The 288,358-nt window shown below is 39.1% G+C and overlaps 1 protein-coding gene across 2 annotated transcripts; it reads left to right on the top strand.

The window, feature by feature from the left end:
- The first annotated feature begins 67,883 nt into the window (after positions 1-67,883).
- Positions 67,884-226,177, top strand: LRFN2 (leucine rich repeat and fibronectin type III domain containing 2). 2 transcript variants are annotated; one of them, XM_018085041.2, is made up of 4 exons: positions 67,884-67,990; positions 68,517-68,724; positions 185,482-186,874; positions 223,514-226,177. In XM_018085041.2, the coding sequence occupies exons 3-4, from the start codon at positions 185,502-185,504 to the stop codon at positions 224,430-224,432; spliced, it is 2,292 nt and encodes a 763-aa protein (XP_017940530.1). In that variant the 5' UTR covers positions 67,884-67,990; positions 68,517-68,724; positions 185,482-185,501; the 3' UTR covers positions 224,433-226,177. The 2 variants fall into 2 exon arrangements, with proteins under 2 accessions (XP_017940530.1, XP_008931047.1); XM_008932799.3 differs by lacking the exon at positions 67,884-67,990 and having other exon boundaries at positions 68,392-68,724.
- Positions 226,178-288,358: the final 62,181 nt, after the last annotated feature.

A 288,358-nucleotide genomic window follows, 5' to 3' on the forward strand; every position in this document is an offset into this window, starting at 1 on the left:
AGAGAAGCTATAAAACAACACAATGCACTTGCAGTCTGCCTTATTATAGTGCACAGTGGGTCAACCAGGTAATAAACAAGGAAAGATCAATGTTAAGAGTACTGGATAAGAGTTATGTTCAGACTTGGATAAAGTTCTGGGGCATTGACATTTTTGCAGGAATTCATTAGGCTGACTTCCATGTAGGAGTCAGTTGAGCGTCTTTATTGAAATCAGCTGTGTTGTATCAGCAGCAGCCAATGGAGCCAGGGAATATAATGAACCTTTAGCTCACCCGTGCCTATAACTGCTGGGTCTGGGCGGGAAGAAGTTAAACAGTGCAGGAAAGCAGGCTGTCAGTAAGTAGTGCTTTTAGTAACAAATTTTTTTTGGGCAGTAAGCTGGTCACAAGGAACGCAGTGATGTTCCTGTTTTTGTCTTCTGTTATAGGTATGGCTGAAGATACATGCCAGGGAGTCACGAAGTATTTGGTATTGTATGCCTATGCCTAGGCATAGTGTTGAGCTGAAGAAGTGCTACAGGCTCTTAGCAACAGGTAAACATTATTACATTCTCTAAGAATTTGTAGAATAATTAGGTGGATTAATTAGCTTACTAACAGGAGGTTAAGAGCATTATCCTTTACAGTTGAATGTGTGACGCTGACTTGTAAATTGCAAGTTTTGCTATTTTAAGTAAACAAAACTCAATGTACTAAATGTGAGCTCAGTTCCCTTATATGACTTAAACTCACTGGGGAACAGTGAGTAAGTGTGGTGAGGAGTAGGCTAAAGGCACTGAAGTGATAGCTCAAAAAATATTTTATTTTATTTTTCTCAGCCACAAAATCCAGGTGGAAGAGACATCACTTACACTGGTGACTCCCATTGTGTGTCGCACAGAAACACATATGTAGAGCGTGGGCAAAGTTCCTAACAGAGCTCACACCAGACAGACCAGAATCCCATGAAGTGCAGCAGTCTGAACAAAGCACAGCCTTTGTTTGCCCCTGGGCTCCTGGGATAACTTATGTGTCTGTTCAGTGAATAACAGTTGGAAAATGAACTGGAATAATTTTGGGTTTCCTGATGGAGGCAGGGTAGGGAGGAATTTTTTCAGGTCAGCTTATACTGAAACTTTCTATTTTGGCATTTTCTTAGAGTTTTAGGTTTGCCTAAAAAATATAAATGCAGGGAGGAGGATAGTCATTAGCTCACTTGCCTTTCATTTACTAGACAAACAAGAAATTTTCCCTAGTCCTCTTTCCAAAGTAGCCTAGCCAGAATCTAAATTATTCTTAAAATATCTACACTTTAGGGGATTGACCTTACTTATAAGAGGAGGTGAGAGAGTTAACGCCTTTGAGGAAGAAGTAGAGGAGTAGAAAAATATGCTTTCATCTAGAAGGTGATTTGAGTAATCAGTTATTTAATCACTGTCCCTTACTTTCCTACATCCAAGTGCAGCTTCTTTATGCCTTCCCCATCAGGCTGCTGAAGGTTTGCAGTAAATCTTTGATGGACAGCTTGTTGTTTTGACCACTTCCTATATTATTTTAAAATGAAATGTATTTCAAAGTGTTGGCTTAAAACATTAGAGTTTTTCAGTCTTTTCCCTCTTCTCTGTTCAAACGCCTTGCAGAATATAATTGTAAGCAATTTCACCTACATGTTATTGGAGCTACCTAGCTATCTGTTCACTTTCTCCATTTGCCCAGTGGAATATTGCTAGTATTTTTGATCACCAGTTTTTCTCCCTATTATACTGAATCGGAGAAGAAAGAGTAAAGGAAGAAGAAAGTAAAGGTGGAAGAAGTATTCTGTATACTTGAAATGAGGTGACTTCTGGTTCCAGTCAAGAGGAGACAAAATGTTCTGTAAATGTTTAAAGACAAATATTTTAGGAGCAATTTTGAACTGGGTTTTGTTCTTGAAGTCAGCAAGAGTAATGGATGAGAATGCAATCTCTGGGCTGATACTAAACAGAAGGAATGCAGTACCTAGCATTGTAGACAAGTGTAACTTGTAGGATCAAAGAATTGTGTCTAGAGCTATGCACTCTGAGTGCACCAGCACCTGTGTGCAATGTTACAGGTAGGAGCCAATACTGAGGCCAATAGACAAAGGCAAAGAAAGGATTGAAAGCTAGAGGAGTTAAAATATGACTCTACATTGAAATATGGTTGTGAAAATAACATTTTCTCACTTAACAGTTTGTCACTTGTTGGCATTTCACAGAGTCCTTTAGGTTTGTCCTGGAGGTCATCTGTAGTAGCCCTGCCCTGCTCAAATAGGGCCACCTACAGTGTGCTGCCCAGAACAGCATGCTTTAGAACATCTTCAGAATGGAGATTCCATGACCTTTCTGGGCAACCTCTACAAGTACTTGGTCACCCTCACAAAGAAAGTGTTTCCCAATGTTCAGATGGAGCCTCCTATGTTTCAGTTTGTGCCAACTTCTTTTTGTCCTGTCTTTGGGCAACACTGAAAAAAGTCAAGTTCTTTTATTTAGGCTGCTCTGACCTCACTAGTAAAATTTGAGAAAGATGTCCAGAAAGTAAATCATCTGAGATATCAAGGAACTCGTGTGACTTATCTTGAAAGCCCTTGTCCAAGACAAGACACTTCCTCCACAAGCAGTCCTGTTGGAAGGCTCCTCCATTGTAACGCGGTACCATTCTCTGAACTAGTATTAAGTGATAAGGGTTATAATCTCTTAAAAATATCACTATTAATAAATACACTGTTAGTATCTGGGTTATTGGAGGCATGTCATCTCTTAATGAGATTCTAATTCTCTCTCATACTAAGTGAAAAGCTCAGTAAACAGTCTAAACTTACCAATGCTGGTTGTCCACAGCAACCACTGCATGTCAAAGCTTTTTTTGAAAAGGATTTTGTGTGCTCTCATAGTAAGCTTATGACCTTGCTTTGCATTTGAAATATACAGTTTGAGGTTTGATACACTCATTGCTTTGCAAGAACTGGCCAGGGAATGGGTCCTGTTTGGCTTTTGCTTCTGCTGTGATATCCAGCCTTATTTCTGCCTGCTCCTTATTCAGAGTGACTGGGACCTGGCATCTCTCATCAGTGGCTTACATTTAGTGTTTGTTTCGGGCAAGATCTGTTTTCTGTCAAAATTCCATGTGTGCCATTAGCCATCGTGAAATGCCAAGGTCAAACCTCTCCTCTTCCCACATATTTTATGTCATATAATCCTCTTTTGAGAAAGCACTATTGCACTGATTAAGGGCTTATACAATACTCATAAATCTTCCACTTCTCAGTTTGCACTTGATAAATTGGGCTTGGCCATTTTTGGAGGGGCAGATGGACTGCCAAGTGCAAAACACCCATCCTGAAGGCAGCATATGTGTCATGGAGTTGAAGATGGCCACAATCATAATTCATGCAAAATAACCTTCTTGGATGCTTCAGCTCTTGTAGCTCCTTCAACAATATTGCCAATTTGTTTAACTGTAACTAGCAGTGTACATCTCTCTAGATCAAGCTCCACACAAAGCAGCCTACTGGGGACTGGAGGGAACCTCTAATGTATCTTTCTCTGGCAGCTCTGCGAGAATCACAGCCAAGCTGATAATAGACCAACAGACTTGCTTAATGTTGTATGCATGCCCACACAACAAATAAAATGTGCTCTGGTAGTCCTGCAAGAGGACAATTCAGTCTGTGTACCCTTTTCGTTTTTGACCCTAGTGAGCATGACCCCAGGCATAGCAAATGACTTCATTATTGTTCTCAAAGGCAGCAAATTGAAGATCATAGAATACTAGTGTGATATAAAAAGGTTTTTCTATGACCCTTTCTTGTGAATTACAAGGTTCTTGATTATTTAGGAGGTAAAAGAAATGTAACTATATTCCTAACCTCTTTCTGGAAATCTTTTTTTTTTTTTTTTTTTTTTTAAATGAAAGTGACATTTATTTTTTTTTTTTAGTAAACAGAATAAGATCCTTCCTCTTTCACTCCTTTTGCAATAGTGTAGGTTGGAGGTCAGACCCTCAAAAAAATATCTCAGGCCAATGAAACAATTCTCTTATATTTAGCGACTCACTTTCTCCAAGTCTTTTTATGCTCTCTAACTCCAGGATTTGTGCATGGTGAAAGCTTTTAATAAGGAAATCCTCAGTTTCTTTCCTTTGTGTCTTCTGCTAAGCCTCGGTATTGTCCCTTTCTTTACTTTCTGGACTACAAAGTTAACAGCATCCCATGTTCCCTTCATCACTGATACAAATATTCTGGGTTTTCTGTCAGTTGTGTGTGGTCTGAGTGGTATTGATGAATATTGCAACAGATTATTTTCCAGCTTTTCTTTGCTGTGTGAGGCACCTCTACTGTCTCTTGCGAGGACTCAAATTCTCACTGTAATATAAAAAGCATAGCAATAGAACAAGAAAAAGCAACTTTCTGGCCAGTTTCAATATCTGATCTAGGTTCCAGTAGCTGGGCTGTTTGGTCTTGTGCATATCCATTGGGGAAAAAAAAAAACAAACACCAAAATATATGACTCATAGCAGGACAAAGGCAGTGATATGAAGAATTCTTTTCTGGGATGCTTAGTATAGTTGCAGCAAGAATTCTCTCCTCAGTAATGTACTTTGGAGAATATTTTTGATTTCACATTTCAAACATGAGACTATGGTTTTCTTAAACAGAATTTCAAACTTCGATGAACAGCAGTTTCATGCAGCTCTGCAGTAAGTCCCAATTTCACCCAAAACAACAGTATGTCAAATGTGTTATTTAGTTTCTTGCTAAACTCTGCTTGTTTTTCACATGAAGGTGCTTTGAAGCAAATCTCATGTCTTAGTATGATGTCTATTAAGAACTGTACTTGTGTAGAATCTCCTTGGAATCTAGGTGAAATCTGGTTTATGAGAACAGCTTTTAACTGAAGTTGAGATTTCACTGGATCGAGTTTGTGTGCATATTTTTGGATCAAAAGAAGGACTAAATAGATGTTATGGTTTAATACACCAGGATATTTATTAGCAGCTTGCTAAATTATACTACTATATACAAAGACCCAAGACAAACCTCTATCTGGTCTTGTATGGAGATACTATGTATATTCAAGATGTGCATATAAACAGGTAATGCCATAATAGTTCTGTATTCCAGTCTATGCTAGATCACTTTGTCTTGCTGTATAAGTAAATCTACTGCTCCTCCTACCAGATTGCTTCAATATTTCAACTACAAGCATATACTTCTGTCACAATCTTTCCTCATTTTGTCCAGTAGTCTAACAGTGAATAGAAATAATCCAAACTTTGCAGATGTCCTTTAATTTTTATTAGTTTAAGTGAAGAAAATGAGGCTGACCTGAGTGATGATACACAGTGTTCCCTCTGGTGATTCACTTCTCTTTCTCTAACCCTATAAGACCCCTGATGTGTCTGTCATTCCTAAAGGGATAATTTCTAAGAGACTTGCAGAATTTCTGGACTTGCTTGTCCAAATTCTTCCCTTGTACAGCCATCTGACCATTTAAGATTTATACCTCAAGAGAGTTCCTTCTGTTTAATGGAGCTCTACAGCCCTGTATTCTCACTTCTAGTCATGCTGAATCCTGCAGGCTGCCATTAACAAACTCAGAAATGGAAGTCTTATAATAGCTAAGAGCTGGTCAATGTCTTTAAGAGGTGAAAGGATCGTGCACATTTACGTTCTGCTAAACCCCTTCAATAAACTAAACTGTACTCTGCAAAACTGTACTTTGAGCATGATTCTTCCAAAAGAGAACCTGAGAACAAAACGTAACCCTATCCCAAAGGATATGCTCTGCTTCTGGTCTTTTTTTAGGTTTGCTTTGTGTTTGCACTGAACAGGAAAGGAAGAATCAGTGCATGCAATTCTGTGTTGGCTTGCTGTGTTAGTATCTGCAGCAGTGACTAATGTCTGTTGTCACATATTCCCATAAGGAATAACATCCCAGACAGTGAACTCTGAGAAAGCGCCAGGAAGCCTTTGGTTTTCCTGTTCAAACCCTTCGGCATTTGCTGTACTAGCAGCGAATGCAACATCTCTAAACTTCAATTTTCTCCAGTTTGGAAAAAAAATTAAATGAGCCCACAATAGTTGACTGTTTCCAGACTTGTACTTTGTCCCCAAGTACTATCAGTCCACTGAGATTTGAGATTGTTTTTAGCATATCTGTCAGCATATTCAGCTGAGAGGCATGTTAACTGGATATATACAAGGGATTATTACTGATCCATTTCATGACAATTGATCCAAGCTCCAAAGGTGATAGAGAATAACCAGTGTTTTCCCCTCAGATCACATAGACTACTGTGTAAATTGTCAGGTAGAAAATTTCTGCACTTTTCTCCCCAGAAATTTACACCCCATTTTTTCCATAAAATTTTCAAATTTTTCTCATATTAGCATTAATTATTTGTGTGATGGTGTTGTCTAATTCAAGCATGTGGCCTGCCTCTGTCCCATGCTTCACTTCTGAAAACTATCTGGGAACCCTAGATTCTTCCTAGGTCTTCACTGTATCAAATGCTGTTGCCTCAGGCTCGAGAAACTAGTCAGGTACAGGGGATGCTGAACAGGTGATTGGACTTGTTCTCCCTCATTTAGTTCTGTGGTTCCTAACAAAGTTAACTGATCCACAGGACAGCATGTATGCAGGAGGGTATGCAAAGTATATTAAATCATAAGGAAGAATGTAGGGGCTGTAGTGCAAGACTTTCTCTTTCATTAGTGACCCTTCAAGAGACTTCTTATACCTTTGAAGCATACTTACAATATTAAATTTGACTTTTTATTATTTTATATGATTATTATGCGAGATTATTGAAATACTTTGTTATATTTCAAAGTTCTACACGTGGATCAGGGCAATCTCGAGCATGAATATAGGCTGTGTGTGGAATATTTTAAGAGCAACCCTGAAGATAAGTGCTTGGAAATGTTGGTTGATGAGAAACTCATCATGACCTGTCAGTGTGTGCTTGCAACATAGAAAACCAGCCGTATCTTGGGCTGCATCAAATGCAGTGTGACAGCATTGGGGAGGTGATTTCACTCCTCTTCTCTGCTCCTGTGAGACCCCACATAAAGTATTGCATCCAACATAAGAAGGATGTAGGCCTGTTTTAGTGGGTATGGAGAAGGGCCACAAAGATGATCAGAGGGTTGGAGCACCTCTGCTATGAAGACAGGCTGAGGGAGCTGGGGCTCTTCTGTCTGGAGAAGACAAGGCTCCAGGGACATCTTAAAGCACCTTCCAGTACCTAAACAGGGCTAGGTGAGAGCTGGAGAGGGACTTTTAACAAGAGCATATAGTGTTAGGATAAGGGGTAATGGTTTTAAACTAAAAGAGCGTAGGTTTGCATTACATATTATTGGAACAGTTTTCTCAGAGGAATTCTGGACACACCATCTCTGGCATGTTCAAGGTTGGGTTGGATGCGACTCTGGTCTAGCAACCTGGTCTAACAAAAGGTGTACCTTCCTGTGGCAAGGGCGTTGGAACCAGATGATCTTTAAGGTCTCTTCCAACCCAAAAATATTCTAGGATATTTTTCTTAATTCAAGAAGGCTCATTTGTAAGCTCTGCTTGAGGGTAGGACAGTGCCTCATCTTTGTTTTTGAAACAAAATTACCTTGCAGCACAGCTTTCTGATGCTCTCCTCTTACTGTGTCAAAGCTTAAGTGAGCCTAAGATTCTGCTCAGATTTGCTGGGATGGACAGAGAAGAGAGATGGATGACTATTCTGTTAAAAAGTAGGTGAAATCATGCTGATCCACTGTTATTGTACTCCTCCAAAGATAGTGGTGGGAATAAATTTAAAATATAATATTAGGATATAAATTCAAGCAAATTTATCTCATCTGTTTTGCAAGATCATGTTATTAAATTCAGCTGGAGGAAAATTTTCATCTTCCCCCCCAAAGGACTTATTTCAAAACATTTATATAGCCCTGTAACATTTACACAGTGCTCTACACTGGTGACATTGTTCTTACCTGGGTGAGCAGAGACAAGAGAAATACATGGATGATGATATTACTGATGAAAAGTGAAGAGAGAAATGAAGCAGAAGGATTAAGGAGGAGCAGAGGAGCACTGGGCTATGAGGAAACCAGGACTGAACCTGGAGGGAAGTTATTGCAGAATACAGGAGAGGAAAGATAAATTATTTGCGTGTGCCAATATTTTGGGAAAGAATGAGAAAGCAGAACAACAAAGCAGCATAAACAGGATGGAAAGCAGATGTCTAATTAACCTAACTTTTTTTAGAGCAAAATAATTCCTAAATGTTCCTGTTGAAGTGTGAGTCATTTGTCAGGAAGTAATGTTGATTAAATTAATGTAGCAGTGATACTGTGTTTAGAGGCAATAGAGGCCCAGTTATTGTTTCAAATGCATCCACCATAAATCAGCCGAAATCAGAATTACATGCTGTGGTAAAAACCGCCCAAGGAAGGGTAGCAAGCCCCAGGCCTGTGCTGCACAGAAAATATTTCCACCCTGCAAGGATCAAGTGTGTGGCCTCTGCTGTATACAGACTCAGAGTGCAGGAGGAAGATCTCCCCAATCTTGTAACCTATTTGCGGCTCCACCTGAAACTACAAAAGTATTTTAAACCTAGACTTGATCAGAAGCCCTGCTTTATTACAAGTGAGGTTATGGCTCGGTGTAAGGAGTTCCTAGAGATTCCTTATATATGTAGACTTCACATATTTACAATATATAGTGTAATTTGGAAATGATAATGGAGATTCTCTGGCCATTTTCATATGGAAAATTCGACCTAAATTCTGAATTCTCACCTTCATTTAAGGCTGCCTAAGTATCATAAAACTGCCAACTTACTCAGACCGAGGATATAGTCAAAATTTTTCTGTTAAAGGCGGATTGCAAAAGATGTATTTGTACCACAGGTCCATGCAAACAGCCTTTAAAAATATGATTGCGTTCATGCAGCTGGCTTCCTGTTATTTGTGACTTGGATTTTGTTGTACTGAAATTCCTTGCATCAAAACTCTTCTGCTCTATGGACTTCTTTACATCTGAAGTCTGTGAGGTTAGTAAAACCCAGGGCATTAGAATTCCTGAAGTTTTCATGGTACTCCGGATGGAGATTTATCTTCCCTGTTTCACAGAGCAAGGCAATTTGTACATGTTGTTACATCTGGATCTGTGGAAAGTTAGACAAAGCTTTCAATTTTTCTCCCTTTAAGGTTATTGTCTCCAAGGGCTACTTTCTCATATTTTGAGAGCTTTCAAAAATATTAGGAGTCTCTTCTGCATTTTGTTACTTTGGCTCAGAGAGGCTACTTAAAAGAAAGTGGAAAAAACATTACTCAATTATTGAAGTGGATGTCTCTATTGGTTTGAGACTTGGAGAAAATAATTTCTATACATAACTTCAGCTCCCCCTTCCCTCCTTCTGTCCCCCAAGAAAAGCTATAATATAAAACCAGAAAGCTATTTTCTGAAGACCTAGGACAGATTTACTATTGAAACCAGAGGGGTTGTCCCCATGTGGGTCTAAGATTCATTATCTTAGTGTAGAAAAGGCTTGTATTGCACAGCTTGTCTTTAATAAAGCTAGAGTTACCCAAACCCCTACAGAACCAGACTTGGGAGTTTCAAAGCAGCACATTATCTATATGAAGTGGTGATCTTTAATAACATGAAGATAGGACTAAATAAACTGCCCAGTGGAAAAGGACCTGGCTGTGCTGGTTGACAATTAGGTGAACATGAGCCAGCAGTGAACCCAGGTGGCCCAGAAGACCAATGGCATCCTGACCTGTATCAGAAATAGTGTGGCCAGCAGGACTAGGGCAGTGATCATCTCCCTGTACCTGGCACTGGTGAGGCCATTCCTGGAGTACCGTGTCCAGTTCTGGGCCTCTCACTTCAAGAAGGATATTGAAGTGCTGGAGTAGGTCCAGAGAAGGGCAATGGAGCTGATGAAAAGTTTGGAACACAAGTATTATGAGGAGTGGTTGAGGGAGCTGTGATTGTTTAGCCTGGAGAAGAGGAGGCTCCAGGGAGACCTTTACGCTCTCTACAACTTCCTGAAAGGGGACTGTGGCAAGTTGGCAGTTGGCAAATAGCAAAGGGACAAAAAGAAGTGTCTTCCAGTTCAGATTGGATATTAGGAAAGAATTCTTCATTGAAAGAGTGGTTAAGCAGTGGAACAGGCTCCCATACAAGTGGAGGACTAGCAATCCCTGGAGGTGTTAAAAAAAAAAAGGGTAGATGTGGCATTTTTTGATATGGTTGAGTGGGTATGGTGATACTTGGTCAAAGGTTGGATTTGATGAACTTGAAGGTCTTTTCCACCCTTAAGATTTCTATGAATGTTATTGTCTTAAAAACACTCAAAATTTCAAATGAATGATGGATTTTTTTAATGGTTTATTCTTTCCTATAAAGGACATTGAAAAATCCAACATTATTTGAGATTGTGGACAGTTGGAGGTACAGGATGGGCAAAGACAAAACTCTCCTCACACACATGGTGTGTGACCATTCACAGGACTTGTGTACAGGACGTGCATTCCCTGATTCCCTCCTGCCCTGTCTAAACAGTTGCAAATTTGTGGGAGTTGTTATGCAGAGTACCTGCTTGAGAGAGCTGCCATCCTTCTCCACTTAATGATCATGAGGTTATGTACAGGGTAGCAAAAAATAAATGAAAAAGGTAGATGCCTACATTTGTCAAAGGTAAACTTTGTGTGAAAGGTGTGGCTCTTTACAACTACGAATAGTGAAGGGATGGGAAGAAACCTTTTTTTCCATCTAAAGGAAGATGTGAGACAACACTACAGCTCAGTTCATTGCACCTATCATAAAGAAAGAATAGATGTGATTTGGTGTTGTAATTCCTGAAAGCATAAAGTAATCTTTTATTCCCCCTGGGCACTACCACATCTTTCTAGTCCTCTTGCTGTCTGAGTCACATTAAGCAAAGTATCGAATAAAATTCATGATCTAACCTAACTGCCTCCATCTAAGGGGTTGCAGTGAACAGCCTCGATATTTGCACCCAAAAAGCTCTAAGAAGGGAGTGAATTTATGGAAAGAATATCTGCCTCATTAGGGATGATACATGTGAAAGAAGATCTCATTTATCTGAAAGGCATGGTGTTGAAGCAGACACTGTGGGCAGGATGTGAAAATGTTTGGCTGGAGCAAAAGCTGTTGTTGCAGAAGGAAAAGGAGAGAGAAACAATCTTTCACATTCAGCAAAAATGCAGGAAGACCAGGTGCTTTTATGCCTTCTGCAGAAGAATTGTCTTTAAAAAAAATGATAGAGAACATTTCTTCGTTAAAGACCTTGGAGCCTTGTGGTGCTTTTGGCCTTCATCTCTAGCTGAATAAATACAAAGTACCTCTGCTCTCTGCCACAGATGTTAGGTGAAAGAGATATTTCGAACACACTGCTTCCTTGTGTTACCTTGCCCTCGCTTACACCTGTCCAATTTTCCAGTGAGCCTGCAATATGTACTCCTAGTTGACAGGATTTGTCAGTCCCCTTGCTACTGGAAATAAAATCTGGAAGAGGAAATGATAGTTTACTCAGTATGTCTGGGCTCATCTGATGTCACTGATGTTCTGGAACAAATTCATTGGCAGATGTGGTTGAAAAAATTCTATATCCTTGTAATTCCTTGATTGTTACTTGTAACAAGTATTCTTGGGGCTGTCTGGGCTAATGCTCTCCAGGTGTCCTGCAGTAGAGCATCACAGTGGTTATTCTATCTTTTATTTTCAGGAAATCTCATAAATATGATCTCTGAATGCTCAGCAGCACATGATGAAGAATCCAAGAGCTATCTACTGGACACTTTGTCTCTGCTATCGCTCTTTACTGCTGAGCTGATGGTGGATCTTTTTAAATGAGTGCTGTTCATGAAAGTTATATAAAGCCACTGGCTTCTGGACCAAATGCAGGATAATATCTTTTCTCCAGGGTGACTCATGATTGAATGAAGGTGCTTAATTGAAATTGAAGATTGAGTGGTTTAGGCTAAGGAATTTAAATAATCGAGAGAACTTTCAAAAGAACTAAAACTAAACTGTATTAGTGTCACCAAAAAGGTCCTATGATGAGGGGGTATATAGCTGAAGTGAGTCAAATGTCAGTGTTGTTTTGGGCATCTGTAAACTTCATTTACATCTGTTCCTTGGCAAGTTTTTGCACATGCACAGTTTTGATGAAATGCCCAGAGTTTAAGCATCCAGAGGCAATTCAGTTAGATTCAGCATAAGGACCACAGTGAGTCTGGTGAGGTCGTTTCAGAAATGAATCTGATTTCATTTGTTCAAGTTATTTTTAGGAAAAAAAAATCAGGAGTCATCATGTGGGAGAAATTTGTGGTGTTGCTGTTATGCAAAACTTTTGCTAGTGTCTGCCATTGTTACCATCTCTTATCTGGAAGAGCTCAAAATCAGTAACTTGGAAAAAAAAACAGAAGCATTTTACAATAAGAAAAGCATGGTTAGTAAGGAGTTTTTTTTAGAATTAGATAATTTTTCATACCAGTATTTTGAAATGAAAAATGACAAAAATAGCTATTTTTTTATAAAAGCGGTAATGCAAATGCATAAAAGCACCATTCAAAACACCTAAAACATAAAATCTTTTAGTGGGAAAAGATATTATAAAGTAGTTTTGACCTGCTAACTTTAGTCTTGAATGCTTGTCTTGTTCAGTTTGGTATCTCACTAACACTGAAGTAAAAGTAGAGCAATCATATAGGTGACAGAAGACTTGTTGAACGGAGAGGTGAATTGAAGAGACTTGAGGTCAGCAGGGTAGATGCAAATTTGCCTGAGCAGCTCAGAGATAGCTGTCTGGGGCCAAAGTCTTCCAAGTGGTTGGAAATTTGTGTCTGAATATGTCAAGTAAAGACTAAGATGCAGAGAATGCTTCTAAAGTGTCTCAAGGAGCCGTTCATAAGAGGTTGTAGCAGTTTGCTGGGGTCTGGCCCTATGTACTCCTCTGGCAATGTCTCCAGGGGTGAAGGGCTTCCCTTTTCAGGGAGATTTGACAAGTGTCTGTGCCTTTGGCTGGGGAGTGCTGTTGGTAAAGGCTCTGCTTCTATTTCCTTCAGTTTCTAATTACTACCTGTGATATAACTGTTAGTCATGGGCAGCTGTGTGCAAGGCTTTCTGGGCATGTTAAGATGGCAAACATTTTCTGTGACTGTGTAAATTGTTCCATGCAGGCAAAAGAAAATAACATTGAGGTGCAAGCAAGTGAGGACAAAGCCTGTAAGTTTAATGAAATATTGCTTATAAAGCAACACTGTGTGAGCTTCCAAACTCATTTTGGAAGATATTTGTTATTTTCCCTGGTCTCTCTGATCAGTTGCAGATTTTCAGTAAGTGGAGTATGGCATTCACATGTTCCAGCATGATGCCAGGCAGCACTGAGAATTTTTGGAGAAACTGTGGATATGTGATATAATCTTTCTGTAGTCTTCTGAATGTTTAGAAACCAACTTAAGCCTGAAAGCAACAAATTTCATCCTTTGCAATTGTCTTTCCCTTCATCCTTCCACGTTTCCTTTAAAAATCAGCTGTTATATTTCTGGGTATTTTTTTTTCTATTCGTAATTTCCCCTTTGAATCCAATGTGAATCTTGGTGTGGTGGCAGTGAGCTCCCCAGCCTGATGTCACATTGTATGAGTGATACTCCTTTCTCTTTTTCCACCTTTCAGCTTCCTTTGTTCTTACCCTGTGAGACAGGGCGACTGGATACACCCAGGCCTTTTTCTTCAGGGAGTGCCCTGTTCTATAAATTCTTTGCTTTTTTCACTAGCTTCCCAGTCCAAGTATTTTCTATTTTTACTGGATGATAACTTTTTTCCTAAGCAGTTGCTCATTTTGACCACCATTCTGAGTTTCTTCTAATTAAGAATTGTCTTACATAGATGACATGGCCATTACACACAGTACTCCAGGGAAGGCTGTGTTGTTACTTGATGTTCTAAATTCCTTATATAACAGATACTTAGCAGCCTATAGAAGGTAAACAAAGGAGTTGAACATTGGAAGTGACCCAGAAAGCTGGATCTAAGCACCTTTAAGTTTCAGGGAAACTTGGATCCAGATGAGAGGGTTTTTGGCTTGTACTTGAAGTGGAGTCAGCAATTACTTCCATGATTGCTGAACCCAAGATAAAATTTAGCAGAGTTTTATGTATAGCCCCTTTAATCTGATTTGGAAAACTGCCCATTCCTGTGCTAGTCAAAGAAGAATTGAAAAAGTGACCTAAAGCCACCTCTGTCTCCTTAGTTCTCTTCACTGCTCATGAAGAGAAGACAATTTGCTGCACTAAAAGAACAATCCATTTGATTTTCTTGCACTTGCTTAGTGCTTGCACTGCCTACAACTCCTGTGTTGTGCCAGTCCCTTGGATTGTCAGTGGTGATGGAGGGTTAGAGACCTCCTGAGTACCTGTGCCCAGCCTCCTGTGAAGAAATATCCTCCTTCTGAACCTTTGTCACCATGCATACATAAGTGAAATGGTCAAGAGAAGCCAACATTTGTATCTGGAGATGCTTTGTTCTCTTTAATGAATAAAATAATCTACAAGGAGCATGAAGAAGCTCTCAACTGGTACTGTTAAACCTGTAGGAATATGATATTGTAAATAAAATTATAAGGTTGGACTGGTATGAAATGCAAGATGTCAGAGATGTAGGCTCAAACAACACTGAAAAGTATTTTCATTCCTTGCTAACTTTTTCAATTAAAGCCCTATAACTCAGGAATGAGGGGAGATGGTGAACTAATTGCTGGGATCTAGCAATAAGAGAGCACCTGCTTTACAGCTCTGACTGAAGAATTGACAAGAATTTGCTGTTGCATTCCCTCTTGTCTTCTGTGAAACACATGTCCCCTGCTGAGGAGCTGTGATTACTTGCAAGATGTCCATATTCTAATTACTGTCACTTTTTATACAAGTATCATTCCTAAGGACTAAAAGCTTGGATATCAGAATAATTTCAGGAAGACATAAGAGGACAGTAGAAAGCAAAATGTAGTAAAGGCAATACAAATAGAGTGCTTGTACACAGGCTTCATACTGTAACACTGCTCCACTGGCTAAAGGGGAGTTGCATTTTTGTCAACTGGTTTAGTAGAACAGTTTTGGGGTTTCTTCCCTTTTTAGATTACACAAGACTTGGAGAGGAAAAGTAGTCTCATGCCACATTTTTTACCACAGTCTTAATGACTACTATTACCAAAAGAGCTTACTAGGCTTCTGATGGTAATATTGTTCCTTAATCTCTCTGAAAACTAAAATAATTTCTTTAGGTGAAGCTAGTATATTAATTAATTCTTCATAGAGTATTTAGGCAGATGGAACATGGATGGATCGAGGAGTAAAAGAGGTTAAAGGGAAAGAAATTGTTGCTTCCTTTTTTTATGCACTAAAACTCAGACTTAATCAAGGACAAAATAAAAAGAAAGTAAAAGTAAAAAGAATTTATCACCCTCCTTAACATTTCCTATTCTTTGTGCCAAACTCTCCTGTCCTGTCTTTGGCTTGGTACAGATCCGCTTTTCATTGTACAGAAACACTGTCTCTAGCCAGTCTTTTGCATCAGGATGTCCCCTAGATTCCTGTCTTTCACCTCAATCTTCCAGACGCTTTCTACAAGTTTACATAATCAAAGTGTTTGGGGCTCAGAAGATGGAATCCCCTCCCAGCCACCCCTTCCAAGTAAAGAGCTCGACTGGGTTCACTTTTTTTTCTTGTTCTTGCTTCCAAGAGTTTGAGGACCCAATCTCTTTGTTGCAAGGGAAATACTTCTTCCATGGTTTTATTCTCAGTGTAAGCTGAGGTTGCCTGTGTAATTACAAAAGTTGCGATGTTTATTCAGCTGAAGAGACCTTTGGAGTTAACTTGGTAGCACCTGACAAGTCTGTGTCCTTGTTAATAAGCTGTGAGCTGGCTCTGGTACCTCTGGGGCTGGACTACAGAACAGGAAGCTGTGGTGAAGCTTCTGTTGTCACCCCACCCCCTGCTCCATACCTAACAATATCTTAGGTCTTCTGGCTAAGACATTTTTCTCTTCCTTTCTAGTGAATAACTATGTGACTTGGAATGTTTTGGGCTAGTTGCACTGTATTTTTTTATTGTAGAAATTTGCATTAGAACCTTTTCCAGTGGAAAATTTCAAAGCAGCTTCCAAGTACCATTAAATTTATCTTCTCTTCTTTTTTCTTCTTTGTTTCCCCTCTTATTATGCTCATTTCAGGAGGATATGTAAGGTTTGCAAAGGTTAGGAAAAATGCAAAAGTCTATGCAGTAAAATGCCAGTATTCTGGGACAGAACTGGTAAATCCTCCTTCCTAGTCCCTCACAGCCTTCACAGTAAGACCCTGAAATGTAATACTGAGGGCAACTAGCAGTCAGGAGAAGTTTTGTGTGATTTCCATTTATATAACTAGACACATAACTAAAATTTAATCCTTAAAGAATAGCATTTGATACATGTAAAATATAAACTTTTTCATGTAGGCCACAGATGTATATAAACTGCTCCAGGTGCAGTATGGGGAAGCATGTTGATGGTCATCTTTAGAGTGGATGACCATCAGAAATTGAGGAAGTTGGCTTAGGAGAATTAAAGAAAGATACAGAATTAGTCATTTAGTATGTCTACCACTGTCCTATGGAGCACAGTTCACTGAACTGTTAATTTTAGATCATATTTGCTGCAGGTGAATTCCTGTTTTTACTTAGTCAAAATTCCAAATCTGCCATTGGTTCTATGTCAGTATGTTGACAGAAAACCTGCATGTAGTTTATCCAAAGAAGTCTTTAGATGAATATTTTAGATGAATATTTAGATGAATATTTTTGGATTCTTTTTACCTGTTACTTTTTTTCACTTGCTAGATGCCTGTTGCCTGAGTGATTAACAAGAGATTGAAGTGAAAAGTAAACTGTCAATTGCAGGTAGGATTTTGCAGATGAACCAAGAGATGAGTTGAGAATTCATGAGGCAGGGGAACAAACTTTTTCATAGGTATTGGAATACTTATAAATTGGTACCTTATTTATAAGATCTCATGCAATACAACATTGTGTATTCACTGTATCCTCAACTTTATTGTGCCTAGCATTAACTGTCAGCTATTTATTTTTTAAAAATCAGCTGTCATGTTTGAAGCCTTGTATTGCTTACTGTTTAAACGGAAGACAGTTTCCCATCTTTTCCTTTCTGCTCTTTACTGGTGCTTCTTGAAGCAGCATTACACCAGTGGGTTACTTCTGAATGAATTTAACACTGCTTTCCAGATTTGGGGATCCATGTGGCCAACATATGCACCTGCTAGCCATGGAACTGTAATTAAGTTTGTCTTAATCACACTTGGCGTCAGCCTACAACTATGTAACTTAGTAATTAGGAACTACTATTTGTAGATGAGCTATTGTCACTTTACTGCCTTACACCTTTGACCTAAAGCAGACTGGCAACTGGTGCCTCCAGAATAGGTGCATGATTTTTGACAGTAATTCAGATGTGGGGGTATTTATTCACCTTTGGACATAAGCCCTGAGCCCTATTAAACTTCTTTTTTGTCATTCCCTGTGTAAAATGTGAAAGGCTGAACACATTGGGGACTCTGCAAATGTGTTTGTATTTTCAATATTACCAGTGTCTCTTACACACAACCGATAAGATATGGTTTGCTGCCCGGAAGAAGGCATGGGAACGGGATGTATATGTAACTTGGTGACTCTCTTCACTGATCAGAGACAACCCTGTTGTATTTAATGATATGTCAAAGTGACAAAATATATTAGAAATAAATTAGCTCTCAAGCTCTAAATCATCAAAAAAAATAAGTAGCAGTGTTCAGAGAGAAATATATGTATATCAGAAAACACTTATCTATACTTTTAAAGGAAGGAATTTAGCAGTGTTGGGTGGCTTGCTGGTACCAGATGGTCTTAATCTGAAATATATCTTGGAAAAATACTGTCTTTCTCTGTAGGAACAGGTCCAGCAGCAGTGATGATCTACTGTTTTTTCAGGGTCATGAATGTGTTCCAAAGTGTGAAATCCAGAAATGAGTGTTTCTGTTTCAGGTACTTCATTGTGGCAATAACTGAACAGATCTCAGACTTGAGATATTTTGATCTGTAATCCTCTGTAGTATGTATTATTATCCTATTTTTATTCAGGATAAGGACCTAAGATACCAACTATCATGACAAGAGTAGGTAACTGAAATATTTTAAACAGCATTCTCAGGGTAAAAGCAAAGAGCTTCTCTCCATTCTGAAAATATTTTCTCCAGTTCATTGTATGGGCATGTCAAATAACTGCCATTTTGGAGAAACTACCTCTCCTGGTGTGATACTTTTCACTGGATAAACAGGGTTTTTACTCTGCAGAGTCAAGCAATCTATGCCAAACTCGTATTCATTTATAGGAATTAATATTTAAATAATCTTTATATTCATCACTTGGTGCAGGAGAGACTGACTTCCTTGATAGTCACACTTGTGTGAATGAATTTGTTCTGAGTTAAGTTCCTTAACCTGGCCATGAATGTTATCAGGCTGTGTCTGTTAATGACAAATTACACATTGTTGGTGTCTCATGCATTTTTTCAGTCGCCACTGACACGTCAGTCTCTATCAAGTATTATGAATATTATGTAATTTACCAGGTTAGAGTTTGACAAACTGTATTGGCATAAGGGCTGTGTTGGCAGCTGTAGGGCAAAAGTAGTTGTGTGCATGCAGCAGTACAGCAGGTACTGGTGTTTCCAGCAAGTAATCTTTTGTGCATGTTTTGCACATTGAGAGAGACCATTGTTATGCAGAACACAGCCCCTAATTATTCCATTACAAGATTGTTACTTTTCAAATAAGGAAGTAACTCATTTAAAAACAGATTTGAAAGGATTCTACTTATCTTGGGGGGAAAGAAGTGAGAAGAAACTTGAAACTTTGACTATGGACAAACATTGGAGTGTGGTTTTGGTGGTAAGGGAAGCTGATGATGTGAAAGGACAAAAGAAGTCCATAATTTTTTGTACAGAACTGGTTGGGTACAGGCAAAACCAGACAACATCACTTTAGGGAGACCTTGTAGGAGATGGTGTGCCAAACAAATGCAATTCTTTCTCTCATGCAATATCCAACAGTGCGTTTTTTTCTGTGGATGCATACCAGTTACTCACAGGTGGACTACTCAATGTTTGGCATTTGGTTCTGAGTAAGTAGCCCCGCTTATCTAAATATTTGTTCCTAGGATTTGGAAATCCCTCTGTGTACATTTTTACTACCTACACAATGTGGTTCTATTAGTTAAGTAGGACCAAAGGTAGTTGAAATGAACTCAGTTAAAAATATCTCTGGCTAGTTGCAATATCTCCTATCTCACTTAGAAAACTTATGAGTATCTGCCACTCTATACTCTCTATATCGATTTTTCTTCCTCTGTCTAATGGAAGTCTACAACAAAAACTTGTTTCTACTAAGTATTATAAAATGGATCAGTATCGTGGTTTACGAATGGTATTCCCTGATTCAGTGCTCCCACCGAGACTCTCCAAAACCATATGTGCCTCTCTGTCTCACTCCCCCAATTTTCCCCTCCCCCTTCCCGCTTCAGCAAGAACAACTTACTGGAAATGGCAGTGAGATAAGAAAAAGAACAGTAACAGCAACAATAATAACAGAAGGTATAAGATAAAGATAAAGAAACAATTTACATGGAAAGCGACGATAAACAGATACCCATCCCTCTGCTCTCCGCTGCCAGTTTTCTCCAACAGAAGGAACCCCTTCTCTTCCAAAGAGAGAAATAGTCCATTTCAGCTACCCCTGACAATGATGGGAGGTGTTATCAAATAACATTGGGGACTTGGCCACGCCTCCTCCTGGCTATTGCAAAAAAATTAATCCTGTCCTGGCCAAAACCAGGACAAGCAGAATTATTATAAAAACTTTTTTTTTTAGTTATTATTCTATAGGAGCTTTACATGGGACTTGTTCAGAACTGATTCTTATTTATTTGGAATAGCCTCCCTTAATTGGATTCCTGGGTCTTTTGTATCTTCACTGTCCATGCATCTTTGCCTTTCCAATACAATAATAAATGGGGGAAGTTAAGTAAAGATGCAGGTTGTTCTTCACTTTTGCAGTTGACTTGGTTTATAATGTTCTTTTTAAAAAATGTTAAGTTTTTATTCTTCTAAGATAACAGTGTAATTTCACATTCCTGTATCAGGAAGTTTAGATCTTGAGGAGTTTGTATAGCTCTTATCAAAAACATCTTTTCACAAAATGGGGAGCAGCTTTATACCTAAGGGAAGAACTTGTGTAGAACCTATTTAAAAGAGAGTTTCAGATTTTTCCACTCCCCTACCCTCACATACCTAGATAATTTTTAGTTTCTTAGTCTCTTCAGTCATTGGGTGAAAACTCAACAAACATATTAAAAACACTCCTTAAAGCATTTTACCGTGAAAAAATAGAAAAAAAAATAACTGAGGCAGTTAGAAAATATCCTTTCTACTAAGTGAATGTTTAGCTGATTTCCTGAGGGATAAAGCCTTATATCCTTCCAAAATCCACGTTAACAAATATATATGAAAGCAGGATATATGGATGTTAAGGGTCCCAGTATCAAAACTCTATATAGATATGTGGAATACTATACCTGAATGAAACTGTGGGCGTTCCTCGTACATGGGACTCTACTCCTTCCCAGAAACTTACCAAGTGCAAGGTCTTCATTATATCTTGTGGTAGAGAATTTCGCCTTTCAAATATATAGTGTGGTAAAAAGTATTGCTTATGTTCTGGTATGATTCACTGTCCTTTTCCTTCTGTGCTCTAACTGGATGACATCCAGTGTTCCTGATATATTAACTTTACACAAATTATCCCACTATTTTATATTTCTCTTAAGATTAGTATAGACTTTTTCATTCTGATTTTGAACTTCAGATTCCCTGCTTCTGCACTCCTCTTCCCCCAAACACCCTCCTGTGGAGAAAAGAAAAAGCTGTTCAAGTCTATTTTGTTTCCCAGTGATCTAGATAAAGCCTTACTGCAACCTTTCTGTTTTCACCTCCCCTGTAGCCGCTTACCCAAGTCTCATTTTCTCAGCCAGAACAAAAATCCACCTTGCTGGATTTTCTTCCACCTACTCCTATGCCTCACCAACTGATATCCCATTGACTTTAATGCATGTTGTCATGGGTCAAGTGCATCAGCCTATTTGGTCCTAGGGGCACAATAACACCCTTGTCTCTAGATAACAGAATTATCTGTCTGCTAGGAACAATGAAAGACCACAGCACATGTTTTCATCTCCTCCAGCCTGGCCTTCCAGATTTAATCATTGAGCATCTTTACTCCACACAGCAGATATCCATCAGACCATTCACAAAGTAGTTCCCGTCAGTGGTGTGGGACTTCACCAAAGAGGAGCTGTGCCATGGAATAGAGTTTGGAACCACATCTATTTCATGTAGGAAAAAAAGCTATTTAGGTTATGCTGGCCAATACATGCCTTGTCAAGGTTATCTTTTCTGCAGGCTTAGGTGCTAAATTAGGAACCAGTGAGAGAGGAAAACACTATGAGTTTATTGGATGAAGGCATGTAGTCCTTTTCAGTGTAAACAATGAATTTTGTCTGAGAAGAGCTCCAAATCTCTCCCAGGATGTTCACTTTCATAAATAATGGCTTGTGTTAAGATTACTCTTACAGAACATAGTATGTGTTCACTAAAAAATAAGCGTGACTGTATTAAGCGCTAAGCGGAGTTTAAATAGCTTTCCTGCAGAGCAGTCAAAGATAGCAAGATGAAGCTGAGCAACAGGACAGGGCTTATCCTTTTCAAGCCAATAGCTTTTTATTTGGTGACTCCTAAAAAATACTTCTACTCTCAGCTTCCAAAAGCCCTTTGCAGACAATGTTTGGTAAGCAGATTAAGTGAAGCTATTGGAAACTCTGTAAGGAGCAGCAAGGTCTGGGAGCCTTGAGGGGTTTCACATTACTAAAGATGGTGCCTGGCGTCTGAGTACCTCCCAGCCAGCACTAAACCCTGTGCAGACAGGGAGACAGTGAAACTATCAGGCATTTTATGCCACTTTGTCAGTGGATCAGGCATTGTGTGAGAAGAGATGTGACAGCACACTCTCACAGGTAGGAGGGCAAGGAGGAATGTGTGCAGCTGGCTGCAATTAGCAAGCACTCTGAGAGTCATCAGCATCCAGAGAGAGGTGGCACAGTGTGAACCATCTTCCTTCCATCATCCTTATGGGAGTGTCATTATGTTTAGGAAAGCTGGGTGGCAGGGGAAGCTAAAAGGTTTGATGTTACTGGCAAATGCACACAACAAGTATATCTTTAAGAGAGAGAAAAGGAGGCTGAGGAACACTGGAGGCAGACTGAGACCTATGATCTCCTGTCAAGACAGCTAGAATTAGAAAACTTTAGTTCTGCTGAGAAAGAATTATTTAAAAAATGGGGTTAAAGTCCTTGAGAAAGCTGATCTTACAGTACAAGTAATGGGGTTGTGTGGGTGGATGAATAGACTTTGGGGAAAAAAAGGGAAAACTGAACCATAAAACTTCAAAGAAACTTTTTTGTTAAACCAGCAAGAAGGGGAAACCAGCCAGTAAGCAGCCCAGTAGAAAGGAGAGATCTAGGGTCTGCTGTTGATCAGGAGCCAAACACAACTGGACTTTGCTATGCTGTTGTGGTAAAGCAAGTACAAGGGATAAAGAGTGTGTTGCCTGGAAGACATGAGGCATACAGTGATCACTGCTAGTAGTGTTTCACCAGGAAGTATGGTATGTTTTACAGAGACGTAAGCAAGGAATATAATGTGTGATAAATATCCATGTCAGAATTTAGAAGTTCATGACTCCATCTTTGTTTCTTATGCAGTTTCTTCCAGTTGGGCTGGAGGAAACCCCAATTTTTATTTTCAGTATCTTCTTGGAATACATGTATATATACTGATATTTTGCATTTTTTTGCACGAGCTATAGGGAGATCAAGCTTACATACACAGTAAGAAAAGACAATGGTCTGAAAAAGATGACGGCAGTAGAATAGGGTGGCCTTGTTATAGATTAGGAAGTAATTTACTTAAGTTATCTTTCAAGACTGCTTTGACACTGGGAAAAACAAAAATGACAAATATTTTTAATGGCTATGAAAGTAATCCTTTTTATTTTCCTCATGAATATTTGGGGCTTTCTGGTAGAAACATTCAGAATAAGAATTAGTGCACAGAAATTTTTTTAGAAAATTTCCAATAATATTTCCTATCAAATTCTTAATTATTCAGTAATTTTATGCTAAGTTGTTCTTTCAGAAAAGTTTCATAGAAAAAGTTATTGCTTGCCAAAATTAACAATTAAAAATACAGATAAATGATTTAAGACGAGGAGTCATTTTACTAGAAAGAAATCTAAGTCTTAAAGGGGTAGAAACACAGGGGAATTTTGACTGTCTTCATTAGCCAAATGATACTTGCTTCTGTGCATTGCTGCTGGGTAGTGGAGCATGGAAAATTGCTGACAGCTGGAGATGAGTGATCTTCTCTTTGAATGATGGAACTTACCACAATTGATCCAGGACTTCTAATGGCCTTGTACTGACAAGTTCTGGAGGGAAGCAAGGCCTGAACGAGCCATGCATGAGCTCAGCATGACTGTAGGCAAGTCACATCTGCCATGAGGGACTGTGGCACTCTGACACTGCCACAGATGGACAGCACTTGTCAGACATGGCTTTGGTCTCCAGCAGTTTATATCACTTGCTCCTTGGCTGTATTCAGTTAAAATTAACAAAAAAACCCTAAACTGTGAGATTATGGGGAAGTTGGAGCATCTGGAAGGACCAGAACAAGTAGAGTTTGGCCAGGACACACTCAAGTCAACAGATAATTTTCCTAGAAAGATTGTGTAGCAGTGGAGGAAGTAATGTGTTGTAGTCTGGCAAATAAATCAGTATCTGTCTCAAGAGGAAAACAATAACAAGGTAAGAAATGGAGCACAGAGACAGGGGTAACAACTGAAGTGTGATGATGAGTATCTTACCCACTCTGAAAAGTCTGGGTGCGAATGGGCATTAGTTGGATGGGCTAGCTAAAAGGTGCTTCACCTAAAGAAAGGCTTTTGTCTCTGAAAGGTTGTTTGCTTTTATTAAACCAAAAGCTATAGCTAGAAAAAAAAATTGAAACAAACAAAAAAAGCCCAAAACAACTGACTATAAACCTTGCCTTTTATGCCATGGAAATACAAAAATAGTACTGTTAAGTGCCCATTTCTTTCTGTCAGCAGAAAAACCCTGGAAAACACTGCTACATAAGCAGTAAGGTGACGATTAGTGGGTGCATCTGTCGTATATTTACATTTCCTTCAGCAATAACTGCTTGAATGGTCCTAGTTTATGCTGTCAGGCAAAGGCCACAGTATCTTCAGAAACTGTCTCTTCGACAGGAAATAATTGTACATTCCAGTAGCTCCAAAACCAATTTTATTCTAGCTACATTTTCATTAATAATCTGAATTTTTTCAGTCAAGGGGATTTAGGATATGTGAGCTCAGTCTAATATCAATGGGCATGGTCTGTTCCCCCACTCATAGGTGTAGTAAATACCTAAAAGCAAGTTCTGTTTCTGCTGTGATGGTGCAGTGGCTAGCTCAGTATGCTTTTGGTCAGTAGGTAAGCTGCTAGGCACTGTATTGGTAGTAAACAGCTACCCCAGGGAGCCACATAATACCCTGCTGGACCCTGAGTACAGTCTTGGACCCTGAGTATGAGCAAACAAGTTCTCAGATTTTAGAGATAAGAAGTGGTTGTGATTTTCAATTAAAGGTTTTGCTGATTTACTTTAGTGCCAATTGAGGAAAGTACTTGTCATGGATATAATTATAGACATGAGAAGTTTAAAAGAGTAACATCTATGTTTTCAAGAATATCTGTTTAGAGAGGTACTTTCCATACAAGAGGGAAGTTCCTACACAGAATGTTCCAGATAGGTTCTTACCTAGCACCCAAGAGGGACATTTGGCTCTCACTGATCACTTATTAAAGTATTTGTCCAAATTGCTTTATATCAAGCTCTGCCATCAGACTAATCTGATGGTTTATCCAACAATTTATTTCCTGCTCAAGTATGACTCAAGGTGCATCAGTAGGTGTATTATCTGATTTTTAAGATTATCAGACCAGGTTTCCAGCGGTTTTACATTAAAATCCTTCACTTGTTTTAGGTCCTAAAGCAGAAAATTGACAGGTCCTTTTGCACTACAACGTGGCCAATTTTTTTAATTCAGAAGTTCTAAGTGTTGGATTGAATGACCCTTCTGGAAACTCTTGTGCTGATCAGAGCTACTAGGTATCCTCACTGCCAATGAATCATGAGCCCACGGGCAAAAATAGTACCTTCTCAATAATGTTTTCTGAAAAGCTATTGCAGTTTTAGTTCCTTAGGGACTGGATACCCAGAGTGGAACATACTCGACTGACAACTCAGTATTAGACAAACAGCAACATCTCAAAGAGCTGCGCTTTATTAAGTTACTGTTATCTCCCTTAGCTTTCAGGAACATTGCAGGAAGCCTTTTTGTGCTGAGTTAGGTGCTGCATAATGAGTCTTGACAGTTGGCATTCTGTAACCCTTCATGTAGTGCCATGATAATAAATGGTACAGGGTGCTCGTAGATCAGCTCAACAGTTGACAGATTATGGTCTTTCCAAGCTGAAAGTAATAGTCAAATTGCTTTTTCTTGTGGTCATCTGATAATTCCCATTCTGGTAAAGACTAGAGCATACAAAGGAACAAAGTGAAACAGAAAAACATTAAAAAGAAAACCTGTTCTTCAGCTCCTGCATTTGAGAATATGATTATGTCTGCACATGGTAATCCTCTCGAGATGCTCACTGGGAGCCTATGTAGCAACTGGGAAAACATGAACCTGGATATTTACTCTTGCTTCTCCAGTGTTAATAACTTGCCTTCCTAAAAATGTTTGAGACTAGCTTAGTAGGTACTTTCAACACAGAAAAAACCTAATATTAAGACTTGTGGACCATTTGGTTTGTCCACCCACCAAAAGACAACTCCTTGCCCATACCATCCAAGGAGTCTTTCTGCTGTGTCTTTTGCAACCGGACTTGTCTATTTTGCATTGGCCTCTATAGCCATCAGCGTGCTTGCAGCAAATGTGGGTAGAGCCCTTCCCAAATCTTCGTTCGCAAAGCCCGGCCATGATGACACGCTATTCCATTGCTTTTTCTGGCCAAGGTAACTTGGACTCAGACACCACAAGATAAACTGCTTGTGAAATCTAGAGGCTGCATTGGTTAGGGGCCTTGGATTTGAACCTAGTCAAGAGATTTTGTATTCTAGGTCCAGATGTTCAAGCAAATTTCTTTCCTGTTTTCTGGCTTCTGCACTTCCAAGTCATGTTTAAAATTAAGTAATGCCCATGTTGGAGATAATTTAAAGTATCATTATATTTTAAGTTGCATTTTGGCTACATGTACCTCATTAACTTCTCATATTTTTTGTGCTTTGCCTTAGAACATGTTTCAGCATTTACAAATTACGTCTTATTGATGGAATTACAAATGATAGGGATTGAGCCAATCAGTTGCAGTTATAAGATGCTCATTCCTAGTTTGATTCTTATTCCCCTCTCTCCTATCTGTACTATTTTAGCATGATCCTATGAATGATATACAATTAGTCCCTCAATTGTACCACTCTAACTTCTGTATTGTATCTTAAGAGCAAAAGCTGTATTTTCTTTCAGATGACTAAGTAAAAATAACTTCTCTAGATGAAACTACAGGGGGAACTTGAGATGGTGAACATAAAACTAAGGTGACTTTCAGTATGCCGTGTCAGTACAAAGCATCATTGTGCTTATTGATAATCACCAGCAGTGTAGGCTTGAAGTGTCTCTTCTAAGATGTCACAGAGATGCATATGCATCATTTTGAATACTTCTCATTTTCAACACACTATTTTTTCTTTCATTTTTTATCTTTATCCTCTAGTATACCCTTTGCTACAGAAAATATCTTGCCACTTACATTTGCTTGAGTGCCACAGAGCTTTGGGATTGAACTGACAGGGACTCTTGCATCGAGGCCAGAGAAAGTTGCTTCTACTGCAGTGATGTTTCTCCCAAAATGGAAAGTCTTTGCTTGAAAACAGCTGCAACCTCATAGCTATTACTAAAAGCAGAAGCCAGCATCTCATAATGTCTCTTCTGTTCAGGAAATGTATCACTTCTGCCTCTGAGTAGTTAATAGCAGCTTTAAAGCCAGGTATCGTGTGGACAGGTGTCATGGAAGTTTTGTTAAGTAGCCTTAGTCCTAAAATGTATATAACAGTAGCCCATCAGTATCTGCTGCTTTGACACATCTCCTGAGATCTGAGAAGCAGCCTCCTTTAGATCTGCTTGAATTGTCCGCACAGAGCTGTGAGCTCACAGGAACCTTTGTAATGGTAGTCCTTGGTTTCCAACTGGTCTGCTGATCCAACCTACAGAGTCCACTTAGCCTCTGCTGTCTCACACAACTGTAGCAGATCAGTCCTGACTTGACAGCTTTCCTGTGATCATAAAGTTATAACAGACATATATCTCAAGCTGCTTTAAAAAAAATTAAAATACTACTCATTTCATTACCACCAGTGAGCTGCTCAGTTGGGTCTCATAATTAATCCCTTTTGGATTTGTGACCTTAGCTGCTGAAATCACAACTCCTAATGTATCTCTGCAATAACTAATTGTTTTTACCATATGTAGAATTTGCTTTCTTAAAACATCCCATGTTTAAATCCTGGGGCTTGCAGCTTTTGTGTCCACTGTAGGTTGCAAATCTGAGTGTTACAATGGAGAAGATGCTGCTCAAACAAATTTTCACAAGCCAACATAGAGCTCACAAAGGAAAATAGATTTGTCTGCCCTGTCACCAACAGCTCATTATTCTGTTTCCACGGGGACAAATTCACACTTAAGCTGTTTACTTATAGATAGATTTCAAAAGGGAAAGTCAGCTTTTGGTTCTGAATGTTACAAAAAAACAAACAAAACCCCCACCCCAAACAAACAAAAAAACCCACCCACACAAACAGATCAGCCAAGTTTGAATTTCAGAAATGAGGAGTACCCCAGCTGTTCTTGAAAAAAAAAATTAATCTTGTAGATCACATATGCATTTGGAAATTGCCTGCCCTTCTCAGGAGTATTATGTCCATCTTTAAAAATAAAATCCTGACTTAATTCCACAGGATTTATGCCATACCAAACGCTGAAATTAATATGTCTGAGAGTGCAATCAAGATACTGGATTTAAAGTTCTGTACTCAAGAAATTAGAGGTCAGACAAAAATTAATTATTTTGTTATGGGAGCATACATATTTCTATTCAAAATATTAATGTTGTCTGCAGCAAAAAGAAATTCAAGATGTTCAGAAGGTGGTTCTGAAAAGAAAGACTTTGATTACACATCAATTTCTACTGATAACGTAAACTGCAGCTTTTACTGGCAGGAGTTGCATGCCAGAAAATTGAAACATAAAAGAATATGAGATAAATACAGATATTCTCATTTCAGCAAACTAATTTCCTGGTAGATTTTAGTCAAATGTAGCTTCATGGAGGTACCTCTCCATTTCTGTTGTGCAAAATGGGATTGAGTATATTGTAAAATTACTTTATCACATGGTCAATGGTGGGCAGCTAAAGGCATATCTGTACTAGAGAGTTTCTATGCTTTTTGCATCCACAGTGTCAGAGTGGGCAAATGACTATCAAGGCGGACAGTAGAACTGCATCAATATTGGGGTGATAGCTATTAATTACTTTCACTGGTTTCTCATATTTTATTGTTGTCTATTCTTCACTCTGTAGATGACTCTACCCCTCTCTTGTACTTAACATGATTCATAAGTTGCAGCTAAACGCACACAAACACAGAACTTGACAAACAGATCAGCAGGACAGGAACAACAGCAGCTAAACAGCAATGCTTGATGCAGAAGGAGAAAGATAGTTTAAGAAGTGACTGATATCCAAGCCATTTTCCTCCTTGGGCAAACCTCCTCTACACTAAGTGAATTGCTAGATTACAATGCATGGGAATTTTGATCAGTTCTGATGGGATAACGTATCACTCCAGTGAAGAAAGAAATGGTTCAATTCCTCCACCATTGGAGGAATTCTAAATGCCCTTTAAAACCCCAGAAGAGTAAGAAAATGAGACATTAACAGAACTGGAGGAACAGAGTCACAACAATCTTAAGCAGATACTGCCCAGTGGGTGTCCCTGCTCATCCAGGGGACATCCTTCCTTGGGGTGCCACACCTGCATGCCAACAGTCAGGACAAGGGAGCACAGTTCAATCAGTTGCAGGAGGTTGTCTTTCTTTCCAGAACTCACCTGGTGAGTAACAAAGTAAGTCCCCCTCCATTGCCAGGTGAAGCTGTCAGAGGCCCCTGCTTGGGATCAGACTGCATTTAGGGAGCGGTGCTGCAGCAGAGGGTCACTGGTGAGCTGCCACCCAGCACTAGGAGCCTGAGCACAGCAGAGTTGGTATCCTCTACTCTCTGCCCCATGCAACAGGTTTCCTCCCAGTGTCATCAAGTTATTACACCAAGGAATCTCTCAGTGACTTATATCATATGGCCTGCACTTGTATTGATGGTAGACTATTGACTGATATAGTTCATTTCACCTATAATATGTAATTAAAAGTTTAATTATTCACCTCATAAACCATGAAAGAAAATGTGCTTGTCAAACAGGTAGTTAAAACCTCCTAATTCTAAATATCTTAAAGATATTGAAGTGTTCAGCATCTAGTTTCCTACTGGCTAAAATAATTTTTGAGATGGTAAATTGTGAACTTTTCTGTTAGTGTTGCTGTGTAGTTTCTGATATAAATGTCTTTACTCTGGAAAGGCAAGTTTATCGGTGGTAGGAAAAATATAACAGCAAAATGGGTGATGGACAGAGAATGGCAATAAAAAAGGAGATATCGCTTGGTATGTAAAGATGATAGTGATTATTAAGGTGTGCTAGTGAAGTCATAAAACTAATTTTTGTCATACAAGAGATCACAAAATAGCACAGCTTTTCTTGTCAGTGTTGGGTCTGGGTGTGGTTTTTTCCTACATGATCCATTGTTACTTAGAAGCTATAAGGAAGAACAGTATAGTTTATTTTTTAAAGGACAAGTTTCTATATCAGCTAATGCTACTGTAAAAAAACTAATTATCAAACCAGCCTCTGTTACCTACTTTACAAAACAGAACTAGGAAGTGGTGCCTGCCTTTTTTTTCTGCAGGCTGTTTGTGGTTCAGTATAAAATGGCAAATATGCCCTGTGTCAAATAGCATTTTATGGCTTCTAAGAAGTCAGCTCTGTCAAAGCAATGCTTGGGAATCTAGTGTTGGATTCCAAAATTTGGATACCAGGAAAAGAAATTGCTGGGCGTCAGCAGAAAGCCTTAACTGGGAAAACCCCTCTGCATTGACCTCATCCCTGTGGATTCTTGTGAAGAGACTCTTTGCATGATATTATCACATTCCCTTCTCAAACCAGAGAGTCTGCACCCTGATCTCATCAAACCTGTGCAGAAGACCTATTGTGCCTTATCTCTCCCTGGATCCTTGCATTCTGTAAATCCGAATACCTTTTTTCCTTATAATTCCCTCAAGATAAAATGGGTTTTTCCCTATGATGTAGTTGTTAAGACCCCAAATTTGTTAACCTGGGTTTTTCCCTTATGTCATCCCCTGAAACCCCCTGTTTGTAATAAATTGTAATAGTTACAACCCCCTGTTGAATATATAGACCCTAAACCCTTTAAATATGATCTTGTAAGTCCAATAAAGCATTCCAGCTTCTTGCCTCCCTGGGATCGTCTTAGCATTATTGACCTCTGCAACCTAGTGCTTGTCATTTCAGAACATGATGATTAGATCACTAACACAACTAAAATGGTCGATGAACACAGAGGCATAGAGATGAGGAAGCTGGTCAGCACATGGAAGAAATATCGAGGACAAATCTTATGAGCACTTTTTGACAGTGTCTAGAGAACTCCTATTTCCTGACTCCAATGCAATAAAAATAGCTTTCCTCCTGAATTGATGACACAGACAATTCATGGAAAGGTAGTTCCTTATTGTTATTTATGAATCTGGAAAGAAATGTAGCTGAATCATAAAATACAAGCATGTATACAATGCAATAAATAGAATATATAAGGGTAAAGCACTGATTTTCACAAAACTGAAAGGATTTCTGAGTTTTGATGTGTCTTTTGCACAGAGATATATTCTTCCATTGAATCTCAGCCCTAGGAAAGGGGTAAATCAAGGTCTTAGGTGATGTATCTCTTTTAATGGGCAAAAATTCAATGTGAAGTTTTAAAAGTGTACAGGGAATCAGAGTACCACATCTCATTCACTTTCTATGGGAAACAGTTGTCTAATCATTATTTATACCGTTAAAGTATATCTGTGAGTGTACTTAGGGTCTATGATGTGACTTCTCGGAAGCAGAGCAAGTGCTGTGAGAAATTGTGAAGGAAGGAATAATAGATCTTCATAAGCTCTTCTCTTAATTGTTGGGTACCATAAATTTGCCTCTGGTACTGCTCTATATTGTTATTGTTATATTGGTATTGTTCAGATTTACAGCGACAAGCAGTACAATCAAATTTTTTTCTTTGCATATGTAAATGCACTGGACCCCACATGTGCTTCAGTGAAAGATACTTCTTTGAATCACTATTCTTGCCTGTATGAGCAAGTACTCTTGACTTTGAGTATCGGAGAGAAACCTCCAGTTTTTTACCATTTTCTGAAATCAAAGTCCAGGTAATAAATTGGGTCAAAGACAAAGCTTGGAAAATCACAAGGAAGTGCTTAGAGTTTCTGCTATTAAAAAACCAAGAGCACAAATATGCCTGGTATTAAATCCAAGGCTGGGATTCTCTTATTCAGAATCATCGTCATGGCTGGGCTTCACGAATGAAGACTGGGAAGGGCATTACCCATGTTTGTTACAAGCACGTTGGTGGCTAAAAAAGCCAATACGAGATAGACACGTCCGGTTGCAAAAGGCACAGCAGAAGGACTCCTTAGGAGATATATTCTGCAAGGCACGATTCTTTCTGCGTTGTCTTTTCTCCTCAAGGGTGATCCTTTCTCAAAAGCATCAGCAGCGTTAAAGACAGTGTGTCTCCAGACCTCCCGATTGGAGGCCAGAGTAGACCAGTGATGTTGATCAATATGGCCAAGGCTGAGATGTTGTTTCAGTCTGTCCTTGTATCTTCTCTTCGGGGCTCCTCTCTTGCGGCAGCCGGTGGCAAGTTCACCATAAAGCAAGATCTTAGGGAGGCAGTGGTCCTTCATCCTGGAGACGTGCCCTACCCATCGCAGCTGTGTTCTCAGCAACATGGCCTCAATACTTGTGACTGCTGCTTGTTCTAGAACAGATGTATTGGTCACATAACCTGACCAGTGGATGTTTAGGATTGTACGGAGACAGCGCTGATGGAAGTGTTCTAGGAGATGCAGGTGGTGGCGGTAGATGACCCATGATTCAGATCCATATAAGAGAATAGACAGCACTATGGCTCTGTAAACACTGATCTTTGTACTTTTCTTCAAGTGTTTATTTCGCCAAACTCGTTTATGAAGCTTTCCAAAGGCACTATATGCCTTTGCTAACCTGTTGTCTATCTCTCTGTCAATCTTACCATCTGAGGAGATGAGGCTACCTAGGTAATTAAATTGCTGGACTGATTTGAGCTCTAATATGCCAATGGTGATATGGGGATGAAGGGCTTTGGACTTGATATGTAGGCCTGTATGCTGTTTTCAGGGCCTCATAGAATCTTTTGTGATCAGAATTTATTCAGAATAAAGTGTGCTTTATTCCACAAGTAATTTTATGGAAGTATATAGCAGGTATGGTCATTGTAAGACTGTCAAAAAAATAAGAAAAAAATTGTGCTATAGATAAATCTGTGTAAGATGCTTTTTTTTTCTGGACTTGCTTTTTAGTAATGCTCTGTTTGAGAATGTAAACTATCAGTGGCCTTACAGAGTTTATAATTTGAATTTGTTTTGTAATCTAAGAACTGGACATGTAGCAAATAGAATAGTATTTTTAAAAGTGCTGTGGGTCTGAACTTAATTGGTGGGTTTTTACCTTATGTACAGGTCATAACTGCTAATCTAGCAGCACATATATGAATGAACACGATACATTGGGAAAGAATTGTCATATATTGTATGGCCATGTCTTACAGTCATATGTTTTAGTTCTCAGAGGAAGTCAAAGATGTGAGTGATCTGGTCAGCCATGACTTATGTGGGCTGAAAACTGGTCAGGTTTTACAGCTGAGAGAAGTTTTCAAAGTCTTCCACTAAGATCTGTAGGATTGCTGGGACCAGCACTACTAAACAAATTCAGAGGCTGTTTCCACAAAGAAGTGAACAGTGATACGATAATATTTGCTAATAATACTGAGTTTTTCGTTGTTTTTTTAATAAAAAAAATTAAATATTTATTAGAAGTAAATGTGAGTGACGAGACTGAGGATGGAGGTAACTCCATCTATACAGTTATGCAAAATTAGGAAGCAAATATAGGACTTATGCAAAAGTTTGATACAAAATGTCTCAATATTCAACACGAGTTGAAAAGGGAATTAGAAAGACAGGAATGACCGGGAAGAGAAGAGGGAACAAAACAGAACACAACATTATTCTATTCCATTCTATTCTATTCTATTATTCCATTGTGCTGTAGCTCTCTTCCAATATTTCGAATACTGCGTAGCATAAATTAAATTGGAAAAGAAGTAACTGGGATATAAGCCTACATAAGCAGGGAAAATATGAGAAATAATGAGTAAAAGTTCCATACTCACAGTTGAAGAAGCAGGGGAAACCTGACAAAATTATCAGGTAGAAGATTTAAAACAGAAGTTTGTCATGTCCTTCCATGAGCACTGACCTGGACGGTCATTAAATTTTAAGAAATAGAAACATATATCTCTCAACACAGCAGTTGTACTTAAGACTGTTTGGTATGTCTTTTGTACAGAATTTGGGCACTAAATAGGGCAGACTCTTCCTTTGAACTAGACACTCTATAATAAGCATGGATTTTCAATTGAGCCTTTTGGAGGGTACCACAGGACAAAGAAATAGTGGCAAATTACTGCACAAGTGATGGTGATGTGCACAGGGAACTAATCTACAGATGCTGGCCATGTCCCAGAACTATGTCTCATGGCATTTATTTCACTGTCCACCTTTTTTTTTTTTCTTTCTTTTCCTTCTAGTTATAACATGCTCACAGAACAATTCCCCTAGGAAGGTATGCCATTGCAATGCTCTGTGTGTTCTTCTTTGTCTCTTCTGTTATTTTTCTCTCTGGTGTAAGTACTTCTACTTTGTCAGGGAGCTTACCTCATCTGGTGATTCTTCAGGTTTTAGATAAAGAGACCAGACTCCTTATCTGAGGTGCAAGTCGTATATTCCCTATCAGACTGAATTCATCCAAACCTTGTGCCTAATAGAGAAAAGCTGCAGCTCATTTCCTTATTTATGTTCTTTCCTGTTTCAACACCTCTTTAGGAGCTGTTAGATGGAAAAGCAATTTGTTGTCTTCCTTGTTTCTGAGTCCGAGGCCAAAGGGAAAATCTATTCAAACAGAACAGCCATCAACAGAACAATGACTGAATTTTTGAGAGCACATTCCAAAGCTTAATATGTTCAATGTAATTTTCTAATTTCATTAGTACTTTTCATCAAAATGAGCTTAATGCTTTCTTCAGTTCAGATTTACACCTACTGAAATTCTGCTCATGTTTGTCTCATTTCTCCCCAAGTATTTCCCACCTTATATGCTTAACTTGTCTGCAAGTAAGAATAGGCAGCATGAAAGAGGTGCACGTTACAGCTATTTGTATGGTAGTTTCTACAGATAATTAGAAGTTTCTACTTTAATTTGGCACCTTTCAGCTACACTGGATCTACTTGAAGAAAGGTTTCAATCAACAGGCCAAACTGATCACTGTGCTCACATACAGTCTTGTTTGGCACCTGTGTCATAAGTACATTTATGGACCCTATAACTGTGAAAATCTATGTTCTGGTTTTTTTTCTTTATTTCCTGTCCCATTTCTTGCTTCTTTTCTGCAAGTACACAGAAGACCCAAAGCAAAAAACCACCCTGGCCAATCTGAGCATGAAATACACTGCAAGGCCACAGTATAAAATTGTATAAATAAATAAAAAAATCTTTTGGATTATAAAGCATTACTAGAATATCACAGGTCAAAAGATGATTCAGCTCAATGATTTTACCATGCCAACTGTAATGATAATAAACACTTTCAAAATTTATGTGTTTATTACTGTACTTCTCTAAGATCCAGTCTGCACCCATGCTGGAGTGATTAGTGTCCATACTTTCCCAGGTGAGCGTGAACAGGTTTTCTTTGAGGGTCCTTGTACCATGAAGGCAATCGAATTCTCACTGTCAATGAAGACCTGCAGCTGAGAGGTGGGTTTTGTCAGGGACCTTTAGGAAGTGGAAACAGTGACAGACTTAATGCCTAAAAGCTGAACTCTGCAATGAGTGATGATATGTGTCCTGTAGGAGACCCAGTTGCTGTAGGAGGAAAGGGATTGAGTGAGATCTGGAAAGGCCATTGCATGGAAGAAGGTCCTGGTTGGTGCTTACTCAGCTCTTACTTTCTTTTGCTGCTCTGGAGGTAAGCCACTACTGTACATTTGAATGTCACCAAATTGAAAAACCTGAAAAAGTTATTTCAGAGAATTAATTTTTCCCTATCCTCATCTAAAACACAAACACTGGACAAGGACCCAGTGTCCACCTTATGTATTATCACTCACTGGTGAGGCTTTTTTCCAAGGAAGCAGGAGAGTCTGCTCAAATTTTTGTTTGACTTGAGATAGCTCTAACAGGAGTTTCCTACCTCCCCTGTTCTTCTAATGGCTGCCTTTATTTCCACTCCTTGTTGCTCGTTGAGCTTCATTGGCTATGACAGTGCATGAAGACTAGTAACTGTAGACAAGTGGGCAGTAGGGGAAGTTTGAGTTCTGGTCCAGTCCCTGCCTCCAGAATTGCTTAGCTACTTTATGCTGACTTTTTGTGAAATAAAATCTAAAAACTATTCTGCAGAGAGAGCACGGAAGAGAGAGAGTAATTGCAGCTGAATCATTTCCACAGATAGTACTTTAAGAAAAGGAAAATGATCATCTACCAAAGTTGCCATCATTAACCTTTTCTGCTTTTGGGGATCTAAAGGGGAAGAAAGAACAGATGAATCACAGTGAAGAACAGATTCTGAAGTGGTACTTCCACAGTCAAGTAAAATTACTTTCAGATATTGCTACAAGTTGGATTAAACCCCTCTGAAACTTGGTATATATTCCAGTAAATCAGTAGCCCCCTTCATAAAACTGAAAATCAGAAGCAGTAGTGTTGCACATAGCAAACAAAAGAAGGTTTAGTTTGTGATAACTAGTCTTGGGCAGCTATACTCGAAAGACTGAACAACCACATTACTGTCAGATTTGCAAGTGGTGACATGTTGGAAATAAGCAACCAATTACTATTTATCACCTACTGTGTGCTATTTGTCTGGAAAATGCATGTTCCTGTCCTGTGGTAAATGTTTTGTTTAGAGATGTTCATTGGCCCCTTGGAAGCATGCTAGTGGTCACAGCAAGGGATTATTCAGCATTCAAAGCAGGAAGAGTGCTAATCATTGAGATGAGGGGGATCTCTGCTCAAAGGTTGCTAAATGATGTTGATCTTTCCAGAACCTGATTTCATCTCCACAAGCAAATTTCTTCAGAAGTCTTATCCAAAATCTGAGCAGAAAGAGGGATTTTGTGTTACATATCATAAATTATAAGTATCCAAAAATAGACACATCAGTATGAAAATTATTTCACTCTTAGCAGGAAAAAAAAGGGGAAAAAAGGTATAGCATCCAACCTGCATTTCTTGTGATTGCTAATTAAAATCTGTTGCATGATGATGGGATTACATGGCTCTATCACTATATGCCTATATGATCTTTTTCTGTGCTTCTATCTGGTAGACTGACTACAATTTTATTCCTGTCAACCCTTGAGGATTAGAGTTCAAAGAAATGGTTTTGCTTCTGCTATGTGTTGCAGGCCTTGGTTATTACTGAAATCTCTCTCTACCTTCATTCTTAATCCTGTGTTTGTGTGAACTAGTATTTCTTCTTGATGTAGCTTTTTAGACTGTACCCTTTTGAAACAGCAATGCTGTCATACGATAGTCCTTGCCTTGGAATAATGTGGTCAGAATAACTAGATTCTTAAACTATTCATAGAATGAGATATGGTTGTAGATGATTATATATATTAAAAAAATAAACTATTGCTATATGTTTTGTTACATAGGAATTAAAAGATGCATAGGACAGGAGCCATATTTTGCAAGTTCTACTTCCAACTAAAATACAGCTAATGGCTTAGGGTTGGATTTTCCTTCTAAATACATTATCCTCAGAAATCAGGTAGCATGAGTTAAGCTGCACATGCATTTGACCTTAATTGTACGAAGTAAGCCTTCTCCATGTTGACACACATAAGAACCTGAAATTGTTATTACTTTGAAATGAATTTTTTTTATTCTTTGAACTGTTCTTTTAAGAAAAGGTCTAGCCTATTGTTCCTCATTAATATTGACATGAAAAAGTCAAATCATAGCACTCAGGACAGTATTTACTTTCTAAGTCATCTGGTGTGCTTTGCCAAATGTTATATTTTGGTAGAACCTTTTAACTACTTTCCTATCAATGGTCTGAATTAGACATGTGCTCATCCATTCTGTACATTGCTCTGCTTAATGTGTCATTACATAAAAAGCAATTAACAAATCACTTGGGTTTTACATTAAATAGAGAAATATCTCAGCTCTTTAATTTTGTTTAGCTTGGTATTGACCTGTATAGCAATTTGCTACCTTAGGGAAGTACTTTTATTGTTCTTTAAATGCAGTGCTGTCAGCTGGGAACTAAATGCAAGAAGAGCTCTTATCTCATTGTTTTTGCTGTGCATACCCTCCAGGGCCAGTACCTGGCAATTTAGGGGATCAAAACGAGCAGAGCCGCAGTGCTTGGGTGGGAGCCACTCTGGGAGACATCAGGTTTTGCTCTGAGCTCTGTCCTTGAGACCATCCTCTGGGGAGGAAACAAGTCCTGCTCTTCACATCTTCTCTTGACAAAGGACTTGAAGAAGCTTTCTAAAGGACAGAGAAACCCTTATGGCAACCTCTATATCTGATTCACTTACTGCAGTCCCTGTTTTCCACATCTCATTGCATTTTAATTTTGTGTCTTTAATTTGTTGACAATCTTTTTATGGCAGACTACAGTTTTTGTGGGTTACTAGTTTTACAGAGGAGATTTTTGTACACATGATCATTACAAAAATGAGTTCAGTACTCTAAATCCTAGGTTTGTTTTGATATAAGATTTAAATAGTCCCTACAGTTTCCATATTCACTCTAAATAGCCATTATACGGTATACACTGTAGTTGTGTGAAGTAGACACAGATTTCTGATATCTAGGGTTGAATGCAGAGGACTAGGATGTGCCCTGGGGTAGAGCTTGGCATTTTGAGATTATAGGGTACTGTTATCTCTTGCTGCTTAAGTGTTTCTTCCGACTGGGACCAGTGGAGACAGTTAAATGTTTTCCATATGTTTCACTGTCAGAAGCTCAGTGTAAAAAATAGTGCTTAAAGGACTGAGCTATTCTGTTATTCTCAGTCACATGTTTGATCAGGTTGATGGTACCAGATTAATTACAGTTATTTTATAGTTTTATGCTTCTTTTCTTTAAACAAAGAAAGAAACAAATGCTAATTGACTGGTAAATACTTTTTAATAAAACCTTAAATTATCAAGGCCTAATAAAGAGGGGAAGGATTCCTCAGTTAATACAGTTCTTCTTGGATGCATGCTCACACTTCTAAGTCTGTACCTTTTTTCCCACCTAAATCCAGGATAGCCACTACTGCACAATCATTGGGTATTATTATTTCAACTTACGGAGGAGATTTTAAATAAGAGGTTTAATTATTTAAGACACACAAGTCAGCTTATCTTTTCAGAATGTCCATGAACTGCAGGTATACTGGTGAAACACAAAGAAAGCTTTCAAATAAAGAATTTACTATGTATATATAAGCATGCAATTCATAAAGGAAATTGTGCTTATCCTACAGCTAAACATTACACATCATAGTGATGTGAGTAGTGTGAGATTTGTAGTTATAGGAAAAGTTGTTGCTAGAGAGACAGAGAAGGTAATAAGCATAGTAATATAACATTATTGCAGAGATAGTTGTCTTGTTTTCTTAAATTAAACATTTTGGAGCGCAAGGTCCTAAATGTTTGTGGTTCCTTCATTTCCTGCAATAACATTGACATTTTAATTTCTGTTTTTAATTGATGAATGCTCTGAACAGCAGGGTGTTTCTGCATCTTTTGTAGAGCCATAATGGACATACCCAAGGTTCTACTGCAGAGGAGATTTCCAGTGGCAAGGAAGTGGTGCATTTTGGTTTGATTAGCATTTGTTAGTGGTCCATAATGTACTATGTAAACACATAATAAAATGTTAGTTGAAGACTGTATTTGAAATAAGGACCTCAATCCAGTGATTTCTGGCTGTGCTGGAGTACTTCAGTGAACCAGGGAAGTAGCACTGCAGAAAGTCTTGCTATGTCTTAGGAAAGCCTGTTTCTCAGGAAATATTAAATCAATCTCTGCAACACCGATTGATGTGGACAATCAGTGAAGCATTCTGTAAATAAATATTCACATCTGAGCATTTGCAGAGGGAAGATCTTTTTGAAGGTCTTGACCTGGTTTCAGTTCCCTCCCATTGGTATCAGTTACACAATCACACTTTGTCAACGAAAGCAAGCTCAAACCATTACTAAGTATTTTTGAAAATTTTACCTCACATTTCCTCCATAATTTCCATGCACCTTATTGTCTGTTGTCTGTCTCAGAAGGTAAAATCATGCAACTGAGGTCTCTTCCAAAGGAGCAAATGAGCTGATCCTCGTGTGTGCATGCTGGACGAACCACAGCTCCCTCCTCAGGCAAAGCTGACACCGTGGTTGTAGGAAGGATTTTGGCCTGAGGCCTACGGATTTGTCCCTTTGATAGGGTTGTAAGCTTTGTTTCCTCTTTTTTTTTGCCCAGCTTTCAATAGAAATTATCTCAGTTTTAAAAACAAGATGAGGAAATTAAAGCTGTCTCTTGGGGTTTTAGGAAAATAAGCTATTAAGCTGGCTAATGTAAGTTTCTAAAATGACATGTCATGGAACTGTAGAATCTTGTAGGTTGGAAAAGAATTCTAAGATCATCTAGTCCAACCAGGTTCTAAGGACAGGCTCTACTTTGAATTCAATCTTCTAATCTGAGAACAGAAAAGTAGATGAAAGCATTACAGGGTGATGGAAGTTTACTTCAGTTGTTAATCCCCTTCTCCATGCTGAGTGTCACTACCGTCGTTTCACTGACTTCAGGAAGTTTTCCAAGCTTATATCAATGCTATGATATGAGGGGAGGGAGATTCCTGTCATATTGTATCCTAACCATGAACAATTTACTTGGCTCAAGTTTATCTGATCCAATCTTTGATACTTGGACTGTAGAGTCTGGCAGATGGGTTAAGGCCACAGATCTGCAGCAGATGCTGAAATAGAAGGACCACTGTGCAGGCCAGATGTCCTGGCAAACAGATATGTGGGAAATGTGGAATTGATATGGGAGACGTGAAACGTCTTTCTTTACATCTGGAGCAAAAATGAAAAGAAGGAAATAATGTAAGAGCCATCATGAGGGGCAACATGTTTGATCCTGACCCCATAGGTACCAAGGGGAGTGCTGCTGCCATCTTTCTTTTTGAAGAAGCAAGTGTGTACTGGGGATTGTAACCTTGCTAATTGAGGATGTCTGTCCTCCACTGGGACCTTGTGGTACATTGTTATTCACCACCAAATCATGCAGTAACAGACCCTAGGAAAGCCTTGCTTAAACTCAGCTTTTTTTTTTTTTTTTTTTTAATACAAACATTGCCGTGGATTCCAATTTTGTTCTTGCAATCTCTGTGTCACATTAATATTAGATTACTGTAGCATACGTGAAAAGAGGAGATGTCCTACAGGTGCATTGCAAAGACTGTATATTTGCCTGAGTATTCGAAAGGCTGAGGAATGGGAAAGAGAATGAGAGGTCACAATAATAGTTGTAGTACATTTTTCAAAATAAAATTTTTTCAAAGCAAATTTCATTATTTCAGAACACCCATTCTCATGTGCTGCACAATGTAAGTGCCTAAATACCTCTGAAAATAACACTGAATCAAATTAAGAAAAAGACTTGGACATGTAAAATCAGTAGCGTGACCCAGAAAGCTCCTTTTTAGTGTCTAGCTGTCTGTAGGACTAAGGTTGCTAAGATCCAAAGCTCACTGTTCTTTCACACATTCAGATCTGCATCCATTTGCCAGAGCTGAATCTTTCAGCATGTGCCTCCCACTGAAGCCATTCTAGATCTTGAAATTTCAGGGACTGTGTCCCTGAAGGGCCTGGTCTGCCATATCTAAAGCACCTTCCTCACAGTGAACACTGCACAAATCACAGAAGTTTTTCACTTGTTAAGCAAGGATCTTAAAGCCTGAGCTGATGAAGATCTAGGATTTATAACAAAAATGGTAATGTGGATGGGTACTGTGGAGATTAAAGATTTCCTGAGGGAGGATAGTCCTGACTTGTGGTCTGTATCCCCCTGTTTTACTGAAAAATAGTTAAAAATGCAAAAATATTTCAGGGAACAGGGCTGTTACCCAGACAACTGTCTCCCAAATGCATGCTGGCCTCAGAAAGCACAGCACTTACGCTCTCTGTTTTTTTCTTCTAATCACACAGCTGTGACAGGAGGGATGGAGAAAGTGCTGTCACAGGATTCATTAGCAAGCAATGCATTTAATGAACAGATTCTGACTCAAACTGCTTGATCAATACTAGGCCATGTGTTTACCATTTTCTGCCTCTTTTAGCTCAGAAACCTCTGTGCTGCTCTCTGGCTGCTGCCCCGCCACAGAGGTTTATTAATGTTCAGACAGAAAAGAATTTACTTTGTCTCCAACATGAACACAGTTTAGATCTCTGCCCAACAGGCACCCTCACAAAGTTATCACTATGAATTCATGGCTGGAAGACCTATTTTCTGCTACTTGATCTCCTCTATGTATGAACATGGCATCTTAGGAAGATGGGTAGATCCCTGCCCTGACAGGTCCCAGTTTGCAGAACAAGGGGCTGAATATGCAATATGTAAGAGATGGAAAGACTGAAAGAACAGGAAAGGTGGACTGTCAGACACAGGGCAATGGAAATGTGAAACTCTGGTAGGTACATATTTGTGTTAAACTTATCTGGATGCTTCATTGTTTCTGGAAGGCATTAGAGATTTTGGGGAGAGGATGATGAGCTGACAAGAGCTTTGATAGCTAAATAATTAATGAAAATATGTAAAAATAAAGACTAAGTAAAGGTTTGACAGAGAGCAAAGAAATGGAGTTTACCTCATATTGAATTCATCAGTTCTGTTTCATGTCAGATAATGATGGCTTTGTATTCACTTTTGTAAATGAAATGAGCAGGTATTTCTCACAGCTGGTTCCTAACTCTTTCTTCTCCCCAAGAACATTGGCATCTCTGTCCTCCTTCACTGTGCAATCTGCTGAATCCTAATTTTCTGGTTAAAACAAGTGTTTAAGGAGTTCTGAGACCTTGCCTTTCCACAAACAGTGCTGTCAATCAGACATCTTTCACAGTCAATTGAATCAAAAAACTTCAAGAAAACACACATGAGCTAAAAGTTAAATGAAATTTTACTTTAGGCCCTAGGGACCAAGTTTGAAAGGATTTTGAATGTATCTCCTTGTCTACCTTGGGACAAGGTTAATTCCCTGAAGAGAAAGTCAAACCCTATGTACTCACTCTTCAGACAGAGACAGTAAAAAGTTCACTGTCACTTTAGAAGGGGTTGAATCCATCCTCCCCTTTGACAGCAGAGGTAATGCAGTGGACTCATTTTCATATCTCATTGAGAAAGCAGATGAGATGGGAATCAACTTCTTTGACAGATGAACACCCTAGAGATAATTTCAGTTTGTCCCAGTATGTGTGATTTCTTTACAATTACTAGCGAGCTACAAGAGTGCAGAAGACTGGCCCAGAAATGCCGCCCATTCTGCTTTAATCTAAGAATAAAAACCATTTTTCTAATTTTAAATACAAAATAAATAATTAGAAAGTAAATCCTTTACTGGGAAAACAGACCCTTTTTCTGATGTTGCTTTACAGTCAGATAGGAAAAGCAGGAGAAAGGAAAAGAAACTACAAAATTGAAGGGAGATGGGAACTGTGAGGTTTGTTTCTTTGTTGTTTTTTTAATCCTTCCTCAAATTCTGAATGAGATGACTTTGAAAGAGAGATGCCACGTTCCTGCTCCCTCCTTGCTTCAAAAAGGGATGGTTCAGTGCACTGAGAAACTCTGTACAAATGCTCTTCTAGACAACAGGTAGGTGGGTCACTTAGAAGGTCAGTGGCACCAGAAGTATGAAATACTGAAATGCAAGAGAGATGTGGCTCCTTTTGTGGCATGTGTATCCTCCTGCAGCAGCTCTTGGAGAGCCTGACACCTCTCTTAGTTTAACACTGGCTGCCAGTTTGGCAGTAAAAATGTTGGAGGGGAAATCACCTTATTTACTGAGCAAAAAAACCAATTTTATTGCAGCCATCACAACATTTCAACTCTTTCAGAAACCTGCTAGGTTCCATCTGTAAGTGGGATAGATTCTCTCCCTTATTATTTTTACTGGAAGACTGTCCCAGATCATCACATCTCCATTGGTTATAAAACTTCTAAATTTCTTTTTAAATAAGCCTATGCTGGCTAATATTCATTTGTTCTTGAACTAGAATAATATTTTGACTTTTAGTGTCCTTCTCTGTGTTTTCCATCAGCTTTTTTGTTTTCCATTATCTTTATTTTTTCTTCACAGAGCTATAACAGGCTTACAAATCTAAACTGTTTGTATTGTCCTGGTTAGCCCTTACAACTGCTGATTTTCCACTTTCATTGTAAAACAGATAAAGCAAAATAAGTACTGGGAATTTTTTATGCCGAAATCGAGATATGGAAAACGATGGGTCATATCTTTAACCATCTACATCGTGAACAGTTTATCATCCCCTTTTTTCTTTCCGTACAACTAAGGATTCTTCCCTCACATTCAGTAATTTTCATGCCTGACATAACCCTTCAAAAAAATAGAGCTAGATCAAATTTCTTTCGCCTTCAATTTCTTCTTTTCCTCTTGTCACTGAGAGATCTCACAGGTTTGAACTAGAAATCGGGCTTTATCCGAACTTTGAGTCCCTCCCAGTGTGATTTTCATTTCCTGCTGTCTTTCCACCACAGACCTGGCACTGATTGCTTCAGTGCTGTTCTGCATACCACCTGTTGAAACTGCTGTGGTTGCTTTAAAAAAGCATTGCCCTTAATTTTTTCGTTTTTGAATGTGTCCCCACTGATCACTTTCCAAGCTGTAACTGCTCATTCTGGAGATGCACACATGTGGGATCTGTTGGTTGGTACTAAGGTCTGTGTAGAAAACAGTTCAGTTTCTTTGTCCTACACCTGTAGGACACCAGTTTTTTCCTGATGGCATAGTTCTGGTCGCAGCAAAGCTGGGGAGAGAGCAGAGGGCCAATAGGGAGGAAACCACGGCCTCAACTCTTGATGTGTTTTAGTCCTGACATATTTGAAGGAACTATTAGATTACTCCAAACAGTGCCTTTGAGATAGTCTTCGGTGAGCTGCCCACTAGTGAAGTACTGGGATCTGTCCCGACCCTTTCAAACATCTCTTGGACTCTCTATACTGGAAGATAAAGCACTGGTGGTTCATAGAAACAACAGCACAGTTCCTCCTTAACATATAGTACTCCTGAGAATTCAAACTTTAAATGTCAATGATTTTAAATTGGATGTTTGCCTAAATATAATTTCACATGCATCTAGTATTTGTAAAAAAATGCATCTTTTCCATATTCCCACTATACTCTTGTGTCAGTTTAGGTCTTTTTATTCTCACCTGCCCTGAATAACTTGATAGATAGATGTTACACAGAACAAAACCTACTGTGGCTTTTCTTCTCCAGCTGAACCTGTATATGTTCTGTAGAACCAGACCTTATGCAAAGGTGAGATGTCCTTCACTCTGTATGCAATGGTGAGTTAAGAAAGATGATTTCAATACTGCCTCCAATTCTGAGGTCTTCTTTTATGATTTTTTTTTCCAAGACATTTATTAGATAACATACCTGTACAGTCTCTACAACACAGACAGGTTCCCAGGACTCCCCTGGTAACTGGGTTAACCGGTAGTTCCATTCTGCCACTCTTTATGTCAGTGCACACAATTTTCTGATGCAAAGTAGAATGATTTAGTAGGAAGTGCTAAATGTCCCAATGAGACTAGCCCATAGTTGGGTGTTTAGGACGTTGTCATCTCCCTGTTGCTCTGGAGAAATTTCTAATACATGCAACACAGTTTAACAAGGGTATTCAATAAAGTGGACTACTGTTTCCTTTTCTTGAGAAGATGCTTTAAAATAACATAGTGTTTTAAAAAAGTCTTGAGACCCATGCCCTGTTTCTGAAAGAGGTGACTTGAGAAAGTAAGGCTTAGTTGAAAGTTCACATACAATGGTCACAGGGTTATAGCTGTATTAGCCAGTTCTAGTGTTAGAGGCTTAATAGGGATAGAGAAGTAGATTTTTTTCTCATATGGATAATTTTTCCTGGTTTATCATCCCTTTTGCAATATGTGCAGTACATTTGGACTGTTACTTTTGATGCTGGTTGAAACCCAAAACAGTAGCAGGACCAAGGTAACAGAGGGATGAGAAGAGAGAAAGTAAAACCAAGAAATATTTATACTTCCTCCTGCTAATTATTGTGCACATGAAGTCTCATCAGCTGAGCTTGTGAATTCTCTAAAATTGCATTGCTAATTAAATTCCTTACCTTTCATCCTTTGTGAATCTTTCATTGTCATTTACCAGCCTTCTGATCACCTGCTTTGTGCTGCTCAATCCATCATGAAAGCGGTGAGTGCCATGCTAGAGAGAAACTCTTTCCCTGTGTGCTCTGTCTAGTGACTCTACCAATTGTTCTTCTTGCTTTCCTCAGTGTCACTTACAAGCAGTCCTGCGCTGTTCAGCCAGGGATCACTTCTGTTGCAGAAGGTATTACCATGGCCATATTTGGTGGGAACAAATAGCACGTAGAGAGGTTTTTGATCAAGAACTGTTGAGAAGACTGCATTTCTCATCCCTGCAGAAATTCTAGCATGAGCAGTTATTTCACCCCAATTAGAGGCAAGAAATAAAAATTTCAAGTAATTTTTTTTTTTAATTCTGTGAAGAACAATATGAAAAACTGTAAATAGCCTTACTGAGTTTGTCTATAAACATAATCAAGATAGTCAGTGATCATTGTGTACCTACATGATGCACGTAAGCTAATGGCCAAGAGCAGATCTTGTGTGTAAGCTGCCAAATGACTTATGATTTGAGGCAAAGCTATTTGTATTTTCCTCCACCCAGTCTGAAGGATCAGATTCTTTGTAGTGGTTTGACCCTACCTGGATGACAGGTGCCCACCAAAGCTGCTCTACACTCCCCTCCTCAGCTGGACAGGGGAGAGAAAATATAGTAAAACTCCTGTAAGTTAAAGTAAGGACAGGGAGTGATCACTTACCAATTACCATCAAAGGCAAAACAGACTCAACTTAGAGAAATTAGTCAATTTTGTTACCAATCAAAATCAGAGCAGGATAATGAGAAGTAAAACAAATCCTAACAAATCTTAAAAACACCTGCCCTCTGTCCCCTCATTCCTTCCAGGGCTTAACTTTATTCCCACTTCTCTACCTCCTCCCTCAAGCTGTGAAGAAAGACAGAGAATGAGTTACAATCAGCTCATCACACATTGTTTCTGCTGCTTTTCTCCTTAGAGATAGGAGTCCTTCCCCTGCTACAGCATGGGGTCCCTCCCACAAGAGACAGTCCTCCACAAACTTCTCCAACTTGAGTTGTTCTCGTGGACTACAGTTCACAAACTGCTCCAGCATGGGTCCCCCACAAGGTCAAAAGTCCTACTAGGAAGGATGCTCTAGTGTGGGCTCCTCTCTCCACAGGTCTGCAGGTCCACCAATGAGCCTGCTCCAGCACAGATTTCCCATGTGGTCACAATCTTCTTTTGGGCATCCATCTGTTCCATGGCTGCAGGTGGCTCCCTCCTCCCTTTTGGTCTTCCATGGGTTGCAGGGAAAGAACCTGTTTCAGCATGGTCTGCATCAGGGACCGCAGGAGAATCTCTGCTCCAGTACTTGGAGCACCTCTCTCTCCCTCCTTCTTCACTGGCCTTGGTGTCTTAAAACCAGCACTGATGTAAAGATGTAATTTCTGTCTTTTTAGTGCTCATTTTTTGGCATAGTCTGGCACAGATCAGAGAAAAACACATTTTATTGTTCCTCCAGATATTATTTTAGAAAGCTTCTTTATATAGAAAGGCAGTTTAAGTAGAATAATACAGGTATAGCAAAGAACCAGAAGGAGTACACATTATTTTTTCAGAACTTGAGCTTATTGAAGATACCTTGTGCTTTCTCAACTAAGTCCATGTGTGTCCCTGTACATTTTGCTTATTGAAGCAAACCTGTGCAACGTTGAACACTTTTTTTCCTCAGTGCAGTGATGTCTGTCTGATGGTGGTGGTGAAATGTAAAAACTATTCTAGTGAAAGAGGAGAAACTTTATAAAGATCATTCTGGATGAAAGTACCAGTTTTTATTATTTCATTTAGGCCTCTAAGTAATTCCGTTGTGAAATACGTTCTAGAAAGAACTTCCATAGAAATGAAATTCTCCAGTATTAAAGGAACTGAAAACAATTATTCATTTTGCTTTTACTTAGAAATGTTTTGCCTGGAGACAAAAAAAAAAAAAATATTTAGGGAACTTTATAGCTATTCTCTGTTCAATGAATGTTTAAAAGCTGTTGTCAAATGTGCTTGTTAGAAGTGAGAATGCAGACAATGCTAGCCTATTACTTGTGACAATTCCGTATTTATTTAATGGGTGCCTTAGCCAAGCAATGAGTTATGTCACAGAATGTAAGTCAAGGCTGTGCAGTTTTGTTACAAAGATTAATATGCAAAAGTTGCAGACAAAGCGTTTGAGATTTGAACAGTAACTGCATATTCAATGGTATGTCCTGAATGCAAAAACCTTTTTTTCCTTTATAAATCCGACAATAGTCAGTTCATTTGAAATCCAAAGTGTTCTGCCAGTGGATTGATTTTCTTTCCAGTTTCATTCCTTGACACATTGTTTTCCTTCTTAGTGGACTTCCAAGGATCTTGAGTCCCTTTTCATATACTTCTCAGGTGCTGAAGTTTTTTGCCACCTCATATTATTTTCAGCATTCAGTTTTCTCTGGGTTCACATTACCTTCATCTGAGCTTCTCCCAAAACAGCCTTGTAGTACTTATCTCACACACTGCTTAATTATCTCAAACCTTTTCCTTGCCCAGCACCATTTACATAGCGAGGAAGATTATTTCAAAACTTAATAAAAGTTTACCTTTCTCACTACATGCCATCTGAAAGGTTTTGAATGTCCATTAGGGGATTTTGTGTTTGGAGAAGTTACTTAAAATGGCTGGAACTGAATGACAACAGATTTTTTGTTTTTAAATCAAATTCCATATTAATTATCTTGACAATTCTCTGTAAGCAAATCCTTTAAAAGATTTCTCACTCTTTAGTGAACCTACTGGGCTAAACATTGATCTGAAGAATGGGGAAAAAAACACTTTCTTCCAGTGCTTTGTGGTTTCTGCATCATCACTGTGAGAAAAACACTTACCCTGCTCCTAAATGAATGGCTCAGAAAAACTGAGACAGCTAAACATTTCCTTGAACGAATAACTCGCCCACATGAAGATTCACAATAGAATGGACCTGACCTTCTACCTGCCAGCTGGGCAGGTGCAAGACTGCAAAGCCTCGAGCTCGCTCAATGAGTTTCTTAAAGGGGGTTTAGGTACTTTGATTCCCTGAGGCAGGCACAAGGGATAATGTGACAATATTCTCAGGCTTTTACTGGTAAACTTTAAAAATAAGAGTACTTGGCAAATTTTAAAGCAACATTCAGTCAAAATAAAGCATTTCACAAGGCATCGACTTAGTAAACTCTAACCCATCCAACCTTAAGTTACCCAGATTTTGACAGAGGAAATTAGGAGAAGAGAGAATGAGAGAGTGAGAGAGAGAAAGAAAGGGGACAGAGAAAGATTAGTAATCACCACTTGAATTTCAGGTTGATCTCATCTACTATAAAATCCAAATGGTGGGCCACGACTACGTGTATTCCTGTGCAATTGCTTCTATCTGCTCTGGTCTCTTGGGGTCCTGTCCCCAGGTGGGGCTTTCAGCATGCCAATGGCTAATAGACATTCTAAGGCTGGACTAGAGGCTTCAGGGATGGGGCGTGTGGAGCAGTGCGACATCCCACTTTGGCAGAACTTGCCCTGCCTCTGTCTCTGGTTGTTTTGAAACAGTAATAATTTTCTTCACTCTCTCACAAACACCCTTGAAGAGACCTTGTTTTCAGGAACCTGTTCATTTTTTCTCTTCTATGTTGTTTATGAAAGAATTCTGTCTCAATTTTATTTTCATGGTTATGTTTTAGAATTCTTGTTATTTTATGTTTTAATATTTTGCTTGATTTAGTGTTCCTCTAAATTGCTGAAGAAGGCAGTGTAAAAGCCAACTGTGTTATGAATGGAATAAAAGAAGGTCTGACAAAAACAGGAGAAGAATGACATCAGATATTGACTGTAACTGCAAGAAATTAATGACTGTTTGTTGACAGAAAGACATAAATTGTGACTAAAGCCACTATGTAAAAGCTAAAGAGAAAAAAGTTTTTACACAGAAATCTTTTCAGTTGTAGGCTAAACCATCAAATTGGTTTAACATAGTGCAGGTTACTTGCCAAAAATATGAATGAGATTTATGTATCCAGCATTGCAGCACAAAGTGTACACAAAAAGATTCTTTCTCCCATGGCATCAAAAAAGGGCTGGAAACTGGGCCCTCACCAGCCTCTGTAAATATCTCACCTACCCACAGATAGATCCTCTGATACACATATTATAAAACAGTTTGGGTTGGAAGGGACCCTTAAAGGCCATATGGTCCAACCCTGCTGCAATGAGCAGGGACACCTTCTAAGAGATAAGGTATGTGTAAAGACAAGTAATCAAAATAAGGTCTTGATTACAGATCCAACCTTCATCAATAATTTTTCTTAATTATCTTGTTGTTCAAGACTCATGATTTGAGTAATTTACTGCTTATGACAGTTTGCTGCTGAACCGAGTAACACTGTGCTGCTGAAGTGCCCCGTGGACATGATTGTACCAGACACTCCATGGTCTCAGTCTGTGTCTGTGGGACCTATTTCCCTGTTATACCTTGATTCCATGAAGTGTCATCAGATCTTTTGGCTTAATAAATCCTGGGCTTGTTGAGAGAAGAGCAAAGGCACATCCAAGAACAGCAAAGAGCTGACAATATTGTCCCAATCTACAAAGAAGATTTATGTCAACATATAATAATTCATTTCTTGGGCCATAGTTATCACTTTCTTTGATGAGGAAATGACTTTATTTATTTTTTACCCTTGTCAGCCTTTGAAGTGTAGGGCCCATTGCTGACGGGTCAGCGTCTTCTGTAGGCTACAGACTGCTTTAAGGGGCAATCACTCATCTAAGTGTCCTGTGGAAGAAAGGAGTGAGGGATGGCAGACCTCAACTTCTATTATGACCTTTTGAATTCTAAAGCCATCTAACAGCTTCTGAGGCTATGATTCTTCTCAAAGACCTGCACGTGAAGTCTATTCTTGATGCTGAAATCTCAATAGGCCAACAGTTCTCATGTATGCTTCATAAATAACAGGAAACCAAGAAGAGGGACACAGTGATTCGGTATCACATTGGTATCTGTAGTGACTTCTGAGAAGTGCTACCTGCTCTGCTCCTGCAAGGAAAAACCTACTGCTCCTGTAGGTGGGGCAGACACCTTGCTTCATCTGTTTCTCTGAATACTGAAATGCTTTAGAGATGAGAGTTGCTGCTCAGATGACAGAAACAAAGGACAATATTTAGGCAAATGTCATGACTTTTGAGAAGAAACAGAAATACCTATTTTCAGAATATCAGTCTTCATGGTGTATGCTGTTTTCCTCAGTTTTTACCTTGCACTTGTTCAAGTAAAATGTTTAAAGAAAACACCTAACTATTGATTAAAAATGTGTTATAAATTCATGACTTTGATTTCTGCAGAAGTTCCTTACTAGGGTTAGTAAATCATATTTTTCACTTTAATTTCTGAGCAGATCCAACTCATGCACACCTGATTTGCCGTCACACAAACTGGAGCAGAGTTTGGGTAATTCAGGTCAAATATCTAATTCTGACTAGGGTCCTGCATCTTGAACAGATGGTTTTTGTCTGCTTATCCATTCATCTTTGTAATGCATAGATTTATCTTTCCTCCTGAGAAGTTTTTCATAATACGCAGGCATACTCTAGAAAGCAGAAAAAAATAGCTTGCTAGTGTGCACGAAAGATCCTTGTATATGGCAGTGCTATGTGTGGGGATTGCTTGACTGGAACGCCTGGAGAGGAGCAACTTCCAGTTAACGTCTTTCCTGTGATGGTGCATTTAAAAGTTTACACTTAACAGGGTAGAACTTCCCATCTAACTAACTCTTATATAAAGACAAAAATAAGTGGTTTGTTCTCCCAGTTGCTAGTTTTTGCAGTATTAGTAGTTCCTTTGTACTTCTAAGGCCTCCATCTGCCTGTTGGATTTAACTGACCAATTGGCTAAGTTATCTGGGAGAGAATAGGAAGAGGGAAAAAGTAGGATGGAAAGATGAAAGAGTATTATGGTAAAGCTCCCTTTCCTAAGACGTTTATTTCCCCTTATTCTTAAGATTTTTTTTTCTTATCCTTAAGGTTTTTTTCTTTTTGTAATTCAGATTGCATGTTTCTTTCCTCTTTTAATTTTCTGCTCTACCAATACATGGCTTCTAAACTTTGAGGAAATATCAACAGAGACTCATGAGGTCACCATGTTGTATCACTGAGTTTTTTGTAAGGGATCGGTTTGCTGGTTTTTTATTTTCCTTTTTTTTTTTGGAAGGTGCATACTGCAAACCCCAGCCTTTTCAAACTAGAGAGAATATAACACAGGGCAGAGCACCTCTGGCCCTGCTTGTCACTTTATAGTGGAAAGTCAATTTCTGGGGGCAGGAGTTTGGCTGCTCTTGGAAGACAACTTGAACGTGATTTTAATTTTTTCAGTGGTGGTCACAGTCCTAAACAGCTATTTAAAGTTACCCAGTTGCCTTGAGCCAAACACTCACACAACCTAATTTTACAAAGCTTTTGATCTCTCATTCTCGGCAGCCTTCTCACTGTTAAAATGAATTAAAACTGAAATGGTCAGGCAGTTGGCCTGATACTTTAAAGGGACTATCGTGCTCACCAGCACATTTCAGAGAAGGAAGATGATCTCTTCTTCCCCTCCCATGGAAAGTTAAGTCCTGAATTGTCTCTCTCACACATCTTCCGAGGCTGGTTCTGTGAGCTCCTGTGTTCCTATTGCCAGCACACATGGTGCGATAAGGGTCACTGAGCACCACCTGCACCTCTCCCTTTGGGAACTCTGGAGAAAGGTTTGAGTATATACTTTCCAATTAAATTTTCAGTTGTAGAACAAAGGGTTAATTAATGACTTTTCCATGTGGAGTGGGCAGTCCTGATCCTTCTGCAGCCCAGCCTGGGCTTTGTGCCCCAGTAGCATGTCTGGGAGAGTGGCACTGCGCAGCGTGGCACTGCCCATCAGAGGGAACCTACTTTTCCATTCATGAAGGCAAAGCAAACAAGGAGAGAGAAGCTGCCACCAACACCCCAGAACACACTGTGGTGTGAGTTACAAAGCATGTCTGTGCTCTTTATGTGGGAGGTAGGCAACATGCAGTTAATTAAGGCTTAAGATGTGGTTTATTACACTACATATGTTCTTCAAGGGAGAAAAAAAGGGGACTGAAGACTTGCTGTGAATACTTTTCTTTGCTCTGACCTGAAGTTAGGCTGACTGTAACAGCAACCATTCTTTTTAGTACTCTAAGTTTCCTCTACATATAGAACAGGCACTTCATCTACTGCATAGCACATGGCAATAGAGAGAGAACATATTTTTCTATCAATGTAATAGAGGTATATCGGGAATGACAACAAAACTTTAATATAAGGTCTAACAAAATATATTCCCTAGATCCTACTAAACTCTACAGTCTCAGAAAATGTCATGAGAACAGGCTTTAACTATGACATTCTTTGCTTCTTAAACAATGAAGAATGGAAACATTTTTTTTTCCTGAGGGAAAATACTTTTCAAATAAATTCTAGATCCTCCATATACAGAATTTGTAAAAATAATTGCAATTCTCATTATAAAATTGACCAGAACTGTTCAAGAAACAATTGCACATTGGCAAATTCCCTCTGAGCTGTACATTTCAAGAGTGAAGTGCATTCCTTTGCAAACAGCTAGCATGGGGTAACTAATTTGCTAAGACATCAGGAATAAGTAAGATAGTCAGTATGCTGACTCTCTGCACAGGAGTGAATTGAATCTTTAGGAAATGGATGGCTATTCTTTTCATAAGCCTGACCGAAGTTACAGCTGCAGCTCTCTATAGATACAGGTTGGCAGACCTGGGAACAGAATCCAAATTTATTACATTTATTAGATTTATTAGTCTCCTTACAATCATCTCCATGGGCAGAAGACGTTCACTTGGTCTGGACTCCTCTATCCTTCCCCACCCAAGTAAGTATGCAGTTTATTTCACAAAATGAAATAGACTACTACAAAATGACAGCCACTAATAAGGTGGCTTTACTGGGGTCTGTAACTCACTTCTTGATAAAGGCAAATAATCATATGGTGGAGACCATGAAACCTTTGCTACCACTTTTTGCATTATTTTTAGAGCTGATTCAGACATTTATGTAGGTTTTTTTCAGATTGGTTTGTGCTGTCTAGATTAGTGTCTGCATGGGGCTTGAATAGTAGATTTGTATCAATTCTGCTGTGTCCAGTATTTTACCACAGTTTAAGTGCTTAAACTTAAGTAATTTTGATCCAGCTCTTTCTTATTTGACTGTACCTAGAAGCTGGAGGTGGAGAAAGCCTGCCCACTCATCATATTCAATGCAGGGTTTTTCTATGGGGCATTTATTAAGGTATCATCCAGGGGAGCTCCAAATGAGTGCACTGATAGAACTGAAAATGTTTCCTTTCAGGAGACTGCATAGAGGGCACAGTACACAGGCCACATGCACATCCTGCTCACAACTACTCTGTCAGGTTTTATACATCTGTTGCATCAAAGAGCAGCCGCTACACAGCTGAAGTGATGAGCAACAGCAGTTACCAAAGGGGGATTGTGAGCTTAACAATGTCACCTTTTCTGCCTTTGATAAAGACCTTGTGTCAGATTCTTGAGGAAATTTTGACTTGCAGCAGCCTCCTGAATCTGACAACTGGACTCTGCAACCTGGACATCCAACCTTCAGCTGAACGTATCTTCCTTTTGGGACCGTCCTCTCTAATATAAACAGTAAATTCAGACTCAGTCTTATATGCCTCCAAATTACCTGCTCTTCTGGAAGATACCTTTAACAACAGTTTTATGAAATAATGCCATTACTGCAGAAGTTGCATGATGTGCATAGAGCTGGTGCAGAGTAACATGGGGGAGGACTAGGTAAAGTTTTTAAAGGTTGCATATGTATTGTACATTTTTTTCTATAAAAATCAAGCCTTCTCAAATCCACTCCTGTCACAGATCTCTGAAACCTCAGTCATACTCTAGAGAGCACAAAAAAGTGGCCAGATCTACATGCATTCATAGCCTTGCATTAGTGATGTTTCTCCTGATCAGGAACTCAGGCTGTAGCTGAAATTAATAGCAGAAGGGATAAGCTTGAATCTTAATCATTATATGTTTATTGGTCTTTTTGAAGTATTTTCACCCCACTTACTTGACAATGCCTAACAAATGCTGTTTCTACAGATTGTCTTTGACCTCAATTTCAGTTTAATTACTTCCCGCCAAAGGAACTTCCCTCATTCACACTCTGAACCTAGTTAATAAACACTTGAACTTCCAGGTTTCTTAAATATTTTTCACAATTAGGTGTCTTTTCTGCCATCAAGGATAGCAGTTTGTGGGTACAAGTACTTGACTGGAAATATGGCACAGATGCCATGTATTTCAGGTGGACTTCAGTACACTTGGGATCTTGACATTGTTTTCAGTACTACTATGAGGTTTTATTTAGCCTTTTAGATATAACACTGAACTAGATTGGCAATTGAACATTTAAATGAAATTTAATGTAGTCAATTTAATTTTCACAGTTTTACTTTTAGACACCTTGTGACTTAATACATCTTTAGAAAACAGTATACCAAACTGATAGCTTTCATATGAAAATCAGTAGATATAATATTTTAGAAGAGGTCTGTTTGCAATATGAAACTCTCTTTTGGACAAAAATAAGACTATTTTGAATTTTCAGTGAAACTTTGGGTTCCGACAGCTTAAGTACGTTTGAGAGGAGCCTAAACCTCTATAGCATTCAGAAGGAAAAAGATACAAACTCATTTTAAATGAATAAATTGATAAGAGGTGGAGAGTGCAGCTGTTTCTTTTTTTTGAAAGCACCTTGTGTCTCTGCTTGGCTTAACTCTGTACTTAACTGTCTCAGCCCTTTTACTGCACCTAAGGAAAGCTATACTGTGAGCGAGAGCAGATGAGGTTCACAGCAAATGGGTTGGTTCCCAGCACTAGGAGTGATTTCCTGCTACATAAAAAGAGCATACTCGGCAGCACATGAGCTTATTTGGTTAAATTATTAAAATACACACCTCAAAGACAAGGAAACTTTATGTGTTCAGTAAGGTCTGATCCAAAATCCACCAAGGAAGACGAAGTACATATCTGTGTGATTTGAAGGACTTTGGTCCACGAAATGTCAATGGTTTGACAACTCAGATCAAAGTTCCATGCACATTAGCATTCCTGACTGTGCAGATAAGTGGTTAGTGAGCTCTTTTGCCTGGCTGGAGCAGGTTTGGTGTCTGGCTGTTACTGGTAGCCATGACAGATCCCTAACTCATAATCTTTGCATGTGTCCCCTTTATCCAGGCATAAGGGTGCTTTTTATCACATAATTTCACTCTTGGCCTGTCTCAGCAAAACTCCAGATGTTATGTGGGTGTATAAAGGTAAACACTGGCACCAGTTGCATTTCCAATCATAAGTAACTGGGCAGTCCAAGAATTGAGAGGAAGTCTTAGTTAATTATTTAAAGTGAGAGTGAGTTTCATGTTCTGTGACCGGGTTTTGTGCCAAGTCATGGTGTAGGTCTCACTGTTTTTTCCCTGGCTGATATCTTTTTGGATGCTGTCTGTGGCTGAGCCATATTCCTTGTTTAAATGAACAGACCTTGTTCCCAGACAGAAAAATTAATTGAGAGTGACACAGCTGCTTTTTGGTGTCTTCTTGTGCATCATACTGTTGTGCAGCCAGTGACAGGAGCTGGACCTGAAGCCACCACTGAGCTCCCACACAAACACTGGAACAGGGAGGGGAGGGCTGTGCCCTGGATCCCAGCATTGAATGCTGCCTTACTGCTCTTTCACATCTGCCTCTGTTTTTGCTCCTCTGTCCTCTCTCTAAGCAATGCTGTGTTTGATCAAAAGAAATGCTTTACCAAAATTGGAACATATATATATATACTTATATAAATGCCCCTTCTGCCTGCATACATTAGAGAAAAGCACTTACACATATCATGTGAGAACAGAAATAATTAGGTGTTAGATTGCACATCAGGCTTCCCCAAATGCATTCTCATCATACATTCAGTAAACATTACAGTTTATTACCAAGGGAAGATTTTGCTTTTATTATTTTTGTAGGAGAAATTGTTCTGGTTTCTATACAATACAACCTTCTAACTAAAGAGTCTGTTTGTTTTGAAACCTTTGGCATGAAATAAATTAACATTTCAGTTTCACAGCTTTTATAGCTGTAGCGAGTATCTCTAGTTAGCTGGTGTGAATAAGGGAGTTTTTGTTATGTTTGTTTAGTAGCATCCACCTCAGGTTCACAGCACTCAGGGTTAATACACTAGTACAAGATGCTGTGAAAGCATTAAAAAAAAATTTGCACAGTTGACTGATGTCCCACAAAATTGTTTGTCTTGGCTGGTGATGACAAATTCGTCAGCCCATATTTTAGTTGCTGCCTAGAACAGTAAGGGAGAAGAAGGCCATAAATGTCTTCTGCCCCCCATGGCTCCCTCATCAATTCCTTTTTTGAGTTCCCACATCTTTTTTTCTTACCTTTATTTTCTCCTCTGCTCTACACTCCCTTGTTTTCACTCAAATTCTCTGTTCTTATACACATGTAAGTCTCAAACCCCTTTGTGATGTTCCCTTTTATGCTCCACCTTTCTGTTTCATGAGTGTACTTTTGGTGCCTCTTCTCTCTCCACATTTGACTAGTTTGGCTCTATCACTTCATCTTTTTTTCCCCCTAATATTCATTCATGACCAACAAGTTCCCTGTCTTTTCCCAGAAACCCTGCTGGGAGAATAGTACTTCTATTTCCCTCTTTTCCTCTACTGCAAACCAGAAATTAAAGCCTTAGGATGGGTTGCAAAGCGATTGGGCATCATGGAAGGAGTAAACACACAGGAGCATTTGTACCCTTGCCTTCCTGCAACAACATCTTCTCCTACACTGCTGTAGCATGGGAACATATGCGAGAAATAGAGACAGGGATGCTTTGGAATGCGTTCAACCCTTGTCTTTGTTTATAAAGCAGGACAGTGTCAGCTTTGCAGTAGGTGTGTTTCTGTAGCTAGGTCTAGGCAGGAAAAGCAACTTCCAATTAAGTTACAGCAGTACAAAGTGTGAAGACAGAGATATCTGTTAACTTAATGGACACTCCAGGGCTGACCAGAGAAGGCCCTTTGTGGGATGTTAGGTCATCAGACATCCACAATTCTGAAGGCTCTGCTGCTGGGTAAGCTGTTCAGACCTAAATTATGATCAAAGGGCCCAATTCTGTACATCAGCACACATTAATTCATCTCTCTGACATCTTATCTGGTTTAAAAGCTCTGTAGACAAGTAAGATTCCACTTTTAATGTAGCTGGTCATGTGTAGTGTACCATAGCCTTTGAAGGACCCCAAAATCTCTGAGGCAGCTATCCAGCTGTCACAGAACTTGTATGCATTCCTGTGTATGTATGTACATGTCTATTAATATAATTTCACCTTTTCTTACACTTATCAAGGCTTTTATACTTGACTAAATTACATCCTATAGTGCTCAGCTGTACCTTTTCTACCAGTATCCTCTACCTTTAATATTTTCAGCTACCTAATTATTGTGAAAAAAATCATTCTCTCCACAGTTTTTCATCTAGCTATACAGTAATTGTCAATGTGTTCTAAATATTCCATTTTATGCCCAATTACAGAGACAGTGATTTCCAGGTACAACATGGAAATATTTCAGGCTTCTGCTCTGGTGGCCTCACATTCAATCTTATGTACAGAAGAAGGGGCAGCTGTCAAAAAGAAAGCAAGAATTGCTCATTCTAGTTTGTACGTTTATGTGCCTGATTTCTTAGAGATTTCTGTAGCTTTTAAAATAATTTCCTTTTAACTTCTATGCAGTATTTATTCCCTCTGTTGTGCACCAACTTCCAAGCCTTATTGTATGTCTTTGTTATGCCTGTAACCACAAAGGCATTTTCTGTCTCTCCTATAACACAGCTGTGATAAAGACACAGCAGTTGATCAGTATCCAAGTCCTCCTGAAAATTGTGGTTTTCCTTTATTCTGATCTGAAACTGAGCTTGCATTGAACACTGTTAGATAAAGGTGAGGTCTCTTGAGGTAGATCACATAATGACAAGACAGGTAACATCTGAAGAGGACCCAAAGAGGTGAAAAGAATAGCAGCAGAAGAAACTCTCTTCATTTGACATAGCTATGAATATTTAACATTTTATAAGGAAATACAGAAATGCAGTCCATCTTGCTATGATGCTCTAGGATGTACAGATTCTCTTCCATGTGTTATTTCTATGAATATGAGAGATTGAGGAGGCTGGGGAAGAGAAGTGGCAGCTCATGCAAAGATTGTCCAACCTCTATGGAGCAAACCTATTGTAAAAATTGAATTCCCAAAGTTTTTACATTGGGTGTTAAAATATTGAGCTGGAATACACATACCTTGCAATAGATGATTAAGTTTTTAATAAATGAGAAAAGATTTCCTCCACATATGCTTATTGCTTACATACTCTGTCTGCTGCAGTGTCTCTGAGCAGAATAGCAGCGGAGTGAAGACACTCTGAGATGCCTTAGATATGCAAGGTCTGACTGAAGAACCACAGATCCCACTTCCCTTTGGAAGCTGAGAGCACAGAGAACAGTGAAAACCATGTCAAAATACTCTGTATTGAGGTTTTTCTTAAAATGCAAACTTATCTTCACTCCATGCTTGAGAAAACCCAAAATATCAGAAATTACTCTATGTTCCCTGTTGTCCTCACAGCCAAGTAGTTCTTGTTGTGCCTCTCTCTGATCGCAGCTTAAATTTATGTACTTTGATTTAGATCTTGCATTTGCTGATGTTTTTTAAGATAACTACCATTCTCTCTTTGATTTCTCATAACATTAAGAAGTAAATAAGGAAGAAGATGTGGATCAAGTATTAAGAAGATATGAGTTAATTTTCTCCTCTCTTCTTTTCCTGTGATGGAATCAAATAGGAACACTCATGCACATCCTACACAGGCTTCCTAGGTCTCAGACAAGTGCCAGGAAGGAGCTGTCAGTCCTGCCTTTCTACAAGCACCCACTTTTATCAGTATGAGGCTCAGGGAGAGGGAGCAGTAAGGAGCCCATCTTTACCCCAAGCTGACCCCAGTATAGCAGACAGAGATCATACACTGCCTTCTAAGGGGTGGCATTGCCTCTGAGGTTTTCACACCTCTTTCCTGTTCCTTTTTGCATTAAACTTTCCCATAATACTCAGGTTCCAAGTCAGATCCCAAGTTCATGCTGCCTTGTTTGTGGGTTTTCTACATGCATTATTGCTACTTTTTTCTTTTCCACCAAAAATATTTTGTTGAAGTAATGTAAAATTTGTTTTAGGAAGACAAAACCCACTTTTTGCATCATTCTTATGCTTCACTAATAAAAATATCACCTTGCATTATTTTTTTTTTTTTTCTCTGTGTACTGCGATGCCTGTGATACAAACTTAACTCCTTTCAGAGATCTAGGGTTGTTCCTTTTAAGTACCTGTTCCCATACTTGTTGTGGTGGGGAAAAAAAGGTGTTTTTTCCCCCTGGAAAAAATGGTAACCCCCAAGGGGGTGGTGTCCCTTGGGGTTGATCCAATCAGCACTGATGCAAAATTTAAACATACCACAACCAGACAGGAAAAGAAGGATGATGTTGTAGGTGGAGGAGAGAGTGGCCATGTTCTGAAGCCACGAGGAGAAGGGGCAGAAACCCCGTTGGGGACTAGGCCCCCCACCAGCCCCAGGCTGGGGGGCTGCAGGAACTTGGAACAGTGTTAAACTGGGCCAGGTACTGTAGTTAAGAGCAGGAGGAAGTTTCTCCACTGTGAGCAGCGGCAGGAACGGTGGCAGAGACAGCAGTGAGCAGAGGCTATGGCTGAAAGCCAAGAGATAAGGAGAAGCAGCAGAGATGGCATGCAGCAACACAGAGAGAACTCCTGCAAGGAGAGAGAGCAACAGAGCAGAACTAAGCTGTACAGAGACAGAGTTTTGGGGCAAGAACTGAGCCAAACCCCCCAAAACCCTTTTGAGATCCCTCCTAAGTGGAGGGGGTGGACTCCTACTGGATGGAAGTCCTAAAATGCAACATGCAGCAGAGAGAGAGAGGAGCTAAGAAGCTCAGATGTCCTGGAAGCTGGACCAGGACGTCCAGACGGAATGCAGAGGGGGTGACCTTACCCCCCCTGCTGCTGCTACCAGGCTGGTAGTTTGAGACAGAGCACAGGAGCTCTGATAGAACTCTTGAGGCAAAGACTTTCAACTGAAAGCTACCTGAGACGTTCTGACTCAGAGGTAAATCCCCTGAGGAAGGGACTTTCACAAAGACCCCCTGCGCTTCATGATATGACGTGGTGAGGCGAGCTTGTCCCTGCTATTGAAGTCCATGAGAGAGAGGGGTGAGAGGAGACCCCCTTGTGTGTATTGGAAAGAGATCCAGCTACAACAATCCAGCTACAGCTGCTGCATGGAAGAAGAGAGACACTGCTGCCCTGAGAGTGGAAAGGATCTTTCCTTTTCCCTTCCAGACTTTTATTGGAGGGAGAAGAGATCTGATCCATTGTAAATACTGCTTTATCATAGGAGAGATAGTTAAGATTGTATATATAATGTATTATAATATTTATTTGTGTAGTGATTGTAATGTAATTCCCTTCCCCCCATATTGAGCCTTGTATTGTGTCTGGAAAACCCATCTCACATTGAGGTGAGATGTGGGAGGGGGGCTTGGACTCGGGAATTGGATTTTAGAGATCTCAAACCATGACACTTGGCAAGCCTAATAGCTTGCAGATAATTGTGACCACAGAAACTAAGTGCTTTCTCAGTGGGAAGAATGGTCCTCTCTTCCCACAGTTTACAATGTAGATTACTGAGGTTATTGATGAATGCATTCCTTTCACACCTCCATGCTATAACTGTTAGCAAATACTAACCTTCTGATGATGGCTGTAGTTTTGATACAAAACAAGAGTTTGGCCAAAAGATTCTCACCTCTGCCATGTACTTCTATTAATTTAGATACAAAATTGTAACCACTCCGTTCCGTGGTTGAGACATGGAATTTTGAAAGGACCAGAATGATTCCTAAACAGTTTAAGCAGCTGACCTTGTCCTAGATATAACTCTTGTTCATTATATGCTAGACTACCTGTCTTCTCTCATGATTAGCATAAGACTGGTTTCACAACATTATCCCTGGCTGACAAACCATGTATGAGGGTTACCTGTCCCCAGTCTCTCATGATTCCTCCCTCCTTAGAGGTTGGAAAATGACAAACAACCGTCTCTTCCTCCAAACAATTTTTTAAGTGACAATTAGAAAACAAACCAAGATCTGTAGCATGTAACAGGGCATGCAGACAAATGACTCAGCTGGTGCAAATGTGGGATTGGCAGGGGAGTCACTGCAGCAAACCCCAGCCAGGGCAGTGGACAGCCTGACCTCCTTTACATTGCTTCTATTGCCTGTGGAATTGCAACAGAGGACCACAGCCTAACGGCATCCTCTTCAACCAGGGACCTCCTGCTGCATGACAAAAGCACATATCCTCTTTCAATAGTGAAAAACATTTACAACCCTTATTCTGTGTGGCAAGGGTCAAAATACAGAATGAAGACTCTTATTCACATTTCTGTTGTGCCATGCCTTCATTGTACTGAGCATCTGCTGTCCCTCTGGATTTCGCTGGTGGCTGGGAACGTTCTGTGGGCAGAGTGAATCAATGCCAGAGGTTGCAAAACCACAGGATGAGGTCCTGCTAACTGATGGGCAGGTGACAGAGTACTGCTGCCTCCAGGTGTACTGTGAAAGCTAGTGCTGTACTCTTCATCAAATTAAGAGAATTGGGAAAGCATTCCTAAGGCAGTCTCTTTATTCTGATGAATGCCATGCTGAAACAGATGGCCATTAAACAAGAAGTTTGCTTGTTTGTTTGTTTGCTTGTTTGCTGAGTAAATAGATTGCACTGGGCTCAAATAGAAGTCATTGTCCCCCAGTGGAATCAATCCACTTAGCTGGGAGAAGCGTCTGCTATTCCTCATTCTAAGTTTTCTGATCAGGAGATACCCAGATATAGCTAATAATTATCACTTTAGGGTTTTGATAACATACCCTGAGTATATTCTGAGTAACAAAATGAGGTGTGGACATTTTTGGACAATGGCAGCAATTAAATATTGGATAGATTTATAAAGAGAGTGAGGAATGAATGCTCCATCACTTCAAATTTTTAAATCAATCATTTTAAAATAATCTTATAAAAGATACTTTTTGTATCACCCAATACTATGATGATAGATGCAGAAGCCACAGACAGGATTTCTATAACTGAGGTTATGTGGAAGGTCAAATGAGATGGCCATGGTTATCCCTTCTGGTCTTAACCTATCAATCAAAGGGCATTAAATTTCATCCACTGAGCTGGACATGTGATTATGCAAAACAGAAGTACAAGGATCTTTCTGCTTGTAAAGTGAGCACCTGGAAAGTATAATATCTCTGGGATAAAAATATTATGATGACCTTCTTTCAGAGCATCTACAAACTTAGAGTGGATCCTCTTAAGGTTACTTAAGTATCCTGGTTATCCCAGATGAGATGAATGCTTAGAATGGAGTAGATCATGAATGCATAATTTATTCTATGACCCAAAAAAACTTTTTCCTGATATTTGGAAACCCTTCTGCATTCATCTGCAAAACAGACAAGGGAGCTGATGAAGCATTTTAATGAAGTTCATCTTTGTATTTCCTATGGGATATTGGTCTATGCTTTTTATAACAGTGTATTGCAAAAGGGACCTTCTGTGATGCCTTTGTCTCCTGAATAGCCTCAAGAACCCTTATTCTTCCACTGCACTGTGAAACAACACCTGGTCTGGAAATTTGGGATTAAGTTTTCCCCATGCTAAGATGCAAGAAACTGAAAGAAAGTACATTCAGTTTATCTATTGGCTGGAGCTGCTTTTAAAAGCAGAGGGATGTGTGGGTGGAGGATGTGAGAAGGAGATTTCATACCAGTGTATACATGTATAAACAGACATTCAATGATTTGTAAAGAGCTGAGCTGTACAGCACCCAAGACATATACAGTCTTTCCTCAAATCTCCAATGTTTCAAAACTGGTGGGTTCAGCTCCTGGTAACTGTTTTCATCAGTAGGGCCACAGGCCAAAGTTTTTTTAATTGTCTTTCAATCAGTGTAATTGATTGGCAGCCATTGATTAAACAGTCATGTGGACCAGTGCTGACTGCTTCAGTTTGTAAGGGAATGGACAGGAAATGGGAATTACCAATGTCTACGTGTACATGCTAAATTGTATTGTCAGTCAGATGGCCAAAGACTTCAATATGTTGTCTGCTAGGCTTAAGAAAGGAGAATTATGTTTGTGGTAGGTAAAGTTGTCCTAGAAGTCACAAAAACATCTCAATTTTATTTTTGTCTTGCTCTGCTATCCTAGTTCAAACTTTTCTTAGCTTTGGTGTTGTACCTGGCACTGTATGTCAAAGGAGAACATCCTCATTATGTAGTTTCTGTGTCAAACTAGGTCTTTTGGGTGGTTTCCACTGTACAAGGGAACTTGCGTGAATGTGGTTTTAAGTTCTTTATGAGTTGTCTTCGTATAGAAATTATGCATTCTGTTGGGGAATGGGAATAGCTGCATCCCTTGAAAGCTTCAGCTGCTCAGCAAGGTTCACAGAGCATAGATTTAGTCATCTGTATTCCTGGTCTCTCATGAAATTTCTAGGTCTAAGTCAGGAATGGGAAATTGAACCTTGACAGTCCTTTCAAGGGGTGAGTGTTGTGGGCCTGAGAGATGATCACTACTAAGCAGAATGAGAGTTCTTCTGTGGCTCTTTGGGTGGTGATGGGAATTCTGTGGAGGTGGAAATAAGAGCAGATTTAGCTCAAGCAACCTTGTTGGCTGACTGTGAACTAAAGCAGGATTAGAGAGAAGGGACACCTGAGTAAAAGAGATGAGTGGATGTGGTAGCCTACTAGGAGGTCCAAGTAAGAAAGAGGTTGATTCACTGAGAAGCTCTTTACTTTGGAGCAAAGGAATATATATGTCAGGGGTGGTTGGTGAAGAGGAGAAGCTAAGAGGCAAATGCCAGAGACCTCTCATTAAATTCCAAAGGGCATCACAAAGCTAGAAAGCACACTGGCCTCGCACAGTGGGGAGCCACCACACCATAGCATCATGTAAACCTTTCTTTGGGTGATTTTTTTCCCCAGGATTGTATCATCTTTTACTATTCACTGGTAATTTTCACTGTAAAAACTGTAGCTGGTGAAAGATTTTTGGAAGATTTTTGGAGTGCACTGGTGGAGTACATTGATTTCTATCATTGCAAGCAATATTTTCCTTTCAAATCAAACTCTGAAACACTAGTCTCAGAGTCTACTATTAATTCCTGATGTCATTAAGAGAAGTCTTCTCTGTCTGCAATGCACTGACATTTATTTTGTAAGGCACTGACAAGATTAGAGCTTTGATTTGGTTTTCTTACCAACATGCTTGGCCCAGGGTTCCTAGGAGTTATGTTTAAAGTTAGCTTCCTAAATTCACATTTCAGTCATCTAAAATAAAGTAAGTTTTAAAAATTTAATACCTAGTTTGTTAGCTTTCAGGTTCTCAAATCTACCTTTGTTCAGGCCATTTATTTCAGTGCCTAGTGAGATTACTGACTGTGGTAACTCTTAGCCTTCCTTCCAAGAAGAACCCTTCAGCACTGTTCCATATAAAGCCAAGGCTGCAAAATGGGCAACTGCTCTCTCTGCAATACTTCCTCCTCTGTTTAACCACAGTCTATCTCCCATATGTGCGACATCTGCAGTCTTCAACCTCAGGGATATATAGATAGAGCCACCGGGAATGCAGCAGGCGTAGGTCAAAGCAGTGAGACAGGTTACAGTAAGGGATCTGAAGTTTGCAGCAGAATCTACCCCTCAAAAAGAAAAGTATTTCTTGCTCTATGCAGTCATTCTCAAAAGTATCTTCAAAGTTTTCAATTAAGTCTTATTTTACTTTCTAGGAGCCAAATTTGTTATCTGCATAATATTTGGGTGACCTGGTTCTTCTGCCTTCACTGGATGGCCTCTCAAAACATATTTAATATTTCCACCAAGAGTAAGGAGTAAACGAGGAGAGTAATTAGCCTAGATGAGGCTGTAAAAATATACTTCTCACCCTTCAGACTGAAATACTATAGCTCTTTCTGAACTCTTGCCCTTTTTTTCACACTGGGATGTTTACAAAGCATCAGAAGATTTTAGTCTTTAACTCTAGGATGCCTAAAAAGAGCTGTACTTTATGCTAACTACAAAGAACCTCAGAATCAGACCTTACATGTTAAATCTGGATGTGCAGAAGTAGACTGTTCCACTGCTCATGCTTCAGTGCATTAACTAATCTTTAAAGAGCAGGGATTAAGGAGAAGCTTTGCCCACAAACAGGTTAGCCCTCTCTGTCTGGCCCTGGCAGCACAAATTCATTCAAATTCCTCAGAGGTGTGTAGTGCTCATCTCTGTCTATAGGCAGCATACTGGATTAGATGGACCACAGGTATGACTCAGGGCCACAGTTTCCAGGTAAATTTCCACTGAAAAATTGTACTACTGTCTTGGGTTTTGTTGGATTTTTTTATTCTTTCCATGTGCATTATTAAATATTTTGTCTGTTGTTGAGTTGATACTGGTGAGTGGCAATTTTGGTGAGCTGGGTTTTTATCTCCTGTTGTTTAGTCAGCACTCGTCTTTTTTCTGGCTCTGTCTAGAAGCCTCTTCAACCAGAAGAGGTAGAAGAAAATGTATGTCTCTATGTTTGGAGGACTGGAGAGTGGAACCTGCTGGTAAATGGGAAAAGCTGATCAATCCTCCTGAGTTCCTTTATCTCAATTCAAGTTTTTTTTAGACATTCCAGTGCTGTTCAGTACAAAGGAAGAACTACTCCTCACCACCAGCACTACAAATAATATTTTGCACGGACAACCTGTTCCTCTTTTTGTCATTCAAGTTGCTAAAATATAGCAAGGGAAAATTGTTTCTAGTATTGAATAGCACAAATGGAGCTGACAGTGTTATTAGAATTAGAGAATCGTTTAGGTCAGAAAAGACCTTTAAGATCATCAAGTCCAACTGTTAACTTAGCGCTGCCAAATCCACCACTAAAACACGTTCCTGAGCACCACATATTGTATTTGTCTATCTCTCCCTACATAGATACAGATAATATATGACTTCCACTATAACATTTCAGGCATCGGCACACCTGAGAGCTCTTTGCAGCTGCAGCTCTTGCACTTTGCATAGAATTTCTCTCCCCTTCCCTTTTCCCTCAGCTTCCTCCGCCCCCAGAGAACTGACACGCTTTCTACTGACAAATGTTGAGTGTAGCTCCTGCGGATTTAGCATGTCAGGCTGTGTCTACACAGCTTAGGTTTCTATTATTACGCAATGGCTTAGAGGGCAGTGCTTTGTCACATAATTACAGAGCCAATCTGTATTAGGACCAGGAGTTTGGATGCCTCTTTCTGTACCAACTATTCACCTCCCACCCATTCAAGCCTCCTCTCTGACAACCTTACTCTGAGCTTCTTTTTGTATCCTTGTGCCTCTGGTTTCTGGTTTTCTCCCCTTTCCTATGCTACATATTTGTTTATTTCAGAAGTAAGGGGTCTGACTGAGTCGTGCCTGCACGGATTCCTATGCAGCACAAAGCACTTGCTGTATGTTGCATCGTCAGAAGAGGTAAGAAGAAATTCCTGAAGCTGCCTGCTAGTTCTCTCGGGTTTTTCACTCTCTCTCTTTTTTTTTCCTCCTTTTTTTTTTTTTTTTTTTGGTGTGTGCACATTGCTTGTCTTACAAGCCGTGCAGGCTCTGCCATCTAGAGCACTTTGTGAGATCACTCCACTTTGCTGTTTTTCCTTTTTCCATCTCTGCGTGACTGTGTGTGTGTGTGTGTCTCCCAGTCTCTCTTCCCCCCACGGTACAACTCGGCCCCCCACCTCAACACACACACACATACACAGAAGCTGGGCTTGCTAGTATGAAATTGAAGACTTGCAATACCAAAATGCATGTGTTACCTTGGGATGCACTAGGATCAGAATGCTCGAAAAGCCTGCAGGCTGCTTAGTCCTCCAAGACTGGGTTTTTTAAACCAGACAGGAAAAGAACAAGTTATTCACTTTTTTGTTCTTTCTTTTTCTTCTTCTTTTTCTTTTTTTTTTTTTCTTTCTTTCTCTTTTTTGTGCTTTGGATACTACTGAACAAGGAGTCTCAGGGATTCGCACGATCGGACTTCATTGAATCAGGCTGCATCTGACAAACAATCTCGTCTGCATTTTGGTTTGCTAGAGATCAACCGGGATTTTTTCTGATTCTATCTTCTTTTGAAAAAAGGATGCATGGCATAGAAAGAAGGTCTAAGTGCCTGTCTGAGACTATTTTACTGAACCTAGGATAAATGTTACTTCTCAAAGGTAAGTACAAGGGTTTTTTATATATATATATATATATAAACTGTATAGTTATAGTATAAACCATATATAGATATGTACCCAAAACATTTTATAGTCAGTTACCTCTGATGGTAAAAAACCCCTCAGTCATGCATCTTAAAGCATCGGAGAAAGGTATAACTTTATCTCCCTTTTCATGTTAGCTTAGATAAGATTGTTCATGTGGAGAAATGGATCTCATTTTGGTTTCTGCTTCTCTTCATATGAAAAGGCACATCAAAAAGAATATTTATTCTTTAAGTGTCTACAGGATTTTTTTCCTGGTAGTTTTAAAACAGTGATGGAAAGATGTTTAAAATAAAGGGTAGTAATTTGGTTTCTAATACAGGAAGAACTGAGGAATAAAGCTGTGAAAGTGATTTCAGCTTTCTGGAGGAATTTGTAAATCCTGCGAAGCTAAGGAAGAACTTTTCTAAACAGATCAACTCTGCTCCCTATGAAACCACACGATAATGAGTAGGGACCTTGGAAAAAATATCATATAAAGAAACAGAAGGTGTAGGAACAGCTAGAGATGGGAAGGGAGTGAGAGAATTCAAGGGGCAGTAGGCACCCACTTCAGTGTCTGCTATCACAGAGGCTGGTGTTCTTGGTAAAGTGATGCCTCTGGTGATGGACATCCAGAATTGGCAAAGTGGGCATGTGGGGGTTGGGGTACACAAACAGGTATATGCTATGTCATGACTGTCTGACGTCAGGCATGTATGCTTTCTGCAAGATTAAGTATAATGAGAATTGAGGTGGGGGAAGCATCTAAGTGGCAGCACAGGACAAGAAACAGCAAAATGGAAACTGAGTCTCTTCCTGATTTGCATGGACATATGCATACTTTTGGGACACAAAGCAAGTGCATGACTGAATAAAACAATAAAGAAACTAATGCAGTAAAAGAAATTGTCAGTGCAGTCAACAAGTCCCTGTATGATAGATTAGTAACTGGAAATGTAAAATGATCAGTTGTGGTAATGTATGTAAGGAAGGCTTCTTAAACTGGGTAACTCCTGCCTATCTAAAAGAGACAAAGAGCATTGATTTAAAGCAAGAATATTTTTAATTTTTTTTAGACTAGCTTTTTTTAGACTAGTCTTTTTGGGGCAATGTCGTGGAGATACTTAGATGAGTAAGTTTTATTTATCTGCTCCATCCTTGGGATTAATATGACAGAAAAACTCTTTTGATGAGAAGAGGCAGCCAAACAGTAAACATCACTTCAGTCTCTAAAGTCACAGTTAAATAAATTGACACCTCTTAACTTTATTGTACAATGTTCACCATAAATAAATCCAGCAGATGCCACACAATAGTTACAGGGATTTTCTGTTCCTACAGAAAGAGGAAACATTATCATGCAGGGGACCAATTTCCTATTGGACCTTGATGTGTACAGAGGTTGTACTAAGGCAAATTTGGGCTTGTGGTGAGAAGGAAGGGAAATAGATAGTTTCTTTTACTCTTGCCATGTTTCAGGCTGATTACAGTTTTCTTGTTTACAGCTTGCCCTGTGTCCATAGTGAGTTTGCATTGCCCACAGATCACCACTGGAGCACAACAGAGTGCTTCTTGTGTGTGCTCTATTAGGAGCTGCTGCATCGCCGCAGCACAAAGAAGAGCTTCAGACCTTCTCTGAAACTGCTTCTAATTCTCAGTGAGAGAGTGGATGCAATAAAAACCAAACTACTAGGAGACAGGAAGCAAAATTATCATGAACCAAGTAATTTTAACCCATGAAACCCAGCAAAGATCTGTATCACCTCTTGGATCAGAGGCAGTATATGTCCTGTTCTCTCTAGAAATGTGACTCAGCCTCAGAGTCCCTATTTGCTGCTGTCCTCTCTGCCCCATGTTGGTCTTCACAGAATTAGTGCTTCTTATTTAAATCTACAGTTGGGCCACAACTGATCATTTTTGCCAATGGGAGGTGCAAATGGCACATATAGATTTGCCCTGTAGCCTCTGTTCTGCCTGCTGCTCAGGTGGACCTGAGCTGACAGCTCCCTGGTAAACCTAGTCAGGGTGCTCCCCCTCTTTGTGGGCTACCCTGGCCACTGACTCAATTTGCAATGTAATGACTATAGATCCATTTGATCTGTCTCCCCCTCCCCCCCACTCTGCCTTTTTTTTTGTTGCCATTGTGGGAAAAAAAATGAACAAAACTGGAGGCTGAATCAAAATTATCAAGGTTTAACCAGTAATAGGCGGGAATATTCTTCAAGTGGCTTAACTCCCTGCTGAGGGGTTGTGGACTGATAACCCTTGATACTGTGTTTGCTATACACCCTAACAGAGGGGAGGGAGGGGATAATGACAGCACCTGTTCACCTCCAAATCCCTTTTTGCATTGCTAATGCATTTCAGCCTTGACCTACAAAGATCACCTTTGGGAAAGAAAGGGTAATTTGTTCCAAGTGTGTACTCAGTCACTCAGCCTTACTTTTTTTGTGTTTGTTATAGTGTGCTGTCATAGATTTGTTTCTGTGGAGAGATTACCTGTCCTCTAGGTGCTGGGCTGAAAAGCATAAACACTCTTTTTGAAAGGCAGAAGGAAGACTTCTATGTCTCCTTCAAGTCAGTCCAGACGACTCCGTAATTCATTGTCCAACAGCAAATATGCCATTGCTGTATTCCTTGTCTCCTCTTTGCTTTAACCATGTAGAATCTGATTGTAGTAACTAAGGATCTCACCAAGGGGCCGAGATTTACTCTGTCAGCGTCCAGAGGCCGCGTGTGCTTGCAAGGGCTGAACAGCTTCCAGTTATCAACTGAAACTTGTGACAAAAGACAAGGTTTCATCTGAGTGCACCGGAATAATAACAAAACTGACAAATCACAAATCACAAATCAGTGTGATGCAGCACTGCAGTGAAGGGCCAGCTGTTACTCTCTGCCCAGCCCTACTCCACCCAGGATGCACAGAGGGAAGAAAGCCTGTAAGAGATACTTTTGCTTCTAGGAGCTCAAACCTTGGCATGAAATTAACAGGTCATTAGAAGGCCTACAGTGATGTGCCATGGAAAACTGGGAAAAGGGCACATAATTTAGAAGTATTTTTGCTTCCCTTGCAGTAGCAATTATCACCTTACTTCAGAATATTTACATGACAGTGTTTCTGACTTTTCTTGCTTCCTGTCATTTGTTTTGTCCTACCTGTGATACAGGTCTCTGATGACATCAGAGACATCCCTCATCTTCATGGGAAAACATTTGTGACAAATCCAGGATGCCAACTTCAGCATATGAAATGAGCAGTCGCAGGAAAAGTTGGAAAACATATCTTCAGTTAAAAAAAAATGCTGATTTCAAAACATGGGAGAAAGGGAAAAGATGTGTTGGCAGGGTCTGGTCCTATGCAGAATCACTATTGACCTACATAGAAGGCAGAGCTGAGTGGGAGTTTTTCAGTATAAATGTTTTTGTTTTCCTCGGGAAAAACAATTTTTTATCAGAAAGAAACACAGTCAGAAAATTGTCAGTTTTATGAATTTCCTGACTGAAAAAACTATAGGGACAAAATTTCCAGAACATCCCATCTTACTTTGTTTTCTGGAAGATAAATTTTATTATTTCTTTCCAGTTCATGCATTTTATATGAAAACTGAAAATAATTCATATGAAACTTGATCATAAAATCCCATTTTGTTAAATGACAAGCAAATCTTTGAGTTGAACTGGAATTAAACATTTCTAGATCATTAGAAGGCTGGCATACTTTCAGTTTGGGACAAGGAAACTGTAGAGACTTTCATTTCAACTCCTGGGACCAGAAAACTTTTGTCTGCCAAGCCTTACCTGGAAGTGAATTTATTTGGCTAAATGGGATTATTCTAGGAGCATCTTGATAACAAGTGCTGTGAAATATCAAGGCCTCTGACAGTCTGCTCTTGAAATCTTTCTTCCAGCTATGGAAAACTTATGTGCTGAGAGAATATGGCAGCTAAATTACAGTAGTTAGGAGAGGATGGCTGCAGCAATAGTATCAGCAGTGCAATGGAGCATTTAGGAGGCTTCTGCTAATCACACCTCAAGAAGGAACTGGTCTCTAATCCTCCAGCAGATCTGCTATCAGTATGGTCTTATGGAAAGAGGTGAGATAAGGAGAGAGCCCTGGAATAGCAGTAAATCCTGGGTCCTGGACAATGGTTGGTCAGAGGGATAGGGTAGGGCTGGTGCACAGCAAGGTAGAGTCTGAGCAGAATAGAAGCTGGATTAAGGATAAAATCAACAGAAAGTACATGATGGCTGAAAGCACCTTGGCTATTTTAATAGAGGTGATGTTGCACTGAAAATCCCTAGAAAACATGTGTGTGGCATTGGTGCAGAAAATTATTAGTGTTACTCTTTTCCTGAAGCCAGAAGAGGTAGGTCAGGACTGTGCATACGCCTTTATGTGAAGGACTCAGACAAATTGCTGCAGTTGTCCAGTTAGGACTGTAGAGTTTGAGTTGACTTAGTTGAGAGACTTAGTTGGAAAGACTATGGAAAACCTAAATACGATCAAGTCACATGAATTGTGGTAATCAGACACACCTTTGATATTGGAGGACATAGACGCATTGGTGAAGAAGTAAGGAATTTTTCTTTTTCTGCCTTTAGAGTTGCAATTTGCTTTAGCAGACTGAGGAGCGAGGGTGCTCAAAATGGGAACAGTTACCAAGGGTCTTTAGCCATTCTCTTGTCACGTCTAAGCTCCTCAGAAAAGCTTCAGTATACATGTCAGTCAGAATGAGTAATCCTTCTTTTGTTACAGCCTAAAGATAAAAATTAAGAATGGGAAAGGAAAAGAGGATATCTTAAACATACCACATCCTCTGTTGCAGTGGCAGGATGGATGGGCTCTGATATCGGTGAAAGGGCAGCACCTGTATGGCTGCTAGAAAGAAAAAAACTGAATGTACCAGGATTTATATTAGATCCCTCTAACAACCTTTAAAAAACGTATCTATCCTTTCAGTACAGAATGAAAACAATGAGCAGTCAAATGGCAAAAGGAAAAGTCGAGGAAAAAAATGTCTGTCATGGCTCGTTCAGTATTCCCTGTCTGGTTTGAAAGTAGCCAACAACAAATGTCTGTCTCCTTAGAGATAAAAATCAAAACCTTCCCAATCATTTAAGTGGTCATTTGATCTCCATCCATTTGTGAATATTCCTTTGACTAGGTAAATACTTGTGATACTCAGAAAGCTCTGCATGGTTTGGATGTGAAATAAGTATACTAAACTAAGAAAGAAAAAAGCCAAACTGTATTGATAGAATATAAATTGTCTGGACTGAGACCATTTTGTTGGTTTCCTAAACTGAGAGCTAGTTGGCATTTTGTATGAGTTATCTTCAGTGCAAGTGAATGTTATCACTGCTGCTGGTAGATATTTACTGTATATTGGTTTTTAAATAAGGGTACAACATTGATTACTTGCTCTCCAAATTATTGACTACACTTTCTCCCTGTTGTCAGGTCAGATAACTTATCTCCTTTGGAAATGTTCAGTAGAAAAATGTGTTTGCTCCTAGAAACTCTCATGGAGAAGAGGATCAAGGGGTTTTGGGGTTTTGTTTTTTTCTTTTTTTTTTTTTAAGGTTACCTGTAATCAAAATATCTTGTAGTTGTCCCTGAAAAATCTCAATTTGTTTTTCAAGTATCACAGTGAGGTATGTGAATATTTTCTAATCCTGTTTCACATGACCAAGTAGCACACTGAGCCATGAATGCTTCAGCTGACAGTGCTTTGGAAGGACAGTGTGACCTTTCTTTATCAGCACATCTACATCTTCTGTTCACAGCTCCCCAGATGCATTTTGACAGTGATAACTTCTTGAGGTGAAGGGAAGGTTGTTGATAGGCTTCAAAATTATATTATGTCGTTAGAAGTCTCACAGAGAATGAGTTTTCCCCTGTCCACGATCTCTCAGCACCCTATCCTGACTGAACCTGATGGTCCTCTGGCTGGTGTGAGATGAAGTTTCAGGGACACCAGTTAATGACATTTCCTTTAAGATTCAGGGCTGGGTGACAGCAATTTCATGTGAGAAAGACTGGAAAAATTTTGGCAAGATGTGAGGGAAGAGAGAAAGAAAAATCAGCTGTGGTACAACTAAGAGCTGTCTCTGTCTCTTTAGTTATTTCTATGACCCTTCTTACTACTGAGCCAGAGTGTCAGGCTAGGCTAAGGACAGACTTATGATGTCTGTCTTTGGTCACATTATATATAGCTGATACTGCCCTCGGCCACTGTAGGTTGTTTTGTTTGTCACATCTAACCTGTTTTAGCCTTTTAGTGAGCATGGGAAAATGTATTTAAGTCCTCTGTGCATTTGTTTCTGTTGTCTCAATTTTTTTTGATTCACCTCCCTGGATCAGTGAATTGAATGAGAATACTGTATTGTTTTTATTTTTCCTGAACCGAAAGAGTTTTTGTTATCATCTAATACTTATAACCACTCCATTCTTAGTAGAACCTATCAACAAGCTTTCAAGTTAATGTAAGAGACCTCTAAAACTTGCCTGGTCCATCTTCGTGTGGTCTCTTTTCCAGAGTGAGTGCTGAGATCTGTCTCTTCAGTGTGGGGTGTCTAATACTGTGACAGCAAAACAAATGTCTGTGATAATCTTGTGGGTCTATGGCTCAGGAAACTTCACTACATTTGAGACTGTGCCAAGAAAAGGAAGCAGTCCATCCTCCTGCAAGAAGGTTGATGTAGGACATGGTGAATTTCTGTGCACCAGTGACTTCTATCCTACATCAATGTCCTACCACAGAATGGAAAAATCAAAGTTATGCCGCATTCTATCTCAACTATATGATTTAAATTTAAAAATAAATAATGCCCTCAGGCCAAGTAACAGCTGCTGCAGTTCTTTCCAGCACAGCTCATTGATCTCGTCCTCTCATTTGGCACATCCTTCTGCTCCCATGGCACTATAGTTAGCATTAAATCACAGACAGATCACGTGGTGACCTAACTGAAACTGAGACCCAGTTGGGGTACACTTTGTACACACAGATATACGGGCCCTTACACCACCACTTCACCACACACTGGATAAAGACCTCAGAATAAGGTCTTTGTTAGGCTATACTCTCTCTTTCTATTACTTACAGAGGTTATTACTTATTTCACGTTAGTCTAATCATGCTCATTTTAAGGAATTGCTTTCAATTTTTTTTTTTATAGCATCTGTTGTTTTATCATGAAACTGTGATGAGCTTAATGCATATGTTGAAAGCGCAGTTTTTCACAAAAGTCTTTCTATTATGGAAATCAAGTATCTTTTAGGAAATCCTAAATAAAATGCCTTCCAAGTTTAGTGTGTGATGTAGTTACACTCATATGTTCACATAATAATTCCTCCCTTTTCTTTATATTGACTAGTACGTGAAGGGCAAAAATGAACTCTTCAGCCAGATGTTCTTCCTAAATATGTCTTGTCTTGATGGCTTAGGTAAAAAGAAAATTGCGGTTTGAACTTCATTTGTGCAGCAAATCAGGTCTGTTTTCAGAAGCCTGTTTCTTCAGTCACAGTATTTCAAGATAGGAAGCCAGGATGTGTTCATGCCCCAGTCTGATTATACCATATTTGCAGAGACTTTAGTCACAGGTGGCAAAAACATTTAAGAACAAAAGAATATAGTTTTGGACCTTTGTTTCCATCCCTTCCACTCCTGATTAAATTTTCAAAGCCTTTCTGACATTTAAACAAAACATTATCTGAGAGTTGTTAGGAAAGAATATGGGATCTTATATCATCATTCTCAGAATAATTTCCACTTTGTTTCAAAAAAATCTCTCCTATAGCTACAAACTTGCTTTAAAACATATTTTGGGGCCCTTTTATTGTTGTTGGTTTGTTTTTCATTTTGTTTGGCTTTTTTGTTTATTTATTTCTGTAGTCTTACCAGGAACAAGAAAAAAAATATTTGCCTTGCCAACACACAGTTCTTTTTGTTTAATCATATTGTAATAGAGTATCATATATTGCTGAATGCTTATAGGGCATCAAGCAGTAAAATCATATTGACTTCAGTTAAGAAAAGGACAATTGAGCTTACTGGTAGGCATTTATAAATTGAGGAAGTTGGTTCCCTATAATTCTGTTGATAGATGCTAAGGTCTGGGTGACATTAAGTGATATTGGTCACTGGGATTCCTGCTAATTTGCCTGAGATTTGTTTGACAAATATGATATTCAAATGTCCATGCTTTCAGGTGTTTTAATCATTCAGAGAAGCAGCAATACCCTGGGGCAAAATAAAAAATAAAATAAGAATTAAATCTTAATAAAAATTTTTTTAATTGATACTTCTAACCATCATTAAAAATTAATAAAAATAAAATATAGACTGGATCACAGTAAGTGCATGTTAATATTGTTATGCAGTAAATCCTGGCATCGCACAAAGGAAAAGAATGGCAGTACCAGCCCCTGTGACATACATGTGTATTGGAATATATTCATTTATTGTTGAACACAACCAGAAAAAAAGGTTTGAGGGAGAAAGCATAACCTTGCAACTAAGACTTTGGTCTTAAAGTCAAAGTAGGCCTGCAAGAAACAGTCTATGCAGGACTTAATAAGGTTTGCAAAAGCCCACATTTGAATACAAAGGAAAAGGGAGGACAACTGTCATGATTACAATTTGCTTAATTTTGGAAAGGTATTCTCCTGTCGTGTATTATACATTAAGTCACTTCTGAAATGGAAATGGTAATTTGAAATTAAATGCTCTGATAATTAAATTTCCACTGCAGAATCAATAAATGTTTTTGGAAAGGTGAAATGAGTCCAACTTAAACAAAATATTCTCCTTCTGTTTAAATAAAACATCACAAGTCAGCTCAAAAGAATATATATATTTAATTATTTTCTATCCCTTTTAATTTCTTTTTCCAAATCATTAGACATATAGGTTCAATACATGTGTGTGTACATATGGTTAGATGCATTCTCAGCCGTAGGCATAACTTTGCTTTCCATTTCTGCCTTTGCAGTCAGAGCTAATAGTAACATATGTTAGAGACCTGTCTTAAGCCTAAGAGTACTGATGTTTATGAAGGGTTTATAAGACTTGTGAACATGAAAGATACACTCAGGGAAGTAACAGTGTTGGCAAAAGGAGAGAGACAACTTAATGAGAGCTGGTAAAGAACTTCCAGTCAGCCTGGGACCTGGAGGAGCTTGAGAAGTAGGCCCGTGGCAACCTCACGAGCACAAGACTAAGCACAAGTTGTGGATGCCCTATCCTTGGAAGTGCTCAAGATCAGGTTGGATGGGGCTTTGATCAACGTGGTCTAGTGAAATCTGACCCTGTCCATGGCAGGGGTGTTAGAACTAGGTGATCTTTAAGATCCCTTCCAACTCAAACCATTCTATGATTCAATTAACGTTTTTCATTAGAGTGTAGGTTTTGTTTAAATTAGTTTACTGAGTATGTTGTGGGGGTGAGAGTGGAGGTGTGTCTGTGTGGGGGTGTTGTCAGTCAACAATATCTTCATTTGTTTTAGTTTTAAATACTTTTGGCTAAAATGTTTCTGGATTTTGTTTTAAAATGAAATCAGACTTTATACCATGTGAAAAGCTTTAATGCGGCATTTTGTCCTATTTTTAAAGAAAATAAGTTTTTGTATTTTCTGGAAAACTGATACTCTCCAAATTATAATTAGTTATTCTAATATAAATATGTCAAAAAATTCTCTCAATTTCTCATAAAATTATGCTTTCTTAACATTTTTAGGATTGCTGATAGCCATACAGAGATAGTTCCACTTCTCATTGTAGAATTTTTTCTTTCCTGTTTTTTCATTTTTTTGTTTTCTTGCCTTAGTAGATCTGTTCTTTGTGGATGGTTATGCAGAAAGGGAACAGATAGTTTATGGCTTCTCTAAACAAAACAGGCTGCAAAAATGCTGAATTTGTTTTAAGGTTCATGGGATGGGTAATATGAAGATAAAATGGCAATGAACACATGCGTAAGCTGTCACAATTCCTTATCTCTAGAGAGAGTTAACCTCTGAAATGTATCTGTACGGAAGCAACGGAGGGTGAGGGGACACACAAATGAGTGATCATCAAAGAATTAAAAAGGACTTCATCACCTCAGACATGAAAAGTAAAAGAAGCAGCTGAAAAAAGTAAGAAAGTTTTCTGTGCTAGAGGAGCTACCTGTTCAATGCTCTTAGTACTGACAATGTTGTTGGCTGGTCCATGATTCATATTCTCTTATGCATAAAAATGAAGCTTGCAGCTACTCCACTTTTAAATATGTTAGGGACTATCCTTAACAGGTGATAGCTCACAGCCATGGGAAAGGGGAATGAGGAGTTCCTGATAGCTTAAATCAAAATCTTCCTAGAGTGCAGAGCCTTTGGAGACTCAGTACTGGCATGCTGACACTGTAGTAACAACTCAATCTACTTTTAGCACATCTTCCACAAATATTAATGAATTGATCCTTGATGCTTTCCATATAAATTTGGATAGTGTTACTACTCCAAAAGCAAGATAATTGGCACATGGATTTTGGCTTAAAGTAGTCTGAACACAGGCAGTGTCTTACAGCGGAGCTGTTGATCGGATCAACCATTAAACTGTATGTCCCCGTGCTGATGCTTAGACAGTGGTGAGGTGGTGCTAAACTGGTGGAAGGGAAACTAGACCAAATCCCACAGCTGTGCAGCAACAGCAACAAAGTGAGCTATGCCTACATGAGTAAGCCCACTAGAAATCTTCATTTAGGCTTTTTATTTCAGCAAGACTATTATGAAAACAGTACTCAGATAGCAAGCATTAGCTAAAGTAGGAGCCACTGAACCCTTTTGTACAATTTTTTGCATGCTTTAATTGAGTAGAAAAAACCAGTCATGACATGCATAATGTTTATTTTTGATAGGTTTATTTAATAGTCATTTGGGAGGGATCTGGATATACCAGCATCTGGAATTATCAAAACATACAAACAAACAAACAAAAAAAAAAAACCAAAAATAGCTACACTTAGTTTTCTATCTTGCTTGGAATGCTATAAATCTTCCAAGCATATGTCCAGGAAAACCCCCTGTTCGTCATGTATATTTTATTTAATATTGTGAACGGTCATACTGACTGATGAAATTCACACTAGGAGAAATTCTACTGATACAGTTATTTTACTCCAGTGATGGATTGAAACCTTTTATTTATATAAAATACACAGCATTTGTGCTTTTATTATGCTACACCTAAGATTTATTTGGCCTCTTAATTTTTAGGGCTCCTTATTTCAGCTGAAGTTCTGGAAGATGTAATTTGTGTCGGCTCATGGCTGACTTATTCCCTAAATTTTCAGATGAAGAGCTCAAGGAATTCTCATCTCCCTGTCCTCATTCTGCAGACAAACATAACATCAGCCTCTGACAGTGAAAATGGTCAATCTAGCAAAATCAGAAAGCTCACGTAACCTAATATTATTGTCGTAGTTATTCATTGAGAAAAACGCAAACTGCTCATAAATGGTTCATATGGGAAAAAATGTAGAAGTCACCTTTTACAAGATTTATAATTACTTTTGTGAACTCATAAAAAAAAAATCATAAGTCTCTTGATCAAATTTTATCTTTATTGCTTTTACAGGAATGCCTTTAAGTCTGCACTGGCAAACAAAAAAATGCCATCAAACCCAATTAGGTTCTGCACTGCAGATGCCCATCACCCATTTCACATTTGGTGTGATTTGTTTGAGTTGCAACTAGTCCCTCATTCTATTAACTAAAGTCCAGTCTCAGCTGTCCAAACTTCTGTTACTCAAAACAAGGTGATGGTCCTCTGTGTCTGTCAGCTGCAATAACTCCCATAATTACTTGGACACGCTTTATCTGTCATGACATTCAGTTGAATGAAGATGCACTGCCTGGGAAAAGCTTTTTTTAATGTCCCACTCTAACTTCCCTCTTTGTGCAGTCAGCAGCAGCATTTTAACTTGTTCTTCTTGATGTGAAAGCTAGTATGTGACTACAGTGGAGAGAAAAACAAAATAAATATTCAAAAACAATCAGTGTGATTAGCACACATAATCCATAAGAGAAGTAAGAACACAGTAATTATTAACTATAGATGATTAACTCCCCGTGTCATCAATAAATGTGATTTTCTGATTTCCTGAGATTTTTCAGGCAGTGAATCATTAGAATGGCAGAAGGAAGAAATTTTGGCTGACGCTAATTCTTATTTGCTGAGATGCCTTCCCATACTTTCTAGCTTAGGAAATTTTAAAGTTTAGGGGTCTAGTCCCTGTAGAGTATTGGACATCCCTGGAAAGTACTGTGTGAGCTTTTCTGTTTGGTACAAAGTGGTACTGATCTGTAGGTACAGCAGTTGATTATGCAGTTACAGTAAATTGGTCATTGTCTTTAGTGGTAACCATGCACTAACAGGGATTAACCAGTACAATTCACTGTCTACAACAGTTCCTTTGGGTGCAGCTTGAGCCGTTAAGAGACTTCAGTGTTCTTATCAGTGATGTTACATGGTTCTGGTCTTGGAAGAAGAACTGGAAAAAATGCAGAGAGGGGCAGCCTGGATGTATTTATGAAGCATTTCTTGAACAGATAGTGATTCAATTGCCTCTTTACAGCTTGGAAGGAATTTACTCTGGCTTGACATCATAAAGATATCTAAGACCATGAAAAATATTTTTGTTCCTTGTCTCTTCCAATACAAGTCTTAGAGGACAACAGATTAAACTGGCAAGTGACAGGTCCAGAGCAAAGAAAATTAAGCATTTCTTCACTTGGAGCTGGGAAAAGCTCTGAAATCCTTTTCTGCAGGATTCAGGGATTGCTAATTGTTTGCTTTAATTTATAGACCAATTGGAGAAGTAAACAAAAGAAAGACACAGGGGTTTTTTATGTGCAAAGACATTATCTTCAGCTAACAACATTAGCTGGACCACAAGTAGCTAAGAAGCTGAGAGTATTCTGGAAAATTATCACCACAGACTTGCATTGCTTTCAAGTTTTTTGATTGGCTTCCCTTATTGAACTAGTAGCAGAGACAAGATACTGGGCTAGATATACCATAGGTCAGATTTGTTCAGACTGATTTGATTCAGGATACTCTGATTCCTACAGTCCTCATGGCACAGCCTGATGCCTTGTTTGTCTGAGTCCACAGCTGTATTTCAGCAGGGTGCAAGAAGGTGCAAATTACTCAGTGCTTACACATGTGGGCAGAAACAGTGATCTTCTACCAGGTTATTGAGATAAAGCTTCACTGCTGAATTTACTAAGTTATTAGCACCCTGGATTCAGAAATGGTGCTGATATAATCATGGTCTCTGAATCAAATTCTTCAGATAGCTTTTATAGTATTTCACTCCTTGTCAGGTGAAAATTGTTCTCTCTGCACCTGCTCTATAGCTTCTCTACAGTTGCAGTGGCTGGCTCTGTTGGTGGGAGCACAAGCAAATTGCTGCTGAGAGCTGGTAGCTGGAACTGGTAGGCACTCGTACTTATTGGGAAGAAAAAGTCAAATTGTATTATGGGTCTCTTCAAGCTGGAAAGAGGAGAAAGAGTATTCTGCTTTCTCTCTTGAGAAAACTGTTCTAAAAGTCTAATAATGATAAATTCTGGGTGTACAGACAAGAGGTCTCTTGGAAGGCTGTATTTCCTTACTGTGCAGGAATCTGAGCTCTTGGATATAGTGCTTAATCCCTGTAACGAGTTAGAAGGTATGGTAAATAAGGGAAACACTTTCAATAATTTACTGGCACCTGCCTTGCATCACCGAGGAAGTTTTTGCTTGGGCTGGTGGAGGATCCTTCAGAGGAGACTTTTCAGACAGGCAAGAAGAGAGGAAAGGCTGTGAACCAAGAGAAAAAAGATAGAGGAGACTAAAGAAATAACAAACAGGTAACCATTGTCAGAACAGTTCACTTCTGTCTAGGCTGTTTTGTTACAGTTCTTTAGTTATGAACCATTATGGTTCATAGTTATGGTTTTAGTTATGAAAATTATGGTTCAAATAACTAAGTTATGAGACTTCTCAAGACTCATCACATAAGAACATCAGAAAGCAGGTATGAGTATATAAAGGAAATATAGTAAATGTCGTAAACATTATATAATAAAATATGTCTTTATTTCCAGTAATTTTTCTTAGGCTAAATTTTTAAAACCTTTAATCAGGTGCTGTTGAGGTACTCTGAAAACCTAAGGAAATCCTGAACTATTTTATGAAATAGCCAGGTCCCAGGAGGGGATTCTTTAGCCAAAACTCTCAGTAATTATTGTTTTCAATAATAAATAATGAGTTTAAGTCGTGCGACTGCCTGCTCGTCTAGACGCATAGATAATGACCATTGTGGTTTTGACCTGCAATATAAGAAAGGCTGACTGCATTGCCTACCCTATTTTTCTCCCTCTCTCTCTCTTTTTTTTTTTTAATGACCAGAATCTCTAGATTTTTCTAATGTGGTAGGATAAAAAGAAGCCTGCTTCCAAGAGAAAGCTGCACTGATTCTTTTTCTAATACAACCATTTACAGAAGTGCTAATGTGTCCTAGGAAACATGAAGGCACAGTTTTGTTTTTAGAAATTGTTCTACAGAGTTATCAGATATATTTTTTTTTCCCTGCTCAATTTTTCAAGGATTATTTTTAGGCTGAACAGAAAGAAAAGATTTATTGACCTCAAGATTCATTAGACTCAAGATTATTCCACTAATCTCCCAAGGAAGTTTATAGAAACTTTGTGACTTGAGATTTTAAGTAGAGCTTACTGGGGGCAGGGGAACCCAAACCTTTAAAATGTGACACATGAGGAAAAAAATGTGTTAGAAGAGAGAGAATGGACTAACTGGCTTGATAAGGGTATTTTTTTATACGTAGCTTCTATAGATATTTGCACAGAAACAAGAACATTGCTAATTAACTGCTCATCTACTTCATGTGCTTATGGCTTACCAGCTATAGTCAAATCCCATCTGTCACTTGAGGACAATTAAGTGGGCTGAGAAGTATCCTTTTATGAGTGCACCTGGCCAGGAGGAGGTATTCCAGATGGACAGCGGGAGACACCTAGAAGAGGGAGGGAGGGAGGCTATGTCTTCACTAGGTAGTTGCAAGTTGTTTAACCTGTTCATATTAAACAAAAAAAAATTGTTCTGGAGTGGTACTGATAGGAGCATAACTCATACGTGTGCTTCCGGTATCAATGCAAGAGCTGTGCAGTTTTCTTCAGACTGCTAAGGTTCTTGTCTCCAATTTTGTATGAGTTTTGACACTGCAGAAATTCAAAGATCTTTGGAAATTGCAAAAGCAAATAAATGGCATGAAGAATATTGGAGTTGAGGAAGAGATAATATGCACCCATGTTATCAAGTGAGACCCAAAGCCTGGAACTGGGCAGTGGCCCTGCAGCATATGTATATGATACTGAGTCTTGGTTCTGCTTGGGATGCGGTCCTGGAGGCTGCCCAACTGTGTTATAAAATAATCAGACCTGACTTTTCATGGTGTTGTCATGGTTTTCATTTTGTGCATATTCATTCAGGTTGCTCTTGATGTCTGTTGCCTGTGACTTACAATACAAAGATCCTTTCATTCGAGTAAGAAAATATGTGATGCATAATTGTATTTGTCCCTAAATACAATGTTTTCTCAAAACTCTGAGCAGTTGCAGTGGCTCTTTAGAGGCCATTTTCAAAGTTTACAGCAGTATACTCGACTAATGAGGTAATGATAAGGCCTCAATTATGTGCTGCAAGTTAAGAGGAATCCTTAAACTGCCATTCAGCTTCAGTTTTACTGCTATAATTTTAAAAGTGTCTGCCCTCCCTTTCTCCTTAAGCAAAATCATCCCACCCCATTTGTCAAGATAATGACATCCATGGCCAAGCAGGGCCTCTCCTTCCAGTGATAACTTTCTTCAGAGGAATACCATTAACAGCCTCATTTTGTAACACCTGAATACAGATAGTTTAATTTATCTCAATTCTATTTTTTTTCAGCTGTTACTTGCCATATCTGTCCATTATGCATGATCAGGAGACTGAAAGAAGGGTCATCAGCCTTTGTGCTGATACTTCCTAGTAAAGATTTTACATATGCACACGTACACATATATAAATAATATATATAGTTTTTGTCTGTAAGTAGATGTACATGGAAGAGAGATTTGCTTCTTGGTAGACAAGAAAGAAGGACTGCAACTTTTCTGGAAGTAGATTTTGCGAATCCCCGAGTGGTGATAAATTGCAGTGAGTTCTGTGGTGCCTCCTGGCAGGGCTGCGCTGTCTGCAGCCCCTGGCTGGTGCTCAGGCCAGAGGGAAACATCAGTAAATTTCTGTGGGAAATGTACCTTCCTTCCCTCTGTGGGAGGACAGACAAATGTCTGATTTCTCTGCTCCCCCTTGCACAGTCTTACACTGGGAAAGGTTTCAAATAAAAACACTTTTCTTTTTTAGAGCTGATGGGTCTCTAAGTTGGCTGTGAAGAAACAGTAGGTAATACTGTCTTGTTAACCATAACTATTCAGAAATCATCACTCTAAACATCAGATGAGATAGACTATGCCACATAAGCTATCTTTCGTAGCACTACCTATTTTTAAGCTCCCTTCTTCAATTTCTGAACTATTGTGGACCATCTTTAAAAAAAAAATAAAAATCTTTCCTAACCACATGACTCCAGTATCCAGTAAAGTAAAACTAAAAACCTCTCTTTTGAACCTCACAGCAAATGCAGAAGTTAGTGGCCCTTAGTCCTCACAGTCTATGGTCCTTGTGCAGCTGGATAAAGGGCCATTTGATATTATTCACTCTTTGAGCATTTTAAATGGAAACAAGACAGTTTCTCAAAACAAGCTATGCAGGATTTTGTGGGGCTTGTTTGTTTTTTTAACCTCTTGTTAAAAGCAGATTACATAATAGCAGCAGAGATTGGGTTTTGTTGGGTTTTTTCCCCCTTTTTTTCCTCTATAGTATTTAAAATATACTTTTTAAAGTTATTACTTAAGTATTCTGAGAGCCAGAGACTTGAACATCAGTGTATCTGCTTGTTCAGGAAAACAATGAAATGAAATGGATTCTTGCAGAGAGGGAAAATCATTTGTCTAACCCTGCTGATCAAGTCAAGAAAGATGAAACGAAAGCCACCAATATAACAGGTAGAAAAACAAATTAAGATACTTTCATTCTACCTTAGCAAAAGGATTAGTGTAAGGAATGTAGGAGAAAATTTTGAAAAGAATTTGTTTAATTTGGGCTCTTCTCAATTTAAAAGGCCTACCTGAACAAATTTTTCTCAATCACAAACAAACAACAACAAAAATGAGAAACAGACATAAAACCTAAAAATGTAGGCATATTCTTTCTCACCGATACATCACTTTCCAAATTAAAAATGCATTTTTTTTCTTTTTTTTTTTCTTCTTCTGTCCTCCCTTCCTAATTTGAATCAAGCTCTAAGGTCTTTCATAACCCTCCATGAGGGATATGTCATATGTATTTTAACAATTTTTTTTTTAATTCAGTCTTCTCTATTAGAGAAACTCTCTCAAGGCAAAAATCACACTTTGATGCCTGTGTCTGGCACAAGCACACGTAGTAAATAATATAGAAGAATAATCAGGCATATCTTGACAAACTAGATACCCAGTTCAAATGATTGTGATTACACTTTTTTCCCCCCTTACTTTTCTCACTAACATGACAGCAAGCACGTTTCCTTCAAAGAACAGATTTTGAGCCTGTCAGAGAGAAAAATTTAACGTGAGATTTTTCAAATGTGCTCAGCATACTGGATGCAGATGGGGTATTAAGGGCTCCAGTGTTCTATGGGTTGGTTTTTGTTTGCTTTTTTTTTTTTTTTTTTAATGATCCTACAATAGTACTTTTGGTTACAAAATAATTTCGAAAATTCAGCTTCTATGTAAATGCCTCAGGTCTGCGATAGACGGTTCTTAATAATCTCTTCTCGTTTTAGAGAAAGCACTTTGGCTGTGGGATTTTCAGGTGTTCTCCCAGTTGGTCAAATTCTGCTGTTATTGAGATTGCTGAAAATAATTTAACTTAAATTGGTGTTAACTGCTGTGGGTGTTTGGTCCTGCTTGTCATCTTTACCCTTTGTCCATAGGTATATGTTTAGGAATAAACATCTGAGCTCACAGAGACTAAACTTGTGCCTCAGCAGAGGTCCAAGCTGTTTGCTCCTGTATCGTAGGTGGAACAGGCATATGTGATACCACGTGACTTATGTCTGTCAACAGGTGTACTAATTGTAGCTTTTCCTTAAACCTACAACAAACATCTGGGCTTTAGATGCCTGTATAGAGGTGTTCTGTATGCAATCCTTTAGGATTAGTGAGGAGAAGTACACTCTCATGGTGCAGCTCTGCTCAGCTATAGTAGATGAAACACTTAGTAAGGTAGATATCTATAGCAGGCATAATAACGAATCGTTGCAGAACTGCTTAAGTCTTTTGATTTACCCACAATGGTCATCAGACAACAAATGTGAATGTCTATATAACAGGCCTCAAAGCTGAGATCAAAGCCACTGCTGGATGTGGTTATCATTGTGGATGGAAAACAGTGATCATTCAGTGTGCAGAAGCTCTTCATGTCTATCTTCATTTTACATCCTTATGTTATTTTTGCCCTCCGGTTTCACTTGGGAAAAGTTCAATATCAATTGCTTCTACAACCTTTACCTACAGCTCAGATGCTCTGTAGCTGTACACTCCACTATGCTTTTTTCATTGTGAAACAATTTGTCCCTGGGACTGTTTTAGTACCACAGACACAGAAATGTAGCAGTGACTAACTGATTCACTCTTTAAGACATCGTTTATTTCATATTGTATCCATCTGTACTATGATGATACCCTTCCTTTTTTGATTATGTTCCTTGAACTCTCTAGATGCTAATTTAGGAAATTCTTTGCTTAGCTTTTTTTTGTAAGCTTTTGTGTTGGTGGTATCACTATTATTTCTAGAGACAACATGCAGGAGATTTTTGGTATCTTTGCTTGGCTGGTGGTTTTTTTTCTCAATTTATGAAAATATTTTTTATTTTAACAGATGAACCTAGGATAAAAGAGACCAGATCCTAGCACATCAGTGCTTTCTGGTACTGCCATGGTAAAATAAATACATAATTCCTTGACTTATCACAAGCTAATACATATCTGTGTGATTTTTTTTTTCTCCACCTCTTATACCTCCTATTTTCGAAAGAGCATATGCTCAGGATGCCACCCACAGCAAAAGATCAGTGTAAAGGATCTGTTGCAAATTACCCAACTGAGATTGATTGATTTTTCAATTTACGCATTTAACTCTCTTGGTTAAATTTCAACTTAGACCTCAAATGAATTTCAATAATGATACATACCAAGACCTACATGCTATAGAGCTCCTGAAATTGGATAAATCCAACATAACTAATTAATGGATATTTAGTCACTGGTTGACCTTACACCTTTCTAATAAACCTCTAGGAAAATAACAGGTTAACATATAAAGACCCCTTCTGAAATGTCCCTGGCACTGAAGCTTGCAACCTTCCCGTGTTTGAAGCCGGCTTGTTCTGGAACTCCTTGTGCTTCTGAGGTTTGCAGAAATCCTTCTAGGATTTCTTAAACGGGATTTATAGCCAAGCAGTAAACCAAATGGCAGTAGAAATTCCTAAATTATTGTGCTAGGAGGTCTTCTAAGCTGTACTGAAAATGTAATTGCTTTCACTTATGACTCTTGATTTATTGTTTCTGAAAGAAGCCCTGTATTCTGGTAGCATTTTAGTTAACTTGTTTTGTTGTGGCAATAACTGCATTTTACCTACTTTTCTTCCTCTATATCTCTCAGTATTTGCTGCTGTTAGAAGTGAATCTCATTCAGTTCAAAAAAGTTAGCAAGATAAAGGAAAAGAAGGAAATCCACCTGTGACCATAGCATTTAGAGGAAAGGATAAACCAACCAAGTGAATTGGATAGTGTTTCCCAGATCAATTGGAATACTGAATAGTTGACCAGCAAGATAATTTTAGAGTTCAAAATCTGCTTCTGTTTCTATTGGAAATGTGAAAAAGTAATTTCTCACGACTTCCATGAAATGTTTGTAGATGCGGGTGGCAAGATATCTAGCCATACAAGACAATCATAGAACTCTTGGGGTTTTTTGCTTTTTTGTTTGTTTTGTTTCTCTGTGCAGTGAAAAATTAGGAATGTGGAACTCTCACAGCCTTTAGACTCTCTGTTTTTCCTCTCTCCAAAAGAGACAAGGTGACCTGAATGTAGTGTTTTCAGTGCTGTGTTATGAAACTGCAAAGCCTGATGAATAGGTAACTGCAGTTTGTTTACAGAATCTTGGCACAGAAGGTCACTAGGACTTTGAAACTCAGCCGAGATCCATACATTGAATAGCAGATCTGTGTAAGCACCTGCACCCTTGTTGCAAACTCTGGCATAAGGAATCAAGAGTCACATTTTCCCTGAGATTATAGGCAATATTTTTGTTTCCAGCTTTCTGTTAAACAACAAATCTGCAGTTACAAGTTAGTTCACAGTAAGAAAAAAAGCTTATTACTTGTGGGATCATTGAATCTGGGGAAAGTACACGGATTCAAGCCATACTGCCAGTGAATACACATTCTCAGTTACCAGCTGCAGAGCCTGGGAAGCGGGGCTTTCCCAAAGCACAAAGTCAGGAAAATAAGAGTTCTCAGCACTGCAGGAGGTCTTTGTCTCCACCACCACAGGAGAAAAGTGAAGTGAGGTAAGCACACAGCCAGGCTTTTCCCTTTACTCTGCCCTTCATCAGGAACATGAACACAGACAGCCATCATAACCACTGATTCACAGGGAAGGAAAGGCCTGGTGAGATGCAGTCACCAATGCAATATGCTGCTGCCTTCTGCTTCCAACCTGCCTTGCAAAGGTTGCCTTTTTCTCTTTGTTGTCAGTTTGTTAGTAGCTGAGTCTTCCGTGTTGCATTGCATTTCAGTGGGAGCTTTTGTTTCCTGTAACACGTGTTTCTTTTATGTTGTCTTATGCTGCCCCACCTATACTGTGGTAAGGGAAGAGTAAATCCTTTATAAGTGACTACATGACAAGCACAAGAGAGACACAAGAGACATGGTCTGTTCTATTCTTGTGGCTGAGAAGAGATTTGAGTTCTGTACAATGTGCCACAAAAGATTTCATACAGTGTTTGGAGTTTCATTATTTGCATCCAGAGATAACTGAGACAAAGACAGTTAGATGCATCTGCTTTTGTCACCTGGATTCATGTTTTGTTACAAAGACCCGGGGAAAGAAAAGTCAGTCTTACTACAGTAATGCTATGTGTCATCCTTTTATAATACTTTATAATACTATAAACAGAGTCCTTCATTTGAACTGGGGAATTGTAGTGAAAGAACAGAGATTTGCACTGAAATGTCTTTATGGTTTTAGGGGGTTTTTTTTGAGAAATGAAGGAGACAGTTTAGGTTTAGAATTATGTCTATATAAAAAAATCTTTAGTCAGTAATATTTTTTGCAAAAACTACTTACTGTGAAGACACAGACATACTTCCCAGCCATGACCATTTAAAATAATAAACACTCTCTAGGACAAAACCATCCTCTGTGCATTGCACTCTCCCATTAACAACAGTATTGAAAAGGTGCTACTAGAAGTACTCAAACCTTTGCTTAACATGCACATAGCACTGTTTGGGGAAGTTTAACACTGGAGATCTAGAATGTAAATCGTTCCACCAGTTTCTGCTTTGAGGAAGGTAATTAATTTTCTTCTAATATGATAATGATGCATTGTTTTTTTAGCTTGGTAAATCATGCAACAGACTGGTTTTGTTTCACAAAGGAACAAGGAAAGGAGTACAGGCTTAGAGGACAGATAAAATGTTCTAACTCTCCTGTTAAACCTGATTCAAGTAAACCTAAACTTTCAATTATGGTTCAATGATAGTTGAATAAGTCCTTCCTTTCCCCAAGTCCCAGAAGGTATCCTACTTACTGACAGCAATTCTTGAATCTCACTAGAGCAGATAATTTGAGCTAAATCATACATTGTCCCCTCATCTCTTGTTCAGAAGGAGAGGAGGTGATAAGTGTTTTCTGAGGTGTTTGATATTTGTATTTCCCTGAGGTTGTGAACATTGATTACAGAAGCAAGTCAGAATCCATGTAAAAGGAGTTTTCTGCTAGGTAAGCCTCTACAGTGTGATTTGACTGCAGGTCAAAGAATTACTTCTTTCAGAAAGGAGAAACCATATTAAATTCCAAGGAGGCCCTCAGAGTTAAAGGCCAGGGCAAAAGGCAGCAGTAATATTAGTGGACTAGATACCATTTTACCCTGCAGAGCAATTTTGTGGTTTCAGACATTTTCCTCTTGCTTCCACAAGGAAAGGTGGAATAACCAGACTTGGGTGTTAGTTAGAATATTACAGCCTAGCTTCAAAGCCTTGTTCCTCTTGATGTAGACTAGGAACAGGGACTCCTGTTTCCCATCCTCAGGCAGATCTCTGTAGTCTCCCAGCTGCTCTGAAGTTTGCTTATGGTGGCTTCTGCTGCACACGCACCATTAAAAATGGGCACGTGTCCAGGTTAGAGAGAGCAAGTGGGTGAGCATGACCAGCAGTGTGGGCATCTGAGATGCAAGAGGTGCTTTTCTTGTAATACGTCTGAGTCAGGAAGAACAGAGATCATGTCTCCTGCCTTGGGTAAATGACACTCTGAACTAGCAGGTAACTAAAGGGCTCTGGTTTTCTTCCCCCTCTGTGGGTTTCAACAGACTAAGTGTAGAGATTTGCTGCCCTCTTTTATGACTAACCTCTCCTAAAAGAAACATACATCCTGTCCAGCTATTGAGGGGAAATTTAACTTATCTGGATGGCATGAAACTGGCTGAAAACTGTCACATGTGAAAAGTTAGAGTAAGTCTCGGTACCTTCTATTTGAAGTGACACTCACCCCTTTAAAAACTGGCATGTTTCCAAAGAGATGTAAAAACCCTTATAAATTATGAAGAAAAAAATTTGTATTGTATTTAATAACATATTCAAGGCTATCTTCTTTTGTATTTCTTTTTATTGAAATCCCTTCCCCCCAAAAAACCATTTAAGCTTGAAAAATCTCATTCCAAATCAGAAATACTTTGGAGGAACAAAATTAACAAGCGAGAACCTATTATCTCCACATCTGTAGCTGTGTAATCACAGTGCAGATGATTGATTGCCACTTCCATGTGTCTATAGGAAGACTCAATCTTTTCTTTCTATAACTAAAACTGAAACTGATGCTATCAGAAGTTCTGTATTTGACAAATCTAGAGTCTAATGATCTCTTGCAGAAGAGCACTGTAGACAAGATCTGAAATGGTTTCTTGTTGTGCAGGAGAAATGTTTATCTGGGAGTCATCACCATATCAATGTGGCTTTGTGTTGCATTGCAGTACTACGTCGAAGAAACAAATATTTTTGTGGTATAATATTTTGTTTGCCATGAATAGCAAGAATTCATTTTGAAACCTTGTTCTTAGGTTCTGTTTCTTTAATATTAAAAACTTTTTCCAGTCTTTGGGTTTGTTTAGTCAACTAGTAAGACACTATGAAATTTCTTTGCTCACATCTCCTGTCTGATGAGCAGAAGAAGATGGATGAGGAAAAGTGTTAGAATGTATTTTTTCCCAAGTCCTGTAAAACACACAACTTAGCCTAATTAGCCAGAAGATGTACCTTTTTTTGTGGAAATAAAGGTGTCAATTGGGGTTAATCAATATTTACTACCTATACCATCTCTAGATGGAGAAGGGGGAAAGAAGAAGAAAAAATTTCCTTGTTCTGCTCCTATCTTGGAAAACCATTTTGCTACTAAGTAAAGCAGATGCTGCACAAACTTCTAGAAATTAGGGAGTTTATTGTTATTTGGCAGACGGATGTGCTTGCTTCTAATGGCCTGTTTTACCTTGATTACATGCATCATGTCACTTCTAGCTGAGCACAAGGAATATGTTGGCACATTTCAATGCGGACTACCTGTCGGTAGGAATATGCTTACAAACAGTACAGTTACAGCTGGAACTAACATATTTTTTATTGCTTGACCGAAGCATAGCATTGCTTTTTGGGCCCTGTGAACTAACTAGTTTCTACAGTAAGTATCTTAGCAAGACATGAGCTCCTTGCTCCCAGCATCCTCCTAGGGACATGCAGTGTGAGGCCGTATGATGGTTGAGTGCCAGCCTCACATCATTAATGGGTCCCTCCTACCTGTCACTGCCACCTGCTCAGCCAGAAGGTAGTTTGTTTGGTTTTTTTGAAAGGAACAGAGACCAACCCCAGGTTTCTGAACATTGTTCCTGTGCTTAGTAACATGGCACCTGTTCATACCCTTATGGTATTATTTTGTACTCCAAGTTTTACAGTGTCAGCCAGCAAAATTCTCAAGGATCACTTTAGGCTCAGGCAAAGTGGGTGCTTGCCAGTAAAGCAGACAACTGCGGGGGAGGGCAGGAAACAGAGCACCTTGTGGTTCTCTGTACTGTTTTGAATGTGTTTAGGAGCCTGGAAAGCTGAGCCTGAGAGAGGGCTTATGGAAAAGAAGCAGTAGTCGCTGCCGCAGAATCACAGCCACCATCCTTCTCCCTGGCAAACAGCAAATTCAGCTCTGTTGGTGTCTCATCTGTTTCTGTCCGTTATCTTGATCTTGTTTCTTTCCATAGCTGGAGTTATATATCCCTGTTAGAGGCTTAACTTTTCATCCTTGGGGATGTGAAATTCTCACCGTGTTCCTCAAAAGCTTTGAGGTGGCCTCATCTGTCACTGTATATCTGGTTCCTCTACCCCACTTACATAGCTATGGAGTTTCTGGGAGTTATGGGTGCAGTGTAGCAAATTATTTGCTTTCCCACATCCTTTCACAGAAGACTGAGTGGGATTTTTTCTCAGGCAGGACTGGTACCTTTGAAGGCATGCACATTTCTGTGTTCCTCTAACATCCAAGGACTGATGGTGCTTTTAGCTTGCTCCACCTCACGTTTATGCTCTCTGTGCCCTCTCTGAATGGGCATCACAGAGAAAGATCTACAGCATACGGAGAAGATATGGGTTTTGAATGTACTTCATGAACACTGCAACTGCACACACAGTGGAGCTTTTTCATCCAATGAGAATGAGGAAGGACCTAACATTGTGTTAAATGTGAGGGCAGAAATAGACACAAGTGACTGCATAGTCCAACCCCCCTACTGCTGAAGCGCAGCATGCCTGAGCAGCACGAAGGGAGCGATAACAGCAGACAAGTCCCTGCACAGATGGATTTTGGAGTGGTGTGGGAGCACCTCCATTCTGGAGCAGAGCAGCTGGCTCACAGTGTCCAAGCAACACTAGACCAATCAGCGGAAGTGCCAGTCTCATGGAAAACCTGGGAAAACTTTGGCCAGCGTTCAGCATTTAATGCTGTGACGCTCAGCAGAGGGCTGTAACTGACACACGTGATTGTGTTGTCAGTTCTCTGACAGTTGCCAAAGGAAGGGGTGTGGATCCCGTGGGTGACGTGCAGCTACAGCTGCTGAGCCAGCCAGCTCTCAGGCCAGCCTGGCTGCCTGCCACCCACGTGCCAGCTGAGCCCTGGCTGCTGGGTATGGATTTCAGTGGGTGTTTTTCCTTCTCGTTGTGGGGTATGTTAATTTTGCATCCTGCCACACCTCTGACTGGCATTCCTTCTGTAATTTTTTTGTGGGGGAATCTCTTCAAAATAGCTCCATGTGAATGTCTCTGGGCAAATAGTCTTTTGCTTTCAAATGCCGATAATGTACTTGAAAAGAGCTGTACAGTGCATGACCATTAGCATTTATTAAATGGATGGGCTGTGCTAAGTCCCAAACAATCAGATGTTTACATTAAGCAGCCTTTCCCCACACCTGCTACACTGGCATCTCTCCAGACAGCTCACCATGAGGGCACAGATCACATGGCTCTCCTTAGGTACTCTCTGAAGCTAACCCCTTGGTACCCTGTTACCTCTTTGGGTATTCCTTTCATAGCAATTCCAATGCCCCACTTTCATTTATCATCATCTTTTTTTTAAAGCTCCTGAGATCAGTGTTGGTGGAATATTATTTCTTTTTTCATTACTGGCAAGAAATTACAGAAAATCAAGTTCCAAGAGCATGATAGTATGCTTCACTCTCATAGTGACTGTTGTGTGCACATACACAGATGTATGTACAGCTGCTTTATCCAATGTAGCAGTGATCACAAAGAGTACTGAAGTTAGTTTTCCTAGATGTTTAAGTGGATTGAAACAATAAATTTGCCAGCTCAGATTTCTTTCCTGGGTTCAAGTTGGTACCCCACAAACAATACCATAGCTTTAGTTACAAGGGTTCTATTTAAAACCGAACAGTTTTTCTTTGCATTAAACATCAAAGCTCATGAATACTCCCACCTTGCTACGACTGTACCATGCAATAGAACCCTCCTGAATTTAAAAAACAAACAAAATAAGAAAAGGGCAGAGAACACGACATGATACTGCTGTTTAGTATGATCTCAACTTCATTCATGCTTCTAAGTGTTTATCAATTAAACAGCAAGAAAATGATAGCCAGTTCTGGCTTCCTCTACAAGCAATGCCAGGCTCTTTTCAGTGGTGCCAAGGACAGGACAAGAGGTAACAGACACAAGTGGAAACAAAAGAGGCTCCATCTGAACATCTGAAAACACTTTTTCACTGTGAGGTTAACCAAGCATACGAACAGGCTATCCAGAGAGGCTGTGGTGTTTCCATCCTTGGAGATATTCAAAAGCCATCTGGACTTGATCTGGGCAGCTGGCTATGGGTAGCCCTTCCTGAGCAGCAGGATTGGACAAGATGACCTGCAGAGCTCCCTTCCAACCTTAACTGTTCTGTGACTCTATCATTTCAACTTTTGTCCCTCTTCACCCTTATTTTTTGAGTATTTTCTTCCAGGACAGAGGAAATGATGGGAGGAGAAGAGAAGAATGACACAGAGTGATAAGGGAAACCTTTAGGAATGTTGGCGCAGGATAAGGAGATGTGATGGAGCCCCTGAAATGTTAGGGAACAAGAGGTTGTCAGAGATGCAGTAAGTTTAGCCCAAAAAAGTCAATAAACCTATACTCAATAAGTCAATAAGCTCTGTGTGTGAACACTATTGACTTACACGTGGACATAGGCCCGTAAGGAACTTCTTGGATGTTGAGTCCTGTTCCTTTTTATGAGACACAGCTGTTGTATGGAGCAATGCTGTAGCCCTTAACATAAAGAGCCTAGACTCCCTGGCAGTTCTTACCATTGGAATGAGTTTTGTTCCAGGTCCAGGAATGGATCATTTGTTAATATGGTTCCTTGCTACTCCAGGGAGCCTGTACTGTCATGATCCTGGACTGCACAGATAGTGTCAGTCCAGACACGTAATGAACATGAACTAAAAAAAGGGTTTCTCTTTCTTTATAACCTGAAGAATATCAAAAGAAGCTGTAAGAAAACAGGAAGCATTGTGCCTTCATCACTTTGACATAACCAGGAATGCTGCCTTTTTGTGTGTGTGTGTGCTTGTTTATTTGTTTGATTGTTTTCTTATTTCCCCCCTTCTCTTCCCCCCCACTCTTCCCCATGCTGATGTCATTGTCTTTTCTTTATGTGACTTGAGGGGAGTCACTGATGACCTCATTATGGGAAAGATCCCTCCACACCACAGAACAGATTTGAGACTCTGCCCTTTCAATAATTTTTTTTAATTGAGTTTTGTTTGTTCAGTCATCCTGCTCAGCGGTAAACGACAGGTGCCACTCCCCCGAAGAGAGATTACATTGAAGTTTGAGCACAAGAGTCCTTCTAGGAGGGTTTTATGATAGCTAGCTGTGTTAGTGCTTAATTCTCTGGTTCTTTTAATCTTCATTGAATAAAAATATGAAACATTGATATTGCTATGTCCACTCAGAGTTTATTCACAACACTTACCGTATTATTTAGCTGTCCTTACTAGCAGTGACTTTCTTCATTTCCAGAGTATTGTTCCTGAAATTACTTTCTTTCAAAGAGGCGAGACCATCTGTTCGTAGTGAAGAGAAAGAGTTTTCTGTTTAGTGTAGGGGGTTTTGTTGCTTCTTTTGTTTGGTGATGGTTTAGGGGTGGGTTTTGCTTTTTTATTTGGTTGGTTGGTTGGTTGGTTGTTGGGTTTTGGTTTGTTGTGTGTGTGTGCTCTGTTTTTTTTTTAATCTGTTCTTAATTAAAAGATTTTTGGTGCAAATTACCCCTCAAGGCAAGAGAATTTCCTGGAGAGTCTGCTGACGTGTGTGTGTATGGGGCAGCTGATATTAGGGACTGGTGTATCTTGGCTATAGGGAGGAAGTGTTTTAGAGGTGTCCACACCAAAAACTATCACTGCTGTCAGCAGGAGATGTTAGTGGGTTCAGTGCATAGATTGAAAAGGGTCCTCTTTGATACGGTTTCTCCTGTTGAGGGCCTTTTCTGGCGGAAAAAAGTATTAAGATGCCCAACATGAATGGGTGAGTGGACTGGGTATGCAAAGAGGTCTGGCAATAACACCTGTCCACTTTTGCTGTCATCAACCTCTGTCTTCTCTCCTAGTGTTTGTACTGCACATTCTGCTGACACTGCTGTAACACTTTAGACTCCCCTGTTTTGTTGGCCACCTCTTGTGCTTTCCATCAGGTCAAAAAGTCTTGAAACTAAACATTCTTTTTTAATGCTGAGATTAGCTCGGTTGGTTAGAGCAAGGTTATGGGCTATGGGTTTCATCCCTGTGTGGGCCATTCATTTTAGAGTGGGAGTCACTGATCATTGTGGGTCCCTTCTAACTCACAATATTCTGTGAAACTCTGTGAAACTAATTCTCCACGTTTCCTCTTCACAGTGTTTCTAATTTTTAACTTTATCAGTACATCTTAGTGTAAACCTGAAGTATCCCATGAGATCTGCCTTCTGTTTCCTGAAAAAGTGTCCTCTGAAGTGGCATCAGAATATTCACTGAAATTTCTAAGGTAAAAGGCTTTTTTTTTTCAGGGCTCTGCAATATCCAGACAAACTTGATGTGTTTTCCAGAGATGCTCAAATGTTCTACACGGTGTTTCATAAATGTTGTATTGTCTTTTCCCTTTGGCATTCACATAATCTTGTTTCAGTAATTAAAAGTTATAGAAATTGGAACTTTATCATTTAATAACCTTCTTACTTGTTGTTTCAACAGATGACTATGTTCTAGTTAAAAACATGTAGATATCTTTATAAACAAAAAGTAACCAGTTTGTAAAGGAAGGAAGGCCAGAGCAGGAATATGCGAAGAGACAAAAATAATATACCTGAGACATGAATTCAGAAAATACCAATCAGGCCCAATTTTACGTGGAAACAGTGGATGTGCTGAATCTTTAAAGACCATAAAATTCTTGCTTTCTTTTAAAGTGCTAACTTAAGCTGTTTTGATTGACATAAATTGAGAGATGCCTTAATATCTGACCAATCTCTTATTAGGGCACTTTATTCACACTCGTCGAAAAGATGGTCTCTTCTGCCTTTTATGTCTGTGATCTAAGATCCAGCCCTCCACTATAGATTGTAGTTGGTTTTTTGAAGTGATGAAATATAAGTCAACAGCAGAAATGGAATAAAAGTAAATCTCTGGCTACTTCAATAAGGGGGAGGGTAAGGGCACCTGTTTGATTCTGTCTGAGCATTCAGCTCTGAACCACTGCATATTTCATGTGGTTATGAAGCTGTACATTACTAGCAGAAGTCTCTTAGCATGAATATATGAGTACTTGATAAAGACCTGGTGGTTTCATCAGTCTGTAAGAAAGATCAACTTTTTTTTTGTTGTTGCTGTTGTTAATTTTATTTTAAGGAAGAGGAAACATAAGGCATAATTTCATCTGTTTTGGGGTAATTGGCACTGTTGTCAGTGGAAATTGGTGGTGTTGGTGGCTGGGGGTATTCAGTACCTGGAAAGAAAGTACTGAAGATTTCAGTCTGGCATACCCTCCAGATTGTTTTGATAGAGGAATGTGAAGTAGACCAACTGCCCCTACATAAAGAAATATATTCTCATGCCCTCTGTTGACAGTGAAGGACAAAGTTTTTCTAGAATAGATGCCAAATACACTGTGCTAACTATGCAATGCACAAACATCCTAATAAAATAGTTAGGGATGATTGTATTTCTCTCCACTCCTCGGGTGATTAATTGAATGTTGGTCAGTGAGCAACAAAGTCCATATTTTCATGGGACTGTTCTCTTGTGGCTGTTTTTCGAAAGATCCATAAATCCATGGACTTTTCTATCCAACATTAAGATCTAGCTAACTGTCCTACCTCTATACATCGGACCAGCTTTACCCAGTTTCTGCTCAGAGGAGTCTCTAAATCAACATGTAAGGCAGATGCAGAGACGACATGATTTCTGTCCCCAGCCATCTCCTTCCCAGGGCATGTGGTATATATTTTATTGGAAATTGCTCCTGGCAGTATGTGCCACTTATTTTCCTTTAATCCTGTTTTCATCTCACCTCATAATGATTTCAGGAATGTTTTTAGTTTCCAAAGCCAAGGAAGCAGTTTCTTCTAGGCAGCAATTGCATTTGCTGTTAAATAAAAAGAAATGCGCTTTTCTGGCTAAGCTCTCTAAAGAAGATTGTACAATCTGTACTGTATGCTTGGAAACTGCTGCAACAAGAAGCGTACCATATGGTGTATGTGGCATCCCCTTACCTCAAATGTTTCCTTAGTCAGGCTGGAATGGTTGGTAATGAGCTAATTTTTGAACAAGGAGAAATATGGGTGATTTTTGTCTTCTTTTTTTTTTTTTTTTTTTTTTTTTTTTTTTTTTTTTTTTTTTTTTTTTTTTTGGGGGAGGTGGGGGAAGGGTATTGGAGTGAGAAGAGAGAAATCTGTACATACCAGAACCAGGAGAAGAAATGTTGTTATTCCTCACCTCTGCTGGTTACCTCATCAGCTTGAAGTATATAGAAATCAGGAACCTCTGTTGAACAGAGGTTAACATGATGACATCATAGGAAAATAGAATTTAAGTAAGAATGGCTTTAGCTCCTCCTTCCCACTGGTAAAGGTATAGCCCATAAACATGTGGGAAATGGGTACAACAAGAAGGTGAAATGCAATGAACAGTTGTCTTTTACTATGTGAGAAAAGAATGGGAGACATAGTATCCTTGGGAAACACTTCTGTGGGTTGTATTCTTCTTGGAAGTTGCCTTAGAGTAAAACCCTAGGAGTGTGATACAGTTAAAATTGAAATTTTCTGTACCTGTGGGCTCCTGAAAATAACAGACAGGGAGGGAAATCCATTTAGACCATCACTGCTCTCCGGCAAAGCAGTTTTAGTGTGTGACCATATTTGCCTGATCTACCCGAAATAGAAATAGCCAGTTCAGGGAAATTGCTGACCTGAACATGCTGACCTGAACATGCTGACATGAAAACTCTTTTATACTCCCTACTACCAGATGTACTGGTCTTGGTGTGTATCCTAGTAAAGGATATTCTCTTTGAAATAAGCAAGAAGTAGACGACCTGACCCTACAAAAGCTTGAGATGGCTTTTTTCTCTCCTACTGAAATGTTGTATTCTACATTTATTAAAGATGAAGTCCATCTAAAGTGACATGCTGCTGCCACTTAACAGTGTGGAAAAAAACAGTATGAATCTAACGCACTGCATTCAGAGAAATGAATTGTGCCAGCTACCCCTATAAACTAAAAGGTAAATCGACCTAATGCCTTGCAAACAGCTAGATTTGATCTAAATTTGCTTCTCATAGTGAAAATAACATGTTCTGTACCTGCAACGATGTAGTAGCTCCATAAGCAGCTGTGAGTCCCTTTAGGCTATAACTATCCTTTCCCATTTTCCTGATGGGCAAGTGTTTATTCCAGTTTTTTTGTAATCAGATTTCTGAAGACAAGCAAAAAGAAAACAAGGAACAAACAAAGTCTTAAGCCCAAACCTTTAATACCCTCTTCCCCTTGTTTATCATAGTAGTCATCAGGTATGTAGTCATAGCCACATGCCAGCCAAGAATACTGTTCTACTGCTTATTCCTCTTTAAATGACATTTGTTTGCTATTGCCAACTCCATTGTAAAAGTTAATCTAAGAAGTCTGAAGCTCTTTGAAATGTCTGTTTTGGTCTCAGTGCTGAGAAGATGGGATTTATGTGCTGATAGTTAGTTTGCGAAGATACGTTGTTGGTGGAGACTCAGTTTGGAGAATTTCCAAAAACTGGTAGATTTAATTTGGAGAAGCATCTGTTGACTGGAGTTTGCAAGGCCTGTGGTCAATAGCAACCTCAGTAGAGTGGAGTCAGGCACATTAAGGATAAATGTCTGTGATTCATTGTCTTGCGCAGAAGTCTAGAACCTGGATAGAAGGTTCTTGAGCTTTCATATTCTTATCAGTCTATTCTGATGTCCTAACACAGGATAAATCATAAGACCAAAAGCAATACATTGATCCCAAATAAAGGGAACATTCTTTACCAGGAGCCAAAATATGATCTTTTCCTACAGGCTATAAAGTGTTACAAATCCTGTGTAGAATTTTCTGTTAAGAACCTTGAAACTAACCTGAGAAGAAGATGGGTGGATTGTGGAAAACAGGGGCATTCTGGGGGTTGAAACTGCAATTGGGTATAGGGCAGGCTGCATGAAAAGTAGGGTGAAACAGCAGCATATACTTATTCATATAGTGATCAAAACTAGTGTGCAGTTCCAGTGTAGTTACACCATGAATATTGTTAGTGCAGCCAAAAGCCAGTAAGTGAGGGGACTCCTAAAGAACTGCTTTTGCCATGAGAGTTGTGATGAGTTGCCTTGGAAAACAAATTGAGCAAGGGACTTCCCTGCTGATGGCTCTTGTGCAATGATTCAAAGCCCCAGGATCCTTCCTTGAATGCAGATGGTCTCATTACTCCCTGAACTTTAGGGTTATCCTTTATTTTGAATTTTGGGTTCTCACTTGCATTACTTGGGGATAAAGTATGAACAGAAAATGGAAAAAAAGGCTGAATCCCTTTTGTGTTCCTCTCTTATCATTTTAGCTGAAGACACTACAATGGGGATTCATTACAAAATAAATATGTATAGCATTAAAGGGCAAAGAACAAAATGCTAATTTCATGAGTTTGAAGAAAGGCATCAAGAGCAGAACATTTAATTATTAGACAAACAAAAGCTGAGTTTTCTAAGCTTATACAGACATTTTTAACTGAAAAATAGATTTATATTGTAATGGGTGTTAAGAAACAGACAATTATCTGTGAGTTATCACTAATTTATTGAAATGAAGACAAACATGTATTATTTAATTTGTCATTATCTGAAGTCTCCAGGAGTTCATGAGGGTTTCTCACTCTGTGTTTTTTATGTGTGTTAGAGAAAGGAAAACATGCCTGAGCCAATTAAATATATTTTCATAGAAAAAAAAAAGTAATTGCATATATGTATATATCTATATGCTCAGGTTAGAAGTCAGTAAACACTTGCCCATTTCTCTGTATGGAATCAGGTTTTAATTCTCCACTATTATACTTCTCATCATTTATAAACCTGCAAATCAGAACTTAAAATGCCAGCATGTTGATTTGCAGTAATTTGCACTGGTGGTGTTAAGAAAAGGAGAATCAGAACATGAAACTTCAGTGTCAGTTCAGAAAACTGTCAGACAGGAATATGTGTCCTTCTGCTGCCACGTGGGAGTGGAGTTGAATTACAAATGCGAAGCTGTATTTACACTGTGGCTCACTATCTCACTTCCTGGAATGCATGAACCCATTCAAGGACAAGGATCATTTCATGCTCTGAGGTGTAAATGGAAGCAATTTCACCAATAGTGAAATGTCTAGTCAGGGGCCACCAGAGATAGAAATGATTCAAATTCCTGTTTCCTCATGAATACTCAATCATGCTTTGCAGGACAGACTAAGACAATAATAAACCTTTGGGGGTTGTACTGTGGCCTCCTTGTCCAAGAGCTTGAGAATATATTATTTTATACATTTATTATCTATAGAACATGTGTTGTAACTCTTGGGGGAAACAGCTTTCAAACAGAATATCAAACATTGGAACAATGAGATAAGTTCTTAAGACTTTTAACAATATACTGGCTTCCAGTGGAAGCCTCAATGTAAATAAGATGTTGATCTAATTTGAAAACCAAATACGCCATGAAATTAGATTGGTAAAATTCAAGATACGGAATATATTCAGTTTCTACAAAAATTTTCCTTTTGGGTTTCAAATAACTGTAGTTTCAAGGGGGTTTTGTTATGGAAAAACTCAGCTCTGAGGATGGATTCATTTCCATCTTGGGATAAAGAAAAGTGTTTGCTTTTGTATCATTTTCAAAAATCAATTTGACCACAAGGCTTACCATGGTAGATGCTTACCTGCAGTTCCATGTCAAAAGCATTAAAGACACTGTGCTACATTCTAATTGGTCTAACACATGTGAGCCTAAATCTTCCTTATGGTTCTGAGCTGCAGTGAGTGAAAATCTTCCCTATTACGCAGACATGGGTTTAGCTGAAAAATCACTGGATTTACTAGGGAATCTGTTTAAGATGCTGTGTGTCTCTGGACAACCTCTTGACCTGAACATACCCACTACTTCTCACGTTGTGTTACATCAGAAAAGGATGAACTTAAGAACAGTGTCTTAGTTGTACTTCCAAAACTGTGATTATCAGCTTAGTATTGTCACCTTCCTGCTGTTTCATTTTAACATACACTGCTTTGCACACATGTACTGTAGTTCTTATAAATACTTGCTCCAGCTGAAAGCCAGATCTGAAAGCAGGTGTGCTGAACCAGATCACAATCTGCATCTTTTAATTTTTACTGTTATCTGAACAATCTGTTTGTTGACATGCTTCTATCTAAAACCTGAACTCTTTATGGACTGTATTCCACTCTTACAAATATCAAACTACTTACTCTTCTCCCAGCTCCAGGAGATAATAAACAATGCTACAATCTCATTTGCCACTAAAAAAAAAATTTACATTTTAGCCATTATTAGTTGTGAGTGGAAGCTTAGGGGTATGTTCCCTTTCTCCACAACTCAAAAAACCAGAAGCAAATCACAAAACATCTTGGCATGATAACAGTATTGAATTTTCTATTTTTTCTGTTGGCTCAATTTATTATTGTGTGTGTGTGCTTTTGATATTTAAGCCCCTGAATGACAAAAATCTTATTTTAGACTTCCTGAAATAAAATTCTATAATAACTTGCAGAGGTTTTTGGTTGAGTGAAAATTCAGTGAAAATTAAAATTGTAGTCCCAACATTGTGCCACCACTTTGAGCAGAGATTAACTTAATTTCTCTGAAACAAAGTGTGATGCCAGTTCTGTGTCTGAGTGAGGACATCAAGATCTGAGTGGAGCAGGAAATATGGACCCATAGTGTAATTATCTTCTGACCTCTAAAGATCAGTGTTACTTTATCCTGCAACCACTCAAATATTCTTTGAAGCTAGAAAATACTGATATATTGATGATGATCAAGAGTATAACAAGCATAAGAATCCAAGCTGTGATAACCTAAAATCAGGTGAACACTATTTTTGGTTTCTTCAGCATTCCCAGGAACTCCTAATTCTTGTTTTTTTCTGATTCATTTTTGACCAAAAACCTTCACCATGGGTGGCTTACCTCACATCTGGAGGAGTCACATCATCGACCAGGCCATTGTCCCACATGCCACCTTCATACAAGTAATAACAACATCCACAAAACACATGTTTCTTGGGCATGGTGAAGTTTTAACACCATATGGTTGTTAGTGTTTACAAATGAGGTGTGATTAAGTTGTCAGTCACTTACAGAATTGAAGTGGAATGGACCGGATGAAGAGGGAGGAGTGACCTTGAGTTAATGGAGACTATTGTGGCATCTCCTATGCAATGAATAATCCCACAGTTAATAGCTAGCTTGTTCTCATCCATATCCCTTTTCATGTGCACCTTCTTTTATTACATCGATGATCAAGTAGTCGGTACATATGGCTGGAGGCAAGGAATTAAAAGGTATAAATAACACACACTTTAATTGAAATCCAACTGTGAATGCCTGGCCTCTGTGATTAAACCTTTTATTGCACGGATTGTCCCACCACAGGTACATTCATACTACTGAGAGAACTACTTATCTTAACAAAAAAAAAAAAAAGGCATTTCGTTTTTTCAGATGTCCAAATTGAATCGTTTGAGAATTTCTTTCACAGTAACAGGGCAAGTACTATAGATACAACAAATGTGCTCTTGCATGGATGCAAAATATTTCTCTAGACTCTCCTGCTCAGATGCTCATGGTAAGCACTTTGAATACACCAACACTGCACAGAGAGAGTGAACATGAGATCCAGCATTAAGTATATTGAGGGTTTTCCACCCCTATTACTGCTCGTTAATGGGGTCCCTAGGATTTCTTAAAAATAAATTAAAAAAAATCTATTGGCTTGGGCTGGTCGCCTAGAGTTGCCTTAGTACAAAAGCTTGATGCTGGATTTCTCCAGGCTCTCTGCCTTTATCAAACTTCAGTGAACAGGCTTGATGAGCAGGCTGCTGGGTTAGCAGTGTGACTCCTAGGGGGATTTAGCTGTGAGAGTAGATCAACATTTGCCTGAAAATAGGGGCACTGCTGGTGTCATCCTTCACACAGTGTATAGCAGAATGGGACCTTGATTACTGTCATAGAAACAGGAATGGATGATATTTATTATAGATCACTTGATGGGTAGACTCTCTGCAGTGATGATGAATTAATGTTTTCCAGGGGAGAGGGATGACTGGTTGTTGCTAAGCCTCAAATTTAGGAGGTTGGTTTGTTTATAACTGTCTGGAAAGAGTTCTCCAAGCATTGTCCAAGATTTACACCTGTGTGATATGATAACCAGACTGAAAAAACCACTGTTCTTGACAGCAGTATCCAATTCATGTGTGTCACATCTGCAATGTGATAGACTTCTTTTAACAAGTCAGTGCTGATATGAACTTGATGCTTGGTATTCCCCAAAGAAAGTTATGTGGAGGAAAACCTCTGTGTCCAAGCTGCACAAAAAGCTGATTGCTGCAGAGAATGAAGAAAAATAACCCTAAACTAAGCTCACTGTCTTGCATTAGCAGTGAATTACCTTGATAATATATTTTAAATTACTCAGTTAAAGATATTTGGCTTCTCTCAAGGAGATTTATCAGCTAAGACAAGCTTTTGTGGAACGTTTTTGAACCTAAACTACATAACAGAGGCCAGTAAATACAGCCCACCAAAAGGAGAGAAGGGCCCTGGGAACCGTTAGAAATATAAATTATTTGGTTTTACTGCAGTATTCAGCTGGAAGGTTCTCCCTTGATTTAAACAGATGCTTTGTTTTCCCCCTTGTTATCTACTGCATTTGCACTTGTCCTGCCAGATATCCAAAAGCAGTTAAGCCAGGTAAATCAAATAATTGGTTTGTGTTGCTCTTAACAAATCTGATCGTATTTCTAGCACTGCAGTAAATTTGCCAATAGAATATGGCACTGTGTAGAATTCTGAATTGAAAATCAGGTGAGAAGTCTTACTTGAGGACAACAAAAGCTGCTAAAAGGAGAAGAATGAAGCTGGAAGCACTAGTTCTTCATCTACAACAAGCACCACAAAAGCTGTTTTATCCTTCATGCAGCACGAAAGGTTTTGAACCTAAGCTGTTTGAGCCTAAATTGTTAGGGCTTTCTTAAGTCTTATAATTTTTTACCTTATTTAGGTTGCTGGAGCATGTGTTTCAAGAAGAATGCCCTTGGCATTTGAAAGTAGAGAATTTAGTAATCTAAATTATAGAAAGAAATAGATTAATTTTTTACCCCACAATCTTCTTGCAGAAAGGGTTCCCCAAACCCTTTTCAAATCAGCAGGTTCCGTTCCAGGGAAGGACAGGATGAAGGCTCACCTCGCTGCAGCTTACGCTGGGATTTCTCTAATGTATCTCTGTCAGCTTCTCTGAGACTGCTTTTGCTTTGAAGCAAGGTAGGAGAAAGCAGAATCCTGCAGGGACTGTGTAGGCAAAAGCAACTGCTCTGATGTACTCTACAGTGGTTCATACACGGCTGGGGATGTATAAAAGCTGTTTTATTGGCAAGGGGACTGTTGGCCAAGGCACTATGGTTATACAGTAGTACCATGGGACCAGTAGGTTCCACAAGAGCAGACACTGTGAATTTTGAATTACTGTCACCTCTAAAGCATTATACTGCCAATAGTGCTGTACCTCCACACAGTAATTTTCATTCAGCACTCAGATTTTGCCAGCTATTTTGAAGTTCCACTTCAAATTAATGTGTCCTCTGTTTCATAACACCACATCTTAGTGGTTCAATGTCATCCTAAAACAAATGAGAGAAAGACTTTATCATATAAAAAGCTTGGTAAACATGAGAACATATATACTAGGGGGAATGACTCTGTCTCCTGACTGCTCAGGAGACTACATATGCTTGTTCTATTTCGGGCCTCTTAAAATAATGCTGAAATATTTCAGCTTGCCTTGAACATTCTTCCCATCAGTACATACTGTGTTAAAGATAAAGCAAGGAAAAGGTATGAAAAACTCAAACCAAACAATCTTCACAAGCTCAACCCTGAGTTGTTTTATTAAGCATGCCATTCTACAGGGCAGAGGCTGTAGAAAGTCTTCAGTCTAAGGCAGAGTGAAGATTTACTAGAAGGTTTGTGATCTGTTTACAGTGGGGTAAGAATAAATCAGGACAATGTACAAAGATGGATTATGACCCCAAGGAGTCCTTGTACTCTGCAGTCCTTTTGAGTCTTGTTAACCTACAGGATTTGAATCTATTCAAACCCATCAGTCCAATTACAAACTACTTTGCTTTTTCACCAAAAAGAATTACCTTTTATTCTTTTGGTTTTTCTCTCTCCCATTTTCCGTTGAAAAAATGGTTACCTTACATACATGCATTAGGTCTGGTCAACATGAGGAAGATTTGATTTTTAACCGTGCTGATATAATTGAACTGGCAAAAAACTTGTAGTGTGAATACAGTTATTGACAATATAAAAGTGTTTATCTTCAGTATATCTTACTCCATTTCAGCAGGAAAAATAATTACACACCCATAAATCACCTTACGTTGTTCAGACTATATCTGCACTAGGGCTTTTATTGTAGCACTTCCCTGGCAGTCAGACTCACCAACTTCCTTTCTATCCTGGCAGTGAATCAGGATGATTTGGCAGTAGGCACAGTACCATACTTTCCTGTGTTTCAGTTTTCCCAGAGCAAGTAAAAGGTAATTGTTAGATGTCAGGAAAAAAAAGAGTTTTCACTTCTTGAAAAGTATAAAATCCTTTTGATCTCAAAAAGTACACAAGTTTTAGCTAGAAAGCCTCATCTGAAACCCAGACATTTAATTTCTGAATTCTTCCTCTGAGTTTCTTCAGAGATACTCAGATTGTTCATTTTGCCAATCTGCTGTGCCAAGCTGCTCTAAAACCTTCTGTGACACTCACCTTCCAGCTACAAGTCCTTCCTCTTTCAGACATGTTATAGGTCATCATCAATGCCCCTATTAAAGGGTAAAGTAGCCAGGTGGTAAATGCAGCTCATAACAGAGGACCTCTACTACCTGAAAAGTCGTGGAAGTACTTGTACATGAAAAATGGGAGAGGAAAGCTATTTGCTATTCATAACTTCTTTTAAAAAACATTGTGTTCTTGTTCTCAATAAAAAAATTTCACAAGGAAAGGACACTGGGGAAAGAAAAAAAAATCCTCCATCTATCTATACCCCTTCTTTGCAGTGTTTTTCACCATGTTATCTAAGGTGAACGTGTAAAGAGTGAACTTCATGAAGCCATTACAAGAGGTTTCTGAAGCATTTGGTTTAAAAGCAAAGCATATTAACACACTGCTTGCAAAGGATAAGTTCACATGACTGTCTGACCCATCAGACTTCCACTTCCCTCGATTCTGAGGTTTTACGTGGTTCAATGACAAAAACAACTGTGCTGCAAGGTGCTGACAGAAGAGGTAGCAGAGAGAAGGCTGTATTTCTCAGGCCACGAGTACAAATTGAGACTTCATGCCACACCAGAGTGCTTTTAGACTCTTTCACAATATTGTTGTTAGTGTTTGAGAATCAGTGTACAGAGCGTCCTCTCTTCTGCCTTAATACAAGTTTACAGTAGTATTATAAATATAAAAGATAATGTTCAAAACATCCAAAGGTTGTTGTGCACCTGATTAATTTCAATTAGAGTTCCTTGAGTCAGATCACTACCAAACAATTCCTCTGAAATACAGAGGGTTGTATAAGCCAGGGACCCAGACTGAAGCACTCATGGACTTCTAGGTAACTTAAATCTGGACTCAAGCATTTTATTGACATGTTTATTTGATGTGATTTTTTTTTTTTTTTTTTTTTTTTTTTTAAGTCTCTGTCCCTTTATTCGTGTGATTGGATTCTGATGCCATATTAAGAGAAAACAAAGCATTTGCAACTTTCACAGCCTAGGTAGAAGCAGGAAAGGTTAAAAAACATTAAGAAGCCTTTTCTGGGTTTGTCAGATTCTAATTTTCACTTTGTATTCCCAGGATTTTGGTACAAAAATCTGTAGTTTGTGTCCTTGCACAAACAGAGCACCCATGCCTTTTGAAGCGGATACATTCCTACTCACAATCTCATCAAATTACAGATGGGCTGAACACTGATCATCCAAACTTTTGGGTTTTATTTGCATGACGGAGTGTCATCACTATATTACCAAGCTCAATAGTTTGGAAAGTCACGATTTGATTGCCTTCATTTTAATACAGCTCTATCTTGGCAATCAAGTGTTCATGAATGCTTTGACTGCAGTCAGTCTCCTGGGAGGTTGTGCCTCCAGCTAGTCCAGTAGCAGAGCTGGCCTCTGAGTCTGAGCAGCAGCAAGAGGAATCTCACACAACATCTTTAGCTGTACAGCCTCTGGCATGGATCTTATGCTACTTTCTAGCCCTGATACCCTCTCCTGAGTGCTTTACCATTGCACAACTTTCATAGCACAGCCATATTTATGCCTACCCTGTGCCAGTTCATATTGTCTCCCTGTCCTACTCAACTTTACTCCTGGTCCTTATCTGCTTAGCTCTGTGCTTCTGAAATCATGCAGTGGCCTTGCTCCAGGTCGTCAAATTTTTTTCACTTACTTTTACAGGGATTCCCATTGTTCTTGAGTTTTGACCCTCTTTCCATCTTAACCCTCAAACTGGAATTTCCACCCCCGATTCCAGACTCTGGCTGCTCACCATGCTTTATGCCATATTGTAGTGGTTTGCTATGGATTTTTGCCTTCTCTGTGTTCCTAGTTTGTACTTGGTTCAAAATTAATATGTGGATCTGTCCTGTTTTTACCCTTACTGGTCCAAACTGAAGTCCACAATTTTCCACATCCTTGTGAAGAAAAAGTCTACTGTTCTAAAGTAAAAGCATTCACTTCCATTACCCTTGATCGGAAGAGCATTTGGGCTACAAGGGTCTAGCCTGCCATTTTCTCCCACTGCTCCCCATGGTCAGACTAAAGGAATTGATGTCCCCTCTGGTTCAGCTACTGGTCATTCTCTTGTCCATCCCTGTACTTCACTTTTATGCCCTTCTATGACATATGGAATGATTCTGCAGGCAGGCAATTTATGATAAAGGATCTCACAGTGCATTTCAAATTGTTACTGCCCCCAAGATGCATTTTCCAGACAGCTGGTTCAGCACGCAAGGGCTCATAACTCAGTATTTTCCATCAATGTCTTATGCACATTAGGATTGTCAAGGGAATTTCATCAGGACCATTTGCAGAAGGAGTGAGCTAATAGAGAAATGTTTGACTCAGTTTGCAAAGAATTTGTCTGGCGATGCCTATTAATAATAATGGCGATGATGATTGTTATTGTTTATTTCACTGGGATGTATGTCATTCAGATGTAGATTTTGGTCTGTTGTGACAGTTTTATTTGTGATCCGATTTTCCCAGGGGTGTGAATGGATTGCTGTTTATACAATGCAGCTGTGTTTTGGGTAGACTAGTACATAAGCTCTGGACATGATTCTTCTCTGAGAAGCTCTGGTTTTATTTTCCTGTGACAACACTAATATGCAGCTTTTACAATTGGTATGAATGGTGGATTTTCTGCAAATACATCAGAAAATTTAGGAACACAGAATTTTTAAGCAATTACAATTAGTACCAATCATGAAGCTACTATAATTATAAAGTGAAACAAAAAGAAAATAAAACTCAATGAAAACTCAGGCACAAATAAAGATTTGTATCCAGAAGAGTAATTTTGAATTGGGCCCTGTCATTCAAAACAGATATTTAAGTCAAATAGTACAGAACAAGTGGCTGCATATATGGCAGAAAATTATTAATTTATTAATATATTAAATGCTAATATAATTTATATAATAATTTACAAACAATACAATAATGTATTATATTTAATTATACCTAGCTATATGCCATTATTTTGTAATATTATTATATATGTCATTTTATATAGCCAACATAAATTATACATTAGTTTTATTAATATATATATTTATGTGCATAAATTTAATAAGAGTCATAGAATCATCGAATCAACCAGGTTGGAAAAGACCTTCAAGATCATCAAGTCCAATCCTTGATCCAACACTGCCTTGGTTACTAGACCATGGCACCAAGTGCCACATCCAGTCTCATCTTAAAAACCTCCCTGCCCAGCCCAGTCTGATTACTCTCTCCGTAAAGAAATTTTTCCTAATATCCAACCTAAACTTCCCCTGACAGAGTTTAAGATCATGCCCTCTTGTCCTAATGCTGGTTGCCTGGGAGAAGAGACCGATGCCCATCTGACCACAACCTCATTTCAAGGGAGTTGTAGAGAGTGATGAGGTCTCCCCTGAGCCTCCTCTTCTCCAGGCTAAACAACCCCAGCTCCCTCAGCTGAAGATGAAGATATATTTTTAAACTGTATAATAGATTAGATCAAGTCAATCCCCCATTAAAGCTAGTATCATGACTCTAGCAGCACCTAAGTTCTTCAACTGGAAAGAAGAATAAAATCCACCTTGAATGTGTTTAGGTAGTGGTGGTTTTCTGCTATCAGGGAACAGGAGTTATCAGGGAAAAGGCGGCATTCCTCACTGTGTTCACTGGATTGATGGGACTGGACATAAGAATTGATACTATTCCAAAAACTAAAGCTCTCTGCAATGACAGAAGGATCCACCTAGGGAATGCTGGTACTTAAGTTAGTTCCTCAAAGGGGATATAGTTTAAAATCATTACCTGACATTAATATATCCCTTAATGGAGAGTGAGACATAAATATATCGATGTTCAAGAAGGTAAACCAGTCAAGGAGGTTTTCAGAGACACCCTTGGAAAAAGTAAACACCAGTTCTTCCTGCTCTTTGGTTTAGGAAGGTCTAGGAATGAGAGACCACTGTGTACAGAACCAGCCTCACAGTGCTTGTAAGATGTATCTCATTGGGGTTTTTTGTGGGGGAAAAAAAACAAACACACACAAACAAACCTAACGAAAACAGCCCCCAAATCAACAAAAAGCAAACAAAACAAAAAATACATAAAAATTATCCCAAATAAACCACTTGACCCCCCCAAACCTCCCCCATACTATATGCCAATTCCTGGGGCATGCCAAGTGTTGAACAAATTTAGCTTGGCTTATGGACCAAGAATCTTGGACCTTATCAGAAATCTGGATATCTTTGTTGTGGGAGTTCTCATCTTTTTCTGAGAGACCAGGTTTTAATTTCTCATTGTGTATGCTTAGATACTAGTCACGAATATGCCCTAGGAAGCTACTAGCTGCTATTAAAATCCCCTGGACATCTGTTATGATGTTCACTCCAACCTCTGCATATGATGGGATGCATGCAGCAGTTTTCCACACACTTCTGAGCAAATACAGCAACTACTTTTGTTTTAGCTGTGCATGTCAGATTAGAGCCAAAAATGAAAATATTAATACAATGCCCTTGGATAGTTTTTTATTTTCTTTGTTTCTTTGTATCTCTGAAGGTGTATTGGAGGAGCTGACTAAAAAGAGGAGAGTCAAAGACTTGAAACAGTTCAAAGAAACAGGAAAGAAAACATGGGAAATGTTTTCTGATTGAAACCCTGATGTTAAAGCACTGAGGGAAGGGGAAAATGATCAGGAGGAAGAATGCTGCATGGTTGAAGAGCCCTACCTCTTAGAATAACAGGGTCTCATCTTAAGGTAGTAATTAACATGCCATGTAAACACTGATGTGTTGCCTTTTCATTTCCATTTCATTTTCTCTCTGGTTTCATTCTTTTTTCAAGGATACTTCACATCCCAGCACTATACGGCATTAGAGCAGGTAATTATAGGTATGTGCTTTCACATGCTTGTGTCTTCACACACATGCATAAACACAGCGTGATACATGAAGGATCCCCGAGCTGAAATTGGTAAATTCAGACCTACAGAGTCAATTTATAAAGCAGATCAGACTAGACTGCCATAATCCTATAAATCTATGCATCGACCTTGTGAATCAGAGCCTCCTGTAAGCTACAGATAGGATAGTGGGGATTTGCCAGTGTGGGCTTGGAATGATTGCATTACTCACAGGTAAATAAACCTGGTCTCTATGAACAAAAGAAATGGCAAAAGGGACTCAGTAACAGATGTCATTCAGTCTCGAAGCAGCCATTCAGCCTATAAGTGTATCTGTGTTCACGAGTGGGGAAAGGGTTCTGTCGGGCCAGCAAATGTAGCAGTGGCACCTTTACATATGTACCACACATAAAGTTACACCACTGAAAAAGGTTGGATAGGACACTAGATGTGGGTTTTTTCTCGGTTATAGGTTGTGATTTTTGAAAATGCCTTGTTGTTTGTAGTTTTACTGCTGTATCTACATGCAAAACAAACTTTCATCCATCCAGTTCCCTCAGGCAGCATCTGCAGTGTTACCTGCACTGGCATTTGGCTGCGGGAGAGGCAGAGGGTTCTGCACAAGGCATGGAGCTTTAGGCTCACCTTTTCTTTTGCACGTCCCTTTCCTTTCCCTGATTTGCACTATCCTACAAGACCTAATCCACAGTCACAGACATAAGAGCTTTATCCTCTGCTGTGTTGTCCTCAGTGGATCATCTCAGACTAATCCAGTGTCAGTATAAAAACAGCTTTCTCACTTTGTGGAGAGGCTTTCAGTAGCTTCTTACTGGATCCAGACAGCAAGAGGTGTTGGTGTCAGAAGAAAGAGGGCTGTGATGGACCCTTGGCTCTTAGAAAAGCAAGAAAACCAATGATGAAGTCTTGCATGTCCTCTAGTGCCTTCCATCTGTGCACCAATTCTGGCATATGAATCAGCTCAGCCACAGCACACTGTGAGCAGAGAAAGGAGAATTGACTGATTTTTGCTCATGAGGCAAATGAGGTGTAATCCCATAAATGCATAAGTATATAAATTTTAAAAATTTAAGGAATTTCAGTAACTTTATTTTTTGGAAGTACAGGTGAGTTAGAAAGGATCTGTAGTTTTGAGTTACAAATATCAGGATACTGTCACCGATTTCAGTGAGAGTTGAAAAACCTTGGCATCTTTGACAACTTAAACATCCAGTATAGGTCAAGGTCAGCATTTAAACTCAGCCAAAAATCTTGGGGAAAAGTGATGCCTGTGATTTGTTGTAAGGTCGTGTGACCCTCAGTCCAGGGAATGAAACCAGGAATCCTGACTCCAGCTCCTAAAAAAGCTATTTCAGCCAGTTTTCACTCCTATACATAGCAATGGAAAAAGCATCTCTGTGGCCAAACCACAGAAGAGAGTTTGTTCAAGTCGAAGGAGCATTGTGGTGTGTCTGTGGGCTCTCTTCTCGTGTCTCATGGACTGTTTCATGCGGTTAATGGTTTGGCAGAGGAATAATTGATTAGGACGAGCAACTCGAGAATCTCGGAGCATTTTGATTTTCAATTTAGATAACTATCAGAAAGGTCAGATGCTTCTAAGGATTTCCTCCCATTCCTTAACTGGAGAAATCAAACTGACAGGTGTGTCACCTAAAGAACTCTAGTGCAAACTGTATCAGAAATGCCAGGAGGTGCCAACTTTTTGAATAAATAAGGAATCTACTCTGATTATTTGAATCTGTGAGATATTTTCTTGATTTGTTACGAGAACTGACAAAGCTTTGGGGGGGGGAATAGAATCCTAGCCCTTACATCTTAGTTTATTTGATGTCCAGGTTTTGGCTGGGGTAGAGGTTTGTTGTGTTTTTTTATCTTATTAGCTTGTGGAGTGCTCTGTTTTGAAAAATTTGGAAACTTTTCTAGAAGTTTCATAAATTCCTCAAATAACTGCAGAAACTGTAATAACTGCCTCTTTCACAGATAAACTACCAACACCCTAGATCTTCAAAAAACAAAAGAAACAGTAAAGATGAAAGATTTCTGTCAAATACCATGTAGATAAGCTTGATGGAAAATCATGAAACTGAATGATTGTATCTTACCCAGTCTCACTTTATAATCTAAGGATATCTCATGTCAGTCAAAAGCCAGTGTAGCTCTTTATGCCACATTTCCCAAGTTTTGCTTAGTCAATGCCCACATGCCTCAGATGACAAGTCTTACAACAAGAAGGTGCTCCACCATCTGATCTGTCATCAGGAGACTCCTGCTTCCCCCACATCCTCATTCTACTACTTAGCCATGACTGTAGTTTACATACTATTTAGTTTTGTCTCATTAAGTCATTGTTTTAGATATTACTGTATAATTAATAATTCAGAGTAATAACCTTTGAATGAGATACCTTAGTGGTTATATAATTGTAGCTACCCCTTGTTCAGCTTTTCTATAAACTTTTACACTTTTGTTTCATGAAAGTTTCCAAAACATAAATGATTTAGAGTAAAGTCGTGTCAGGTCACAAAACTTTAGTAACAGGAGTCTCCCTGACCCTCACAATCTGAAGTATCTCTGGCCTGACCTTCCTAAAGAATCTAAAAAACCAGACCCTGAATCTATAACTTGAATGTTTCAGTAAAAAAAAGTGTTTGTTTATCTCTGGCCATTATGTTTCTTAGTTTTTAACAACAATGGTAAATGTGAGTACGAAAAACCTATTCCAACGTTATACAAATGTGAATTGCCTAACTCCTGAAGTCCAAGGGGGGAAGGCAGTTCAGATAAAATTATGATAGCCAAGTTTATTTCAGCTGTCAACACTATGAAAGGTGTCCTGATATTGATACTCAGAGCAACTACACCGAACAGTTAGGAGGAGTAGACGGCGTATGAACAGGGGAGAAGAAAGGTAGAAATGCTGCATAATAGTTTTTTCATTTATTTTTTTTCAATAAGCATTTTCAGTGTGTCTCTCACATTTGATTACTGGGCTTTTGGTTAAATCCAGAAGGACACAGAAGTTGATGAACTTGAGCATTTTCAAGAGAATTCATCAGGAAATCCAGCAGAAGTGAAGATGTTCACCTGAGCAGCAGCTGTAGTCTGATCTCAGGCATTTCTCAGCATTCTCCTGTAATACTCTTACAGTCAGGATTGCTGAAGCAACAGGCAGCACCCAGGAAAGTTTCACACCCTTGGGAACTGATCAAAGAAGAAGTAGAAATAGACTTTGCTCCACCAGCAAGGTGACTCTTCCTCTCTTGAGGCACCTTCAAAGGGGATCTGAGGGTGAAAGGATTACCCTTTAGTAATCCTTTACTTCAGTCTCATCTGTGTGAATACAGTCCCTCTGTTCTTTTTCACTTCTTGTAAATAAAGTTATTGTTTAATAATAACCTCATCTAGCTGAACACCTATTTTGCCAGTAGTAAAATGGTACCCTTATACAAATTTACTGGAAATATTTATTAATTTCCAGGTGTGCTTAAGTGGGTTCAATTGGCACCACTGTAATGAAGTTAGTAATGCTACAGACTTCTGCTGAACTGCGAAGTGAGCTTATAGAAACAGAGAGGTGAATTTGGGGAATTTGTGCTGCCTTCTGTCAAAAGGCAGACTGGAAGGAAAAGCAGTAGAAAGACTTCTGCTTGTTCACTTAGTGGAACTAAATAACTGTATTTAATTTTCCAGATATTCATATTGTTAGGTTGTTTTTTCAGCACTTGCTGATTATGACTGGAAATCCCATGGGTTGATATGGTGCAGTACCAAGAACTTGTGAATGATCTGAGGGTGGAGATTATTGTTTTATTTTGGTCTGTATAGCATGACATAGTAAGAAAAATGATAGGACCCCAGCAGTGTGTGCAGGGCTTTGTAGCAGGCTGTGGGCAAGGTGGACCAAGACCTATGTTCTCATTGTACAGATTTTGGTCTTCTGGCTCTGACATGCACGTATTTCTCAGCAAGCTGCCAAGAAAAAATAAATGTGAAAAGGGAAAACTTAAAAGACTGTGAATCATATCTCAGGAACTGCTAATGATTGCCCTTCAGCTGCTAGCACAATGCCTGTAAATGCCTATTTAGGAAAAGAGCAACATGAATTCTAATGCCAGTGATCAGCACTCTTATGGTTAGTAGTTACAAGTGTGGTGTCATTTTGTGAGGTTAAATCATATCTCTTCTTTTCCAACCAAGTGTTCAAAATGATTTTGTCTTTTTTTTCATTGCTCATTAGAGAAATCAGAAGTGGGAAAAAGCCACAGTGGTTGATGTATGACACCCTCTGATACTAGGAAAGCTAGAACAGACTAAACTGTTTCAGTTGGAAGAGATTTACAATGATCTTCTGGTCCAAGTGCCTGACCAGTTCAGGGCTGACCAAAAGTTAAATCATGTTAAGGGCATTTTGCAAATGGCTTTTAAGCACTGACAGGTTTGAGACATCAATCACCTCTCTAGGGTGCCTATTCCAGTGTTTGACCCCGCTCTTGGTAAACAAGTGTGTCCAAATATCCAGGCTGAACCTCCCCTGGTGCCACTTTGAACCATTTCCATGCATCCTTACACTGAATCCTATTGAGAAGAGCTCAGCAGCTCCCTCTTCACTTCGTCTCGTCAGGGAGTAGAAGAGAGCAATGAGGTTGCCCCTCAGACTCCTTTGCTCAAAACTAGACAAGCTCAAATTCCTTGGCCACTCTGCATAGGACACAATTTTTTCAGCCCTTTCACATCTTTGCTGCCTTTGTCTGGACACATTCAAGGACTTTCACATCCTTCTTAAATTGTGGGGTCCAGAGCTGCATACAGTGCTCAAGATGAGGTCACACTAATGCCAACCTCTTTTCCTGTAGGAATGTTCTCTCTTTCACACTGCAGGACTGACAGCAGAAACACAGGATACAGATTACTTCAGCTTCTGTTCTGCATGGATACATGGTCATAATACTTTATTGTGGTCCTATCTATCAGTCCAGAAATTTTCTTCTCCATCTCTTTGCAAACATAGTGCCAAATAGTTGTCATGATCCTTTTCTGTAAGATATTGCTCTGCTGTCTCTTATTTCTCATTGTTATGATACTTTCCTTCTGTTAATTATAGATTTAACTGCATTTGAATCCACATCAACCCCATAATCTCTTCCCTTTTTCACCCATCTTGCTGATGCGTTTCAAACTTTTAATTAACTAGGTATATTTTATGCTCTCTTATTTTTCCCTCTTTCCTTTGTATAGTGGAATTCAGAGAGTCCAGCCACAACGTCTAGGCAGTCCATAAATGCCACTTAATAAATATAAATAGGAATGTTCTCTGGATTTACTCCTGTGACTTGGCAGTGGCTAAAGAGCCTCATCCAGTCTGTAGACAATTAAATTAAATGTAGTTTTTGGAGGGGCCTTTTCTCAGAAATCAGATATACCTTATGACACTTTGTTATACACCTATATATTTCCAACCAAATTCATTAATGATTTTTGTGAATATTAAAAAGAAAAAGAAAAACAAACCCCCAAAATTAAGTCAAGATGTTAAGTTTAGATTAACTTGTTTCTTACTCATTCAGAATAGGAAGTACGGATCCTTGTTTTTCAAAGACTGTATAACGTATTTTTCCCTCCTAGGCTCAGACCTTTACATGCCAAATTTCAATCTGGAGCACTGTTTTTTGAACCACATACTGTATTTTTTAGTCTAGTTGATCTGTTTCAGTATTTAAGCAAGAATCAGAGCTTTGGGGTCATGTTCAACCACATCAGTATCGTTTGAAAGGTTTGGTATTTCTCTTGAAACTATCTGGGGTAGAAGACTCAAAATTATCCAGGACACTTACATTTTTCTAATGAATCAACACTGAGGAAAGAAACCTCTAACCCTACTCACAGACCCAATACTGAATCACTAAGAGGCGAAGGGAGACCTGAGGTGGGCGGTTGATACTTTCTGTTGCATGATTTTTGAATGCTCTGATAGCAGGGCTAAAGATGCCAGGTTTGAGATACTTATCAAGTCATTCTTTTTGATTAAAAAAAAAAAAAAAGAGAGACAAATAAGTAGTTGTTCCAGGGAAAGTATTACTGGTGGGAATTTACAGCCAGAAAGGTTATGCTTCACCTGTAACTAAAACTATATGTGGTCATTAGCTCTTCCCCTTCACCAGCTCTGCTACTAAGTAAAGTCCCTGACTCTGATTGCAGCTAAACTCTCCAGAGAGAGAAAGATGTTTCATGTTTCCTTCTCCTTCTCTCCTAATGTTTCTATGGGGCGTTCCAGTTTCACAGTGTGTGTCCCAGCAAGGTGGATCACAGGTGTGTAGTCAGAGAACTTCCCCTGACCAGATATGTTGTTTGGAGAAAGCATATTTCCAGCAATACCGTTAGTTTGTCTAGTACAGTCAATTAGCAGATGTCCTGTCATTATAATATGCTCTTTCCCCTCAGTTTAGTCGTGCTATTACTTCATTCTGAAATAAGCTCCCTAAACAGAAAAGGAACTAGAAGATAGACATACTTGCAGGTCAAATGCCATGCCAAAATACAAATATGCCAAATAGTAAAACCAAGCTAAAGTGACTTTCATTTCAGGTGAGGGGAAGACTTCTAGGTCTGCTGGCTCTCACTGTACCATCAGTCAGGCAGCAAGCTCAGCAGTGTCCCACCAAACCATTTGCCTTAGGAGGTGGAATAGCAGGCAGTCAGGCAGTGGGGCAATGTTTCCTTGTCAATAATGTTCCTGCAGATTTCAGACACATTAAGCTGTTGTTTTTTCAGCATAAAATAATTCTGTGGACACTTCCGTGCAGCTGCTGTTCTGACAATAGTGATTGACAGAAACAGGCTGGGAAACGTGCTCAGAGCTCAAAAGAAAGGCTGAGGAAGGCAAACTGAAAGCAAAAAATGGGGTGGAGGGAGGAACTGTGTAGAGCAGGAATCTGTGAGGAGGCTTTTCTGTATGCCTAATATTTTGATTATGTGGAAAAAGCCCCTTTCCAAAGCCCCTCTTGATCCTTGTTGCTCTTATTCTTTTGTGGAAAACACAACAAATCCATAGGCAACAAAGATTGGATGGGACTGTATCCATTGTTTCTCACTATATCAAATGCTACTTTTTTTCTATTAATTAATTCAATTAATTTCTTCTGTCCTTCCTCACTTGTTCATATCTTGTTCTCGTGATCGAGTAAATACTTTCTGTTCTGAGCTCTGAAAGACTATGACACCTTGCTGTTAAACATTTGGGAGTGGATTTTAAAAGCAAATCACATTTTTTTCTCAGCAGTGATGCTGTCCCACATAAAGAGATATGTCTGAATATGATTGTGGATAGATAAGTACACACTTTTTGTTTATACTTAATGGGTTTCTTTGTAGTGCTAAGAAATCTGTGAAGGTATCTATCTGTTAAGAGATGTGGTACCAAACTAACAGAGGGAAATCAATGAGGATATCATTTTCACTCTGACTACCAGTTTGATTTTATAAGTTTCCTTATCAGAAAATGCAAATGTCCCAGCAGTATTTTGTTAAGGGATATTTTGATATTTTGCTTAACCCTAGAGAATGAAATAAAAAGGAAGCTTTATTGGTTCAATATAAATAGCTTACACAAAGCACAGCATCCTACTGCAAAAGAGCAGTATAAATCTGCACTTTTAATGCTATAACACAGAACTGTGCAGACGATAGAGGTGCAAAGCTAGATTATTACAGGTCATTCCAAATCTGTTTTTAAAATATAGACTATTTCTTCCAAATAATATCATCATCAACCATTTTGTTTATATACACATTCTGAGCCATATTTTCTGTAAATTTAGGCTTTTTTTTCAAAATAATCTGGGTGACATTTAGCCCTATGAATTGGGTAGAATTAAGACAGCAGAATTTTGAGGTTTAACCTGGCAGAGAGAATGCCTCTTTCTGTGTCCTTATTCACAGCCCAAACTTCATCATCTGCATGTTCATCATAAAATCCTGACAGTCTTTTAAGATGCCTTCTCCTCAGAAGTGTTCCTTGAAAAAATATCAAGGAACAACTTTCATCTTCTGTTTTAGCTAATGTCCCACTAGGTATTTGTAATGTTTTATTTGTGCAAATGGTCACCTGATTTCCTCTTTTGATCACTCGAAACAGGAGGATAGTAAGAGGTAAGCCTTAGCAAATACTTAGCTGCTGTTAACATTGAGGAAACTTTCATTATGAGTGAAAAAACTGTGTGAACAATGAACAAGTTGCTGCAAACAACAGACTTGACTTGCAGTATTTGTGAATGAATTGTGGATATAGGTTTTTGTTTGTTGCTTTCTGGCTTATTCTATTCCCAATGAAAATTATGCTATATGGACGGTTGGCAAGATTATTACACAGCATCATAAGGGTGAGATTTTTTTGGTCCAGAAAAGGTATTTTTCTTGGCATATTCCACAGTGTAAAAATTTTGAAGATGCATTCTATTTATCTATGTCTCTTCATGATAGGGAGACCGAGAAAGATATTATTTGAGACAGTGTTTGAATTTCAGAAAAACAAAGTAATCCTTGCAATCAAAAGAAAGCAAATCAATCCCCAAAAACATTCAGTGCTGCTTTTGTGGCTTATATGGCTTTGTCTGCACTGATGAATCTTTCTGTTTTCCCCAGCCTTCCTTCACAGTTGTCCAAGGTGGGCAATTTCTCTGAAGGAACTAGGATTCTCTTCCTGCACATTTACTCAGATTTCCTTTCAAAGGATAAGTAGCACACCTAGGGACTGGGTGCCTTGACTGGATTACTTGACATCTGTTTAGATAAAACTTACATTTAACAGTAAGCTGTGCCGAGACTCGCTCTTCCTAGTAGCTGTCTGTCATAACAATTACTGCAGATTATGTTTAATTGGATGATGGCAGAATGGTTCACTTAGCTCCATCCTTTTGGCTTTGTTGCTGATGATCTGAAACTGCATCTGTGGTACAACTTGCAGCAGAAAATAGGTTTTCATTCCAAGGAGGTTGAAGCAGTTTACCAGGTTTATCCATTTGATAAGATCAAAGGGCTGGAGAATGAAAGAAGCTGTTCAGATTTATTATCATTATTATTAACTCAAATGACAGTTTCTGGTCAGCACTGTTTTTCATGATGAATGGGAGGGTATTTCAACCGCATTCACAAATGCTTCTAAAAATATCCATGCTACAGGTGATTGACAGCTCTTTGAACGTTTTAAAAGGGAATGGGAGTCTGTTACAAAAGATGAACATGCATCTTGACTCAAGTTTGACACCTCTTTTTTTTCTCCCAAGTTCCTACTCACTTTCTAAAACATTTTCTTACTGGATGGTCTGTCTCATCTTTTTCATCTACAGTTAGAGCAATATTGGAAAGTTGCCTTCATTTTTAACTCGAGTGATAACCCATCTTAGAGACTCAGATTGCTCCACTGACTCTTGGAGATTGGTCTGACATCTTATTATAAATTATTGCTAACCTGTTTCTGAAATTCACAAGGAATTTAAGCCTACAAAACCAACTGGCATTTAACATCAGTGTGATTTATTTATGATGAAAATTTCAAGCATGTTAACTAGCATTTTAACATCAAAGCTCTGGACTCTAATATAGGCAAGTACTGGTATAATTATTGCTATATATCCTAACATTTCTGAAAAACTAGAAAAACTCTAAAAGTCTAGTATGCATATTGAAAACTAAGACAATATGGTTGAGAGGTTTAAGAAACTACTCAGAATTAGGACACGTGTATTCAATATCCGGCAAAATTATCTTCTTTGTATTTATTATATTCATGGTTTGCTTTTGTTAGAGAAAAAAAATAAATTAGGAAGTGACATAATTTCAACAATAATGTACAATTTGCAAAGAAAATAGATGGATTCCAGTACCATAACCCTTAAGAAGTCAGATGGTTTTCTTTTAAAAACAAAACAAGACAAAACAACAACAGCAAAACCAAACCAAAACAAAACCAAAACAACTCACAAACAAACAAACAAATGAACCCCCCAAAAAAACGGTGCAGTTAACAAAATAAAATTTCGTTGATATCTGTGAATGAGAAAAGCTTTGTGCTTCACATAGTCAAAAGAGCTGAAATGAGAAGCATTCCATTTAGAGATGATTTACGGTTTTCACAGCTTTTGCTTCTGCTATTGCTTCAAAAGAAACCATATTTTCTCTATTCTGTTCTTTCTTCGATGCGAAACAATAACATTATATCATAAAAAATTGCTTTTATTTATTGCTGCTTGACTTACCAAATCTTCCCAGATGCTTTGGTTAGTGTGTTTATTATTAACCTTTCTCAGATAAAATCTAAGTACAAATAAATCAAAAACCTTTGGTCACTTGGACACAAAATTAAAATAATCTTGACCTATATTGTTTTATGTTTACTCCCACTTATCTCCTAAAATCAACTTTCTCTATACAGTCAATATGCTAGTGCTCAGCAGTCTCCTATAGAATGGACATTTGATTCCGTGCCAGGGTTTCTTGCTTTCATGTAGTTTCTCTAGCCTTGGGGAAACATTTTTTTTCTTTCATTTTCTCAGCAGTTTGAGAGATTCCTATCCATTTCTACCAGGTGGCAAAGGTGAAAGCATATCTATAATAAAAATGTGTTTAAGGAGAGCAGAGCAACTTGCAGTGTCATAACATTATGACACTGGTATCACATCACGAGATGCAAACGCTGTGCTCCCAGGCAAGGAGCATGCCACACAGCCACTCCTGGCAGCATGTCAGAACTGCTCCCAACTTGTCTTGTTCCCTCCTGCAAAAGTGATAAAAACCTTCAACCCTCATTATCCAGTACTATTAGAATACAGGATGGCAAAAAGCAAGGGGGAATGGGTAAGATTAATTGTCTTGAGGTTTTTAAGGAATATTAGCTGTGTCACTGAGGGTTTTCCACTTTTAGTTACAATCACCAAAGTAGTGCTCTTTCTGAGTCTTAACTTTCATGATGCACAATTTACTTTTTGGATAGTATTTATGGGGTATTGATGATCAGTTTAAATCTCTTTCAGCATTTGGGCATGATAGCTCTGCAACAGATGGGTGCAGGGAAAACCACCCTACGAGCTGCTGAGCAGTATGAACCAAGCTCCTTGGTTATGTTGACAGCCATGCTGTGATTTATGGTTTAACCATGGAGTTTCATTTAGCCACACTTTTAGCTTTAGAACTCATTAAATGTTTCAGGTAAAGAATGGATGTAAGCTCCTTTCCTGTCCCCAGACTCTGCATTTGCTTTTCATATCAACCACAACTGGTCATACAGCCTGTCCTCTTGATAGGACAGCCCCAGTCTTCTGCTAACATCAGGAGGGTATTAGTTTGCCAGGTTAGCACTGCAAAACAGGCTCACTTGAGTTAAGAGCAACAACCATAGGCCACAGAGAAGACGTCTGTGAACTATCTGACAATCATCGAGGAAAACTTCACCCTAGACAGACACATTCTGAATGACTGTGCAGTCAAAAGTGTTTGAAAATGGTGCTTTGCACTTCTTATACAAAGGACTTGGGGAGAGGAGTGGACACAAGAAAGGGATCCATCCCTCAAAGGGTTGACATGGAAAGGCTAGATACAAATAAGCAACATCTGCAGAGACCAGGTCTATGTCTGACAAGCTAGGCCTTGCATAGAGGGCTGTGGAGAGCAGTTGGAGAACTTTACTGGTGTGTGGTTAGAATTTTGTAGCGGTAGAAGCTATTTGGTAGGGTAAAACTCTTTTTGGTACTAATGATTTTGCATAAGCACTCAAAGCAGGAGTTGCTCATGTTATCTTCTTACCCCATGACTGCAGCAGTGGCTGCTTATCACACCTGCCTTCATGCTTCCACCATCCACATCCCCACACTTCAAACTTGATACCAGGAGGGGCAGGGAAGGAATGAAAACAGAGAAAATGAAGGTGGTCTAAAACTGGCCATGCTAATACACTGAACTCTATGTGACTGACTGGAGGAACTAGTCTGTGTACTGCACAGAGGAGTCCCTTCCACAAACAGAAGCGTCAGCAAAGAAATGCTCAGGAGTAACCACATGAGGGACAAGCCTTAGCATCCATCTTGAGTTCTTGTCACTGAAAATTTTCTAGTGCTTTATAAATAGTGGCTGGAGCGGTAGTGCTTATTTAAGTACATGAGAAGTAGAAAGAAACAAGAAGGGACTTGTTTCGATCAGTGGAGAGAAAAAAAAAAGAAAAAAAGTCACTTCTAGTATAAATACTTTTAATCCCTGCAGTGATCGTGTAAAAGATACCTGTAAAAACTGGATTCTTATTAATCTCAGTTGGTTCTTAGTTGTTGATTAGCAAACAAACCTAGAGCTGTTGAAATTCTTACCATTAAATGACTCCATAAAAACCAAGGAGCATACTACTTTCTCCACCTAACAAAAAGATCAGCTTGAATGCCTATAGTCCATCATCTTCTTTTCCAAAGGTGTGGCCATTGACTTCTTCGTCATTGTACAGAAGATGGTGCTAATGGTTGAATTTAGCTGGCCAGTCGTGGTTGTCAGATAAAATGTGTTGATCTCAGTAGTATTTGCTCTCCAGTGTACATTATGAATACCTACAGACCTTGATAACCCCTTGATCTGTGCAGCTGCTTACCCTCTCAGAAACAGGTAAGTGCTGTGCTGTGATCAAGCCCTCCGTCAGAAACAGAGATTCATTAGAAGGAGAAAGGAAAACTTACTTCTAAACAGTTTGCACTACAGTTTGTTCAGGATATGAAAGAGCCTGTCTGCTGTTTTGAAAATTGAAGGGATAGTTCCTTTCACAGTCATTAAACCTCAGTAAGGATATTTTAAAAATAATCAATTGTTTTAGTCTGAGTGAAATAAAATGTCTTGTTGACTCTGTATTGTAAAAGCTCCTTTGAGATTCCCCTTCTTCATTTAGATATTTTGGCTGAATTGATTTAACAGGACATCTTTTTCTTGCTATGAGTAGAGAAGTGGTATATGGTTGAGTTACACTGTGTGCCAGGATGCTGAGGCTCAGCATAAATAAGATAACCTCACAAATAAACAACAGATGGCCGATGGCCTAATGCTTTGCTTTGGGTGTACATGACAGGGATTTATTCTTTTAACCTGAAGAAGGAGCCTCAGAAAGGCTGAAACCGCAGAAATGTACGACATGCAGGCAGACACAGTTTGTTATGGGGATTTAGTCTGACCAGATGGTATTAGAATACAGATCTATTATTAGGCATCTGTTTCCCATCTCAGTTATATGATGCTTAAGACTTAGATTAAATTCCCCAAGGAAGGTCTGGATCGCTTACTAATTTGTACATGCGCATCTCTATTTGTCTTTCTTTGAATCCAAACAATGGGCTACATCCTGAGCTAGGTTACAGAGATATACATTTATAAAGTGACAGAAATGTAACTGCTGGCAACATATGATCTGTGTTCTCACTGCACAGAGAACTCCACAGTGATAAACTATTAGTTAAGGATTAATACCCAAACCAGAGAGAAGCCTCTACGCTGAGTAAATGTGCATGGATCCATTCAATAAAAAGGCAGCAACATGTAAATGTTCTATAAGACCTGAAATTAGGTAGAAATAACATAGATTAGGATTTCTTTCTGCATTATCTCCATTTTCCTCTATGTTAAGGTACATCACAGGATCAGTACTACGGATGTCTTCATGTCAACCTCTGCTGGATTTCAGACAAGAGCTATTCCAGGCTCTGAGAGGTGGGCTTCAAAGCATCTGCAGTAATGAAAATGCCATGTCTTGTAACAAGCCAAATGTCTTGTAACAAGCCAAAAGGCACTTTTGAACTGTGCTTTTGTTCACCCTTGTGAACAATGTGGAGGTGATCAACAGACCCAATGGCTTCCTGCTCAGAGGGATCAACCCCCTGCTGTCCCACCTACAGCAGGGTTCAGCACAGTCCAGGATTCTGTAGCAAACCCACACAATTTCCCCCTGGTCTGGGTGACCTGACAGGATTGCATGCACTAGTGGGAAGGAGCAATAGCCCTCAGCAGGACCTCAGGCCAGTAACTTGCCTTCTACAAGGCAAGCTGTATAGCTAAGAACAGACCAGGCTGGGTCAAGGATCTGACTGTGTTTTACTAGCATTCCCCCACTCCCTTCCCTTCCTGCTCCACTCCTATCAAACTTCATGCAGGGGGAGGACTGTGAGCTCTGAATCTCCCTTAATTAACACTTCCACTCAGAAGCCTTGGAGCACGAGACAAGCAACTGCACAGCAATCCTTCTGGCAGCCGTGTCCAAGCCCTCCCAAAGGCAAGATGATGGCAATTTCATCTGCTTGACCTCTCTATGGGGCAGGTTGTGTGAAGGTTGAGGGAAACTAAACAACTTAATTAGATAAAATACTCCCAACCCACAATTATGGTTTAGCGCAGCAAAGATGTTGCCCTAGATGTATCTAAGTTGTAGTTGAGGCTGTTGTGGTATCTACTGGGTTGCAGTGGAAGGGAGAAAAAGATACTCTACTTCAGCTCCAGCAAAGTGTTTCCAATAAATATGTAAAGCAAAATTCTGATTACATCAAAGAAAATAATGTACTGTTAAGCTCTACTTTTCTGAAGCAATTTCAGGCTAGCAGAAGTTGCTCTATTAATAAATAAATATACAGATCTAACAAGCAGTTCTCTCTCCTTACACAGAGAATCTGAGGACTGATATGTAACCGCCAAAGTAATTTTTTTGCCTTTGAATTTCCACCATCTTCTGCAAAGCAAAAAAGTACAAAAAATGGCTGTCCTTATCAAGTTTGTTATGTCATTTATGATCTAAGCTGATGTGTTTAGGAAGGGGCATATGTTACCAAACTTAGTAGTGTTCAGGTGTGAACAAGGTCTTATATCTGATCTCAGCTAGAGTGGGAGAATAAGTGCTGAAATTCAACATTTTACCCAAAAGTTATGTTCTTACCTCAGTGGTGAGTGAGCCTGCATCCTAGGGCTGCTAATATGAGAGGCCCATCCTATGCAGCTGAAGGCAATGTCTAACTCACCAGTAATTCAAATCTTCTAAGTGTATTAGGATGACACTACTACAGCATTGAAACCACACAAGTATGGGACTTGTAGAGTTTAGGGGCTGTACATCTATTATGATGACTTTGCAGATCAGCCTGAGTATGCAGTCACTGTTAGTCCAGGATTTCCAGGCATCCATCAGCTTTGTCAGACCTACAATTACATAAAAGTCCATGTCATTTATTCAGTCAGACAAGTATCCCAGCTACCCCAGACAATGCTCATGGGGTAGAAAAGAAAATTGGACACCTTTTCCCTGTTATTTCTGTAGCTATAAATCAGTCTGACTCAATTAAACCCAGCTTATTGCATATATCTTCCAGCTGTAGAGTGGTTACAGCCTTATTTAATTGCATGGTACTTCATTTTTCCTAACTACTGAGCCAGTCTCTTGAAAAGTTAGAAGACAGATGAGGCATGGTAGTAACATAGTAAGTTCTCTAAGGAAAGTTTTCTAAGAAGAGAGTAGAAAGAGATGGATGTAGATCTGAGATCCCAGTAAGCCTTTGCAGGTGGGGAGGGTAGTTAACAGCTAGGGGACTAGTCAAGCTATTACAGCCCTGAAAAAAAATCAGTGCCAAAGGCCATTGCACTGATCTAAAAAATACTGTGGATTATTAAGTTCTGCATTTTCATTTCCAGCATGAAGAATCATTCTAAGTGAAGAGAAAAAATAAATACAAAAAAGGGAATGGAGAATAAAGCCTTTTTCATGAAAAGAGATGTAATGAGCAGAGAAAATTGCCTCTTTTCATTACAAACTTAAACCTGACCTCATGCTCTGTCTCACAAGCTGTATTTTTCATTATTATCCTCAGAAATATCTTATATTCCATGTACTTATTCTTCCTATTGAAGAAATTCAGACAATGATGGCAATGACAGTGATGAGGAACCCTGTTTTATGGGAGCTAACCTGTGACCATCCACTCAAGGCTTCTAAAGAGCCTGAAAGTGTTTCTCTCTCAGCATTTATAGTTAATTAACACTTTTCACCCTCAGCTGATGATTTCAGATTGAGTAAATTGTATCTATCATTGCTAAAGTGGAACTGTCAGATATATGAACCCCAGACTTCATCCATTAAAAAAAAAAAGAAAGGAATAAGCTTTACAGATAGATAAAGCAAGTAGGAGTCTACCCTTGCACAGTCAGTCTGCAGATGGCAAAAAGAGAAACTGTCAATCTTGTACTAATCACCAGCAACAATTGTTTCTTGTTAAGCCTAAAACTTGGTAAAAGTACTGTATCTAATTCTCTCAGTATTTTACTGAGGTGGTAGAAGCTGATGGGAAAGAGTGCCAAAAGTATTTATGCCTCCTTCATTAAGTTAAATAAAATGAATTTGAGTACAGCATTAAACTTCAATAGAAGCAGGGGCATTTTGAAAAATAAAAGTCATTAATGTAGTTAAAATCTTAAGTTAATGACATAATGCCATATCCAGGTAAGGAGATGTAGAATGCTTAAGTGTCCAGAAACACACTCTGAAATGAGCCTGAATGAGAAGAAACACATCTGATTTTTTTAAAATTTCCATATTCCATCTTTTTCCTTTAATGACAGGGGATCAACCAGCACTACCCACAAGTCTTCAACACCATGCACCACTTTAGGAGCTCGAATCTGAGTTGCTTATCAGTCATAGTCCAGAGGCTTATTTATGAGCTGCTGTTTCCCAGCACATGGGGTTTTTTTATTTTGTTTTCCCATGTATGTATGACTCACATTCCTGAGCACAGTCCTGTGCATTTGGTCATGTCAAAAAGTTTCTGAAACAAATAGTTAAGATTATATATGACATCATATTATTGGCTTATCTCATCATCATTCATAAGCTTTCTTGAATCTTGTTTCTCCATTCTTTTCTTCTCAGTCTCTCTTCACAACACACATTTTCCAGGTTATTGATGTCTTGGGTTTTTTGTGAAACTTTACTCAGTCCTAGCTTTTTCATTTATTTTGGAGATATGTATCCACAATATTCCCTTATTCCAGATTAAAATTAAGTGACTGTAATAATTTGAATGAAAAGAAAGTTTGTAATTTGGTGGAAATTGTGTTGATAGTATTCAACGTCTCTAAAATGTTTCAATTTTCTTTCTTTTTTCTCTTTTTCTTTTTTTTTTTTTTCAGAAAAAGTAGATTCAAAATATAATCTTTTTAGCCAATGAAATAATTTCTTTTCCATGCAGGTTTTTAAATGGGAAAAATATTCATTATTGATAACCAAAATTAAAGGAAGAAAAAATAATTTTACAATTTAGTTTTTCTTCCCCAAAACTGAAAGGTACAGTTGTTTCATGTGCAACAAGCATAACTCCACAGTAATTCTGCCAGTTTAAACCATTTGGGAATTTGAAGCAATGTATCAGAGGTTAAACTTGGTTTTTTTGTGCTGATCTGGTGCAGTTGTGCATTGCTTGAGCATGAGCTCTCAAGCCTCTTCTAAGATGGGCATATCACTTATCCAAAGTTCAATAATTTAAGAATTTCAGGTGCTGCTAAAAAACATGATTTAGAAGACCTGACACGTTTTCAAACTTGGCTGACACCTTGCATCTTTAACAGAAGTTGACAAGACAGTTCCTGGTCTTCCAGCTTCTTTATGTGGTCTTCCCTACTCCTATATCTGTTCTATATTTATCATTAGACAAGATACATTATCCATTATTTTAGGGGAAAAAATGTAGCAACATATCCCATAGGATATTAACACATACAAAGAGTCTGGCAAGGTTAATTCTCAGCGCACTACTGCCTCCAAATGAAATCTTTGTAATTGAAGAGGGAAGACCTTCTCTAGCAAGTATTTTCCTTATTGACATGATTTTTTATTGTTTATTCATGCTCACTATAGCAGGGAAGACCTATTTTCCTCCAAAGAGCCTATGTATACTGCTTTCTAATTTTCCATTTCAATGGCTTTATGACTTGTCCTTCAGCTGTGCAGAGTTTTATCTTCTAGAAGAATTTTCCTCCTCTTGAAAGCCAAGAGGTACAACTTGAGAAAGAGTACAATGTAGACTCTTTTTTCCAGTTAAAGCAGTTACAAAAAAAAAAGCCCCAAGAGGTGTGAATGGGCCTTCTGTATTTCCTGCGGATGACCTGCTGGCCAACCAAGTGATTTAAACCGCAATGTAAAAAGCACTATTAAAACAGGAAGGAGCAGAAAGGCAAAGCCATCTCTAGAGAGCAACAGATTCAAAGCTTTTTGCAACTATTTTGCAGGTACAAGACTGGTTGGTCTGTGCTTGTTTGGACTTGGCAAGAGTAAAGGACCCCATGGACTTGGGCTCAGTGACTCCGTGATTTAGGAATCCAGTTCCATATCAAATGCTGACATAACTTGTTTTGCTTTTTCATCCAAGTGATTCCTGTAATTTCCCATGAAACCAGAGTGATACACTTAAGAAAAAATTATAGATTATTTCCTTTTCTTCAGGGACCACTGTGAGCTAGAAATGCCCAAAAGAAACCTTAGGTGATTTTTTGATTAAAATTCTGGATGTTTAGGGAATTCATTATTGTTATGTTTTGGTGGGTTTTTTTTAGGATAGGGCATTGTTCCATAGAGGGAAAGTAAAATTCTTTTATTGAAAGCACTTGGTAAACATGATTAAGCTGTTGCAAAGTACACTGCTAGCTTTCTGTATGGAAAGTTAAGGCCAGATCCTTCTATTATAAACTGTGCTGTCTGCAGCTTGGGGCACTGGGGACAAAAGTCACAGCCTCTACCTTCATCATCACAGCAGCCACCTCTTTAGCCTCTCATGTGCTGCAAAGATTTCTCAAGCTAATTTTCGTTACTCTGGCTGAACAAACTTTTAGGCCGCAAAACTGCAAAAATACAATGAGAATTTCTACTCCCCACTGCTGCACACATCACACAAAGGATTGAGAAGGCCACTGTTGTAGATCTGTATTTACTCCACATGAAATTTCAATCACAGAATAGTATGTTTTGCAAGGGAGCTTGGAACTCAGGAGGTCTTTTGACCAACCTCTTGCTCAAAATGGAGTCAGCTGTGAGGCTGGACCAGCTTAACCAGATCTTTATTCAGTCAGGTCTTGAAAAATTCCAAATATGGAGACCGCTCCAATGCTTGACCGGCTGTCCTCATTGTGAACAAGTTTCTTCTTATACCCAACTAGAAGCTCTCCTGGTTTAATTTATGACAATTTTCTTTTTTGTTGTTCCATCCTGCTTCTCAATAAAGAGCTTGGTGCTGTCTTCTCAGTTACTTTCTTGGACATATTAGAAGACTAGGCTCCCCCTAATATTTTCCTTCTCCATACTGAAGTTGTATGTAGGCAATTTTCCTTCTTTACTAATTGGTGCCACGGTCAGCTAGTACCAAGGTTTTGGTTATTATTATTTTGTCTATTTGTTTCATAATTAAATAAGTATTATAAGTAAAATAAATTCCTCTGTTATACAATGATAAGCACGAGTAAAGTGACCCACAAGTCTATAGACACTCACCAGTCTAGCTCAATTCCTTTGTTTAGTCAGGTGGAAATTCTCTGAGATTCAGCTTTATCTTCTTAATATGGAAACTTCATCTGCTGAACCACTGGAGGCACAATGCTCCTCTGCTCAGCAACACAGTGTAGGTCTCACTGTTTCTTTGAAAATGTGGTGGGAGATGACGTAGAATTACCCATTCCCTCATGGGACACAACATCTGCAAAGGGCTGAAGGCAATTTTCCTAGCAGGACTATATTTTTTAAGATTTTGCTATAATTGTTTCAGGAATAGGATCATGGCTCTCTGCTCAAGAAATTTGTATATGAATTAGGAGACATGGTTTCAATTCCCTATTCCACTATGGATTTCTTTTTAGACTGCATAGGTCTAAATAACAGGGCTATTATGTAACCTTTCCTTACAGACAAAGAAAGAAAGTAGGTATTTCCAGGGAATGGTCAACTCCTTCCTAAAACAGACACTTAGAGCAGTTCAGCCCTATAAGCACCTCTTTTTGCCTCATGACTTACAGAAAAGCCTTTTTTTCTAGCTTAAGTGCAGACACCTACATTTTAGACTTCTAAAGTCAGATGAATTCTTCTCTCAGTTTTTCTGAGCCTCAGTTCTTGCCTTTAAAATTGTCACTGTGTCTCAGGAGGGATTCATTGGAAGGATAAGAGCCTTAGGGATTTTGAGGCATCCAGTGCCATGTAATAGACGGAGTTAGGAACTGTGGTTTAGTTACATATATGAATCCATTAATGTATAGATAAAATATCTCTGTTGGGTAAAAGCAGTACAAAGATTATAATGGAGGATCTGTAGCTGAAGTCCTTTCAGGAAAAGGTACAACACACCTACCAGCTTCTCCCTCCAGGTAAGGGCATGGAGAAGGTGGTTCTGGTTCTCCATGCAGGTCAATCTACCTCTCATGAGCAGCACTGTGCTAAAACGGAGGAACCAAATTAATGAAACTCAGAAATTCACCTCAGCTTTCTCGGTTGCAAATCGTGCTTTAAATTTTTATGTGGAATGGTGTGATGGGTATAATGTACGATTCCATTTCAGGTAATTACATTCTCCCTGCTTAAAATTCTCACTGTAGTTTCCACTGGGAAAACGATTCTTCATTTCTCTCTCCTGCACCCCACTGGGTAGGTACTATTGCTGTCAGAGAGAGGCTTTTGTGGTTCCTCCACAAACATACATACACAAATTGTGGTGATGTTAGATTGAGCCCTGCATATTCAGCCTTTTGTCCTGCCTGCAACTGAAATTGGTTGGAATTGCCTGGGTGTAGCTGAGAGCAATATTTGACCTGCAGTTTTAAAACCACAGGGGATGAAAGAGGCTGTGAAAAATCAGTGTTATATTCAGTCTTTGCATCTAGAGAACAATGTTTTATCAAGAATCCAGAATCATATAATTCTTTGTCATCCCCCAGTGAAGCAGATTAATATCATTTGATGGATTGTAAAACCAGATAAGGCAGGGTGATGTGAAGAAACTTGATGGCTACCAGGCAATGTGAACAGTCATATGATAGTCAGTGTAGCCTGGGCTTCTCCAGGAGTTAACCCCCTCCCAGCTGAATTACATAGTTCTACCAAAAGTGATTTAATTGGCTGCTTTGCTGGGCAGACAACCTAGAAGAACTCATATGGTCACTGCTATTGAAAGATGTAGCAGTCAGAAACAGACTTGTCTTAAAGCTCCAAACAAAACTGGCAGCACTTTTTAACTAGGCACTGAGATAATAGGAAGACATGGCTAAAAGCCAAGTGGATACTACCTTTTCCCTTTTCTGCCAAATCCATCCACAGAGCAAGCCGTATTCTGTTTCTCTCAAGGCAAGTTCCACAATTCATTTGGGTTTAAAACTCCCTAGTCACACATGGGGTTTTGTTGGGCTTTTTTGTTGGCTTGGTTTTTTTTCTTTTGGTTTTGGGGAGGGTGAGGGTGTGTGTTTATTTGGTTTGGAGAGTTTTTTGTTGGTTGTGGGTTTGTTTATTTTTTTTGGGGGGGGGTGGGCTGGGGGGTTGAGATGCTATGTTTATATCCCCAGGCAGCTGCCACACTGTGTTGTGTGCTAGAAGTCCTGGAGTCTGCTTCCTGGTGGCATGAAATGAGGCAAGAAGACACAGGTGTTCACCCTGCAGACTGTATGGCTTCATTCTTCTACATTCCTACAATTGATCGGTTTCCCCCTTTTTTCCTCTTTTTTTTTCCTTTTTTTTTTTTTTTTTTTTTTTTTTTTTTTTTTATTTTTAATTCCCTTGCAAATGTTTCCTTCTCAAGATATATTTACATTTTATTCATGACTCTGTCAGGATTAATTTCAGTGCTTCACGCTGCCTGTGACTCCTCATGTATAATGAATGAAGCAGCAGCTGCTGCAGCTGACAGCCTGGGCATTCCAAGGGCACATACACACCAGCATCACTGGCAACTTTTTACCAGGAAGGATCTTAATACTCCTACTGTCTCAAATGCACTTCTAACCAGGGCATGCTTCAGGAAGAATTGTGGCAGCTCTAGCAGAAGGCACTTTTCAAATTACTTTCTTGCTGTTTAACTATGTGCATTGATAATAGCAAAGACTTTGGCTCCATCACTGTCTTAAGGCTGAATGTCTGGACTTGATTACTTTGGTGAAATCCTGTGGAATTACTTAGCTATCTCATTACTGTAAGAAACTAATCCTGGATCTGGAGTGGCATACAGACACAGTCTCTGTTTTTCCTTTTTCATCACAGAGAATAAGTTCTTTATATCATAACTCTTCAGAGGACAAGGATGCTTTTACACTGAATACGCTCTCAGGGTGTCAGAACAATTCCTAGCTCTGACACTGATTTCTTGAGTAGCCTTGGCATTTTGCTTCCTCTTAGTGTTACATGCTCTTTGCATTCAAAATAATATTGGCTAATATTTCTGTTTCCCTCCTAGTATTTTGCCTATTTAGATTAGCAGCTTCTTTAGACGAGTGTATTAGATGTTTGGATGGACCCTAACACACTGACATCTTGATCTTGGAAATTTTTAGGTTGAGCCATAATAAGAGCAATTATAGTAATAAACCAATGTTTTCTGGATTCCTAATTGAATTACTACCTCAGTCATCTACAGCACTCATTTACAGTCAAACTAAATGAGAACTGTAGAAGTTTTTCCAACAGTTAGTGTTTTGTCTCTTTTTTAAATGCTGTAAAAATCAAGTTTGAGGTAATTTGGAAAAAGGTATTTCAGATCAATCTTTAAAAACCTGCATTTCTAGATGACCAAGTTTGCTTATGTTTCAATATTTCTAATGATGACTTTTTAAATTTTAACTCTATAAATACTCCTAACATTCTGGCTTCTTTGCAATTTTGGGGTTATAAAGCAACTTACAGCATACCAGATTTTCATCTCAGAATTGAACTCTATTTTCAAACCATGTCAGGCAAAACCTCAGATGGCATAATTCTCTTCCATCTTCACGTCCTCTTGTGAATACAGTTCACAAAGTAGGGACACAGAATCCCTTCCAGTACCATGATTAACTATTAAGTTTCTTCTGGCTAATAAAAGTCATGTCTCTTTAGAAAAAAAATCAATGTTGAGACTTATAAGAGGGCATCATTAAAATTTCTTCCAAAATACCGTGTAAATATTACAGTCTTAGAGAATAATTAAATATCCAATTCCAGAGAAATTGGACAGATTAGTTAGGTGAAAATCTATTTGTCCAAGGAGTAAGGTTTTGTGCTGGTTTTTGCCGACCAATTTTAACTCTGTCAATTTGATAAAATGACAAGAGTTTATTAATTTTTCACATCTGGGGAAGATGAGGCCCATATTGTGCAGATGATTTGCCATAGATTCAGTCACTGGAAAAATCCTGATCAGTACTCGGAGGGATTCTTAACCTGCAGCAATGCATACGGTCCAACACACTTGGCTGGCATCAACAACCTGAAGTAAATAGTGAGGTGCCACACAGCATACAGCACATATCTTAATGGTGGATTTTGCAGAGAAAATGTCTCTGGCCCTTCACTCTGCCCGCTGCTGCAGGAGAATGAAGTACCACTATGTTTGAACACGGGATATTTTCCAGCTCATTTGTTCAGTACTTTGGTAAAGCAGCTACATCCAATTACTGTGACTTCCACTATTTCTCCCTTCCCACAGTTCTTCTGTACTTGCATCTCTTTTTTTTTCCTTTTTCCTTCTGCTAGCTGAAGACAACACAAGGTAAATTTTCCCTTTCATAAAGCAAACATCTCTCCAGTCAAGAGGTTCAGATTCATTCAGATAAGCTGTCACTTATGTAATTCTACTTTACCTGTCTTTTGTACCCATACAAATTTTGTAACCAAGACAGATCTAAGAGAATTTGTTAAACAGAAGAATTTAGATGCTGGCAACTCAGAAGACACTACTCTTTTCTTTGCGAATGCTAATTTTTTTGATCCAGAATGGTAATGATCAGGACACTATGCATATATGATCCCCCATGCACTGAGTTGTTCATCTTTGCCATTATCAACTGCACAGTAATTCCCTTTTGTGACCCTTAACATCCTGGCTGTGGTCCAGGCTGTACTGTTAATACATTTAACATGCAAATCCAAAAATATACCCCATTCATCTGGGTACTTTATTCTTTATTGGCTGTCATAATGGTATGTGTTGTTGCTATGCATGGTTAAATGTTGAGGGACTGCTCTGTATTTTTGTGGATGTTGCTATTTTCTGTGCTGCATTTTCTGCTATAGAAACATCTAGATTTATGATTCTCAAACTTGTGAAAGCCAAGCCTTTATATCATCCTCAGGAGATAAAGCCAGTCACACATATCCTGACTCCCACAAGACACTGAAAAAAGACTTATTTTTGCATAATCTGCTTCTTGGAATTTCACATCCCCCAGTGCAAGATACCTTTGTTTTTATTGTTTCTGATATCTGTCAATAACCTGCCATTATAGAGAAAGTCATGAGACCCCCAGTAGAGGCGTAAAAATATTCTTAGCAGCTGAGAGGGCACGAGTGTAATGTAATTCTTCAAACTTTGAAACTCTAACATAGGAAGGTCATTCTGGTGTTGAGTGCCACTGAGAAGAGGACATTCTTTGTCTTCCTTGTCCTACTGTAATTTATTCATATGTATTTATATCATAATGCCACAGGCTTTATCTTTATCTTTGGTTGTTTGATCCCAGCAGTAAGGAAATCAAATGGCTCATTTTTCTGCCATGAAAAATAATATAAAATCTTGGGAATAATCATTATAATATTTAGACAAAATAAGTTGTCAAGAGCACAGTGGATGTCTGGACTTTCCTTCCAGTACCTACTTGAGCCTGGGGAAATGCATGGCTCAACTCCTGGGGTTGTCTATGCCATTAAGCATTAAGCATTACTTAGAGCAAGGAGAAGACCAGAAGGCATGCCTGCTGGTCTCAGTTCTGACTCTGCTCCCATTTGCTCAGTTTGCTGTAGTGTTCAATGAAGGGCAACTTATTCTTTTCTGCCTTTGAAACAGTGACTGCAGAAACTTGCTCACCAGTGCCATGACAATGATTGTCTTAAAATTTAGTTAAAGGGCCTGAGCAAATCTCACATGTTGTTGGCAGGAAATCAACCAGAATGGCCTTGTGTAGTCTCATAGGTTAAAAAGTTCTTTATTATGCTTAAGTTAGCAGTAGGGATATGCTCAGTGGGTTTTCTGGGTCTAAAATCTTGGTTACAAACCAATTGAATGGTCCACGGCACATGGATTGATGATATTTTCTTAGTCCCAGTCACCAAACAATTCACAGAAAAATACCTCATTTTGATTTCATGCAGAGAAGAGTCAGAACCAAGAACAGAGACAAACAAAACTCTTCTAGTCCAAAGCCTGGTTAGGAGAAGAACCAGACAATAGGAATGCTTCTGTACACTTTACCTGAACTGTGCAAATTGACCAATGCTCTATCAAAAAGCCAAGGTGACATTTGCCTTTGGCAAATGATATCATCATTTCAAGGTTTATCTTGCAATAATATGTAAATATGAAAAATGCTGTAGCAAGGACTGTTAAGCCCCCCCAGATACTTCCAAGTTAGAAATGAATTATCAGAGGCCTTTTGGGAACTGAGTGAGTTTGTTGTTCTCCCTCCTTCACATTAAGGAAAGATGAAACGACATGTTCACTGATGAAAGTAAGTGCATCTCGTAGTAGTACTATTTTAAAAGTAACATTTATTTTCAGTTTGCTAGCAATCCCTAATTTAAAATACTATATCTTAAGCAAATTTGGTTCAGCAATGCTGCGATTATTATAGTTTAGGATTTTAAAAAGTGCAAGAAAAGGTTCCTGGGCATCCAGATCTAATTGTTCATCCTGTCACATTGCTAGAAAGATCCCTGGAGAGGATTTGGCTTGTGCACTCTCCCAGACAATCACTCTGGTGTGCAGGGGTCACAAGATTCTCTCAGTATGTAGCTGAGAAGAATCTACTCTGTTGAAAGGATGAGGGAGCTCAGCAGTACAGATGTACAACAGTCTGTAGCTGTTCTCCTCAGTGCTAAAGAGGGTACTGGTATAATTAATTTATGAGCATGAGAAGCAAAATCCCTATATCTACACACATAGCTTTCCCCCCCTTTTTTTTTCCCTTTTCTCCAGGGTAGATAAGATTATTGCTGCATACAGGCTTCATCTGCTGTTACAAGATTTTAAATTCAAAATAACAAGACAGAAATCAGTGCAAGTAATCCTGACGGCCCAGTGGCAAAAGAGATCAGGGACACAGGAGGAATTTTCTTTCATTTTTCTTAAACTAGATCTTAAATCCATAATTATTGAGGATTACTTTACCTCTGAAACATCTAAACACCTGACCAATTCTCTCAAATCACCCAGTTTCTGCACAGTGATTTTCTATCCAGACCTTTAGATTCAGTAACAGTTTATCAAGTAAAAGAACACTGCAGGCAATACTTCTATGGTTAGTATTTGGAGTGCACTTGATTGCATTAATACTTGTACATGGTGTGTTACATAAGCAGAAAATGATTAAGACACATTTGTTGAACTGTAAAACTGTTGTTCTTACCAATAATAACAGCCACCATTATGCATGCAAAATGCAATCAGTCGCTGTGCTTCAGAGTGTCAGCTGATTGCTTCTGCTGCTGAAGGTATGGAGGGGAGGGTCAGAAAGCAATTCTTTGTCCTTAAGTATTACCCTAATTTAAGGGTTGAAGAAAGGTGTATGCAATGATCAGCTGGTCTTACAGAGAGTGGCAAACACTGCTCAGATCCAGATTAGGTTTGCCTTGGTGTTTTGTCTGGGTCATTAGAACCTATAAGGACTCTCTTTTCTCTTTGTGCTTGCTGTGCCATGAAGGATCTTCCAGAAAACTGGAATTGCCTCTGAAAGGCCAGTCTGATGTTACCACATTCACCATTATCCTCTGTGCTTGACCCACGAGCCAATTGCTCACCCATGACATGGTGTGTTTATCCAGCTGTGCACTGGACATTCTGCCCAGAAGGATCCTGTGAGAGACAGTATCAAAAGCTTTACTGAAATCCAAAAAGATTACATCAACTGGCTTCCCTTGATCAGCTAGGTGGGTTACCTTGTCATGAAAGGAAATCAGTTTTGATAAGCAGGACTTTCCTCTCAGGAAGCCGTGCTGGCTGCGACCAATGACTGCATTGTCTTTCAAGTGTTTTTCAATACTTCCTAGAATAATCTCCTCCATAACTTTTCCAGGCACTGAAGTGAGACTGACAGGCCTGTAGTTTCTGGGGTCCTGCTTCTTGCTCTTCCTGAAAACTGGAGCAATGTTTACCAACTTCCAGTCAGCTGGGATCTCTCTGGATTCCCACAACCATTAGAAAATCATCAAGAGAGATTTTACGATGACATCAGCTAGCTCTTTGAGAATTCTTGGATGAATCCCATCAGGTCCCATATCCTAAGCGTGTAGAGCCCTTTCCAAATCTTCATTTGCGAAGCCTAGCCATGATGATGATGATGACTCTTCCTATAAGAGTAACCCTTATAATAATATCAGGCAGGTCCACATGCCCATCCTGCTACCCACCTGCTTCTCCAGGACTTGTCCAAGCCAACCATCAAGGCAGGACAGTCAGCATTTTTATTTCTCTGTGGACCATGAAGATAGTCACAGTCCTTTCACACACTAGCACCAAGCAAGCTTCTGCAGCCTAACTCCAACTCTGTGCCAGAAAAAGAGGGAGCAGATTAAGGCCAAGCAACTGTCTGTGAGTGATTAGAAGCAAATGGGATTTGGCAAACACTGAGTTGGCAGGAGGCATTAGAGAGCAGTGCTTCATCAGTGGGTTCCCCATGGTGCTTTGAAGGGTCATTGTGTGTACTGGCGGGATTCTCATGTTTTCTTGTTTCCTCTGTCCCAGAGGCATTTTGTGGAAGAAGATTATTCTCTGCCACATAATCACTTCACCCCTCCCTCTCCCCACAGCACACCCTTCCTTCACAGGTTTGTTTATCATGCCAAGCCTTGATAGAGGGTTTTGCTGCGCTGTTTCTCCTCTGCCCTCCTTTCTCTCCTTACACAAATTTTTGTTGCAGAAGCAGAGCCTCAAGAGATTTTTGATCAGTGAAATACTCAGGGCTTCATGAATTGCTTCTGCATTTAATAGGATGCTAGGAAGGAACTGAGTGAATGCTAATGGAGTGCTGGAGGAGGAGGTGCTGCTTCAGGTTTATCCTCACAGACATCTTAGGCACTGACAGGAAAAGTCTATAATTCATTACTGTGATAGAGACACCTTCCTTTACTGAAAAAAACATGTAGATGCTCAGGAAACCATGGAGTCTGGGGTGGTTCAGCATTTTCTGGCCATTTTCTTCACACTGTAACTGATCTAAGCAAATTCCTCTTGCTGCCTAAGCAAGGGTGTTTGTCATATTGGGGCTGTATGGTGCATCTGGAGACTATCAGATCAGACATAAAACCAGGGATTTGAACTCCCCCTAAATTGCTCTATTCCATGTATCTTAGGAGTTAGAAATGTCTAAAGGTATAAACTCAGTCAGAAAAAATATATTAGCATGGGAGCTTGGGTGAAATTTGAGTAATTTGTTTCTGAGTTTTGTTGAATTATTGATGGTTGTGGTTGTTTTTAACCTTAGCAGAGATAAAGTTTTCAGTGGAGAGTGAGATAAGGGTCAATTAGAGGAATTACATGTATGGGAGTTAAAAATAAAAACAACAAACTGCATTCAGGCTGTGGAATGGGTAGAGCAGAAGAGAAGAATGGGACAGCACTAAATGAAGTTTGATTTCAAAAGGCTGAAATAGCTTCAAGAAGGCAACAGGATTTTGCTGCAATGGGGAATGTGGTTCCTCCAGACAGAAATACAGGCCACCACAGAGTCATGTGTATTTCAGTCTGCTAGCGTATCACGCAGGTGTGGTATGGTCCCCATAGCAATCAACTGAAAGGTTTCCATAGCTGTGATGGAAATTCACATTCACATTCCTCCTCGATCCCCTGAAGCCTGGCTTTGCTGACTGAGGCTGTCCTGCGTCAGGATGTTGGAGGTGGAGTTGTGCATACCTGACCTGACTGCTACATACATTTGTATTGCTGTTCCTCTATGATGAAAGTGAATAAGTTATCCATGGATGTGGGTGTGAATATGCACTTAACTCTGCTAACAAAATTCCAGGGTTTGTCAATCAATGTTTGAGGAGTTTATCTTGTTCATACATTAAACTGTCTGGTGAATTATCTGAGTCCAGTTTTGATGCTTCAGCTGCAGATGGCAAACACATTGAGCAAATTCCTAATGAACTGATTACTCAGCTTAGCATTTAAACTGCCACATTTAACATTCTTCAACCCTCATAAACATATTGAACTACTAAAAGGATTATGGCTGCCAGGTTTGCTGTGCCATTCCTATAAATTAACCTAGGAATTTAATCAAAGATATGACCAGAAACAAGAATAACAGGAGAATGTGCTGACATGATAAATATTTAAGTCAGAGAAAAAAAAAGTTGTACTGAGAGTTAATTTTCAAGAAGATTTGCTGAAAGCAAATGTAAAGGACACAGGTGCAATATTTCACAAAAATACACGTGCAAAGTTATACCCTGTGTCAGGCCATTTTTAGCAATCATTTTCACATTTTCAAATTTCCAAAGTCATCATTGAGGGGAAAACTGGTGGGGTATTTGAAATCAACAGTAAAAGCTTCACGGACTTGTGTATTTCAAACCTTACTATTGATGTTTACATAGAAAAAAAAGGATTGATCAATTTCCATCAATTGAAATCTCCTGCACAAACCCAAAATTTATCTACAGTTATAGAGGCAACACCTTCTACGGGTGACTGTGTTTTCATAGGAATTGAGGACACACAGTTGTCCCTTTTAGATAATGAGATTTTTCCCATATTGAGGCAGGACATTCCTGATTTTAAGTGGTTCCAGGACTTGATATGACTCAGGTCTGTACAGAAAATCGGCTCAAACTCTGTTTGCTGGGAGAAAAACACAAAGTGATTAATCTGCATTGTGTGCATAGATAGCTGCATAGGTGGGGCACATTTCTACTTCACAGAGTGCTGAGGACCACAGGCTGGCTCATAAGGACCATTGAATAGCCACTAGGAGATGCAGAAGATCAGAAAAGAAAAATAAGCCAAGGCCACTTAGAAGATTGATTGGTTTGCTGATTTATGAAAATAACTGCATCTCATCAAATTTACAGATGCTTCATGGTGTCTAGGGAGGGGGGAAACATTTTCTTTTGTAAGGAGGACACAGGTATTAGTGGAGACATATTAGTCCAAACTATCTGACAGAAGGAATGGCCATATGAAAATGTCCTTCTTTGTCAATTGCTAAGGGAGATACACTGCAGCAATTGCATGTCATGCTCACTCAGTAAAAAGACTTCAACTGTGATCATGACTGCTAATACAACTCAAAGACAGCTGTGAAAAGATTTCTGTAGACCCTAGTGAACTTCAGCAAAGACTGATGTTTCTGCTTTATGACCTCTGGATACCACAAGGAAATTTTTCTTTCTGCCAAGTGACTTTCACTCTGTAGTTAAGGGAAGGAAGATTTTTCTCTTGTATTTCTTTTTTTTGGTTCATGGCTGTTAAAGAGGGTCTCCTCGCACTCTGGACATCAGGGCTGTGATCAAAGCTGAAAAGATATTGTAAGTATGTTTCCTGATCTCTAAAATGTCAGGACTACATCTCCACAAACTATTCGTATAACCCAGTAAAGGTGTATTTAGGCATACTTTTCTCTCCCTTCTGGAGCTCTGTTGTCTTCCACCTTAGGTGATACATCACTAGATTTTACCAAAGAGAAGAATAGGGGTTGAATAGTATAGAAAAGGACCTAACTGTACCCTTCAATTCCCCACTAGGTGCCATAACTATCTGCCTCAAATCCAATTCACGCTATCATCCTCCATTACTCTCCTTTTACCCTTTAAGACATGAGTTATGGCAATGAAAATTAATTGTTATAGGCATTTTTTAATTTTTGGAACACTTTGCTTTCAATTTATCCCCTTACAGTTTATATAAATTTGTTGTTTGAGGGCACAGATTCATTGGTTTTAGTTGTAGACAGAAGATGTCAGCACTTCTAGAAACAGAATCACCAAATGCCATGTTGAATGATCAGAAAATGTTAAAACCACCATGAGCACTCACAGAAATCTTTGTCAGGAAAGTTGCTGAACAGCACCTAAGAACTCATTGGCACAGGCATAACTTGGACACGGGCATCCAGAACATTATTTACCTCTTCAAAACTAGGCAAGCACACAGAGTCTTTCTGATGCTTGTGCTCTTTCACAGAAGGTTACCGGGAAAGATATGTAACTCACAGTGCTGTTGTCCACCAAATTAGAAGCTCTTCTGTAAGAAGACTTCGTCATGGCAAATCCCATTTATATCCCATGATAAAGTGGTTTTCCTGTTAGCAACTGGTATAATGAAGAGATTTTTTTTTCACATATTGTTTCTTCTTCATTGCCTTTGCCATCCCACCTTCCCTTCTAATGTTCTTGTCTCCATATTACATGTATATTTTTGTGAGCAAAAGGCAGGATGCTCTTTGGACATTAAAACTCTAAAAAGCATTCACAAGACCTAGTGAACTGAATCTTAGCCTAGGCACAAAATTTCTTTGTGAAAGGTTTTATTTGTGAAAGAGTTAATATGAATTAAATGCTAATTTCTCTGTTTGTGTCTGTTAGAACTTATTTGAAACTTAATGAAGATTAGAGAGTTAACAGATGCTTCACTGGTATTTATTGTACCTGTTCCTTTCAATCCATAATGCATAAATTGTGGAAAATAAATGGAAATTAATCAAAGTTATAAATATAGGTCTGCAAAAGAAGTTGTTTTGCTTGATAAAATGGGCCCTGTGCCTGCCAGACATTGATCATGAACTCCCTGCTTTGTGTGGTGTTCTTGTCAGAAGATAACTATAATCAGGGAACTGCATGAAGTTTATCAGGTGGTTGCACGAACTGGCTAAATGACTAGTTATAGATGTTACTGGCTCTGCTCCTGAGCCATTTCCTCTGGAAAGCTCCTTCCTGCAAAGTATGATTATTTCTTATTTCTACAGTGTTATACACACCATTAATCTTCCTTTTCATCCTAGTTATTGCTGTCACCTCTTTTCATAGCCAGAAGGGACTTAGAACTGCCAAACAAGAAAACTCCTGTCCCGTAATCTGCTGACAATACAACATATCTGCTTCCAGCAGGGAAGCTTCAGAGGCTGTGATCCCTTATGGACATCAACTGAGGAAGAACATTAAGAGTAAAAAATTCCCTCCTAACTCATCAGATAGGAAGGTGTAGAAGAAACAAAAATTCGTACAGATATAAGTAGCCACTGTCTGTAGTGGAAGTAGTTCCTTGCATATTGAGTTGCTGGGTACATTTTTAACCTTGCCTTATGGATTCAGAGATTTATTTGAAGTTTCCAAGAGATGTCAAGAATTGGTCAAAAAGTTGTTAGACCCTGGGGTGGGTGGCAGAAGGTGGAAACTTTCACCCAGCCTCTAACTATACTTTTAATTTCTCCAAATACTCCCAAGAGAGAGAGAAGATTCATTAATATGGCATGACTGAAAAGCAATAATCCGTGAGGCAAAAATAGTAGTATCATGTTGTATGGTGTAAAATGTTGGCTAAAAGTAGGTAGTGTAGAGACCAATGTAAAGTACTCTAAGACTGGCCAGGAAATACAGCTGTTGAAGGAAGCAGAAAATGAGATGCATCTTGTTTGATACAATTCAGAAAAGTGTACAGGGGTCGAAAGTCACAGCCAGTCCCATCAAAGGGAAGCTGTCAATGTGATCTGGAGCAGAAAGTAGCATTTCAGTGTATTTAAACTGAAAGGGATTTTCTCTACTCTCGGCATAAATTATTTCACTGTCCAATGTCCTGCATATGTGTGTGTTGATCCAGCTTCTGAAATGTGAATTGTCTTCCAGGGGTTTATGTGCATCTGTGGTTACTGAGAGTAGCTGCTGCTGACTAATTTAGGCAGTTTGATTAGATGCAATGCACTCCAAGAGGTTCCCAAGGTTTCAGTAGAGAAGACATAGGCGCAAAATCAACATCTTAGTAGCTGTTACATTGATCCATGTTTTCTTGAAGAAACAATGCAATTTAACCTTGCTGGATGTTTACTTATCACAAAAAACTGCAACATGACAGCAACAATATTCCTGTGATTAATTTTAGATAATATATCTGTAATTATATTTTAAGTGTTTTTCTTCTCTTCCTTTATTTTTTTTTGCTTTTCTATGTGTGCACCATTTCCCTCCCATCTGAGAGCACAGCTGATGACAGCTCAGTGATACCTTACCAATGTACTAGGAAGTGTCACAGTTGTCAAGGAAAAATGTATTTTTCCATGTGCTTGGTCTAAAACCACCCTGTACTGTATAAATTTCCTATGCTTAATACACCTGCCTCTTGTCAAAAGCTAGCAAAAGGTAGAAATATGCTTGCTCTCTACAAAAGGGAATGTTTTGCTTGAATGAATGCTAATCAAATGATTAAATTCAGGCCAAGTTTCTCTTCAATGCTTCAGTAGAGTGTTATGGCGCAGTTACAGGGGATTACTAATCAACAGGTTTTGGATGAAAATCAAGCAACTGAAGACCTCTTTTGACTAATGATCATTAGGCATTATATTGCTAATTATGACCAATGGGATTGTATACTTAGAAATCCCTTCCATACTAAAGCATGCCACATATATGGTTTTGGCAATTTAATGCAGACAGGCAAACTAAGACCTGGAAAACTTCCATGTGTTCCTGAAAAACAAGTTTTGCTTTTAATCTAGACAAGAGCTTAGTTAGGCAGTGATACACATACTGACACATCAAAGGATTTAGGATGGTCTTGTCGCTCCGTACAGAGAAATGCCCTTCAAAGATTGTGAGACTAACTCTGGCCTGGGAACAATGCCACTGGGCTATCACAGTGTTTTATTTGGCCAAATAATCTTATAAACCCAGGTGCATTAGCCTATGTAAAACGCTATGTTACCCTTGTCCTTGAGCCTGAGCTGGACTGTTTCTGAATGACATTGCAGCATCACATCCATAAACATAGCTGAAGGGCTTAAAAGACCCTGCAGGGCCAACAGACACTCTTTTTGAAAGCCACTTATGGAAATTATGTTCACCATCTTAGCCTTAAAAAAAATTTAAAGGTCTAAAAATACTTGATTAAAAAGGCAGATGGACTGTGTATGCTTTATAAACACCATGTCAGCCAATCCAAGTAGTAAAATTCCCAAAAAAGTCATATGGGACAAGGCCTGTGATATTTTACTGAATCTCAGTCCCTCCTTTCACAGGACTGTCTGTGGACCTCTCCCAGCACTAACAGCAGTCAGCATGGACTTGGTGTGACCTTGGTGACAGAAGACTAGAAAATGAGAAAAATCTCAGTTTCTTTCCTGGAAATGGAGAGAGTGATTGAGAAATTATTCGTGTTTCTTCCTATACATGTATTATGAGGCATCAACTGCCACTCAGGTATTCGTGTTCAGAATAAACTAATAGAGCTCCTTCTTCAGCTTTCAGGTAAGGTGTGGCACTCCTTGCCACTGGGCTATTAAATACAAACCACATCTTTTGTCTCAGAAAGTTCATAATTTACAAAGTCTTGGGTCTTCTGAGAATATTCTAGAAAAATATTGATAAATGCTTGCTCTGTTCCTCCCTAAACGTTTTGACCACTATAAGATACTGAAAATGGATGAGGTGGTTCTTTCATCTGGACCTTTCATCTAAAGCAGGATACAAGGTCTAGCTCTCATATGTCCATTAGCTCCTGTGATATTCAGTTTGCCATTTGGCATAGCACTGTTCAGATAAAATCTTAGGCTGCCCAAAACAGTCAGTTTTTAAAATGATCTCCTGTCATTATTGTTTTCTGATATAGGTGATGTAAACTATGCTGCTGGTGTTATGAAAAAGTTTTTTATTCATGTTCTTATCTCTAGGGTAAAATAGTAGTTTAGAGTGTTAGACTAGGAGATTGTAAAGCCAGGTATTACTTTCAGATATGTTACTGGTTTCTTACACAGCTCCAAGAAATATACTTCTCTGTGCTTTTTCATCTGTAAAATGCTGTTGATGGCAGAGCTCTGTGAAACTATTTGACCATATTAAAATGGAAAGCACTGTTTGATAGCTTAGAGCTTGTTATTATCACTGTGCAGAATTCAGGCCCAGCAAAATCAAAGCACCATGTCAAAGCATCATGCCTGCTGTCCTCACTTATATAACTTCATAAACTCTGGAGCATTTTCATCTGATGGAATCAAGTTAGGAAAGATGAACCTTCTGTATCTCTTTGGCATTCTGGATCAAAACACCAACTGGTACAGCTGGAAATCACAGCAAGGCTTGTTGATTTTGTTCTGGTTGTATATTATCATAATTCAACTATTGTCACCCAGGGTCTGTAAGCCAATTAAGTCAACCACAAAATCACAGAATTGTTGGGGCTGGAAGGCACCTCTGGAGATCATCTAGTCCAACCCCTCTGCCAAGGCAGGATCACCTGGAGCAGGTTACACAGGAATGCATCCAGGTAGGTTTTGAATGTCTCCAGAGAAGGAAACTCCATGATCTACCTGGGCAACCTGTTCCAGTGCTCTGCCACCCGCAATGCAAAGAAATTCTTCTTCGTGTTGAGGTGGAACTTCTTATGTTTTAGTTTATGTCCATTGCTCCTTGTCCTGTCACTGGACAGCACTGAAAAGAGTCTGTCACCATCCTCTTGGCACCAACCTTTGAGATATTTATATGTATTAATGAGATCCCCTCTGTGTTCTCTTCTCTACACTAAACAGGCCCAGCTTCTGCAATCTCTCCTCATAAGAGAGATGCTTCAGACTGCTCATCATCTTTGTGGCCCTCTCCAGTAGCTCCTTGTCTTTCTTGTACTGAGGAGCCAAGAACCGAATACAGTGATCCATATGTGGCCTCACTAGGGCTGAGTAGAGGTGCAAGATCACCTTCTTCAACCCCTCGGCCACACTCTTCCTGATGCACCTCAGGATACCATCGGCCTTCCTGGTTGCAAGGGCACACTGCCAGACCATAGTCAACTTGTCATCCACCAAGACAGGTCCTTTTCAGCAGAATTGCTCTCTAGTAGGTCAGCCCTAAACCTAAACTGGTACATGGGGTTATTCTTCCCCAGGTGCATGACCCTGCACCTGCCCTTGTTGAACCTCCTCAGGTTTCTCTCTGACCAGCTCTCCAGCCTATTAAGGTCCCACTGCATGGCAGCACAGCCTTCAGGTGTATAAGCCACTCCCCCCCTGTTTATATCATCAAAAAACTTGCTGAGGATACACTATCCCTTCGTCCAGGTCACTGATAAACAAGTTGAATAAGACTGGACCCAGTATTGATCCCTGGGGAACACCACTGACAATAGGCCTCCAACTGGATTCTACTCCATTAATCACAACCCTCTGAGCCCTGCTATTCATCCAGTTCTTGATCCACCTCATTGTCCATTCATCTAACCCACATTTCCTGAGCTTGCCTATGGGGACCTTATGGGAGACAGTCTCAAATGCTTTGCCAAAGTCGAGGTAGACAACATCCACTGTGTGTAATGAGCCTTTTTGTCCCTCCAACAAATATTAGGGTGGTTGAAGTTCCCCAGGAGAAAAAGGGCTTGTGACTACAAGGCTATTTCCAGCTGCCTATAGAAAACCTCATCAACTTCCTCCTCCTGATCAGGTGGCCTTTAATAAACACCCACAAGAGTTTTACCCATACTAGCCAATAAGTTCTCAACTTTTTTGTCTGTCTCACATAAAGAGCAACTCCACCACCTTACGTCCCTTACCTGTCCTTTCTAAAAAGTACACAGTCATCCATAACAATGTTCCAGTCATGTGAGCTTTCACACTTCTAATTCTTCTTGTTTATTCCCCATGCTGTGTGGCATTTGTGTACAGGCACTTCAGAGTGGTAATTAAGCACCCAGGTTTCCTAGAAGGGGCATAAGAGGATTCACCATAACCATAAACAGCCTTGATGTTGGTAGCCCTATGATTCTCAAGTTGAGAGGCAGCTAAGGAATGTCTGTAGGTGCACTTGTTGGTCTGGTTTACTTCCCAGGGGGAAACAAGGGCAACAGTGTTGCCACTTTGGACCCCACCCCTTGAGGCCAAATCAAAACAACCAGCCAAAAAGGGAAAGCTGATCTTCACCTCTGTATCTGCCTGGCAGCCTGACTTCCTTGCCCATACAGGCAACCCTGCAGCTGCAAGTCCCCAAGGCTTTCCTTCCCCTCACTCACTGCAAGGAGTTGTCTCTTGTATTTTCTGTAACTTCCAGGCATCTCTGCTCCATTCTTTCCATAGAAATAGTTTCTATTTGTAGTGTCACTATGCTATTGGGCCAATGAGGCTATTTAATGAGCAGATAATCTTGTTCCTTCATAAGGAAAAATTGCTCAGCATTACAGTTTATCCACAAAGCAAACAGATTGTCAAATAAAATAGCATATTATGCCCTAAATAATTAAATAACCACAGAGATATTTGTCATTCTGCTATTCAGCAGGCTGGTGTCAGCTGAGAAAGCAGATATCTTATTGCAAATGATGTTGGTTTCTCTTTCAAAGTGAAGTTATAGAAGGAAAGCAATTGTCAAAATGACAAAGTGCGGTTCCATATTTTTTCTCTCTGTGACTTCCTGAGCAAATTTGTTTCATTTATACAGTTACACAGTGATTTTTCTAACTACCAGCACTGCTACCTCAGACTTAGAAGATTGCACCAGGATTCCTCTGTTTCTCTTGTGCCACTACCAGAGAAGGTAGCTCAATCAACATTTAGCTGACAGGTTTGTTGATGAACAAAGCAGAATAGGATTTTACTCTCTTCTCATAACAATAGTGGCTCGTATAGCTGAGCATATTGCTTTTTTTTTTTTTTTGGTCACCTCTGTGCCAGCAGCAGTGGAAGATAGGAGTGGTAGAAGGAATATGGTGCTTCTTCCATAATAATGCAAGTATTGCTTCAATGAATAAAAAGCAAGTTTTCAGCTGAAATGGCAGAGATATTTATTTGGCTCATTGCACAGTAAATAGATAAACTGGACAACTGTGCATGTTTGGAATTTAATGCAAGAAGATGCTGTTCCAAATACACTGTTGAGTATTTAAATATTAATAATGCTTAAAAAGTATCTGTGTTACTCATGTAGATTTCAAAAGATCCCAAAGCTATATTTGTGTGTGTTTATATTCTTCTCTGCTCCTGGCAGATTTTCCTTCTCAACCTTTCATATCTTTCATTTACAGTAACAGGTTTCAATTCAATCCCTGTTTAGATTTGTTGCCTCGAAAGTCAACATAATCAGAAACACCTGCTGTGTCCCATTGGAAAGAGGGACTGTGAGGCTGTGATATACCCAGCATGTGTTTTTTCATTTGTGTCAAGTTGTGAGCTATATGACCCTAAAACTGCACACCACACCCCCCAATAGTAGACACTCTAGCTAAAGTAATATTTAGAGGTGTACAAAATCCGTAAGTACCGACTTTCTATCACTCCCAGAACTGTGGACATAACTGAATCAACTTATGGCTTCACAGGCATGAGAGATACAAAAAAATTGTAGTAATAAAGATTTTATTACTCTAAAGTATTTCTAAAATAACCTTCTCCCCTCTCTCTTAAAAGGGAAGTAAATGGAATACATGATAGTGTGGCAAGAGTGTTTTATAGGCATGCTTGAGTAAGGCAGCCATTTGAAAGTCATGCCAATAAAAGGTCAGCTCCTGCTGCCATTATTCATTTGTACAGGCTTAACAACTTCGATACAATGATACACTTGAGCAACTTGAGCAGGATTCAGTACAAAATATTAATTTCAGGACTGTTTATTGGAAATTAGAAATTTTTATCTATGATATAAATAATATTTTGGGCTATAAAAAATGAATCGACATTTTAACATCTTATTCTCATTGCTAAAATAATGGCCACCTTTCAGGCTACTTGTTTACTTTTGCCCTTCTGTCTGCTGTGTCTGAAACTGGACCACTCTGCTTTACTTTGGATATTCAATCAATATCACTTTCCTGTTTTCAGTTCAATTATGGGTGCTTCAAAGTCAGAGTAGTTACTTTCATCAGCTTCTTTTCATGGCTTTGTTTGCTCTTCATCTTGAAATTGAAACATTTTCCAATAAACTTCAGCCATAGGACATCTGTTTCAAACAAACCTTTCCCTCAGGGCCTTATCTGTCCTTCGTAAAAAGCACATTGTTGGTCTCTGGTTCATCTCTCTGCTGCAATCACCAGCACTGTAAGTATTAGAGGAGAGCACACTGTGTATCTCCAACTCTGAGGCTGCTGGAAGTGATTTGGTCCCCACAGTGGCTAAACCATCCCTGGAAACCCAGAAACACCAACATGAGATGATCTCAGCCACATGTGTTCTCATCATCAGCTTGTCTTGGAGCATTTTCTACTTAGTGCCTAATCCTGGGGACTCAGAGACCACAGAGCTGACACAGGTTTTTCCAAAGAACATTTCTGCTGTGCACGGAGCTCCCTGATAATAACGGCACAGCTGCACTACCATGGTGGAAAAGGGATTTCAGGCAGCTGAGGAACAGGCTCATTGGGCTGCTTCTCTGTGCTTCATTCACCCAGTGAGAAACTGGTTTGTGACGAGGTCTCAGAACTGCTATTACTATCAGACAGAAATTCTGATAGTAATAATAGTTGATGCTTAGAAATTCCTGTATCCAAGCACTTCCAACAAATTTACGACTGACATTCCTCAATCAGTATGCATGAATGCTTAAATGAAGAATTCCATCATTGGTTTTCCTGTCTCATTCTTCTTAATCCATTGAACTCCTGCCATGACACCATTTCCTGTTATCAGACACTTGTCAGTCATAAGCAATCAGGCAGGTACTTCACAATTAGCAGGGAGAAAATACACAATTTCTTTGTGTACCAGATGTTTAAAGCCAGGAGCAGAATAAGCCAGAAAAATGCTCCACCCCTGTAGTGCTGCAAGTCAATGTCCTGTAGCATGGCTTGTTTTCTTGGCTATGCTTTCTAATTTTTAGTAATAGCTCAAGAAGAGTGAGGGCTAGCTACTGCTGTATTTGGCTGTCTTTACACAGAACTTAGATTATTCTGTCTCTTCAGTTTGCTTACAGGGGTTTGGTGCTGAGGTGCTTCAAAACAGGCTTGTTATAAAAAAAAGAAAATAATATCAGAGAGATTTTTCATTCACAAGGAAAAAAAATCACTAGTGTAAGGAAGAAAACAGTACTAGAAGCATCAGCATGGGCAATTAACCCTTTTCAAACCAATTGTTGGACAGAGTATTTGCTGTACTTTATCAAGCTGACACCTGGGGCTTTCTTTTGAGTAATTTTGCAACTGAAGAGGTGGGTAACTGAGATTAGAATAAGTGTCTGGTCTGTGTAATTAAATCTGTACTACTTATCAGCAGTACTGAGAGCTCTCAATTGCCTCTGAAGGTCTGTTGCCTGTGCTCTGGTTTACATGCAGAGAGCAAGCCAGTGCTTCAGAGTTTTCAATCTACTCACCCAGATCAAAAGAGGGATGGGAGGAGAGAGAATGGTCCAGAGCAGCCAATGAACACACTGGGCAGATGAATAGCAAAGAGGAGGGGGTCAGATCTCATGACAGTTATGCAGACCTCACATTAGAGCATGACACATTTTGTCATTCGGTGGTATCCACCACTGTGTCATATTTTCTACAATGAAATTCCAAACCATTAAGAACGGGAGTGTGTGTCAATTTACCCAGATGAAGTAACTGGGAGAACTGCTATGGAAGAGCAGCACATTAGCTGCCCCTCTTAGGTCTTCCTGGGATAAAATACAGCCCATTTTCAGACATCTGGAACTGCTGAATCTTAAGTTAAAAAACCTGAAATCTTATTGAATCTCAACTAGATGATATCTGTGCCTGTTTTGGAGAATCCCCATTGCCCTAAAAAAATTATTACTTTTTTTAATTTTGGGAATTTGGAAAGGGTGAGTGGGATTAAAATATTCACAGTTTGTTACAGAAACTGTATGTCCTGGACAGTAGTAATTAACATCTTGTGATTTGTGTGTTAAATTAGACATTATTGTGTTATTGTTTTCCTTGAGGTTGAGATGCATTATTTTTGTCCCCCCAGATATGAAATGCTTTGCCTTGATATTCAACTTTTTTATTTTCCCCTGACCTCTTTTGTAAACTTTTTTTTTAATAATCTAGCATACTTAAAGACAGAAGAGAAAAAAAGTTTACCATGCATGCGTTGACAGGTTGTTGCTCGTTTAACTGATTGCAATCAATAGTGCAAAACTGTTTCTCAGAGCCTGAGTGAGGAAGCATCATTGTTTGAGAGGAAACCTGAAGTGAGACAGTTCATGTGCAAGGGAGTGTGTGCTGTAGTGTATCCCAAAACATACAACAAGCTTTAAACATATTAAGAAATGCTACAACCAGATTAAACAAGGATAGGGAACTCTTTGTGTTCTTTTCGCTTTGCACAATGTTGCAAAAGTTTTAGCATCTTCACATCCTGAACATGATTCTGATCTAAATTCCTTTGGAAGAACAATGACAGAGATGGTTGCTAAGTGGCATGGGTGAGATGTTATTTAGTATCCTCTAGAGCCAAAGCTGAACTTTAGAGGGGACCAGTGGGCTCCAAGGAATTCTTTTCTGAGAAATTAGTTTAACATGTCAGCTATCAACTCCTAAGGCGAGTGCACAGTGTCATGTAGCTACCTCACACAATTACTGAGGAAAAAAGAAGGGCAGAGAACATGGTAGATGGGTCCATTACATCTCTGCCACCTATTTGTATAATCAATGCCCAGAGATGTTCTGGATCTCTCTGGAATATCCAGCCTATAGCACTCTGCTGTACTGCACATCTGCTAGCAGCTAAGCAAAACCAACCTGAGCCCTGTTTACTGAAGCAACCTCACAGGGGCTACTGGTATAAAGATACACTTAGTTTTGATTAGTAGCCTGGGGAGTTGAGCAGTGCTGTGGGAATACCATATACAAAGCACAAGACAGGAGGCAGAGGTCAGTGGAAGAGGAAAATTAGGGAATATTAACAGCTTTAGAAAAGGTTCCCACCTGAATTCTCAGTCTTTATGGAATGGGATCTTTCTAATCCAAATTCATTGGAGCATAACACTGTTCATAGTAGTGAAAAATTATGCTGCCAAGGACTACTGAATATTTCTTTACTAATAATAGATATTTTCACATAAGGTAATAAAACATAATCATTGAACTCAGCTTAAAAATTGTTACACTGACAATGAAGGTGGTCATATTCACTCATTTTGAGATAGAGTATTTCTACTTTTATGTGTGTATTGTTTTGGTAAATGCTGCTGGCTAGATGGTACAGCTAGAAACCTGGCTGTAAGTATTTCGGAAAAGTATAAGTTTTCATCTTTTTGTGGGAGGAATATGCAGTAAACAAGATTCACTGCAACAGGAGACATTTGAGAGAAATATTATATACGACTGACAAGCATTTGCTCATGACTAGTAGTGCAGAGGGGTATTGATATCAGGTGTGAAGCAGTGTAGCTGTTTTTATGTTCTAATTGGCTGTGGTAGAACAAAGAAGCTTCCTTCCCCCACCCCAGAGCACCTCTTAGTTGTAACACTCAAATTAAATTTAAAAACTATTTTTGCCATTTGGCACAAAATATGTTTATTACCTCCCTGTTTCTCAATTATCTCCCATCATCTCTGCACACTGCAATAGGGTGTATCTGAAACCAGTGTACCAGACTATGCTCTTGGGCATTTTGAAATCCCATGAAAATACTTTTCACAGGAGATGCTGAGATTTTTAAAGAACTTAGCTGTAAAAACCCAATGCAAATGATTCATATAGTTGATGGTAAAAGCTGAGAGAAAAATACTTGTTTTTGTAAAGCCAGAAACTTTCCACTGAGGGAAAGCTACTATGACTTCAGCATTTTTCTTCTGTGTCCCTTGGCACATCCTACCAGGGATTGAAATTTTTCTTGACAGGTTTCAATGTTTTTAGCAAACACCAATCAGATAAAAATTATGTTGTCACTTAAGGTGGGTATGACAGAAAATCATTGTTCTTTTATTTTTAGGGTAAACCAATGCAGGAGGAATTAAATTATTTCCCTAAGGTCAAGGGACAAGGCAGGAGAGAACAAAAGAATCCCAATTAGAATTTACTTCTGAAACAACTCCTAGTGTTTTGAATGTGTTTTCTGAATACCCAAATGAAATGGTACAGGAGATCAGGAGATCTATGGAGTGGGTTTCTTTTTCTCTCCTCGCATGTTATTGGTGACTTCTGGAACCTCAGCAATATGACTGCCAACATTTTCCCAGTGTTTCCACCAGGGTTTTCAGCTGTGATGAACCAGCTGAATTGTTCTGTTGATGGGACATTTTATCAAAACATGTCCCAAAGGCTTTGGGCGAGTCTGTTTGCAATGTGCTGCAGTCATGAGGCTCAGACCCCACGCTCAGAGTGAATGAAAGTGCTCTCTGGAAGAGTTTGAAAAAGCATCTCCTCCACCTCCTATTAGAAACATGTTAACAAGGATTGACAATATCCATATAGATCAAATTCAGAGTCAGTAACTGCAAGTGGGTGGTTCCTGTGGGCTGTCTTGAAGAACAGTAAGAAGCTTTTTTCCAGATGGCATACTGAGCAAACTGCCGCTCACAGCTTTATGGCTGGTGAGTTTGGAATTTTATGTTGTATTGAAGTTATGACTGGATAGGAAACAGAAAGCAGCATGAATGGGCAGAGAAATGATGCTGGTGTGCCTTCAGGGAGGAGTAAGAGCACTGCAGGTCAGATTTCACCGTTTATGATATGACATTAAAGAAAGATAATTGAGTTATGAAGCTAGAAATCATCAGCTCTTTTGCTTCTAAAAGAGAATTTTGGTGCTGCTGAAAGTAGCAGATTGGCAGCCCTTGAGTCTGGAGTCTTTTTGTTTATCAAAGGGCAGGTACTGCATGAATAGCAGCAATATGTTCTTGCTCTCCCTGAAAACTTCTAGGGAGATGAGATTGCTTACTTACAGTCTTTTTCAGTTTCTTTATTTACTATTGAGTCTGCCTTCAGGGTAGTCAGTTTTAGCAGTTGAACCCAGGCCTGCTTCAAAGCCCAATGAATGGATGAACAACTCTTGGTTGGTATAAAAGAGATTTGTCTAGAGCTCTACTTATGTCCTGTAAACTGCCAAACATCCGTGTGACAGCATCACCACCCACCTCTGATTGCTGTCTCCTGAAGGACCCATCCCTGCTACCAGGTCTACCAGAATGGTTCCTTCTTTTGATTATAAATGATCACATCACATGCCTTCTAATCTTGCTCCAATGATTGCAACTTGTAAGATGTCTACACACCACTAAGTAACAGGAATAGACTCTACTAAACGAGTAATGCTAACATAATGCTAATTCCTGAAAGTCTTGACCTTTCTGGAAGTGCAGATAATAGCTGCCGGCTTCTAAGTGCCTTAAGCATGTTCTTTGCCTTCAGCTATTTCTCCAGATATATGTGGGACACCGGCATAGAAGAGTAACCATCAAGCCCAGAAATGTTGTCTTTCTCAAGAGCAATACGAAAGTGATAAAAGACATAGGTACATATGACTTTACTTGACACTGATTTTCAAATTTTGTTTAACCCAATGGTTCTCAGAGAAAGGTGAGAGATGTATTCAAAATAACTCACATTCTGCCTTTCTAGACTAAATAATTATTTGCTATATACTTTTCTTAACCTAGACCTTTTGCATTTGTTGACTGCTTTTGACTTGAAAAAAGTCAAAAGCACTTCCAAAGTCGAATGAAGGCAGCATCTCAGAGAAAAAAACACTCAGTCTGGCCAACTTTATTGTTCCTAGAGATCAACATGCCACACATCTGCTATAAGCTGATTGCTGCAGTTTCACCCATGCTGCAAGACAAGCACCAAAAAGCCTCAACCATACTGATTTTTTACTCTAACATGGGCTGAGTTATCTGTTGAAGATACCTGTTTGCTCTCTACCTATAAGGATGCTTGGCATTCTAAGCTTAGCTTAGGCAACTACAGACATTACTTTCAGGCAAGTAAAATTAGATGGCATTCTGGAGCCCTCAGCATGGGAAAGACATGGACCTGTAGGAACAGGTCCATAGGAGGACCACGAAAATCATAAGAAGGATGGAGCAACTCTCCTATGAAGACAGACTGAGAGAGTTGAAGCTGTTCAGCTTGGAGAAGAGAAGGCTTCAGGGAGATCTTAGAGCACCTTCCAGTACCTAAAAAGAGAACTGGAGAGGGACTTATACTTTAAGAGGGCTTATGAGAAAGATTGGGACAAACTTTTTAATGTGGCCTGTTGTGATAGGACAAGGATTAATGATTTTAAACTAAAAGAGGGTAGATTTAGTCTAGATATAAGGAAGAATTTTTTTGCAATGAGCATGGTAAAACACTAAAACAGTTTACCCAGAGAGATGGTAGATGCCACTTCCCTGGAAACATTCAAAGTCAGGTTGAATGGAGCTCTGAGCAACCTGATCTAGCTGAAGATATCATTGGTCATTGTAGGAGAATTGGACTAGGTGGCCTTTAAAAGTTCATTTCAACCGAAACCATTCAAGATTCTATGACACCAATTCTATCACCAGTGCACCATATAATCATTAACATTTGTAATAATAACATATAGAGGCAATATTCACCTTCCTTGGCTGAAGTTGAGGTAGGTTGTACAAAAGATTTGCTTCCTCTAAGCTATTCTTGCTCAAATGACAGAAGGAGACTTCTGTTTCATGGGGGGTAAATCTCACATCATAGTCAGGGAACAGAAAAAGTCTACTTAAAAACTAAACTGAATGGGTTGATTGATAGAGATCACTTAACTTTCTGTAGTACGTTCCTTTCTAAGCTGCCATGAAAAAACAGTTTTATTCTTTGGTTAGCTTGCTGGATTTTTTACTTTAAAAAAAACTCTTAAATTTATACAAAGTTAAGAGCTTGTACTAAAATTTAAAGGGTTGTTCTGATGCATTAAAACCGTGCAGGTAGTGTTCCTTTCTTTTTGACTGGCCCTTCCTGCTTGAGTTAGGGGTCTTAGACCTTCTATACCCTACTGAAAGTGAATGTTAAGGTATTCAGAGAAATTAAAGTTTAAAGGAGTCCCTAAAATTTCAAGTGGCATTTCCTAACACAAAAAGTCATGGAAACCATTGGGTCAGAATATAAACTAAAAATCCAAGGAAGGCCGAACATAAACTGAAAGAGCAAAACTAAAGAATCAAAGTTTACACACTCCTGAAAAAGCCTTCTAGTGTCAAATGTCAAAGCTCGTCTGGCTTTCCCATCAACTTAGTCCTAATAATAGAAATAACTTTGAAAAAAAATCATAGCAGAACTCTTACTACAGAGATTTTAAGGGATTTAAGAAAGGTTTAATACTTAATCATCTTGGTTATGTGTGAGTATGAACACAACACATGCTCTGTGAGATCTCTTATGTTCTAAATCTATTTCAGCAGCTGGGCACTGGAACCACAGAAGTAAAAGAAGTAAAAGCTGAAAAATTTGTTACCAGTAAATCATCTTCTCCACATGTTATTATGGCAGGACCTTTTCCAAATAGTCAGTGAAAACCTATTTTTCCTTTGTATGTATAACAGATTTCTTGCCTTTTCCTGAGAATATTACCAGAATTCATAGTTTCATTTTAGAGTTTGAATGAAATTTCTTACTTGACTTATTTCCCTCCCTGCTTTATTGGATCTCTAATTGCAAGTTCTCTTACTCTTAATCTTCAAGTCCATTAAATGCAAAGGCATCAAATACTGGAGGAAACAGTGGGTTGCAGCAGTAACACTGTTTTGTCTGGAGTGGCAGGAGGGGAGGGTGAAAGAGAAGGAGCCAGCATTACAGTATCAGTGATACTACACATTATGCATACTATGTTTTTAGAAAGACAGAGGATACCTCAGTCTCAAGTAGCAAAACTTTAGGTAGTGACATATTGGCTGAGACAACTAGAAAAATCTGTAACACAACAGGCTTTTTTTAACTGATTTTTTATTGGTTATTTTGGTTTTCTAATAGGGAACTGTCACATCACACACAAATGCATCAAATTCATTGGCAAAATTTTACCCTGTAAACATTGCGGAACTTGCTCTTTTCCTTTACACTTAAAAAAAGAAACAAAGAAACTCAAACAAACAAAAACCACACACACAAAAAAAGAAAAAAATAAAAACACAACAATCCCCCTCAACATTCGGACTTAGCTTAGTTTCAGATAAAAGTAACATATCAATTTACACCTTGATGAATAGCCCTCTTTTTCCACCTGATTGCTGCAAGTGCAGCTCCAATGTGATGGCAGGAAACAAAGTGAAGAAGAGTGGAAAAGTGAACATATATATTTTCTTCTTTGCTTTTTCCTTAAGTACTTAAAAGCAGGATCTCATGCCAAGTTCTAAAATAAAAGTCTAGTAGAAAGAGCACTGGCTGTCAAGCACTCTGAAATAAACCCACCTGTTCAGTCATCACTTCAGGAAAGTGTTGACAGCACTACAACAAATTCAAATGGCAAATGATGGTCCTGTTCACCTGATGGAATTAATTTTTAGGACTGTCCCTAAGGAGGTCCTAGAGATCTTAAACTTGCTGAGGAGCAACATGTTGATCTCTGTCTAAGTGGTCTTCATGCTCAAATTGAGCTTTGGGTGGCAATGTTTGTACAGGAGACAATCTGCCATTTGTTATCAAGCAGAGCTACAGATCTGAGTGCAAAGTAAAGAATGGGGAGGTTGTCTGTTTTTGAAGGCTTTTCAGCAAACTTAAAGCACTGATTCTGGTTCCCTCTGAAGTTCTGCATGGGTCTTAAAAAGCTTTCGCTTAAGGTGATGGTGGAAATCAACCTTGTATGAGTCATTATTTGAGTGTGCTGTATATAGCTGTGTTTCTATGATATTGTTGGAAGAGAAGCACAGTCATCTTGTGACATGTAGTGTGAGGAGGAAAGAAATGAAAAATCTCCAGTCTTTGTTGAGTGTTGTCCTTACAGCCCTCCTGGCCTATTTTGTCATGTGAGTAACTATTACGAATATAGTTAATTCTTTGTATGTCTAGATTTCAATCAAAGGAGTCACAGAATTTACCTGCAGTCTCTGCTTTCGTATGTACAAACTTACAACTGTACAGCATGAATAGAAGTGGAGAACAGGCAAAATGACCTGGTACTATATTTAGTCAACAATTCACGAAGTTTTTATGAAGTACTGTTCAGATTGTCAAGGTTTCACTAGCAAAATATTCACTACAGAAAACTTGTACGCTTCTTGCCAGTAATGTCCCTGCAACTAAATCCCTTCACAGACATATTACTGGCTACAGATCAGTGGAAGAGGTAATTTGAGACCTCCAGAGCTACCTGAATTAATCTATCCCAAAGATTAAAACCTTACTGCTGAAGCAAATTCTATGCCTTATCCCATACTGACCTAAGTGATAATGTACTAACATTTTTTTTAATGGGTAAAGATTTTACTTCAGGGCAGCTGACTGACATTTACTCATTCTCTTGGGAAGAGCAGAGTTTAGGAAGGATCTGGCCTTTTTTCTACTCCTTTTATCTCCCAGTATGGGATAGAGGATTACTTTGCATCTGAAGTGGACAGTACTGTTGACTAACATTACAGAGGAGTCACAGTTCTTTTCCCAAGTAACTGCAGGAGACTTAAATGTAAAGGTCAGAGCTTTCCTTTTATGTTAAATCTCTGTTTTTCAGTGGACTATTGAAGGATTCACTGTCCAGTTTCTATCTGTTAATACTTAAGTCAAATATTCTTTTCTCAAGGCCATGTAGTTATATTCAAGGAGAGTCTACAAAACTCATTTTTATATTAGAAGACTGTCCTGCAGCTGCTTCTTCTGATCACAAAGCTCCCTGAAGCAGAAAGCTATGTCTAGTAAAGCTGTGGCAATAGTATAAACCCATCACATTAAAATTAATTTCAACCTCTGCAATTAAAACTGGCATATGGACCTGCAGCTTTTCAAGATGGAAGGTGAGGCAGTTAGAAGGAAAACATTGGTGTTGTTGTTGCTGCTGTAAGAATAGAATAAAAAATATACCTTGAGGAAATGCAAGGTATATTTACTTCCCTTTACCAGGACAAAACAGTCATGTCTAGATTCATCCTGTCTAACTTCTGAGAGTATGGTAGTCACTTGAGCTGTTGTCTAGGGATGGAGATAAATACCTCCAGATGATAATTCAGTTTTGAGGCACGATGAGAAGCACATCTCATTCCACTGACCACTGATAGTGACCTTAGATTTACTGTACACTCAACCTGACTTCTTAAGAATAGCTCAAAAAGTTAGATGAAGTTATATAGATTAAAGCCAACTGGCGTTTCACCTAGTGATAAGAATAGAACAAACTTTTGTTTCTAGATATGCAATTGCTTTCAGTAAATGAGGTGGGGGGGAAAGATCACAGAATGTTTTAATTCTGAACATGAACTGTGGTGTTCTGTCTGCGTTAGAGATGCTCCCTGTTGTTTGCACTTGAAAAATAGGATGGGTGGGGAGGAGAAGAGAAACCAAATGTCTTATTAAAAAAACACAGGAAGTTGGATTTGGAACAAAATGTAATGAAGGTCATTGTGAACTTCCACTGAACTACTGAAAGTTGATAAAAAAGTCATTCTTTTTATTAACAGTATCATGTTTTGTCACCTCAGACAATTATTTACTATTTAAAATTGCAGGAACAGGGCTGACCAATCTTTAAAAAAAGTGAGAACTCATGAAGTAAAGAATTAATAATAATAATAAAGGCCTGGTGTTCAATAATCTGAAACCAAAACCCAAATATTATTTTTTGAAAAGTCTCAATACATCGGCCAGTTAGAATAACTACTGGTGGCATACAGAATCATAGAATCATTAAGGCTGGAAAAGATCCCTTAGATCATTGAGTCCAACTGTTAAACCAGCACTGCTGAGTCCACTACTAAACCATATCCTTAAGCAGCACATCTAAACATCTTCTGAATACCTCCAGGAATGGTGACTCAACCAGCTCTGTAGGCAGCCTGTTCCTATGCTTGACCAATCTTTCAGTGAAGAAATTTTCCCTAATATCTGATCTAAACTCCCCTCTTACAACTAGAGGCTATTTCCTCTTACTCTGTCTCTTGCTACCCGGGAAGAGACCAACCCTAACTTTGCTACAACCTCCTCTCACGTAGTTGTAGAGAGCAACAAGATCCCCCTTTGAGACTCCTTTTCTCCAGACTGAACTGCATCTCCCTCAGCTGCTCCTCACTGGACTTACCCTCTAGACCCTTCGCTGACTCCAGTGCTCTTCTCTGGACTTGTTCCAGCACCTCAATGTCTTTCTTGTAGTGAAGAGCCCAGAACTGAACACAAGATTCAAGGTGTGGCCTCACCAGTGCTAAGTACGGGGGACAATTGCTGCCGTGGTCCTCCTAGCAACATTATTTCCAGGCCAGGATGCCACTAGCCTTCTTGGCCACCTGGACACACTGTTCAGCTCATGCTTATTTGCTGTAGACCAGAACCTCCAGGTCCTTTTCTGCTGGGTAGCTTTCTAGCCACTCTTTCCCAAGCCTGTAGAACTACATGAGGTTGTTGTGACCCAGGGACAAAACCCAGCACTTGGCCTGGTGGAACCTCTCACCACTGGCCTCGGCCCATCGATCCAGCCTGTCCGCTTTCCCTTTTAGAACCTTCCTCCCCTCTATCAGATCAACACTCACCCAACTTGGTGCAAACTGATTGAGGGGGCACTCAATCCCCTCATGCAGATCATCTCTAAAGATATTACAAGACTGGCCCCAGTACTGAACCCAGGGGACAAAAAGAAACATAGCTGAAGGTCGATCACAGGATGAATGAAGAGATGGTAGGAAAGGTGGGAAACTGAGGAGGCAATGTCTTTTGGACAGGTATCTGATGTGCTGGAGTGTAGAGCTACAGAGAGATGGCAGATACTGTGAGACATTGCCATGGGACTGATATCTGCCCTTCTGTCAGACTCAGCAATAAAGTAGCACAAGTTGGTCCTAGCATACTGATAAGCGGTGACAACATTCAGGTTGTCTGGGGTGAGATCAAGGTGTTTTTCTGCCCCCTTGTCCCCACCATTACTACTAGAAATGTGGCACAGTCCATGTCAGAGTCTGCTGCTAGACCGTGAAATAATCCAGCAAAGCTCTTGCAGTGACTGCAGGCTCAAGAGGACTCAGTTACATCTCACACCTCTGTATTTACCTTGTTCTCCTTTCTTTTAAAAGCTATAAAGTCATATCCGAGATTATGTACTTTTATTCTTGGTGGTTTATGGATGTGAAAGCCCATATCAAATAAAATTGATCAAAGTAACTGTAGAAACCAAACCAGGCAGCAGTTTGTCTCTTGGGTGAATTTTGTCATCAAGTGTTCACAGAGAGTTACAGGCTTAGCTGGCCCCACCTAAGAGAGGCTTTGTGAGGTATTCTGCTGTGCAGTGATAGAGACGGTGGTAAATAGCATTAATGGTGAGTGACAGTCATGCCCTATTTTTTCCACATCAGTCAGCTGTAAGTCGGTTTCCTCCATTAGGTGAAAGTTTCCTTATTCTTTGCATAAGACTGAATTTCACACTGAATTATGAGATGCATAATCAGTGAGCAGGAATTTATACCTGTTGAGGAAATGGACTGGTAATTTCGGGTTATGCAGATACACAGAAAGGAACAGAAAGAAAAGGAATGAGCATCTGTGAAATCTGGCACGCACAGGATTCACAAAACTAGATATAATCCGTAGAACAACTGCAAGGGGAAGGGCATAGCTCAAGAAATAAGCTACTTTATTAAAAATGTAAATTACATTAGAACTATAGAATGAATGCCAACATTCCAGCTTACTTGGGAAGATGACAGGAAGGAATGATTGACAATTTTTTTTCTGCAGATTAAAGTCTGCTTTTCTCAATATCCAAAATATAAAGCTGTGGGCTGTATAAATTGGGTATTAAACCTAAAAATGAGCAATTTGAAGATGTCCATGAACCACAGTACAATGATAAATAAGGAAGAATTAAAATAAAAGCAGTACCAGTGGTATTATTTGCAGAAAGTCTGAAAAAGGGTATGCTTCTATGATCGTAAATATAGGGATTGTAATTATGGATAAATACTCGAAAAGACATAACATGAAAGTGCAGGTGGTAGAGCTGACAGGATTAAATCAGTATTGGATCCTGGACCTATTAGTTATACAACAGAAAATGTAGACAACTGATGTGAGTCTTCTGTGTGTGTGTATGTAACCGTGGGTGCAACTCCCTGTACAATTTGCTTACAAATGCTTTGAGATATTCTATGATTAGTGCCACTAAATAATGCGAGCTGCGATCATTACTTATCATTATTTTATTACTCCTGTAGTAAAGATCTAGAAATGAACATATTAGATGTAAATCAGCACTGCTCTGTTGACTTTTAATTTGGGCATGCTGATGTGCATCACCAAGCAATTGTTGAGTATTTAGATATAGGTATAAGGGTAGATTCCTATGCATAGAGAAAATGTGTTTTTCTTTTACCTGAGATAAACTAGTATATCACCTTTTCTCTCACCATTTTTAAAATTTTTACAATGAAGCAGATATTTACCTGTAAAATACCAAGCATTAAGTTAATATAAATTCAAACATTAGCAAGTGATAAAAATGAATTCAGAGTAATTCTGGTGTATTATTAATAGATTTAATCATATCAAATTTTACTACCTCTTGAGTTGGTGCTCTGTAAAGCTAAGGTAATGGAAACATGAGATTTATCTTTGTTAAAAGAAAAAAGAAGTTTTGATGTTCCTCATGAATTATGTGGCTTGTGCTGTGGTTTTGAGATCATTGATCAGACCTGGTCAGAGAGTTGCTCCTCCCCATATGGGAAGCCTTGTAGAGAGAGGGATACTGCACCAGGAGGATGCTTTCAGGCTGGCAAGTCGGAGCCCCTCTATGTACCTGGGCTTAGCCAGAACCTACAAAAGTCTCCATGGCACCTTCTGTAGTGAGCCCAAGACACCTTCTGCAAGGCTAGGGCTCACAGCTTCTATTTTCTTGCACGTTCTAGCTCATCTGTTTGCTTTTTGCTGTACTGAAATTCTGCATGCAGTTTCCATAACACGGGGCGTCCCACCAGATCTAGCGTATGGGGCACTGGGGGGCTGGGTGTTGAGCCCCCATAGGAAGAGCCACATGTCAAGTAAAGGGGCTCAAAGTTATTATTCCTGCATATACAGTATCTGCAATGCCTGGGGATCCAGCTCTTCTGGATGAAAAGAGCTATAAATGTAAGGTATTATTAGCACATGGCTTTGTAGTGAGCCACCCTCAGGCCACATTAAGGTTTTTGATGTTTCTCAGTTGCACTCTAAAGGGATCTTAGCATGATTTCAGGAAAGGAAAGAAGAAAAATAAAGAACTTTCAATCTCTTTTTAAATTTTAAATAAAAATGAAAGCACTTGTATTTTGATTTTGATTTCTGTTTGGAGATGATGATTTGTTAAGATGCAGGCTGAGCATCTTGATTATTCTCTTTTAAAAGTGACCTTGATCTTTTAAAAATGTCAATTAAAATAAAAGATCTGGTGACCTTTTTATTGAGGTCTTCAGAGAGCTGAGAGAAGCTACCCCTGTCTTCCCCTGTTGCAGGAATACCTCCTGCTAAGGAACACAATATCAGGCTGAGTTGAAACTGCCCCGAGGGTCAGATCGATGAGGGGAAACTCACTCTCCACGGCCCTTTTAACATTCAGCAACGGCGTAACTTGTTTGTTTCCTCTGTGTTGGAAATGTCAACAAATGTCACCCAAGTTCTTTGCTTTCCTTTCTTATCTTTTGACATATTATTTGATATATGTGTGAGAGTGTAGAGTATGTTAATAAAGGAGCTTTACTCTCCAGTGTATTAACAGAGCGAGTGTAAGGCTGTACTGAAGAAAGGTTTCTTCTATTAGTTTTGCTGTTAGAAAAAAAATAATGCTCTTCAAAAGACTGAAGAGAGAGATCAAAAGAAGACGTGTTAGTTTATAGTGGTCTATCCTTCTAGCATTAGGTCTGTGTTCATTACTCTAGGATTTTCCTTGAGACAAATTTTGAGTGCTTTGTCCAGACCACTTAAATATGCTTTTTAGCCATGTGACTCCCATTCCTTTCCTGGGAGACTATTTCACAGATAAGACTTTTGGGATCAAAATTTCAGAAGTCCTTAACTGTCTTTCATACCTTAATAAAAAATTTATAAATTACTTAGTTACCCAAAAGTGAGATTCCCAAAGGTTCTCAATGGTACCCAAAGCCTGTAGGTGCACTGTTTGCTTTTGGAAATATGTCTGCAGTTCCTAAGCCATTAAGATTCTTTGAAATTGTAGCCTTTGCCTTTAATGAGACTGCTGATATTCAGGTTAAATTATCCTTTGAAAACAGTAATTTATTATACATTATAGCACCAGGTACATAATATAATCAGACTAGGTAGAATATGACATTTAACATTTATAAGGCACTTTTTGTACTAGTATAATTATTTAATTAGGGCAGTGCTGAGAGGCCCCCAAAGCAATTTGGTTTACAATTTGCATATACTATGTGAATGCATAGAAAGAAACAATTTCAGCCCAATCTGCTTTCAAATGTGTTGACAGGACAGAAAAAAAATGAGGAGTGAAAGTCTTTGCTTTCATTGTAAGGACAAAGAACTTACATAAAAAAAATATTAAAAGAGTTTCCAAAGTACAAATGCCAGTTGTCTGTCACAAAGCAGTGAGTTTTAAAAGCAGTGCACAAGATCATCTTTCCTTTTCATCTTCAACTGTTTTATACACACTAAATTCTGATGATTTATATACTTCTGCAATATGTTAAGCAATTCTTTTTCATCTTTAACAGTCAGATGTTTCGACTATTTGTAGACAGTTAGTCATTGCTATATATATTTAAATTTTGTTTTTTTTTTTCTTTATTCCAATCTGTCCTCCTAAAAAAAGATAAAATAGTTCTATTAGAACATCCCTGGACCCATCTGTGAAATTAATACCCTGTAAAACATTTAAAGACTATGTACCAATGATGTGCTGTCTCCTTAGTGAAATGTGCTCTGATTGCAGTTTTCAGCAGCCAGAGTGGGACACGATTGCAAGGTTGAAGCTCCAGGTATGCAGTCTTGCCACTGTCAGTAAACTCCAGTCTCCTCCCTTTCTTCCCATTTCCCGCCATGGAAATTTCCATGAAAACCTTGCAGCAGCAAGGCTATGAAATATCAGGTATCAGGAATATCCTGAAATAAATAAATTTTGAAGTAGTATAATTTTAGACAATTACTATTAGGAGAGGGTGAACAACTACACAGGAAAAATAACAAGTCTTGTATAACTATTCTATGTTCTATGATTTGTGACCAATTTAAACTTTTTTAGCCTCTGGGGGAAAACAAGGTCTAAACCACTACACCCCTTCAAGCCCCATAGTTAAGTTTCATCTTGGTTTTGCACCACAGGAAGGAAAACTGTTTAAAATTATGTGTAATCAGGGGACTCGGAGAATCTCATCTAACCTTAATTCTGATTGTTAAACTGGTGGAATTAGAGTTTTTTTTACTAATTATGTAATTGCAGAATGATAAGCAAGGGTTAAATGCTGAAGGCTTCAACTGATTCCTGTTACAGCACACCTGCAATTGAGGTATAACTAGAGTCAAGAAGCTCACAGCTCTTAGCATTTTTTTCTTCGTGTTTCCTCTGTCAAACTTCTTATTTAGCTCATTTCTGTACAGAAAGTGGAGGGTAGCCTGTAAAATCAGTCCTGTCATTAAAGAATATTGTCCTCATGCCAGCAATTTCTTGCAGAACGCTGTGTGAGTGTATCCGAACTTTGCGATGTTTATATTATTTCAGTATATTGCATCATATGCAAAACACTTTCCAGCTGCTTCCTTACTCGTGATGGTAAAGGAGTAACTCACACTTTTAATGGATTTTAAGGGTGGCGAAATCCTAGAAACTGAAGGCTTCTCAGCAGTAGACACTTTTTATCAAGAGAAGTTAGGTTTCTTTCATGCTTTAACAAAACAGCAGTGGTTGTCAGGTTATGAACAGTTTGACAGAGGGATTATTTTGGCTGTATTTGACACAAAGATGAAAGCTTTCTGTATTTGAGATGAAACATGCTGTAAATATTTTGGGCTTGCATGTCACTGCAGCGATGATATACCCTGTTCCACAGGTAGAAACAAAATTTGCTTTGCTATCAGGGCATTATGTACTGGGGGGTAGTGAAGTAATTCACAGGTGTTCCTAGGAGCTCCATCACTTATTTAGGGTGTGCCTTCCTGTTTGCATGTTTTCCCTGTGGCTCTCCTCTATCATTTTTCATTGTAGTATCTCACCATATTCTTCAGCATGAGCTTTGGTCTAATGGAAGATATGACACTTGAGGGAAATATTTCCATATTATGCTAAGTTCAGTCTGTTTTCTGACCTTGTTTGTGTCACCCCTGTATTCTGAGGCTCTTTACATGGTGACAGACATACATCTATATTTCTGGGGATGGAGTTTTTCTTTAATTTTTTTAATTCCTTAGATTGTATTTATAACCATATTCAACACTTTTTTGGGAAGACATTAAAATGCACTATTCCAAAGGATCTTTAGTCTTCACCTTTTACCAGAGAAAATTCGCATGTTTGGACAAGGTACATTGCTGCGCAGTACCATCAAGCCAGGAAAGACAGAAAGCCAGGACAAGCCAGAGAGATTGAACTGCCTACCTTTCTTTTGTTTCTGTGTCATAGCAAAGCCTATTTTATCAGTGTTCTCAGTTTCTCTACTTAGAGTGATGAGCTCAAGTTTCCTTGCCTTGATCCATCCCCCCACTTTCTACTATAGGCATAGGAAAAAGTGACTCGATGACTTCAATTGCTGCCACAATTTACCTGAAAAAACTGGGGGGGGGGGGGAAGTAAAAAAAAATTGTAATTTCAGTTGATTTAAGTGGGTAATAATCTTGAAAGGGGAAGTCTAAGATCCTTGCTTCCCTAATCATCATTCAGTTGCAATCATTCTCAGTCATTTTAACAAAGGATTGATTTCTAGCAATGGGTTTTCCATAATTTATCAACCAGTCCAATCTGACCCCGCTTTGTATATGGAATATTGATCCATGAATGTTGACTGTTCTCAGCAATGCATGGTACCTAAGCCAAGACTGCAAAGTGTGATGGATGAGGGAAATCATTTGCTTGTGGTCTGGAAAGAGGTATTTGCTATAATAAGAGCCAATTTGACAGAATCATCTTCATTAGAAATTAATTTCCTTGTGAATAGAATTCATTATTGCAGAAATCACTGGTTACTTGGCTTCATTATGCTCAAAGTTGCAGGAGAGGTAGTGTTGTAGACAGTGCAAGGGCAGAAGCTGTTTTACCTCTGCACTGAGATCAAGAATACCCTTCAGATAAGTAACATAAAAATATGCAACCCATCTACACCACAGAATATTTGAGTTTGGAAGACACTTTGGGAGATCATTAAGTCCACCTGCCTGCTCAAAGCAGGGTCAGGTAAGACAGGTTGGCCAGGGCCATGTTCAGTCAGGATTTGAACATATCCTAGGATGGAGACTCCTTTACTTCTCCAGGAAATCCATTTTGGTGTTTCACTGCCCTCATGGTAAAAAAAAGTATTTTCTTTTGTTTAAGTGATATTTACTGTATTTCAATTTGTGCCTATTTCCTCTTGTCCTGTCACTGGAAACAACTGAGAAGACTCTGGTTCCATCTTATTTATTCCCTCTCAGTAGGTATTTGTACACATTGATAAGATTCCCCCTAAACCTTTTCAAGGCTGAACAGTCCCAGCTATCTCAGTCTCTATAGAAGAGTGCCTCCAGCCCCTTATTCATCTTTATGGCCCTTCTCTGAACTTTCTCCCATATACCCATATGTCTTTTGCCCTGAGGAGGCCAAGATTAGACCCAGCAATTAAGAAGTGTCTCATCAGTGCTGAGTACAGGAGAAGGAAAGCCTCCCTCAACTTGCTGGCAACACTTTGCCTGAAGGCTGTTGCTGTTCTTTGCCACAAAGGCATATTTCAGATGCACATTCAACTGAGTGTCCACCAGGATTCCCAGGTCCTTTTATGCAAAGCTATTTCCCAGATGGTTGACTGTTCATTGGCACAGCTGGGGCTTTAGGTTGTTGCACCTGCAGAGTCTTGGAAAAGATCCATTTGATCTCTTTCTCATAATTTCTGATGCTGTCTAGTCTGCTGTCCTTCCCCTGCAGCTCCATCACTTGGTGACGGCAGGCCCTTCAGCAGCATACACCTGTGGGCAAAGAGCTCATTTAGCCCCAGTCCCACCATGAGGTCTGAGGCACCTCTGCAGTCCCAGATGTGCAGAGCTGCATTGTCCTTCGGAACATTGGTCTGAAGGGAGGTCTCTGATGTACTTGGAATAGTTGCTGCAATGGGTTCTGGAGAGTGTTCCCTGCTGTGTGTCACCACCATTGCAGAGCCCCCAGAAGCATTTCTGGTCTTGCTCTGTGCATTAACTGCTGTGTCTGCTGCCTGCTTCTGCTCTGTGCTTGTGGTACACACCAGCATAAATGTGGCTTGCAGCTGAATTAACTACATGGATGCTGATGGGTATTTAACACTTCCTATTGTACTGCCTCTTTTCTAGGTCCCAATATGTCATCACCAAAGTGTTATTAAACCCTTATATTGAACATTATGTTTTGAGTTTCCGTACTGTATCCTGGGCAACACAATTTTTCTCTTTGGTTATTGAGGAAAATAAAGCATAGAGGGGGATAGCAGCTGAACAGACATTACAGACTAAATTATCAGGAAAGGAGATCAAGCATCCTAACCCTTAGCTCAGTGTCTGCATTACATTTCACTTTTATTTGCTGTGGATTAGTAACTGTTTGCTGTTACCAAGGAAATGGGAGACTCCTTGGCATCTAACACCCACAGCACACCCTTGCTATTGATAAATAGGAAAGGGATCATGAGTATACTACAGTGCATGTCAGAGATGCAAGGAAAAGCAAGCTATGGAAAAGAGATAAAGGAAACAAGATTGTCTGAATGAAATCAAGAAATACCTTCAGAGGGGGTTACATTGTTGTGATTGTTTAGGGTTTTCCAGCCAACTCAGACATTTGATGCTTTTTTGGCAAAGAATGTCACTCACTGCTATCCTGGCAATGGCACCTTGCAGAGGGTCTGTCACAGATGCTGTATTTACCATCCCTATTTTTACTGTCAGCAGGCACCACTGAGTTCCTCTGTACTAGAACTGAGATGTCCTTGTAACACAGCTCCCAGTCACATGATGATGCACATTGACAGGAGGTCTTTTTACCATGTTTGGTGCTTTTTTCTAGTAGTCTGTGACTCAGATGTCTGTGTCTTGAAATCCTTCCTCACATTTTATAAAACTACCAGGTTATAAAAAAGAAGACATCAAAATTTAGTGCAGAAAAAGGAGGGGACAGATCAGTCTCCAGAATTCAGACATACAGAACATCCTCCAGGAGTCAACAGGCAAGAGGCAGCACAAGTGGGAAAATGCCAAGCAGGAAGTAGTTCCTACAGGATGGAAACTTCCCTCCCATTTTCATTTTGAGTCATTACAAGGATATGTATATGTTTGCAGAACTTACTGTGAGCAAACTCAGAAGTGGGAAAATGAGTTGGGTGTGTATTCAGCAGATAAGTTTCATCAGGAAACCAGGTTAGGTTGGAGTGTTATAAAATATTTCTTAATCTGAACAGTGTTACTCTTTGATTTGCTTGGTGGCAGTAGTAGATGTGCTTCTTGAGTCATTTCAACATATGTGGGAAAATCACTGAGACCTGTGATAATCAAAGAGTTATTTTTTATTTATTTATGGATTATGATTATGTTATTATTTTAATCTCTTCTTTTATATGAAGATCCATCTCCTGAGAAGAATTTCTGTGTTCTCACACCACATGGTTGTAAATATACAGGTAGCATAAGGGAGGGGAGAGTATTTTTCTCCTATATTTAAACTGAAAAATGCACCTGATGCAAAAAAAGTCTTCCATCAATATGAAAGGCAGCATCTTGAGATGATCATGGGAAGTAATGAAGGACTGTCAGGATCACTCTGGATTTCAGCAGCTCTCACATTAACAGGCCAGCACCTCACTCTAGGAGGCCAGCATCTTTTGTCTCACAGTAACAGGTATGCCATTCCAGTTTGAGCCTCCTGCCTTGGGGAATGAACACTGTGGTCCTGAAACAGCTCTGGTTTTATCCAGAGGCTCAGTTTCCTTGACACTTCTCAGTCAGGTCAAGTGTAACATTTGTGCTGATCTTATTCAGGCTGGTAGCTTTTGGCAGCAGGCAAGGATAACGTGTTCATGCTGGTCTACTTAGATGTGACATCATCCTTGGGTAGAACTGGACAAAGTGGATTGAGGCATTCTGTAGATCCTGTCAAGCACAGAGCTGTATTTAATTAGCTCAGTCTAATTCAGAGAGACCTTTGCCACACCTCATGCTTGCTCAACACATGCAGCTCAGTGGCACAGTGCCTTTAGTGTGTTATTGTTGCTGAGCTCTGCATCCTTATCTAGGGTCTCCACTAATTGCAGATCCTGTGAAACAATCAACAGTAACAATCACCATGGACATTTTTCCCACTTTTCTTGGCTGAAATATTGCAGTTTTCCTATCCTGGGGAAAAAAACCTTGTGTTTCAGTTTTCCAAAACATTTTTTGCTGCAAATAGGAAGCTTGTACTCCTCTGTTGATGAACACAGATGTTTGTTTACTAATATAGGGGAGTTTTTACTGTATATCAGACTGGTATTTTATAAACAGAGCTAGCTTTTACCCATTCTGGGTTCCATTAAGACAGTGTGTTTTGTTTCATAGTTGTTCTACAGGACTCTTGTTCTTTCTTTACAGCACAGATTTGACTTTCCACCTCAAAGCTTGAACCATCTTTCTAATTATTTCCTAAATGGTGGAAGATAGCCAGAGAATTTAATCAGGGAAAGTCCAATAGTGTTGGTTGTTGTTTTTATAACAGGTCAAGAAAATAAATATAAATATATAGACCTCTAGGTTGTGTTGCAATTTACTGAAAAATGCAATCTATTCTTCGAGAATGCTTATCAATAGTGAAACAAGTGCATATGCTGTAGTATGGGAATACCTCTAATTATTTTGCCTTGGTTTTGTGTTAATGCATCTAGACTTAAGGGCAGAGAAGAATGTGTTGTATCTATTACAAATAAATCAGTGCAATTAACTGCTGATATATGCAAACTGACCTTAAGTGCTAATACATGGGTGCTTCTAATATCAGAAATCTAGCTTAGAACAGGCAGTAAAGGGATCTGGCCCTAGATCAATGGAGGAAATGTCTTGAACAAATTGGGACCAGAGAGGTCAGTCTTCTGAAAAACATAATTAAATTGGGCCTGAACTGGAAGCCTCACACATCAAAGAACTGCAGTGATAAAATGATTAGAGGATGAAGGAGCGGGGGTGGAGTGCAGCAGAAAGCTCAAAAGAAACAGCAAAGAGTGTATGAGACAGCAGCTTTAGAGATGGTATTTGAAAACCAGGAAGTGTTTAGAGGCAAAGCAAAGGAAAACTAGTCAAAGACAGATTAAGTAAAAAAGCCAAAAATGTGTGAAACAAGTATCAGGATATGTTGGTACACACTGGAAGGCAAAGAGTATGTAAGGAAATGAGGAACAATAAAGCATGCAGAAAGACAGTATTAGGAATGCAACAAGAAAATCCTTGGGTAATGGAGCCTGTTGTTTGCAATATAAATTTAAATGCAGCATATAGCAGCTGGCTGCTCTTATCTGATAAGACTGTCATTCTCTACATAGTTGGTGAGCAGAAACTGTGAAGTGAAGCAGAATATATATTTGAAATATTCAGGTCTTATATATTTTGTTTTATCGCATGTTTTCCCTTCATTTTAATTTTAAGAGACTTGTTCTTTTTTTGCTGACTTAGTGCCAGTAAAGATGCTATATGGAGAGCCCTGGGGATTGATGACTTTTGTTTCCTCATAAATATACACAGCAAGCGTAGCAGAAGATCAGCTTTCCTCATCTTGCCTTCCACTCACCTTCCTCTACTCTAACCTGGAAGACTTTCCATCTTTCCTGGAGCAAGATCTCTGCAGAGAAGACCGAGGTTGATGAGAAGCTCACATTGAGCTTGCAGCTCATAAAGCCAACCATATCCTGGGCTACATCAAAAGCAGTGTGGTGAGCAGGTTGAAGAAGGTGGTTTTCCTCCTCTACTCTGCTCTTGTGAGACCCCACCTGGGATACTGCTTACAAATCTGGTGCCCCCAATGTAAGAAGGATGTGGAACTGTTGGAGCAAGTCCAGGGGAGGGCCACAAAGTTGATAAGAGGACTAGAGCACCTCCTCTATAAAGACAGGCTGAGAGAGTTGGGTTTGTTCAGCCTGGAGCAAAGAAGGTTGCGTGGAGACCTCATAGCAGCCTTCCAGTATCTGAAGAGGGCCAATGGGGAAGCTAGAGAGGGATTCTTTGTCGGGAAATGTTGTGATAGAACAAGGGGGAATGGCTTCAAACTGAAAAACAATAGGTTTAGATTGGATGTGAGGAAGAAGTTCTTTACTATGATGCACTGGAACAGGTTGCCCAGAGAAGCTGTAGATGTCCCAACTCTGGTAGTGTTCAAGGCCGGGTTGGATGGGGGTTTGAGCAACCTGGTCTAGTAGAAGGTGTCCCTGCTCATGGCAGGAAGCTTGCAACCAGATGATCTTTAAGGTCCCCTTCAACCCAAAGCATTCTATGATTCTGTCAAATAGTACATTCATGGAATCATAGAATGGTTTAGTTGGAAAAGACCTTTAAGATCGCTGAGTTCAACCATTAACCCAGCGCTTCTGTCTCTCCCTAAGTGACACATCTACGTGTCTTTTAAATACCTCCAGGGATGGTGATTTAACCAATTCCCTGGGCAGTGTGTTCCAGTGCTTGACAAACCTCTTCGTGAAGAAATTTTTCTTATATCCAATCTAAACCTCATCTGTTGCTACTTGAGCCCATTCCTTCTTGTTCTACTGCTTGATACTTGAGAGACGAGACCAACTCCCACCTCAACCTCCTTTCAGGTAGTTGTAGAGAGCAATAAGGTTCCCTGAGACTCCTTTTCTCCAGGCTAAACAACCCTATCTTCCTCAGCTGCTCCTCATAAGATTTGTGCCCCGGACTCTTCACCAGTTGTGTTGCCCTTTGGAAAGGGCAAAACCCTTCAGCCTCATTAGCATGACTGAAATGTCATGATACACTTGTACTGTTGTTCTTTATAAAGTAGTAAACTAGGGGTGCTTTTTGTTTACTTTCCATTTGCTTTCCTGGTGCCATTTCCTTGTGTACTCATTTGTACTAATCAAGGTTCCTTCAGAGTCAGGAAATTTAGAAATGTACTCCACTATATATGAACTTGCTACTGGTGAAAGGTGAGACTGAGCTACTGTTAAGCCTTTGAAAAAGAAGAATGTGAGATGTCAGGAAAGCGGGAGACATATCTTTCAGGGGCTTCTGTGCTGCAGATGCTCGGGGCAGCGAATGGGGCACAGGGGATAGAGTCGCTTCAGCCATGAACAGACATCTACTGCATCCGACTTCTGTTGACTATCAGTCTTGGGAAGATAAAAAACAAATTACTGAGTTAGGGAAAAGGCTGTACAAGCTGTCTCTTATCTGTGATCTTCCTTCCTGTGCCATGACAACAGACTTACCCATAAACTGTTTTTACATACACGCACAGTCTCCAGATATGTTGCAAACAACTGATTGGTAGAAGTCAATACTTATCTTACAGAGGAGAAAGAGAAGTTAAGTGAAACTCATCCAAGACTGCATACATAATAAGACAGTGCTAAGGTAATCCAGGAGCTAATGTTCACATTAAGGCCAGATTTCCTCCCCAGAGACGCAAGCACCACAGTCTCTCCTTTCAATGTAATTACGCAAACGCTGTCCATGACATCAGATTTGTATTAAAAAATTGTACAATAACATGCCTTATGCACGGGAACATCACTGTGCAAAGAGAAAGTAAGAGAGTTGTGAGAGTTGTGTTTTCAATGAGGGACTTGGTGAATAATCTTGGGCAAAATGTTTGAGGCAGATTATGGCTCTTCTTACTCACATATAAAAGTGAGGTAGAAGTTGCCCCTTTTAAGGTGCTTTGAGAGCCTGGTATGAAAGAACAGATACTGCCACCAAAAGTCCATACATTCTTTCTTTTTCCCATCCAGTGACACAACAGGTTGGAAATAGGTAACTATATAATCAGATGCAACGAAGTCTACAACTTTGAGAAGCTGCTGTTCACATGGTAGAAGTAATGGGTATGTTAAGACTTCCAGAGAAACTGTGAATTGTACTCCTGTGTGTGAATCAAAAGTGAGAGTTACTAGAAAAAGAAATTTTTAGACACATCTAGTCCCATCCAAACTAAGTGAAAAGTGAGAAACTACAGTAAAAGGTTTACCAGGTTGATGAAAGAGCTTAGAGACTGTGGTGGCCATGTGTTGTGTCATGCAATCGCACAGCAGAGTTTTTATATTTCTTTCTCAGAACTCTGCTGATTTCTTACTGAATCATGAGCTAACCACAATGACAAACCATATTGGGATTGTATTCCCTGTAAGAGGGGACCTCTACTACCAAATGCCCCTGCTAACATCCTTAGGAGTCGTAATTTGGGACATTTGGGAAAAGTGTGGATTTTTTTTTTTTTTTGTGGGCTTCAAATTTGCCTTGTGTGTGTTTCAAAGGATCTTGAAATCTTTGCATGTCACTTTATGTGCCAAATTAAGTATATGAGAAAAATCAGAAAAAGATCTTTTGGTATGTATGCCTTGGTTTTCCTACCAGTGCCTCTTTGCATGTGGGTTGTATATGAAGGGAAAACTGCAGTCAGCATTTGAAACAAATAATAATTCCTAAGGAATATGGACAGAGTGTGTCTCTAGGGCTAAGTGGTCAATTGAAAAAAAAAAAAAAGAAGTAACAAACCCTGATAAAGAAGAGAATCCCTATTTTAATTATCTTTTTTTCCTTTGATGTAGAAGGAAATAAGAATATATGAAGATTTTTATAAGAATTAAACTAAGCTAGGGATAAAGAGTTACCTGAGGATTTTCTGTTACGGCTCAGAGCCAAGAGAGGTTTGGATTCAGATCATGAGAATAGGCCTTCAGTTGTATTTCCAGAAAGCAATAGGATCTGTTGATGGACATTTATGTTTCACGCCATAGGCAATATCTCTGAGAGAGCTGCTGCTTAGTACCTTTGCAGCTTCTCTATGAATTCTCAAAATGAGTAAGAGACAGAATAACTGGTAACTTCTCTACTGTACTGATAAAGCAAAATATAGGACTGCTGTAAAGAACCAGATAAATAAATGAACTGGATGGCTAAAAATAGTAAAGGGCTCAGCTTAGCTGACTCATGATTTTGCAGATAAAATCTGATGAAGATTGGCACACAGCATTAAAACAGGAAACAAAGATAAATGTTGATGACTGTTAAATGAACAAACAAAAATGAATGGACCTTCAGATGGTTTGGGGGAGACAAAAAAGTCAGCCCAAGCCATTTATATTTAGTGCTGTTGAAAATGGTGTTCTGCATTTCCCGTGTCCTTGTCATTGGGAAATCACCATCTTCAGATGTGACTACAATGAAAAGTTCTAGGAAACAGACCAGATAGATCTGTTGCTGATGCAACACACCCTCCACGCCTGGGAGGACAGGTTATTTCTTTCACTGGTTGGGAGCTACCAGGTAACTGCTCAGATGATTTGGGGCTTCTTACCCCCCACCAGTGTGTCATCAGCTGGGTCAGGCCATTCAGGGACAGTGTCTTCTTGCCCCTGAAGAAAAGAGCCATTACATGGAGCTGAAATAAATACAGTACACATGCATACATCAAGTAGTGTTAGCTAAATGTGTCTGTTTACCAAACAACTAAAACATCTACCCAAAACCTGGGTTTTCTAAATGGCCTCTTCCTCTTCAGTTTGTTTTTGTATGCTTAAAAGTAACTGGCTGCACATGTAAATTTTGTGAATTATCAATAACCAGATTTTTGTCCCAACAGATCAGGCACCTAAAGACTGTGCTTTCTAGTCAATGAAGTTAGAATAATGTGAGTACAGCTATTTTCACAGGTAAAATCACACCAGTCAACAGAAGTCTGGCTATGATTACAAGGTTATAAGGTATCATTCACAAGTTATGGGTAGAGCTCGATATTTTTTTTCTATTTTACCAGTAGTTTTACACACTGATAAGTATCAGTTCCTGTTGACAAAACCTGTTTGTGAGATGGTTCAGATTTCATGAGACCACTTTAGGAAAGGTATTAAATGAAGCATTCAAAATACTTGTTTCTAATGTTTCTGAGATGTAACATTTTCATTTGGAAATGATGCGTTTCATGTAGGTACTTAGCTATAGTACCACAATATTTAATGAATGAGTAAATCAAGCTTGCCTACTGGATTCATTCTACAGGGCCATATTAATTTAGTTACTACCAGCACAGCAATTAAAAATTGAACCATAAGCTTTAAGATAGATACAAGTGAAACTGACCTTGGCATTGAAGGTAAACATTGTTCTAAAATAAAAATTTCCATCTTCTGCAGCACAAGAAATTTAGGCTAATTGCTAAGTGTATTTTTAGGCCCATGTTTCTTTTGCTCTGTTCTCTGTCTGTGCATGGAGGCTTTACAGTTCAGGCTTCAAGTGGCCAGATCAGATAAGGGCTAGTGATTAGTTATATAGTGGCACCTATACCCTTTGGGTGGAAACTAGAAGAAAGTCTGACTTCCAAAGGATGTCTGTCCCTGTCTGGCCTAGTCCTGAACTGTGTTATGACTGCAGAATGAGTTTACTGCTTATTAGACACTGTACAGCTCAGAGCATCTTAATAGCAGAGTGGACTGCCTCTTGTCTAAAAAGGCTGAACTCGAGTTAAAGTCTTTTCAGTAGCCAGGATATTAATAATGTCTGTCTTCCATGTGGATACTTTGATGCCCAACAAGAGGATGTATAATTTCCTTTGCAGAAGTCTAATAAAGCTAATGAAGACTCTTTTCTCTGCTTTCATGAAACTTACTATATTCTATATTCTTGAAAAGTGTGACTAGTAAATATTTCTGAGGCTTCTGCACTTCAGACTTGATCTGAAGTGATGAAAATGTCCCAAATGTATTGTGGGTAAGTGCCAGACAAGCAGATGCTTGGAACTACACAGAATGTGTTCACTAAGTTTTATTTTCTCACAAAATGAATCTCAGAAGCTTGACTAATTTTGGACATTTTTTCACACTGAATGGCTTATGATGGTGTCTTCATTTCAGCAAAGAGCTAGTAAAAGTCATGTGTGATCTAACAGGCCTACACCTGGTTTCTTCTGGACTTAACATATCTTGCTGCATTTCCTAGGACCTAGGATGTAAGCACGTTCTAGGATATTAGTGCTCTAGGGAAACTAAAGCCACTAGACAGACATATTGTCCAGCAGCCAGGGGTCCACATCTTTGCCAGAGAAGCTACAAATATATTATTTTTCTTCTGGGTCAAAACCACTGTGAAAATGAAAATCTTCACGTACACACATCTGCCTCTACAGTCTAACTCTTCCTAAATACTACCAATCTAGGACTACTTCCAGGGTAGTCAAGCTCTGCATCTGGGGGTTAGGTTTCCTGTTCACATAAGTTCACTTAAGACAGAGATAAGAGTACATTAAGAATGAGGAAAAGAGCAGCTCCCAGAAAAGAAAATTCAGTTCCTCCACAGCACCTAAAAAAAAATGAAGAAAGGTATATTAGCTCACCTGTACAGTCCCTGGAAACTGTGTCCCAGGGTACTTGAAGACAGTAGAATCAGAGCCACTACCCATCCACCCCTCCTTTTTTTTTTCAGTCTCTTTTTTTCCCAGCCTGCATGGTGCAGCATATTTTTCTGACGGTTACCTTGTACTTGGTGCTGTGGTAGGCAAAGGTTACTAGAATTTATATGAAAAGTTCAATGAATATAGAATTTAAAAATGCCTTGGAGACATTGCTGAAATGAGATGCCAAATCCCAGAATTTGTATCTTTATGAGGAAAATTTGAATACAAAACACCAAGGTTTATGGCTCTTGCACATATTAATTCATACCAATCCTTGTTCTAAGAGGACTAAAGGGGCTATTTTTCATCTTGGGCTGAGACAGGAACTCTTCCAGATTCACTGACTTGCTGTGAGAAGTATACTTTATCAGGCTGATAGATACCTTTAAAATGTAAATCAGAATGGTGAGCTTATCACAAGACTGCCATTAGCAGCCTATAAAATTCTTGATGTTGCAGGTCACAAGACATTTTGGGAACAAGGTGAGAAAACTGGTCAGCAAAAACAGACCCTTAACTTGACACTTTATAATATGTCTTAAATCAAAATTACCAGAACTGAAAAAAAAAAATATTACACATCCACCCCCTTGACAGCTAGCAATTACCTTGATTTTGTGGGAGGGTTTAGATTTTAAAAGATATTATTATAATTGTGCAGACTCAAGAAATGTAGTATTCCCTGGAATCACCCCTGAAAATGTTCAAGGCCAGGTTGGATGGGGCTCTCAGCTGCCTGGTCTAGTGAAAGGTGATCCTGCCCATGGGAGGGAGGTTGAAACTAATTGATCTTTAAGGTCCCTTCCAACCCAAACCATTTTACGATTCTATTATTCTCTGAATTCTTACCTCATCTTCTGCCCAAGTGCTTTGTCTTTCCAGAGAGAAAAAGGAAAACTATTTGTTCTATGGAACCCCCCAATGTTCTCCTTAAGGAGCTCTGTGCAATTTTTTGTCTCCAATGTCCTACAAGTAGTCCTTTGGGTTCATACCTTTTTTGTTGTGTTGTAAACTATTCACTTCAGGTTTACATTTCAGAAACACTCAAGGCTCAGAAGCTTGAAATAATGATGCTAGCAAAAGATCACAAAGGATAGACATTTCCTCTGCAAACAAACAATATTCACATTAATACTTTCAAATGTATTCAATTACTGGAATGACAGTGGCCATGATATTTCCATCCCTGTAAGGCTTTTACTGATTTTTCCTCTTGCTGGTAAAAGCACATGCTGCACTCTATGTCTTTTTCATGCACACGTGCAAGCACACACGGGCAGATGATGTGCTTTCAAGCCATTCGCAGATGGTTTCCCCATCAGGGTTTACTTTGCCTTTTAGGCCTCCTGCTTCACATCCTCCTCTCAGTGCTTCAGTCCCTGTTTTATGTAATTAACTTCTGTTCTGCCCCTCATTTTTTTTTCTTTTCATAAATGCATTTCACTCTGATGCTCAGAATCTACTGTCTCCCCAAAGCACTGTGATATTTAACAGCATCCAGAAAAAACGTGGTTAGAGAACTGAGACACTTAAAGGAGACACTGCTGTAGTAAGTGTGCATTCACATTTTTGAATAGATATTCAGAGGGTGGGAATGCAGATGAGGGAGAAGCTATGAAAGGGCTTATTACTAATTAACTGTATCTATTTCTCTCCCTTTTAAACTTCTTTTTGTTTATCATTTCAGCTGGTAGGGTAATACACTAAATTAAAGCTGCAGAACACAATTATAATTAAGATTGAAAAAGCCAATTGCCTGTTAGCAAACTACCAATTGATAATAATGTATGGCTTATTTATAGTTCATTGCTAAGTATTCCACAGATTTGCATCAATAATGCATTTGCTAATCTCCAAACATTTTGTTCAGTAGCCTTTTATTTACTATTGAAGGTACAATTACTCTTCTTAAGCCATCCTTTCTAAAAGGATGCCCAACAAGAGGTGGGCTTTCATCTTGTTTGCAAAGTTCAGCAAACATATGCTGTAGTCATTTCCTCCCCTATGAAATACTAATAATGTTATATAGTTACTATCATCACATCATGCAGAAAACCTTGCCGTAAAAATCATACTGTACATTGTTCAGTACTCATAGCATCTTTCATTTCTACAGCTGTTTTTTCTGACTCATCTCATGTATTCTAGAGAGGAGATACCAAACCATCTTACCCAGCGGAGGGATTGGGAACCTTTGGTCAGAGTCCCAAACACTGGGCCCCAGTTTTCATTCCTTTCACAAGAAAGTAGAGCAAGACCTGTTTAAAGAGTTTTTTAAAAATTACTCGTGATAGATTTTGTTTTGTATTTGGTGTGTATTACTGGGAGTTTAATAACTTTTATATATTCTTTTAATTATTATAAAAAGTCTGCATAACTGTCATTTCAGATGTGTGATGGAATGTAAATAATTGTGATGCAACTTTTTTGGGAAGTGTGTTTTTTGTGACAGATGAGTTTGAGTGGCCTTGTAGTACTAATTATTGGAGTTATCCCATCATATGTGTGGCAGTTACAGAACTAGCTTAGGCACTAGTGACTTTCTGGTATACACTGACTAGGCGTTACAGGGGCAATCAATTAACACAAGGGTGTCTTATCTCTCATTGTGCCATGATGTCTCTTGAAACACAAGTGCAAAAAAACTCCTAAACCTATGAGCACTGCATGATTGAGAAGGGATATGCCATATACCAAAGACCAAGGATAGTAATGCAAGTTTATGTGGTGGATGTAGGTTAAGGAGAGACAAAATGGCTATGTTGAATACTACAAGCTGAATTACGCCTGTAGCTACTGCCACAGGTGAGAGTCTTGGAGACTAGAGCATATCATCTTATCAAAAAAACCTGAGGAATCCTTTACAAAAATATAGCTCTTTGTCTCCCTGCTGCTTTACTCAGAAGGAGAATGAGGGTTAGAAATGAATGATCTACCCATTCCTCAGCCCTTCTTGATAGCACGGTCTGTGAAAGGGAGAGACAGAAAGAAAGCAAGTTTACCCATGTCCTGCACATGTGGAAGAATATCAGCAAACTTGTGTAAGTAGATATTCCCAAACCCGAAGCAGGGCTGCGACTTTTCCCAGTCACAACTGGCCCTGTGAGCCAGCCTGTAAATACATTTAGTTTATTCTTCAAAGACAGATACCTTACAGTTCAAGCTGGAAAAGCGTGTGAGAGCTGAAAAAAAAGGGAAATAGTGGTGCAAAGATGAATGGGCAGGATGCAAGGAAGGGCCATGGAGGCAGGCAAGAGCTTCGCTGTCACTATGACAAGAGGAATTGCAGTCTGAGAGCACAAAGTTGTCAAAAATCTTGCCAGGAGACTAATGTAGCACAGATTTCCCCTGGATGCATTCTCTTAGGAGCTGGATGTGGTCATCCTTTCCATAGGTTGGCTGAGCACAGGTGAATCCAGGTGACAATCGTGCAAGTAATTTCTTCTTCCTGTACTGTCTATCATTAATTTTGTTATGGGTGGGTAAGTGACTTGCCCCAGAACTGGCCAGATAATTACATTGTCATTATTAACCACATTACTGACAGGGAAAAAATGCAGTTATTTTTATCCATAAAATCAGCTGCTTCAACCCTAAGACTAATTCCTCATTATTTTGCAGCAGTAAGTAATTGTTATACATAATATTTCTAGCTCCTACCCTCAAAGAAGCAGACAGTACTCCAAATGAAATCTTTCAGGATTTTTAGTAAGCCATGCAATCTGATGATGGGATTTGTTCACTACTAGCCACTCAATAAAAATTATAATACTGTAACTAGAAAATAGGCAGTCATGAGACCCTGTTACAAGGCATAAGGACTAGCAATTCCTATCCTGTTTAGATTTGGAATCAAACTCACCTCTTTTTTCTTTAGAAAAAAATACTTTACCTGGAGAAACATGCTTCTATAACATTTATCCTTCACATCCTGAAGTCCTGATGCCTTTAGGTGTGACTCCTGAGAGGAGGCACTGCAAAGTCTTGATGGAGGTAGATGTTAGGTAAAACATAAGAGTAAACTTATTTATATCATAACTGCTGATATTCCTTGTATCTCTATTCATTTCTTTCAGGTACTGCTGCGTGATTTACAATGGAAAAATTGTTCTGCAGCATCCTGGTGTTTGGAATGGCTGTCACAGTCAATGCTTGTCCCAAATATTGTGTCTGTCAGAACCTGTCTGAGTCACTGGGGACTTTATGTCCCTCCAAGGGTCTCCTTTTTGTGCCGCTGGACATAGATCGAAGGACTGTTGAACTCCGTCTTGGGGGCAACTTTATTATTAATATCAGCCGACAAGATTTTGCCAATATGTCTGGACTTGTTGACCTTACTTTGTCCAGAAACACCATCAGTTACATACAGCCCTACTCTTTCACCGACTTGGAGAGCCTTCGGTCTTTACATCTGGACAGCAACAGACTACCTGACATTGGAGAGGATATTTTGAGAGGTTTAATTAACCTTCAGCATTTGATTTTAAACAACAACCAGCTAAGCAGCATTTCTGATGAAGCCTTTGAGGATTTTTTGCTGACATTGGAAGACTTAGACCTTTCCTACAATAACCTCCGAAGCATTCCCTGGGAATCTATAAGAAAGATGATAAACTTGCACCAGCTCAGTTTAGATCACAACCTGATAGATTATATAACAGAGGGGACATTTGCAGATCTTCAGAAACTGGCCCGATTGGATCTAACATCCAACAGACTGCAGAAGCTTCCCCCTGACCCTATATTTGCCAGATCTCAAGTAATTCCATTAGCCGTTACCCCATTTTCTCCACCTTTGTCTCTCAGCTTTGGGGGCAATCCACTGCATTGCAACTGTGAGTTACTGTGGTTAAGGCGACTTGACAGAGATGATGATATGGAAACTTGTGCTTCTCCTCCAGGTCTAAAGGGAAGGTACTTCTGGTACGTACGGGAAGAAGAATTTGTTTGTGAGCCTCCTCTTATCACACAACATACTCACAAGCTGCTGGTTTTAGAAGGGCAAACTGCTACGCTGAAATGCAAAGCCATTGGGGATCCCACTCCCATCATTCACTGGGTAGCCCCTGATGACCGTCTGATCGGAAACTCTTCGAGGACGGCTGTCTATGACAATGGCACCTTAGATATACTCATCACCACCTCCAAGGATTATGGAACTTTCACATGCATAGCAGCCAATGCTGCTGGAGAGTCCACTGCAACAATTGAACTCTCAATTGTTCAGCTTCCCCATCTCAGCAATGGCACAGGCCGATCAGCTCCCCCGAAATCCAGGCTCTCCGACATCACCAGCTCCACCAAGTCAAATCGTGGGGAAACAAAAGGCCCACCAGAAAGGGCTGTCCTGGTGTCAGATGTGACCACTACCTCAGCTTTGGTCAAGTGGACAGTGAGCAAGTCGGCCCCTCGGGTAAAAATGTATCAGCTGCAGTATAACTGCTCGGATGATGAAGTCCTGATCTACAGGTAAATGCAGTTGTTTGGTCCTCTGATGATGACAAGGGGGCAGAAATCAGCATATAGATTCTTTTACTGCTAGGTCACTGATTTCACTTTGAAGTGAGATAGCACTGTCACCAGTAGCATTAGTAGTGTCTGACAAATTTAAATTCTATCTGTCAGTTTGCCTGTTGTCTGTTCATCGCTTTTCTGCCAAAGTAATACATTACAAATTTCTGTAGTATTCATTGTCTAACAACAGCTGTTTTCAGTGAAATTTCCAATTAAGGAAAAAATAGTACTGCAGTTAGTAGACTCCTTACTAGGCATAACAAAGAAAGGAATACTTGAAGACTAGAAGTCAGAAATTTCCCTTTCCACCTCCTGTAGGTGGGATTGAAACACACTACTGAGAGAGGAAGCAATGTGGGAGGAAGTTTATGCTGTCTACCCATAACACAGACTCTAATTACTCTGTGATTTAAGATCTGGGGTTGTTAACAAGAGATTTTTCACCTGTATAAAAAGACCTCATTTTTTAATTCACTAAGAACTGTTTTACACAATTGTAATGGCTGACAACTTTGTATTAATGTTTTATACAATATTAAATGCAAGAAGAGATAATTTCAGATGCAAGCCCTAAATGTTCCTTATGTTCCTCCAGTTCTACAACCCCTCTGACTTTTAATGATGTAAAGCAAGAATTGCTCTTGCAGTGAAGCAACAATAAATTTTAGAGATTAAAAATGTGTAGGAACAGTACAGGAAAACAGCATTACTGTTTTTTCCTTCTATATTATAGGAATGATTGACATAGTATCTTCATGCTAGTGATGAATCCCTAGAAACCACCTTTTCCTTTCTTTTAATTGCAAAGGAAGGACTATCAGATACATTGAACTGAAGTCTCTCTTTGGCTGTATGTGAGCTACCAGCAGAAGTCATAATCTCATGGAAAAGTAGAACCAAACACATAAAGCATCCTGAAGCACTGAAGAAAAATTTGATTTGGTAGAGGAATAATGGGTTTTAGGGTTTGACTCTAATTTGAGTATAAACTGAGGCCAAAACACAGTCAAAGCCATTGACTTCCTCTGTAGGCTTGCTGTTATTACCCACTGGCTACTCTGTCCTTCTCCTACTGCCTATCGAGGAGAGCTGAGGCACACATCAAGTCACCGTACCCAGCCTCCAGATCCCAAAACAGGCCTTGTTATTTTCTTCTTTACCATAGCATAATTTTCTTCACCATGAGGAAATATAATTTTACTGCCTCAAAATAAGAGGTAGTAAATGTTCATATGTCATTTTTCCCTCACCCTTCTCTTACAATGAAATCTAATTTTAAAGTTTCTTCATAGCTGAATGTCTGTGCAGTACTTTTATCTGAATCACTTGTAGAACAGAAAGAATAAGATAATTTATTTAGCTACTCCGTACTCATTCATTGTCAAAATTAAGAATCCTGACCATCAAGTCCAAAGAACAATTTTTTAAAAGAATATTTATTAAAAATACTAAAATAATCTGAGGAAATTCAGTTCTGTCTACTTCCATTCCTCAGTTATAAAAATATGCTGAAATAATCAAAACAATTAACAAGTGGACATTATTTGCTTTGCTCTGGCTACAGAGCAAAGTGGAACAGCGGAATAGTGGAACTTGTGTGTTAGCTTTGGGACTTGCAACTATATGGCGTTAAGTAGAATGAAAGGATAAGATAAAACTAGATAATGATAGAGAATTATAATTAGAATGAAAGAAAACATGCCAGTTCCATTTTTTTCCCAAGGCAATGCTTTTGGCAAAAACTCACCAGTGTTTAACATCTGTAAGGCTGAAAAGTACTCTGAAGGATGTTTATAGTCATATGTTTGTTGTATAGCGAATTTGGCCCAGCGTACAGGAATATCCCTGCAACCAGAAAGAGAAGCTTGCAGGAGTTGTCAGGTGTTGGAAGTGGTTGCATGTGTCCATTATCTGAGGAGCAGGATGGCCAGGTAAAAAAACAAACAATGGAGAAGGGAAGACATGCTGTCTAGTAGTTGAGTGGATGAGAACTTGGTGTCATGGACAGAAATGACAGAAAGATGCTATCTTGCCAACCTGGTCTAGAGGAACAAGTGGCTGTCAAAGTGTCAGACAACTCTAAATTTTTATCCCATCTCCAATGCTTCCTCTCAGTGAGGATTTGGCCCTTTGTTGCTTTACATGTTTGTGGCTCAGTTTTTCAGAAGCAGCGAGGAAAGTGCTATTTCTGTAAATCTCCCATCAGGCCTTTTTGATGATTCATTGATGATGCATAACTCTTTTCATTCACAGCTCTCAAAAGCACTTCACCAAAGAAAACAAATTTTATTTCTCTACATTTTACACAGGGAAAAATGAAGCATAGAAAGATGAAGTGATTGTCCAGCATCTGAGAGTTAATCAATGGTACTCATAATATCAAAACCAGTTCTTATGACTTCCAGTCAGGGAATCACTCAGTCCCTTAGAGTTAATTAACTAAATCTGTTTTGCTTTAAGTGGTCGGATGCATATCACTGCAATGAGCGTGTAGAAAAACCTAAGGGAAAAGGATTTCTACAGTGCTCTGCTCTATAAAATGCTGTGTATGTGCTAAATGGGACGTGACACTGCTTAGCTGCTAAAATGATGAGCACTTAATATATGCTAAGATAGTCAGTATATCAGGACTGAGACACATTGTCTATGCTCAGCTTGAAGGAATCCTGCTAGTAAGAAACATATGCACAAGAGAAAGAAATTTGCTGCATTCTCTGATAAGAATTTTTCATGAACAATGTACACATACTGAAAGAATGAAAGCAGAAGTTCTCCCCTACCCATTGATGTGAGCCCCATCTCTCCTGATCATTACCCAAGACACCAGTGCGATTCCCCTTTCTGTCCTAACTGTGGTCTTCCACCAGAGCTGCAGATGGTGCAAAGGGGACAATGGCTCCATGAGAATTCAAGGTTTGGGAGATAGTGGCAAGTGTTCTCTGTTGGGCATCCTGCTCACACGGAGCTGAAATTGTACCAGAATCTGAAGTTTGGCTTTGGATATACCAGTGCCATTAGAATGACAATTAGCAGGAGGAGCATTTTTTATCTGCTTCCCCATCTGACCTTCACTTGTATTTGCTATCTCAGGGCCTTTGCTGAAGCTAGTAGCCTGTTTTGATGACTTTCAATGCATTTAGAATGCATGTTTCTGATACTGATCTAATGAGTACTTCCTGGATCAAAACTCTGTTCCTCACGGTTTCCCAGAGAGTGAAGGAGAAGCTAGAGGAAGAGAGTCATAGCTTGTGCGCGTCCCAGAGGCAGCTTCGTCAATGTCAAACTGCAAAGACAACAGCTGCCCTAACATGGACACCAAATCAATAGCCTGAGGCTGCCCAGAGGTGACATGCTGTGTTATCTTTACCACATCATTGGGAGAAGGGAACATTCTCTATTTAGTGGAGCATGCACTTAGCTCTTAGTGGTATCTCAGAACTTCTTTTGTGCCTTGACCTCTGCTTCTATTGAAAAAGATCCTGCAACAGGGTCCTGTGTAGGAGATGTGTGTCCCACACAGGCAAACACCATCACTTTACTGATCTGTGTGTGCTCCCAGTGGATTCTTTCCTTCTCTCTGGCTAGTCCTTGCACTGTTTTTTCTAATCCTACTGTCAAGATAATATTGTTTCACCTGGAACAGAACTAGGATTACTCTCTTTCTAGGAAGAGTGAGAGGAAAGCTTGTTATGTTTTCTGTATGGGTTTTTTTGTTATGTTTTTTGTTTGGTTGGTTGGTTTTGGTTTTTTTCGGGGGGTTGTTTTGGGGTTTTTTTGGGGTTTTTTTGGGTTTTTTTTGTTTTGTTTTGTTTTAATTTGCATTCTTTCTCCTTTCTGATTTTTGTTGCTTATTGATTCTAAATTTCCTTTTCTCTTCACTCTCCTTAATTGTCATGTTCATTTTCATGGTATTCAAACCCAGATGGAGAAAATGGAAATTGTTGGTCATGTTACAAAACCTCCTCATGTGCAGAAGGTGTCTGTAACAGTCTAATAAAGCTACGATGATCCCAGCTATGGGGACAAAGGCTGGAATGATTTGTTGAACACGCAAGTGCTATTTAAGGGTCTCAGGGGCTTCCATGTTAGTGAGGAGGCAGGGTTATTCCAAACAGGGGATTCCACAATCTATTAACATTTCCAGTAACGAGGTGACATAAGAAGAAAAATGGATTTACATTTCTCAGATCTAGTTTTTACATTTGGGGGAAAAAGGATTTGATATTTCCAGTAAGCAAGATTATACTGGGGAAGGGTGGTCAGCTTTTCCCAAAATAAGGATTTACACAGGGAGGGAGAAAACAATGAGATATCTGAAAGCATCATGCAAAGTCTCTCTACTTCCTGCTGTGGGAGATCAGGACAATCCACATGAAATGAGTGTCAATGGTCTTGTCTGGTCTTTTAGATGATGGTTTTTTTCCCCAGCCTCTGTGGCCCAAGGTTTCCTGTTTAATCCTAGCAGTTCCTTTTCTGTTGGTATCTGAATTTCAGACTGCAACAGGTATCCTCTGTTCATATACACGGGTTAGGAGGGCACAGCCTTTTAGAGTGGATATTAACAGTTCTCTGAGAACTGCAAGTAATTTTTTTAAACTACTGTCCCATAATAAGGTCCCTTGGCCAGCACATGTAGCCATGGCTCATAATTCTCTGACCAACAAACCAGATCTACATGGGCACTGATAAGATGTGTCCACAAGTGTTGAGGGATGTGGTTTAACATCAGTGAGAGGCCATTTACTTTGAACAATAATGGCATTTGGAAAAGATATCTGAGACTGGAGGCAATCAAATATAATTCCTATCTTCAAACCAGGCAAGAAGGAGGACCCAGGGAACTATAGGCCTGTCAGCCTCACCTCCAGCACCTGGAAAGGTGATGGAGAAACTAATCCTGGGAACATTTAGAGAAACATGTTGGATAAGAAGATAGATGATTGGGAATCATCAGCATGGATTCACAAACTCACGCTTGACAAACCTGATAACCTTTTCTGATGAAAAAACTAGGTAGGTGGACAAGACAAGAGATTACCTTGATTTCAGTAAGGCTTCCAAAGCTGTCTCATAATAAATATCCTTGTAGAGAAGCTGATGAAGTATGGGCTGGATGAGCAGTGAGGCAGAGTTAAAACAAGCCAAATGGCTGAGCCAGGAGGGTTGTGATCAGTGGCATGAATTCCAGCTGGGGACAGTAACCAGCAGTATACCCCAAGAGTCAGTAATGGTCCACAACCCATTTAACATCCAATTCTATTTAATATCTTCAATAATGACCAGTATGATGGTATCAGAATGTACCCTCCGCAATTTTTCTGGTGACACAAAACAGTGAGGAGTGGCTGATAGACCAGTGTCATGCTGACATCCAGAGGGATCTTGACAGGTTGGAGAAATGAACAGGTCTGAGAAGAACACTATGATACTCAGTAAAAAAAAAAAATTCAAAGTCCTACCCCTGAAGAGGAATAATCTCATGCATTGGATATGCAGGGCCCACCTGGCTAGAAAGTAGCTTTGCAGGAAAGAACCTGGGGGTCCTGGTGGACATAAGGTTGAGCATGAGCCAGAAATGGGCCTTTGCCATAGAGAAGGCTAATGATATCCTGGTCTCCATTAGGAGTAGTGTTGCCAAAAGTTTGAGTAAGGGGATTCTTTTGCTCTACCCAGCACCGGTGAGACCACACCTGAAGTACTGTGTCCAGTTCTGGGCTGCCCAGTACAAGAGAGACACAAGTATACTGTAGAGAGTCCACCAAAGAGCCACCAAGATGTTTAAGGAACTGGAGCGCCTCACATTTGAGGAAAGGCTGAGGCTCATCAGCCTGAAGAAGAGAAAGCTCAGGGGGGAACTTATCAATGTGTACAAATATCTGAAGGGAAGGAGTGAGAAGGTAGTCAGGCTTTTTTAGCAGTGCCCAGTGCCAGGGACACCATCTGAAAGTGCATATCTGAGCATAAGGAAATTTTTTTACTGTGAGGGCAACTGACCACTGCTACAGGTGTGTCATAGAGATGGTAGAGTCTTCATCCTCAAAAGCCATCTGAACATGGTCCTGGGCAACTGGGTCTAGGCGAATCGATTGAAGCAAGGGAGTTGAATGAGATGACCTCCGGCAGTTCTTTATAACCTCAACCATTCTGTGATTCCATAATCCTGAATGCCGCTCAGGTGAGCACTTCATTTGACACTGTGAGTTAATCAATGAAGAAAAAATATTTTTAACTGTTCTTCTAGAAAAGTACAATACAATTTGCAAAGGTCAGAGCCAGGTGAATTTAGGTATGCTTAGACAGCTATGTGGGTTTTAATGCTTTCTTTCATCTTTTCTGCAATATCAACCACCCCTAAACACACACCGGTGACAAAAAATGTGTACTGTACTCATCACTTTTAGCCAAGACCAGAAGTTTGTTACAAATTACACAACTGAAAATCATTTCTTTTTTGAAGGAAAAGTATGAAGAAAGAGCAACCAATGTTCAACAGGGAAAGGGATGGAAGAAGACCAAGGTTTTCAAGGCAACGTCTGTGTTGGGGTTAAAAGAGCAAACACTAGTCTATCATAGAAATCTCTACCTGTTCTTCTCAGTCTGGACTCTCAAAAGTGCTTTAGATGTGTTAGAGCATCAGACTTATGATCAGTGCAACTTAGGCACTGGTATGTTTAATTCATTTTGAATAAGGGATTGAACTGAAACATAAAAGTTTAGAAAACAATATCTTTGGGCCTCAGTTTCCCACCTGTAACCTGGGTTACAGCATTGCTTTGCTTCATAGGGATAAACACATTAGAAAATATTATGGAACCAGGCCCACATAACTAAATAGGGAGACTAGCTTTGAAGTTTTTGTGTGGTCTGCAGCAACAGGGATAGTCATGAATGATTAAGACGGAACGTTACATAACTGCAACATTTGAATTCAACTAAGGCATCTGGGGAGAGAGATTGTGGGGTTTTATGTGTAGAGCACCCTATATGATGTGGGACCAAATCTCAGTTTTGGCCGTTGGGCATTGATGAAATACATACATTCACTACTTTTTCAAAAGCGAATAAATCTGCAAGTGTTTTGTAGAACTTCCCAGGTCATCCTGAGCCTTCTGGCTGTGTTTTGAATTAAAGCAATGATGTAGCCTTTTAAAAATGTGCATCTGAAGTGTAACACTCTCATTAGATTTATGAGAGATTTAGGTCTGCTTTATTCTGTGGTATTGTGTACTAAGAGTGATAAAAACAGCTGAACAAATTAAGAATTACTATCGCACTATAGTCTCCCTAGCTTATAAATTCAGCACTAGGAAAAACCAGTATTTTATATGTTTCTGAAAGCTTATTTTTTCCATATATATTTTATGTAGCAGGCAGTCTAAGCATTAAAATATGAATAAATGGCTCCACACCTCCAGTTTATTTAAACAATGGTGCCGTGGATTTGATTACTTAAACAATATAATAATGATTTACATTTACACAGCTCCTTTTACTGCAAGTGCTTTACAGACTGGCTGAACAGAGATCCCTGCTATCCTGTCACTTCTCAGTTAAATATTGGCTTCAGTTTAGCAATCAGGTGATTGTGCAGCTCCATTTCATGAGGAAAAAATAACTTCGGCATTTGCACTTATTGGTACTTTAACCTAGGTAGGAAGTAATTAACTGAGTTTGAATTTCCCACAGCATGGTGGTATAAATATACTCATGCACTCATCTAGTCAGCTGCATGTCAATAAGAAAGTGCTTTATGACTAAGGTGCTGAAAATTTCAGTAATATCTACATCGTGTAAAGATGTTCTCTCAAATAGCAGTACCACACTGAACACCAGGTCATGCATCAGAGAGGATGCCACTGTCTAGTGCTTCTTGCTAGGAAAGCCTACTGTGTGATCTTCCAGCTAAAGACTGAAAACAGATTGCTGTTAGGGCAAATTGTCTCAATAGCCCGATGCTGTAGCAAAGTGTGTTATGTTATTTTGTCTCTGAGGAAAGTTAGAAATACACAGAACAGGTAACTTTAGAAAAGACATTTATTCCGAAGGACCCAAACATCCACCTTTACTCATGATTTGGAAAAATGAAGGCTTGCAGATAAATGCCTGATTCTTCTATCCAGTTTTTTTCCCTTCCACCCGTCTCTAACCTCACTAGGCAATGACTTTCCTCCACGGCTCATAGCTGGTGCAAAAACCCCTCCTCAGCCTCAATGTGTGAGCTGAGCTATTTCAGTTGCATTGTATGTAGGATACAAACTTTGGTCAAAGCATCTGTAGAGTTAAAGACTAAAAACAACCACTGGGAGGAAAGACATCACATGAAGACATTAATTATCATGTATTAATCTTTTGTATTTAGTGGGTAGAGAGAGTCACTGTATAAAAATAAAACATGAAGTCACAATCCCAAAGAGAAGCAAAATTTATATGAACAGAGAAGAGAAAAGTTTGATGTGGACACTTGGTACCTCAGGTCATTTGGAATGGTTTGCAGCAGTCATGTGCATTGACTTCTAGAGGACTCTCAGCAAGTGCAAGCTTGCTGAAAGTCATCAGACATAATGAGGAAGCTGCTTCACAGAAGCACACATTCTGGGACTGTGAGGGTTTTTGTGTCTGTTGAAAAAATTTTCATCTATCTTTTTTTTTATTTTGTTTCTTTTTCCAGGAGAAGTACAAGGATGGGGTTTTTTAGGATTGCTTATTGCTTTTTTGCTTGTGCTTGTTTTTTTTTTCCTTCTACCCCTTGCAGTATGAGAAATCTTTAAAAAATAAGAAAGAAAATCTACTGAAAATGAGAAAAATAATATGTATTACCAGATAATGAAGTGGAAAATAGAAATATAAAATATGAAATAAATATTTAAAAAATTATATATTCAAGAAAAGTAGATGTACATCTTAGTAATGTCCCTACAGTCATCCTAGATTGTTGTGACCAACTATCATCCACTTGCTGCTTGAACAGAAACTGAATCCATTGGTCAGAGCAAGTCCAGATCATGAGAAGGAGAGGCAGACCATGCAGATGCTACCCAGACCATTATTTTCTTGCTTGATCACTGACACAGGAAGGCAAAATACTAAATGACCATTTAACCCTACAGAAGATATGTCCCTTGAGAATGCAAGATGTATGTGAGGGCTTGTGAGAAGGTGCTTGTGTTACTGCCAACCACACTGCAGTGCCCCAGCAGAGCAGAGAAGGGCCGGAGAGCACCTTCTGCCAGCTTGGAGGCATTCTCATTTTCATCAAAGTTTAGCTACTGTCAAATAGCATTTATTGAGGTATGTGGAGGGTTTGTATGCTGCAGTTCTACCCCCAAGCTCAGCCTCAGGAGCTGATTACAAAGGCAAAGAGCCCGATTCTCATCTCAGCCCCTGTTGTGCTGTTGGAAAGTAACTCCACCACAGCCTTTCATAAGCTGGAAAGGAAACCAGAATCAATTTAGACAATGCTCTAAGGCATATGGTCTGATTATCAGGACTTTCTTGTGCAGGGCAAAGAACTGGACTTTGATGATCTATATGGGTGCCTTCCAACTCAGACTATTCTCTGATTTTCTCATTCTGTGATTCAGCATAAGACAGCAGTATTCCTGTTTTACCTCTGCTACCAATTATTAATTCAGCTCATTAAAGGCTCAGCATTTTCACCTGGGGGGAAGATGAGCTAATGCTTGCCCGTAACATCAGCCACATCCCCTCTCTCAGATGCTCTGAACCTAATTGTCAATATCTGTCCCCACCTGCCATTGAAATAAAAAGTTACAATCTGATGCCAATATGAACTATTGAAGTAAGTTTTGATTAAGCTTCAGGTGAGCCAACAATATGATCTCTAAATAAAAAGTTTTAACATATTCAAAGCTTTAACATGTTATTTGTATATGTAATGCACATTTAACCACCCAAGATGGTCCACTTGATCTCTGAGTTTTCACTTCATGTGGTGCCTATAGCAGGTTCCCAATACCGCTTGTCTCTCTAGTGCTGATCCATTGAGTTCCAGGTGGTGTCAGAGATCCACTCTCATCTATTCCTCGTTTTGAGTCACTTCTACTGACATCTGGGTACTTTTAGGAGGAATTCAAAAGTATCAGTGACCACAGAGCATGAGAACTCCTCCTAGTCTTTCTAAATCTGTACCTGAGAACTTCCTGCCTTCCCTCACTCCACCCTTCATTTCAACTGGGACACCAGCAATTCAGACTACTAAGAAATCTCCTTCAAGTGTGGTGATCCAATAGTAGAAGTAATGGCTGAAAGCTAACTGCTTGAAATAGAGGATGATTTATTTTTATCTTCAGGTGTTTTGCAATAGAGTTATAAATAAAAAAGCTTAAAACCATATCGTGTTCTAAAACACTGCATTGCTAGAATTTGCCTCGCCAGTTTGAGATCATTCTGCTTAACTTAGTTCCCACATACTCACGCGCAGGTTCCAGGCTGTGGGTAGGTGAAAGAGGGTGCCTTGACAGCTCCTGCCTCCCCAGCTTTCTGATGCCATACCCCATACAGCTCCCATCTGAAGTCATGGGAAAGCCTTTGTGCCCCTTTTAAAGCTGATGTTCTAGATTCTTGGTAGGAGGGTCTTGGAGAATGGCACCTGCTTCTCCTGCAGCAGGTTCCTGTTACTCCTTGTCTTTCCAGTGACGACCATTTGAGTTCTGACTGTGAACATTATTGTAAAGGTTGTGCAAAAAATTATGTTTATTTGGTTATGTAGGACTATTTTATCTATCATATATATAAGATAGGAGAAGGAGGATAGCAGAGCAAAAAAAGAAGTAAAAATTACAAACACAGGCAGAACTTAGTGCCTTATTTCACTGGCATAACTGAAGACTCATTTATCTAATTGCTTGCTTTGAATTTCCTGTTATACCCTTTCTCTTTCATACCAGGCTTTTTGCTTGAATGCTCAGGCTGTTTTCAAAAGAAAATGTCCTTTTTTTATACAATGGTTGATCTGGTTAACTCTAACACATAATAGCAATGATACAGTTTGCTTTCCTAAAGACATGACTCAAAAATATAGAACTGGAAGAGACAGACCACTGAAAAAATAATTAAGAAAAAAAAAGAAGACTACACCAGACTAAATAAATTATATTATGAAGCCCTCATTAGCTTTAGCCCTTAAAAGTATGGTTATTTTTTGGATTTGTCTATAAAAGGTAGATTTTCTGAGCAAAATATATGCATTTGGAGTGAGTAAAAGTCTCTTTTCAGGTCATGCAGTACAAGGTGAATGCAACACTTGTTTCTCATTTAAACCTATTTTGGGGCTTTAATTGGGATGTTGAGGGGAGTAGTATTTGTGTTAATACTTTGGTTAGGGAAGGATGAAAGAAGGGGATTCAGACAAGCTGAGGAACTTAAAACTTGAGGCAGAAATCAGGTTCATGCTCTGTGTAATTTTTTGAGTGCTTTACTTGTAGGTTTTCAATGAAGGTTTGTAGTACAAGGAAGTCATTTATCCTCTATTTGTTCTTAAAGGGCACAGGAGAAATGTAACTCAAATTTTCAGTCATAAAGAAGGAAAATGGGAGGTGATAGATGTCTTTGAAAACGTATTTTTGGTTATTTCATTGTTATACTACCCTTTTCCCCCAAATGTGTCTTGTTTTACAGTCTAATATGAGCACAGTACAGACACATACTCAGTAATCCATAATAATCTGTACTAAGGCCAAGGAAAATGGTAATCTAGTCCTAACTGAGGATATCAAGCTAGTACTTTAATCTAAAGAAACCTTGAAACTACAATGACATTGAGAATTGTATATGTTTAAAATTAAAAGTTCTGATTTTCATAGAAGGGAAAAGCAGTCCAGCCAGTCTGCAGGCTGGCCTGCCCTATTGCCACAGCTCTGTTCATGTCTCAGAGTCACAGCACGATCATATCAGGTCCCAGAACATTTGATAAGAATCCAACAAAGTGACTCTGCCCAGAAAGGAAACAGGCTCCAGCCTCTGGCATAGGGCACTTTTGGAGGAGTGGAAGCAAAATCACCCATGTGATGGAGGTGGATGCACTAGTGCTGAGCAAAAAGAAAGAGAGATAATTAATATGGCATCCTTGGATGGGAAAGGGTTCATCCCTTTCAGGGTTACAGCTATGCTTTAGGGTGGCTTAAAAATCCCTGGAGACAGCAAGGTACGGCTATGCCGTAACCCTGTTTTGTTCAGCTGCTCCTGGTTTACAGATTAGTTTGTTTGCAGAGATGAACAGTTTGAGACAGCTAGCACTAGGTATGAATTTGTGCTGAATTTTCCCATCTGTCCTCTCTCCCCTTCCCCTTGCACCTTGCATCACTTTGAATTTGTCTAAGCTTGTAATATATTTATTACCTCATAATTTACTTCATGTTGACAGGAAAACAAATCGAGATATTTTCTTAACCCAGTCCTTTTTTTTTTTTTTTTTGGTAATTATCCATTTATTTAATCAGCTTAGGTTGTGGAGTTGGCCCTTATGTAGATATCCCAAACCGTGCTCTGAATTTTTCTCAGTGGGGATTGCACAGGCAATAGCTGCCCAACTGACATATGGGCAGCTGACAGCATCAAGACACCCCACCAGCAGCTCTGTCGTCTGGCAGATTGCCTCAGAGAGTCAGGCTTGATGAATCAGTCCTTCTGCTGGGAGGGTGCTGGGAGGGTGGGGGATGCCTGTGCCTCTTTTCCAGAAGGCTGGTGCAGAATGAGAAAGATTCACGGCAGTGATCACAGAGCCTCCATGTACATTGCACAGCAGAGTCCAAGTGAACTTGAATCTTCCTAATTTAAGTATGCAGAAGCAGCGTTTCAGCTTGGTTACTCTGGGGCAAGGATGTGTCACAAGCCTGATGCCCACTCTTCTTTTCCATATGGAGTTTCATGGCCTAGGGGAGAATTCGTCAGTGCTGCCAAGGTTGGACAATGGGAGAGGGGAGGCCAAATGTTCTCGTAAGCTGAGCAGGCAATAGAGCCAAGAGGACCCCTGCTTCTCTCCTCCACCAACTGCTCCTTGCAACCTCCTCTGGTTGCTGTTTCAATGAAGTGACAGCACCTGAGCGGGCAGAAGAAGGAATTGGCACCAGGGAAGGAGTCACCTTCAGAACCTGGCTCCTCCAGCCCAGGACCTCATAGAACCTGCTGGCTGCTTTCAGAGGCTACTGGCTGAATAGAGGGCAGTGACAATCCCATCTTCTCTGGTTGGTGTCAGACAAACCTCCTGCTCTCTCAGTGGCACTAGCCAAGCTGCAATCTCTGTGTTAGAAAAAAGTGGTGCAGAATCATCTCTGGTTCTTGTACTGTTTGCTTAGGGAGATGAGCCACATTGAGGACACAAAACTATACAGTTTAAATTCTTTTTTCTTTCTCTCTGGACACTAACAACTTCTATAAGGTGAAGAACTGTTTTGCAAGGGGAAAGATGAAAAAAACACTGGGAGCAGGATTCACAGCTGTGAAGAGCATTAACAAAGGCCTGAGGGATTGCAATAGTCCCTTTTCAGGGCATACTACTACACCTTTGTACAACAACAGATTGGTTTGGGGTGAAGAGGTGGCAAGACCTTGTGCTATACAAATGCTGCCTAATGGAAGCATATGATGTTTTAACTCTTTGTTTTTTGGGGAGGGTTTGGGTTTTTTTCTCACTAAAACCTAATTTTTTTTTTGTTTCACCTTTCCTCTTTTTGCCCATTCAGGCACTCTCATGATAATTATGTTGGATGTGGTTTAATTAGTTAATTATACCAGAGCTGGAATATTTTTCAGAGCAAATCCTTTCTGGTTTCCTCCTAGAATTTTCCTTGTACTTCATTATGTGGTAACACAGGTATTAATAACTAGTTTCATTGAGGTTTATGAATATGCTGGTTATCCCAGTGGAGTAAAAAGAATAGTGCTTTGGAGGGCAGAGGTGTCATGCTCCTGAGATTAGCACACTGATGTAAGATTTCCTGCAAACTTTAGCTGATAGTTTGGTTTTAGAGTAGATAATAATAATAATGATAAAGCTCTGCTCTGATGAAAAAAAAAACAACTGATTTTAACCTCCATATTAACACCTTTAAAATAAATATTTTATCTTTCAAGTATTAGGCTTTTTGAATTTTGCTTTTGCATCTCAAAAAAAACCCCAAACAACCATTCCTTTTTCCTTAGCAGGCTTAGCTTATCAGAATATAAATCTTGCTCCTGTTGGAAGATGTGCCATAGGCAAAGATGTAGGTACTCACTGAAATGCTGAGCTAGAAGTTGCAAGTAAATATAATAAAAAATGTCTGGTCTTTCTCGAAAAACCCAAAGAAGTCAAGGAATAGCACAGGGAAACAGGTAAGGAGAGCTCCTCCTTCTCCTGATTAGCACACATAGTGGTAAAGTTTATGTTGCTGCAACATGGAATTGCAATGTGTGTTTTCTCCAGTGGTGCCAAATTCCAGGGAAGTCCTACAACTTCCTGTCCAAGTCCATATCACCATGTAGTGATGACACTTCTCCATTCCTTGCTGTTTCATAGCTATCCATTTAGAGTCACTAGATGTTGTTCAACTATCAAAGAAGGTATTAAGCAAAGTCTTAGACTTTCTACTGTCTTACTCCTTTCACTGTGGATATGTGGAACTGTGTTGTAGTTAATTTTCTTCTTTCTTGGCACCCCCTGAATATGGCTAGTCACAGTAACAAGGCCAGGGTTTTGACAAAACATTTGTGAACCTGCATTTACTACAAACTTGTTCAGAATCACTCTTTAGCTCAAGGTGGCTGATCTGTGACCTTACAGCTACATGGTGCTGACAATTTTCCAGCTCTGCTGATCATGGGGACACACATCCTGACAGTTTGCTGGTCCCCATACCTCCTCAGTTACAGCTGTGTTAACATGCTTGCTGAGCTTCATGTCCATCAGTTAGAGGAACTACATATGTCTACACCAGGTTAAAACCTGTTTTCTACCCTCTTTACATGATTTCATTCCAGAAACGTTCCATAGTTTTAAGGTAGCAAAGGAAGTCCAGGCAAAATCATAGAAGAAGAGTCCTTCTTCCTCCTTGAGGTCCCTAAGGACGTGATCTACAAGTGTTTTCCTGGCTTCTGCCATTTTCCAAATCAGGTCACATTTACTAGTTCCCAAAGAAAAAGTGTTGTCTTGGGGAAATTTTGAAGCCAGTGCCTCAGTTTACACAAAGCAAATGTTAATCTGGCATATAATGGGGCAGAACCACGATGTAATTGACACTTCCTTACATCGAACAATGTGCAGATTTAAAAACTGCTTAAAAAAACCCAGATCAATGGTAATTGGTCTTTCAGTCTATGCAGTAGCATGCAACATCTGTCTAGCACACCCTCCAACACCTGCCTCTGCAATGGCTATGAAAATGCAAACCATATATCAGCTCGGTTTTATTTTCTAGCCCTGTTTAAAATGGAACGAACACTGGAATATCTGTCCCATGGGAAATTACAATATTGCAACATCTGTTTCTGTCAAGAATCAGGCTGAAAAGTCTCCATAACAGTTGTTTTGTTTGCTTACAAAAAAAAAAAACACACCAAAAAACACAAAACCCTTTAGAAGTATTTCATTTGGAAATATAGAAATGTTGGCATCAATCTCTTTGTGGATGTTATGGCTTTGGGAATGACAGCCCCATCCCCACCATACATCATGTCCCTTGAGGAGTCACTTTCCTCCTGGAAGAAAAGCTCCCTAAATTCATCACATTCACTTTGCTTTGTCTACCCTCACCACAGAGTGCCTCTTTCCCCTCACTGTTGTCCGTGCTTTCAGCCCCTGCAATGGCAAAGGGATGGTCGGGGTATACAAGAAGAAGGGGTGGCCATTTGTGGGTGAGTGGGAAAGGAGCAGAGGACAGAGTGAAGGGGCAGAGCAAAGGCTAGAAGTAGAGTACCCCTCACAGGTACCAGAGAGTGGAAGAGCATTGTGGCTCTCCACAGCTATAGTTTTCATTTTCATTTTTCTTACAAGAGATAAGAAAAAAATTTATCTAGCAGAAACCCCTATTTTAACACGAAAATTATGTTTCATTTGAGATATCCAATCAACTTTGCTGTCAAAATGGCAAGGTTTTACAAGATACATCTAGTGTTAGTGCCTATAAAAGCTTTGAACATGTGGTTCAGGAGACATCCAACTAATGCAAAACACTTTTGCACTTTACACAAGCTCCATCAGGGAGGGGATTGTTTGGCACAGGTAATGAGTCCATCTGGCAGACATAAACTGAACAGCTTTGCCTCACGCAGTTGCAGCTGCAGGAGCTGAAAACCTCCAGCTGAAGTTCCTGTCCTGGGAGACATCACATTTGTCAGCCTTTCTCCAACAGTAGTAATAGACACCACGCTTGTCCCAACCCAACTGCACCCTCCCCACTACAGCTCGTACTTAAGTGAAACAATAAGCCCCTCTTATATACTGTCAGATGTTTTGCTCAATTTTGAGTGTGTGATGTTTGGCTTTTTGCTGGCAGTGACAGCACAGCTTACCAGGTGACACACATTGCTGTTTATCTGCAGTGCCGTCTCTTACATGTTGTTTTAATGACAGTTCAAAAAGGCAGAAAACTGCACAACATTTAGCTAAAGGCAGAGGAATGAAGATGGAAGATGCAATCTGAAAAGGGTGACGTGTACACATAGAAAGGTACATGAAGGCAGAGGGATAAATTTGAGGGGAAAAAGACTTCTTTATCCTTACTCCTCCTTTCCATTCCCAAATAAGAATTGCATGTAATTTTGCTAAGTGGATTCCTTATTTCTTTTCATTTTGTTCCCCTCTGGATTTTCCCACAAATCAGGAGTTGACTAAAGTCACAACAGACCTCTTTTCAGGACTGGATCCTCTTTTCCCACTTGTGATTTAGTTCATGGCCAGGCTTAAATTTCTTCATTTTTATTTTCTATACAGAATTATCAAGCTTAAGGTTTTGTGAGACTTTTTGCGAACTAGTGTAACTATGATCTCTATGACTATTGACTTTTCTGTGCATAGATTTTTTTTCTTTAAATGTTTCTGCTAGATAAATCATTTGAGTCTGTGTTTCATGATTTGACTGGTTGTTTATCCTTACGCTGTCTCTTCTTATCCCACTATTTTTAGATACCTTTTATGATAACCATTCTTTTACTGAGCACAGATAGATGAATACGTACTTAGGACACAGTTTCATCAGTCACCACAGGATGTTATTGACACGTGTCTATAACAAACATAATGATAACTACAGTTGAGATAATCACAGGTGGAACAACCTGCCATGAGGACTCAGAGATTAGGAATTCAATGTTGCTTCCAAAGATGAATTAACACACAGTTCCCTAAAAATCCACTATTTTCTCTACTCCACCACAGAGGTAAAATGAGGTGCTTTCTTTTGCTGTAGAGCAGACCAGGAATGGAAGCAGAACAGACTTGTCTGTGGGTTTCAGTCCTATTTTTCATCCTCAGAAGCTATGGAAATTTAGCTGATGTTCAGTGAGACCTGGATAAGCACCAAAACTTTGCAGAGACTGACTATTCAAAGAAATATTCAAGCTTTTCTTAATTAGGCCATTGTTAATTTTAAATATCTATTGGTAGAAGAACTCAGAAAATTGTAGATCTATTTGCCCTAAAATGAAAAGTGAAATCATAGAAGGTATAAAAATATGTAGGAAATAATATTCTATTCCATTAATATATTAAAGATTTCCACTGAAAAAAAGGCTTCCTAAGTTCTGCTTTTGAAAATCAATATCTGAAAAGGCTATTTTTTTTCTTGAACCAATGAATACTCTTGTTAAAAAGAAAAGATGTAATCAAACTACTTAATTTTAACTTTTTTCTTTTTTTTTTTAAAATAAACTACAGCTTCTAAGAACACAAATATACTGCCAGGCTCCACAGGAAGAGATTTCCGTACCACCTAGCTCCAGCATCTAGTTTAGAGGCAGCTCAAGGAGTTCCCACCAGCTCCAGTGTGTAGTTGGAGTGGGGTGACAGCTGCTCTCCATTTTCTGGGGGCCACATCTCAGGTGAACCTATGAGTTGGGCTCACCACAGGGCTGACTCCTCATCTTGCCAGGATAGGGGCAAGGCTCTGTCTCTACATAGTGATTTTGGGATCTGGCCATCCAGGAAGGTGGAGTTTTTAGTGGCAGAGTCATTCCTAGATGATCCACTAGACTAAACATAGTCCACCTCTTTTTGATACATTAATTTATTCTACAGAGATACCAGAAATAAATGCTTTTGGTGGCTAAAATCAGCAGATATATCTCCAAATGACGTGACCGATACACTACTCCCACGGGCAGCCCTTTTGAAAGCTGGTTCGTGATGTTATTATAAATTATACTGCTGCTTTTGGGATAAGTCGTGTGCTTCAGAATGCACTTCCCAGCACAACTGCAGATGAAACATCTGCTGCAGACACAGGTACAGTGGACAATAAGCGATGTCTGCCTGTCTAACATTTTCTTTCTGCAAAGTGAACAACAGTGAACAGAGTTTAAAAAGTGACAATAACCAGTCTTAAATTACTTCTCTGATATCTTCCATCAGAGATTCTGGCTTCTCCACTCTTGTGTACATGCAATCTGAGAACTAAAGCCTGATTTGTGAAGAAACTCCTAGAGAGGTGGTGATTTTTGTTGGCTTGGAAGCATTTATGTGTTTGTCTGTACCAAGGATGTTCCACCATCCCAAATTCTGAAGCGTTGAGTGAGTTATGTTCCTGAGGAGAGTAAAATGCAACTATTAACCATTGGTAGCAATGGGATATCCTCCATCATGCAGTCCTGTACCCTTCAGAAAAAGCTATTAAATGTTTGGATGTTTTTCCATGTCACTTTTAATACTGATAATAACACACAGAAGTACCTCACAGTCAAAGGCATGTTTCAAGTGGAAGTGGCTGGATACAAAATAGACAGTCTATCTCTGGACACTCCAGAGCTGGCTTTAAATACCTTTTATGCATGGAATGTCATGATTTTCCTTTTTCCATAGTGTCTTTGAATCCCCTTCAATTTCAACCAGTTATCCTAGGTATTTTCCCATAATTAAACTCTGGCTACTTGTCTTCATGTTTATCATGGCCTTGGGCAGGTTATCTGTGGCCACCTGGGCTTTCTCAAGCCTATCCTTCAATCATTTTATAAAAAACTATTGACTATTTACACAGTCATCTTGGCCATTAGCAGACCATTCATCACCCACAATATTATTCTTTATATTCCAAATCTCCACAACCCCTGCCCTCTCCTCCGCAAGTATAGCAGCTCATACCATCCTCTGACTCCTCCAAAAGCAAAATTCAGAACAGCTTTAAATAGACTATGTGTCCATCCTGCCTCAAAGTCTGCTTTTTGCTTATTGGTTTTTCTTCATATATAGATGTGTAAACCACTCTATCTTTCTCAGGCTGAGGACCTATACATTCAAAGTGGAAATGAGCTATGACATTTTAACACTATGGTATGAACCAGAAGAAGGAGGTGCACTCAACAATTTTTTACCCTCTGAGAAGTACTTAAGACCCCGTGTCTGGTAAACCACTGTGAAGTGGAAGAATCCCTGTATAAACTCCTCAGCCTATGCTGGTTTCTGCTGTCCAGAATGTCAGATTAAATGATCATGACTACCCATGCCGCTCTTAACTTTGGAAATGGGCCTCCTACAAAGACGAGAATGTGAGAGCAGTCAAACTGTCAATCAAAGTCTTCTGGTAAAGTCAGCACATTCAATAAAACCAAACATCTCTGTGCACATCAATGCTACAGCTGTGTGCATTACGGTTTCCATTGCCTTAACTTCTCTGAGTGTGAACACTCATTACTTTAACTGGCAGTCATGTCACAGCAGTCATATAGATCTTCTCAGGCTTTATAAAACATAGGTAGTACATGGCCTTATCTTCCTTGAGAATTAAGCAGAGTCTTTTCAAGTGACATGGTAGAAGGCTGTCAAACTTTCAGTCAGTGCTTGTCTCCAAGTACCGACTCTTCCAAACAGTCCTAAAAGTAAGGCTGATGGAAACAACAGGTACTGATCATTTCAGAGACATATGGTCTAGAATCTGATAGGAAAGACCCTACCAAACCTGAAGCAATGTCCACAGGTGCAGAAAGCACATGGCAGGATCAAAGTCTCTTTCTATCCTTATTTATTCCCTAGGTGTCTCCTATCCTGTTCCTCTGGAATATCTTGTTTTGATTTTATCTCAGCAAGATATTGCCTATAAAAAACACTTGTACTTGAGTAAACTGAGAAGAGGGTATTATGATACTTTGCACTAGGCTGCAACTGAGATGGAAAAACATGAAAATGTATACTTCTTTCTTGTTGACTATAGAAAGGTTCTTCACTGGCCAGTCCCTTGGACCACTGCATAGCACTGCAGACACTCATCCCTGCCCTTCAGCTTCCCTTCTGTGTTGTTAGTCATTGCAAAAGAGGTTTGGTCTAGATTATCCTCTCCTCTAGACCTCTAGATCTAGATCTGTCTGTCTGGGATTGTTAGTGGTCAATGTAGTCGTTCAGCAGTGCCTTTCTCTTTGCTGCTTCTGCTGGTGTTATTGACATGTCTGTGTCAAGGCCTCAAGTACCACAAAGCCAGCAGGGCTGCAGTTGAGAGACTGCAATAGCAGATTTCTTTTAAGAAATAATCACAGGCTCAGTGCACTGATGCAGGTTTGGCCAGGCTTAGCGAGAGCAAGCTTAGGCCAGAAACACTTGCTGATCATCACTGAAGGAACTGTTAAGACTGTGGCTGGGTGAACAGTCCCAGTACCAGAAAGCTGCCTAAGACCCCTGTGCACATCCTTGTGACTCTACTCTGATTTAAACCAAGATGCAAATGGTGGTGCATTTACATTTTTGCTGTTCATCTTTTATGGTCATACTGACCCATAAAATTACTATTTCTCTTTATCTGAGTTGTTCTGTATCCATCGTAAAATTTTCTTCCTCCTCTCTTTAGAATTGTGTGCTCCTGACACAAACCATCATCAAACTTGCAATTTCTGCTCAGGTAAAGGGGTCGTGTGTAAGTCAGTTTTCCTAGCCAGATCTGCTTTTGTCATGCCTTAGTGCTGCTGTCCGAAGCGGGGATGGGGCAGTGGCACAGTACGGGTTCAGGAAACCAGGTAGGGTGCAGGTAGAATACTTTATTGAAGCATGCACGGCGTTCTTTATCAGCTCAGGCAGGGAAAGGGCCAGAACATAGGATGGGGCATGAGACAGACAAACGGGGGAGCAAATCAGGATAGGGGCAGAGGCAAAACGGGGGAGGAACCGGGGAAGGAAAGGGCAAATGGTAACTGTCTCCTCTCTGCAGCTTCTTCAGCCTATTAGAGAGGGGAGCAAGGGAAGCAGGGAGCAGGCAAACTCATGGCAAGCCCGGGCATGTCCAGGCTGTGCACTGTGTAGTGTGAATACAATGAAACCACATAATAACAGTAAAGTCCATATAATAACTGTAAGGTCCATATAATAAAGTCAATTGCTGCATGTTTTTCTCCATGCCTGGAACTGTTCCCGTCCTGAATCTTGCTCCTTCACACCTTAGTAAACTTTTGTGTGAGCAACTACAGTAGCCATTTCTCTACTAAGCTTTAAATCTATTTTAGCCAATGCACAGAACCATTGGAAGAGCCATCTCCACCTGTATAGGATTGCCTTATAGTAAAAAATAGTGCCAGGTGTTCCTTCAACTGTCTCTTGACTTATATAAGGCATTTCCATTCAAGACTATTCTAGTTAGATAATTTTTAACATTAATCAAAGTATTTTGGTATCCTCAAAGTATTTGTCTGAAACTGTAGTGAATTCCCATGAAAAAAAGACCCTTTGCTGTCATCACATGGGTCACTCTGAAACTTTTCATAGGTTCTCGAGGGAGACAGACTTTGTAATTGGAGAAGATTGCTTTGGGATAAAATATTACAGTAGCATCTTCTCTCTCAAACTGAGAATAGCGTAGAAATTTGTAACTTTGAAAATCCGACTTTTCATATGGTTATAGATTGCTCTCTTCAGAGAGCAAAAAAAATGTGGTATAATGTCACACAGAAATTATGAACACAAAAAGAAGGAAAAGTTTTGTACATTTTCTTTTGCATCTTATAAAACTTGTCCCTGAAAGTAGAGCGAACCAAGTTTGCTGAGCAATATGTAAAAGGCCAGTTGTAATGGGAGTGGGCTTTCCTCTCTCGAGGAATCATGAGCATGTTGGAAAGCAGTAGACAGAAAAATGCTGAACATGAGCAGTTTGAGAAAGAAAAAGCAAAGCTATCATCTCTTAAATTCTCCGTTGGGGAATGTGTGATAAGTGATGCTTACAGATACACTCCTACAAGATAACCCTTTTTTTAGGCTGCACCATATGTTCAGGAGCAGCAATCACATTTGTCTTCGTGCTGGAGGGAGGGTGGAGTGATTCATTCCATAGCAAGATTAAAAAAAAAAATCCACATAGCAGTGGCTTCAGAAACATGACTATGAAAGTTCTGGGACACTCTAGAGAATAAAGAGGACAGTATCTGCAAACAAACCCAGAGTGCACATGAGAAAAAAGACCCAGGTGAAACTTGTGGCAGGCTACCATGTATTTACACTATGGATCGAGAAATTACACTGGTGGTTACAGAAATATTTCTGTTTGGTCACCTTTTCTGTGGCAATGCAAAAAGTTGCCAGCATGGTCATTAAAAACCAACTAATTTTCTGAAATGTGGTTATGAATTTTAGTCATGAGAAAGCGAATTCTTTTCTGCTGCTGAGGTGTTGAAACCAATTAAGCATTCTTCAATATTTCATTGAAACTTAATCACTGTGAGTCAGAGTTTTATCTTCACTAGGTGCATAGCCACATGAATTTAGCACTAGATTCATCTTTGACTTGTAGCTTATAGTCAGGCTATTGTGGAAGAGACAAACACATGCATTGTGAGGAATCATTTGGCTCTGTCTGCAGTTTCTGTTGGCTGAGGTAAGTTAATTTTAATCTGCCTACGAGGCACATTAGATAGTAACTTCTCAGAGTTATGTAAAAGGCAGTAGCTCATAGAAGTTTTCAGCAGTGCACAGTTTTCTCCACTTCATCCCTGATTGCAGCCCTTTCCCACCACCAAGTAATGATTTTTGGCACTGTCACAGCAGGGCAAATACTTCTCAAGTCATGTCTAGGAAAAGGATTCACACTGAACATGGAGAGATAGTACAAATACACACCTGCAAAGACAGTGTTCATGGTCGGGAAATGACTACACCCTAAACATCTGTTTTGAAAGCAATCTTAAAGTAAATGAAAAGCCACTGAAATGCATAGACATAGGATTTTTCACACCTTTACTGTCTCCTGAGAGAGGTACAAGGGATGAAACAGGAGTGTGTTCTGCCTGACATGTCTCCAGCAACTCTGGAAACAAAGGCAGCTCCCAAGCAGATTTTCAAAACAGAAAACAGACTTTATTAGCCCATTTCCATTTTTTGTTTTGCTACAGGTTTTGAGCAAAATGTGGGGCTTCCTCTTACAGACACTTGGGTATGGGCTACATCCTCCCCTCTTGTTCTGTCAGAGTTACTGTTCAGCAGGTTTGCAGCTTCATTTCTTCTGCTGGTGACCCTCCTTCTGTCATTTTTGGTGAGGTAGAGAAATAAGAAAGGAAATTAAACTTTTTTTAAAAAAATAATCTCTTCTTTTCAAAGCCAGGCTGACTTCTCCATCAAGAAAGTAGGAAAGGTCATCTCATCAGTCAAGATGCTCAGATCTAGACCTTTTTCTCTTATCATGTAAAAAGGCAGATAGTGTGCCTGGCTGAAGTCCTTCCACAGACTGATGGTACTGCCTACCCAAATTTCACATGTCATGGGATTAGCACTGTCTTGGTGAGACCTAGGAAGGGCACTCAATCATCATTTAGAGAAGTGAACTCAGAGCCCAGCAGCTGTTTATCAAGTGATATAGAGGAAAGTTTAGGACTCCCTCTAACCCAGTCCACTGCAGACAGACCAAAATCGGCAGTCCTGCTAGTGAAGCGCAACTTTGCAGGACTTCATAAATTTGCTTCATTCCCATGCTCGTATGCTCTGAGCTGCACTTCAGTACTTCTGAGGAGACCATTTATTGAGAAAAGAAGGGAAGATGCTTTACTGAGTGCATCATATTTTGTTCTTTCTTGACTGCAGATCTAAGAAATCTCCCAGCCCATATAGTGGTTAAGGAGGGTCATGCTTAAGTTTCCTCTTAAGGTTTACATTGAGTCTTAGAAATATTGAGTCAAATGCTAATTATTATACTGATAATATAATTACAAATATATATATGGAAAAACAGAGTCATATAACTAATATACCCTAGAATGCAGTGCTGGCTGTGCTCTCCAAAGAAGCCTGAAATCATTTCTATGTAATGATTTTTTAGAGTATTTATTTTATCCTCCTTTCTAGGAGTGTTTTTGGAGGGGTCACACTGAGGTTTTGTTGCTTCTTGATGTGAATAAATGTTCAGCTCAACATTTTTGTTCCTAAATGTCAATGAATATTTGGCAAATTTCTACTACTACTCATTTTGACAGGACGAGGACGGCATTCCCTTATCTGATAGTACAGGTGACAAATGATTCTGTATTTTTCAAGCAGGCAAAGGTTGTGCATTTAGTACCATTGTGCGTTGCATTTACATTTTATTCCATGCTCTCCTTTTGTTGCTTTTGGTGTCATTTTTGCAGGTTGTACTTATTTATGCTATCTGTAGTTACAGTAGGAAAGCTCAGAGATGATTTTATAGAGTGAAGAAGTCGAAGTTTTTCAGGCTTTACACTTGAAGCTCTCCAGAGCAGAGCGATCTGTCAGCCTCTTCCTTCATTACTTTGAAAGTTTTTCAAGCAAAGATAAAGAAAAACCCAATCTTTCATTTTCCTTTCAAGAGTACAGAGTGCTCTTACATGTGTGATTCCACAGAATTTATAGAGTTTTTCAAAGAAATTATTCACAAGCTGTTTTCCATCGTCTGTAATGACCTCATGTTGATGCCTATTACATGTAAAAGCTTTCATTCTCCTGGTGGACAATGAAATATCCATGACTGCAAAAACCTCCAGGTATGATGAGTAGTAATTAATCATGATAAAGAAATAATAAACCTAGCAGATTTGGATGTAGCTATGTCAACAGACTGATGGCATACCTACTGTTCCTTGTAGTTGGGTGAAACTAATTGTTGTGAAAACTAATTAACTTGTTGATCACCTGCCCATTGTCTGAGTCTATTTGGTCTTGAAACCATATTCAGCAAGGCTGTGTAATTTAAGCCATAAGTGAGAAAACTTCAGGAGCCAGATAAAACTAACCAACTGGCAAAGTTGAAACATGAGAAGAAATTCTGTTCTCTTCTTAATGTTACACCATCTGACCTAAACAAGAGCAGTTGTGTGTGGAGGTCGACGCTTGAATAAACACGTCCACAACTTTTTGGGGTGCAACTGGTAAGGTGACTATTATAAGAGCGGGGTACAACTGAATGGCTTAAAGGGAGGAACAAAAAGAGCACTGCACAAAATGGCTCCAGCCTTAAATAACATGGGTAGGGAAGGCACTGGAACAGAAGGTGGGGTTCAGGCGGAGCATGCAAATTATGACCATATAAGGAAAAATATAAATATGCATAATACTGCAGCAAAATTCAACCAATCAGAACACAAGACTCACATAAAAAAGTATAACATATACAAAACCATACAATGACAATAAACCAAATACAGAATTTATAATTTTCAATCCCTCAACAGTTGTGGTTCTCTGAAATAAAAGGCAGATACCAAATTTGAGTACTCTTATATTTGTTAACTCATTTAATAAGTAACCTCACTAAAAATTAGGATTTCAATCCTTTTCTGGTATTTACAAACCTTATGTGTACTTTCTGTGAGTGAGAACTAATTTGAGAGTGGCTAAATACATATTTACAAGGTATGTAGCCACCACCTTGAAGAAAAGCTAGATCCAATAAATATTGCTCATGCTTTCCTCTTTGCAATGAGTTCACTATTGAGATGCATAGTCTAGGATTCTGGACTGCTGAGATTTACTAGGCTGCTAGTCATCTGTTTCTTGGCTCTTAATTGTGGACAGGTTTTGAGTCATGTCATTAACCTATCAGGTGACTCATGTTAGCTTCCATCAATTTTCTCTGTCTCATTTGTAACATATAGGGAAGTAGTAGACTACTTTTTAGGAAAGTTTGCTCATGTACCAGAAATCTCTGGCACTTGTCTAAGATCCTTTAGATGAGAAACATATTTCTAGATGATAAAATCATGCTGCTGTTGGAAGCTATAACTGACTTCTCATTTTCTTTCTCCTGGAGTAATTATAAATTAAAACTTGGGTTTTTTGCTGGATGGATTTTACTTTCCTTTTCAGTAATGGATTTGTCACTCTTCACACATTATGATTTCAGCCCAGGCTCAGCTTTGAAAGAACCAGTGTGTCTCTGGTTGCTGAGAAATGCTTTTATCTAATTTTGGTATCACAAACTTAAAGGATGTAACTGTGTTCTGGTCTTTTATAGAACACTCCAAAATTTCAACATCTCCAACTCTTTCTGTTCTATCTAGTCCTTCTAGCCTTCCTTTTCCTTTGCTTTATGTGCAATACCCAGAAAGAGGCAAAATGTCAAACCTCTGCTTTAGGAAATGCCTTCATTATATATCTATGTTACCTTTTTTCCTTTTTGTTTTCTGCTTTTTTCTCCCCTTAGGAGACAATGCTTTTGACTATTAGTGATTTTTTCACCCCTTGTTCTCATTCTGCAATTGAAAAAAACATTTTTACCCCAATGTTATATCAAAAGTCACTCTGAATCATTCTGGTTCTCTTTACCTTGTACGTGGTTGTGCATTTCATGGATACTTTTCTTCTAAAAGATTTTCTCCCTCTTCTAACTCAGAATTTAGAAGCTTGATGATGATTATTAACTCAAACTTTTCCTTATTGTTTTTCTATAAGTTTCCTTACTTTACAAGAAGCAAGCAATTCTTCTGTATCCATTTTATATAGTAAAAGGTATTTCCAATGTTTGCTATGAGGCTAGACAGTTTGCCAGAGAGGTTCTCTGAACATAGGTAAATTATGGCTGTATCTTTGGTGAGTTGATATTCCTTTAGTTCATTTTTGGAGAATTGGTGAATGGAGTTCTCCCTTTCTACTGCGAATGAAATTAAATTTTTTCAACTTCATGATGAGAGAGACGCTCAAGATTCTGGTACATAACAATTCCCTATCTCTTGAGACTATCCACAACGAGTTCAATCACTGAGGTGGGGGAACAATAGCATGATATGTACTTAAACTTTTTAATAATGCATAAATTGTGTCAAACTGATGCTGAGATACTTTTCTATACAGACCGATATATCAGTGTATACGTGGTTTCTGTGGGTAGTGATGCCTATTTCATTTAATAAGATTCTTTCTTTTGGTTGGAATAGTTAGAATAGTCTTGTCAGCTGTTAGCTAGCACCACACTTCTCTTACCAGCACACAAAGATTTTTTTTGACAGAAGAACTTGAAACAGCATGTGAGAGTTTGCTTTGACCAGACAATTACAAAATCCGGCCAACATAACTTCAAGCAGTGCCTGGAGTTTTTGTCATTCCAGCACAACCTTCCGGACATAAAATTATCCTGTGTGGTAGGACACTGAGTTTCTGCAGGACATGTGAGTTGCAGCGTAGCATAAGTGCTCTGAGTTGTAAGTAATTGCTAGTGAGTCACTAAGAATCCTCCGCTTCATCTCAGCTCACATGAGCTCATATAGAAAAAGGGGATGGATGTCTGTTAACCATTATAGGATCCCATCACTATAATTAGTACAAATTTTTCTACCTGGAAATAAGTGGAAAGCCCCACTTGTAACTCTCATGAAAAGACAGCATATAGCTGAATCTCACAGCTGTGTTCTGCCAGGAAAATAGCAGACTCCCTCTTCCAAATTAATTTTATCCAAGTTCCTAAATGTGCTCATTACTTTTAATGTTCCTTCCCTTCTGGGAACCTCTGCTGGTATGGTAAGATGACCTTTTCTGATGTAACTGTCCAACACTGCAAAAAAGAATTAAGAATGACTTGAGTCAGAGCGAATAACGCTCTTCAGCCAAGTGTATGAGCCATCAGTCTATAAAAACCTGGGAAAAGTGTGTCCCAAGTCCAAACTCTGCTTAATGACTTGAACACACATTTCACAGATAACTTTTACCTCCTCTCACCTTTAGAAATGGGTTATTTGTAAAGGGGGTTCACCACTATCAGTTACTGATTTTACATGCTGTTGAGTAATTTCAAATTTACTGACTGGCTCTTTGCAACATTACTGTGAATTATGATAACTTTCTAACCCTGCATTTACATGATACAGAGTGAATTTATTAGTGTGGCTATGCATTGTTTCCATAAATACTTCAGCTTCACATTTACTAAGAGAAATATTGTGTGGGCTTTCAATTACTCTGCTAATGAGCTTAAATATGTTTTAGTTGGATTTGAATTAGTGTGAGGAATTTTTTTTCTCAGGCAATTAGTATAATGAGGTGAAAGGTGTTCTGTGTGTTGTTGAATAGCTTGGGTGTGACTGGATTAATCTTCTGTGCTGTCAAACCTTCCTAGAGTGTGTCTGTTTTCCCTTTAAACATAAAATTTAATGTTTAGGGCACTAAATGTCTGCTGCTGTCATGTCCACATGAAAGAAATCACAGTATACATCAGAGAGCTTGAAAGTCTAATTTTGTGCTCTCATACCAACATGAACCAAAATAAGGTTGTCCCAGTGCAGTAGCTTGGACCTGGACAGCTGACCTGAGCACCTTCATTGATTCAAAGCATTAGAAGATGGTTCTGGTGATGTTCATTCATCCAGAAGTGCCTCATCCATTGTGCCTGCCTGCAGCTCCTTATTGTTTACAAGAATCTGATAGAATTACTGAGAGGAGAGTTTCCTCTTAGAGCAATGGCTAATGGAGGGGAGCAGAATGCCTTGTACTGTGGTTCCCTTTTCTCAGCCTTGTGAAGTGATGTGCCCTAGAAGCCTACGCTTTGCTCTGTCACCGGATGACTGACTTCAGTGCATCCCTAGGGGACATTATTCAGCAGCCCATCAGATATCAACATAAATTTATATTCTCTGAGCTAGTAGTTTAATGTTTGGGGTTGGTTTTTTTTTTACTTTCCCCTGTCGCACAGAGAATATATTCATTATCGGTATCTCCCTGGCTCACCATCTTGTGACAGACATATCAATTGCTTTTGTCTCTATCTTCTCTTTCCCACCTCCTACCCCACTTTTCCAAAATGAACAGAAAAATGTATAAGCAAATTAGGAAATAATAATGAAATTATATGTACTATGTGTTTTATTTGACAAGACAGATTCTCTGAAGGGCAGTCGGATGCATGAGTGATGAGGAGACAGGTTTCAGAAAAGCAGGAAGGGATTTGTGCTTAATAATAAATGTTTCGTCTGAAGGCAAAGTTATGATTGTATGTTGTAAAACCCCTCAAAACTAATAAAATAAAAAATGCAGGAAATTATTCATGCTGGATTGGTTTAGTTTTTAATGAACAAGTCTGGCTACTTCCTGGTATTATCTCACATTTTCTTACGTTGACATCACTGACAGAGGAATTATGTCCTGTTGCTAATATTAACAAATATCTCTTTTCCCAGGACACCAGAAATACAACTGTCATTTTTTTAAAATGCAGGTCACAATAGATCTCTGTCTTTCTCAGATTCTTAGATTAAAAAATCTTGAAGCATATGCCAAAAGAATGTGAGATCTCACACAGCAGTATACTTGGTACTTTGTATTAATTTTTTTAATTCTTGAGGCTTTAAGGCAACCTGAAGATACATGCTCAAGGACTTCTTTTGAAATTTGAAGGGTCAGAAATTAATCTCTATTGCCAACTTAATTTTTAATAACATTTTAGATTGTACTCTCATTCCATGACTGCAGAAACTGGGTCTTTCCAGGATAAAAATACAGAAAAAAATTACACCAATATATACCATAAAACTTTCAAGGAAATCACAGTTGGTAGCCAAGAAGAATGCTAAGTGTGCAGTCCAAATTTGTCAATTACTTGTTCTTGCTCCCAGGCAATACATCATGTGTGGCATTTTCACTTCAATTTAGAACCTCCTAATTTTCCTCTGATCTTTTTTTGCCCTTTTCTCCAGCCTTCTGAATATCTGTCCACCATCTGGGCTCTTTCCACTGCCTTGATTCGCTTCACTACCTTTACAATTGGCTCAGTTTTGCTGAAAGATCTTCACTCTTTTTTACGTGCTTTTTAGTCCAACTTTCTCCAGTATGTCCCCACTGATACTTTCCCTTTCCCCTTTCTCTACCATCCTACTTTAACTGAGATTGAAGATGGGCACTCTACCTGAAATGTAGGACTCTATCAGACCCTTCTACAACAGTTTAATGGAAGATTAGCTGGAATAATTATTTGTTTGGGTTTTTTTCAGAAATATCTGTGAAACTGGAATGAAGGAAAAAAACCCAAATATTTTATAATGGGAAAAAAATTACTGATGAAGTAAAAAAATCATTTTCAGCATGAGATTTTCTCAGAAAAAAAAAAAAAGAAAATGGTTCAGATTTCAGTGTTTCACTTTTGTGGATCAATTTCTAGCTCTGAGAGTAATCTAGGCAATACTTTGGCACTGAGTGAATTCAACTTTGTGTAAGAAGAAATCTAGGAGTGTGAGGCAGATATTTAACATCACGGCATTGCTACACAGGAAAATTAGTGTGCTAACTAAGTGGAATATGATTTTATAGAACACTATTTCACCCTGGCACCCTTTTCCCCCTTCCTTTCTCCCTCCTCATTACAAACTATATTGCATACTGACAATGCTTAGCACTACTGTTTACCAGTTGCTTTATAATTAGTGTATAGTCTATAGCTGAACTGGTAAATTAATGCGGGCCCAGCCTCAGAACCTCATCATCTATACTGCTGTCTTAGTACATTTTCTTGCATACTTTTTCTACCATGATTCAGGTGTTAACATTCCAACCACTATATGCAGCTTTGATATACAGCTTTCTAAAATCACTCTGTAAAAAAAGGGAATTTATCAGCAGAGAATGGACCATTCCCTGGGAGGTGTCTGTCATGGGACATGGCATGTAGTCACAGAATCTTATAGGAAGAGTTTGAGTTGAGCGGCTAGAAAATTCACACTTAAAGAATTAAGCTTTTTTACTTCTTTTTTCCCCTCAGATACAGTATTTAATAAATTAGCATGACTCCATTTTGAACACCTAGAATTCATTTCAAAAGGCAAAATTGTATACAAGTAGTATATAGACCCATATAATATAAAAAAATTTGTGCATATGTAGTATACAGCCCTGGATAATACAAAGAAAAAAATAAAAATCTAGCAGGTCAGTATAAAACTGAGTCTTGGAAGTTGCAAGTGTTTTCCCAAAGGAATTGTGTTGACAGGTCCCTGCAAATCTTGTGATTAAAGCAGTTTCAGGCCTCAAGTGGATGGTATCACATCCCTCTTTTGATGGAGAAAAGGTACAGAATTGCCTAGCCAATTAGCCTAATCTGGATTTTGTCTAATTTTTCAGTTTTCCATAACGGCAGTATTAACCAACAGTTCACTGCTGCTAAACCCCCATGCTACACAGAAGAAAAGAACTCGTTTGTATATTACAGTGCAATCGCCATATCTACTAATTTCCTTCAATACACTACAGGCCTCTTTTGAAAGGAGATTGCTGGCATTATCCCTATTTTATAAATGAGGAGACTTACAGTACAGCAAAATGAATTCTCAGGAACTGAGAGTTACTGATAAAGTGGAGCCTGATATCAGTGTAACTGATAAAATAAAGAATAAAACTCAGTTATCTCAAATTCTCAGCACAGTTCACTCGCTGCAAGCTTCAGTGCTCACTTGCATCTGGGATTATGAGTGAAGTCTGCAGCAAACCTTTTTCCCCTGTATTTCTAGGTAATTTATTTTCTAATTTTCTTAATATCACCACACACTGAAGTGAATAATTAGAAAATTGCTTGATTTCTGTATGTTGTGTCCCCAAGGACATAACAAGGATGTTTTAGTGGTGATGGTGGTACAAAATAAGGTTGATTTCAAAGAAGAATTCTAGCACTATCTTTCCCTTTTTTTAAAAGGGTCTCATTTGGGCACTTTCACAAAATGAGACATAAATCTTCATGGATTGAACAGAATGTATTGTTTGAAAAAGCCCTGCAAACTTTCATCTCAACTTCATAGCTCTTCATAGCTCTTCTTCATAGCTCTTCATCACACTCTCCTGGGAGCATCTGTCTATTGCTGTTCTATTTCAGATGGTTATGCTATGCCCATCCTGGCCATAGGTCTCCTTCTCTTCCAATAAGTGATGCTATTGTACCAAAGGGTGAGAGAAGAGAACTCTTTTTGTTAATTAAGAAGGTCAGTTGTAAGATCTCTATGCTCATTTCATTCCTTAGAGGCAAGGTTTTCCAGAGAGGTCAGAACTGTGTTCTTATATGAATAGTTTTTCCTTGGGGTATTTTGACCTTCAGATAGGATTCAAGAACTAGATTAAGAATCAGATTAAAAAATCCTGGCACCAGTGTGGAGATTTACCTGCTCCTCTTACTCCAAGGAGAATAAATCAGAGGAGAAAGACAGAAATTACTGTGTCTTATGTGTCTGGACAGTGATATTTCCATAAGATTTTCCAATTTTGCATTTACGTTTTCACTGTTGACATATTTCTGTATTTGTTTGTTTTCCCAGCCCCCAGATTCCTTAAACTGTATGTATTAAAACCTTTCATAACCTATATGCAAGTCTTTTGCTAGTTGATCTTCTCTTGCAGTTAGTCAACTGTTTGTTTTGGTTTTTTTTCCCTAAAGAAAGTCTAGTACCAGATTTAGATCTCTATTCCTCTTTTGTGATAAGAAGCATCTAGGCAAGATCACACTGCCCTGAAGAGCAAGTGGACAGTATCAGGCTTGTTGCTTCAAGATACTGCAGCTTTTAAGTATGTTTACTATCTGTGAACATCTGAATCTTCAGTTCCTAAAGCTAACAACTTTCAAAAGCTCTTTTTGGTCTCCCATGAACCACATCCTTGCTATCTGAAAACAGCTTTCAGTGTTTATCTGGACTGAACAAAGCCCTGCAAGATCTCTGCCTAGATCCAGTTTTAATGGCCCCTTTTAGTTTTATGGCAGCTCCTAGCTACTGAGTCCCAGTGGCAGGGTAGGGTGGTGCATGATTAATGGCACTACATGTACTAAACAGCCATGAAGAGACACACCCTGCTAGGCTACAAAGCAAAGATTGAAGCGGCACCTTGCAAATACCTGTGTTGGGGACAAAGAAAGAGTCATCAATATCCCAGAACGAAAAAGAGTCTGCATTGATTTTAGGTGTGGGGAATGTTAAGAGATGTCATCCATCACAGCTCACTGGCAGTATGTTTGAGGAGGGTAGATGAAAGCACAGAGGAATGCCAAAATACTCTTAAAATTTGGCAAGTTCATGAAAACAAGATTGTCTTCTCTGTAAGATAGAAAACTAAGTCTAAAAGTAATTACTTCACTCCTAGTACTCTTGAAATTGTTGCTTATTCCTATGTTCAGCTGTTCTTTAACAGCTACATTAACTTAAATATTTTACAAGAACATTTAAAATTTGCTTACGGAAACATCCAAAATTCTTCATTTTGAATGCATATGGAGAGTTGATTGCTTTTTCTTTAATTGAGATTGCAACTGTGATTTTTATAAAGCTATTATTAGTCCAAATATTACCACAGCTGTAGCTGCCAGCATTGATTGAATTTAGAAATGACTCAGTTTCTTTTAAAGGCTAAGACAAACTTTTACGGAAGTTTCAACACAGTTAACCTAGCCAAGCTTTAGAACTAGTTATGGCCTCACTGCTGTACATTTAAAAATGGATTGGCTTTATATTTTTTGCCACTATCACTACCTGCCAGTCCTTGAAATATTTCAGGCAGTTACATTTCCTTGGAAGCTGGTGTGTAGTTGTGTTTGAAAAAAAGCAAGTTGTAAATGATTTAGGCTATCAGTGTTCACTCTATATGAATCGGGCATTAGTGGGTGAGGTTGAAAGACTGTATTTCTATTTTTGTATGTTTGGTTTTTAAACAGGAGAAATACATACTCACTTGTGGCCAGAATGAAGGGTTGAGTAAGGGATGTGAATGCATAAATGCAAAGATGATCGTACATGTGCAAAGTTAGATAGTATATAAACTCAGTTGTTTGCTGTTTGCTTGGAGAGAATAGTCTCTCGTCTCTCCACATTTAATCATTGCAAAGCAAAAGGAACCACTCTAACAGATAGTGTTATAGTTCTCTTTTTCCAAGAGTTATGACCCAAGTCCAAGACCAAGTTTATAGGGCTGACTACTCTTTCTGCTAACAGTGCTACTTGTTTGTAATGAGGTTTCGTAATGAAATAATTTCTGAACGACTTAACACACTGCAGATTTTTTTAAGCACGTAGCTGAGATTGATTGTGAAAAGTGGAGTATAGCACTACAGAAGGACATAGGAAGCAATTACTGAAACTGTTCAAGAGTTTAAAATCAGATGTTTGAAGAACAATAGTATTCTGTTATTCCATATATCATCCTTGGTGTGTGCACATGCAACTCCTTGAACAATTCTACAGAGTGCAGTCTGCTGTGGGCAGTGGTGTTTTGTTCACAGACCCACAGGGAGGAAAGAACAATTAGAAACAACTTGAGATCACATATTTCAGCTTTTGGAAAACATTTTAGCAGCAGTATCTGGAGTTTTTCATGAGGGCTGCTTTATGACCTCTGGACTCATTCTGAATAACTCATATCTGTGTCAAACAGCTCCATTAGGGTGATAAATGTGTCTAGAATCTCAAAATACAACATTGAGTAAACCTGCCAGATGATGTTTCTCAGCGTTATTTCTCAAGTGTCTCTCACAAATATTTCTCTTCCTTACAGTTTTTTTTTGTGTGTGTTTTTTTTAAAAAGCAGCCACATCCTCACCTGTGGCCAGACTGAAGGGCTGTGTAAGTGGCGTGAATGCATAAATGCAAAGATGATCAGAGGCTCATCTTTGCAGTGCCTTGACGTTGCTGCTTCTCAGTGCAGATCTGTTCCCTCCCACTGTACAGAAGGTCCTCTGCAGAGCTGCAGTTTGTGCTAGCTGTGGTGATGATTTGAGACTAAGGAAGCCTGGCACTCCGACAAGGAATATGCCTTGTTCCTCTGCGTGGGCCTTACCGTCCCAAATACAGTCACATCAGCTCACTGTGGGTTGTAAGTGCCTGTAGGACTCCCTTGTTGCCGGTGCAAAAGACCTGCAGATCTATGTCATAATGGGCTGTTTTTAATTTCAGCTTTTTTCTCTCACCCAAGCCTGTAATGTAATGTAACAGTAATGAGAAACATGCATGGGGTATCTCTTTGGTTTTATTCTTGGCTAACCACCAGGCACCAAATCTTGAATTCTCCACTGTGTTCCACTAATGTACTGCAATTTTCATCAGTTTGAAGTGGAGGTAAACCATATTCATTCCCATCTGCTAATTTTGAATGCTAGTGATGCTCTAATACTGCATGAGTTCAAATGACTGCTTAAGTTTTGTGGCAACAAAGAATAATGTCCATAAATGTCCCAACTTGGAGCACAGCTTAGACCTAGCTATTTGGTTTTTGGAAGCAGGCCTAGCTATTTGGTTTTTGGAAATGGATTCCTACTTGAATAGAATTCTTTATTTTAAAGAAACCTTCTTCTTTCCATCTCTGTCTCTTCCTGCCTCTCCTCACACTTCCACAGCCCATATTGCCAATGCCAGTATTTCTTTTTCACTCACAGAGGGGAAGGTGGTTGCTGGGAGAAATTTCTGGCAAAGATGATGATAGCTGCATTTTTAGGAGATATTTTCCACAGTGGGGAGTAGGAGGATTGAGAAAGTAGGTGGGAGAGTGGAGAAAGAGAGAGAAGTGGTTGCCTGCCTTGCCTTCTCAGTCAATGAGAAAACTAAATGTCTTCACAAGGTAAGTAACCCGCTGATGTTAGACAGTAAATGTTCAGGCACCCGTGAAGCAATGAGACAACTGCCAGGTTGAAACTCAGCAAGTACAAGGGTCATTTGCACACTCAGAAAGAACTGCTCTTTGTAAGCACATATTTTTATTCTGAGTTATCTCTTCAGGTTTGAATATATTCCAGAATAGGACAGGTGCAAGTGAGGAGAGAGAAAAAAAAACAAAACAGACTAGTTTGGTCTGATTTTTCTTACTCCCTTTATTGCACATTTGAGAGCTGGCCCTCAAAACTTGCGTGTTACTGAATGCTGGGATGTTGAACCCACAGGAGCTGGGAAGCTTGAACGCTGGTTTGAATTTTATGGCTCCGACTTCTCTTTGCCAGTACCCAGAACAGTAAACACAATATCGTTCTTATATCTGTTCTCTCTTTCACCTTTGTGTCAAGAGTAACCAATTCTTTTTTCTTTCTTTTTTTTTTTAAGGATGATACCAGCTACAAACAAGGCCTTTGTTGTAACCAACCTTGTTTCCGGAACAGGCTATGACCTCTGTGTCCTGGCAATGTGGGATGACACAGCCACGACCCTTACTGCCACCAATATAGTGGGATGCGCCCAATTCTTCACCAAAGAAGACTACCCTCAGTGCCAGTCAATGCACAGTCAGTTCCTGGGTGGGACCATGATTCTGATCATTGGAGGCATCATTGTGGCAACTCTGTTGGTGTTCATTGTAATACTCATGGTCCGCTATAAGGTCTGCAACAATTCTCAAGGGAAGATGTCTAATGTCAGCAATGTCTACTCACAGACAAATGGAGCACAACCAGTTCAGAATGGAGTCCTGCCCCAAGTCAATCCCAAAGTGGTGGTGAGGAATGAACTTATGGAGTTTAACTGTCAGTCTGCACGGAGTAGCATCTCCTCTTCCTCCAGCTCTGCAAATAGTCGTGACTGTGACAACTATAGCCTCCAAAGTGAACAGGGCACATTGTCCAGTAAATGGAGGCCTCCTTCCAGGTCAAAACACAATATTGACCGGCTAATGGGAGCTTTTGCCTCCCTGGAACTGAAATGTCAGAAAAAGGAGGAAATGACAGACTCCAGAACTTCCACGGTGGCCCGCCACTCGGACAAAGAGCCACTGCTGGGCCAGACGGAGTCAAAATTACGCAGCTTCCTCATGTTGCCTCTAGAGGGCAAAACCAAACGTAGCCATTCTTTTGACATGGGGGACTTTGCTACATCTCAGTGTTGCACCTACCCAAAAAAGATAACAAACATTTGGACAAAGAGGAGCCTCTCAGTCAACGGCATGCTTTTGCAGTATGATGACAATGACCTAACAGGGGCAAAAGGGACTTTCGGGAGCTCAGAGTGGGTAATGGAAAGCACGGTGTAAATATCAGTGTCTCCCCCCTCCTCTTCTCCCTTCATAGGTTATAAAGCATGGTTTGCTTCAGGGCCATGCAATTGGAAAGAGAGTGGAGGAAATGTTTTCAATTGTACTGGCCAAAAAGATAGACAAGCAAGTAAGTAACAGGGATACTAAAAGAGCAAGAAGGTCATGAAATGTGAATAGGCACGTATGGCACCATTCCTGTCTGGGCCCAACTAAACCATGTGTGAATGTTTCAAGGAATTTGCTAGTTGTATTTAGCATTACTTTCCAAAAGTTACTTAGACTGTTGGTGAACCATCACACAAGATTAAACAAGGAGGATGAAAAGGGGTTTAACAGGAGAAATTTAATTTTACAGGGTTTCTTTTCTTTTTTCTTTAATTTTTTTTTAAAGGGCACCTCTTTCTTTTCTTTCAAACACAGAAATACACTTCTGTGGATATGACTGGTGCTAGGATATATCTGGTTGTTATTGCAAATGATTTTCTCAAAAGTGCAGGCATGGCACCCACAGGGACAGATAAAAGCAAATTGTTCAGCATAATCTCATGGTGTTAACTGTGACATCTGGGCAAACAATATTTGTTGTTGAGTCGGCTTTTGGTTGGGATTTATTTACTTCTGTTCTGTTTTGATTTTTATGGTTTGAGTTGCTTTTTCCCCACAACAGAAAGTATGTTTCCATACATTTTTTGGTTTTGTTTTTAGTCTCATCAAATCCCCCAGATTAAAAGGAGGTATGTACAAAGGTCAAATTCCTGACGTACTGTATAATCCACCCCCAATACCACCCTTTCTGTCCTAGAAAAAATTAAATCTAGGGACAAATAAATTATAAAAAAAGAAATCATCCTCTTCCTTCTATCTTCATAGTCTCTGTTTATCAATGCTCAAGGCAGATTGCAGCAGCTATTGGTATCTGTAAGGGTGTTGCTATCAAAGATGGGAAAAATAGTTATCAAGATTTCCTACTAAAGGATAAAGCAAGGGAAAACAAAAGTAGCTCTACATTATGAATATTAGTGGCTTCTAGTGAAGGTCACACTGCCACTCTAACTGCCAAAGAAAACACTGACCCTATTGTGACAAAAGCTCCTTGTCCGTACAATCACCGTGACACAGCTTGACTGTACCAAGTAGCGCCACAAGAAAATTAAGTTTTTGTGTATTTCAGGGGATTGGGTATGTTCCAAGTTAGCCACAGCAACTGAGTTCAATTTGGGTATCTCAGAGCAGAGGGTCTCCCATGTGCCCCCTGCATTACATACAGCCCTTCCCCAGTCCCTGGTGTACTCCTGCTTCCCTGTCTCATCCTCAGGAAGATACTTGCTGACTAATAACAGGAGCTGTTTAGGACTTGTAAACTGATTCTCAGATTAGTTTTTGGTAAGTGTTGCTGTGGCTGTAGAAATACACATGGCCAATCCAGCTGAACTGATTGTCCTTAACAATTTTACTGTGATTTCCAGCATTCTGGTGGCTACTGCAACTGTCCTATCATTTGTTTATTAATTCTTTGGCTCTCAATGATCAGCTGTCGGGAACCATTCTGAAATTGCACATTGTTACTATTATTTACATCGATTTTGTAAAAGATATGAAGAAAGGGTGCAAGGTACAGAGAAAATAACACATGAAAAAAACTTTATGTATATTTTTTTTAAAGGTTCAGAGATATATTGTGACATGGCTGTGTACTTGATCTTGTATTCGTCATGTTTCCTACTTGGAGTTTTAAATAATGACATCCCTGTGATCAGAATATTTTTTTCCTTTCGTTTGTTTTTTTTTTTTTGCTACAAAATGTACAGTAAAAAACATACCTGGGGAAAAAAGTACCTGCTTTTCATTTATTTGTTGTTCTGTGGTCTGCTTTGAAACCTAAGTAAGGAGAAGTAGTTGTTTTTTAATTATCTTGAAAATTTAGATATTTGCTTTCTCTTTCTCACAAACTGTCTTTGACTTCAGGACTTTAAGTATAAAATAGTTAAAGAAATTTATACCTTTTTGGAATGCATGAGAAAAGATCTCATAAGGAGCATTTCACCTCTTTTTTTGTTGTTACACTTATACAGATCTATATTACTGATGTATTTTAAACCCTGTTCCAAAATCTGCAGAGATAAGAGGTAGCCTTTTTTGACTTAGGTCCTGGCTTTCTGCAGGTTTTTGCTCAGATTATTGCTCATCCATACATTAATAGATTCAAAAGATATCCAGTCAAACTTTGTTTGAAACATTTTTCAAACTGTCTGGTTTTCTCATGCTTTCCATGATGAATGACACCTCTGGTGCCAGAATCTACATAATCCAACTGTCCAGATGGCACCTTCATATTAACCATTAATAACATATACGTTTATGTTGCACTGAAAACTCTTACAGACGTTCATGTTATTAGTTATTTTCTTTTCCTTGTTCTACTGCGGTGCGGTTGACCCTTTTATTATGTTGCTGCTTCACTCTGAACATGACATCTAGGTTGTTTTTAATTTAGCCATTAAGTTCATCTTCAATATTACTAGCAGATGAAACTGTGAATTTTCAAAGTATATCCTATACTGCTTTCTTTCTCAGAGAGGAATACTTCTTTTTCACTTTCTCATACAAGATTAAAGGAAGTAAGCCAACAGATGCAGTTTTAAAATAAGGGATAGTTGCCAAAAAAACAAGGTAATAAATTCCACATTCTGGTAGCTGCATTTATTACTGTTAATCACAATTGTAGTTCACTTGTCTTTCATGAATGAGGCTCAATTCACATTTAGCTGATTTGCAAATACGGAGCAAAATGAAACAGGCACCCAGCAATTACCTTTGCTGCTCACACCATTTGGGAACAACAGGACTCAGGGACCTATAGGTGAAGGAGGGAGCCCCAGACAAGTCAGCAAGTGGCCAGCCCTGTCTGATTATTCTTCTGCAGTGCTGGTGCATGGTAGGGATTCTTTCTTGTTTCACTTCTAAGCAAACTGCACATCAGTGGCTGGTGAAATGATATATAGATACCCACTTATCTGGATGTAATAAATATTTTCACACATCATTGAGAAGCTGAGCTGGCTCCAATGGCCTAGTCCTCTTATCTCAGAAACCTACACAGAGAAATTTATACAGTGTCTCGCAGGTTAATATGTGGTAGTGTGATGTGCGGCTGCACCAACTGTGCTTTCAGGGCAAGCATCAGGTAGAGCAGATAGTAAGGAAAACAACAGAGATCAACAAGAGGCTTCTGAAAAGAGAAGTGTGGGAAATTAAAGGTATTAGAGAATTTAAAGTAAAGCCCATGGGAGTAATTAAAGACATTTGCATATGCATATGTAACCCCTGTAAGTTAGTTTTTTGACCTGTTTCCTAATTGTGAAACTAGCTTTTTTCCTAAAAATATGTACCACTGACTTGAAAGAACATGATATTATACCACTGTGAAATTCTGCACACAGTTCTGATAAAAAACCCAATCCAAATTCCCAAAATATCATCCCAGAGAATATTAAACAAGATGATGAAATGGAAATTTCTGAAAGTAGTGATTATAGGGATTTCATTTGATGTCTAGTAGGAACCAAATGGTTTATGAAATGAAAATAAAAGGTGGGGGGGTGTATTTATGAGTAGGAAAGCAGCCCATACTATTTCCTTACATTTATATCCTAAAAGTTCTCATGAATAGAAATTATGTCCTGTGCAGGGCTAAGGGTTGGACTCTATAATCCTTATGGTTCCCCTCCAACTCAGCATATTCTGTGATTTCAGGTTTCAAATGTCCTCTCTGAGTTTGGCAGCTCTAGAGAATAGCAAACTTTCGTAGAGGAAGATAACCCCTTCTATATGTCTTCAAACTACACTCTGTACTTGGTTACAATTTGGATTAATACACTTGTAAAGCAATGTATAACAAAGGAGAGAGAGGTACCTGGGCCCTGCATGATGCAAGATGAAAAAGGTGGTATATTTTCCTTTGCTAAACTTGTTTATGTCCGAGACCACGGAGTTGATCTGCTCTGGAAACAGAAGAAAATAATATTCCAGAAGACTCTACTTGTTTCATTCCTCACTCTTCACCCAGCAAAGGGTTGCAAAGACAGATAACCAAAAAGAGGCCTCGGAGATTTCTGAGTGAGTACAATAAATGCAGCAACAATTTAAGCACTTTCTAACCTGGAGGGCAACAAATAATTCCACCTGATAACCAAGAAAATATTTTAGTCTTTGAACAGCTTGAATGTCACATCTGTTTGCAATACTTTGCACCCATTAACCCCTGGGTAACCCACAGTACACCATATGTGCACGCAGCACATCTTTCTACCTTTTGTAGCCTATTTCTCTGGAACCTTTTCCGAGTAACTCTCTGTGTTCAGTGTTTGTAATTTAATACTTGGGTAATTGTGGATGTGTAGTAATAGTCTGCATGTGGAATTATCAAGGGACATTATTAACATCTTGCATGTTTCACCTTTAAATTTCCCTGAACATGATGAATGGATCCCTCCGAAAACATTAGATTTGGGTTTAGGCTGTAGGCCAGATAAAAACCAAATCAAAGAGTACCTGGAAAACCTTGCTTTCTATATAGAAATTTTATGTTCTACAGTATGTTTTCCTTGCTCTAATTAATTACTCCTTAATCCCCAAAGGTACAGCATTCCTTAGCAGCTGTCAAAAGGCCCTACTATACAAAACAGTGCCAGATGCTTATTCCCGATATTACACTCTCAACAGATGGCAAATGTCAGAGATATAAATATATACCCAGATACAGATATATCAGCAAGTGTATGCATTTTTATTCATGCATATATGTTCACATGCACACATGTACATACTGTGCTCTTTATATGAATGGTTTATGGTGTACAGATTTCCTAGTTTGGTAATAAAGGAACATTTACATTTTTTATGAAGTACTGTTGGGAGGAAGGGAGGGAGAACAGAAATTTCCTCTTTATAAGAAGCTGGTTAGTTGATAATCTTTATCTCATCCCAGGTGGGAGAGATCAGTGCTTCAAATGAACTTAATTGGAGGTGAAAGAATTCATTCATTTCCTATGACCACAGGGAAGGTTCAACTCCTACGTTAGGGCATTTATCCAGCTGATGTTCCCATCACATGCTGTAGATAAGTCTCCTGTCAACGAGGGCTTGTGTTTTGCAGGGGTACAAGCAGCCATAGGGAGCTGTTCTGCATTCACTGCCCCTGTTTGTGATCTTAAATGTGCTGACAATGTTGTGCATTAATTGGTTAGTTAGATTGTTATACTCAGTCATATGTGGAGCCCGGACACAAGGCTAGAGACACTGGTGGGAAAGAGAAACATTGAAAATCAATGGCCTGTATTAGGAGAAAATAAATCCTTACTTTAAAAATCCGTAGATCTTAGTTTGTAAATAGGAGAGGAAAATGCTCCATTAGTTACTTGTACTGTTACAGAGGTGGGCATCAACTTATGGTTAATGTTTGCTCATAATACTTCTCATGCAATGAGAAATTGAATCAATATCTTTCATGACACTTTTTAGATTTCTTGTGTGTGACTACTCTATTTTAAAAATATTAATACTCCTCTGCAATGAACAATGGAGGAATATTTTAATACTGAGATGTTAAATACCGCCTGTACCGTTTCTGATTCGAAGATGGGTGTCTCAACAGGAAAAAGAAACTGCTGTTCCAGGGAAGTTGTTCCTCTTGGACAATGTTACTGGTGCACCAGCATGAAATGTAGGATCCGAGAAGGCAAAAGCAAGGTTTTATACCCTGAGACTTACTAAGACTACAACAAAAATCCAAAGAGTGGATGTGTTAATCTTCCTTCCTTTGAACATGACTCAGAGATGTGAAACTTAAAATAATTAGGCTCATAGTTCTGATGTACCATAAACAGAAAAATGGCTCTCGTTGGACAGATGTGATCCAAGTGTTGCTGCAGCAGAGAGTTGCATGCTGGTCATCAGTGGAACTGGTGTCATGCACAAAAGCTGGTGAAGCAGGATTCCCAGGAGAGGATCACCACACAGGTCACGGCACAGATGGGAGCCGTGATTCCTTGGTGATATAGGAACAGGTTAGAACTGGCTAGTCCAGTAAACTGTGCTTATCCTAGTATCCTGTGACAGTGTTCAATACTAGTTATTTCAGAGAAAGCACCTTTAGGAAAACTTCAGAGAGCTCTGTCCCAAAGCCTGGTGGGCTGGAAGTCCTTATCCCATTCTCCATAAGGAAGCAAAGAATTTCTTCCAAAATTCACCTCTCAACAATTAAAACAGAACATAAATCTAAAACTGTGACAAAAATGAAAAAACAAGCTCTGAATGACTCCTCTTGTTTTGGAGTTCCTGCCTCTGAGTCTGTCAAGCCTGACTTTTAAAAAAAATCAGTCCTTGCCATCTGAGACTGGGTTGCCTGAGGCACTTAGAAATGGACAGATGAGTATTTGCAGAGATGATGAGAGCATTTCTCATTTGCAAAAAGACCAGAGTGCGCCTCCTGTGTGCCTCACTGTAGCTAAACACAGACCAAAGTGCACAGCAACAGCAACCACATTAAAACCCATAACTACTTTATCAAACATGAAACTCTCTGCCATAATGCAACAAACAAACAAACAAAAAACCCACTACCTCAAATAGTGACTTTCTCGCATGGTTTTGAGAAAAAAGGTAAGATATTTGTTCATGCTTTCAGATATGCCTCTGGATATGATATAATACAAAATTTGTATAGAAAAATATTCATGATCTAAGAGACCATTGCATGCTATGTGCAATGATATTTGGAAACGAGATAAGAAACACTCAATATAACACCAATTTGATCCTAAGAAACTGACGTTCCAAAATTTAAGGTCAGTATAAATTGTTGTCTTTTTTTTCCCCCTTGTTTAACCCAAGGCCATAAATGATGGTTTTCTACTGAACAAACCTCAGTGGGGTGGGATCATGAGCCTTTAAAGTTAAGTTGGGAGGCCAGTGCTAAGCTCAGTAGGTGCATAAAAATGCAAAAAGGCCTGGGGCCATTAGTACAAATGCTTTTAACAGCTGCCAGAGAGCCTCAGCTTGCTATATAGTTGTGATGCTACACAAACACATCCAAAACAACTACACAGATTCAAATGATTGAAATATAGCTGCACATAATACACTGAATGTTGACTAATGGTCAGCACTGGTTAGAAGTGATGAATACAGATGAGACCAATACAGTTTTGGCTGCAGCTTCTGGGCTACAGGTATCTGCACCTGCTGAGTGCCCAAATCACTGTGTTACTGCCAGCCTTGGCCACCCAGAGTCTGAGGGGCAAACCCCCCAGGTTGGATTTCCTTCACAGAGACTACCAAGCACAATCTTGAATGAGGTTAAGGAACATTTCCTTCCTTTGGGAATTTGGGTTACAGAACTCTCCAAGACCTCAGTCCAGAAGGAGGACCCTGCTTCTGCCACCTAGATCAACCTGTAGCAGCTTGAGTTTGAGAGGGAAGGAACATACATCTCTAGACTGGCCTTCTGGAACCCATCACCTCTGTCTCTCCCACCTCTCCAGCCTCCCATGAGGTTTCGTTCCTCCTCTGTTCCTTTTCTTTACTGATTTATCATTTGATTTCAGACAAAAGAATATTTTATCTACCATACACGTCACTCCAGCTAGTTCTTGGAAGCAATTGCATACCACAGGAGAATTGACATGGCTAATTTGCTTCCTGACCATACTCTTTTCTCAGTTATTCTGCTGCAACTTTGCTGCTGACTGCAGTGACTGATGATTACAATTACAGTTGTTTGAATTATTCAGTGTAACAAGACAACTAGATGAACTGAGATCCTTCATTACTTCATCACCTCACTGAGGACCTAAATTTCCCAAGAGGTATCTGTCATCACCCTCAATATTCTCTCAGTAGGTACAGGAACACAGTTCAATACTGGGGACCTTGATACCTTTTCATTCCCGATTAGTGTTTTGGGGTTGGCTATTTCAGGGTGATTTCTTCAGAACAATCACAAAACAAACATTAATTGACCATAAATACACTGACCAAACAGACCCATTGGTTTGTCATTGTTCCAGCAGGATATGAAGCATAGCCCTTAGGAATATCAAACTGGTGACCCAGTTTTCAAACAGCTAAAAGGCATTACTGTGTCAGCTATGTTAGATTTGTTATTAATGTCACTATATTTAAATTGTATCTGGCATTAATATGGATGATACCAGGTGAAGAGTTTCAGAATTAACCTCTAGGACAGGTGACCTGGATCTCATTTTAGTGAGGAGAGGATTTCCTACCCTTCAGGTGCCTTATCCTCTCCTGAGTATTTCTGAGTATCTGCTCTATATGTTTAATAAGATGATTACTGTATATATTTATTTTATATATCTGCATAACTTCATTCCCATAAATATAGAATGCAGTGTGGCATGTTCTCATTATCCATACTACTTGTGGTATATATAGATGGGCCATACTGCTGTTCAAAATGAAATCCTGTGCTTTATACCACATATCTCCCCAAATCAACCTAGAGTAAATATCCACTCTTATAAGAATTTATATCCCAAGCACAAACTTTAGTTGGAAAATTAGAGCTAAATATAAAATAATGACAGAAATATTTACATATGCTTTCTGCATAAAACATCAATGCCAAAATTCTGAACAGAGGTGGGTCTGAATTCTTCTGGTCCTAATCTCCCTCACAGACCCCAGTATAAGCTAACCAGTGCTAGAGACCTGCATAAATTATAGCAGTGCTACAAGTTTAAACTTTTGTCTCCTTTTCTGTCATCTCACACAGCAGGATTTGTTTGGCAGCCCTTCCCAAAAGAACTGGGGGATAGTCTTTTCCCACAATTATAAGAGTCTCCCTTGGATGTTTTGTCCCGTAATTTTTTGCTTGATACAAAGCAGTTGATGAGGGAATGATGTTCTCTGTACCACCTCTGCTGGTGAAAACCCAGTCAGAGTCAAAATGTGGGTTGTTTGCTCATCCCATGTTATCTTCAATTAATAAATATTTATGTCATTTATTTTTCATTGATATGACTGCATGGGGAATGGTCCTTCTACCACTGTCTGTATTAATGTACAGGCATGAGTATAGGCATTCTCCATTCGTTATGTGCTGTTCATCATGTCCTCTTCATTACTTGACCACAGAAGAATTTATGCTTGTCCAGCAAGGGACTAGAAGTAATAACATTCACCACAAATAGCTGTATAGGGAATGTAGCAGTTAAAATTAGCAATATAACCACAAATCCTAAAATAAAGTGTCCTTCTGCAAAAATATATGAAAATGAGACTAAGATTTGCTAGCATTAGGCATGATCAGAAACAATTCACAAATGAAAACACAACAGAAATGAGACAGATCAAATTCATTAGATTATTTGTTTGGAAAATACAAGTCTAAGAGCTTTATGGTGAGTAAAAATGGAAATTATGATGTTTTCTGAACTGTGCAGCATCTACTCCATATACAGTCAAAGTAAGAAAGTCATCTGTGAGGCTGACATAGACTTATAGCATGCAGTTTGCAACCTAAGACTGTATAATTTCTGAAAGGTTTGTGAAACTCTTGAAGGAACTCTTGAAAGGTTTGTGAAACTCTTGAAGTTTCCAACCCAAGACTGTATAATTTCTGAAAGGTTTGTGAAACTCTTGGAGAAGTATTTGCCAGAACTGGGATTAACTAATAATAATTAATGAAATTTGTATCCTAATTTGAAAGGCACTTTCTTGAAGTCCCTGATGGAAGGGAAAAAGAAAGTAAGGTACTCAAATGAGTTTTGAAATAAATAAATTATTTTTAAAAAGGCTGAGAGTGGATTTGCAATCCAGACCTAATACTCAGTTTGCTCCTAGTATCCAGATTATAGGGGATTATCACAGATCAAACCCCTTTAACAGAAAAGAGCCTTTTAAATCCACCTCAGCATTGCCCTTATTAGGAGTGAAGGAGAGAGGCTCCTTCCGCTGGGAGGAAAGAAGCCCTTAATTCATGGCGTGTCAGAAGAAAGGCGCTTGCTTCAGCACTGAACCAGGTTAGTTATGGCCCTAATTTACACGTCCTGGTGGAAGAGACAACACCTTTAAGTAATAATGAACAAGTGTGCGTTGACAGAATAATAATCACGGATTGAAAAGGTTACAGCAGAGAAGGTGATAAAGCGAAGTACCTGCTTTAATTCCACTGGGTGCCATAATACCAGGACTCAGGAACTGCACTTACAATATAAAATAACATTAGTGTGGCAATTAGGACTTAATGGTTTGTGGAGAGAAGTCTGCAAGACTTTATAAAAACATCCAAATTAGTCCGTATTCAAGTTTTACTTCATTCTCACTTTTTTTTCTGGCTGTATTGCCCTCTCCCTCAAATGCAGAGTTCTCTTAAAATATTGTGAAGAAATGCTAGAGGAATCAGGGCCACTTCTCCATTTGTATATATGGGTATAATCTCAAGGACACTTCTGTCAATTTATTCAAACTGAAGAATCTGGCCTGGGGTGCCTCAATAAAATTGCTGACCTAGAAAAACTCATTTTCTCCAGTGAACCAACAAAAAACAAATCACTAGATGTATATTGACATGGTGTCCTATTCAAAAAGTTTTGAGTTCTCTTAAGCTGCAGACAGCCTACAACACTTAGAGAAATATGACTCAAATGGGAGCTTTTAGAGTGAATTCAAACTCCATAAATTTCATTAGGACTCTTTGCTGTTCTCAGAAGGAAGAGGTCACCCAGATTTCTGGGAGATAATTTGCATTTCTTACAGTTCTCTTTGATTCTTTTAGGTCCCTGCCCCCATAACATCAGGGTGTCAACAGCCTGGCAGTACTGAGCTTGGCAGAAAACCCTGGAGAACACGTGGAAATTTCTCCATATATGGGGGCTTGGTCTTTTTGCAGTCCTCTACATGACACAAGATTTTGAACTTCTACAAAAATATGTTTCTTCAATAGTCTTCATATATGATATCCATTCAGCACATCAAAGAGTCAGTGGCTGACAGTATATAAATCTCAGGCACCAAGGCAAAAGTAGACAGCACCAGCATCTCCATTCCTGTCTGACCATTGCTCAGTTCTGAAGCTGTCTAAAGAATGCATTTACACATGGTCCTCTGACCACTGGCAGCAACAGGAAGGGTCCAGCTGATTTCCTCAAACTTACAGTAAAAACTGACAGAAATAAATCATGTCCTTGCCTCTTCATTGATCTATCTCCCCTTTTCTTTCACACACATACAAATTTTCTGTTTCAACTTACTTTTCTTCTTTCCTCTAGGTAGATATGTTCATAAGACTATACATTCTCTGTCTGAAACTGAAAGCTCAGACACCACACTGGTCTGTATTGATCCACATACTGTCAGTGAAGTATTCTATTATTTCCAAGGGAGATTTCAAACCACCCCTTTCCTTTTAGGATACCCTTTTTGTAGGTTTGGTGTGAAATAAAAAACATACGTGCAGGGTTTTGTTTTCCTTCTAAGTCTACAAAAATATACAGAAAATTTGGAAATGCCAGGAAAATAAGCCACAACTAAAAAATTCTTTACAGTGAGGGTGTTGAGGCACTGAAAGAGGTTGCCCAGGGCAGCTGTGAATGCCCCATCCCTGGAAGTGTTCAAGGCCAGGTTGGATGGGTTCTGTGCAACTTAGTCTCATGGAAAGTATGCCTGCTGTTTGCAGTGGGGTTGCAACAAGATGATCTTTAAGGTCCATTTCAACCTGAAAGATTCTTTGATTCTATGAAATAGAACTGTGTGTTCATTCATATGTATGTATATAAATACATATATACACACATCTATATTATAATTCTGCCAGACTTCAGGGACAGACTGTTAAAGTATTTCCATGGAATTTTCATTTTTCTCACCAAAGTAAAATGACCCAGGTTACAAAAGGAGACAGTGTCCTAGGTTGAATGTGAACACACTGCCCTAACAGCTGTCGATCTCTAGTGCTGATCACACTAATCCTTCCCCACTAAATGTCAGGGACCATATTCATCACACTTCATTCCCTCCCAGTGGATGCCTCTTTTTAAATGAGACAAGAACTTTAGACCCTGCCCCTTTAGGTATGTTTTCCTTCTTCATTTCTATGATGACTGAGCCCCTAAAAAGTTTCAGGGATTAGGATGCATGATTTTGCTACAAGACCAGTGTGAATCAGATCAATACGAGACAGGAAAATGAGAATATGGCAAGATGGGGCAGGAGAAGTGAGCTTAGTGACTCGTGGGTGCAGCAGTGGCACTTTGCATGGGTATCCTCACCTTCACATCTCATACATACAAGTTACCACATCATCAGATACCTGCATTTGGTAGTGCTTCTGCTCGGCTTCTCACCTCAGCTCCCCCCCACTACATATTCAAGATGTTGATGGGAGGGAATGGGGAATTCCTCTATATTCAACTAAAATTGAATGACTTGAGAATCAGGAATGCCTTTTAGGACAGCTGCTCCCTAATAGCTCTTCTGCTAATCAGCACCTATCCAGGTCACACTCTTTTCAGCTTTAGGGAGTATTTTACAGAGGTATGAGCAAGAATATGTGTGTCAGGCTTGATTTACATGAGATTTTCCCATGATTTTCTGCCCTTCCACACTGTGGAGCAAAAGAGTGAAACTCAATAGCAATAAATGTATTGCATCAGTGTTGGATCTCTAATTTCATCCTCACCTGGTGCAATGGAGTTTGAATATTTATTTACTGAGTTTATCCTTTTCTCAGATGCACCTTTTAGCATGATATTCTGCTCTTCATTCTGTCTGCCATGTGGGAAATGTATACATACTCATACATATACATTGCCAATGTATTCTTTTAAGTGGATGCTTCTGAAGCAAGAGGGATTTATGTATTAAATACCAAAGAATTGTACTCCCAACTTTGATCTCCGAATCAAGGGAAACACAGCAGATTTGCACAACACAATCACTTGCAAATTACCTCCCAGGGCATCAGTGGAGATTGAATCCTAGAGTAGAGAAAGGTGGATTTGCCAAGTCTCCGGGAATTTGAATACATTTTCTTGTTAACACATTAGTCACAAAGTCCTTTTGCCATTGCTGGGTCAGCAGTTGAACACAGTGACATTTCAGTTACCCAAAGGGAGGGGAATCTGGTAGAGAGGACAGAAGATGCAGTTAATTTTCCTGCTACAGTCTACAGCATCATAAGAGCAGCTATCTCATGGAGAAAAGACAATACAGTGTGATGATCCATGCTCAGCATGCAGTATGGTAGTGACAGAGGATATACATTTACAGTTTGTATTTAATGCAGCATTTATGCAGAAATATCAAGATTTATTTGTCCAGAGTAGCACAAAACTCTTACTACCTAGAAAACTGTCCCCTGTCTTTTTGATTAATGACTATGTTATTGTGTCATATTTGTGGTCCCATAGTACTGAATTCAGTCTATTAAGACCTATGTGAAAAGCTGGACCTGATGCATGAATCAAGAACAGTCACTCTTAATAGAGTGGACTCTAATCAAACCTTGTTCGCGTTTTTTTCAATTCTGCATTATGTTCACATTCTCGTTAGAACAGAGAGAGCCTAAAAGGTATCTAGGCCACCTAACAACAAATAATAAGATTTAGAAAAGCATCTAGATTATTGAATCTGATTGCTTTTCAAATCTCCAAATCCAGGAGGTGACCCATGAAGTATTTATCTAACACTTAAGACATCTCATTGTCATGTGTATCTGTCTCCTGGTCTCATTTATCATATCCTCAATGCTACACGAATAGGAGACTTAAAACCCTGTCTTGCATTCTTAGTCTTTTACCACTGTTAGCATTCCTGTTCTATTGGAGCAAGGGATTTTTTTTTCCCTCCAAGACAGAGATCATAAACACACTTAAATTTTTTTTTGATAGATGACCTTACATTGAACAATCCATGTCCAAAATCAGAAACTAGCCTGATTTCAGGTTCAAATTTTCTATCTTTGAGCATGATCACCCCATGATCTTCAAGCACTGACAGATGACATGCAAAACCAAATGCAGAATCATGTGTAGAGAAGAAAAAAAAAAAAGAAAAAGAGTGACTACTTTAATTACTGCAAACAGGCATTGACCTTGAAATTCTTAGTATATTTTAATTTTATGAGCCATTCACATACATTGAATGGCTTGGGAACAGGATAAGTACCTGTTCTGAATCCACAACATTATTAGGGCTGATTTCTAGCTGAAAATGTTGCTGTAAAAGGGTTATATGTTTCATTTAGATAAATAATGATAGGATCTTCAACTATTCTTGCTTGCATAAAAATTCTAAGGACTGTCACTCTGTATGCTTCAAGGCAAAAATGGACCCAATGTCAGTGATTTTTATCATGATGCTGCTATATTTGTCGTCTTACATAGAAGTCCTATACTTACATTATTCTGACAGATTGTCAGCTTTCATTAAAAAAATAAGTTTTTAGCCCTCCTGAGTGTGTCAAAAAGCTTGACTAAATTTGAAAACGAAAAGGTAATTCAAATGCCAAATTTATTATTTTAGCATGATAATATCTTGTGATTGTGTTGGAATGAGCCTTGCTTACGACTTTTGAAAACTTAAGGCCATCTATCCAGTTTGTCAGACTGAGTCTGAAGGAAATCACACCCTTTCTCCCTTCAGAATAAAGCCCACTTCACGTGCACCCCATTGACTTTGTCATTTACAGTATCTGGCAGAGCTGACTGCCAGCTATGGGACACTGAAACTAGAGATTTCAAGAGACCCACTAGAGCAGTCAGTCCTTCTCAGGGTCTGCTAGGGAAACCCATCACCAGCTGTTCCAAGGGTGTGTTTAATCCAATCCTTCAGGAGGAAAATAGCAAGTTAACCCATTGCTTCTCACTGTCAATTCAAGGTCACCTCTCAGATGAGCATCGCACGTTGCACCTGCAGCTCCTTGCCTGGCTGGGGGCTCCAGCCTCTGTGCATGCTAAGCCATTAACTGGATAGCAGTCCTCCTCCACATCCTCCAGGTCACGGGATTTTAAGGTAGAAAATAAGGTTTAAGATTAACTAACCTCTTCCAGATGATTACAAATAATAAGATGAAGCAGGATTGTGAAAAGATGCTGTGGGCTCCTGCAAGCAGGGGACACAGCAGGGGAGTCTCCTGCCCCTGCTGGGGGATGAAGAATGCCAGGCTGAGGGGGAGCAGGTGCTGACGCTGGTGCTGGCAAGGGGATGGTCAGGCTTGTACTGCAAGTGGCCACATGCACAGCTCTCTGAGCCATCTGCTCTGAATTAGACTGGATTAAAAACACAGCATAGGCAAATCCCTTCTCGCTGTTTGTGGGACATAGATTTATCCCATGTGAAATATGGCTTAGAGGAAAGGACTGCCTCTCTCACCTGAAAGGAAGTGAACAATAGGAGTTTCTACAGCCATGTAAAATAAACACTTCCCCTAAATAAGAGATAGCACGTTGGCAGGCAGTCTTTGTTTTGATAGTCCCAGCACAAAGTAAAAAAAAAAAAAATGAGGACAAGTACCAAAAGCTCCATGCAAGATTTTCTGCAGGCAAGGAAAGACACAGGAGGACAAAGCAGTCAGTACAAATAGCAGTGGATTCATAGTCATTTTACAGAGAGGGAGGGAACATAAGAGGAATGGACAAATCTGAGGCAATATGTCCTTAAGCATCATTCCCATCACATCTCTAAAGAAGACAAATATCCATTTATTTCCTGGCTTTCCTAGGTGGCTGTCTTGGCATGGGAGCAACAAAACGAAAAAACAAGAGCTGCAGAGCAAGCCTATCATCAGGGTTTCAGGAGCCTATATTTTTATCCAGTTCACCATTATTTCGCTTTATTTCTGCATACATATTGCTCTGTGAGAGGCTGTCCTGACCCCAGTTGTCATGACCCACCATGGTTGCCCAGCACTCAAGTTTGTGAGTTAGTAATTGTGCTTAATTACAATTTCTAAACCTATATAATGGCCCTTTGACTGGATTAAACTTTGCTTGTTTTTTTTCTAAACAGCTGCTGGCTCTGCCTTAAAGATGCCCACTTTTCCTTGTGAATGAAGCATGCTGGAAAACATAAGGGAACAATGAAGCAATATTAACAAAGGCTCTGGTCTCTGTGTTTAGTTTAGAGAAACTAAAAAAATACAGTTCCAAATGAATTCAAGCCCTGTTCCTGTTTCCCTAAATAATATACAGACTAGAACATGCTTATTACTTGTACCCACATTTCAAGTCTTTTAAAATGAAAGCTCTCCTTGCCTTTATAATATTTGGAAACAAAAAAGGGGGAATGGTGAACCCAGTGCCATGCAAGAGACTGAAGCAAGGTTGGAACTAATGCAAATAAAAAGAGAGAACAGAAATAGTATAGATAAAGGCAGAGACTAAAGATTCAGAAAATGTCGTAAGAAGAAGGAAAAATGCTTTTTCTTTACAGATTCTGAGCAAAAATAGACCTTCATCAGAGAAGACACATCATTGTTATACCAGGAAGATGAAAGGATTTACACAGTTTCAAGGAAACTTTTGAGACATGATAGTGAACTCTTTTACAAGAGTGAAAATTAGAAGCAATTAGAACCAATATTATTATAATTATACATTAAATTGACTAGGGCTGAAAAGGGGGTTTTTGACATTTTGTGTCAGAAATTACTGATTAATAAAATAAAAAATATTTATGTGAGTAAGTCATTCCTTAGGAGGTTTAGTTTACACAGTGTTTCAGGAAAACATAGCAGAACTGTCAAGAGATGACAATATACCTACATTTCACAAATAAAAGGCATAGTTTTCCATTGAAAATGTTTTTTTTCTATTATGAAATGAACCAAAATACCAATCAACAATGAAAAATAAATTTAAGAATGGTTTTCATTTGTGTTCCAGTTCGAAATAAATGCTTTTTTTCAGTATTAAATTTTCACAGAACAAGAAATCTACTTCCTAGTAAGTATTAATAAAGACATCCATATGACTAATCAATCTTATTTGTTTCAATGCCATCATCTTTGACATAAAAAACGTTGTACTTCCAAAAGCTCTAATTTTATATGGCCCTTAAGACTGTATCAGCCATATGACAGCTCTTGGCAAACACTGTACTGTGGTATGTGGTTTGATTATGCTGCAAAACTTAATAGAAACTATATATTTACCATATATTTTGGTTGGTCCACACGTTGTTCGAACAGCTCTGTATATAATATAATTAAACTAGTAAAAGTTTCTGCAGGCAAATCCTTTAAGTATGATACTCAGGTTTTATGATTCTTGTGATGGGCATTGTCTTCTGCTTCAGTTCTGAATGGGATCTAGTACTAGTGGTACTACGCAGGTTTTCCTGCACATTACTGCAATATAATTCAGCTAACTGTTTCAACAAAAACAATTTAATTGTTTTATGAAATTTGGAGAAAATGCTGTTGTCAGATCCCAGTCAAATTCTTAGAATAATCTTGGAAAAGATGTTCAAAATATTCCAGGATTCTATTCACACTTGACCTCTTTACTACAAAGTTTTTGAGAAAATTTGCCCCATTTTACAGAAAGAAGTGAACAATTTGCCTGTTGTGATGTTTTAATTGCCAAATGACACCAAGATCTATGTTAAGTGGCATAATAAGGTCAAATAAGATTACTTACAGAATACAGGAGACATCAGAACAGACTATGGAAATGTCAACCTAGCCTCACTGTGTCATCTGTGACAATTTTAACAGCAACTAAATAAGAGGTCTGTTATTATGAGCTAAATATAGCCCCCTTCACTGGTTTCACAGTAACCTCTATCCAACAGGTCAATTGACCTGGGTGAAGTCACCATGTACTGGATTTTTGTGGCAAGGTTTTGGTGGTGAGGGGGCTGCATGGCTGTCTTCTGTGAGAAGGTGCCAGAAGTTTCCAATGCCAGTTGGCTCCAAGACAGACTCACCACTGTCCAAGGCCGAGCCCATCAGTGACAGTGGTAGTGCCTATGGGATAACATACTTAAGGGGAAAAAAACCTGCACAATTGCAGACAGGTCCTGTGGGAAGCCCATGCTGGAGCAGGCTCCCAGCAGGACCCATGGAGAGAAGTAGGTTTGCTGGCAGAACTCGTGACACTGTGAAGGACTCACTCTGAAGCAGCCTGGTCCTGAAGGACTGCACCCCACAGAAGAGACCCATGCTGGAGCAGTTCATGAAGATGTGCAGCCTGTGGGAAGGACTCACATTGGAAAAGTTTGTGGAAGACTGTCTCTCATGGGTGGGACACCATGCTGGAGCAAGGGAAGAGTTGGAGGAGTCCTCCCACTGAGGAGGAAGCAGAGGTGGAGATAACCTGTGATGAACTGACCACGGCCCCCATTCCCTGTCCCCCTCTGCAACTGTAGGGGGAGGAGGTAGAGAAAAAAGTTCCTGGGAAGAAGAAGAGATGGGGGGAAGGTGTTTTACAATTTGGTTTTATTTTTCATTACCCTTCTCTGATGTGGTTGGTAACAAATTTTCCCCAAGTCAAGTCTGTTTTACCTGTGACAGTAACTGTTGACTGATCTCTCCCTGGCTTTATTTCAACCCATGAGTCTTTCATTTTTATTTTCTCTCCTTTGTCCAGCAGAGGAGTGGAGTGATAGAGCAGCTTCAGTGGGCACCTGGTGTCCAACCAGGGTCAATCCACCACACATCAGTGAGCACTCAATGAAGTTTGTTTACAGTGGTAAAAAAAATTCCACACATGTAAGTCTTTCTGGCTCATATATAGAAGGAAATTAGAGGGAAGATCAGTTTGTCTCTTCCATTTAGCTCTGTTTACCAATATTGGAAGTTTCTGTGGTATGCTGCTAATTCTGTTGACTGGCACTTCATAATTACATGCTCAGTCATCTGTTACTTAAGAGAGATGACTGTCCTCAACAACTCTTAATAAAATTAAGACACACCCTTCTGGAGGTCTTACTTAATTACTAATCTTGTGACATCTCTGTAATCTTTTTGATTCACTCCTCCTGTGTGTTCCTCTGATCTGGCTGTTCCTGCCAATGCTAACTGCTATGTGGCAAAACGGTACCATTGTCACTACCAATTACGCTGGCAGGAGCTCAGCCAAAGGCTGTTGTGGACCTAATGAGGTGTACCCAAGCAGGAGAAAAGTGCAGCTCCATTTCAATCCCCAGGGTGATAACCACATTGTAAGAGTGATCAATTCTTGATTAGGTTAAGAAGTAGAAATAAACAAACGTGCGTAATTGCCCTGTGTGATCTCCTGCACAGCCAGGGTGGGGAGGGAATTGGGTAGCCATGAGAAGCACAGGGAGATCCATGGACTGAATCATGTAACGCCTTGTGCTGCAGGAATAGCAGCATCTGTCTTTGCTGTTTATACTCGCATTTGTAGCAAACAAGAAGGGACATTGGGCTTGATTTTGGAGGAATGAAAAGTGATCAAAACCTCCCACTGATTTCAGAGAGAGAAGAAGCAAGTACTTTGCAAGGACGTAGTGCTGCTCTTTAGATAAGGCTAGAGGAAGGAGCACCGTTTAAAAAAACAGAAAATAAAGAGGAGAGGAGCACTTAGACTGGGATTAATTTTACCTACTTTTTGCCATCTAAAACCTTAGTGCCTAGCATGTATTAGTCATTTAGACTCCCTCTGCAGAGGGAGGGATGCACTTCAAGAGGCTGATCAATCCTTTCTGCTCCACCAGCAGTATATAGGGGTGTCTTTAACAGAATTAGGACAAAGTAGTCTTCCATAAACAGATCATATAAACCCTCTGGACAGCCACCAGCAACAAAGAGAGTGAAATCCTTTTGAACATGACTCAAAATCTGACTCTAGTTAAAAAGCACAATATTCTTTCCATTGACTTTAACTGGTTATATATTAGTCCATAGTAGTGTTAATCCGTAGTATTAATACTCTCAGAGGACTCAGACGGACTATTTTGTGCAAAAAAATGTTTAAACCTGAAGGTACTGTGGAAATGCACGGGAGCAAGCAAGCAATGATGAGAGTAAGAAACATCTTGCTTTTTGGCTCTACACTACAGCTTTATTCTTTCCTGGCAATATACCTATAGGCCATTGATGCTGTGACTGTACAGGTTTGTCCAATCCTCCTCTCAAAATGAAATCCACTTTGCGTGGGGACAAAACAACAAGAATGACACAGAATCCACATAAGAAATAGATAAATTCTTGTGTGGATAGCTGGTTGCCTATGAAATGAATCTTAGTTCCCTCTTAATTCACCTCCCAGGACTACACTCAACCCACATCTTGTGTGAGATGAAAACTCTGATTTTGGTCAAGTCTGGAAGAATCTGATAAAGATATGTTTGACTTGTTCCAAGTAAGCTAACCTTGCTTATCACATTTACTAAGTCAGCTTTTACTGAGTAGCACTGCATTTGAATAAGTGTTGCATGAAGGATATTGAGACAGATTTAATGCAGAAAGTTTTATTAGTGGGGTCTGGAGGTGAAGACAGATACTCCAACTTCAAAGTTACTGAAGGCATTAAAAACAATAGGAATAGAAAGAGAGAGGTACAAAAGATAAATGAAAGCTTCTCCCTGTGATCAGCTGGGAGTCATTGCTAGGCAAGCATTCCCCTTGCAGTCTCCCTCGTAACAACAGCTATGATAGTGATGGTAGCCATCAACACCTTTGTCCCTCAGCACTTCGTACCTTATATCAGGACGTGCTCCAGATCCTATGAGCTGTTCCCATTCATGATGCTCTTCATGCTGACTCTAGCATACTTAGTTGGACACAGGTGTTGCACGCAGGTTGGCACTAAGTTTTGTGCATGTGTTTCAGTGGATAATCCCGACCAGGCATATAGATGACCACTGCCTACTTTGCTATGCTCTGTTTTGCGTTTCCCTAACACAAACTGAAAGTCGTAAGGTGAGCTGTAGGAAGGTGGCAGGAAGGGCCGTTCTCCATGGCAATTGCATCCTGTAACAACTATCTATATGATTGGTGTATAGGCTTGTGGGTATAAGGCCGTGAGGGAAACCATGAGAAGAACAGAACAAAACAAGGGAAAAAACTGCCCTGGCAGCTCAGAAAAAGCTCTGCCACAGGAGCCCAGGTGAAAAGTTACAGGGAACTTTGTGCAAAGGCAGGTTGCATGGACAGGAAATGGAAAGTATTCAGCTTCACGATGATTGCAGCACCTAAGGCACTATGCAAGAATAAAGTGTCTTTTGGCTGGAGATTTCTATATTCCAGAATTATTTTCCTTAAAGCTGGATCAAAAAAAGACAAAACTCCACTGTACCAAACACATTGTGTTCCAAAATTCTGAAAATGCTGCAATCTGGCTTTCAGGGCTTCCAAAAATCTAATGTTTATATTTTCAATTAAATTAAATTGACAAAAGTGTCATATTATCTTTCCCTCAAAATTAAATTCTAAGTGTATTTTTGCAACACTTTGTATTTGTTTAAAGTAAAATGAAACCTAGAAAAATATTTGCAGTTTTCACTTCCGCACTTAAAAATCAAATCATGGAGCTGAAATCAGCTTTAATGAAACAATATTTTCTGTAGAGAGAATTGATATAACGTGTAAATATTAAAACATCTTTTCAAACCTTATTTTGCATAGCCTTTTGCCTTTCTCACTTACACATTTTTCACTTCATGCTTCCCTTTAACCATCTGCATTAGACCTTCAGAGATGAACTTGCACCTTCACATATATACGTCGATGTTTTACTATGCTATTCTTTTTCTTCTGGCAATGTCCTCCTTCTTTCATTCACTATCTTTTTGTCAAGTTCCTTCCTGTTCTTCGTTGCACTGTCACCCTCTTCATCTCTTTTGCAACATGTCCAAGGGAAAACTTGGAATACATATTTCAAAAAGGGCTATCTACATGTGTAATGGAGATAGGGATCTTTCAAAATCTTGTAGCTGCCATGAGAAATCTGAGTAGTTTGTCTACTCTGCCTGAGGACTACCTTGCCAAATGCAACCTTTTGGCTCACAAGAATAAACTTCTTCCTTCTCACTCAGTACAGAGCCAAGGTCACCAGATCCACTGTCTTTTTTTTAGAAACTAAGTGGCAAAGGTGTGCCATTCTTCTCCTGAACATTTCAGATTTTCTCCCTAGAATATCCTAGATAGAGGAGACAGAGCAGCCATTGGTTAGCAGGTCAGAAAACCACAACTGAATCAAATAATTCTGACCTTAAAAGAATAATTAAGTTCTTGTATACTTCACAGTGTGAGAAATTCCACTTTGTCCAGCCTAAATTCAATGGCACAAGTGAGTCCCTTGATATTTCCATAGATTAAATGGCATGTACACTTTACCATTTAAACTCTGTATACCGAGAGATGAAAACCAACCCATGCCTCAGACCCAAGATCACACATTTCCAGAACAACTTTTCTTCCATGTTTATTCATAAACATTTTAGCCTTTCAACCATGTATTCCCAATTTATTTTACTGGGCTCTGCATGTAAGGAGAAGACCTTAACTGTGTTTCTGCCCCTACGAGAAACATTCAGTCATCATCAGTCATGACTCAGCTTAACTTCCCAGAATTCATTGTGAAAACACAATGCAAATAAAACTTGCCTCTCCGTTTATACAAGGAAAAATCCTTGCTTTTCAGTAATGCATTAAAAAAAAAAACAAAAAAAAACCCCAAAACCAACAAACGTAACAAAACAACAACAACAATAAAAACCAAAACAAAAAAATAAACAAAAAACCAAAACCAAACAAAAAAACAAACAAAAAACCCCAAACAAACAAACAAAGAGACCTAGAGATTTCCAATTAACAGGCTCTGTATTCCTCTGTGCTCTATGTTTAAAATAAGTTGGTTGAGACTATAAACTGTGCACACAGTAATAACCTTACTGTGGTGGGTTCACCTTGGCTGAATGCCAGGTGCCCACCCAACCGCTCTATCCGTCCCCTTCCCAGCCGGACAGGGGAGAGAGTAAGGTGGGAAAAGAAAAGAACACAAATCGTGGCTTGTGATAAGGCAGTTTATATTTATGTAAAAAAAGAAAACAAAAGCAGTGTGCGCGTGCACAAAGCAGAAGCCAGCAGTTAATCTCTACTTCCCATCAGCAGCGACAGTCGGCCACTTCTCTGAGAAGCAGGGCTCCAGCACGCCTAATGGTTGTCAGCAGGCAGCCATCAGAGACAATGAGTGCCTCCAGTCCTGCTCCTTGCCTTAGCTTTTATATCTGGGTTGACATGATATGGTCTGGAATATCCCCTTGGTCAGTGTGGGTCAGATGGCCTACTTGTGTCACGATTGAATGTTACAGTGCTGTGCTCAGTAGTAGCCAAAACATGGGTGTGTTATCAACACTCCCCTAGCTACCAATGCAGAGCTACTATGGGGAAATAAATTCCAGCTCAGCCAGACCCACCACACTTGCTAAGCACAACTCTGTGCTTTATGAATCAACAATACCTGCCTGGAGTAAGAGGCAAAATAAAACTGTGGAGAAACCATCAAGACAGCAGGTGAATGAGAAGTGCCTGCAAGTATATGAGTACCAAATTAAGCAGAATTTATCTCTACACCCAGAGTACAGCAACAGAGAGGCCCTATTCATCTCTAAGGTCACGTCTTACACTGATAGCACATAGGTGTACTACATCCCAGAAAATGCAGTGCAAACCAGTGCCTCTTAGTGGATGCTTGGCATGTTGCAGGGTCAGGTATCACGATTTGGGTCATAACCATGCTCAGTATCAGTTTGTATAATGAGTCTCTTCCCCATGGCAGCAGCTTGCTCAGTTATTCTCCTCACTCATCAGATATATTAGATGAATAGACTCTTCACCCCATGGATCATCACCAGCTATGATGGCTCACCTACTTTTTTATAAGGCAAAACCATGAAGATCAGCAAAGGTCAGCCATAGAAATAGTCACTTTGACTAGAAGAGGTTAGAAATTTGCACCCAGTAACTTGTCAGATAGCTGCAAGAGATGAAGGGAAGATAGAAAGGTTTTAATGTGGATGAAGGATATCTCCAGGTGATCTGGTCCAGCCAAAAGGGCAGATGTAATCTTGCCCTCTTTACCTCTGAGCAGCAAGAGTATCCCATGAGCCCTTTGCTCAGTCACTGTCACAATGCTACACATGAACCTAAGCCTTCTGCTAGACATGCCGACTTTATCATTCCAAATGGCTAATGTAGGAAACATTTCTGCATGTTTATGCTTGCAGATTTTCCTATTCTACTGGGTGTTCAGACAAGCTCACAAAAGAAACTGTAAATGAATTAGCAGGCAAATTGCTCTGCACAGTGGAAGATTAGAAAGAAAATGCGAGGAGAAAAATGCACATTAAAGCTATGTTTGCTATAAAGAAAGAATTGTCTTTTTCTTTTCATATTCTAAATGACTCATGGGGTAAGACAAAAAGAAAAAATAATAAAAAGAGGAGACAAGAAAACAAATCTCATATGAAAAAGCAAAGTACATGCCTCCCCTCTGTAGCGTTCTACATCTTAAAATGAACATAAACTGTCACCTCCTCCAGTAGATAACAAACTCCTAGAAATAAAAAAGTGCACACTACCCGAAGATGGTCACATGTATGATATCACAATAACCTGGGATTTATTTGCATCACAACAGTTGAGGAACTGTTAGTTTTCATAAAACATTCATAGACCAGCCCCTCTATGTTCAGGAAATTTAGGGGCAACCAAAACTAGAAAAGACTCACAGGAACAAGAATATCTAAAATTGAAGAATGCCTTCATCATAAATAATGATTATGGTAATATAAAACTTTGCAATTTTAAGTGTTCTAATTGAGAAATTTCAGAAAGTTTTTGGAAGATTAATAAATACTTAATTTTTTGATATACATGTGAAATAGTTAAATACTGGTTAGCCTTAGGTAGAGGAAACAAGTGTAATTGATTCACTGAGTCCTGCTAAGACTGAAACCTTCTCAGACCATAATTTATTCACAAGGTAATTTTTTGGTTCTTTCCATTTGTCAGCCTACTTAAACTATGAACATAAGAAGAAGAAATAGTAGAAAACACTTGAACACATGCTTGCTTCATTTTTTCTTAAATAAAAACAACAAAACAACAAAACAACATAAATTCCATTAGATTTCATTTTAAAAATCTTTTTTTTTTTTAATGCTCCAGTGTTAATTTCTGCAGAAAAGTGTAAAACTAAGTATCCTTGGTATCTGCCCGAATAGAATACTTAGATTATCTAAATTGTTACCTTAGCAAGGATTCTATCAGGCAGCCAAACGAGTGGTTTATATTCACAGTGCTTCATACATATTACCTTGCACGGTGATGGTAAGGTTCTAAATTTTTATGTAGTCATTGTTCCACAAACATAAATGTTACTGTACAGTCACAACATTTCACAGCACTGCACTTTTCACCTGCAGAGCATCAAAGGCTTCAGAAGCTGTGCAAGTACTACTTTTATTTCACAGATGGGAAAACAGAGCACCCAGAGACACACGGTAGCCGAGAAGAGAACACAGCCCTGATAACTCACTATAATGACACAAGTCTGGACTTATCCCACTTAATTTTCAGATTTAAATAGGAAAGCTAAGTGAGAACTGTCAATGAGGGAAGTGAAAGGAGACGGAGAGAGAGAGAGATACATCTAGAACACAACTGAGGCCAGCTCCTCTAAAGATCAGATTTATCTCACTCATGGCATGTGCAAACTGGAACGCACTGAATGCCAGCCAATATCTTGCTTTGGATCACACTGTTAACTAGATCAGTGATTAATATTTTCAGCACACTGAGAATACATGTGGTCACATCAGTGTATTTAAATCTAGCAACACTGAACATCTCTCCCCCAAATAGCTAAAATCTACATCCTTAATTTTAACTAATCCCGGTCACAGGTCCTAGGCTAAGGAATGAGTCTTTCCCTTAGTAGTCCTCTTCAGTGCACATCTCGATACATCTTTAAAGCAGGTCAGGGTTTGCTGTGGACATTGCACCATGCCAAATGCATTGACATCACTTCTTTGAGGTCTGCAAGCCACATAACACCTCAAATTGTTTAATTTAAATATCCATACATGATTTATGTTAACATCTTTTTACTGAGTTTTACATTCTGAGAAAGCACTGAAGTTTCACCCACAGGTCCTCACAAACTATGGAGTAAATATACTCAACATCCAAGAGATATCTGTAAATTGAAGCAGCCAGTCACATATCCTTGCTACTCTGGCAGGGATTCCTTCATTGATTTATTACTAATGAACATCATTTGAGTACTGAAGGAGCTGGCAGTGCAAGGTCACTCTCTATCATCTTTAAAGAGTTTTGGCAGGTGGGAGAGGTGTTTAATTACTGGAAGAAAGGTAAATATTACAGATATCTGCCAAAAAGACAGGAAGGAATAAGTAGACAGTTTTTAGAGACAAAAGGAAACATCAGAGTTTATCTACTCTGATCTGCTAAAAAAACACACACAACACCACAAAACAAAACAAAGCCACAGAAACCCCCCAAACACACAAATATACACAAAAACACCTAAACCTGTCATAAGTTTCAATTCCATGGTTCCTACATCTAGCCTCTCTGTTAGACAAACAAATCTGGTTAACCAGATGGAACCCCAGTCTCACCACCCGATTTAGCAGACTAATGTCTTTTGAACTAAGATGGTGGAAGTGTTATATTACTTGCATTGAAAAGCTATGATAGAAATATTTCCCCCAAACAAGAAGTTCAGTAGAAGTTTTTTAGACTTCTTTGCAGTTTTCTTAGTTCACCCAGGCATCTTACTCACAACCAAAGGCTACTGTCCACAGATACTTCCAAAAAAACCGAAACCAATGGTTGTCCTTGATTGTGGCACTGTAAATTTCAAGTGTGTTGATATTCTCAGGGTTATTGCAAAGTAAATATCAGAAGGACTGAAAATAAGAGGTCTTTATATGACCAGCACCTCTTAGTTTTTAAACACAGGACTAAGATTTTTAAAGTTATGAAAGCAAAATCAGATTTTACTAGAGACAATAGCAGCACTAGTAAATTCATTTTACTAATACAAATCTCCTGTTGGGCATTTGCATTGTTTGTCTTCTTGCCACTTTTAATTCAAGGATAATCCTACCAGTAAATGCTGACTAATGCTTTATATGGAGGAACAGAGTAACTTGAGTCCTGTGTGGGCCAGCATTATTTGCTTAGTCAACATCAGATATTTTCATTAAAATCAGTATTGAAGTCATACTATGACAGTGGCCATTAGCTATTGGTGGCTAAAAAACCTCAAATATTGCATTGATAACTGCAATATCATTTCACAGACAGACCAAAATATATGAATTTATGTACCATTTGGGAAATCACTCCAGCCAACTCAGAGAACCTAATATGAAACTCTGAGATCAGATGAAGACCCTGAAGATCATCTGAGGAGTCTGTGAATTGTCAAAGTCCTTGACCTTTTGATGTAGTTCCTATTCAGGACTGTCTAGAAATGGGAAGTGAAAAGAACAATTGTGATATGTCAAAATCATGAAGAAGTAATGAGATTGATGCTAAAAAGAATTCCTACTCTCAGGAATGGTACATTGCAGGATATGGAAATTTGGTCTGAGTTTTAGAAACAGCTTCAATTAAGATGATGTTTTGACTTCCAAACCCTTGCTCTGTGACTTGTGAATGTTGCTTGTAGAGTCTAAGGAAGTTAAAGTTGATTTGTCTCACATGCTAAGAAAGGAATGTGTTAATGAATACAAATTAAACCGAGGTATAACCCAATCATTAGTATATACGCAATAAATGCTTCATAGCTTTCTCTTTTTTTCTCTTTATACACGCAGTATATGGGCATCTTATTTATAGATACACAGTGAAGATATAAAACCATAAAATATACACTATAGGTACATACTATACATGAATATTCACTACAGAACTCAGTAATAGTTCTAGAAACATGAAAGTTGGAATCAAATAGTTAAAAACCTATAAGTCAAATGTTTTATAGCTCATGTCGAAGCAAATATCTGGCTTTCCTCCACATATGGCTGTTTATAGGATACATGAAAAACATCAGGTATCTTAGGGATTAAGAATCTCTCTGTAGCTAGCAACTAAGAAGCTCTGAGAAAAGATTTACATTCCAGTCTTCTCCTGACCTTCAACACCTGACACAAGGTTTTTGGAAAGGAACTCTCCACTTCTGGACTATTAGTTATGCTGAAATTGTAAGTATCATTCACATCACCTCTCCTTCCCTGCTCTTCCACCGTTAAGGATTTGACATTTATTCACTGTTCATGGGACCAGAAAGGAAAATGGGTGATTGTGATGAGTTGGTATTAAAAATGTTTATTTTCTGTCCTTTCTGCTGCAACACTAGCGTTTTCCAAAGTTTGGAGTTCAGACAACAGAGATGTCTAACTCTGTTCTGATTGCCCAGTTGCATATCAAGTATTTGAATGTCACTGGCAGATGAGATGTGAGACCTGTGAAGGATGCCATGCCTTCACGAATTGGCATCTGGAAGGCAAAATAAGCCTATTTTATCTTCCACACCCTTCAGTTGTGCAATCGATTTGAATACAAGTGGGTATCTAAAACAGAAATAGACATCCCTATTTAGGTAGCTAAGTTCCAGTGGTGGTGATAAGGATTAGATATCGGTATCTTAAATGTTCATCTCAGCTGACAGAGCATTGAATGAGCCCATTTGGCTTTGTGACAAGGTTTAGCCTCCACAGATTTGATGGTTAGTTTACTTGAATATTCTTAGCTTTAAAGGTACTTTATTTTCCTGTTTATCAGTGCATTTGTTGCATCAAACAAGGTTCATGTATGTATTAGCTTGTGGCTCAGTACAAATGGGAATGTAAGGAATAATTGCTAAGTGAAAGAGACTGGCTTAACAGAAGACATCTCTGAATCTAGGATGAAGTTATGCTTAGAAACCTGCATATCCCTCATTTGCCACAGGGTGGAAACAGTCTTAGGAACATCATCTCAATGACATTGCTGCAACAGTTCAAATGTAGTAGTCAAATGCCATATGCTGTACATATGAATGCAGATGCAGCTGTTAGCTTGGAGCAGCTCTGAAGTGAGCACATGGTATGGTTTTAAGTAGCTGCCTGAATGCTTCTTTACACCCAAGAGAACATCATGGCTCCTCAGGTGCTGTTCTAATGTAGTATTTAAACAATATACTGGTTTTAAAAAATTCCATGTAAAACACGTCTTTCTTAATAAACTAGGTAACTCTAAAGAGTCAGTGTACTAATAAGAAGAAGAGCTCAGACCCACAAATGCTTTTATGAACTTAATGCCCCTAGGTATTTTTCTCCCATTAGACTTTGAATGGGTGAATTAGGACATAAACTACACTTCTGAGCTCAGGCCAGAGGCTTTCTCTCCTACATCACTAATTTTGGAAGATTTTCCAATGATCAAAGACAGATACACCTCTAAAGATTCAGTGTTTTGATGGTAGAGAGAGGAGATGACATAACACACATCCCTTTTTTTCTCTACTAGCTTGAATAACTGATTTGAAGAGATGCACAGAATGCTTCTCTTCCTCCCAAATAAGGGATTAGTTAAGTTCATTTGACTCGAGGCAGTGGTGTGTGTTGCAGTGCTTCAGTCTACTGCTGCTGAGCCAAGGAAGCAATCTTTGCACTCCCCTTTTTCCCTCACTTGCTGAAAAAATAGAAGATTTCTGTCCCGTAGAGATGCCAATCCAGCGACTTTACAATCTCTTAATACTCATATTGGACTGAGAGAATGTTTAGGTTTCTCTGTCACACCTGATGCCCTCCTACTACAGCTCAACCCTTTTATGCACAGCTGTGAGTTCTTCCTACTTTTCATTTTACACGACGTAGCTGTAAAGGACTTTTATTCTGAGAATTATGTTCAGTTTGTATTTTAAAGCAGCTGGCATTTCCAGTACAACATCAGGCGGCTTAGTATGGACAGGAGCTTTATCTGAGAAAACGGCAATTTAGTAGCAAATAGCTAATCTGGAGCCTGCACGAGAAAACCTGCAGCTTCAGAAACCCTTGTTTTTCAAGCTTTTCTGCTTCAGGGACACTTTGAAGCATTTACCCCCACTTACACCAGCCCAAACCTTGCAGCTCCTGCAGTACAAGAAGCCCTTTGAGGCAGTGTGCTGCCACTGGCATTTTGAGCTGCACGGACTGTGCTCCGAGCATGATTAGCCCGGGTAAATCACTGGCAAGAGAGACATTTGCTGGCTAACTTTTCTGCCACTTTGCCATTCCCCTCCAGATATGTCACATTTCTTACTCAGTAGATTTCCACATGCACCCACAGTGTAAGAGCACTCTGCGCAGTTTCAGTTTAAGGCACTGTGGTTAATCAATGTCATTTTGGCATCTAGTTGCTGGGAAAGGCTGCCTGGCATTTCTGCACAGACCCAGGAAGCTGTTTGCTTTCCCCTGACCCATAAAGCAAGGAAGAAAAATGGTGACATGTCATTAACAAGATCTTCTGTGTTTCATTTTATGAGTGCCAGCTGTTCCCCAGCAATCACTCATATAAAACCAGCACTAAATCCTGACTGCTGGGGGATGCAGCGAGTGCAGACCATGCAAGCACTGAGCAGCTTTCCAGTTAGGAACAGAGCAGACAGTGCCATGGCACCATGCAGGCCAGCAGCTCCCCAGGACCAGGGTTGCTGGGAACTGCAGGGGATCCCTGGGCTGGCAGGGAGGGAGTCGGACATCCTGAGGGGCATAGGGACAGTCCCAGCCCACGACATTTTGGGCATCTCCCTGGGGATGGGGTAGGCCAAGGCCAGGCTGGGACATGGGCTGGTGGGTCTAGGCAGGGCAGGGCTGTGGGGAGCAGCCCCACCCTGTTGGGTGTCACTGGGACAGAGGCTGGTGGCCCTGGGGGACTGCCATGGGGTCCTGGGCCATGGGCAGGGTGGAGGAAGCCCCGGATACTGGGCAAGGGCAGGTAAGGCTGGTGGTACCCCCAGGGGCCTGGTAGATAAACAGAAGCTGTGTGGAGGGCTTCTATAAAAAGGAAGGCCCTGACTTTAAACAACTCAGGTAGGTAAACATCTCAGTGCTGCCACAAAACTATAACAAGCCCATGATACCTGGTAGTGGCTTGGCCAAAGTTTGTGTTGCCTTGGTAATAAAAATTAATGCAAGTATCCTGAATTCAGCTAAGAGGGCCCAACCAAATAATAGATACAGTGATAATAATCGGGGAGTAACTGGGGACTCTTCCCTGAAATCCAACGCTAATATCAAACTAAACCCCTGAAAACCTTTTCTGGCAATGCTTGGAAGAATACCTAACCTGGAAGACTGAGTATCAGACAAATAACACTCAGTGCTTCACTTGAAGAGATTCCTAAAATAACGGTAAGACATATCAAGGGCAGGGAAACAATATAGATCATAGTTTTCTGAGTTGGTATCTCCAAATTGGGAAGGAACTTTAGTGTTTGCTACTGCTTGCTATGAATCTAGCTTATTTTGAGCCAGAAATCCAGCTTGGGAGTGTCCACAGACATTCTCATTAAATGCCTAAGGATCAGTTCCTATTTCATTCTGTCAGAAATTTAATTTATGTGAAGGGAAAGCCAAACAAAAAAGAAGAACAAGAGCCTCTGTAGTAAAAAGCAGAGGACCTTCTGCAACATATGCTACTGAAATGAACACAAAATGGCAGCAGGCTGCAGCAAACACTTGGAAATTTAAACATGCAACACACAGAAAATGAAACCATAATTGTTCCCAACAATAGCAGCATAAGCCATAGCTAGTAATCACCTGAACCACCTGCTCCCCCAAGTAGCAGCTCTTAACACAGGCCTGAGATTGGAAGATCCTCTCACTTCAGGCATATACTTAATTCACATCAGAAAATGGCAATAAAAATCGAGCGTTTTCCTCTGCACTTCAACATGCAGAAGATGCAACAGCAGGATTAGACACAGAAAATACAAAGATAGAAATTGTATCAGTCATGAGAGTCTGTGCAGCACAAGCCCAGTCCTGTTTCACACAAATGCTGACAAAACTGATAAGCACATTTTCTCCTTACAGTCAGAATTTATAACCTGAAGTGGCTGTTATAATGGAAAAGTAAATGATCCCCTGATACTCAAATCAATCTTGTGAGAAATAACCTGAATAATGAGTTACAATTGCAAGCGATGAAATTAAGACAAGAACAGTTAAATAAGGATCTAAAGGAACAGATAACATTTAGTATGGTATTGGAAACCTAAATTAGACTTTAAAATGTATGCAGAGACAGAGGAAAAGGGGAGAAAATAAGGAACTGGAGCAGAGGCCTCAGATAAAGATGAGCCTTTGATGAGAAGTAATCAAAAGCAATGTCAGATTCCCATTATTTGAGGAAAAATCCCCACTTCAAATAGAATTTTTGATGCAACTGGCTTTTAGAGCTTGGCACTATAGGAGGATTTCCATTTACAGTGTAAAATACTCCAAAATGCTTACAGCTCAAATCGATTTGTTGCAGATGTGATTAGAAATTGTCTCTAAGACCATGCTGAAGCATGAGACATGGAACTGAGTTAATAACATCTCCTTCACCCTGCACAGTTTGGTGCCTCAGAGTCATATTTGGTCTTCACTCTCACAACAGAACAATGAAAGGAAACTATTATTCCTGTTTTAAAGGATGAGACTGGAATAGGTGACATTTCAAAATCACCCAGAACACTAATGACTAACTGAAAGCATTTATTGTAGAGGAAGAGGATATAGGATCCTGAAATAGGATCTTGATTACAAAATCAGATTTGGAAAACAAAGAACAAGCAATAAGACATCTCTAGTATTTGCCATTATTGGATTAGGTACTATAAATCTTATTTTCCATATAGGTTTAGTAAAACTGAGTTTTCCTGCTGAGTTTTCCAAAAGCTGCAACATATGAGGATGGAATGCACCTCATCTGACTGTGTATGTCTACAGTGCGACCATTACTCTAGCTTTATAAACAACGGGGAAAAATAGTCACTCCTAGAATGCGATTCAACTTGCACTAAAGCAGATGTGTAACTCAGGTCAGAGGACTGATGTTCTCTCATTGTCCTCAAAAAGAGCCTGGTAGGATTAGTTCAGATGTTACCTCAGACATGTATGCTGCAGATGTCCACAAGATGAAAGAAATACCTCGGGCACTGGAAAATTATAATTAAACACTAGGCATAGTAATACATAATGCTTGATGACAATTGTCACCCAGATTCTTCTGCTTGGCATTTTAAATTAATAATGACAGAAACACTATCAAGAACTTGAACAAAAACTATTTTGCATTGTCAGGGAATTAAGAATAGAATAATAGACCTTTGCTACTATTTGCTTATACGTATTCATCCACTGCCTATTTATTTATCTAGTTCCGACATGTACTTCCCTATGCAGAGGATTTTTAAGGAATCTCTCAGGTTATCAGTCACCTTGAGCCTGAGTACTTGTGCTAACTCCCATGATTCTGTCCTGCAGACCATATGATAAGTGAACCATAAGGAGATGAGGTCATTACTGAGAATTGAAACAGTGGGGATGATCTAAGGGGAAGTTTCGACAGATTGTTTCTGTCATGAGGTCAATTACACCTGCTTTAAATTTTCCGAATAGCTCACTACAGCCAAAAAGCTGAAGAAATTCTTTACAATGTAATGGAAAACATCAAAGAAAAACTCTGACGAGAGGCCCACTACTGTGCAGTATGGAGCTGCACAACTTTCCTTCAGGAAACACTGATTTTGAAGACCTATAATATTGCCTGTAGTATTTAGTGCAGAGTTTGGCTTTGACATCAGCTGGCATTAGATCAGCTCCTTCTAGCACAGCCTTGATTATCATGCAGAACCTGAAAGATGTTGGAGTAATCAAGCTTTCATATAATCAAGGGCATATTAAAAGTATTAAATGCATACCTAGAGACATGATTGTATAACAGCTAACAGGCAGTTACAGATCATTGGCTTTGGAAAATCACAGAGAGACACAAATCTTTTATTTCATGTTATTATTATTTCAGAGACATTCTGTAATCCAACCAAAGCCCTATTAAAAAATAATTAAAGAAGTTTTTATCTTTATTCTATTGTGCTATTTAATTATTGTCATGGCATCTGGAGAGACTCTCCTAGCTGAGGATGGTTATTAAAAATAAAATACATTGTAAATAATAAAACAATCATTAATAACCACCTTTTCAGAAACAGTGATTTTTAAAGTACACTCAGAGGAAATTCTGGTATGTTATTAAAAGAAAACTGAAGCATGAGAAAGTTTTGTGATTTCCCCAAAAAGTTAGTGTTAGTAGCATCACTATAGCCTAGACCATCTGCTTCATAGTCTAATTTTTCTCTCGTTGGGATAAAGTCCTAAAGTGATTCTTAAAATCAGTCTATTCCCATTATCAATGACAGTGTTAATTCACTAAACTCCAAAAACTTAAGACACTGTCTAAATATAAATAAGTAATCTAATTCCTACTTGCTTTTATATTGGTAGCCAAGAGTCTGTGTAGCACTGGATGAAAAGACATGAGTCACTGGACACCAATGTGTTCAAAACATGGCTTAGACTTCACATTAAAAAAATAAGGCTTGTTAAGAACCATATGCTTATAGCCAAAATCCTAATAAGGTTGGCTAACAATCAGCTAAGGTTCTCAGTACCTGGTGACTGTGGTGCTTGACTCAGAAATGTGCCAACCGATTAAAGTGTCTCTGGTGTGGAGATGAAATTGCATTTCATGAGAGGTGAAAGATTTCAGGAAGGAAAAAAGAAGTCTCTGTAATGTAAATTATATTATACACACAGTTCATAAATGTGAAAGGGACAGAAATGTACCTGCTCTTCAAAATAAATTCTCTGCATCAGAAGAAAGAAGACATCAGTGCATAGTCAAGGCCAATCTGTATGACTTAGTGATTATGGCACTGAGATTCTGTGGGTTTTTTTTCACAAATCTCTGGGGGTTTTTATAATTTTTTAGTTTTTCTACAATTTTTAGCATTGCAGTGAATAATAGGAAATACTGTCTTACTTGCAGGACAGGATTGAGCTCTGTAGGCTCAGAACCCTGTTCCTGATCTCACTAAATACTTTTTCTGTGACCTTGTGTACTTTTCTATTTTTTCCTTTCTTTAATTCCTAACAAGGTATCCTGGTAATAGCTTAAAAATACACATTGGGAAAATATCCATTCCTTTCTCTGAAGATTTGATATCTCACTAAAGCAGTGTGGACAAAGGTAACATGTGAATGTGCCAGACGAAACTCACCCAGGAGGTAGAAGTAGTGGGGGGATTTTGAATCACAGAACAGAATTCTTTTTTCAAAACACAACTATCTCTAAGTGCAATGATGACGATTTTTTTGTGCGTGTGTGTTATATTTTTTAAACTTCTGGTAATCCCTCCTCCAAGCCTCATTCCCAATGACAGTAATTCATAAAGCTATTTGGAATACATGGGCTGTGAAAGGCTTTAATCAAGTGATGAATGCAATATTTGTTTCACTCCAGTCTCATTTATTTCCTGCAAGAAAAGGCTAGGAGCAATTTTGCAGCACATTGCATCATAAATCCTAATTTGTGTATTTTATTCCTATTACAGACTGTGGTGAACTTGACAGAATTCACTAGACTCTCTCCAGAGAAAGTCCCAACAGAAGTCTGGATACAAACAGCTCTTGTTCAGTGCACCTCTGATTAAAAGGATATGTAAAGCTTGAGTCCAACTTGCACTGCTCTAGTGATTACAAGACAACCACTTTAGACTGCTCAGAGTAAAGGCCAACAGTAAGGGTGCCTGATGTTTTGAAAGAAACACCCTGAAATAATCTGAAAAGGACAAAAAGTAGTATGAAAACCAGATCCAAGTTTGTGGAGGGAAAAACAAAACAAAAAATCCTGTTGAAATTTAAAACGGAAGAAAAAGCAATTATCGATAGACCTTAAGTAGAAGGTAGGATGGATACTGTCCTCTCATTCCTGCCCATAGCAGTAGGAAGACTGCAACCATTTCTTGGCTTCGTGGATTTTTTAAAATGAAAGATATGATATGTCTTGGACTATCCTCCCATATACTCACAAAATAATAAAAATTCCTGTTGAAACAAAGAAAACATAAAGAACAATAGAAATTTCTGAGAATTCACAAGAGGGGAAAAAAGCAGGTGACCTGAATGGGATAATTATAATTTGCTACTATTATTGAAGAATAAACCAGAGGGAGGAAAGGACAAGACACGAAAAAAGGTCAGTCGGAGAAAGAAATATTCCTGAAGTTTGGTCCCAATGAACAATTGTTTCCCTATTCAGCAATTAAAGTAATGGTTTTCTATTCAGTTTATTCACTCTGACTTATCACTCAAGAAAAGGGAAATAAATCAGGCTGGTGCCTGACCTTTAAAAAACACTGGATCCCACTGAATCATCCTGCCACTGACATAATTTGATTGTCTCTTCAAGTGCCTTTCTACACATCCAGCAGCTGGCAATAACAGAGTTATGTGCCTTGTGTTTTCATGAAGCAGCCTTTTTCCCTTGCTTCTTAAGGTAAATAAAGTATAGCAGTTGGAAACAACAGAAAGATAAATTTATCATCATGTCCACTGTGCCTATAGAGAGAAAATCAGTGCCAAGAATGAGATCTGCATGAACCTCTATCTGAAAACTCAACATGGCATCAAAATATTTCATTTTAAAGTATTGAAAACTTTTGTTTCCTTCTCTTCACAGTTATTTTTAATGTGTTGTTCTGGCTTCCACAAAGATAAAGTCCTCAAACACAGAAGAAAAATCTCTATTTATAGTTCGAGCTCACTCACAAAGGTCTGGAAATCTCAGAGGAAGATAGCTTCAGGAATATTTCTAGAGAGATCCAATAAATGAATGGAAACAGTCTGCTCCTGTATGTTTATCTAATCTCAAGATGGAACTCTTCCTGATATGAAAAGTTTTTGCCATGCAAATATTTTTACAATATAAAAGAGAGATCCATAGTTATTTGTGAACTTTTCAAGGTTCATAGTTAGACTGTGGACGTTACGCCAGCATCAAAAATGAGGAATCTGATAATTTTTTTGCATCATTTTGTGTCATAAACCATTACAAGAGCAGAAAGTGGCAAAACATAAGCTGCTTTCTGCACTTATCCTCCTTTCCCTCCCTGCTCTAACCCTTATGTCCAAAGTAGATGATGTAGAGAAAGAACTAAAAGTGACCTAATACTTATTGCTCCCTCTGGATTTAGAAAAGTAAGGAAAGACATTTGCTTTGGACCTTCAATGTAGTTTCTAGTACATATGATGGGGCTATGAAGTTTGTGTAAAACCAACATACTTGACCTGTGTACAAACCATTATCATTACAATTATTGACTGATTTGAGAGACTCAGCTGATTATTTACTGACTGCATATGAAATAGAAATGAAAATAGGAATTTAGAGCAAGTGAAGATGAAGGAAATGTGATGTATAGAAGAATGTTAAAGGAATACCACTTTCTTCTCCCTGACCTTTGTGTCTGAACTTGCTGAAAATTGGTTCTTTTAAGTTGTCCATTTAGGTCTCCTAAGCCACTGACTCCATGCTATCAGAAGTAGCAACCTCTTATAACTACCAAACAGCAGTAATTTTTGTGTCTCCAATAATTTCACTGTATTTAACTAATAAATTCACTCATTTTGCTGTTCTTATCAGTGCTACTTCAATCTTTAGGAACCCTTTTCTTATTTGAAGATTGAAGTTATTCATAGACTGTTCATATCTATTTATTCTCATACCAGTGTTTTATTTTAGCTTAAAATGGCCCTTCTTCTTCCCTGATCTTTATTCCCCTGGAACATTTCAGCAATATTCTCTCTCCATCTTTATTTTTCTGGCCTGGGTAAGGCAAGTTTTCTTCTAGTGTCTCTTGAGCAATAAATTAATCATTCCACTATTCATCTGGTAGTTCCTTTTTGCACTTATTTTAGTCTTATGATTTAGTCTTTCTTGACTATAGCTTTACAGAATTTTTAGTGTTGTAAAACACAATTACTGTCATGATTTGAAAGTTTCCCACACCCAGCATATATTTAATTGTGGGAAATGAATATCCATTTTATCCTTTTGTCAACAGTGTCTTGTAGTTTAAATAGCTCTCTTCCTTCTCTGGTGCTTATCCTTCTGTTTCATTCCTAGGTAGCAATCATCTGGCTCTTCAGCTTGTATTTTGCTAGGCTGGGCAGCCTACCCTCTTTCTTTCACAGTTGGATTTCCATTTTCTTAATCATTTTAGCAGTCTTCCTTTTCCTTTGCTCTCATCTGAATTTGTCTTTCTTGCAGGTGGTGACACTCACTCACAGTGTTTGAAACAACACCCCCTCACAACTATGCTATTAACATTCCCAAAGAGAACATTTCGCTTTTTAATTATGACATTGTATCAATGCCTCACAGTACATTCAAATAATTTTCTTCTATTTCTGCTCTGGCCAGTAAGATCCCAGGGCACCGCAGAAATTATATTCATTTATCCCTAGTGCATGATGTTAAACAGTAGCTCATTTTGCCCTTTTCCTTTTACCCTGAATCTTCTGACATTTAATTCTTCATATGTAAGATTTCAAAGCTGATTTCTGTAGCTGCTATCTCTTGTGTTTGTGTTGTTGGTTTCTCTTTTTCTGTTACAGGATCAGGACCATTCACAATAACAACATACTGTATTACTCCTAAGATTAATTTTTGAGAAAATCCACCAATTATTGTTTTAAATCCCCAAAATTCTTGTTCTAACAGTACCCTTTTTTTATTTGGTCTTACTTTTCTTAACTATCTCATGCTTTTGGCATCTTTTTTTTTACACCTTTCAGCACAGAACTAGTAATCCTTAATTTCTCACACGGCTTCATAACTGAAATTACGCAATTCTGGCTAAAAAAGATCAGATGTTCTTCCTTTGAATAGGAAAAAAAAATCAAACAAACAAAAAATACAACCAACCAAACAAAAAGAAAAGTAGAAAGAAATCATATTATCCTGACAATATGTACATTTAATAAGACTTTGTAATGTCTTATTCCTCCATCTCTTCAATAATTATTTTTTATCAATTTTTAAAATACTTCCAGTGGTTGACCCCTGGATTTCTTGCTTTCCAGTACACTTCTCTTCTCTTCTCTTTCTACATAAAGGCATTGCATTTTCTCTTTCCAGTTTTGTGCCATTGCAAACTTCAAGTATAGATTTTAAACATTTCCTTCATGAATGAAGATTTCAGTTGCCAGTTATTTCAGAGTTCTGGGCTGAATATGATCAACTCACCTTCACTTGAGACTTTTCAATATTTTGGTTTTCGTTTCTCATTCCCATTTACTATCTCCTCTTTGTCTTCATTGGTCATACTTAAAATTTTTTAGCCAGTGTCCTATTCCCTTTGCCATTTCATATACAAATTGGGAGACTCTTGAGCTTTCAGCCATCCTTTTTCCTATTTGACTAATTTTCTCCATTTACACTCTAATGGCAATTTTTGAGCAAGTTGTTTTTTTTTTTTCTAGACTGCACAGACTATGGAACAATATTTTAAAAAGGCATAAATCCTACTTAAAGTATCTTGGGGGAAGGTTGCCTTTTGAAATGTTCCTCTCTGTCTGGATTTTCCTGGATTCTGTCTTTACAAGAACAGAACATGTCTCTTGTCACTCAAACTCAGTCCTGGGAGTAGTAATTCAAAAGGTTTATGCTCCAGCAAAAAATAATGCAGCAAATCAATGTTAATGGCAGTTTTTTCCGGCTTCCAAAAAAGACTTCTTGTGATATGCAAATAATGGAAGTTTTGATTCATCGCCACAGTAAGAAAATAAATGAATAAAAGTAACTGATTGTGGTTTATTAAAATATTTTATTGTTGTGGCTTTTTCCATTTACTCCAGTAATGCTTAAATGCCAGCTGAGAAATGGATCATTTTGTGTTTCAGACTGTAAAGCATACATGGGATGACAATGTCTGTCCTCAAAAGGCTAATCCTGGGCTATGTTAGGATACGATCAGTGACTTCAGTAGGACATGAAAATTCCTCCATGCTTTCTGGTGTCCAAATGACAAACATAGCCAAGGACCCATGGGCCAGTCAAGCACTTTTCCATACAGGGGCTTTCTGAAGAAGGAAGGTTGTAGAAGAGAGAAAAGTCAATGTCCTAGTTAGAGCAGGCAGGACCAGTTCATCACTGTGTGGGTGGAACCCAAACTGTGTATTCTACTCCCTCTATGTCATTTCCTAGGAACTATTTACAATAGACCATTTGCAGCAGCTGCCCAGAGCACATCTGACCCCTCAGGCTATAAGCTGGATGTTAAGAAGCCTGTGAGATAGGAGGACGTTCCTATCCTTACACCAATGACTCAGGTGTGATAACTCCCCTTATTAGCACCTCCACACACAGCCTGAGGGGTCGTGTCTGCTAATGGGCCATCAAGGATTCCAAAAATATCTCACAACTCACAATCACCCACTGTGAAACTCCCTGCCCTGGGGGAGGTACTGGGCATTCCCACTGGAACATGAGTGTATATAATCTTGTGGTCTTGGGACTTCTGGTACCACTCATTGGATCCAGAGGAGGACTAGAACCTCGACTGGACTGCAACCACCCCTCTCAACCAGACTGCGACCAGCACTCACACCAAAAGGTTTTCTTTCCTCTTACTTTGGACTCAGGGGGACCATATGGGGTTCGGTGCTGGGGCTAATGAGCACCATTCTGTTCATACCCCAGGATCCCGGGTTATACATCTGGGTTTTGTGGGCTAAAACCAATTGTTTGTCTGTATAATTGTATTTATTGTATTATTTTTATTAAATTGTAACTCTGAGTTAAAATCTCTTTTCAGTTGGGTTCATTTCTCCTGACGGTTTACCTTTAAACCAGCACAGTCAAGAATATGCTTGTGTGTGAGAGAAAAAGATAAATTTTCTGTAGCTTTTTTTCAATACTGTAGTGAGTTTCATTTATCTACAGGGTTTTTTTAACTCTCATTTTAGTGTTCTGTATCTACTCATGGGTTACCTGATCAAACTAGTGGTAGGTCCACTGAGCTCTGAGCACCACATGGAGCACAAAAGTCTCCAGTTTCATCAACACATACCCTTCTATTGACAGCATTGGAACGATTTAGGAAACGGCTTTAGTTGCTGAGGATTAAAACACTGTTTTATAAAACACTTTATTTCCTTGAATCTCTGAGTAGGCTGGACATTTAATACAAAGAAGAAAATATTCACAGCAACCTATCAGTCTCTGCAATTTCCTTATTTGATGGAATAACTTATTAGGTTCTTGGCTGCATATCATTCTATTTTCATCAGTGTTGCATATCTACAGATAGTTATTCAAGACTGAATTCTGTAAATAGCGATAAAAAAATTACTTTTGCAGTGGCCACTGAACACATGTAAATGAAACTAATTATGAAGTGTATTGTTCCTCATGGACTGAATAAGAACCTGTGTGGTTCTATTGGTCCTCTGTGTTCACTTGTTGAAAATCTATTAGTAAGAGCATATTTTAACTTGTAAATCATTATCTCCACAACTCCTCTAGCACAGAAAGAATGGAGGTAACCAAAATGATTTTATGCAATCCAAGGCATTGCAAACCTGAGTAAAGCTGCTTACTAGCTTTGGCCTTGTTTTAGAAAAAGAAAATGTATCTGCAAGACATTTTGACACACCACTGTTCATTTCTTTTTTACTACAAATGGCAAGCAGAGACTCCTATCACGTCACAGCACAATACCTAGATACCAACGTTCCACGAATATTTCCCTACACAATTATATCAATGTTTTCTTCTAGTCTTTCCAAAACTGTTTATTTACAGCTTGTGAGGTAAGCTTTGCTTGCTTATCACAGATGCTACAGGGAGGGCAATGAACCCCGGTACAAGATAGCAGCTGAAAGGTGTGTCAGACGGTGAACATTTTAGACCATTTGTGCCTATTAAGTAGCACTGCCACTTCTGCCACTAACTTAGCAAATCTGTCTAACACATGAAACCATGTGGTAAAAGACAGGTTGTAGCTAGGTTTGCAAATGTGTTTGTGTAAGTCTAGCTGTGACAGTCACCAGTAAAGATGATGTGATGTAGATGTCAGTGTCTACATCTGTGATATCTGTCATCAGTTTTTATTTTAATTTGGAGCCTCTGTCGATCACCTGAGACAGCTTATCATTTCTCTACTTACAGATTTGGGGTAACAAGCTGGGGATTTGTGTTAAGAAGCTTCTTGCAAAGAGCCAGGTGAACCACTTTCAAAAGGAAGGCTCAGAAACTTTGAGGCTCAATAAGGTGAACTGCTGGGTGCTGCACTCTGTTCACAACCATCCCAGGCAGTGTTACTGTCTGAGGGAAGAGCAGCTGAAAGGCTGTCCAAGAGAAAGGGAACCAGAGGTGCTGTATGACAGCTGGCTGAACATGAGCCAGCAGTGTGCCCAGGTGGCCAGGAAGGCCAATGGCATCCTGGCCTGTTTCAGAAATAGTGTGGCCAGCAAGACTATGGCAGTGACCATCCCCCTGTACTCAGCACTGGTGAGGACACACCTCAAGTCCTGTGTCCAGTTCTGGGCCCCTCAACACAAGAAAGACATTGAGGTGCTGGAGTGTGTCCAGACAAAGGCAACAGAGTTGAAGAAGGGCCTAGAGAGTAAGTCATACAAGGGGTAGCTGAGGGAGCTGGGGTTGTTTAGTCTGGAAAAGAGGAGGCTCAGGGGAGACCTCATCACTCTCTACAACTTCCTGAAAGGAGGTTGTAACCAGGTGGGGGTTGGCCACTTCTCTCAAGTAACAAGGAACAGGACAAGAGGAAATGGTCTGAAGCTACACCAGGGGAGGTTCAGATTGGACATAGGAAAAATTTCTTCACTGAAAAGCTTGTCAAGTATTGGAACAGGCTGCCCAGGGAAGTTGTGGAGTCACCATTCCTGGAAGTGTTCAAGAAACTACTGGACGTGGTACTACTGCTATGGTTTAGTTGACAAGGTGATGTTTGGTCAAAGATTGGACTCTATGGTCTTGGAGGTCTTTTCCAATTTAAATGATTCTATGATTCTTATGGAAAATATGTTCCCTTTATTACTTTTCAAACCACACATCAAAAACTTCAGGCATCCAAACCTTAATATCCCTTTTAAAATATTCAAACATAGTTGATGATTATCTCAAATGGATATTCATTTTGCTTGCTTTTTGAAAGAGCATCCATGCTCAGCCATGGCAGGAAGTGTGTGATAGAATTTTTCTTCTAATCAATCACTGAATTATGATTTGAGTTTGGATGCAGACCATAAATGCAATTTAGAATAATATGGTCAGAACCATGGGGTAGTACAGTCAGTAATTTGTTCAGGTCTCCCCAACTTCTTTAAGCATCAGAGTTCCCATTTAGCAAGGTAATTAAACAGCTTCAAATATGCATCTGTGTGTTTTGACATACTTCAACAAAGAATCATCCAGAACTACCTCAACTAGACTGAACTAGTCCACCAACAACTGGTAGAGAAATATAGTCCCCACAACGTAGCCTGAGCTATTTTATCAATTTCTTAGAAAGATATATACATAGTCTGCACATATGAGTATGTGTTTGTCTATGTGAGTATACTTATCCCTGCCTAAAATTACCATAGAACAAGCAGCACAAGAACAGGTATCTGATGCTGTCCAAGTGCGAAGCAGCATATATACCTACCACACATCATAGGAAGTATTATCTGCCAAGGTTTCCTTTTTTAGCCAGTGAATGGCATTGCATCTCAGGAACCAAAATCTACTTTGGGGCCAGAGAACAAATTAACTTCTCCTCCTCCAAACTACCTCTCTCCCTCTGTTCTCTCCCCTTGCCCACCTACAAGTTTTAGAAATCATAACACTGCTGGTGCTTTTTACCATTAACATAATCCTTTGTGCTTTCTTCTGTAATGACTACTTTGCCACACCTCCTTATATTTCCAAGATCTAAAGGAAAGATGGAATTTGGACCAATCTACTGAACAGGCTCCTTCATGAAATGTAAGTTTATAACAATTACTTAAATGTTATGATTAGTCTCACTGTCAGATGATGCCACTGACTAATGATATACCCCTGATGTCAGTGACAGATGATGAGCTGTCAGCAATAAAGCTACTTGGAGTGGAGAACTTACATGTTAACCAGTTATGATCTCATTTTTCCACACTATTTCTAATCCAAATCACTGAAATTCATGAAAATACAGCTACCCACTGAGTAGCTGATATGATCAAGCTGATGTAGACTGCCATTATAAAGTATTCAACATAAGGAGAATGGAAGAATCTCTTCAAGACTTTATTTTACTCTCACTGTAGGGCTATACCATCCCCTAGTCCCATGGTAAGTACTCCAAAGTCACCTGTCAGTTTTGGGATCAACCCTCGTGTTCCTAACTTGGGCTATGGATTATCTGCTATAATTCTCCTCAAGAATGACAAGATGCTCATGAAATCATTTGTAAATCTTTCCCAGCTTTATCAAGGTCTCAGTGCATAGGCTGCAGTGACATGAACAACTTTTATGAAAGGTGAGTGCAAACAAAGAGAACAGATAAAATGTTTGCTAATGAAAAGAACCCAGTGGTACAATACTAAAGGGGGAAGTACTGAATGATGTATCTCTGCCACCCAGATGTTAGCTAGAAGTAGCACCATGAAAAAAAAAAGAAAAAGAAAGAAAAGATAAAAGTATCCATAACAAATTGCTCTGAGACCTTGGCGGAAAGCCAAGATAACTTGCAGGCAATTAATAATATTTCTAAGACACTGAACTTCTTACACTTGTGGTAGTTATGTACTGGTTACCATTGTGGTAAAGCATGAGTTAAATACAAAATTCAAAAATGTTAGTTTGTTTGCAACTTCTCACCAATCATAAATTCTGGATTTTAGCTCAGCTTCCTAGCATTTCCTTTCAGTTGTGATTACTACTTTGTTACATATCCAAGTGCTACCTGGGAAAATGGCAATGGAAGGTGGAAGAGTGGTCCAAAGCACTGAACACTTGTATGTTGATGGATAGAAATTTGTGCTTCTCATTCTCAAAGCCATATTCTGTAGTGCTCACCTGGACTGTACACAGAACACTAAATTTGTGACAAATCAGAGAAACTGTGGTGGTTGTCTTCCATCCTATTGAAGCTTCACTTTATTTTATCAAACACATTGTTTCAGAGATGACTGTCCTGTCCTTCACATGGTTGTTGCCTGCAGCCAGGACCATTAAATTCTAACAAAGATCCTATTTAATGTAAGAAACACCTAAAGCTTAATACCCATCACTGGCTGCATAAAATTATAGGCTGTCAGTATGTGTTAATGAATCCATCTGGAGAAGATAAAAGAACCACAAATGAAATTGGATTCAACGTTCCAGATAAACTGTCTTTTAACATTATTAAAAAAAAAAAAGGAGGGGGAGAGAGAAAAAAACCCTAAAGATTGGTTATTCTCTTTCTTTTCATGCAAAATAGGGAAGGGACAAAGAGATATTAGGTAATGCAGTCAGCTTCCTAACTGTTTCAGAATGATATTTCTGAGCCTATTTCAGTTGAGGTAGGTCTTTCTTGCCCAAAGGGTGGTCCCTCTCCTATAATTTATTAAAGTATGCTAAGCCTTGTCTTTTAGCAGGAAAAAAGAGGCAGAATAACAGAAAAATAATAACAAACTTGGTCTGGCGGGATGGGGAGGGGTGTGAAATCCTTTTCACAAATTTTACAGAGGTAGGAAAAAAACCAGTTTTGTGGAAAGTAACCTCAGACTCTCTCTCATTTATGTCAGTAGGTCTAAATGTAATGAACTGTAAATACAAATTCCCCTGAGTACTGCTTTAAGAGCAACTATAGACAAAAAAATCGGCTTAAATGATGTTCACGCCCATTTCAAGAACATTTTACTAAGAAAAGAAATGTGGAGGTGCTGCACAGTGATTAACAGTCCAGCTCTGGATGAATTTTCCTATTATTTCTGGGGAAAAGAATGGGACACTTGGACTAGGACTTTTGAGAATTTGAGTCAAACTATCAGCTACATGTTGTTCCCTATGTGGTTCATCATAATCATAACACTGTCTAAGTGCCAACACATTAGCCAAGTACTCAGCTTTATTTCATATAAATGTGAAACCAGCTTCTTATTTTTCTATTTCCCTCAAACAAAGTGAGAGAAAACACTTTTTGACTCACATGGTCTTGGAGACAGAGTGACTCTAAGGTGTAAAAACATAGGTCTAATTCTTGGAAGCAAATATCATTTTTCCATTCTGTAATCCTTTTATTCCCACCCACTCACTCATGGCTTACCTGCCTCATCCTTTTTCTACTCCAAGTCCTCCTTTTTATATGCCACAGGTAAGAATGCAAAGCCATAATAGAAACCTAGAAAATCATATACATAAGATCTATGTAATATATAGAGATTGCACTAAATAAAAGTGGTAAAAAAATAAAAATAAAGGCACACAATTCCTCCTCACATGATATGCAAAGCTGATATATGTGCGAGTTATGCCTAAGTGTTTTAATACAGGAGCCTTGAGTCACCTCTAATGTGGGTAATAAACAGCAGCAAATTAAACATGAGCCTAAGAGGAGAGAGGCATTAGCAAATAATTGCTAATGAGCAAGTTTCTTAAAAGTATGAACATTTTAACTCCACTGCATATGCTTAAAGGAGCTGTGGAGAACTGAGAAGCCCTCCCTTCCAGACAAATGTTGTAGAACAGGATTTATTACTGTTTTCGTTTTTTTTTTTCACTATTAAGTAATGTTGTCTCCAACTGAGAGGTGCTGTGGGGTGACAGAAAGGGACTTATCTATTATTCAGAAAAATGTGTGAAAACAGGAGGAGGAAAAGGAGTGCGTAAGTGTGAGATATTGTGCACATAGCATTTTATGGCTTTGAGAGACACAGAGTACAGTACAGAGATTATCATCTAGACAAGAAGTAAAGCTGTTTGAAGTAAACTCCTGGCTCTGATCCTGATGTCCAGTGTGCTTCACATGACAATAACTACTCTACCCAGATCAGTGTTGGCACTCACTGGGGGAAGCTGATAAAAGTTTCTTTGAAATGCAGCAAATGAGAACATTTAAAATGGCTTTTTTTTTAATCAGGTGTGCCACAGGCAGTTAGTGGATCAGAAAGGAAAATAAAAGTTCATTTGTTAAGTAACCACTGTTGTAGGGGCTTGTGTCACCTCCACTTGGATTGCTAGATCTCCACTTACTCCATAACTGGTGAGGAGTAAATTACCCTCACAGGGAACCATACAGCACTTCTTGTTTCCTGGAGAAATGCACTCAATTTCATGTTAGAATTTGTCATAATTCTGTGGAATTGAAGCCATAGTTCTTTGCCATATTACATCATACTGCCAGAGGCAAAGAAAAGACAGATGGCAGGCCTGGCTCTGTACCTTACTGACACCATAGCTGGTCCAGGAGAACATACCTAAGTCCAAGCAATCTGCCCTCAAAAGCAGTCATATGTTAGAGTGAAGAAACACTTCTTGTGCATTTCTAATGAACTACAGTGCCTAATGTACAAGGTCATGACAAAGCATGACTTCATTTTTTTCCTCACCATGTGCTTTAGGGACAAGTCCATATCAGCAATCTGGAACATGAACCAAATGGATTCTATCAATGCTAGTTTGTTTTATTTACAAGAGGAAGCCTGAAACAGAAGCAGGCTGTGGGAAAAACAGTGCAGAAGAGAGCAGAGGTGGCCAAGAGAGTCTCCTCTGGGTGAGCAGAAGGACAAAAAGGGATGTGCCATATGAACCGTGTTCGGTACACTATTTATTCGCTAGATGTCCACATACAGTCATAGAATCATAGGATCAGCTGGGTTGGAAGGGACCTCTGAGATCATCAAGTCCAATCCTTGATCCACTACCGCCGTGGTTAGTAGACCATGGCACTAAGTGCCACATCCAGTCTCATCTTTAAAACCTCCAGGGATGGAGAATTCCCTGGGCAGCCCATTCCAATGCCTGATTACCCTCTCTGTAAAGAATTTTTTCCTAATATCTAACCTAAACCTCCCCTTGCACAGCTTAAGACCATGCCCTCTTGTCTTACTGATAGCTGCCTGGGAGAAGAGACCAACCCCCACCTGGCTACAACCTCCTTTCAGGGAGTTGTAGGGAGTGATGAGGTCTCCCCGAGTCTTCTCTTCTCCAGGCTGAACAACCTCAGTTCCCTCAGCCTCTCCTCACAGGACTTGTACTCGAGTCCCTTCACCAGCCTCATGAAGGACCTACTGTCTTCTCTGGACCTGCTCCAGCACTTCAATATCCTTCCTGAACTGAGGGGCCCAGAACTGGACACGTAACTCCAGGTGTGGCCTCACCAGCACTGAGTCCAGGGGAAGAATCACTTCCTTGGACCTGTTGACCACACTGTTCCTGATCCAGGCCATGATGCCATTGGCCTTCTTGGCCACCTGGGCACACTGCTGGCTCATGTTCAGCTTCCTGTCAATTCAAACTCCCAGGTCCCTTTCTGCCTGGCTGCTCTCCAGCCACGCTGGCCCCAGCCTGTAGCGCTGCTTGGGGTTGTTGTGGCCAAAGTGCAGGACCCGGCAGTTGGCCTTGTTGAACCTCATCCTGTTGGAATCAGCCCAACTCTTCAGGCTGTCCAGGTCCCTCTGCAGAGCCCTCCTGTCTTCCAGCTGATCAACACTCCCCCTCAACTTAGTGTCATCAGCAAATTTGCTGATGGTGGACTCAATCTCCTCATCTATATCATCAATAAAGATATTAAACAGAACTGGGCCCAACACTGATCCCTGGGGGACACCACTAGTGACCGGTCGCCAACTGGATGCAGCACCGTTCACCACCACTGTCCGGGCTCAGCCTTCCAGCCAGTTCCTGACCCAGCACAGAGTGCCCCTGTCCAAGCCGTGGGCTGCCAGCTTTTTCAGGAGAATGCTGTGGGAGATGGTGTCAAAGGCTTTGCTGAAGTCCAGGTAGACACATCCACAGCCATCCCCTCATCCACCAGGCGGGTCACCTGATCATAAAAGGGGATCAGGTTGGTCAGACAGGATCTGCCCTTCCTAAACCTGTGCTGGCTGGGTCTGATCCCTTGTCCATCCTGCAGCTGTTGTGTGATTGCACTTAGGATGATCTGCTCCATAACCTTACCAGGCACTGAGGTCAGGCTGACAGGCCTGTAGCTTCCCGGGTCCTCCTTCCAGCCCTTTTTTTGGATTGGTGCGACATTTGCCATCTTCCAGTCATTTGGGACCTCCCCTGTGAACCAGGACTGTTGGTAGATGATGGAGAGCGGCTTGGCGAGCTCTTCCGCCACATCCCACTAACAATGCTCCCAGGACGTCTCAGCCACTTCAACTGCAGGAGGAAAAGACAATTAATTTTGTGTTGTAACACGGGCAAGTGGGTCCTACATTAAGTGCCTGTAGCACTCAAAAAAATCCATTCTACTGAATACAATACAAAGCTGTTCAGCTAAAGCACTAGGCATTTAACTGGCTGACTTTCATACTCCCTTCTTGCTTTTAATAGCTAGCAAGAACCCATAAACACTGGGGAAGTGGAGCAAAATTGCAAACAAATAGAAATTCATAGTCACATGGGTATACATTTAAAAAAGAGGTCAAAGTACAGCAGCCCTCCATTACAATCAGAGATACTGTGTATGCCTCATTAAAAGGACTATATACAGATTATAATGGCAAGAGGGCCTAAAACAGAGTTCTTGTTCTTTTCGTTTTTAAGCTATGACCCTCACCTCTTCAAGAACCACTGTCAAGGTGATAAGGAGGAAAAAACACAAGATGCACCAGCAGAGAACTAGAGATGAAGATTTCAAATGCAGCAGGGAATGGAAGGAACTTTTATGATTTCCAGTATAAATAGTTTTCTTGATTTCTTTTTCTTTCATAAAAAGGACAAATTTCTGCTGCTAATCCATCACTAGCCCACTCAGTGGCTAAAATACAGGCTCTCTGTTATACTGACTGACACCATCATCTTTTACTGCTGGGTTCTGTGAGAACACAGGTGAGACGTTCCTAAAATTAACAGAGGTTCAGGTTCTTCTCATACCACTGAAAAACTCTCATGATGTTACTAGTGCCATACAAGTCTAAACCTGATATAAATTATATCATAATCAAAGTCCTGTGCATTAACTCAGTGAAAAACTCTCTCTTCTGGTTTATTTGGATTTTGCTACAGTCAATAAATTTATAATCCAGGAAATTCTTTGACGATCCATGAATTCAATAGTGCCAGAGACACAGAAAATATTTATTTACTATCAAGGTAATCTGAAAAATTATGATCTTTGATATATTATTGGTATCAGCTCCCTTATGCTCCAGTCATTAAGAAACACATACATTAATATCAGTTTTAAAATTCCTTGTTCACGAGAGTAAGGAAAGAAATAAAGGGATTTAAAATCAATATGGGAGATACAGGTAAGACACTAAACCAACCCTTCTAGTGGTAGAGCTCACAAATCACCAAAGTGAGTATGGAATATCCATTGTGAGATGTGTTTAAGAACAGGAAGGACAAACTTACCTCAGATAATTTCAGTCGATTTCACCAGAGCCAGGGCACAGGTGACATGTCCTCTGAAAAGCTCTTCTAACTCTTTCCATTGTGACTTGAAATTTCACCTTTTCTATTTTAAGAATAGGATTTTTTAATTTATTTTGTTTTCTTTGTCAAATGAGAAGATAAAAAAAGTAGTTTGCCTGTTGAAAGATGTATTTTTTGTATCATAATTAAACTATAACACTTTTGGGTCAAATTTAGAAAGAAATTGTTGAGGTTTAAAAATTACTGAGTGCTATCTCAGTATTCCAACTCAGCTTTATTATGAGAATTAATCTTTTCAAAGATACAATTAAAACCAGCCATACAGTGGACACAGCAATAATCTAGAATAATTGCTCAAATAAGACGCCATATCCAAAACAGAATGCCAGAAAATTCTCAAAATAGGGTTTTACCAAGCTGAAGTGAGTTCGTTTTCAGTGAAGGTTTGCTTCAATGCTTCTTTTTGTCAATGAAATTCATACTTAAGCTGTATGTACAGACTTTTGATATCACTTAAATCTCAGTGCATGAGAAACAGGTTTGGGCTTATCTTCTACATACAAGAGAATTTCACCAGATACACTTTTAATATTGTATTTCTCCCATATTGTAAGCAAACTTTGAGTCCAAAGGAATAGCCACTAATGGAGTATAAACAATACTACAGCAATATGTTATGTGGTCAATCATATAACATGTGATTCAAAAAATCTTCATAAGAAATGTACCACCAACCACCTATGGGCTACAAATAGTTCATTCACATTAAATAATGAAAATATGCAAATTGCAAACAATAGAAATATGTGTACATAAGTTCATGAATCAGGTATTAACCAAACATTGGTAAAAATCATATAACATAGTTGGGCAAGTATAATTCTTCATTTGCACAGATTGTGTAGTGTTTAACAGATTGTGAACCTTCACTGAAAATTCAACTACAGAGCATGGTGGGAATCAAATGGCATTATTACATTTCCACAAATATAGGAGAAAAAGGACGTGAAAGAACATGGAAAAACTCTTTAAAAAAACAACTGCAAACTACAGGGTACCTTAAATATAATTCAATAAAAGTAATTTTGCACCTAAGACAACGTAATCTCACATTTCTAAGATTTGTAATACATAGCAGGAGCTGGGCCCAAGGGCAGTGCATACTTACACTGGCAATGTGTAAGCTCTTTCAATACTCATAAAATATTATAAAGCTTGATCTGACACAGTCAGCAGACAGTCTGCACATTATGTTGTTATGAGTTCAATTTCGAGAACAGCTCAGAGCCAAAGTAAGTAAATAAACTAAGGAAATAAATAAAATAAAGGAACTAAGTAGAACAACTAATCTTTCAAATAAAAAAAAAAAAAGAGGGAAAAATCCAATGTGACTGTCAGCACTATCAGCTATATTTCTGCAATATTGTCTTCAGCTCTGAAGATCAGCCCACCTAGTTGAGTTCAAGGGTTGAAAAACCGTTGACAACAGGAAATAAGCAAGGGAGGGAGCAATTAAAATGTCTGTTACCATCAGCACCTGTGGAAAGGGTAACCGAAATGTGATTCTTTTATGCAAAGAATATATGGGCTAGCAGCTCCTGCTGCTTTTAGAGGGTGGGTTCCTGAGCTTTTTACATATAGGGGATGAGGTACTGTTGAAAACACTGATATCATGCAGAGCTTCCTGAAATTAGTTCCTACAGCCATGCCCAGTCACCCAGCATCTACAAACAAGCTATTTCTCATAAAAATTAACAGATAGCTGCTCTGATCTGGATACTGTGCTTCTATGAGGCAGACTCAAAATACATTCTGGTTCTTTGTGAGCCCTCCCTGTGAGAGAGACAATGGCATAGGGTAGTGAACTTATTTTTCAAAGGGTCTAAAAGTAGTCCACAATTCTATATATTGCTAAGTACATTGCTAGTCTTCTGCGTGTCAGTGAGTGGGATTGTGAGCTGCCTCCTCACAGAAAAACTCACCCTCTGAAGCTTTCCATGCTGCACGCTTCTGACCATATTAAGCTGCATCTTGAATGTCCAAAATAATAAAATTAAACACAACACTTCACTCCTCAAGTATGGGCCTTCAGTTCTGGAAAACATTTCTGAACTTAAGGCATCAGAGAATCTGACTGAGTCAACTGCAGTTGGGGATCCAAAAGGCATGAAGAAATATCCAGATTTTCTTTTAATTATCCAGATAAAATAAAGCCATCAAAGAAAATCCTGATGTGTTGGTGTCAATTTTTCTGGAGGAATAGAAATGTATAAAAAAATTAAGTGACTCAGAAGTCTCTGAAAGTAAAGTACACTTGTTAGGCAGTCATAAGTACCTTGTGCAAAATTTACCATTGAATTGGCTTCCCCAGGACTAAACAACCTGATGAATGTGTTGTACTTTTTGCCATGTGTCATGCATTTAGGTGTTCCACAGGAGCCGAGCTCATTTTTGTTGTCTCTGGGCAGGAAGAGTTTAAGATTCATGTTTTGGTTGCTCACTGAAGAAATTGAACCCTTCTACAAAAATCTACAAAGAAAAATACAGAATTTTCTAAAACTAAACTTGTTTTGGAATTATCATTTAGCTATACAGGATTGCAAGCAAAATTTCAGTCAGAGACAAACTGTTGAGAAAAAACAGATGAAAGAGACAAATGAAAAAAACCACCCGGGCTGGTACTAAAAGTGAATGACTGATCAAATGGAGAATTTGCTATTGACATTAGTGACGACAAATCTTGACTTCCCTGCTGTTCAACATAACCACTTTTTAGAGAAGTAGTTTACTGGGAAAAAATATTCAGCACTTACAAAGAGACATTGATTTCTCCCAGCTCATTCAGTCTGACTTGGGAAAGACAAATGGCAAAGGTGTTGAACGGACACCTGTGTAAAAGGAGCGCATAGGCTATTGTATAGAGCTACAGTTCCTCCCCACACCAGGGTAAGCTTTTCTGGTTTACTACTGGCCAAGATGAAGGCTGTAGGTTGAAATTCAGAAATTACCCAACTATCAGTCATGCAGTTTTAGGACTTGGAAAAGAAAGTCATAGCAGGCAGAAGAAAATTACCTTAGGCCTTTTTGAAGTCTAAGACAGTTTTAATACAGATTTCAAAATGCTTTGAAAATCCCCTCCCGACGCAGCAAACATGGATGTTTACGTACAGTACCTGCTGCCTGGGAATAAGACATGCAATTGTTCCTCACTTTATATCTTGCTTTCCAAAACCTATTGTCTCACAATACTGCAAAGCTCAGAGCTCCATTATGGTTAAATTGCTCAGTATTACTACATCCTACTGCTGTTGAAGGTGGTTTGTTATAGTTACCCTCCTGCCAGGCTGGTATAAAGAAATAAATGATACATTTTGATACAAGGCTATTTTGCTGAACTGGATGGATTAAAGAACTGGTAATAAATTCTATTTTCTCTGCTAGGCCACTGGTACAAACAAAGTTCAGTTCAATAGCAACCAGAAGTTATTGCCACCTGACAACAGAACTGAATCCATATGAAATTGCTTAGCAGTTCGTGGTCAGCATCTTGGAACTTGATCATGAAATTACCACCATGACTGACACAAATTGGCCACAACGAAGCTCCGTTAACACCAGCACCCAAGGAAAAGTGGGGTGGAATACTGTGCTTTTTATGTGCCAGGGAGAAGCAGGTCACATTCTTCAACTAAAAAACTTTCTTCATAAAAGGTTCTTTTGTCATGACTGAACTTTTTTAAGGGAAATATAAAATTCAACACAAAAATTGATTTTTTTTTTGGAAGTGTCAAGCTGAAATATTTTCTCATTTTACCTCAAAATGTTGTTCTGCTTTGGAAATTTATTTTTTAAGAAAGGAAAAGAAATTACATGTTACAATGAGTGTTTAAGATGACAGTTAGGGTGGGATTCACTTTGCCTAACTTTAGACAACCATAGTGTAGGCGTCAGCCTCAGAGCTAGTCAGTCTAGGTTTTCTTTATAGTCAATGGAGAGAAATAGGTACATTAAAGGTGTGATTCATCTGGCCTATTTTAAATATCTACTTTAAGAGCAGTAATGATCTTAAAATTACTGTCTCTCTCCACTGCCTATGGTATGAAACTACAGAGACTATCTCAAATGGAGATCTAATAGAGATACCTACTACTGGTCAGATGAGTCCTTTCCCAGTTGTCTAATTCTCCATTATATATCCTTACTTTTCATCTTTTTAACAGTGAAAACCATAACTAATAATATATTTTCACTTGAAATAAAAGGAAGGCTGTATGTTGCTTCAGAATTTTCATTTGAAGAACAAACTTCCAAGCCAATTAAAAATTTAAAGTGGGAAACCCTATTAGCTATGCGTGAAGCTGAAGATCTATTAAGGGACATTTTAGGAGGTAAGAAAGATGAAAAATCATAGGTTTTCTCAGTCCTGTGTCTCGTCCAATTATTTCTACTTACAACCATTGAAGTCAACAGAAAAGCTACAATGAGGTTCTGTGGAATGAAGAATTCAATGATTTTGCACTCCACTCTCAGCTGTCAGGAAGGAAAGGGGAGGAACAAGACAGCTAGGATAGAAGAGTGAAGAGATGGGGACAGATGGGACTGGTCATGGGAAACATGCAGTGGGTGGAAAGAGCATGAAGAAATAGACGTTTTAAAGAGTGGCTGAAAAGAGGAAGGGGCAATTGGGTCTGAAAGGAAAGGAAGTTTGTAAGAAAGAACACAGAAAGGGTAGCTCAAGAAAAGGATATGTAGAGACATTAATATTTTGCTTAAATTAAAAAATCCAAAATGAGGATAAGTATTTTCTCACAGTTCTGATCATAATTTCCTAGCTTGCCAGGCACACATCAGACAAAGTAAAGAGTCACTGTGGATCCTGCTCTTCCCTCTATATTTAGTGTATCCTCATTCAGCTCCAGAGCTGTTCACAACTCTCCTTACTCTCTTGCATCTTTTACTTCAACAGATATAAATCTTTTTGTTACAGACCTTTGGTTGCACTGACTCAGATTCAGCCACACTGCTGGGAATATAACTAATTTCACTCAGCAGAACCAGGTTTATTAGTAAAAACAAATTTACACTGATTGCCTCTGAGCTTAAAACACAGACTTTCTCTACCCCTCTGCCTAACAAAACTGTGGAGATTTTTGACTTGCCAACAACCTCACAAACAAGTTATCTTGATTTTAACTCCATTACTCAGGCTAATCTCTTTTGGATTTCCTAGCATTTACACAGGAAATGGTTCATTCATTTTAGATGGTGTGTACATCTAGTATTTGTAATTCAAGGAATGAGTTAGGTGGTTTGTTGTGACATTTTTCTTAATAATGTGGGCAGCTCTGCAATGTCTTTCTCCAGCTATCATTCTCTTGGTGAATGCACACATTATTTAGATTGAGAGCAAGAAACTCAGGTGGTTTGCAGGTACAAGAGAAAGTATCTGCTGGGAAGTTCAGGAATAAATTGAGCTGTGCCTCTGCCTAGAATGGAATCCCATACTGATAATGGGGTTTCATGCAATTACCTTTTAGCAATCTTCAGCTGCCTTCCCTCCCTTACCACTTTCTTTCAGCTAGGGGGAAAAATGAAAATATAGGAAAATGAAAATACAAGAAACTGTTCAAAGTCAGACCAGGAACAGGCAAGAGTTTTAGGCACGTCTTTAACACTGATTCACCTTACAGCTTCACACTAATGTGTATCTCTCTGCTTCAGTGGAACAGGTCTCCTAGGCGATGTCACATTAACCACACTTCTGATCCTGCACTCCAAACCAGACACTGCTACCATCCCGTTATTACTATGCAAATCTACTCTAACAGGTAGCCTCAGCCCAGTCTTAACATCTCATTGCTTTAGAAATGGGCTAAACTTCACTTTCTTACACAGTCACACAATCCAATGAGTGGCAAAACAAGTGGGCTTTAGACATCCCAAATAGCCTCCTACCTCCATGTTTTTCTCACTGATCTCTAAAGAAACTATGTGTAAATGCAATAATTTGGTCATGAGCCATTGTGTCATTTTGAGTTCTTTCACTTCTTCCCAATTTCACAGGAGAGATATTAAGTGCAACAGCCATAATTTTTAACGTTGCAGCTCACATAATTTGGCAATGACTTCCTTTCCTGAAAGCAGAGGATACAAGCAAGATCTCTTGACAGTGACTGTCTTTTTGTCCATTCCTCTCATATCCACACCAGAGTTTTTCAGGTCTTCACTGTCCATCCAGGAACTGATCTTCATGCTGCACAGAAGGAATAATGGATATTGGAAAGTTCACCTGGGAAAGATGCATATTTTACACCAGTAAATATCAGAGCAGGTCAGAGCAAATCAGATCAGAGCCTTGATTCAAAAGTTGTGATGGATAATGTGACAACAGAAAAGTCCTAGAATATGAATGACCTTTCCTCCTAATCTATGAATTATTGTTATCTTTGTCTGTAGAAAAGGTTTGAAAAATAGCTTGAGAAGAATGGGACTAGCATAGAGGACTAAGCAAAGATAGCATAATTAAAAGGGAAAGTTTTGCTAATTACTCCCTTTTGGTCTTAAGTGCCAAGAGACAAGGTCTACAGTTCTTTCCAGGAGTACATTTTTCCTCAAACACACCGTTAATAAGGTTTCCTAGGTCCAGTGCAGAATCCTGTAACTTACAAAACTGCTCAGATACCTGTGCTATGAAAAATGGCTCATAGTTACACAATTTGACACACAGATCTGTAAATTTAAAAACCAAGAGTAAAAGAATTCAGGAGCAACAAGAAGTCAGTGACTGGGGTACCTTACACACAAGCAGCTTTATTCTTTTAGCAACTCAGAAGGCATGGTTTTCTGTGCACCCAGATTCTCGTGCTACCCCATCAGAGCTGCATACCTACTGGATTGCACTAGTGCACACCATGCTTAACCCAGTTACAGGTGGTGTCTTATTACCACCATGAGGCCTTAATAATTTTCTTAGTTCATTAAAGCATCCTGCCCACCTTAGCCACTTTCATCTCTGAGGCAAATTTATTCTCATGAAGAGCCTTGCAGAGCCCAGGCAGTCTTCCCGTGTCTGTGAAATCTCGATCCTTCATGTCTGATCTTTAATTGCAAGTGGCTGCAGGGAACACCAGTAAGCACCAAGTACAGATATGCAGTAATGAAATGTGTCTGAAGTAGTGTTCACAAGCATATGAACACCAGTAAAGATTTTCAAGTCAACATTCAGCACAGACACACCTAAATGAAACACTCTGCTCTAGGAACAATAACTAACTAATGGGGTTTTGTGTGTCTCTGTGAAAGAAAAGGGGTAGAAGAGTAGAAAAATCTTCTAGTTACTGCAGGAACAGATAAAAGGGAAATTCCTTTTCAAATTTTCATGACATCCTTTTTTCAAAGACTCAGCAGACAATGTGGAGATTCAGCCTAGATTAGGTTTAATATTTAAGGTGGTGACAGCACTATTGTCAATTAATCCTACAGAAAATAAATGCTGAGAGCACTGCTTCTGGCCCAAGTTTCCCCTGCTGCCTTTGTCTGGATCTGTTTATGTTGAAAATTCAGGTAAACTTAGAAATCAGTATTAAAATAAATGTTCATATAAAAACATTACTGTTCATTTTTATACAAAATATATCTCTACATATCTTTAAAGAGAGAGCTTAGGTGAGAACCATGAGTAAATGCAGACGTTTTCCACACAGGTGTTTATGCATGACCTAGCCAGGTATTCTCTTGCAAGAAGAAGCCTCGTACCCTTGCCGTACCCCATCTGAACTATTTGGCAAAATATTTGGCAAAAATGGGTTGGATAAACCATACATTCAGAGTAACTAGTGCACATCTATCTATTGATGTCTAAATACAGAGAGATCCAGCACAGCGTGTTTGCTCCAGAGTACAGTGAGAATAGCACACAATAACATACCTGTATAAAAATATTTACTGTCTTATAGTTGCAAATAGAAGTCAGCCCAACATATAACTCAGAGTTTAACCATAATTCCCCAAAGCATTCATATGCTGCTACTGACACACCTTGAAGCCCATATTGCTATATAATTTGCAGATTTTACTGTCCGTATTTGCTAGACCACAACAGTGCAGATATGATAGCAAGTTTATACTAACATCTTTTCACTGGTCTGATATATCCCCCATGGTTTTTGCAGGGGAAAACAAGCATCTTTTTCTTCAACAGGCTCAGAGGGCATCTAGCACTCTTGTTTTAGCTGGTAGAGCTGACAGTGACTCATTTTGCATGAAAATACAAAAAGCAAGATAAACAGGAAATCTTGTGATTCCTGTCTCCACAATTAGGCTTTAAAAGCCATTAGAATGATCCTGTTTCTCTATTAGCCATCATGGATCCTGGCCAGTTCACAAAATAATGAGTATCATCCTGATCTCTGGAAAACTATCATGGTTCTGAACATGAAATCTCAGCTGGTGGGAGGGGGTGGGAATAACAAAAAGAAACCAAAAACAACTTACAGAATTAATTAGGAGTTTGGAACAAAATTTGCACCTGAAAATCAAATGAAGGATATGCTCATACATCATTGGGGAAAAAAACATTGATCACAGAATAGAAATCATATGCCTCTCCTGTAATCAGAACTGCTTAAATGTATGTCACATTGCCTATAGTTAGGACCAACCACTCCTCCTCTAGCCACACTGATAAAAGTCTGTGTGTGGGATATTAAGCGGCCCTGGTGAGTTATGTGATGTGTCTAAAAACTGAAACAGGATCTTATGTATGTTGCTCTTTATACAGATAAATATGTTTCATTGCTATGAACTCTTCTTTTTCTTTTCTTTTACCCATTTTCTACACACTTTTTTTTTAAGATATACAGATTTTCTTGAATACAATTGTTCTCTGCACAACATTCTATCTTGAGAAATATTTTGAAATGAAAGAAAATGGAAAGGTTCATTTTGTGTGAATCACAATTTTACTTTCAGAGGTTATTCATTCATTTACAAATCCATTCTAACAGTCCAGATAATTTCACTTTCTTTCCCACTTTCATACCAAATCAAACTATAACCCAGAGTTAAATAAAATTATTTTAATTTTTTCCCCCTAATATTAAAAAAAAAAAAAAAGAAAAAAGAAAAAAACCAAACCACTTATTTCAGCTCTGGTGTCTCTTTCCTGCTCAGCCTCAGCATAAAAAGAGCTAAGTGCCTTCCAAGCCAACAAATAGTTATCTCTTCTCTGTGTGCATCACACCGTGCCTTTACATCGCCTTTCAGCACTCACTACTACAAAGTGATCATAGGCATTCGTGAGAAATTATACCTCACAACAGGTAAGGTTCTGTAAGAGGGAGAATGGTGACATGCCAGCATGAGAGACAACACACCTCAGCAGGGAGACAACTAGAATTTGGAAGCCCTGGGCTCTAGCACTAACTGTGCAGTTTTAGGTAAACCATGTACCAATTTTCACATCAGTGAACTGTTCTTTTCTTCTTAAATATTTCGTGATCTTATAATTCAAAATGCTAAAGAGCATGAAAAAATAAAAAAGAGGATAATCCTACTAATAATGATAGTGGTTTTTTTCAATGTCATGAGTTTTATTGCCGTGTTTTTTCCTTAGGTAATTAAAATTACATACAAATAGAACTGGCTCAGGACCTTTCAGAGACTTAGTATGATCATCCACAAAAAAAATAATCTTATAGATTTTCAAAAAAGATAATACCAATGGTCTCAGAAGGATATATAATATTGGAAACTTTGTAGAATGTTAAAGTCTAAGAATCCACAAAATTGATGTTTGCGAGTTTGAAAGATGGTCAATACAGGAGTGTCGTAGAGGTCAGTATTTGGAACAGTGTTTTTTAATGCATTACTAAGTCCATAAAGGAGGTAGACAGCAAGTTATTGAAAACTGATAAAAGGTTAAGTTATTTCAGCTAATAATAGCCTGCAGAGGATTGTGAAATTCCCCGGATGTACTTAAAGTCATTGAAACTGTGGGCATCATGGTGGCAGATTAAATTAATCTTGGATAAGCAGGAAATATTGTACATTGACACAATACAAAAATCGAAGTCACTGACAGTCTCTAAGCCCAGCACTCTGCTACTCTAGTGCAGGAAAAAATGGAGGAGCCAGCACAAGCAGATCAGAGCTAGATGATGAGCACAGCTAAAATTACTTGGGTTAGAGATAGCATGAGGCAGATGTCTCCTGCGAGCCTGAATGCAAACAGGGTGTTTGATGTCTTAAAACAGGAAGAGACAATAACGAAGAACATATTATTTTATATGTTTTTTGTGATGTAATACACAGCCTACTCAAGCATTTCATCAAAACTGCTTGTTCATCTTTAAGAAATGTGGAACAGATACTTAAAGGTGGGAGAAGAGGGTGCAGAATTAGAGACCTGGCTGGATTAATATGCAATGAAGATTATTTATGCTGGAAGGGAGCTTTTTGAAATATTTATAGAAAGATTTATAGGAAATATTTAAAAATTTGAATGATTCAATGAAAAATACTGTCTTGTTTATATGAACATTTGAGAGGCCAAAAAAAGGAGAAATATGAACATAAGCAAGCTCAGAGCTCTCAGTGCAGGGAAGAACTGTGGAAATGCTGCTGAAGTTAAGGCAATGAATGTGATTTGTTTTAAAAGAAGGACCAGACAAGCTGTTAACCATTTGTAGTTAGGTATAAATACTCCATTTTAAAATTCCAGCTAAACCAACCAATTTGATGAGCACCAGTATTTGATGGGCAAAAAGCAACTAGGATACTTTCTGTGCGTTCTGGTTATATTTCCTATCTCAAGCATTGTAAGCTCTGTTCTCAAGTAGTTTGACCAATTGGCTATAGAAAATTCTAGCAAAAACCCTTCCCTGCTTATCCTGTCTGTGCCTATGAAAGTCTGACATGTCTCTCAGCTACAAATTGTCTCTGATATCCAGCCTGTGTATTGCTTTCCACAGGATCCTGTCATCCTCCATTCAAGTCTTTAGTTACCTCTTTCTAGAAGGTTTGGTTCTCTTTCTTTAATTCAATTGGAGTGTTACTTTATTCCACAGTTTGCTCACTGAAATTAAAGGCACTCATCATGGAAAGGTATTCTTTAACAAAAATAGGAAAGGAAAGAGTGAATAGGAAAAATTATCATGGCTTTTTGATCTAAGAGGGCAAAAAGTTGCCCCAGTACAAAAATATGCTAAAATCTGTCAACATCAGAAACAACTAGGATAATTTGCCTCACCTGTTCCTTTGTCCCTAGGATACCTATGGTTAAGTCATTCCTGTGCTCATGTGTGAGATGTATAAAGTCAGTATGGCGCTCCAGGACTCCAGTTCAGGAGAGCATATACACCAGAAACATAGAATCATAACTACCCTGAGTTGCAAGGGACCCACAAGGATCATTGAGTCCAACTCTTAGCCCTGCATGGGACAGCTCCAAGAGTCACACCATCCAAATGCTTCTTGAACTCTGTCAGGCTTGATGCTATGACCACTTCCCTAGGGAACCTGTGTCAGTGCCCAACCACCCTCTGGGTGAAGAACCTTTTTCTAATAAACTAAACCTCACCTGACACAACTTCAGGCCATTTCCTTGGGTTCTGCCGCTGGTCACCAGAGAGAAGAGACCAGTGCCTGCCTCTCCACTTTCCCTTGTGAGGAAGCTGCAGACCATTATGAGGTCTCCCCTCAGTCTCCTCTTGTCCAGGCTGAACAAGCCAAGTGACCTCAACTGCTCCTTATATGGCTTCCCCTTTAGAGACCCTTCCACATCTTCTTGGCCCTCCTTTGGATACTCTCTAATAGCTTTATATCTTTTGTATATTGCCATGCCCAAAAGTGCACACAGGACTAGAGGTGTGGCACACAGTACTTGAGGTGAGAGTACACCTAACAGAGAAAGCAAAAGCATAGCAGAGTTTAAGATTCAGTATTTTTTCTGAATGGAGGTTTCTTGCTGAATCACAGGCTTATATTAAGCATTTAACCTATTGGCTAGCACTCTCTGTTATAAAGCAAATGCAGATGCATGCTGGTAGAACAAGCTCCTTGAATCATCCGAGAAAAAGCTGAAATGACACTCTCTATTATGCTTCACAATGGGAGTTTCTCTTGACTCACTTTGCTTTATTCTTCAAATCAGAAAGGGAAAGAGAAAGAAAATACTTTTTTTCCTAAGGTTAACTGAGCTTCAAAGAATGTCAGGTCTGGTCTCTCTTGCTTTCCTTAGGATTGCCCAGATGGCTCCTTTGAAATGAATGTATCTAATTTTAGAGCAAGAAAGGGGAAAAGAAAGCTAGAGAGGCTAAAGCAAGGTGACTTTTTCCTGCAAACTTTGATGAGTTAAGATTCAATGGAAACATTTCTCTCTTTTCCTTTGTTTGACTGTCTCTCGTCTCCCTTTTTTAGTTTTTTCCCCACAGAGATGCCCGTTTGTAAACTTTAATGTAGCACAGAGATGTATCTCACCTATGGAGACTGCTCTGTGGTTGATTCAGCTGGAATGCTCTTAAGCATGTAAAGACTCATTTGCCTTATTGGTTTTATGCGGCCAACCTGAGAAAAATATGTGTCAAAACCACTGTAATATCATATCAAACAGGAGTAATGGGGCATGAATTTCAGGTTACCAAGGGAGTTGCCCATGGAAATGAAAGAATTAAATGCATGCGGTGGTTTTTTTTGTTATTACAGCTGTAATAACAGTTGTTTGTTTGTGAATGTGTACATGTCTCAAGTATAAATCTAATCACTCTAGATTTGCTGTGTAACTTGGCTTTCTTGTGTTTAATACAACAAAAAGTGGTATACGCAAATAAAAAAATGAAGCATTTTAAAAGTAAAAAGTTGCATAATTAGAGATAAAGACCTGAAACCACTGCAGATAAAGGATACAGATTTCAAGTGAACTTGAATGAAATCTTTAATACCTTTGACATTTTCAGCTTACTACTAGAGTAGCTGGCACTGGTGTTTGGCAATTGCATGCACAATGCTTTAGACAATTTATTGTTCAGTTTGTACAGTTCTTTGTAATAAAAAAATCAGCCTTAAAAATAAGGGTCTATTGTGTTGCATAGGTAAAAGAAAAAAATGAGAGGTTACACATGACAGAAAAGTAAACGAGTTTTGCATTTGTCTGTCATGACTGCCATCCGAAGAATAAGATCTTCACAACAAAATCTCCCAAGTTCTTCTTACCATCTAGTTTCAATCCCTTGCCATGGGCAGGGACACC

Source organism: Manacus vitellinus, unplaced genomic scaffold (assembly GCF_001715985.3).
Source record: "Manacus vitellinus isolate BGI_N305 unplaced genomic scaffold, ASM171598v3 scaffold_8_pilon, whole genome shotgun sequence".
Lineage (NCBI taxonomy): Eukaryota > Metazoa > Chordata > Aves > Passeriformes > Pipridae > Manacus > Manacus vitellinus.

Bases quoted from the DNA above. Each gene is read 5' to 3' on its own strand.
- LRFN2 (XM_018085041.2), top strand. From the start codon at position 185,502: ATGGAAAAATTGTTCTGCAGCATCCTGGTGTTTGGAATGGCTGTCACA. The intron at 186,875-223,513 runs GTAAATGCAGTT...TTTTTTTTTAAG, and splicing joins GATGAAGTCCTGATCTACAG to GATGATACCAGCTACAAACA.